Consider the following 250,246-nt stretch of genomic DNA (forward strand, 5'->3'; position numbering starts at 1 on the left):
GGGCACCTAAATTAGTGCAAAATGCAGCAGCTAGGCTGCTAACTGGTGCAGGGAATTGGGATCATAGTACTCCAGTATTGAAAGATCTGTACTGCTTGCCAGCTGTTTTCTGGGCTTGGAGTTGGAGCTATCTTGCTTCACCTTTGCACTATGGCAGCATGGTGTAGTCCTCAAAGAAAAATGTGATCTGTGATTGGATGGTGTTATTTGGGGGGACTTCATGTAGGAATGAGAATCAGCAAGGAGCCATTGCTCTTATCCATGTTTACACACCACAGTAACTATCAGACTCCTGGATCTGTGTTTTTTATGGTCCCCTTCATTAAGGATGTCAGTGGTGATTTGACATTGGATTTAGGGGACTGCATGTAAAAACGATGCACAGCTCTCCTTTGGATCCATGTGTTTGTGCCATGATAATGCTCTGAAGCACTTGTTCCTTAATTTTTATGGTACATTTAGTAGCTATGCAGTTGTTGGTGGATGAGGGGACAGGAGGATCCAAGAAGACCTGTGCTTTGGGTCTATGTTTTTCCACCAGGGCTGTGCTACAAAACATAGTCCTGCCAGGAATGTGAGGAATTCTGATATTTTTGTATGGCTTGTCTATTAAAAATGCATATTACTCACATCAATCAATTTCAATTGCATCCTGATAGCTACTGCTCAAACACATTCAGAAACATTTGAATAAGGACTTGAGAGAGGCGAACACAATATGCACAACATAAAAATAAAAAAGTGGAACATATCTCCAGATTCTTCTCAGCAGGCAAAATAGAAACAAGAGACTGTGATTCACCAGAGACAGGTACAAAACTGGTAAATAGGCACAGTTGGCACATATAGTTTAAGAATAAATAAAACACTGTAGCAGTAACACAGTCTGAATGTCTCAATCCCAGCAACGGGAGGGGAGTGGGGAGGTACTTCGGCCAGCGATGGCATTGACTGTCCCGAAGAGCGGAGGAGGAGGAGGCAGAGGCGCACCCTCGCTGCTGTTCCAAGCGCGCGTTGGAGTCAGGAAAGGTTGACGAAGCGGGGAAGGGGGAGGCCCCGCCTGCAGGTAACTCGTCGGCCGCCAGCTGTCGCACTGACTCTGGCCTCGGCGGCGGCTACCTCTTCGCTGAGCTCTGCTGCTGGGCGGCCGCTCCGTCGCTCCCCATTTGGCGAGCTCAGCGCTAGGCGGCGGAATCGTCAAAGCAACATCCGGAGTCGGGCCGCGGCGAAGCAGAGGAAGTAACGCGGCAGCGGCGGAGGCCGTGAGGAGCGAACCCCGGGGGAGCAGCCATGTTGGCGAGGGGGATACAGTGACTCTCCTACGCCGGGAAGAGAAGCCACCAGCCTGAGGCCCGCCCGTGGCACCAGAGCAGAACAGGAAGAGGCTCTAGGGGCGGCGGCGTTGGCGCTGGTGGGCGGGGGGCTCGGCTCGGCTGCGGCTGCAGCGTGCCAGGAAGGAGGGAGCGGAGGGCAGGGCGAGAGCCGCCGGAGCGGCAGAGAACCGGCGCTGCTGTTGCTGGTGAGTTGGGGGCGGAGGTGTGGGCGCCTCATTGTCTCCGGTGTGCGCGGGTCAAGGGCGGGGGGGGAGGCGGATCAGAGCTGTTTGGGCGAGTGCCTGGTGGGCTCAGGAGGAGCGGCGTGGAGCTGGGGCTACCGGGGTAGATTGAGCTTGGCTGTGCAGAAGGAGAAAAATCTGCCTGTGGGGAAGAGCAAACTGAGGGTCTTGTTTTTAGATGGGGGGGAAAGTATTTTTCCGATCCGATCTCCGATGTCTTTCACATCCACAAACAATTATCGCTAACGAAAGTGGACCTTGGATCTTTTACTTTCTGTCTTCTCTGTCCCCCGCCAGGTTGGACAGGGAGAGGGACAGTCCGAACTGCGACTGCGTGCGAGGGAATGAGACGTGGTGGTGGTGGCGATTGTTTTTGGGTCGCTTTGACTCCCGTTTTGTGCGCTTACATCTTCCCGGGCGAGGAGAGGGGGTATTTCAGAGACCTGAATCTCTCCCGAGCCCGGGCTGCCTTGCATTTCCGTTTGTCAAGGAGTCACCGGAGGGCCTAGGTAGCTTGCTGGCGTGCGGCTTTCTGGTGGCGGTGTCACCTGTGAAAAGCTGTGCAGATAAACGCAGGACGGGGGCTATAACGACACTGGAGGGTTAAACATTGTTCTCTTTGTGAATGATGGAAGATTGGCGGGGGCGGGGGAGACTGTTGGAAGAGGACGACGAAAAGCTCTCGATTTTTATAGTCAGCCCTATTAGCCTAGGCCCCCTAAACAAAATGTGAGGGGTACCCTGCTATCATGCACTCTCTCAGATCTGTTTTGTACATAGCCACTCACAGGATGGCAACAGTGTTTGTTTCCTGACAACTGTCCCTTATTATTTCCTGCATCAGTGGCATATTCTGTCATTCGCTTACATTCCTAGCTTCTTCACCCTTCTTCTCAGCCTCCTCTCCCTTTGCCTACTTTTGTCCTGAAGCACTTTTCAAATGACAGGATATATGAACACATACTGACCCTGAACCATGGTGACCTCCCTCTCGCTAGCCCTCCTTCTTTCCTCTTTGGGATCTGTAATGTCATAGATTGAGTGTGAATACAATAGCCTGTTATGCAAGAACAGTGGAACCCTACTTGGTATGAATCACCATTTGAGATTTTTTTGGAAACCATTGCACTGTAGTGTTTTCAAGAAGGGATTAGCTCCTTTTTGCTCTTTGGCCTTGATCCTCTGCTTGTTCTTTTTATTGCAGCAGTTTAGGTAGCAGCAGAGAATGTCCAAGTTACTTAAAACTCAGTTGGCATCTTGTTTATATCAGCTGTTTGCCAATGTTCTAAGGACCTTAACAGTGAGGCAAGAGAGTAACTAGAGCCAATTATTTCTATTCAGAATTCTATATGCTTATTTGTGTAGCACATCCTGATTAAAGTGAAAGTGTGAATATGTGTATGCACATGTGAACATATGCCTGTACACATGCAAACACATATATTTGGACATATGCATAGATTACATTTCACTGTTGTGATAAATACATAATAGATTGATCTGCTTTTCCTTAAAATGGAAAGTTAAGGGCATTTAAATTGGGATGTAGCTTAAGAGTTTGATTGTTTTTGTTCCTTGGTACTGTTGCCTTCTTTTAAAGGGCAGTTTGAAGATTAATTTCTATAGCACCCATGAAATAATGATAAAATGGGGAGAGGATGTGAATTTATCTTCCCATTTTATCATGTTAATATATCCATATCATTGGGTAATATATGACTAAAAACTGGTTTACACACTAGATTTTTTTAAAAATTAAGCATACGTATTAAAAAGTGTTTACATAGGAGTACACTAATTAGGGTGCCATGATTGGCTAGTTGCAGCTTCCTGTTGAGTGTACAATACATAGGTAACCCCAAGTTTGTTTTGCATAATGAAGGGTCTTGGGTATAACTAGTTCAACACTTGAACTCCCTGGCTGAGGAGATATCTGAACTTGGCTTCTTCCTATCAAAGCTACACATTTTATAAATTGCAGCATGCTGGCCCCCTATCATACTGTATTTCAGTATGAAACTTGCAAAAGATTTTGGGCTAGATGACCTAAAAACCTCTCTCTTCTCCAGCAAAAGTAGATGGTGAATAATGAAAGCTGAAGATTCTAAGCTATTTAGCTAGGCAAGCCCAGTGCTTAATCCGCAAATGTGAAAATGGAATAATTGTCAAAAGTCTGCTACTGAAAGTCCTGCATTTGTTTAGGACAAACATAAATAAAATGGTGGCGTGGAAGTGTGACTTGTTCATTGATATTTCAGCGCAATCCTATGCATGTTTATTCAGAGGTCTACTGGATTCAGTGAGGCCTGCACATCCTAGTAATTTGTTTAGGATTGCTATCTTTGTCTCTTCTCTTGAGACATGAAAAAGGGTATGGTGTATTTTGGAGGGGCTGAACAGAAGATGTTTTATTGAAATTGATGGCAAAGCTCTAGGCTTGCTAGAAGCAAGCAGACTAGAATCTTCAGAGTACTTTCAATAAGATGAGTGAAGTTAATAGCTTCAGGTGAATTGTTTTCATGCTTGCTTTCACAAATATTTTCATTGATATTCTAAATTTGCTAGTACTGGATTGCTAACGTATGACAGCTGATAATATTCTGCATGACCAGTTCTTCAGTGTTGCATGTGTGTTTTTCCATGCCTATAGCTGAAATATATAATGTAGTATCACTGAAAAATAGCAGTCAGTACTCATGCTTAAGCATTTCATATTTAAAATACCTAAAGGTGTAAAATAAAAGAGCCATTGATAAACAAGATATATTTACTGTATTATTTTTAGAAAATAGTTTGCCTATTTTTTCTTCTCTCAGAACATGGTAGCCTTGAATATTTACAGAGTTTGTGGATTCAATGAGTATGATTTAGTCTCTTTGGTCATAATTTACAATGCAATCCTGTACATGTCTACTCAGAAATAATCCCCATGAGGTTCAATGGATTTACTTCCTGGTAAGTGGAATGTAAAGTACATACCAGCCAGAGCTTGGCAAAGTTACTTTTTTGAACTACAACTCCCATCAGCCCCAGCCAGCATGGCCACTGGATTGGGCTGATGGGAATTGTAGTTCAAAAAAGTAACTTTTCCAAGCTCTGATACCAGCATCTTTTATACTTATCAGATGTTACTTCATTTTATGGAATACTTTGATCTACTTTTTATTTCTATGTATCTGTTCCATCTGCTGTTAGGTGCCGCGTTATCAATCCTTCCAAAACCTGCCTGCCTTCTCCAAAACTCTCATAGGCTTGATCCCTCTTTCCTCTGCTTCCCACATTTGTCTCAACTTTGTCTTTTACTTTCTTTTGACTTCTTAGAAGACCGTTGTGTGTATTTTCTACCTTCCCTTGCAGATGTTCTGTATTTTGATTAATCCAATAGAGTGTACATAGATCTATGTCTAGCTAGGATGTGGGAGAGCCAGTTCCCAATAAATTTTAGATTTTGATACTTTGAACATTTTATATATTTAAAGATTTTAGAGTATATAATATACAGTAAAATATGCAGCATTTTGCACTGTAATATAAAGTTTATAGTGTTTGCTATATAATGTTTTGTACAGTTGGAGATGTTAGATCAGGGGTTCCCAAACTCTGGTCTGTGGTCCACGGTGGCATGTCTGTGGATTTGTGTTTGAAGACAGGAGATGGTACATCCATCACATTAAATATTCATATTGATTATTAATTGGATTTTAATGGCTTGTTTTATTTCTTACACCACATCGTTTGAATTTGAATTTTATGGAATACAATAAAATACAGTGTATAAAAAATAAAAGAAGCAATAAAAATACAATTAAAAAGCATTCAGCAGCTAGCACAGTGCATTACAATTGCTACAACAGGCAGAAAAATCATTAAATGGTCCGCCAAGACCCTCAGCAATTTCTGTGTGGTCTCTGGGGGGAAAAAGTTTGGGAACCACTAGGTTAGATAAAAGAAAATTCTTTCCTCAGTGCAATCCATTTGTGCCTTGTACGGTGATTTGTGATTCTTTGAGAAAGGGCTGTAGCTCAGTGGTAGAGCATCTGCTTTGTATGCATAAGGAAGGTCCCAGATTCAGGCCCCACAATTTTCAGGTAGGGTTGGGCATTTCCTCAGTCCGAAACTCTGGAGAGCCACTGCCAGTCAGTGTAGACAATACTGAACTAGATTGGCCAGTGGTCTAACTTGGTATAAGACAGGTTCCTATGTGCTATTCTGAGGATTATATACATGGCAACTTAAAATGTGATGCAGAAGAATCCCTTACCCCTTTTTGCAAGAGTCCCATAGAATCATAGGGTTGGAAAGGGCCTATAGGGCCATCGAGTCCAACCCCCTGCTCAATGTAGGAATCCAAAGCTTAACCTACAGGTGGCTGTCCAGCTGCCTCTTGAATGCCTCCAGTGTTGGAGAGCCCACCACCTCCTTAGGTAATTGGTTCCATTGTAATACTGCTCTAACACTTAGGAAGTTTTTTGTGATGTTCAGCCAAAATCTGGCTTCCTATAACTTGAGCCCATTATTTTATGTCCTGCACTCTGGGATAATCGAGAAGAGATCCTGGCCCATCTCTGTTCGACAACCTTTCAAGTACTTGAAGATTAAGACATAGCTTCCCTCAGTCTTTTCTTCTGAAGGCTAAATATGCCCAGTTCTTTAAATCTCTCCTCATAGGGCTTTGCTTCCAGCCCCTGATCCTTGTTGCCCTCCTCTGAACCTGTTCCAGTTTGTCCGCATCCTTCTTAAAAATGCAGTGTCCAGAACTGGATGCAGTACTCAAGATGAGACCTAAAAGGTAAAGGTGTCCCCGCCCTTGTAGTGCGAGTCGTTTCCAACTCTTAGGGTGACGTCTTGCAACGTTTACTAGGCAGACCATATATATGGGGTGGGATTGCCAGTTCCTTCCCCGGCCTTTCTTTACCCCCCAGCATACGCCGGGTACTCATTTTACCGACCACGGATGGATGGAAGGCTGAGTGGACCTCGACCCCTTTTACCGGAGATTCGACTTCCTCCCGTTGGAATCGAACTCTAGCCGTGAGCAGAGCTTTGGCTGCGTTACCGCCACTTACCGCTCTGTGCCATGGAGGGTCCTAAGATGAGACCTAACCAGTGCCAAATAGAGGGGAAGTAGTACTTTACACAATTTGTAAACTATACTTTTGTTAATGCAGCCTAAAATAGCATTTGCCTTTTTTGTAGCCATATTGCACTGTTGGTTCATACTCAGCTTGTGATCAACAATGTCAAGATCCTTCCGGCAAGTAGTATTGCTAAGCCAAGTATCTCCCATCTTATAACTGTGCATTTGGTTTCTTTTTCCTAGGTGTGTAGAACTTTGCATTTATCCCTGTTAAATTTCATTCTGTTGTTTTCATCCTAATGCTCCAGCCTGTCAAGATCCCTTTGAATTTTGTTTCTATTTTCCAGGGTATTAGCTATCCCTCCCAATTTTGTATCATCTGCAGATTTGATAAGCATTCTCTGCACCTCCTCATCCAAGTCGTTAATAAAACTGTTGAACAGCACTGGGCCCAGGACCGAGCTCTGTGGTACCCCACTCACTACCCCCCATTTTGATAAGGAGCCATTGATAAGCACTCCTTGAGTACAATTCTTTAGCCAGTTGTGGATCTACCTGATTGTTGTTCCATCCAGCCCACATTTAGCTAGCTTGCTAATCAGAATACCATGGGGCACTTTCTCAAAAGCTTTACTGAAGTTGAGATATATTATGTCCACATCATTCCCACAGTGTACCAGAGAAGTTACCCGATCAAAAACTGAGATAAGATTAGTCTGGTGGGATTTGTTCTTGATAAATCCATGTTGGCTTCTAGTAATCACTGCATTGTTGTGCTTACAGAATGACAGCTTTACAATCTGCTCCAGAATTTTCCCAGGGATTGATGTCAGACTGACTGATCTGTAATTCCCAGGTTCCTCCTTCTTGCCCTTTTTGAAGATAGGGACAATATTAGCCCTCCTCCAGACATCTGGCACTTCAACCATCTCCATGATTTCATAGACAGTGGTTCTGAGAGTTCTTCAGCCAGTTCCTTCATTACTCTAGGATGCAGTTCATCGGGCCTAACAGATTTATCTCATTTAAAGTAATTAGGTATTCCTTGACCATTTGTCTGTCAATCTCAAGCTGCATTCCTGCCCCTTAAACTTGTACTTCACATTTGCCAGCAGGGTCACAAAACCTCTTTTGGAAGAAGATTGAGCCAAAGTAAGAATTGAGCATTTCTGCCTTTTCTTTGTCATCTGTTATCATATTGCCATCCTCATTGAGTAGCTGAACCACCATTTCCTTTCTCTGTCTTTTACTATGGATGTACCTAAAGAAAGCTTTTTTGTTGCTTTTAGCATCCTTCACTAACCTCAGCTCATTCTCCGCTTTAGCCTTCCTGATGCCATCCCTGTAATTCTGTGGTACCTATCTATAATCTTCCTTTGTGGTGTGTCCTTCTACTTCCTATATGTGTACTTTTCTCTTTTCAGGTCATCTCTAAAAGCTTTTTGTAAAGCCACATTGGCTTCTTACGCTGTTTTCCACCTTTTTTTCCTTGTTGGAATTGTTTGTAATTGTGCCTTTAGAATTTTCTTTTTTAGAAATTCCCACCCATGTTGGACCCCTTTTCTCATTAGTGTTGCTTGTTATGGGACCTTATTTATCATTGCTCTGAGTTTATTAAAATCGGCGTTTCTGAGGTCCAGGGTACACATATCAGCTTTTGTTTCCTTTAAAATGAAGAACCTAAGTATAACATGGGTACTTTCCCCCAGAGTTTTCTGCCACTTCATCCACTAACTCATCTCTGTTGGCTAGAATCAAATCAAGGATAGCTGATCCTCTAGTTCCTTCCTCCACTTTCTATAGGAGAAAGTTGTCAGCAACACAAGTTAGGAGTTTCTTGGAGGTGCCGTGTTCAGCAGACTTTGTCTCCCAATAGATACCGGAGTAATTGAAGTCTCCCATTACTACTATATCATGCCTCCTTGAAACATTGGCAATATGCCTTTCAAAAGTTTCAACCTCGTTTCAAAAGTTTCATCCATGAAATGCACTGGATGCTGTAAATACTGCTTGTTCAATTATTGAAGCTTGATACGTACTGTGCAGAATTCTACATTTACATTTGAATGAGTCCTCTGTATTTATTTAACATCCCAAATGCTATATGTATGTTTACTTTGAAGGAAGCTTATTCCTGGGTAAGTGTGCATAAGATTGTAGTGTTGATCTCTGACTTAGGCTGCAATCTAGTGCACGCTTACCTGGCAGTAATCTCCATTGAACCTAGTGGGGCCTACTTCTGAATAAGTGTATATAGGAATTCCAAAAGCCACTTTAACAACAGCTGTAACATTGGTTTCCTTCATTTATATTAAGGTTATGTGTGTTCAGGGCTGCCAGCAGACAGGTAGAAAGGGTAGGTTTCTAATGGGCTCGGGGCCAGCAGACGACCCAGACTCTTACCCTTTTTTCTTTTTTTAAAAAAAGCAACTTTCTACCTGCTGTAGAACCAAAACTAGACACTGAAATGTGAGGCCCCCTCCCATTTCTGTGAAATGAGTTGGCCTGCTGCTCCACGTCCCCAATCCTTCAATCTTTAGCCAGTGGATAAAGTCAGAGCTGTGATTGATGACTGGTCACCAGAGAATCAAAAGCTGCTGTTTGCTCCTCTCTGGCTAATGGCTTGTCTCTTTGTAATCTCTGTTTGATCATCAGGTATTCCCTAGAGTTATTTTCTACGTATTCTACTACACAGTAAATGTGAGTGGGTGTTAAAGAATCCCCCACTTCCACACACAAAATGGCAAATGCAAACTGCCTTTGCAAAGAGGTTTGTTTGTAAGAAGTCAAGAGTGTAATGTAGCAATCAAAGCATGAAGGGGGGGATGCCTGCTTTCCTGACTTTTTGTATGTATTTTATTTGTAGTATCTCATCACCCCATTGAATTCAATAGGACCTACTTTTGAGTAGATATGTTTAGGATTGTGTTGTAAGTCATTGGAACTTTTGAGTACACACATAGGATTGTGTTGTTAATCTCTCTTTTTCTCTCCTCCCCATATCCTATTTTTAAGCAATTAGGCAAGGCTTAATTAGGTGGTCACAACTGTTGATTGGCAGGTAACTAATACTGATTTTAAAAAAATGTTCTGCAATTATCAACTGGTTTTGATAATAAACTATTATATGGAGTGTATGTATTTTCAGGGGAGAGCCAGTGTGGCATAGTGGTTAAGGTGTTGGACTATGACCTGAGAGACCAGGGTTCGAATCCCCAAATAGCCATGAAGCTCACTGAGTGACCTTGGGCCAGTCACTGCCTCTCAAACTCATTAAAACCCTATTCGTAGGATCGCCATAAGTCGGAATCGACTTGAAGGCAGTACGTTTACATTTTTTATGTATTTTCAGAGGAAGGCAATGGTAAACCACCGCTGAATACCACTTACCATGAAAACCCTATTCATAGGGTCACCATAAGTCGGGATCGACTTGAAGGCAGTACATTTAACATGTATTTTTACATCTCCAGTGTGTGTGTATGGAGTCTTTCCAACCCTATGAGGTAGGTTAGGCTGAGAGTTGGTTCAGCCAAGCTACATATGATTTGTGTGTGGGCAAACTTTTGGGGTTGGTTTTTTGCTGTACAATATCAGAACTGTGGAGTGTTGCCGTTAAAGCAGTGGGAAGAGGGCTGGCTTTGTGCATGTCCCTCCGCCCCTGCATGGTCTGTGAATATGTCATCATATACAGTATTTGCATCTTCCTTTTCTTCCCACTTTTATTTTTGCAACTCTGAGAGATACGGTAAGCTGAGAGTGAATGAAGAAAACTTTGTAAACATAAAAACAAGAAGATGTTACTGAAAATCATATTCTAAGTAATTCAATCAATATATGATGCCATTTCATCTAGTGCCGCCACATGGTTATTGCTTTTCTAAGAAAGATAGAGGTATTGTTGAATACTATTCTTATTCATAAAGAACATACACTGTTTATTTCCCTGTTTGAAAAGTTTTTTTAGCTGCTGCAATCTTTTAATATTATTTTAAAGTTTAAATGTTATTTAATGATTATGATGCTTAAGCTATTTTCCTTGTTTGAAATTTTTTAGCTGTTATCTTTTTGTGTTATTGTAATGTTTAAATGTTATTTAATGATTATCTGATACATGATTAAGGTTTTTGAATTTATTTATAACTGTAAAATGCCTTTTGAGGGCAGGAACTCTGAAAGGCAGGTTAAAATCTGTTAAATAAATGCATCTAAAATCAAGACTGTGGATTCAAAATAATTGTCCTTATTGGTAATATATGTACATAAACAGGAGTTCTTGTCAAACCAATAGATTGCCGGAGGTGGGGGAGGGGAAATGTCAGAGGGGCCAAACTACATAAAGCGTACCAGGAACAGGCCATTCTGTTGAATTTGAGCTAGATTGCTGTAATAGAGACTTTTTTGAACAAATGTTAAAACATGAAGTATATTTGGGCTATGACACTTAAGCGGTTAATGCTGGCTTTGTTATGACCCAAAAATGGAATTGCTGAGAAGCTTTCACAAAGCCTTTATAGTATAATTTAACTAATTTTCATTAAAGTAGCCTGAGAAACAATGGTAGTTTTAAAAATAATTCCACTTTTAAAAATAATTCCTCTGTGGATTGAAAGAAATCTGTCGTAAATTATTGTTGATGTATCCATTGTATGTTGGTAGATCATATGTAAGTCAATACCTGGCATTCCCTGCTTTACAGGATTTTGGGGAGCAGGACTAGGCAAGACTAAGGCTTACAGTCAGAGCAGACCATAGTGGGCTGGGTGGAGTAATGGTCTGGCTTCTCTGCTTTTAAGGTGCAGATCACTGGTGTCTCCCTATACACAGCCTCTTGGGAGAGTGCTTAACTTGCAAGTTGTGTTGGCACAGGCTATCACCTGCACCACAGCAGTGAAGGGAAGCAAACAGAACAGCCAAACCCCCTTATTATTATTATTATTATTATTATTATTATTATTATTATTATTATTATTATTATTATTATTACCACCACCACCACCACTACTACTACTACTACTACTACTCGTTCTTCATCCAGAGGTCCTAGAGCAGGTTACTGCCACCAAGGATCTTTTTCTCCACAGCTGCCTGCACATTTTTGAATTCCCTGTACTGGGTAGAGTGGGGTGGGTCAGTGGGTGGGAACAAGTAGGTGCCACACTGACTTTTTACAAAATAACTGTTTTTACTGATAGTTTTAGTAAGAAAATTACTTTAGGAAAAAAGCCCACTTACTATTTGAGTAGTCACCCATAATAGCAAATAAAAATAAAGATAAACGTATCCAGCAGTTTCCTTAACTGAGCCAGTACTTATCAGTTTGCATCCCTTAATTCAGCTTCTGGGTTCCTTTGCAGCTTTCTCCATGTTCCTTTCTGCTGCGGTGTCCCCATCATTCCTTCCGACACTTTCTAGTATTCCAGTTCTTTTAAAGCGTTTCACCGTTGTTCTCTCTTGCAACACTTCAAGTCTAACTAACTACTGTATTTTCTAGCTTGGCTTACATATGGTATTTTAACTTCCCCTCCCAGCATTTTAGTCAAGAAGAGGAACAGAATCTTAGTTCATTTTCTCCTTAATTACCAGGCTGAACACTTTGGCCCTCCTGAGCAAAACCGCCCCCTGTGAAAGACTCTTCTGTGTAGGAGAGCCTCTAAAACAAAGGTGGGGAGCATGTGGCCTTCTAGATGTTGTTGAACTCCACCTCCCATTAGCCCCAGCCAGCATGACCAATGGTTAGGGATGATGGGAGTTGTAGTTCACCAACATCTGGAGGCCCTCAGGTTTTCCACTCTAGCTCTAAAGCAAAAAGCAGCCAAACACAAAATTAGCTAAAAGTCCTATTCCTTCACATTAGCTTAAGCATGGTTTTATTTGGGATCTTAACCAACATTAGGGCACAAAGCCGTGGTTAATGTTATGATTGCATTAACCTTCAGCTTCATATTGCTACATTCCTCTAGCTTTGTGGAAACTTTAAATGGAAATTAAGAGTTTTCTTCTAATAAAGGCAACTTATGTGGTGTCACTGTTTGTGAGGTATATATACTAAATGTAAATGTACTGCCTTCAAGTCTATTCCAACTTATGGCAGTATGCCGTTTGCACAAAACCATGTTATTCATTTACAGTGCTGCAGTCACTTTTCATTACCAAACAGCAACACAAATATATGAGAGAGTTGAAATGTAAGGAATATGGTTACGACCATTTAGAGCCTCAAAAGGGAAATATAACATTGAGCTATTTGTAACTTTGAAGATCAGTATGGTAGACTTCAACTCTGCTCTGTAGTTTCCAGCATAAAATAAATCGCAGCAACATAATCATAAGTATGTACTTGTGAAACCATGGTAGCTATGCTTAAATGATCCTAAAATCCATGCAATTACTATTTTGTTGGAGGATTTGAAAAACACACTCTACAATTGCTTAATCATTTGTGAACCTTTAAAAGTGATGGCAGATTAATTATTGGGGTTAGTTATAGACTAGCATGTGTCTCAGGTTGCCTTTAAGATGGCTAATTGGCAGGAATTGCATAATTTTGCTTTTCCATTCCTCTCTTAAATTAACTAAAAAATAGAACTGTTCTTCCAAAAATGTATTGCTGTTGCGACTTGCATATGTTTTAAGATTAGTTATGATTGCATACTTGTAGTTGTTTATAAAGCTGGAGAACTATTTGTAGATAGAGGACTGGTTTATGGCTATATGTTTTAATTTTGTTAGTGAAATATTTTGAGGTGATACTTGTATTTGCTTTGTCTTGTCCAGTTTTTCAGGTATCAGATTACAGCGCTTCAGTCATTTCCTTTAAATTTTGTTTACTGGCAGCACAGGTTTTCTTAGTCTAGACACACCCTGAATTTCCTTTTTAAACGAATCCATTTTTCAAGCATTCTTCTGTAGAATGTTTTTCCCATACATTTATTTTTCTAGTATGATATGTGCTGTGCTTCGAATCTATATAATACTGTGTGCTTGGATATGAATCAAATAAAGCTCTCATATAAGAAGTCAAGTGGTTAATCAAGTCCATTGTCACCCAATAATAGTTAGCATAGAACTCTAGAAAGTACTGAGAAAAAATAAACTTTGGCTTCTTACTCTGCAAATTATTTCCTTGCATTTTTGTTAGCAAGGCCGGCAGTGGACACAGCGTTTCACCACAAAGAAAATCCTTCTGCTCTTCAAAGCAGACAACATGCCTAGGATAATTGGCTGGGAGGGAGCAGAGCTTGATAAAGGGAGTACCAGGGATGAAGTAAAAGGAAAGCATCTTTTCTGAACTATTTTTTTCTTGTATTAGTAAACTATACCTTTTCAAATATGTTCTGCATCTTGCTACTGTTATTTGTTTGCTTGTTTATTAGATTTTATCAATTTATTTGCATTCTGTCTCAAGGAAACTAATGGTGATCTACTTAGAACAGGCTTTCCCAACCTGGCCTCCTCTGCATGGATGGACAAATCCCCCAACTTGTATCATTCATGTTCATTGACCATACTGGCTGGAACTGGTGGGAGTTGTAGTTCAAGCTGATGTAGGATTGGCCAGTTTTATTTCATGCATATAATAACCCTGGTGGAAACGTAACAACTACCTGCAGTCTGTGAGCCAGCCTCAGGAATGCACTCTCCATTCCCTCTCTGGCACAAATTGTCCCCTTCCTTCCTTTGTCAGTCTTCATGGCAGTTCATTTCTTTGTTGCATTTATATGTGCTGCTGAAGTGAGCACTTTTGTTAGGTTTATATGCTGCCTTTCCCTCAAGGAGCTCGGTGCTACACTTGCACTGGTGCTAGTCTGGTTTCTAACATCTTTGCTCCCCCAGTGCCTCCTGCATCTGCCTCTACAGTCAGAAGCTGTGGGAGATATTAGCAGCTGTGCAAAGGCCTAACATCTGGTTGTTTCAGAAGCCATTTCCAAGTTAGGAGATTCAGCTGTAGAGTGGGAAACATACATTATACACCTTTGCTCTGTACTAGTAACACTTGCCTGTTTCATTGGAATTTAAAAATAAGCTGCTTTAACAACTTCAGTAAGTAGGAAGAGTATAAATACTCCAAACAAATAAATAACCAAGATTTGAAGTACTTTTACAACCCTTTATTAAGGTAGAATCTGGTGTTTGTTTATAAATGTCTTATAAACAAAAATAAACTGCCAACCCATTAAAAGAAAACCATGATGGTGTATAAAATAATTAACACATCATACAATTACAAAGTTATAAAATATAGAACAGATGACCATCACTGAATTGAGTTAAAGTGTTGGAGCAGATGTACCTCTGACAGGATAATGGAATGGGAATTAGTGCCGGAGAGTGAAGGAGCATTTTCCCACAGTGGCTTCTGATCTGTAAACTGAACTTTGTACAGGGATGATAAAAATCAATCCTTTTTTAAAAAATGGATTTTTAAAATTTAAAGCGGATTTTTTTATTTAAATCAGATTTCAAAATTTTCTTAAAACAATTACTTTAAAAAGAGACTAGGTCAAAGATATTATAAATACTAATTATACAACTTCTAATATATTCTATGAGTATGTTAACAGCAGTTTATGGAGATGGGAGATAACCTGGTAAGTCTTATTATGCAGGTGGTGTACATGAAGTGCATGCTCTCTCTCAGCCTTGCCTCTCTCTAAGTGCAAAGATAGAGACGGTCAGTGAATCGAGAATTTGGAAGATGGAGTTGATCTGAATAAGGAGGAGACCACTGAAGTGGTAATCCAGCTCTTAACATCAGTAGCCTTTTCTGCAGGTGTAAGACAGATTTTTTTCTTCCTTCGCACTTTTTGTTGTTATGTGCCTCCAAGTTGACTACGACCTATGGCAACCCTATGAATCAGCGACCTCCAGGAGCATCTGTCATGAACCACCCTGTTCAGATCTTGTAAGTTCAGGTCTGTGGCTTCCTTTATGGAACTACAGCTGAACGTCAAAAAGACTAAAGTAACGACAACAGAAGATTTATGGAACTTTACAGTTGACAATGAGGACATTGAACTTGTCAAGGATTATCAATACCTGGGCACAATCATTAACCAAAATGGAGACAATAGTCAAGAAATCAAAAGAAGGCTAGGTCTGGGGAGGGCAGCTATAAGAGAACTAGAAAAGGTTCTCAAATGCAAATTTGTATCAATTAAGACTAAAGTCAGGATCATTCAGACCATGTTATTTCCGATCTCTACGTATGGATGTGAAAGTTAGACATTGAAAAAAGCGGGTAAGAGAAAAATCAGCTCATTTGAAATGTGGTGTTGGAGGAGAGCTTTGCGCATACCATGGACTGCGAAAAAGGCAAATCATTGGGTGTTAGAACAAAGGGAACTGAAAAAGCAGGAAAGCTTATATTTTTTCCAGACAGTGAAGAAGGAAGGCAAAGGTGAAGAAGAAGATTGAGTTAATGTGCCCATTAGCTACCGGGCCAAGTTCAAGGTTGTGGTTTTGGTATACAAATCCCTATACAGCTTGGGACCAGGGTACCTGAAAGATCTTTCCCCTTATATACCCAGTCAATCACTGTGCTCTGCAGGTGAGGGCCTCCTGCAGATACCATCTTATCTGGAGGTCCATTCTGCACAATGTAGGAAGTGGACCTTTAGTGTAGTGGCACCTACCCTTTGGAATTCCCTCCTTAAATATTAGACACGAACCATCTGTGATCTTTATGGCGCCTACTGAAGACCTTCCTTTTGCAACAAGCCTTTTAAGTAGAGACCTTATCCCAGTGTATGTCTGTTAATATTGCTTTTTAAGATGTCTTAAAAGATGTTTTGTTTTAATAAGTTTTTAAAGATGTCTAATATATTTTAAGAACATAAGAACATAAGAAGAGCCTGCTGGATCAGGCCAGTGGCCCATCTAGTCCAGCATCCTGTTCTCACAGTGGCCAACCAGATGCCTGGGGGAAGCCCGCAAGCAGGACCCGAGTGCAAGAACACTCTCCCCTCCTGAGGCTTCCGGCAACTGGTTTTCAGAAGCATGCTGCCTCTGACTAGGGTGGCAGAGCACAGCCATCATGGCTAGTAGCCATTGATAGCCCTGTCCTCCATGAATTTGTCTAATCTTCTTTTAAAGCCGTCCAAGCTGGTGGCCATTCCTGCATCTTGTGGGAGCAAATTCCATAGTTTAACTATGCGCTGAGTAAAGAAGTACTTCCTTTTGTCTGTCCTGAATCTTCCAACATTCAGCTTCTTTGAATGTCCATGAGTTCTAGTATTATGAGAGAGGGAGAAGAACTTTTCTCTATCCACTTTCTCAATGCCATGCATAATTTTATACACTTCTATCATGTCTCCTCTGACCCGCCTTTTCTCTAAACTAAAAAGCCCCAAATGCTGCAACCTTTCCTCGTAAAGGAGTCGCTCCATCCCCTTGATCATTCTGGTTGCCCTCTTCTGAACCTTTTCCAACTCTATAATATCCTTTTTGAGATGAGGCGACCAGAACTGTACACAGTATTCCAAATGCGGCCGCACCATAGATTTATACAATGGCATTATGATATCGGCTGTTTTATTTTCAATACCTTTCCTAATTATCGCTAGCATGGAATTTGCCTTTTTCACAGCTGCCGCACACTGGGTCGACATTTTCATCGTGCTGTCCACTACAACCCCGAGGTCTCTCTCCTGGTCGGTCACCGCCAGTTCAGACCCCATGAGCGTATATGTGAAATTAAGATTTTTTGCTCCAATATGCATAATTTTACACTTGTTTATATTGAATTGCATTTGCCATTTTTCTGCCCATTCACTCAGTTTGGAGAGGTCTTTTTGGAGCTCTTCGCAATCCCTTTTTGTTTTAACAACCCTGAACAATTTAGTGTCATCAGCAAACTTGGCCACTTCACTGCTCACTCCTAATTCTAGGTCATTAATGAACAAGTTGAAAAGTACAGGTCCCAATACCGATCCTTGAGGGACTCCATTTTCTACAGCCCTCCATTGGGAGAACTGTCCGTTTATTCCTACTCTCTGCTTTCTGCTTCTTAACCAATTTCTTATCCACAAGAGGACCTCTCCTCTTATTCCATGACTGCTAAGCTTCCTCAGAAGCCTTTGGTGAGGTACCTTGTCAAACGCTTTTTGAAAGTCTAAGTACACTATGTCCACTGGATCACCTCTATCTATATGGTTGTTGACACTCTCAAAGAATTCTAATAGGTTACTGAGACAGGACTTTCCCTTGCAGAAGCCATGCTGGCTCTGCTTCAGCAAGGCTTGTTCTTCTATGTGCTTAGTTAATCTAGCTTTAATCATACTTTCTACCAGTTTTCCAGGGACAGAAGTTAAGCTAACTGGCCTGTAATTTCCGGGATCCCCTCTGGATCCCTTTTTGAAGATTGGCGTTACATTTGCCACTTTCCAGTCCTCAGGCACGGAGGAGGACCCAAGGGACAAGTTACATATTTTAGTTAGCAGATCAGCAATTTCACCTTTGAGTTCTTTGAGAACTCTCGGGTGGATGCCATCCGGGCCCGGTGATTTTTCAGTTTTTATATTGTCCATTAAGCTTAGAACTTCCTCTCTCGTTACCACTATTTGTCTCAGTTCCTCAGAATCCCTTCCTGCAAATGTTAGTTCAGGTTCAGGGATCTGCCCTATATCTTCCACTGTGAAGACAGATGCAAAGAATTCATTTAGCTTCTCTGCAATCTCCTTATCGTTCTTTAGTACACCTTTGACTCCCTTATCATCCAAGGGTCCAATTGTCTCCCTAGATGGTCTCCTGCTTTGAATGTATTTATAGAATTTTTTGTTGTTGGTTTTTATGTTCTTAGCAATGTGCTCCTCAAATTCTTTTTTAGCATCCCTTATTGTCTTCTTGCATTTCTTTTGCCAGAGTTTGTGTTCTTTTTTATTTTCTTCATTTGGACAAGACTTCCATTTTCTGAAGGAAGACTTTTTGCCTCTAAGAGCTTCCTTGACTTTGCTCGTTAACCATGCTGGCATCTTCTTGGCCCTAGCGGTACCTTTTCTGATCTGCGGTATGCACTCCAGTTGAGCTTCTAATACAGTGTTTTTAAACAACTTCCAAGCATTTTCGAGTGATGTGACCCTCTGGACTTTGTTTTTCAGCTTTCTTTTTACCAATCCCCTCATTTTTGTGAAGTTTCCTCTTTTGAAGTCAAATGTGACCGTGTTGGATTTTCTTGGCAATTGGCCAGTTACATGTATGTTTAATTTAATAGCACTGTGGTCACTGCTCCCAATCGGTTCAACAACACTTACATCTCGCACCAGGTCCCGGTCCCCACTGAGGATTCAGTCCAGGGTTGCCGTCCCTCTGGTCGGTTCCATGACCAACTGGTCTAGGGAATAGTCATTTAGAATATCTAGAAACTTTGCTTCTTTGTCATGACTGGAACACATATGCAGCCAGTCTATGTCCGGGTAGTTGAAGTCACCCATTACTACCACATTTCCTAGTTTGGATGCTTCCTCAATTTCATATCTCATCTCCAGGTCTCCCTGAGCATTTTGATCAGGGGGACGATAGATCGTTCCCAGTATTAAGTCCCTCCTGGGGCATGTTATCACCACCCACAACGATTCTGTGGAGGAGTCTGCCTCTTTTGGGGTTTCGAGCTTGCTGGATTCAATGCCTTCTTTCACGTATAGAGCGACTCCGCCACCAATACGTCCTTCCCTGTCCTTCCGATATAGTTTATATCCAGGGATAACCGTATCCCACTGGTTTTCTCCATTCCACCAGGTCTCCGTTATGCTCACTATATCAATGCTCTCCTCTAAGACCAAGCACTCCAGTTCTCCCATCTTGGTTCGCAGGCTCCTAGCATTAGCGTACAGGCACTTGTAAGCAGTGTCTCTCTTCAAGTGTCTTTGGCACTTGTGGTTAGGCCTGTGGTAATTTTGCTCTTCTGAATTTATATCCTGTGCCCCTGCTCTCACAATGCCTACTTCTAGGCCTACCCCTTTTAAAATTTCATCATTTCTTTGGTTTTTATCCCAGGGGGGAGGTTTATTCCGAACCGGACCTTTCTCAGCTCCTGTCGGGTTTCCCCCCTCAGTCAGTTTAAAAGCTGCTTTGCCACCTTTTTAATTTTAAGTGCCAGCAGTCTGGTTCCATTCTGGTTCAAGTGGAGCCCGTCCCTTTTGTACAGGCCCGGCTTGTCCCAAAATGTTCCCCAGTGCCTAACAAATCCAAACCCTTCCACCCGACACCATCGTCTCATCCACGCATTGAGACTGCGAAGCTGGGCCTGTCTGGCTGGTCCTGCGCGTGGAACTGGTAGCATTTCAGAGAAAGCCACCTTGGAGGTCCTGGCTTTCAGCATCCTACCTAGCAACCTAAATTTTGCTTCCAGGACCTCACGGCTGCATTTCCCCATTTTAAAGTCTGTTCTTAAGATGTTTTATAGTTTGCCTCCCTGGGCTTCTTCTCGTCAGAAGGGCAGGATATAAATTTAATAAATAAACTGTACCACCAAATATTTTAAGTTTCTCATGTTGACTTGGTTGACATTGCCTAAGTTTTATTTTTGAAAGAACTTTATCTAAACACTGAAATAGTTAACCATTCAAAAATCATGCATGTTAATGTTGCTTGTTGAAGAAGAAAACTAACCAGAAGAATAAATCTTATTAGTACAATTTAAAAGCCGTTTGATGGGGGTGATTCTGGCACATCATAACAAAAATATCATGATTAATTGAACAGTTGGAGCTGGTTCATCTCCTGAATGACTTCACAAATTCATTCTGCTTTATTACTAAAATGACCAAATTATTATCCCATTTTTTTGATGAAAACTAATCTGAAAACTATTCAGAATAATTGCTTGGTATGTACCTACCTTCTAGTGAAACCTACATCTCTGAATATATATTAAGGCTATATTAAACAATAATGTACTTCTACTAAAAATGATGATTAAATAGAATCTTCCTCGCTAGTGATTTAAACTGTGATTTAAATCATTAAAATTGAGTCTATCAGAGAAGTGATTTAACTCATGATTTAAATCAAATCAACCCTGCCTTTGCATAGTGATTCAAATGGGCCCATATAATGTAGATTCTTTGGTCTTGTGCAAGTTACAGTGCAGTCTTAACCATATCTTCTCAGAAGTAAGTCCTATCAAATTCAGCAGGGCTTACACCCAGGTCTCAGTGAGTAAGCAGGTGTCCCTGCTCTAATATTCTTCCTTGATATACTACATTGTCTACCTTTTCTAAATAAGAATTTTTTCAAAGTTTCTTGTAGTCATGTTTGCAATATTGCTTATTTAATATTGTGTCATGTTGATTAACTATTCTCAGAGTTTGCTTCTAAGTCTAATCCATGCAAACTATGAATGATTACACTTTTCTAGCTTGGAGCCTAAGTTGTGTATTTGGTGCATTGGTTATCAGGGCCTTTGGTTTTTTCCTAGCCATTATTCTACCTGAATCTACTCTGGAAAGGAGTGACTCCTTTCCATCACTGTCTGTGTGTAAGGTTATGTGTGTAAGGTTAATGAGATTCACCTCCTGCCATGAGTCAGCAGGATTGTGAAATATATTCCAGAGTTCAACTGGGTGGATCAACATATGAATCTTGCTGCTCTGCTACAGTGCTTGTTTCCTAGACTTCCAGATAATGACCAGAGATGAGAATAATGCTAGGAATGCTTTTATATTTTTAATGTACCTTTAATGTACTAATGTCTGCTCCTGTTCATGGTCAAGTAAGAGCATTGTGCTCAAATGTTTGTACACAAATAGCTTGCTTACATTGATGTGAAAACTTGCCATAGCCTTTTTTGAACAAACATTTTTCCTGCCCTGTTGGTATCAACATCTTTATGCTTTTCTAATGAGATTAGGAAAATGAATGACTACCTATTTGATTTTTCAATTAACTGAAGAGCAAAACCTTTTGCAGTAACAGGTTAATAACAGTAGGGTGTGTGACACCATTAAATAAGCTACCAGTGAGTAGCAAATTGGAGGTTGGTGTCAACTGTCAAACTTAAAGTAATTTTCCTGGCATCACCAGCTATGGAAGGGCTTCTTAGCTTTGCTCTCATTTTTCATATTATTAGTGTAGACTAGACTTTGGCCCAAGGATGTGGCCTGCCAAGGGCCGTCTAGACTCTAGAGGGATGTATTTGGCCCCCAGACTTCAAGTTACCCATCCCTGCCAAGGGGTATATTAATTTCCCCCCACTTTCATCTGCTGATACGTTCCTGGTCATGACTCTCTCTCTCTTCCAGTTTCTCCACTCTCAGGTTTCTTTCTCCCTCTACTGATCCTGTACAGATGTTACAAGCCCCACAGCTGTTCCCAGGGTCACCATGGGGGGACCACAAGGGGGATGGAGGGCCACTTGCCTGGTTGCAACACAGACAACAGAAACACTGAGAGAACAGGTGGCTGGATAAATGTTGTATATAAGTGATTGTATTGTTTTAATACTGTCTAAATTGTATTATTTTAGTTTGCTGTCCTAGGCTACTTGAAGGAAGGTGTGAGGTATTATCATTATCGTTATCATTATTGTTATTATTGTCTGGAATTGACTCCCATTAAACCTGCATGAGGTAACTTTTCTTATGTCCTTCAAATCCCTTCTCAAAATCCACATTTTCAAGCCTTTGGTGAAACCTGTTAGTTGAAATATCTTACTAAGGTTAAATATACAGAATGGAAATAAAAGCATATGCTTCTACCAGCTATCCCTGCCTCCATCTCCCTTGCCTCATACTGTTGTCTTCCTGTGTTTAATTTAGGTTATAATCTCCTCAGGGCAGAATTCTCATAGTTTGTAAAGTGTTGTGCACATTGATGATATCCTAAGAATGATGATATATTGCTAGTTATAACTCCTTTAAATCATTGGCAGAAAGCCCTTGTATGCAGTGCAGTATGACACATCACTGTGTGGATCCAGGGGAGCAAGGAAGGTGGGTTGTAACTATGGCCAAGGCTTCAGTAGAGTGGCCTAGCTATGGGCTCATCTAGGTGATGGTGCGTTACACTCAGAGTATAATATCCTCAGCAGACAGGGTGCCACCACCAAATGTAGCCCTGCATGCTCTACCTACTAGACACTGTCCAGATTTCATGAAAGGATCACATTGTGCCATCAGCTGGGAGGGGAGTGTTGGCAGTGCTAGGCAGCATTTTGCCTGCTAACATAGAGCTGTGCACTTTTGAGCTCAAACCCCTGCATATGAAGCAAAGTGACATATATATGCCCACATATGATGCAAATTTGGCTGTAGCTAACAGCATCCTCACCTGGTCGCTACTTACCAACAGATTCACTGACAACATTCTTGAACAATGAAATTTTGCTGATTTACCAAATAGTCCTAAATATAGAGGTATCATGGTCAGAAGTGTTTGTGCTTCCACTGTTTGGCATTTTTAAAACACGACGATCAGTGAGAAAATGAGCTGTCCTGTGGGGAGGGAACCCCACTACCACCACTAATCATGTGTACAGCTGTTTTAGGAAGGTACAACCCATATGTTATTTATTTTTCATAATTTCAGTCCTGAAGATCCCCTGAGCCAGGGTACAAATAAATGCAACAAGGAATGAAATAATAAAATGTTATACAGTAAAATCGCACTAAATACAAAAAACAGCCAACAAGCATCATCATCGTCATAAACAAACGCTATAGCACCAGCATCCAAAAACATTTTTAAAGAGCCGGGTTGTAAATGCCTGCTGAAAGGCAAGCAATGCGTGTACCAGGCAAACCTGCCTCTGGAGAGAACTCTGTAATTATGGTGCCAGACTGAAAAGGCTCTGCCTCTCATATGCTCCATACAACAAATTCCTCTTAGTAGTAAGTGTGCATTTTGGAGCAACTGCAGTTTCCAAACACTTTTCAAGGGTAGTCCTATGAAGAGTGCATTACAGCAGTCTAACCATGGTATTTTCACAGTATGGGTAAGTGTGGCCAGGTTTGTAGCAGGTTGCTATAGAACAGGGGTGGAAACCTGTTGATGGCTTACAGCTTCCACTATCCCTGACCACTGGCCATGCTGGTTGGGGCTTAGGAGAGCATTGTGCCAACAAAATTTGGAGAGCTACAAGTTCCCCAACCCGGCAGATGCTAAGACCTATAAATCTTGCTATTGTAAAAAAGTTCATCCTATTAGCCAATTTGCTAAGAGAAAACACTTCAGCTAATAATCTTTCCATTTAATTGAGAGTGATAGTACAAAATTACCTCTAGTTCTCATAGTCCTGTGGACATAACGGATTTGGAATCAGCTGGTTATGTTGTGCTTTTGAAGCAAATAAGTCTGATGGGTTGAGCAGCATCCTGTTTCTTCAAAACTTAGAAGTGATATATCCTCATTACTAATATTGGTAGGAACAAAATTCACTGACTTTCCCCAGAAAGACATCCCTGGTGTTATGAGGAGAGAATGGAATGTAAAAGTGTAGTAGGGAAATTTTCCTTCAAACCAGTGTCACTGGTTCTGTACAGGACCATTTCTTTGTGGTAGCACACTTTTTAAAAAGGAAAAGAAAGAAAAGTAGATGTGTTGGACACTGCAATTAGAGGTTTCAAGACACAGTTCAATGTTGTTAGGCTATAATAGTTACACCATACTGTGCTAGTTGCTGAGACTTTACAAATAAAGAAATACCCCGCTATACGGACCTTCACTTTACGGACACTCACGAGTACGGACATATTTACAGTAGCACCATTCCCCTGTTTACGTATGCTCGCTTCGCAAGAATGGACACTTAACGGCATGACGCCACCGCCCGATCAGTTTCCAACTACAAACTTTTTCTTAAAATAAGGCCTACTGTGTGTATTTTAGTTATAAATGCGTTATTTACATCACTTATGCCCGTATATGACGATTGCAGTGCAGTATATGCATCGATAAGTGAAAAAAGGTAGTGCTTCGCTTTAAGTACATTTTCGGTTTATGTACTCTCTCTGGACCCATTGCTTACGTTAATGCGGGGTATTCCTGTATTGTTACACTTTTCCAAACTGAGCAGGGTGATTGTGTGTCCTTTATTTTGGTATGAATAGTGTTTGGGAAATAGGAACACAAGAAGCTACCTTATACCGAGTCAGACCATCGGTCCATCTAGCTCAACATTGTCTACACCAACTGGCAGCAGCTCTCCAGTTTTTAACTGGCATGGTGAACCACAAATGTTGGATCCTGGCTGTGTGGTGAGCACTTTTCCATTCACAGTTCCTGAATGGCTGGGGTAACATTTCAGTGACCCAAGCACGAGAGGACAGGCCCTTTGAGCACAATCCTAACCCTGTGTTTGGTTCCACCTACGTGCTTGGATCATTGAAAAGCAACTTCCACATGAGTAGAGAAAAGTTGCAAGAATCCCATGAAATTCCTTTGGAACTCTATGTGCACCAAACCAGTTTTTCTAAGTAAGCTATAAACGTATAATAAATGAGACATATTTTTCTACTGATTTTGTCTTGCTAGTGAGTTAATTTTCTGTCATGCTAAGATTTTCTGTTATACCAAATTTCACTTCAGACTTTTTAAAAGAGAAGTGCTGTTGATTCTGTTTTACAGGAGGGGAAAAGTAAAGGTCATGGTTTAAATATCAGAGATTAAGTGGAAGCAGCACCACCATAGCTATCTTTGGATGGATTTCTAGCATTTCTTTTTAAAAAGACCACACAGTATTGAGAAGCTAGGGGTGAGTGCATTAATCCACATCTATCTTTGTGGGTAGATTAAGAGCAGCTTGCAGTATTACTTAAACGTGTATATGATATGCGTTTTCCATCTAAAAAGCAAAATAAGAAGTGCCTCTTGCTATTGGAAACAAAATAGTGAATTAATATCAAGTAAAATGCCATGAGGCCACTGGTATAATCTGATAAAATGTATGAACCAGCTTAAAATGTCCATGTGTTAGGAAGCTCATTCTGGTAAATTTTGGTTAGTGGTCACCAGTGAATGGGCATTTTGCAGCCAAAATTTGTATACAGAAATTTGACCAGTTATGATGATGATGATGATGATGATGCACCCATCATCCACAGGTCGCAGGGCAGTTTCCAACTATTTTAAAATACAGCATTAATGGAACGTATGCCCTGTTGTGCATAACCCTGTTAAGCTCAACTGGAGATCTGTGGTACAACCCCAGTCAGTATACAGTAGTTTTAAAGAATAGGGTTCCTGTCATTTGAATGCCAGTTCTAAAATGGTATGAGAGCATTTCTGCACTTTATGTCCTCAGAAGCAGGACTAGGGTCATAAGTTGCTTCGGAGCTTAGTTCTTGGTAGTACTGATTAAGTATTTAAGAATGTAGTTAAGACTGTTGGAATTAAAATTTCAGAGTCCACATTATGAGACACTTAATGAAGCAGGCTGTAAAATTATTGAACAAATTACAGCAATTGAATATCATCCCTCACTTTTGCTAGTGAAGAAAAGAAAGCATGGGGTGGTGGTGGGGATTGAATTGAGGGGCCTAATATTCCAGAACTTAAGTACAGTTATCATTTACTTCTACTACATTTTAGGGAGGTAATAGTTATTCTTAAGTTGAATAAAAGTACAGTATTTAGTATGAGTTAATTAGCTAACTGGTGTATTAATTTGATTTGCTGAGCAGTTGGTTCTGACAGTTCTCTTGAGAATCTCTTTGGGGGTGGGGGAGAGAAAGCTATAGACATTTTGGAATTTGTAACCAGTTGCAAAGAATGACCACTTAACCTGCTTCACCCAAAAGATGCTGGTGAATATCAGAAAAAGCTTGCTTTAGTAGAATAACATTAAAAGACATTTGCAGTTAGAATTACATGGTTGACTGAAAATGGTGCATCACCAAGAAGTGGGATTTTCTCCTCACATATGCAGAAGCACATGTAATGGGTAAAACTATTTCTATGGCACGCTTCCCATGCTTGCTTAATGCACAGTGGGCTTGTTACAAATTCATGTCAGGAGTATCAGCATATGATTTATGTTGTGTAAATCATAAATACTTTATTCAGTATTTTCACTGCTCATTTAACAGAATCTTCTGGCAGTACTTGAGAGGGAAACCAATCCCCTGAAGAACTCGCTGCAGTCGTCAGCAGTATCTCCTCATTAATGCTGTCTGCAGTCAGGGCTGCATTTGGTCTGCTTGCTTTTGAAATAATGGTTTTTACATGATGAATAAAGAATCCTCTGTTTTAGTTGTTTGAACTATCAGGCTTTTGTCAGAAACAAAACAAGAGTGGCATGTAAATACGATTAAGCTACTATAGTATTTGTTTAGCAAAGCTATTTTTCTGTTTCAAAACCATTTTATAAACTTGAATAGTTGCAAATATTGATTGATTGATTGTACATCGCTTTGGGTCCACTGTTGTGAAGGCAAGCAACTAATAAATTTTATAAATAAATAAATAAACAAACAAATAAATAGGGAATGTTGTCCTGAGTTAATGTGCATGCATAAACTCAAACACTGTTAAGTTGCAAGAAAAACCCTTAGTTAAGTGAAGGCATAAAGCTGGGATGATTTTAAGGCAAGGGGTAAAAAACTGAATAATTTTATTCTCCTGTAGGAATCAGGGTAACCTTAACACTATGCTTCAACTTTTGGCAGTAAAAGAAAAGAAACTGTTTTCCATTAACTGTTTATTACATAGGCACAATGTATAAGGGTTGACTATTAAATAAAATGATCACTTTATGCAGTTGGTTTCCACCTCAAATATACTCTGAGTTCAATTAAATGAATATGTATATATTATGTTAATATTTTTCTCTTTCATGTGCTGGTTGGGTGTCCTATCAGTTTTGGAAATGTCTTGGGTTATTTCTTTCCCTTATGTCATAAGCCTGGGCTCCTACTGGGAGAAAGGGCAGGATATAAATCAAATAAATAAATAAAAATAAAATAGGCCGCGACCAGCAGAGTTATCATGGTGGCTGTTTAGAACAAGAATTGCTCAACTGATTTAAAAATAAAATAAAAATGTGTGTGTTTTTAATAGTGTGTCTTAACTGTATCTTTTAACTGATTAAGTGTCCTTTTCCATTTAATTTCTCTAGTTTTCAAGTTTCAGGGACTAATTATACAAACATATGCTGTAGTCAAGTATTTCTAGGGGTGCTTTCACACTGCACTTTATTCTGTTATTCTGATGATTTCTTTCCTGGTAATTTGCACATTACATTGAGCTTTTACACGACATACCGGGTAGCTCGGTAGTTCTGGTGGAATGTAGTGCAAGTGTAGCGCTAATTTCCGCAATAAATGATACCAGAAATAATCTGTTAGCAAGGCTGGGAACCCTGAAGATTGTGGGAGTGTTTCACTAGCTGCTGCTGCTCACGTGACAGGGATCCCAGCATGCAGTGTGTTCCCGCCCTTTAGTCACACAGGCTTTTTTATTCTTTGCCTAACAAACGTTGTACCGGTATTCCAGCATCAGCGCATATAGCAGCAGCATTTCACACACACCCCTGTCTTGATACAACTAAAACAATTAAAAAACTAAGATCCTAAAGGGAGAGGGCTTGCATGGTGACGGGACAAGATCTTAGACCTCCTATACAGTGCGGAACAGTGTGCATGGGTGAGGGACGAAAACAAGCTGTGTGAAAGACAGTTGCGCGAAATGCCGCTGTATCGGCTGAAAAAGTACTGTTCCTTATCGCAAGAGGTACTGCAGTGCGAAAGGGATTTTAAAAATCGGGACAGAAGCGCTACCTTTTAAATCTGTTAAACTAGCACTATTAGCCCCATGTGTGAAAGCAGCTTAGGAGATGCTTGCTGTTGAATCTGAAGCATTATTGTTTACATCAGCTGCCACCAACTTGGTGCCCCTCCCCCATGTTTTGCAATACAGCTCCCATCACGGCCATGCTGTCTGGGGCTGATGTGAGTTGTAGTCCATAACATCTGGAGGGTGCCAGGTTTGTGACAGCTGATTTACATTTTCATTTATCTTTCCAATGAGCTGGAACCTTCTTTCAGTTAAGATTCCTTTATCTTCAGTTTCTTCCTGCCACAGTCCCTTTTTTTCTTGGCCACTACTTTCACCCATACCTCTTTTGGTTTTTATTTAGGTTAACCATGGTTTGCACCAGTACACATGTAATGTGAACCTATGGTCAACATTATAGGAAAGAAGAAACATTGCTCTGGAGTAGGGAGAAGGGATAAAGAAGAAGCTGATTTGCAAACAATGCAGCCCTTGCAATGTATGGTCCAGTTTCTATTTTTTCAACCCACCCTACTGCATCCCCAGTGTCTACCAGGAAACCTCCTTTACAGGGTAGAAAATGTTACCCCAACCCCCCCCCCCCAGGCATACCTGCAAACATATGTTGATACCCAGCTTACAGTGACAGTGCTTACAAAGTTTAGTGATCACCATATTTCTATCAGTGTGTTGTCTTCTGTTTAGACTAATCTAGTATTGGGAAGAAAAAGGATTCAGAGTATAGCACATGTGCCCTTTCCAGTTTTGATTTGTCAGCAGCTCCAGGTGCTGAATAATTCAACTTGTCATCTGTAATATGCAATGATATATTTTGTCAAAATCAAGTATAACGTACATCAGGTATCAAGCTTATAATACCTGGATAGTTTTAGGGAATGAGTCAAATAGCATGAGGACTTTGACATCTATGGATAGTCAAATGAACAGAGACTGAATGTTTGAGTTTTAAACTCTGGAATTTTTAGAACATTTATTTAAAAAGGAGGAGATTAATGGCAGACTGTTCTGAGTTGACCTAAATCATCTCTAGAAGAGAGCAAACATTAAAAGATCTGGGGAGGGAACATATTTCAGACCATGTTCAAATGATACTTGTCTAGAAAAGGGATAAGCTGGCTAGTCAGTAAATGGGAAAAAGTACAGTCTTCTTATGTGTGTATGTTCTGACCCCTGAATCCTTGTATTACATGTCCTGCTCACATTCCCCTCCATTTGATTCATTCATACCCATTTCCTTTGCTATATATCTTCAGATTTTCTGGCTACAGGTGCAGTATATTTCTTTTCTTCTGGCAGCCATTTCATTGTCTGCTTTTTAAAATACCTGTTTCTCTTCCACAATCTAAATCCCCCCCCAGCTCTCACAGGAGGGCAAAGGGGGCTAATGTGTTGTTCAGTTTCCAAAGATACACACTGGAAGATCCTGGAAACCATGTAGACTAGTTGTGTCTAAAGAAAAACTAACATTCTACTCAAAAGTATACTGGAGACTGCATGCCAGCTTTATAGCCTTTTTCTTTTAAGTAAGCATATCTGCTGTTGAACTAAGTAAGGCTGTTCTGTTTTTAAAAATATACACATATAAAACAAAGGCATACCCCAAATATTTGTCGTGGCATGTTAGAGTGTGAGTACGTTAGAACTCATTTGCCTTGAAAAATATCAGCAGGCTGAATAGTGACACATTTTGCACATATTTCTGTTTGTAGAATTATTTCTGCGTGGGAAAAGATTTAGATCTATGTCTTGGATGGAAATCTCTCTTAATTGTTCATATTTTGTTTTCCTCTTTCCTTGGTTAGCTGAAACCTTAAGATAAGCCAGTTTAACAGAAATCAGTAGTATGAAAATAGAACAACCTTTTGATTTTTGGCAACATTTTTGGGTGAAGATCATCTTGTGCAGTTTGCAAATCCAATGAAATTTGTTTAATATACAAACTTGATCTGAAGTTCAAGAAAAAATAGATGTGAGGTAACAAGTAACTGTACATGGCTAGTTATAATGGCAGTGCATGCGAGGCTGACATAGGCTTAATTGGTGGGCCTGTTCTCTACAAATCTGTGTGTGTCCTTCAAGAAGATAAATCTGATTTGGACCTTTGATGAGCTCAATATTCCAAACATTTGAAGACCTATCTTAGCAAATAAGTTCATGATAGGTGTAGAAACTGTTTTAATAAATCATGACCTTCTTTAAATATGTATCCTGCTTATAGATGTCACTGTGCTGAGACAGCAGCACAGAGGACCCTGTCCTTTAACCTGGGCCTATCTTTGACAGTGGATGCCCTTACCCATGAAACAACATTGTTATAGTGAGGCACAAAACTCCCTACATGAATGCATGCACGGCAATTAATGTTGTCCATTTTGGTATAAGATGTTTAACAGCCACTTCCCAAAGTTCTGTCTTTCACACTGCGTCAAATAAAACGAAGGCAACCAGCCAGGAATTGGCGAGGAGAGGGAATGTGGGGTTAATACATTTTATATGGAGATGTTTAAGTGTAGGGAGCTAATTGTGGGAGGGGATGGAGAAAGATAATTTTTACCCAGTGTGAAATTTTCATATGCCTTTGTGTGTGTGTGTGTGTGTGTGAGAGAGAGAGAGAGAGAGAGAGAGAGAGAGAGATGCATTTAAACCTTTGCCTGGGTTGCATAATATTTTACACTGCAAAGTGCTTGTGCAGGGCTGTAAGTGTACCACATGCTGTGATAAGCATGTGAAAGTCATTTGTATTCTAAACAACTGAGTGTTGACTCAGTTTCTGTTATGGGAATACATAGTACTATAGTTTATGGATTTAAAAGCACTTCCATGATTCTATATTGGAAAGAATAATTTAGAGTGCTGTATATTCCCAAGGTATTAAGTCTTTCTCCATCATGCTTTGTTCTGTTGTTTATATATCATCATGGGTTTTATTGTAGGAACAAAGGAAGTACAGTAAACAAATAGTTAATGATCTTGTATTTGGGATTACTTGAGTGTGCAAATATTTTTCTGTTTGTGCTAGTGCCTCTTGAGTAAATGAACAAATAGCTTTGTGTTTGTTTCTTGTAGGTTTCTCTGTGGCTCCCCATGTGACAACAAATGTCAGCCTTAGTGATCATGCTTTCTATTTGAATAATCTGTTGTACATTTTATTGTGTTGACTGTGATGCTTTTATATTCCTGAACAGGCAAACTGCACAGCATTATTTAGTTTATATGACAACTTTTTGCTTTATGAAGAGATTGGACTTGAACTACCAGGGCTGTTTGCTCTTTACACCTTCTTCTAACTAGGTTGGAAACTTATAGACACTTATCCAGCTGGCAGATAAAACACTTCAAGCATTTTTCTTCAAAATATGATTTGAGAGGAAGTTGATGTGATTGATTTCTCTTGATTTCTCTTTGACTGCCTTGATTTCCATATTGCTTGCATTTTGTCAATTTCCCCCCTATCTAAAGGGGTTGATTGGTACAGTACTAAGTATGAGTTGCTAGGCTGAATTATGGATTTCTGGCACCTTTAGGATTTCTAGACCTCTACCTAAGCCCTTTATTTTAGTCAACTATTTTTTTCTGAATTATCTATACCCTGGCCTTTGTGCATTTTTTTAAAAAATTAGACCATAATGTTGAGAACTCAATACCTATGTCTTCTAGCTTGAAGCAATCTAGGTGAATTTTAAGTTGGCTTTGTCAGTCTCTCTTCTAAGCATTGATAGCAAATACTTGTTTGCTGCTGTGTTTTCATAGCTGAAAAAATATCCACACAAAATCTAATTGTTTAAAAATATGCTATTGAAATTCCTTATGTTTGTAAGACTTCACAAAGGAGGTACTTTTTAAAAAGAGAGCTGCTTTTAATAGTACATCCAGTATTTATTTTACTTTATAATATCTGTAATGTTTGTAAGACTTCACAAAGGAGGTACCTTTTAAAAAGAAAGCTGCTTTTAATAGTACATCCAGTATTTATTTTACTTTATAATATCTGTAATACATTTTAAAAAACTGATGCTGAACTGAAATGATGTAAGTGGAAGTGAAGACAATCTGCAAATTGTACACTCAAATTACATCAGTGACTAACAACTATAGAAAGCCCTCATTCTGTTCAAGTGTTCTGAGTTTGTCTCGTGTTGGCCACCTGCATATGAATGAACACACTTATGTATAGTGCAACTGCTGGAAAGTACAGTAATTATTTTAGTCAGGATAGCAGGAATGACCAGATAAGCAGCTTTTACTGGAGCAGATATACTATAGCTGAACCTTACTTTTAGGATTGCATTTCATGAATGCTGAGGCTTTAAAGGTGTTTTCTGGACTTGGAAAGCCCAATATTTGTAAGACAGACATGAATGCTGTGGTCAAGAGACATGAGGGGGGATTGTAGACTTCATTGATATTTGTCTATCCCAAAATAACTAAAAAGAAACAGGAGTACTGTGTGGGTAATATTCATTAGGAATCTGTAGAATGTGTGTATGTTGCTGTGAATGTTCAAAATGTGATGAATTTTTGACATTTTCAAGTGCGAATGCTGACAATTCCAGATGTCTAATGTCAACTTCATCTAAATGTAATTTGTCAACTTGTGTATATCTAAAACTGCAATTAGGTCACTGTCAATATTTCATCAGTGTACTTGGTCATTCCCAAAATCCAGTTGGGATGGTCAGCATTCACACATGAGTGTTTACTGTAATATATATCTGTATGTGATAGTGAGCTACCCCATACAAGATAAAATAATTTCCTTGCAGAACAAGTTAATTGAAAACATGTGTAATGAATAATAAGCACATCTATGATCTTAGAAATAAATCTGCTGGATTTGTTTTAGGCTTATATTGAATCTGGGAAACAGTAAGTAGATGTCAGAAGAGAATGTGCTTTAAGGTGTAGATTCACTTCCAACAATTCAGTTTTTCACCTAGTTGACTGTTCATTTAAGTTGTCATGTAATATAAGTAGATTTGAACTGCACCTTGTCATCTAAATGTGAAGTCTTGAATCCAGAGCTTTAAAAGAGCTCTTACGCTGTCCTAAAACTCAATTCACCTTTGGCAGCTCGCCAGTGTAAAGCTTGCAGAGTAGGCATGACATGCTCAGACCAATGAGTAAACATGTTGCTTACAATAATTGCAAGTTTTAAGATTCAACCAGGCTCAGAGCAAGTTATTAACAATCAAATCTTTCACAAGATGTTTATAGGTTAAATACGAGATGTGCAATGAGAAACTGTTGTAAAATAAGGGAGACTGAATTTCTTGGACTTAGCTTCCTTTGATAGTTTGAAAGTGACTGATTAGCTATGATTAATAAACGGATATCAACTCTCATGCAAAACTTCTGTTGGCTATAAAGAAGCAGTGGTAGTTGGACAGCTAGGTGGAGTATTCTGATGCATGTGCAAAAAGAATATTCTGACTCTCGGTAGATTTTAGCACTTATTCTTTAGTTTCTGAGCAGCTATTCTTTCCTGAAGTTAGTTCGTCCTTATGTAGAAATGGGGAATGGGTGTGTTCTAAAGATATATATACTTATAGAAAAACCAATTAAATGAACTGTCATATTAAAATTGTGTGACTATATAATCCAGTATCTGTGCTGATAAAAGCTGAATTTTATGATGTATATAAATTATGCCAGTTGAGTGAATCTACTAATTATATGTGCATAATTCACTAAGGACCCCTCCAGACTGGTGCTTTATTGTGGTGTATTCTGCAACATGTCCTTGAAACACTAATAGTGCATTAGTTGTGGATTTATTGTGCTTTAATTTGTGCTTCAATGCTATTGCATTTTTGCTGTCCAAAGGGGGTATAGCAAAACAAGAGTGGAACAAAAATAAACCGAAACATTTGTCTGTAAAAGGTTACGGGATTTCAGCAGGATATATGCACTGACTGGAATTGAAGCAGTGTGACCATGCCAAAATCTTTATAGGTACAAACAGTATTGAAAGCAGGATCACCTATGATCTCCCCAATAGCATCATGAGCACAAATAATCATGAATGTACAATAAAAAGGACATCTGGAGGGGCCTGAATCAAGCAAACTGTTTAGAGTGATATGTTAATACTTTAGACATGAAGCTGTTCACATTAGTTAACAAATATATAAATAAAATCTCCAGCTATTTTCTAACAACACATTCCAGATAGGGGGCATGCCTTTTAGTGGTAATTCATGTAATGTTGGAGGCCCTTGAGGAACTGAAGGGGGTGGATATGAAATAGAGAAATTTCCTCCCGTGATAGCACAAGACTTCTAAGCTCTAGGCTCAATGAGTAGCTTCATTCTGAGCTAGCCCTGAACCTCAGCAGTCTAGTGCTTCACTGCAGTCTGACTGTTGAGTTTAGAGCTAGGTAAGTAGGGTTCAATAACTCTGAACTCAAGCTATGAAGTAAACTGTATTTATCTTTACAACAGTGTATGGGAGACTTTGAATGGGAAGTTGGATTCCGGGAACGTGTGCCTCACAACGCACATGCTCAGACCCTAATGCCACATTTTGCAGAATATTTTTAAGTAATACTTATTCTTAGACTCAGAATAGTAGAGTTGGAAGGGGCCTACTAGGCCATCGAGTCCAACCCCCTGCTCAATGCAGGAATCCAAATCAAAGCATTCCCAACAGATGGCTGTCCAGCTGCCTCTTGAATGCCTCCAGTGTCGGAGAGTCCACTACCTCTCTAGGTAATTGGTTCCATTGTTGTATGGCTCTAACAGTTAGGAAGTTTTTCCTGATGTCCAGTCGAAATCTGGCTTCCTGCAACTTGAGCCCATTATTCCGTCTCCTGCACTCTGGGATGATCAAGAAGAGATCCCAGCCCTCCTCTATGTGACAACCTTTCATGTACTTGAAGAGTGTTATCATATCTCCCCTCAGTCTTCTCTTCTCCAGGCTAAACATGCCCAGTTCTTTCAGTCTCTCCTCATAGGGCTTTGTTTCCAGTCCCCTGATCATCTTTGTTGCCCTCCTCTGAACCCGTTCCAGTTTGTCTGCATCCTTCTTGAAGTGCGGAGACCAGAACTGGACGCAGTATTCAAGATGAGGCCTAACCAGTGCTGAATAGAGGGGAACTAATACTTCACATGATTTGGAAACTATACTTCTGTTAATGCAGCCTAATATAGCATTTGCCTTTTTTCCAGCCACATCACACTGTTGGCTCATATTCAGCTTGTGATCAACGACAATTCCAAGATCCTTCTCACATGCCATAGTGCTGAGCCAAGTATCCCACATCTTATAACTGCATTTGGTTTCTTTTTCCTAAGTGTAGAGCGTTGCATTTATCCCTGTTGAATTTCATTCTGTTGTTTTCAGCCCAATATTCCAGCCTATCAAGGTCCCTTTGAATTTTGTTTCTGTCGTCCATAGTATTAGCTATGCCCCCCAATTTTGTATCATCTGCAAATTTGATAAGCATGCTTTGTACCTCCTCATCCAACTCGTTAATAAAAATATTAAAGAGCACTGGGCCCAGGACCGAGCCCTGTAGTACCCCACTCGTTAGGGATTTTGTTTCCTTTATTTCTTAAAGAGTCCTTGGAAGAGTGATTAATTAAGTTTGCATAATTACTCTTTTCTAATTAATCCTGCAGCTCCCACCCAGAATTCATTTAACTTCAAAGAGCTCAGTCCTTGAAAGTTTATAGGATCCTGGCATTAGGGTAGGGTGGGGGGAGAATTAGCATCTTGGAATGTATGAAATTATTAGGGGTACTATTAAGTCAGATGTTTCCCAAATCTGTTTTCCTTCCACACCCTTTCTGGACTAACTCCACATCCAGTTCCTCTTTGAGTTCAATGAGCATGCTCAGTCCTCAGGCTAGCTTGGCAAGTATTCTTTTCTCCAATTTTAGTCACAGACAAATACTGTTTCTGCAAAACTGAGAAGTCTCCTAAGTTTGCAGAAGGTATTACATTGTCGGTGGGTGCCTTTGTTCACCCAACATGACCACCAAGTTTGATAATAGGAGAAGTGATACGGTGATCAATCTCACTTTCTATACATTCTCTCTCCACCCCTTCATATTGGAAATATGTACATTTCTTCAAGTCCTAGGGCTTAGATTCTAAAACATACAAGGGGGTTCTGCCTGTGCAGCCAGGCTTTCTTGCCCCTTCCCCCCCACCTCCCCAAATGTTGCTGTTGATAGGGGTCCTCAAGAATGTCATGTGATGGCCACAGGGTCCTCGTATGGATACAAGGGATTGGTGGAAATCAGGAATTGGTGTATGAGTGGAAGTGCCTTCGGATCACAGCCTGTGTTTTTAGAGGTGGGAACCATGTTGTGATAGTTTCTCATAAGCACCATCAGATCTGAAAAGGAATGGCTCACTAGTGATCTGCTAAAAGGCATCTGTTGTCTGGGAAGAACTACCACATTCTGTTGGAACTGTGACATCATTAGAGATGTGTCTCTGCTTTTACCGGTCATGTGTTTACCAGTGTTCTGCTGCTAACACTGATCATTTCTGGTGTGTTACAAAGATATTAGCTGGCTTTCATTTACTAACTACAATCCCCTCCCCCCCCCCCATTTATTGTCACAGACTGACAATACTCATAATTTTATTGTTCTTTTTAGGACTGCTGTATGAGTAATCTGATTTATCATTCATGTCTCCAGAACCGTATGACTGTCCATTTATCCTTGTTGATTTTTATATTGGTGTAAATGGTTGTTTATGTTATCTTTGTTATTCCCAGAGAGTTAGTGACCAAACAGGTGAGTGAGGTGAGGTGAAAGCCAGCTTTTGTTGGTATAAAAGTACAGAGCCTTTGAGCTACATAGAGCTCTGTCTGGCAGCACAGACCATCCTGATTGTTTCCAAAAAAAATTGTCTTAATTCCTTTTTCTTTAATTTGAAAGCTGCACACTATGCCAACAAGATGCGGTCCAATGGTAGGTGATCTCTTCCATAATGAAAGACAGCGAAGTTGAACTCTGTGCAGATTCTGCTTCCCCCCCCTTCTCTTCAGAGGCATCTGTGCACTACTCTGAAAATACAAAAAAAAAAAAAAACTGTCCAGCAAAGTGAGGGCATACATTTTTCCTTTCATACAGCTAATGATAAAATAATGCACACAACATACTTGTTTGTCAACGAATATCAAAACTGTATCACAACAGGTTCTAAAACAAAATTGGTACATTCACCACTTGCTGCTAAAAGCTGTGGATTTTATGTAAATGACACTTTGTCTAATATTATAACTGCCTCCATTAGTATTTCATACAATGACAATTTGTGCTAAGAATGGCGTGCTTCTGTTAATTTTTGACAGCTTTGCAAGTGAAGAGAATGAATGCAGAAGAAGACAGCTACTTTTCTGTAAAAGTGCATTGGCTTGCATGACCCATTCTTTGCAGCCCTAGACTGACTGTTGAAAGCAGATCAGCTTGGAATGTACAAAGACACTGCAGGATTTGCATGTGAGCTTCCTTTTTGTTTTGTCCAGCTTCTGGAGCTGGAGGTTGGCCAAGTCATTGTTGGAAGAGATGAGCATCTGCTTTGTGAGTTTAGCTTCATAACCATTGCCACATCAGTTTAAGGGAATAGCATGAAATCAGAGGTTCATAGAAAGCAAATTATCAAAAATAGATTACAGCCTGGATTTTTTTTTAAGTTGGGTTTTGTTTATCTATCAGTATCTTAATATAATGAAGGTTAATGACAGGTGATGATTCTTGAATATTACATTTCATTTATGCTTAAATCTCTAGTCTTAAACAGTATATGCTTTTAAAATAGGCGGCTGTTAACCAAGATGTTATATACTACATTACGAAGTTCTGAGCTAAGAAGTATTACAGAATATATTCAGAACTATCCTTAAGCATAATTTTTCTCTTGCCAAATTCTACTTGTTTTAATTTGTATTTACATACCAGTGAAACAGATACATTTTTTGCCAGATTAGCAATGTGATGTGTGTTTTTTATCTGTAGCAATCATTTTATATTGTCATTTAGACTTATGCAGAAAGGAATATAATTTGTGCATGTGGTTATATCCGCCTTAAGGTTGTCCTTTGGACTAAGTACTATGTGTAGGTTCATGGACTTAGCCCATGTTCTGCTCATCAAAAACAAAATTGCAATTTCAAAATAGAACAGGTTGCCTGCCCCTCCTATTTCATCTTGGGGATTCAAATGTGCATTCAGAAGGGAGTAGCAACCATGCCTCTCTATTGTGACAACCGGGTCTGAGGCTGGCAGAATTCTGGGGTTTAATCCTAAATATCTCACCATAATCTAATCCTTAAAGTATTTAAACTGCAAGTAAATAGCTTCACTGATTATGACTTATGTACATTGAAACCTGTCCTGCAACACTGAGAGACTCGTCATGCAAATACACAACATCCCTGAGGACTTACTTTACCCTTTTGTTTTAAAATGCTTTTCCTGCACATTAATAGGAAGTAGGGAGTAAGTCATACATTCCATTGATTTTGATGTGGAAGTTAATTCCGCATCATGGTACTTTTATTTGTAAAGATTTTATGTAACTGATGGCTCATCAGCGCAAGAACTTAACAAAACAGAAAAATCTTCCAGCTTTACTTATTTTTGAAAGAAATATCTTTTAAAAGTAACTTTTATTGATGTTATTGATCAGCTTGGCCTTCATATTTCTATCACTGCTGTTTGAAACACAGTCCAGTTCTGAACAAGTCAGGAAAAATGTGATCAAATTTTCAGTTTGGAGAAACTGACCAGCTGCTGTTCCTAATAGGAAGAGGCTTTATCCCCACCCCTCCACCCTTGCCCAACTCTTTCCTTACATATAATTTTAATTGCTTTATTTGTTTGCCTACTCCCTTAAGTGGTGCCCAGTAAACTTGTGCTGGGATTTGGAAGCATTTGGAAACAGCAAGAGGGATTGACAGAAATCCCTCCTGAGCCCTCCCCTAAGTCCTGGTTGTATGCTGTAGGACAGGAGTGGGGTAGAGTCAGAGCATGGTATAGCTCGAGGGAAGAGGTTCTTGCATTTTGCTGGTATTGGGCAGTCATCAGGAAGTAATTTGCCCTGGCCTGCAGTGACTTGCAAACCACATTTGTGGAAACCTATTCTGACGATTGCACCTTTGATTCCACACTGTCCTGCTTTTGTGGGACAGGGATAAAGTTAGAAAATTGCTGATGCTTTATCCTAATCTCTGCAGAAGAGATTACTTGTATCCAGTAACCTCAATCCAGTTCCAATCCCCATAGGACTGTGTGTACAAACTCTCCCCCCAACCCATCTCCCACACAGTCAAATCTCCCAGGAAACATTGTGCTGCTATTTGTTAGACCACCCTTAAATTTCATCACAACCAATAAACTCAACTGTAAGATGTACCGGTTTAAATTGCGTCATCCACACATGAAGTTGAACAGCAAGAACACATAGATGAGGGGCATTCTAGGTGGTGGCCCCACAGCAGTGGAACTACCATTTTCTAGAGATCTTTCAGGCTCAGACTGTAAGACTTTGGCTTTCAAAAGCTGAGATTAAGATTGGTGACCCAATAAATATGTAGTAACTTTTGATGGGGCATTTTAGTATGTTACAAGCTATGCACTACAAGCCAGAATAGAACTGAGACAAATATTAATCAGTATTGGTAGACAATACTAAGTCTGCTATTTCAGAGCTTAGCTCTTTTGTTAAAAAGACATTTTCTTACAAAGTTTAGATTGATGTAAGCAATCAGCACTAAACATATTTTTCCTTTATAGCTGAAATAACTGTTTAAAATAACAACTTTCTTATTTTAATAGGCTTCCTTGAGCCAGACTTACTGCAGATAGAATGAAAAAGTTCAAGAGGAGACTTTCCCTAACATTACGTGGGAGCCAGACAATTGATGAGTCACTTTCTGAACTGGCCGAACAAATGACTATTGAAGAAAACAGCAGTAAAGATAACGGTAAACATATTCACTTTGTTTAAATTTTATCAAATATTTATGAAAGCTGGGATGGTTTTACTGATAAAAGTTAATAGCTTGGATGATGTGTTTGAAATTAGTTGTACAATTTTAGTTTGGAATAATAAGTGTGTATCCACTTTTAGCAAAGTAATTGCAGTGTACACTGTTAATTAGGTTTCTTGACATAGAGTTACTACAAGTCTGAAGCGAATGCTTTGAAAAGGCTACAAATATTGTATCATTAACACATTAAGCTGCAGAAGCATGGTATAGTTTCATATTTAATTAGCAGAATTACAGCAGTAACACTTAAACTTAGCTTGTAAATTATGAAATTATACAACCACAAGAGTGACTGTATACTACAGCCAGCACGGATTCTTCACATTCTTCCATACCATTCTGCTGCTTCCCATAAGCACATTTCAAAACAAAACCTCACAAAACTTACAGTCCTGAACTCAAAAGTGCTTGCTTAATGCCCCTCTGTTTTCATGGTGATACACACAACAGTTAGAGAGAATCAAGAGTTCAAAGTGTAAAACAAGAAAAAAAATCCAGACCCCTGTCAGACTTTTTTCTGTCAGTGGTCTCATAATTTGTTGAAATTAATTAAAAAGCAGCCTGTTCACAGAGTACCTGTAATGCTATTACTGACCTTGCCCCATACTTTGACCGTCATCTTCTGCAGTTTAAAAGTTTTTAAAATGCATGGCTGATTTTTAATTAATTTAAGAAATTTAACACTGAAGTCAGTGATAAGCACGGGCATGCTCAATAAGAACCAACTGTCAGTGTTCTAAAAGCCAGACTCACAGATGTTTGGCTTGCCTAATCAGGTGGCCACACCCACATCAGACCTTTTATTTCCCTTTAGATAGTCATAGGTTCCCCCAAAGAATCCTGGGAAGTGTAGTTTGTGAAGGGTGCTAAGATTTGTTAGGAGACTCCCATTCCCCTGACAGAGCTCCAGTGGCCAGAGTGGTTTAACAGTCAGCCCCTCTTCTGGGGATTGTAGCTCTGTGAGGAGAATAAGGCCTCTCCTAGCAATTCTCAGCACCCTTCACAAACTACATTTCCCAGCATTCTTTGTGGGAAGCCATGACTGTCTAAAGTGAAATAAAGGTCTGGTGTGGCTGGCCAGAGACAGCTTTGGTTTAAATTTGGGTGGGAGACTACATGCTGTAGAATAAAAAGGTGGGGAAACCCTGAAAAACAATGATACTGTTCACAGTGTTTTCCTTTTGGAAAGGAAAGGGGCTTTCCCTCTTTTCAGTGCCCGCCCACCCAAACTCCTCCTCCCTTACCCCTCCTGCCACTCCCCCAAGTCAGTTTCACCTAGCCTAAGCATAATTATACAGGAGTAAATCCCATTAGACTCAACAAGCATGCAAATGATCAAACCTGCCCTCCCCTCCCTCCTATCCCCTCCCTCTTGCCCCTTCCTTCACCCCTCCCCTTCCTCCTCCTCCATGGTCAGTTTTACCTATTCTAAGCATGATTGCATGGGAGTAAATCCCATTGAACTCAATAAGCATGCAAACGTTCAATAAATTCTCAGCAAACTTGCACAGAATCCCATTTCTTACCTCCCGTATTAAAAAGCAGAGACATTTACTAACAGGAAAAAAAAACCCTTGCAGCTTAAGAACATATAGCCAACAGATCTTTCTATCAAACTTTAAAAAGCAGGGACATTGGGCAGCTATAGTGAATGTACCAGGGGAGCAGGAGACCTGACCTCTTCTCTGACATATTGTACTGCTCGGAGGCACATTACCAAATTCTGTGAAAGACCAACCCAAATTGTGTTTGCATTTTGACAAATTTGTAGGATAATAGAGTATCTCAGAGAGGAGGTCAGGTTTTCTGCTGCCCTGGTGCATTCACTATAGCTGCCCAATTTCCCTGCTTTTTAAAGTTTGATAGAAATATTTGTTGGCTATATAGGTACATTCTTAAACTGCAAGGGTTTTTTTGCCTGTTAGTGAATGTATATATTGCTTTCAGGTTATTTTTGCAGCTGCCTAAAATTTCAGCTGATGAGCAGTTTTGTTTAGAAAGTAGAAGATGAGTTAACAAACTCTTGGTTCCTTACAAGCACTGAACAATATTCATGACCAGTCCAATGGTAGTGTTAGCTTGAATTTGCAGGATATAATGTAAGCTATGTCCACTGTGCAACCAAACATTCCAGTAATATTCGTTAACTGCAGGGGTAGCCAACATGGTGCCCTTCAGATGTTGTTGGACTACAGCTCCCACAATCACAAACCTTTGGCCATGTCAGCTTGGGCTGATGGGAGTTGGGAGTCCGACCACATTTGGAGAGCACCACATTGGCTACCTCTGACTTACTGCTAGAAAGATTAATATTTCATATTTCTCTGCTGTGGTAACTCCAGTTCGTCACCAAGCAAACCTGAATTCATGACCTGGAGAAGTTATGCATGTTTTCTTAGTTTGTATATATTTCTTTAGTTTGCATAATTTGGCAAAAGCTAGTCTCTCAGTGGTACAGGTCAAGCTTTGAATGCAGAAGATCCCAGTTTTCCATAGGAGGACTGCCATCAAGCGGGTTATAGCTCCACCTATCGTCCGGAGGCAAGAATGTTTTTTGAAGTCAAGACTAGGGGCGTCAGGCCCCTCCCACTCCCCAGTTCATTCTTGCCTCCGTCCGTGCAAGTTGGATATATTAGCGTTTAGATAAGTTTTTTCTGTATTTGTGTGACAGGGTGTGGAGTTTTGTGTGTGTATCCCACATTATTTCCTACCCTCTGTCTTGTCTCAACTGTTTTGTCTTATTATTCCTGGGGAATTCATTCGGCGGGTTCTCCCTTACCCGTGTTGTTTTTTCCCCAGTACTTGCCCTAACGGCGACTTAGAGACCGCGGCTGCGGTTCTCTTTTTCCTCAGGCGGCAGACGCTGCCTTATACCAAGCTTGCGGCTGCAGCTTCCTGGTCTACTCCGCCGTTATTCTCGTGCCTTTGCGGCTTGCTGCCTGACCCAGGAGCCTGCTCCGGTGGCTTCCTTTTTGTATTCAGTCCCTTTGTTGTTTGGATTGCCGCCTTCCCGTTTTCTGCCGCGGCTTTTTTCTTAAGAGGCGGTCCCTTCATAACTCCCTCCAGGAGCCTGCGGCTGCGGCTCCTCTCCCTTTCCCTTTGGTGGCTCTTCTTAGTTGGTCTGCTCTGCCTTTCCCGACTCGTCCCGCGGCTTTAAAGAACGCGCCGCGACGGTCTATAGGAGGCTGCGGCTGTGGCTTATTCCCAGTTTCTCTGCTCGCTGCGGAGATTTTGCCGACCGTCCTGCTCCCTTGGCAGAGTCCTCCCTAACTGGCTTTCAAAGCCGCGATTCCGTCTCTCAGCCCTGCGGCTGCAGAGCGTATTTGGGGCCATTTCTCTCACATTTAATTTTTCTAGTCAGCCCCATTCAGTTCGCTGGTGCTCCTCAGTGTCCGCCATTGCTCCTTCCTCCACCATTTTGATTAAAAATTTTGCCGCTTTTTTCGCAGGCGCCATTTTGTTTGTCCCCCTTTTCCCACTCTTTCTGTTTAGCCTATTCAATACTGAAAAGGGGGGTTTAGCTTAAAGGGCTGTGGATAGCTATACCAAAGGCTTCAGCTCAGCTCCCACAGCTCGATCTACCATTTGTTTGTGTGCTGCAGATAGGAACCTACAGACCTACACAGGCTCCTCTGCTAAATCTGCTACTGCTGCCGCCTCTTGCAACCTTTGAACCTGTAGAGTCTCATCCGTGACTGTCTCATCAAGGCTGTGTTCACTGTACATTCTGCCCCATCCGTGGCCGTGTACTAAGGTGTGGCCGTGTACTAAGGCTGTCAATACTGTGCAAAGGCTGTCTGAACTGTGCATTCTGCCCCAGTCGTGGCCGTGTACTAAGGCTGTCAATACTGTGCCAAAGCTGTTTGAACTGTACATTCTGCCCCATCCGTGGCCGTGTACCTTAGCTGTTCATACTGTACATTCTGCCCAATCCGTGGCCGTGTACCAAGGCAGTTTATACTGTACATTCTGCCCCATCCGTGGCCGTGTACCAACGCTGTTAAAATTGTACATTCTGCCCCATCCGTGGCCGTGTACTTAGCCATCTGAGCCAGTGCATTCTGCCCCATCCATGGCCGTGTACTGAGCCTGTTCGGGTCTGTACATTCTGCCCCATCCGTGGCCGTGTACTGTACCACCTAGAAAATATATGATGGCAGAACAGCCAGTGACAGCTCAGGCAACCAAGCCGAAACCATCTAAGGCGCCCAAGCATAAGCACACCAAAGCAGTTGCCAAAACTAAACATCTATCCAGCCACAGCACAACCAAGCGGCCACGCTACGTCTCTGTTCCGGCTTCCGAGTGGGCGGGCCAGGAACAGTTAACGAATCTATTTCACTCTCCCAGTGCTTCCTCTGAGGAGGAGGACTTTGCTGGGTTATCTGACCAACCAGCAGCCAGCCACCCTCCCCCCATGTTACCGCCTAGGGCTTTTTCTTCTTCACAGCCCGCTACAGGACATGCTGTCGTTCTTTACTCAAACACACTCACCGCCACAACTCCCCGCCATACCTCAGCGCAGTGTGGACCACTATGTACGCAATGAGGCAGACCCATCCTGCTCTCCAAATCCTTTTGACATTGCCGGGGCAGGTTTGTTGATGACGTTTCTTGTGGGGAGGAGCCACAATTTGCTTCACAAGCTGAAGGAGACGAATAGAGTGATCATTCGGAACATGAGGCGGATACCTCTTACCGTTTGTTTGATGACTCAGATTATCAGCCCCTTGCTCGCAGAGTATTGAGCACCCTTGGTCTCCAATCTACACAACCTGCAGCTGCCGCTCCCGCCATCAAAGGAGCCAGAGTCCTAAAATCCCCTACGCCAGCAGAGCACTACCTTCCTGTGCCAGATCCCATTGCTAAACTGGCCAAGGATGAATGGTCTCATCCGTTACAATCACACCGTTTTAACGCTCTTGCGGACAGACTTTACACTTTGGCTCCGGACTTTACAAGCAGACTGGCCGTCCCTGGCATAGACGAGCCCATCTCCAGTCTAGTCTCTAGGTCCCTTTTGCCGAGGGAAGGAGACTCACAGTTAAATGACGCCACTGAGCGGAGGCTGGACTTTGCCTTACGCAAGAATCATGAGGCCACCGCTTTCTCCATGCGGGCATCTGCGTCAGCTTCCATCTTTTCCAGGGCAGCGATGATGTGGTTGGATGACCTCTTTGATGATCCTAATCCCGATGCTGTCTCTCTCAGAAGGTCACTGATGAAACTGCGCAAGACAGCGGCTTTTGTGGCTGATCCCACCTTGGACGCAAATCAGCTAGGAGCACGAGCTATGGCAGCTTCAAGTCTGCTTCCACAGCGCAATCTCCTTTGGTGTGTGTGCTGCAGATAGGACCCTGTAGCCCCACACAAGTGCATCTACTAAATCTGTTACTGCTGCTCATCTCTACTGATGCTGCCTCCTGCAACTATTTGATCCTGCGCTCTCTCAGTTGTGACTGTCTTTGCCTGTGCATTCTGCCCCATCCATGGCCGTGTAACAGGCTGTCTGAACTGTACATTCTGCCCCATCCGTGGCCGTGTACTAAGGCTGTGACTACTGTATAAGAGCTGTCTGAACTGTAGTGGTTGTGTACCAAGGCTGTTAATTCTGTACATTCTGCCCCATCCGTGGCCGTGTACCAACGCTGCTGAATCTGTACATTCTGCCCCATCCGTGGCCGTGTACCAAGGCTGTTAATTCTGTACATTCTGCCCCATCCGTGGCCGTGTACCACCGCAGCTAAATCCGTACATTCTGCCCCATCCGTGGCCATGTACGTCACCATCTGAGCCAGTGCATTCTGCCCCATCCGCGGCCGTGTACTGAGCCTTTTTGGGTCTGTATATTCTGCCCCACCCGTGGCCGTATACTGAACCCCTCCGGATTATATGATGGCGGAACAGCCAATGACAGCTCAAGCAACCAAGCCTAAACAATCTAAGGCAACCAAGCACAAGCACATCAAAGCGGTTGCCAAAACTAAGCATATATCCAGCCATGGCACATCCAAGAGGGCACGCTACATTCCGTACTGGTTTCTGAGGAGGCTGGCCAGGAACCATTAACATCTCTGTTTAATTCTCCGACCGCATCCTCCGAGGAGGACTTTGCAGGGTTTCCTGACCAGCCAGCAGCCAGCCAGCCTCCTCCTGTATTACCACCGAGGGCACATTCCTCATCTCAGCCTGCTGAACCGTCCATCTCTTTGCCTTTGCAAGCACAACCATCTTCCACACCGGGGCTGCAGCTGTCTCATGAGTTCATATCGCAACTACAAGACATGCTGTCGTTCTTCTCTCAAACACAGACACAGGCACAAGTCACTGTCATGCCTCAGCAGAGGATTAGCAGACAACCCGATAATCTGGGTCCATGTCTTGAAGGCCTACGGTTGGCTAGTCAACTTCTACAAAAGCCATCTTCAACCAACCCAACGCCTACAACATCTAGGGGCGATGTTGGACACCCGGCAGGCGACGGTGTTCCTGTCTCCAGAACGCATAACTGCTATCATAAACATCGCACGGTCTCTGATGCACCAAGCAACCACAGACGTTATACTTCTAGCCAGGGCTCTCGGAATGTTGGTGTCCACCATCCATATTGTGCCATGGGCTCAAGCTCATACTCGCCAACTCCAGTGGGCCTTGTTGCCATTTCAGCAGGACGTTGCCAGCTCAAATCATCGAGCAATTCCCTTGAGCCCCGCACTGCGTCTTTTATTCCGCTGGTGGACGAGGGTCCAACATCTCACCCAGGGCACTCCGTTCAGAGAACCCCACAGGACTGTTATCACCACAGATGCCAGTCTCCTAGGCTGGGGAGCCCACTGCAACTCCCAGTTCGTTCAATAATAATAATAATAATAATAATAATAATAATAATAAATTATTTTTAGGCCGCCTATCTGGCCGAATGAACGGCCACTCTAGGCGGCATACATAGATTAAAATAAATACAACATATAAATACAGTTATAACATCAATCTTCGGATAATCAGCCCACCCACTTCTGTACGTTAAAAACTAAAATTACCTAGTTCAAGGGGTTTGGACCACAGCAGAGCAGACTCAGAGCATCAATTGGCTGGAACTGAAGGCTGTCCACTTAGCTCTGCTCCATTTTCAGTCTCTGTTCCACTTGGACCATGTTCTCATTCGAACGGACAACACGTGTGCCAAATCTCATTTAAACAGACAAGGGGGGACCAGGTCCCGTCCTCTGCAGAACCTAGCTTCCCTCATATTCGACTGGGCAGAGCAACATCTGCAATCCTTAAAAGCAGAACATCTCAGAGGAATTCGGAATGTGACAGCAGACTGGCTCAGCAGACAACAGGTCTTTCCGGGAGAATGGAAACTTCATCCGACCGTTTTCCATCTTCTTCAGTGTCGGTTCGGCGTCTTCTCAGTCGATCTATTTGCCTCCAGTCGCAATTGCCAGCTACCCAGGTACTTCGCTCGATACCTGGACACGACAGCGGAAGCGGTGGATGCCCTGTCGCTACCGTGGCCGGATGGTCTATTGTACGCCTTCCCTCCAATACCACTGTTAGCCAGAACCTTGAGGAAGGCGCGACGCGAGAGGGCCAAACTGGTTCTGATAGCCCCATATTGGCCCCGTCGACCGTGGTTCTCGGATCTCCTTGCCATGTCAGTGACGGATCCTTGGACGCTCCCAGTCAGGCCAGACCTCTTATCCCAGGGCCCAATATTGCATCAGGACCCCAATTTACTCAAACTAACAGCGTGGCTTTTGAACGAGGACATTTAAGGTCTGCTGGCCTGTCTGACGCTGTTATTGACATTATCTTGGCCTCAAGAAGACCATCCACTACCCGTATATATCAACATACTTGGGTGGCATTCTCCAGGTGGTGTCAGTCCCAGCACTTCGATCCTTCCCAGGCCACAATACAGCAGGTGCTGCAATTCCTTCATAGGGGCCTCCTGATGGGACTTAGACCCAACACCTTACGTAGACATGCGTCCACTCTGTCGTCCATTCTCTCAGTGTCCTCCGCTGGTGCTCCTATTGCCTCGCACCTGTTCATCAAACGTTTCCTGAGGGGAACCGCGTTACGCTCACCGGCTGTATCCCACCGTTTTCCCTCATGGAGTTTGTCGAAGGTTCTACAGGCTTTACAACGTCCTCCGTTCGAGCCCCTTAGGACTGTGCCTTTACGTCTGTTGTCATTTAAGGTCCTGTTCCTGATCGCGATCACCTCTACAAGACGAGTTTTGGAACTGGGCGCATTGTCTTCTGCCCGCCATCTCTGCGTCTTTCACAAGGACTGTGTTGTGTTCCTTCCGCCCCAAGGTCAATTCAGTTTTCCATTGTAACCAGGACATTGTTCTTCCTTCATTTTGTCCGAATCCTACTCATCCTCTGGAGAAGGCTTGGCATTCGTTGGATGTTCGGAGGGCTCTCAAGACTTACCTGTCTAGGACCCAAGATATACGACGGACTGAGTCCTTGTTTGTATCCTTTCATCCACGTTCTATGGGGCATAAAGTAGCTAATTCCACCTTATCCCGCTGGTTGTGTGCATGTATTACCTTAGCCTATGAGTCCCTTAAGCTTCCTGTCCCAGCTAGTATAACAGCTCATTCCACTAGGTCAGCAGCCACTACGGCTGCTTTTGCTACCAACGCTCCTGTTGCTGACATTTGCAGAGCTGCTGTTTGGTCTACCCCGCACTCGTTTATAAGGCATTATAAAATAGATCGTTATGCTTCTGCTGATGCCTCTTTTGGCATACGAATGTTGCAACAGGTTCTTAATGATGATTAGGATGTGGGTGGTCCCTCCCTGTTATGGGCTGCTTTGGTACATCCCGCTTGATGGCATTCCTCCTATGGAAAATGGACCATTGGTCTCACCTGAAGGGTGATTTTCATAGGAGGACTGCCACCACGACCCTCCCAGTTGGAGGATACCTAGATATTTTTCTGGGGCTTTTATATATTCCTGTTACGCTATTATATTAAATTTACTAGTGAAGTCAAGACTGCTATTAATGTTATATCGCTACGTTAGAGTCATATTATTATGGTTATTGCTATTGTGTTATGTCTTTGCTGGTAGGCCCGTTGGCCTTTTCTCCTACATTTTTAGATATCTCTCTTTGGACTCGCTGCGAATGAACTGGAGAGTGGGAGGGGCCTGACGCCCCTAGTCTTGACTTCAAAAAACATTCTTGCCTCCGGACGATAGGTGGAGCTATAACCCGCTTGATGGCAGTCCTCCTATGAAAATCACCCTTCAGGTGAGACCAATGGTCCAATCCAATTATATGTACATCTACTTAAAGGGTCTCAGGTAACAGGGAAATGTCCTCTTCTTGGGCAGAGTCACTGTTGATAAATAGTACTACATTAGATAAACCAGTGATGAAGGCTGTTTAATAGATAGGGTAATACATAATTAATTATCCTGCTTCAGCTGTTCATGGGAAGGAAGGTGCAATGAGCTACTTAGAGTGCTGAAGCCCTATTTCATCACCATAAGAAATTCTACATATCCCCTTTCCTCCTGCTCTAGATTCAGATACAAGAATAGATTTGCAAATAAGAGAGTAGCACCCGGCTAGCTAAATATTTTGTTGGATCTTCTGCTGTTGTTCAGTATAAAAATTAGTTTGCCACTCCATTAGGAGTGGATGCTGCGGCAGAGAATGTCAATGAAACTCCAGCTGTAGTTGTAGTTTTCTTAATTTCATGCAAATGATTTCTTTGCATAATGGTCATAGTTCATGTACATGTTCACCAAGAAAACTGTTCATGATGGGTAGTTGGAAAGGTGAAGTTGCTTGTTACTTTAGTTTAGAGTATGCATAAAGGTGGATGTATCTTATTTAGGCTGGAGGATGAGTCAAATTATGCAGTTCACTATCCGGATAACTATTATTTAAGACATGGTTTAACTTCCCTGGCTGTATTATTCTGATGTATTATCCTAAGTGGTGTGTGTGTATGTGTGCGCACGTGGGTGTTCAGAACAGAATATCCTTCCTTTGCTCACATACTGTTTTTCCTCTTGCAACAATTCAGAATGAATATTGACTTTCTATTATCTAGACAAATTCTGGCCCACATGTATGCCTGGCTTACTGTGTATCAGCCTATAAGCAAATCTAACTCTTGTGTTTATTGTTGTTGCATAGAAGGCATTTATGAAATTGTGGCTGAAACTGTCACCTCAGGCCTTCAGGAACAGAATCCTGCTGCTGACATTCATTTTTAAGTGACTGTATGCATATAGGAAAGAAAGCTTTGTGGGAAGAAGGAACAAATCGTAGCAGAAGGGAAGAGAACATTCTGTGTGTGGGGAAGAATGTGTAGGAAGAGGGAGGAGTACTAAGTATTGCAAGTAAATCATGAAGCAAGAAGGGTGAATGGCAGTGTAATTGTGTTTTTTAGTCAAGTAGGAAGTGGAGAAAATGAGATTCTACATCACATGCTCTACTGACTACTTTGGTTTTAAACTTTATTTTTTTAGCATGTAGTTTATATTTACAAATATTGGAAGCTTTAAAGTTACACCACCAAGTTTGACTTGTTAATGGAAAAGGATGGCAAAGATAACAGGAGACATATTCCGTAAAATTTATTATTCTTTAGTTAGGAACATAACTTCTTTTTTCTCTTTTTTGTTTTGTTTTGTTATTTGCATAGCGCTCCTAAGTGCTCTAAGCACTTCAGATTATATCCGTAATCCCTAAAACAATCCTGTAATGTGGAGATATCCTGTATTATCCTGTTACATGTTTGAGTGTACTGAGAGAAAAATGTGCCTCTGTTTTGCCAAGCAAAATCAGGATCTTGGATTACTACTGGAGAATCGGAAACTGTCTTGTAACTGAAGCAGACAGGTTATTTTGTGAACATAGTTGAAAGAACAAGCTTCCAAAATTTAATTCATTTCTTTGGTATCCAGTTGTAATTCCTAAACTGGCTCTTGACCCTAATGGGCCTGGCTCCAGTCTCAGTTCAATGTATATTAGGTGGTCGTTTTGTGCTCTTGTAATTTGGGTTACTAAAGTATCTCTCACTTGCAACCTTGACACACCTTGTATGATCTTTTGCCATTGAGACCTGGGTTAATGACAGGACTGGTGCCAGGCATGCCAGGGACCTTGGGCACCAGCCTGCCCCACACACACCCTGTTGGTGTGTGTGGAATTGCGTGTCCGGCACTGTACAGGTGAACAGCGAAACATTCAAGAAATCCAAGCGCAGACAGAGAACTTGTTTAAGAGTCCTTTACTTTGGACATTAAGGCAGCAAAACAGCATACACGATTATGACACCTTCCTAGCAAGAACTTCTTCCCCCACAATTAGCTGGCAGAGCTGTCCAGCCTTTATCTCCCTTGGTTGCCATGGCAGCACCAGGTGCTGGCCTTGACAGCCTCGCCAAGGCTCTGCAAGCAGCTTAACCCCTGCTCTGCTCTTCTTTGCTTTAGTCTTGATGGAAACACAGGGCAGTCATGCCTATGGGTCAACACACCCCACCTACCTAGCTTGGTGAAGGCTGCCCACGCTGTGCGCACATGCCTGCCATCAACCAAGATGGCAGCAGGGGCAGCAGGCCCTTAGGGAAACCTTGGCCACCATCTTGGCTGATGGCATGATTCAAGGGAGAGGTAGGTGGGGCATGCAGGCAGAGAGCTCAAAGCAGCCGAGTGAGCTTTTTGGGCTTTCTTAACAGAAATAGGGTGAGAAAGATAGACCAATAGACTGGGGAAGGGAGGAAATCCAGTGAAGAGGTTTGAGGGGGCTTGTACAAAGCTTTAGGGCAAAATAGGAAGAGAGAAATAAAAGGAGAATTAAATTTGGATTGAGCGAGAGGAAAAAAGAAGGCATTTTGAGAGAAGGGATAAGAGAAGCAGAGAGGAGAAAGATTTATTGCCAGTTTTAGAGTACTGACTTGAGTATTTTTGTAAGGGATGCAAAGGAGAGTTTGATATTGTGTCCCTCAAGCCATCCTGGTTCAGCAAAAGTAACAAAGAAAGGAAAAAGAAAAACGAGTTCCAGAGAAGGAGAGTTACCTATTCTGTAAAGGAGAGAGCATAGTTCCCAGTGGGGGGGGGGTCTGCAACCTTAGCAAGGATCCTTTGAAAGAAACACCCCCTGGAGAGAAACTCCCCAATATCTGAGCTGGCAAGTAGCAGCTTTTATGGCCCAATCTGGCCTTAATAATTAGAATAAAATAAAGACTAAAAGCTTTCCTGAAAATGGAGCTAGTCAGAAAGAGTTTGTCCTAAATCCCTGAGAAATTGCTTCCAAAAGTTCATCTTCATCCTGATGTCCAGGTAGTGGGAGAAAAAAGATTAGCAAATCTTTGGGACTTTTCTGGTGGGAGCCTCAGGCTACTGAAACATCTTGATTAGGTATTGAAGGAAAGGGGAATAACAAAGGAGTATTTTAGGTTATATATCTTGGCCTAGCCCTTCCAGATGGAGTCTGATGTTCTTTTGTTTAAATTCAAAAGTGAAAAAAGAATATGGCAAAGATTTACAGTGAAGGAGACAACAATCAATGGGTTTAGTACAGGTCTGGAAACCTTTGGCTCTCCAGATGTTGCTGAATTACAACTCCCATCATCCCAGGCTATTGGCCCTGCTTGTTGGGGCTGATGGGAGTTGTACATCAATAATATCTGGGGGCCCAAAGGTTCTCCGCCCCCTGATTTAGCAGATGTTTCAACTCTAGCTTACTTGAATGTACTCTACTTGAGTAGACTGGAGATTGCCCTTGCCTCTTCAGGCAAAAAAAAGAACTTCCCTCCTAGGGGACAGACTACCGTTCTTATAGCAAAAGCTGGATTTGGGGGTTACTTCTTAACAGGCCTTGATTCAGAATGTTTGAGTTTGTTTCTAATACTAATGCAGTTGTGTTTTTATATACTTTAAAAAAACTTTCAGCATCAATGCTTTTAACTATTTAAAAATATATTAATCATAAAAACATTTTGAAGTAACTCCAAAATTTCTTCTAAAAGTGTTTTTGGGGTAACTGTTTCAGAAATTTCCTGAATGCAAATGATGAAGTGAAGTTGAGTGAAGGTACAGAAATACACAAGTGTGTGCACTTTCAGGATCCGATATTTAGGGTGCTGTTTAAACAATATTTTTGTGCAATTTCATTTTATTATGACACCAATAAGGACTAGTTTTGCTATTTCCAGTTTGACTTCAAGCCTTGCCTATTGATCTTGCAGTATTGACTTCTTTATGGTGAAATATGCAACATAGGGCTTACTGTTGTTATATGGGTATCATACTTTGAAAGTGATCCGAAGTCCGCACATATTGTGCACAGCTACATAGAAGTCCATACGACTACTAAACATATCAGTAGAGATTTTCTCTGTCCTTTGACTGCAAAACATCTTGTTGTATGAAATGCTTCCTGATTTTGTTCCTAAGCAACCCACTTCATGCTGTATTTAGAGAGGACACTTCTGTTTTTCTATAAGTCATTATTTCTACTGATTCCATTGGTTACAAAGAAAGTTAGAGCTGTGTTAATACTTGTCTGGTCTTCCTTTCTGAGAAGCATCATTGTTGTCTAATTTAAGGCTCCTGCAAATCATCTTAAATTGATGTCTCTTAGAATATCTTAGCTTGTTATCTGAACAGTTTCAGATTGTGGGTAGACACCAGCCTTCTTTAGAGGTCCAAAATATCATGCTGTGGTGAGCAGTTGCCAAGAAAAAGCTCTTTACAGCTTGTTGATGCACAGAAATAAAGCTTCTCACCATTTCCCTTGATGGCTAGATGTCAGAATATGTAAAACTTAATCATCTAGAATCTTTTGTGGGATCTGTGGGAAAGTAGTAAAATGGTTTCATCATAAGAAGCAGCTCACTAAATATTAACAAGGGAGTTGTTATACACACACACACACATTCTGGTTCTTCAAAAGTGTTTACAGTTGGAGGAAATAATTTCATTTTAAAATGTTACAACTGATCCTGGCATGATCTGATGATACATGTTGGAGCAACCTTGCTTAAACTGAGCAGGTCAGGGTCTGATTAGTGCCTCTTACATTCCTTCCTCCAAGAGCAATTAGGTTAGCCGAGGCATGGGGGGGGGAAATGAGAGACTGTTGGGGAACTCTTATGGCCATGTTTGCACTCACAACTAAACCATACTTTAGCACATTACACAAGCAAGAATGAGCTGGAGAAGGGGCTCAGCAGCTTTTACTTCACTTGGCAGCTTTTACCACAGGTTAATGTGTTGTCTGGACCTGGACTTGTGGTTAAGATTAAATAGTTAAGATTATGACTAGTTTAAACAAGCCAGCCTCAGTAATTGTTGTCTGAACTTGTCAAGTGAACAGAAGAACCATAGCTTATGGCAACCAGTTTGTTGTTCCAGACAAATCACAGTTTAAGCAAAAGTGTGAGTGAAATCTTCCAGTCTCCTCCTCCAAGCTATAGGGAGGTAGAGGGGGGGACTGCAAGCCTGAGGCTAGTATCCCCTCATTCTTGCTTATGTACGTCATGCTACGTCTGGGGTTCCACCATGGAAGAAGTGTGGGATGTAGATATCAATAAGCTATATCATATTCTCTATATTACTTCTGAGTATACTCTGTTTTGAAGGATAACATTTGTATGGTGTGATCATTTGCCTTGTGAAGAACTTTATGTAAGACTCTGGGTGCTTTCACACTGCACTTTATTCTGTTATTTTGACTGTTTCTTACCTGTTAATTTCCGCATTATATTTGACCTTTCACACAACATACCAGGTAGCTCTGGAATTCTGGTGGAATGTAGTGGACGTTTAGCGCTAATTTCCGTGACAAATGATACCAGAAATAATCCGTTAACAAGGCTGAGAACACGGAACATTGCGGGAGTTTTTTGCTAGTTACAGTCGCTCTTGTGACAGGCATCCCAGCATGCAGTGTGGAATAGAGGGGGGAAATGAGCAGGAACTGCCTTAAAACAGAGGAGAGAAATGAGCAGGAGCTGACCCTGAGCTGCAGCTGCTAGCTCTAGACGAGCCGCATTAACAGGCGCTTCCGCCACCAAGCAACTGGGGCCAAAGAAGGGTGAAGGGAGGTGCGTTATCAGGCGCTTCCCCACCCCACCATTGACCAGAGCCGCAGCTGCGAGCTCCGGTATGGATAAGAGCAAGGGTAAGGCATCCACGAGCTCCCAGCCGCCGCTGAAGCTGGTGCCACCGCCCCCAGCTCCCTGGGGCTGCGGCCGTGAATCCCAAAATAAACAGTGATGGTAAGGAGAGCTGCCTCCATGAGCTCCCGAGGGCCTCAACAGCAGGTGCTGCTGCTGCGAGCCCTGAAAGCCAAGATGGGGAAAATATACCAAACCCCCTAAAACGGGGGGGGGGAGAGAAAAACTCTGAAGCATATGGTGCTACTGGAGGAATTAGTGCACACGTGTATAAAGGGAGAGGGATGAAGACAAGGCTGTGTTCATTGGAGCTGTGTGAAAGACCATATATTGGCTGTAAAAACTGCTGTTCCTTGGCGCAACAAGTACTGCAGCGTGAAAGGGGTTTTAGAAATCGGGACAGAAGCGCTTCCTTTTTAATCCATTAAACTAACGCAATCAGCCCCATGTGTGAAAGCAGCCTCAGACTTTATATAAGGGTGTGTCATGTTGAGATATGTAGCTTGTAAACAGAACTGGATGCTGGCACATTTAGATAGAATGTAAATACTGATTTCAATGGTAATATACTCTCAAGGAAAGTGTGCAACTGAAATAAGCCTCCTTTGTCACCTTAACAGTTTCCTAGAGTAGATTCCTACATGTCTCCTTCTCTCCCACCTCCACCCCCTCTCTCTCACATGACTTCTTGCTTATTAGTTTCTGTCAGAGATGCATATAAAACAGGGTCACAATAAATGTTTGTCACCCTGTTCTCCAACAGGCTTTGGGATCATGGGCTAATATATAGATTGGTCTTTTTCAATAACACTTCTGTATGGAGCTTCATCCTGAGTGGTTAACTTTCTAATGGAAGGGAATGTTTTCAGTCCTCTAAATCAGGAGTGGCTAACCTGTGGCCCTCCAGATTTGCCGGACTAGAACTCCCATTATCACTGACTATTTGCTATGCTAGCTGTGTCTGTTGGGAGTTGGAGTCCAGTAACATCTGGAGGGCCACAGGTTAGATTTACAGCAGTGGTGGCTAGCTATAAGTAACTTATCTGTGATATGCAGGCATCGTGTTCACACATATAAAAACCTTTTGTCTTTTCAGGTCAGATATTTTTTACTGTTTACACCTCTATATGCTGTATCAATTGGATTTACTCCCATGCATCATGCTTAGAGTAGGTAAAACTGACCATGGGGGAGGAGGCAAAGGGGAGAGGAGAGGGAAGGAGGGGGAGGGAATTAGAGGGGGAGGAGCAAAGGAAGGGGAAGGAAGGGGCAAGAGGGAGGGGATGGGGGAGGAGGAGGGGAGAGCAGATTTGATAATTTGCATGCTTTTTTAGTTCAGTGGGATTTAAGCTTAGGATAGGTGAAACTGACCTGGGGGAGGGGCAGGGAGGGGGAGAGATGGAGAAGAAGGGCAGGGATAGGGAGGAAGGGGGAGGGGAGGAGATTGGGCAGGTGGGCACTGAGAAGAGGGAAAGCCCCTTTCCTTTCCAAAAGGAAAACATTGTTAATAGTATCATTGTTTTTCAGGGTTTCCTCCACGTATTTATTCTACAGCAGGTACATGTAGTCTCCCACCCAAATTTAAACCAAAGCTGCTCCTGGCCTCATCCACTCCAAACCTTTATTTCACTTTAGACAGTCCTGGCTTCCCCCAAAGAATCCTGGGAAGTGTGAAGGGTGCTGAGAGCTGCTAGGAGAGGCCCTATTCCCCTCACAGAGCTCCAATCCCCAGAAGAGGGGCTGACTGTTAAACCACTCTGGCCACTGGAGCTCTGTCAGGGGAATAGTAGTCTCCTCTCACCCTTTACAAACTACAGTTCCCAGGATTCATTGGGGGAACCTATGACTGTTTAACGTGAGGAAAAAATGTCTGGCATGGATGTGGTCCCCTGGTTAGCCAAGCCAAGAAGCTGTGGGTCTGGCTTTTAGAACACTGACAGCTGGTTCTTACTGAGTATGCCCATGATCACTGACTTCAGTGTTAATTTTCTTAAATTAATTAAAAATCAGCCATGCATTTTTTTTAACTTTTAAACTGCAGAAGATGAAGGTCGGAGTATGGGGCAAGGTGAGTAATAAGATTACAGGTACGCTGTGAACTTTTTTCCTTTATTTTAATTTTTCTTTCTCTTTCCCCCCACTTTTGTTGAATTTGCAAAAACAAAAAATGTATTAAGGGTGCTATCAGCATTGGATTTTTACTCTGGCAGTGCTCCTCAAGAGGATAATATAGAAAGCGGGGGTACCTATTTCACCCAGTCACATAACTTATGGTTACTCAGATTGTCCCTCAGCAAACAAAAATGAATAGGTCTAGAAAAATATTTCACATTCCTAGTTGCCATTATCAAATTCCTTGGGTATGAGGGCTCTGGATGCAAGGTTAAACAAAAATGTTTCCTGTGGAGAAAACTGCAATGAATTAAGCAACCCTGTGTTTGCGCCAAAACAGAGAACAGGTCGATTCATGGCAGTTTTTCTAAATAAGAACAAATTGTTACTTTTTTCTCCTTGTAGGGAAAAATGTGATTATATTGCAAATATGTGTATGTATTGCTGAAAGTAAATAGATAACAGTATGCGTTGCTACACAGAGAAAAATTAAAAAGTAACGTTTTGTTTTAATGTATTCTCAGGTCTGTTTTTATGATGTTTTAAAGTGTTTTTAGCGTTTCTGTTTGCCGCCCTGGGCTCCTGCTGGGAGGAAGGGTGGGATATCAAATAATAAATAAAATAAATAATCAACCAATAGTTGCATTTTCACACATAAATATTTTACAGTGTTAAAAATTGCTTCTTTCCTCACTGAGAAAAAAATTGGCTATTTGTTTTATTTATAGGGTTACAGTTATGGTTCCAAATGTCACAACATTGCATAAACGTTGAGGCTTTAATCCTAAGCATATTTACTTGGAAAGTCCCATTGAACCCAGTAATTTACTTCCCAATCATAGAGTTGGGCTTCTAACCACTTTTGACTAATACAAGAAAATATGTTAGAGTACTTGACAGCGTGGGGTTACTTTTGAACAATCTGTTTCTTGCAGACTTCTTTACTTTTAATCACAGGTATTTGACGAATATCTAAAGACTACTAAAGAGAGAGTATAAATTTTGTGATGTGTTGATTGAATAAATTTATATAATTTAGTAACATCTGAAGCCATTTATGTTTCTTACCACTTAATGTTTTCTTTATAGTTTTTTTTTTAGGTATTTATTATGAGCTGTCTTATGTTGGTGTATTCTACATTCAAGTGTGTATGAGCCATATTATGGGTGGAACCTTCTCATCTGGACACAGCAGGCAGGACTAGAGTTGTGAAGGTCTGGGGGAAAAACAATTTTGGAAGTTTCCCTCAATTTTTTCCAGATTTTTCCAGGCCCTCACACCTCTAGGCAGGACTTTCAAAAATGATTGAGCAGATCTAGGGGGACACTCACTTAGCTTCCCATCAACGGTGTCTGAGGGAAGATAAGCTGGGCTGTGTGTATCCTGCATTACAAATCTGAATTGCTTGGGTAAATATTTGTAAACATTGTACACCAGGAAAAGTTGGTGCAAATTCAGCAAACTTGTAGTTTTTTTCCTTCTTACTCATAATGGGCTGTATGCAGTGGTAGCTTTGCACTACTCATGAAAGAAAGGATTCCTGATTTTTGTCAAGCCATCCTACTTACTGCAATTCTCTGCACCATATCCCCTACTGTTCCGGAGGGTTTCCCAGTCTTTCTCAAGAGCTCTTTGGGGTGGGTGGCTACAGCAGGTTGGGAGGACTGAGGAAGATTGGTCACCCTGTCTGAGCAGAAGTACTTCCCACTAGTACAGGGGTTCCCAAACTGTAGTCCGTGGACCACTGGTGGTCCATGAGCTTGATATAGGTGGTCTGCAGTATATCTGTATTTGTAATTGAAGATGAGAGATGCACATCCAAATTCATACTGATTTTTAATGGTCTTTTATTGCTTCCTTGATTCTGATATCATGTTTTATTGTATTAAAATTTGAATTCTGTGGAATTCAAATTGTAATACAATAAAATACAATATATAAGAAATGAAAGAAGCTATAAAATACAATTAAAAATCATACGCATTTAGCACAGTGCATTACAATTGCTGCAACAGGCAGAAAAATCATTATGTGGTCCACCAAGACCCTCAGTAATTGTCAAGTGGACCATGGGAAAGAGACTTCGGGAACCACTGCACTAGCACAAAGCCAGAACCAGATACACATCAATATATTTTCATACTCTACTTTGCTAGTCATGAGAAGCAAGGAGGTAAGGAGACTATAATCCTGTTGCCACTATTTTATTCAGCCATCTCTGTGGCTTCTGAGATTTCAGTAGTCATTCTTCACTCACATTCAATCATATCTTCACAACCATAAGGGCTAGAAACCTGTTTTAAAAAATACATCTGAAAACTGAAACTCTCAGGAAGCTGAATTTTGTGACCATATAATGTTGTTTGCTTTCGTCTGGTCCTGCAGAACCATTGCGTGCATACAGCTCTGATGATATATTCTGACAGGATTCTTTTGTGGTTAGGGATGGACTGGAGTCCTGGGTCTCTGAATCCTTTCTTCTGATAAGGGTAGCTTTAGGAAAAAACAGTGAAGAGGCAGTTGAGCAGAAAATTCTTCCCATTCACCTAACCTAGAGACTAATACTGGGGTTAGGTGTTGTGTGCATAAGGGGGAGTGGGAGAAAAGGACTGTTTTTTCTTTCTTTCAAAATATGTTAAAACAAATAAAAACATCATAACAATAATAAAAACAACACAGTATATTATATAGTCTGTATGCATTGAGGATCATTTTTCTTGTGCATTTTTTTTCTGTGATGTGCTTCACCGTTGATGACCTACTTTCCGAGCTCCAAATACTTTGGACCTTATTTAAATATTGTTATAAGTAGACTGTATCGTAACTCTATTCTTTTCTCTCTTAACATGTGCCTGAATTTCCTGCGATGAATCTGTTGGTGCTGGCAAATTTTAGAGCCCATTGTGAAGAATGGCAGACCTCCAACATCTCATAGCATGCACTCATTCCTTCACCAGTACACAGGATCCTTCAAAAAGCCTCCACTACGAAGACCACACAGTGTTATAGGTGGCAGTCTTGGCTCTTTTATGGCAATGCCAAGAAATGGGAGCAGATTAGGTAATGTATCCTTATATTGTCAATTTGTTAAGTTATACTTTGAGGCGAAGAAGAGAAGTCAGAGAATCAATAATGCAATAATATTTTAATATAGCCATAGAAACACAGTGTTAAGATACTTTAATACTTCTAAATCTATTATCTTAAATGTATTTGGAAGGACACTCGCTATGGCCTAGTTTGCATGTCACATTAAGTCAAGTGATGGTTTAGCGTGAACACATGGGCCTCAGAAGAGGAAATCATGGTCCTTCACTCCATCAAAGCAGAGCTCATGGTTTAGCTCTCTATACATTGGTTATAGCTCATAGTTAGTCTGGAGAGAGAGCTAAACTACAAGAGTGGGTTCAGAGGACACACTAAGCAAACTATAGCTTAACTTAGTGTGGCACAGCAGCAAAATGACCAGGGAGAAGTGAAGTGGCCACAGACTCCTCTCTGGGACCTAAACCAGTGTGACATGTGTTCGTTCTAAGTCAGATGTGTTCAAAGTCTGGTATAAACCCAAGTTTGCACAACTGGTAGACACCATCATAATAGGATGGCATCCTAGTAAGATGGATTCCAAAGAAAAATGTAAGTGTTAATTTATAAAACACTCATATGTGAACGATTAGCACATAGGAAGGTACAATATATCCCTTACTTAGGCTGCTATCCAGATTGCTCACTGCTGCAGCTGAGGTTCTGGAACAGTGGAGCTACTGCTGCAGCCGCATCTTGGCTACTCATGGCAGCGGAAGGGGGAGCACGCAGATTGGGCTTGATCCCTGTGCCAGTTTGAGTCCTTACCCTCTGTGCCTGTGAGAGCAGCTTGGGATCCATCAGATCTTAGGCCAGCTTGGCCCTGCCCTTGGAACATCCTGTTTCAGAGCAATCTGCTGGGCTCTGCTGATGGTGATACAGCTGACAGGCCTTCTGCCTGCATGCTCGGTAGGTGAAAGGGGGAGGTCTGTGCCAGCGGAGTGATGCAAGTGGAGTGAGCTGGCACAAGCAAGCAGAGAAATGCCTCTGTTCAACCCAAACCCTACGCAGCTTGGCATAAAGTTATTTGGATTACAGCCTTACTGAGCCCAATTTCAGGAAAGTGACAAACCATCTCTGGATTAGAGGTTCTGCTGGTGAGTCATGAAGCTAGTACTACAGTTTGTTTGGCACGTGCAAGGATGTACTGATGCTTATGCTTGTACAGATTGGCAGTTACATTAGCTTTGGCATTTTACCTTTTTCTTTTATGAAGGAGTTGCAGTTATTTGACACTGTTCATATAATCATGCCTTTAAAAGATTCTAAGGCTACAATCCTATGTGTAGTTACATGCAAATAAGTTTCACTAAACTCAGTGTGACTTACTTTTGAGTAGACATGAATAGGATAGTACTGTAAAACCCTATTTGAGTGTCCAGTCATGTGATTCAAGAGCTCTGTGCATCAAAGAAGGATATATCAGCTGTCCACAAAGACCCACTTAATCCAGACCAGTGTGTGCCACAAACCATGTGCACAGCATTAAGGTGTTTCAGAAATGAAGGCTTCCATAAGTACTAAAATATTGTACACTTCTTCATTATAAATAGAAACTACATTGTTTGCCATCTCCTTGTGGGCCCCGTTCTGAAATGAGGCATAAGATAACAGTAAGGCTTGGAAACTAAGTCATTAAAGCTCCCTGCTGGGTTGAGCCATTCAACTGCGGCAGTCCCTGAAATGGTCGTCACACGGCAGAAACACAGAGAAATGGGACTATTAGAAGAGGATGAGACGCTTCACCAATCTACAATTACTCACTTTTTCTCCCCCAAACCTAATCTAAACTCCCAGCCAGAAATTCCGCCTGATTGGTCGCTAGATCTGCAACTTCCCAAACGTATAGGAAAAGACCACACACACTTCAAAAACTTGGCTGAGGAGTTACAAGACGCAGGCTTTCATTACTCAGCAGAGGGAGATATCCCCACCGAACTGATAACAATAGACTCTCTTCATGAAACTCAGGATTCCATTACTCCATCTTTAATGACACAATCTCCTCTTGAAACACACTCCCGAAAGTCCACTGCTGACTCACGCTCTCTTCCTCGGGCCGGAGATAATATAGTGTTGGAAGAATTAGCCTTGATCAAAGTCTATATCTCGGAGACCAACAGCTTACTGACAACACTGGTACAAGCTACGGAACAATTACTAAGTAATAAATCCAGTGTTAATAATCAGCTCCCTACTCTGCCCTCCGGTTATCTTCCAACTAAAATGGCCCCCAGGAATAGCTCTAAAGCTAACAAGCCACGCAAGACAGCCCCTCAAGGAACAAAAAAACCCAAGAACGTCAAGAATGTTAAATTTAACCCAGGTAAGAAAATGAACTTCAAACCCTTATTCAACCTTCTGGGTTCCCCCCCCCCATTCCCTCTCGATGACCTCACATCCTCAACCTGATAACCCTCATAAAGATGTCAATCAACAGAGATCTCTACCCAAGTCCATCTGTTCATCTGATAGACAACTTTCCAAACCTGAAGTACCCAGAGGGAACCCCCTACATCCTACTAAGAACTCATTGTCTCCACTTTCTGCTAACAATGGAACGAAGAAACCAGTATCTACTTTTATCACTAAAACGAAATCCTCCTCTTCCATACCTCCATGCGCACCTCCTGATTCCCTCCCGTGGAATCTAGCGCTACAACCTCGTAAACTTGCTGCCACCAGCCTATACCAGGACTTTGATTCTCGGTATCTGCCCCCGAGCATTCCCTTTCTGGATTCTTGTTTTAGCCGGGCCCACTTGGATAGCCGACGGAGGAGCTATATTAACTATACAACCAACTTATCTTCTCATCCATGCTCATGGAGACTTATTATAACATTTCACTCAGCCCAATTGACAAACTGGATCTACGAAGTAAGAGATAAGCTTCAGGAACAAGGCATCTTGCTCAACGTTATTTCTTAAATAATTCCCCCCCAAGCCCACTAATTCCCTTCTATGCTACTATCCCAGACACCCCTACAGTTATTCCCCCTAGCCTCTTGCAATCTTCTCCCCATCAGAGTCGATTTAAAGGAGCCTCGAGGCTAGAAACCAGGACTACCAATAGCCCTACTCCCCTAGACAAGCTATTGCCTGCTCCCCTCCCAGAGTCAACTATCTCTACCTCTCCCCCAAGCCAGCTGAGCTTATCAGATGACTCCGTAGCTGACGCCTCTTCTCTTAGTATGCTAGAGGGTTTTCCTAACGGAGATGAGGCTTCGGCCTCCCGCTCCTTTTCCACACTCCCCCCCCCCAGCACCAACTAGATATTCTTCTCAGACTAGAACGTTTTAAGGACCATCTACTAAATATTTTCAAAGCGGGTGAGCCTGAGAAAGCTCGACAAACTATAGAGTCTGACTCCGCCCCTATCGAACTCTACGAGCCCAGAGAAACAAACCCCCATTCCTCGTTCTCCCTATTCCCTCTATCTGACTTTCCTAATCACAACACCCTAGAGCCCTCGCACTGACAACCTAAACCCCGTTACCCCTCCCCATCTGACCTCTCCTTCTTTCCCCATCCTAGCTCCAACAGGTCCCTCCCTTCACTCAGTCTCCTATCCTGGAACATAGCAGGTTGGACATCTAAAACCAATTCACCCGATCTTCTACCATTTTTGCATAACTTTGATGTGATTCTATTACAAGAAACGTGGACAATGGATGCAATCACACTGGAAGGCTTTTCTTCAGTTGTGCTCTCAGCAGTTCCCCCCAAAGGCAAAGGCAGACCCAGTGCAGGATTGGCTATTCTTTTCTCAACTTCTTTAACTGCAACATTTTCCAAACTCCCTTCTTGCGGTTCCATGGCCATGGCTGCTTTGATAGAACTTAAAGACCTGTCTTTTGTATTGATTAATCTCTACATTCCCCCCTTTCCATCTAGAAGAGAAATCTCAGAGGCTTGGGAGACTTTGGAGTACTATATCCTGGACATTGAAATACGTCATCCATGCACTCCTTTTGTCATAATGGGAGATTTCAATGCCAGGATAGGCCCAAACAGCACCGCCCTCCTCTCCTCCAACCTCTGGGATTCCACTGATCTTATCGAACAATGGACTTCCCAAGAATGGTCTTCAAAAGACCTAAAGTCGAACTACGCCGGCACCCACTTGCTGCAATTGCCCGGCTGCTTCAACCTCTCAATTCTGAATGGCCACCACAAACATGATGGTTGTGCGGAATTCACCTTCATTTCGGGCCGAGGCAGCAGCTTGGTAGACTACGCGCTGGTTTCCTTTCCCTTATCCAGTGCCATTGCCCACTTTGCAGTGGGCACAAGACTTGACAGTGATCATCTTCCGTTAATCTTATCAATTTCAACCCGAGACCCGATCCACTTAAAAACTATCTCAACATTTAATCACAACTCTGTTAAGCTCAGACACACAAAGGTCAAATGGTCCCCAAATATCTCTTCCAGAATAACAACCTTTCTGGATTCCACCCCGGCCAAGGAGATCAGAGAAAATATTCTGAAGGACTCAGAACCGCAAATCAAACTCGCTGCATACTCGGACCTGATTCTTGCTTTGCAACCTATACTAAAAAATAACTACCATGAATCTAAACCCCGAGGCCTTTCCCACTCTGCCCGCTGGCTCGATAAAGACTGCGTGGCCGCTAAGAGAAACCTGAGGAAGATTTATATGACATATAGGATGCTCAATTCCAATCAACTCCCTCCCACATATTACACTACTAAGCATCAATACAAAGCACTCCTGACTTCTAAAAAGACACTAGCTATTCAGGCTGGCTGGAAGTCACTAATCAATGCGGCCAAACTTAACGATTCCAAGATCTTTTGGGCCCTGGTCACGGACGCCCTCTCTTCCCCGAATCCAGTTACCTGCCATATTCCCCCCCAAGAATGGGAAAAACATTTTTCAGACCTTTTCAAGGAGCCCACACTATCTCTTACCAAAAAGCTAGTCCCCTCTAGACCCTCAGATTTACCCCTCTGGCCTCCAGTATCCCAAGCGGAGATCATGTCATTAATTCATAGCCTGAAGACCGGAAAGGCTCCAGGGCCTGACGCAATTCCAGCTGACCTTCTGAAGGTGCAAGCTGCATGGTGGTCTCCTCTCCAATCTTTTCACCACAATAAATAGCCACGGCAGCATCCCAACCACATGGCTGGATGCCATCGTGATCCCCATCTATAAAAAAGGGCCACAAGAGGATCCCAACAACTTCAGACCCATTAGCTTACTATCTATCATTGGGAAACTTTATGCCAAATACCTGAATGGTAGGCTGACCACCTGGATCGAGGAGAAGTCCATCCTGGGGCCGGAACAGGCAGGCTTTAGAAAACTGAGATCCACTCTTGACCACTGTGCCCTGTTACACCACCTGGCCGAAAAATATTCTAGTCTCCACGGGAATGGGCTCTACGTGGCTTTCATAGACCTTAAATCGGCCTTTGATTCGATACCTAGAGATAGGCTATGGTCAAAGCTCCTTCAAACATCTATAGACAAAAGACTCCTTTTTCTTATCTTCCAACTCTACCAGCCCTCCACCCTTCGGGTTCGCTGTAGAACCGATGGCTCAGTTACCAACCCTATTTTAGTCAATAGGGGGGTGAGACAGGGATGCATACTGGCCCCTACTCTATTCAATCATTACCAAAACGATCTGAGTACATACTGTCAAGCCGCTAACTTCCACCCTCCCAAAATTGCAGAACATGCATGCCCTCTATTACTATATGCCGACGACACGGCTCTACTCTCCCTATCCAAAATAGGCCTCAGAAGGCTATTTATTTTATTATTTATTTAATTTAATTTATATACCGCCCTAAGCCAAAAAGGCTGTCTGGGCGGTGTACATCAGAAATAAAACAAGCACAATATATAAATAGGCTATTCCGTTCCTACATGGCCTACTGCGATCTGAATCTCCTGACCATTAATTATTCAAAAACAAAGATTTTGGTGTTTTCCCCTCGGCGCTCTACTCCGGTCTGGAGCATCAATGGCCAGAAAATCTCCCAGGTCAGGGAATATAAATATTTAGGGGTAATATTTCTTCCTCACTTTCATGGTCCCCTCATATCCGTTCCTCTGTGTCCACGGCCAAGGCTACGGCCAAAGTGCTACTCCGCTACTTTTTCTCAAAAGGGGGTCAATTCATACCAGCTGCCATCAAAGTTTTTGCTGCTAAAATCGCTCCACAGCTCCTCTATGGAAGCCCGATATGGGCTAGCCATTTCTGCTCCAAAGTGGAGGCGGTTCTCTCTAACTTTCTCCGTTCTATTTTCGACATCCCCCGATGCGTCCCCAATGCAGTCTTAAGGTTAGAGGCAGGGCTTACGTCCTTAGAATGCCAGACCTGGTCCCGCACCCTATGCTTTTGGTCCAAGCTGGCCTCTCCTAACCCTACGGACTACCTTACCTATATCCAACAGGATTCCTTTAACAGCTCCTGGGCCAAAGCAGTCCAACTCAAACTCTCCTCCATCGGCCTCCCACTGCTATCCCTAACTAGTTCAGACCCAACTACAACTAAGGCCTCTATCAACAGAAGACTCAAGGATATTGATCTACAAATGGACACAGCTAAGGCCTCCACCTCCTGCTCCCCTTTCCATTTTGGTCTGAGCTTCTCATCCCGTTTTCCTGCCCCGTACTTGGCTTTTTTAGATCTTCCATGCTACAGACTAGCCTTCTCACGGGCCAGGTTTAATTGCCTAAAGTCAGCCCTCCTCGAAGGTCGCTTCAGGGACATCCCATATACCAACCGATCCTGCCCCTGCAGCCCCAATGAAATTGAATCTCTTCCGCATGTTCTTTTTATTTGTCCCTTTTATCACACGCCTCGAGTTAAGTTTCTAAACCCACTGATTGCCAAATTGCCTCAATCCAGCTCACTTTTAGACAAACTACAGTTTCTTTTAAAAGGGACGGACAAGTATATATCCCATGGGACTGCCAAGTTTCTGCACACAGCTCAATCTCTACAATGCCAACTTTTTTAACCCTCCCTGTTTTAGTTTTGATTTTACTGTTTGTAGACCGTGTCTTTGACCGCACAATAAATTTGAACTTGAACAGTAAGGCTTGTGGTGGTTGAAATCAAAATGAAGACTTACTGTCACTAGTGAGTCCCCATGATAAAACATTCAAGGCTGACTATTCTAAGTTAAGGGGGGGATGGTAGTATGGGCTGACTCAGGTCATTGGCTAGAGATGACAGCTGTGAAAAAGCCTTTGCAGAAAATTCATAACCAATCCATTCTTTACAGTCTCTTTCCTAAGTCTTTTGGTGATCTATCACTGTGCAATTATTTTGTTGTCTGAATCAATTGCATGCTTTTATGTTACTGAATCCTTGGAATATTGCTTAAATATTCATGAATGCAGTTTTTTTCTCTCTTCATAAAGAAATTAACTGGCAGGCTTGCCTGTTCTTTGTGTCTGCAGATGTGAATTAGGTTTCCCAGAGGTGTAATTTTATGTCAATAAGCTCAAGATAGAGAAATATTTCCTATGAACCAAAGTACTGTTTTGTCTTATAAGCAGAGGGAGGACTTAAGTTGGTATAGTCCATTTCCTGCATCTGTTATTACTTCACCCAGTCAGTTGCAGTGCTTACATTTGATAACAACCTTTGCATAATTGGATAAACTTTTATTATGCATTTTATTTTTAATTGATACGAAGTGCGTTTTTGTTTTGTTTTCAAGTAAAAATAAGAAAACCCATATTTAGGGCTATATAAATTTCTGCAATCAAGCAAATTCAACTTAGCAAACAACAGCAGTCATTATACTTAACTTCAGAATTGGAAGCTTGAGCACTGCAATTGCCAAAATGGATGCCGTTACTCACAAAGGAATCTTTTGTATTTATAAAAACTGAGTGATTGAATATTTTGTCTGATGTCAATCATTCTGAGACCAAGTTACACTGCAGATGGCATTTTAAAATAATGCCTTCACCTTCCTCCTCAGTCATTTGCCATATAAATATTTTAAAGAGTCTATGTGGCAATACAGATACAAACACATTTTATTGTATCAAAATCTATTTATAAATCATACCAAATTTTGATTTAATTACCTTTCTGTAAAATACTAGAAAATACTTATCTCTAGTTGAGAGTACCTTACTGGAATGCATCACAGGAAGTTCTTGAACCTTCTTTATTTATTATTATTAGATAATTATATAATTATCTGTTGCATTTATTAATGTATAGAGCAAAGATGTACACATTGTAGTGCCGGGGTTTTTTTCATTGGTTATCCATTTCTGTTGTGGGACAAATGAAGCTAAAACAATGTGTGTGGTTTTTTAAATCAAAAAGTAAACAATTTAAGTCTTGTCATACATGGTAAAAAGCCTGTAGTATCAGCATGTGATTGCATTACCTTTGTCACCTAAATGTGTGTTAACATGTAATGGATGCATTTGCACATAGTCTAATGGCTTTTGCTATGTAAGGCTTTTGCATGACTAGGCCTACATTGACTGTACATACACAGCAGTTTATATACACACATGTATCAGGGTGATCTCTCTTCACCACCGCATGTTAATTCTATATGATTTGTCTGGAATGTGAATAGGTCTGTAGTTGCATACTATAGGAAATTAGCTTTTATCAAAATCAAGCCTATGTATACGTTTTCATAATGGGTTGGTTTGTGTGTAATGTTACACCATGGTTTAGTACTATGTGGATGTTATTCAGTGAGCCCGAGTGAGGCATTGGGTTTGAGTGCTCCCCTCCTCTCTGCTTCTCCTGTACAGCAGGGGAGAGAACTCCTGTCCAATTTACTTCCTGTTTCAAAGAATATCAGCTTAACATTATGTGCAAGCATGGAATCTTGGTTTAAAATGAACAGTGGTTAGTTAAACCACAAGCAGGCAGAAAGTCAATCAGGTTCTGGATGATTTGCAATACATTGGCAAGGATTTTGCTGACTCCAAACTAGTTTAAGAATAGCAACAACAAAATGACTGTGCCCACCAAAATTATACTGCTGAAATGAAGAAAGGAAAGCCTAGGGTAACCAGGAGTGGATTTTGCACAACTGTGAGCGCAGTTCAGTTCTGGTGCTCATTGCAGCTGGCACAGGATGTTCTGGTGTCTGAAGCAGAGCTGGCACTGCAGATGCATTGTTGCCTCCCACCCAACAATGCTTTGCTCTAACATAGTTTCCTAGGGGATGTAGGGTACTTGCAGAGTGAAGCACTGTATGCAAGGTTTCCCTGAAGAGCAACTGTGTTACCGCTTTGCTATGACAGCAGCATATACTATTTAAACTTTAAAGTTTAACTTTAAAGTTTAACAGTTCATAACCTTTAGCTTTTAAACAGAATTTGCTGTGCAGACCAGCACAGATGCAGGCAGTCTCCAGGACCGCCTCATCCAGAATGCCTTGCTTTGAAGAAGGTCCCTTCCTTAGAGCAAGGCGTAGGCAACCCAGCACCACCAGAGAGCCCTTTAGGAGTGCCGCTTACCTCTTTGCTTTAGTAGCAACAGGTGGATGATGAGGCTGGGGAAGGTTGCCGATCCTTCCTCATCTGCCACCTCAGGCAAAGACCTTAGAACGGCTAATGGGCAGACTGGCCGTGGTGCTCAAATCAAATTCTTGGGCTTGGAATTCTTTAATTCTAAGTTTATCTCTTTTCCATAACCTGGAGCTCAGGAGGGTTGTAGTAAACATCCTACAATCCTTGAAGTTTGCCAAACTTCAGTTTGAGTTAAGCAAAGCCAGTTTCGTAATCCATGGATTGAACTTGAATTGTTTGACAACAAACCTTTGTTATAACTAATATTTCTGGATTGCACATAACACTAAGCTGAATTTGTTTGAAACTGAAAGTAAACTTGGCATAAGTCATACTACTGGCTATATGGGAGGAGGAGAAGGGAGGGAGTAGTGTGCAAGTACAACACTTTCCTCCAACTCACTGTGGCTTATCTGTGTAGCACTAAACCATGGTTTAATATTACATGTGAACCAGCCCATTGTGTTGCTGAATCATTTCCCATAAGAATGTTTGGTTGTAAATCTGTGCCTAAAGACTTCAGACTAGTTCAGTATGGACACTTCTGTCTTGAAAAGGATCTGTTAAGTACTATGCAACATGACAAAATATGGCATACCACTAAATTCTTCAGGATGGCCTAGTTAGGCCCTTAATCATGTAGTCAGTGATTCATCAAGAAAGTGCTGCTTGTTTACTTTAAAAATCATTGATCCAATCTTGGTGTCCATAAGAAAAATAGTCTTGTTCTTTCCCCACCTACCCACCCACTCCCCAGAATGTATTGGCAAGAGGCTTGCAAGCCTCTTGTTACCTAACTCCTTCTCCCTCTTTTAAAAAAAAAACCCTAGACATTTCCAATTTTGCCTTGGTAAAGTTGTAATTATGGGCCAGTGTGGTGTAGTGGTTAAGGTGTTGGACTACGACCTGGGAGACCAGGGTTCGAATCCCCACATAGCCATGAAGCTCACTGGGTGACCTTGGGCCAGTCACTGCCCCTCAGCCTCATGAAAACCCTATTCATAGGGTCGCCATAAGTCGGAACTGACTTGAAGGCAGTACATTTACTTTTTAATGGAAATGTGAATGAAATATTGTCATTAACCAAGGGTAACTGCTGGTGATGGTTCTTATTTCCCATTATTTTTCAAGAACACTAAAAACTGCATGTAACTGTGACACTGAGAATTTGATGCTTACTATTACATACATAAACACATATTCACAGAGCTGATTTGCACTAGTTCCTATTTCAAGAACACAGTACCTTCACTTGAAGTTGTCTGATTATTGAATTTTCCAATCGCTTTCTTTTTTCATGAATTTTCTTTAACAGCTCTTTAAAAAACCTCCTCTTAAAAATTTCCTTACCATAAAGTTGTATGTCTTTGTACAAGATTTTGACTCTACACATTTTAAATTGCTTTTTTTTTGCTATCTCAACTGCATATTGATAGCCTTGGTTTTCAAAGACAAGCAAATTGAAGAGATTTTAATTTAAAAACAGAAACAGAAATCAGGAACTGGGACTAATTAGACCAAAAAGCATGTCAGTGTTATATTTAGAATGCCCTAATCATTTGATGGGTACAATCTTAGTGATAAAATGGGTATCACATTAACTGGCTCCAGTGCTTTTGGTGAGCAATAAAAAGCAGAGTGCTTATTTAATTGAGAGATAATAAGGTAATTTTATTGGTTTTGTTTGATTTAGACATTGTACATGAAAATCTGAAAATGGGATCAGATGGTGAAAGTGATCAAGCTTCTGGAACGTCATCTGATGAAGTCCAATCTCCTACAGGTGTTTGCCTCAGAAACCGGATACACAGAAGGATTTCCATGGAGGTAATCTAGTTTCCCACTGGGAGGTATTATGCTAACAAGAGATTTGGAATTTGTTTGCCCATTTTAACTACTTCCTTTCCTGTCAGATTTTTTATAGTAAATCTACCGATGTTCGATATAATTAGCCAGTAGTTAATTGAAGTAGAAATTCATGTAGAATCCACAGAAAAGTCTGAAAAGCGCTACCTTTGACAGTGCAGTGAGATTTTTTAAAAAAAACTAATTACCTAACCCTTGTTGGTATGTGCAATTTCATAGTATACAGTGGTTGGGGAGCAGTCAGAAGGTTAACTCTTTCTCTTGAAGGCAGGGCCAGCATACTTGAAAGAAAAGACAAACTTGAATATCCCTTGTTAGTTTCTGGGTCTCCCTGGCAAGCAGAATGGTCATTGTGTTTCAGCTCAAGTGTTAAGAATCCTGTCAACTTATATTTTATTGTTTCCCCTTTCTTCTGTTCTCTTTTAATTTGATTCGATCCCCTGTTATTTCCTCTTCTCTCTCAATGTTTTAGTTTGTTCATATATAGGTAGCTTTTCCAGGGCTCAGCTGTGCCAGCTTGTTGTGTGCAGTCACCCCACAGTACCTCTGCTTTTGTACTGCTCATTGAGTGGGAAAGGGATAGCATGTTCCATCATAAAAACATAAGAAGAGTCCTGCGGAAAGGATTCTGAAAGGGTGGGGATAGCTTTACCTTGAGTTCAGATTCCTCATATTTTGCTATACTCCAAGAAGTATGGCAGGAATAGACAGAAGCAAGGTCATGGGCATCATAAATCTCTGGAATTGTCGCCCATTCTGACTATCCCATTGTTCCAGCCATCCCACCAAGCTCTCTGGACTTGACAAAAGGAACCCCAGACAACCCCAACCTGCAGAATCCACATGGAGATCCAGGGCAAGGTCTCTAGGAAGACTTAAGCACAACTGGTGCCCCCCTCTTGGAGGAACTGGAGGTGGCATGGAAAGGGGGTCACAACAAGACTCTAAATGCCCCTAATCTAAAGAGGAACATTTTATCAGCTACAGTTATCTCTAAGAGTGGGAAGAGTTCCATTCTGGAAGGGAATATTCAAGTTAGTGGATCCCAGCCTCTCAGTAAACAAGTCATTATGGAAGGAAACATCAGACTATCCTACTTATCTTTCTCTACTATTGAGTTTAAATATTTGGTGTAGGGTTGGTTTTTTTAGAGGTACGATGGAAACAAGCAGTTGTTAATATGAGCTGGAAGACTTAGTTGGCAAAGAAATGTTTATACATTTAGCTAACATAATTTGGCTAAGAATTAATAAGCATGTATTGAATGTCACAGTGTGTTTTTAGATTAACTAACATTCTATCCCTTTGTGTAATGCTGCATTTTGGGTGTTTCTTCTTTCTAAAGAATGAGGCACTCTGGGTGCTTCCAGATGGAAATGTATTGTGGAATCAGTGTTGTTTTCACCAATTGTTGCATGCTTTGGATTTCAACTACCCAATTAGGAAGAGTTTACTCTCCTTGCCATACATATAGGGGATTGCTTCAGAGGCTGTAACTGCACTTCTTACATACAGCTTTTTTAACAAAAATAATAATACAAAGGTCTAGCACAATACCCCAGTATCACTCTAGTACAATTCTTATTTGGGTAAATCTCATTCTTGTGGAAGACCTCTGTACTGAAAATTAAAACAACAAATGGAAATGAATACAGTATTGTTGTGTCCATCCCCCCAACCACAGTTCTCCATTTTGTCCGTTGTGAAATACGGGGATGTATGAAATATAAGTCATAGAGTAGAAATTAATCTACTCTTAATAGCAATGAATATCCTAGCTGGAAAAAATAGGAACATATGGAAGCTAAAGTACCAAATGTACACAAAGACAAATCTGATCTGAGTAATGATATAAGTCTCCTGTCTGTAGGCACCCAGAGTCTGTACTGTTCCAAAACAAGAAGATCACTTGGATTATAGTTGTTGTTGTTGCTGTTATTTATTCGATTTATATCCCACCCTTCCTCCTAATAGAAGCCCAGGGTAACAAACAAAAGCACTAAAAATACTCTAAAACATTATAAAAACAAACTTTAAAATATATTAAAAACAAAACCTCTTTAAAAACATATTAAAACAAAACATCTTAAAAAAAAACTTTAAAAACATACTAAAAAGCATTTCTAACACAGATCCAGAGTTCTTCTCTGGGTAAATGTATTTACCCCCAGTGACTTGGTGGGTATAATTAAACTAAGAGGAAGTAGAAGGGTGAGCCCAGAGCTATGGCCCATTTACCTTTCACTTTTGATTGTCTTAGGATATCTGCTGACAGAAACTCTTCTGAGTGGTGCAGGATCCAACTAGATGAAATATTAAATGCATCTTTGAATTTTTTCTGTGGAGTTGCAGATCGGGGGGGGGATTTACTCCTCCCACCCACACCATCTTCCAGCTGAAAAGTGCCCTCACACCAAAGCTCCCAGTGTTTCTGTTCAAAAAGACAGAGAGAGGAGAACCCCAGGCATGTCAAAGAGCCATGGTGTTGCAGATTCCAGATGCTCAAAATCTCTTAACAGTATCTTGAAATCTCAAACTATGAGATGTACAAACATAATTTAGAGAGTTTTGTATCAAAGCATTATAAGCAAACATGCCCAGATTTGTGTTGTGAAGGGCACCTAATGTTGCTGAAAAATAACTTCTGTTTTGCCCTCCTGTCTAATGCCTTTTGTCAACTCTTCTTTTCTGGCAGACATTCGACTGCCAGATTTCTGATGCTTTTAATCCGTTTTGGGTTTCAAAATTTTTTTGGGGGGTGGCTATTTTTTATTTTGGGACCTATGCAAGCTCCTATAATCAGCTGATCATTGATACGTGTGTATCTCCAACAGTCAGCTGAGTACCTGCCTTTTCCAGAAAGCTGTGTATAAGGCTTTGCACAGGGTCCCTGAAAACCCCCTTTCACCCAGCTGTGTCTTTACTTGCATGTAGGGCACATGGGTGTGGCTTGGCCAGAACAGTGTCACAGGCCAAATGGGGAGGTCTAGTGAGCCTAATTAGGCCTGTGGGCCAGGCATTCCCAACCTCTGCTCCATGCTGTATTTCTTGAGCTACAGCTCCCCATATCACATGGCAAATCACCTTTAAAGCAAAGGAGTCTTATAAATGCAAGTTATGATACGGCATCTTCTGGTTAAAAGGGAGAGGAAGCGGAAAAAATCCCAGGCCCTTATATATGCCTAAAGTTGGGATTCTGGCCCAAGTCATACTTAAGTTTATTTTGACTATTTGGAAAATGTCTGAGGAGGAGGTGGTGGTGGTGGTGGTGGTTAATAATAATAATAATAATAATAATAAATAAATAAATAAATAAATAAATAAATAAATAAAATTTATATCCCACCCTTCCTCCCAGTAGGAGCCCAGGGCAGCAAACAAAAACACTAAAAACACTATAAAACATCATAAAAACAGACATTAAAAATATTTTTAAAACATCTTTTAAAAAAATCTTAAAAACATCTTAAAAAACCAGTTCCAACACAGACGCACACTGAGGTCTCTGTTTAAAAGGCTTGTTGAAAGAGGAAGGTCTTCAGTAGGCGCCGAAAAGATAACAGAGATGGTGCCTGTCTTATATTTAAGGGGAGGAATTCAAAAGGGTAGGTGCCACTACACTAAAGGTCCATTTCCTATGTTGTGCGGGACAGACCTCTTGATAAGATGGTATTTGCCGGAGGCCCTCAACTGCAGAGTGCAGTGATCGACTGGGTATATAAGGGATAAGACGATCTTTCAGGTATCCTGGTCCCAAGGTGTATAGGGCTTTGTACACCAAAACCAGAACCTTGAACTTAGCCCAGTACCTAACGGGCAGCCAGTGCAATTCTTTCAGTAGTGGGGTGACATGTTGGCAATACCCTGTCCCAGTGATAATAATAATAATAATAAAATTTTATTTCTAGGCCACCTATCTGGCCGCATTTAGCGGCCACTCTAGGCGCCGTACAAAATCAAATAAATACAACATATCAATACACATATAACCAAAGCTTTGATATAAAATTTACGCTAAAACCGTCCACAACTATCGCCAATAAAATTAAGCTACTCCAGGGGTCTTGTAGGCCTGCCTGAATAGCCAGGTTTTCAAGGCTTGGCAAAAACTGGGCAGGGAGGGAGCATGGCGAAGATCGTAAGGGAGAGAGTTCCAGAGGGTGGGGGCCACAATTGAGAATGCCCTCTCTCTGGTCCGCACCAGCCTAGCTGTTTTAACTGGTGGGACCGAGAGAAGGTCTTGAGTGGCTGATCTCGTCAGGCGGCATATTTGTTGATGCTGGAGGCGCTCCTTCAGATAAACTGGGCCGAGACCGTATAGGGCTTTAAAGGTTAATACCAACACCTTGAATTGGGCCCGGTAAACAACTGGTAGCCAGTGTAGATCTTCTAACACCGGAGTGATGTGATCACGGCGACGGCTGTTCTTAATCAGACGCACCGCCGCGTTCTGTACCAGCTGTAATTTCCAGACCGTTTTCAAGGGTAACCCCACGTACAGCGCATTACAGTAGTCTAAGCGAGAGGAGACCAGGGCATGCACCACCCATGGGAGAAGATGGACAGGAAGGTAGGGTCGCAGCCTCTGTATCAGATGTAATTGATACCAGGCTGCCCTGCTCACTGCCAAGATCTGAGCCTCCATGGACAGCTGGGAGTCAAGGATGACCCCAAGGCTGCGGACCTGGTCCTTCTGGGGCAGTTTTACCCCCTTGAGCACCAGGTCTATATCTCCCAACCTTCTCCTGTCTCCCACGAGCAGCACCTCGGTCTTGTCAGGGTTTAGTTTCAGCCTATTTCCTCCCATCCATTCACTTACTGACCCCAGGCAATTGGAAATGGTCTCCACAGCCAACTCTGGAGAGGACTTGAATGAGAGATAGAGCTGGGTGTCATCTGCATATTGGTGGCACCGCAGCCCAAATCTCCTGATGATGGCTCCCAGCGGCTTTACATAGATGTTGAATAGCATGGGGGAGAGGATAGAACCCTGTGGCACACCACAATTGAGAGGCCAAGGGTCTGAAACCTCATCCCCCAATGCCACCCGTTGATGCCTGTCTGAGAGATAGGAACGGAACCACCGTAAAACGGTGCCCCCTATTCCCATTCCCTTCAGGCGATCTAAAAGGATACCGTGGTCGACGGTATCAAAAGCCGCTGAGAGATCCAGGAGGACGAGGAATGCATGTTCTTCCTTATCCAACGCCCTCCTTAAATCATCCACCAGAGCGACCAAGGCTGTTTCAGTTCCATGACCAGTCCTGAAGCCCGACTGGAATGGATCCAAATAATCTGCTTCATCCAAGTGTGTCTGTAACTGTTTGGCCACCACTCGCTCAGTCACCTTGCCCAAGAAAGGTAAATTAGAAACTGGGCGCAAGTTGTTCAATTCTTGGGGATCCAAGGAGGACTTTTTCAGAATGGGCTTTATTACCGCCTCCTTGAGGGCTAATGGCACTGCACCTTCTTCTAAGGAAGCATTCACCACTGCCTTGATCCCTTCGCTCAGTTTCTCTTTACAGCCCAAAATGAGCCATGTGGGGCAAGGATCAAGCAAACAAGTGGTCGGCCTCACAGTAGAGAGCACCTTGTCCACTTCCTCAGAGGGAAGAGGCTGAAACCGATCCCACCAGACCGAAATGCAACTGGCCGACTCTGGCACACTTTCTGTATCCAAGGTATACGGAATCGTGCTCTTCAGGCGCTCAATTTTATCAGCAAAGTGTTTGGCAAATATGTCACAGGAGGCTTTAGAATGTTCCATTGGTTCCTGCACAGCTGGACTGACCAGACTTCGGACCACTTGGAACAGCCTCCTGGGACAACACTCTGCGGACGCAATAGAGGCAGCAAAGAAATCCCTCTTTGTTGCCTTTGTTGCCACTTGGTAGGCTGCAATTGCTGCTCTAACCAGTGTCTGATCGTGAGCAATCTCCCACCACATTTTGCACCAGCTGCAGCTTCCAGACCAACCTCAAGGGCAGCCCCACATAGCACGCATTACAGTAATCCAGCCTGGAGGTTACCTGTGCGTGGACAACAGTGGTCAGACTATCCCAGTCCAGAAACGGCCACAGCTGTCTTACCAGCCAAAGCTAGTAAAAGGCATTCCGAGCAACTGAGGTCACCTGGGCCTCTAGCGACAAAGATGGATCTAGGAGCACCCCCGGTCTACGAACCTGCTCTTTCAGAGGTAGTACAACCCCATCCAAAGCAGGCAACTGACCAATTATCCAAACTTGGGAACCACCAACCCACAACACCTCTGTCTTCCTAGAATTCAGACTCAGTTTATTGGCCCTCATCCAGCCCACCACCGAGTCCAGGCCTGCATGGCCTCTACTGATTCCGTTGTTACAGAGAAATAGAGCTGAGTATCATCAGTGTACTGCTGACACTTGCCCCAAATCTCCTGATGACCACTCCCAAGGGCTTCATATAGATGTTAAACAGCATCAGGGACAACATGGTACCCTGCAGCACCCCACAGCACAACTGCCAGGGGGCCAAAAGACAATCACCCAATGCTATTCTCTGAAAACCTGGAGGTAGGATCGAACCCACTGTAAAACTGTGCCTCCAATTCAGAAGGATAACATGATCAATAGTATCAAAAGCCGCTGAGAGATCAAGTAAGAATAACAGAGTCTCACTTCCCCGTCCTTCTCCCGATAATTGTCATCCATCAGGGCAACCAAGACCGATTCAGTCCCGTAACCAGGCCTGAACCCAGATTGGAATTGGTCAAGATAATCTGTTTCATCCAAGAGTACTTGCAATTGCTGTGAAACAACACTCTCAATCACCTTCCCTAAAAAGGGGGTATTTGTGACTGGGTGGTAGTTGTTACAAGCCAATGGGTCTAGGGTGGGCTTTTCAGGAGTGGTTGGATCACCACCTCTTTCAGGATGGCTGGAACCACTCCCTCCCACAATGATGCATTGTCCACACCCTGGATCCACTCAGTCAACCACCTTCAGCAAGCTTTAATAAGCCAAGAAGGACAAGGCTCAAGAGGACACATTGCTGGCTACATCATCTCAAGCAGCTTGTCCACATCATTAGGCTACATCAACTGACACCTCATTGGGGACTACACTAGATGTGGATGGGGCATCAAGATTGCTATGGGGGCAAGCAGCTTTACCGTAAAAGTGCCTTGCAAACAATTCACAATGGGCTTCCAAAAGGTCTAAAACTCCATTTCCTTGAGTTGATGTTAACAGACCCCTGACAATATGGAAAAGCTCCACTGGATGGCTACTTGAGGATGCAATGGTAGCAGAGAAGTGGCCTTCTTCGCCGCCTTCACCACCACACAGTAGGCACAGTTATGATGTTTTACTTGTGCCCGATCAGCCTCACAACATGTCTTTCATCAGTTGCGCTCTAGCCATCATCCAGCCTGTTTCATTGCCCTTAGCCCAAGGTGCAAACTGGGCTCCACAGTGCTGGAGAGGGCGCTCTTGGGCAACTGTGTCAAGGGCCCAACATGCCCTCAACAAGGTCACCTGCACTATCTACTGGGAACTTCCCCAGGGCATTCAGGAATCCAGTGGATTCCATTAGTCTCCGAGGGCAGACCACCTTAATCTGTCCACCACCCCTGCAGGGGAGGATCAGAGCAGTAAGTCTAAACTTTTATTTACTTACTTACTTACTTCTTATTTGATTTATATCCCACCCTTCCTCCCAGTAGGAGCCTAAACTTCACCAGGAAGTGGTCTGACCATGACAATGGGATGACATCCACACACCACCCTTTCTCCATCTGGAGCAAAAAACCAAGTCGAGGGTGTGCCCTGCCCTTTGCGTCAGGCCGGTTACAACTTGAGACAGCCCCATGGTCGTCATGGAGGCCATGAAGTCCCGAGCCAGAACACTAGAGGCAACCTCAGCATGGACTTTGAAATCATGCATGACTGTCGTTCTGGGCTCCTCCAATACCACAGCTAAGACGGCCTCCACCAGCTCGGTCAGAGGAGCTGCCGGGCAGCAGGGTGGACAGTACACCAACAGGAACCTTAGTTCCTTAGTTTCCTGTCTCCTTTTCCTGACACTAGGTGCAGGCCCTCACAGCCAGCTTCAAGACAGAGTGGTTTCCTGGTGACAGAGTTGGAAGTTCTGTAGACCACAGCAATCCCTCCTCCGGGTACCTGCACCCTGTGCTTGTGTTGCACCAAGTATACAGGTGGGCAAAGCTGGGTCAGATCATCTCCTCTGAGCTCACCCACCCAGGTCTCAGTAATGCACACCAAATTGGCACACTCATCCATGATCAAATCACATGATCTTTTAATTGAAAGCCAAACTGCTCAAAATTATTCTGTCATTAATAATCCAGGAGCTAAGCAGGTTTCAAGGGCTTTGGGCTTGAAACCCTCTGGACTTCAAGAGTGCTGCTAAATATGGTTACAGAGACCTTTCAGTCGTCTGAAAGTTGGGTGGAGAAAATGTGAATATGGACTTCAGCATGGTATGCATTAACTCTTGTGAATGACTCAGGTTATTCTTGAGCAAGAATGGGGGACCTGTGGCCCTCCAGATATTGTTGAACTACAACATGTAATTGGAGGTACATGGTTTAACTATTGGCTATGGTGTCTGAGGCTGATAGGAGATGGAGCCTAACAGTACCTGGAGGGCCACAGGTTTCCCTCCCTTGTTCTTGAGGCTTTCATTTAATGCCTCTTACTAATCTGCATAACACTTCAGAAACTAAACACAATAGGAGAATTCTCAGCTTCATCTTTTCTCTCTTCCTGTTTTAACAAATGGAATTTTGTATGATAGTAAACAAAGGGAGGAAAGTATACTTAATTTCCTTCACTTATAAGACTTTGCATGAATGCCAGCCATCCTGTTATGTACCTGAAGAAAACTGCAGCAAAACTAAGATAATGTAACTATTTGATATTTTTAACATAAAAGTACAAAAGCTACTTTAAGGTCTACTTCATAGTACACCCTTACAAAGTTGTTGCCCCAAATAAAGTCCCCCAAACACTTGCTTGTTATAATTTTGTTTTTTAGATTAAATTCAAATGTCAGCAGTAAACATTTTTTCCTGTTGATCTGAATGACTTGTTGCCTGTTTCACTTATTGTGCTGATAATGTAAAGAGCAACCTTGGCATTTGCTGTACTTATCTCTCCTCCCCCCACTCAAATTAAACATTGTAACTGAAAACCTTTTACATTTAGCAGCTAAAAAAAGGTACATATTAATCATAATTCAGTTCATCAGAGAAACTCTGGAAACATTTTTCTTGCACTCTTTAGTGCTTCCATTTTATTCCTCTGAATTCAGAGTACTTGTTTCTAATGCCATTGAAATTAGAATGACATGATTTAACTACATGTCTGTTGGCAAGCACAACCAATGATGTCAGTGTTGGCAAGACTTCTGGGTTCTCTTAAAAATGAGGCTGTTGATAACAAGTTAGAGATTGCAAAGATAAGTTTGCAAGAGGTCTGCTTTCCAAAAGTATTTTATTTAATAGTTGAGACCACTTGACAGTGACTCCTCTTACTGACTTGGAGCATATATAACAGGGAAAATGTTCTGAGTTGCCTCAAGAACTTTGGTTAGTAGGCAGGTTATAAATCAATAAAGTAATTTCTGATTCCCATAGCTAAGTACTACCTTAATAAAATAAATTAGCAGCATTTGTGAGAAGAAATAAGATCAGATGCTCTTTCCTGATCTAGGAAAAAAATGGCAAAAGCTGGGCTTGGTGGGGACAGAGAGAAGCTTCTCCACTAATAGACTGTATCTTCTTATGAAGGGCTTGGGTGGGACTGGCTGTAGAATAGAAGGAATATTTCCCTTGTGGTGCGGGATAAAATAGTTTCCACTAATTGCAACCACACAAAGTGCTGTGGCACTAGTGAAAAGGAGTATGTTTCTGTGGCAAGACCCCATCATTTTTCCTGGTGAGCAATTGCTGTAAAGTAGAGCCTGTGAACATGGGGGAATGCAAAAATACTTGTGGGCTGAAAATGTAGAAATCCTGGAGGGGCAGGGATGGAATACTGCATATGGATTCTAGAATAGGAACATGAACATTGAGCATGAAGTCTGTGCTACATGAATAAGTGATTATGCTAATTGTGCTACCGCTGATGACATTTGTAAAGCTCATTGCCCATTCTTGCTTTCAGTTTTCTATTCGTATGTGGTAGCTTTTGCATTGTTGTTGTTGTTATTAAATTGATTAGGGTGGGTCAAAACAATATAAAATACATTGTTAAAAACAGTTTTAGCCAAATTACATTCACAACTAGAGAAGTTGTGTAAAATACATATCTCAAGTGTCAAAAGCCAGGGTGAAGAGTTGCATCTTCAGCATACAATACTTTATTGCGATTTGTGAATTATAAGAGGTCTATTTTAAGTTCTTTGATCTGCTGTGTAACTGATCCTAATCTTAAAGTCGCCCTGGGCTCCTGCTGGGAGGAAGGGTGGGATATAAATCAAATAATAAATACATAAGTAAATAAGTTTCATAGATGCAGAACTGTTTGTGCTGAATTAAAACAGCCACTTTTCTTTCTCTACACTTGACATTCTCAAGTCCTGTTAGGGCATTAGTTTCCCTCACACAATTAGAATTACATGAGGGAGAATGGAGATGAGCCACCCATCTCAACCCCTGCCATCATGTCACTATGGCAGTCACCACTGCCCCCCATGTTGGAGGGCAATTGCTTGCATTGGAAAGCTTTTCCCACATGATTTAGATCTCTGCTCATGCAGGGAGTAAAGCTGATTTCTCCACTGCAGACATAATCCTCCAACATGTGGAGGATGGCAGTGACATGACAAAGTGGGTAGAGTTGGCACTCTCACCCCCACACTTCTCATCCCATGGGAGAGGCATAACAGCTGAAGAGGGCCTTCAGTTTGACCGTGATCTTTACTTCTATTATATAGAACATCCTTTTTCAAATTATGAAATATTTTTACAAACCCACTAAGCAGATTGTTTTTAAAAACTGAATTTAGTTTAGAACAGGCATGTTTTAAACAATATATATATGTGTATGTCAAGTCAACCCCCTACAGCAGTGATCTACATACATGCAATCATGTGTACGTATTTGACACATTTACCTGCCAAAGAAGTGGCTCCTGGTGTGTTCTCAGCGTTTCAGTAACACAGAAAGCAATTGCGTCAAATTTAAATTCTTTACTATTGCTGTTGAGCTGGCAAAGGTATCTTAGGTTCTCTCTCTTTCTTAGTTGAGCCCATGTCAATCACAGTTGAAAGCAATTTTGGCAAGAGCAGTTGTCACTCACCATGAACAGAGGTTGAGGGGCACAGACATGGAAATTCAACACAGCCTTTTTACATTGGGGAGCAAGATGCAAAAGAGGACAGAGAAGAGGAAATTTCACTGTGCATGATAAGCTACAGTGGCTGAAACTACCTCTTCTACACAACTGTTAAAGGTACAGGAGCCCCCCTCCTACTTTTTTTTTAAATGGTATGATCATTATGTGAGCCGGTGTGGTGTAGTGGTTAGAGTGTTGGACTACGACCTGGGAGACCAGGGTTTGAATCCCCACACAGCCATGAAGTTCACTGGGTGACCTTGGGCCGGTCACTGCCTCTCAGCCTCAGAGGAAGGCAATGGTAAAACCACCTCTGAATACCGCTTACCATGAAAACCCTATTCATAGCGTTGCCATTAGTCGGAATTGACTTGAAGGCAGTCCATTTCATTTTTTTTCATGATCATTATTACTCCTAGAAGGGAAGGACTTGTAAGATTTAATCTTCACTTTTTAATTTCAACAGAACACTTCACTTTTTGGTTTCAACAGAACATTAAACAGCTGAGTGTAATAAACATTGTGATGATGATCACTTGTAAGTCATTCTGTGCAGCAGAAAAATTAACTTCCTTCATGAGTGAAGTATTACTCATTGTCATTGGCTGAGTGTGTTCCTGACATGGCATGATGATAGAGTAAGCCAACAAATGGTGCACCATGATTCATGTTTGAAAATTGTCTGGTGCCTACACATAGATTAGTGTTATGGCCTAAATGTCTTTATTTGGGCATTTTAATTTTATTTATTTACTTTTACACATTACCTTTCCAACAAGTTGCCTAATGTGACATACAAAACAAAAATATTTGCTGTCTTTAAAATGCAGGGGTTTGGGGAAGATTCCTTTTCATGAATTGGCCACCTTGTACTAAAGGACTGTGTGAAGTAAGTGAAACTCATCCAAGGATATTTCAGAATGCAAGACTTTTTTTGTGTAAGCTCTTGCACAAGCAGAAGAACAAAAACTGCTGAAGAAGTTACATTTATTATCCTTGTGTGACCTCTTGTTCATGCACAGCTAAAGCTTATTTACCTTCCATTTACATTTCAGTATGTTGAGATTTAAACCGAAGCAGTATAAGGAGCCACTGTAGTGTAGTAGTTAGAGTACTGGGCTAGGACCTGGGAGATCTGGCTTCAAATCCCTACCCAGCCATGAAGCTCACTGGATGACTTGGGGACAGTCACTGTCTCTAAACCTAACCTACCTCACTTGTAGGAGAATCATGTATATAATTTTAACTCCTTGAAGGAACATATCCCAAAACTTCTAAGTGGGAAAGCTAAGGAGGACACACACCCCAACAGCCCAGTAATTATTGAGTATGCTAAGTAGGCATGAAATGCTGACTGACCATTGTGGGGTGTGTGGATGTGTGTAGAATACCATAGACTAGAGTATCCTGAAAAAAAGGTTGAGTTGTGAACCTCACAACTCTTATCTTTAAAAGACTGTGGAAGTTACTGTTCTTCAGTTTGTGTATCCAGTTGACTACAGGTGTCCTGGTTCTGTCATGTTACAAAATGTAGTGTGATAAGATAACTCCCTGTTCCCTCCAAAAAAAAAAATGAGGGGGAGAGCTCATGCAGTATTAGCAGTACAGTATATAATACAAAACTAGTAAGAGAAGTGCATCTATGTGTCACAAAGGCATGTATGACAGTTTCATTTCATTTGGAAGATACAATTAAATAGTAACATATGTACTTTATATTTGTACTTGTAAGGCTGTGGGCCCTTTAAGGTCAGCTTATCAGGAAATTAAACTGTAGAGCAAACAACATTATGAGCAAACAAACCACATTGAGTACTCTTTGCTGAACAACAGCACTGTAACTTATTAGCAAGCAGCTTGTGGCTGTTGCAGACATGATGTCTTCCTGATGCTAGTTGAAGCTGGTGAGATGGCTCATCCAGGCTGATACTTACACAAGAGAACAAATCACTTTCATTTAACCTATAATGGGTTATTTGGGCAATCAAACTGACATCTGCAGACTTGGAAGCAGAATCTTCCACCATCTTCTCATTGGTAATGTTAGGAGATCTGGATGACCATGGCATGTGGACATGGTTTTTCATTTATTCACTCTCTCCATGGTGGCATGCAGTAGTAAGAAAGATGCTATAATTAAGAGTCAATCAAATGCCTGTCATCTTGATTTATTATATACTTCTCAGCTACTGTAATAAAATAGATTTGGTGACCTTAAGTAATTATTTTAGGTTGCAATCCAGTGCACACTTACCTGGGAATAAGTCTCATGGGAACCAATAGAACTTTCAGAAGTAAGTTCTGAGTGGACATGTATCACATTGCAACCTTAGTCTCTCTTTGCTGGTTGTTAATTCACCTTTTTGTGCTTTCTGGCCTGTGAACTGCACCTATATCATTAAAGCTTATGTCTCACAGTTTTCTGGGAGGTCTGTCCTCTTCTTTGCTCTTCCCAGACAGTCCCTCCTATTCAGTAACTAATCAAACCCAAACCTACTTAAGCTTCAAGGGCATGAAACTGTATCAAGTACTAAAAATCCATTATGAGAACTGTTGGGAGTTTGCAAGTCATCACAAAAAATTGATGTGCAAGATGACCTTATTCTTGACAAACCTTCCTAGATATTGGAAGAAATTTAAACTATGGTTTCAGATCCTGGCTTGTTCTCAAACTGAAGTTGTAAACAAACTATTGATCCCTGAGTTTGGAGATCTCAGGGAACTGTGGTTGTGTTAAAAGTATGGCAGAAGCTTTCAATCCTCTCCTAATGTGCGAAAGAGGGGAATGGAGAGCATGTGATCCTAAGGTTCAAGAAGCCTTTTCATGTAGTGGAAAATCATGGTTTCTCATATGTCTGAACTGGGCCTAAACTTGGTTGAAACATAAGGCAGAACAGGTCCAAAGCTGAACAAGCCGCCACCAGCAGAGAAAACTACTACATTATTTCAGTCCTGATGTTGAGTATGGGATGAAGTTTTATGGGCCTAGAGATAGTCAAAGGAACAAAAATCTAATTTTTCCTCATTATGACCCAAAATAATGGTTCCTGAAGTAGGTGCAGATGTATTAAAATTAAAAGTTGAGTTGTATCCAACTAAGTTGAAATTAATGTACCTAAGTTAGTCATGTCTGTTCATTTCAATAGGCCTACTCTGAGTAAGAATAGCATTGGATACAACCCTAATTTCTTTTTTTTTGTAAAATCAAGATTAAGTGGGAAAAACTTAACTGACCAGTCATAAGGAGTTGCTCATGGGTTACCTTTCTAATTAAAGTTATGAGAATTGTAACTAATTGAAATTGAAAGGTTCTAGCTCTTACTATGGTACAAAAATCTTGAAAACATGATGGCACTCTGTTGAGAAGGCCTAGAGAACAAACACGAACACAAGATGGATTGTTTTGTAATATTGGTTTTTCAAAGCCTGTGTTTTAGTATGTAGCTAAACCAGCACATTGTCTCTTGTTCATCGTGATTAGCTGTGAAGCATGTGATTGGCTAGAATATAGGTTTGCAAACATACCAGAAATTGTTTTCTGGAAATAAGAATATCACACACAGCACAGAATATATGTGGCTTATCTGGCAAAGCTGCAGTTAGAGAAGATTTGGCATTGCAAGAAGCTTGGTTTAGGCCTTAACTGTTTTCTTTTGAGATAGACAAGCCCTCTTTTCTCTTGCAGCTAAGCTTTGTCTAATTTATTTTCACTGTAGTTTTGTCTTTTTTCCTCATTCAGTTTTTATATTCTTTGTCATTTGTCTTTTGCTGCCTATACTTTATTGTAAAGTCATTTGGGATGGCTTCTCTTTTTATGTGCTTCGTTCAACATCTAATTTTTAAGCATAATAAATAATAGTAGTAATAGAATTTAGGCAAATTATGCAAATTTGTCAATTACTATACAGGTTAGCTCCTGCTTTGTATTCACAATTGATTTATGTTTATATATAGGAATATAGATTTGAATTACTTACGGTACCTAAAAGGATAATGTAAATCAAAACTTTTAATTAGTGCAATTCAATTGGATTCAGAGTATCATCCAGTATCAGATTGGGCCTTTCTCTTGTTCAAAGTTAAGTAATAGTTGAGTCATGAAAACATTTAGGCCACACTTGGATTTTTTTTGGGGGGGGGACCATAGAGGATGTGAGCCTGGTAAACTACTTTGCCAAGGAATGTGGTGGTAATGGACTCAACCCAGAACATATTTTGAACTGTTTTATTTATATAATAGAATATTAGGAATATTGGGTTCCAGAGATTACCCTTGGTCAGCCAAGTATGATCAATCTGTGAGGTGCACTTGAGGAGAAAAAGCACTCAAGAATACTTTTTTAAAATCATTTTTCATTTATAACAACATTAAAAACAAATGCAATACATAAAAATCATATTTGTTTTGGCTTGTCTGGTATACACTACTACAATTTGTATCATTCTTATTTTCATACTACATAGGGAGAATGTGAAGAACAATGCATTGTTCCATTTCAGCCTGTTAAGTCTTTCCATGAGAATTCTGTGAAGTTGGTGTTGAGGTCCCACTTTCACTAGTTTTTGACCACAGAATAAATCTGTGCCATTGACCTACAAAGTCATCTTCCATGTTTGTTTGTCTTGTTGCTTGTACTTTCTTTGTCAATCTTTCCATCAAAGCGTAGTGCCATGTTAATTTTTTTCATTCTTGAAATGCCCCCCCATTCTCAGTTTTCCAGTTTCTTGCTATTACCTGTCTAGCTGCAGCTAATAGCATTGCTAACATCTCTTTACATGGTACATAATAAAGTATATGAATTTTTATCATCAAATATAGTTAACAATGCCAGTGTTGGGGAAGGATCTATATGGTGGCTTATTATTTTACTACATTCCAAGAAAACCTTTCCTCAAAAACCTTGTATAACATCACAACCCCACCACATATGAACATATTTTATAATTTAAGTCTGTGTGATCAAACTGTGAGTGTCTGAAAGGATTTGAATATCATTTTTCCTGATTATTGTGGAGAAGGTTTTTATGCCTGAGCACTTACTTACACTTGAAGATGTATTTACCTTTTTAAATTTTATTTTGTGTGTATGTGTAAGAGAACACAAATAAGGCAGCGATCCTATACTTGTTTACTTGGGAGTAAGTTCCGCTGAACTCTGTGAGGCTTATTTCTCAGTTTACATGTATAGGATTGCATAATGAGGTAGTACGCTCTTGTGCAGTAGTGGAAATACAGATTTGTTTTATCGAAGTAGTTGAGATGTTTAATGCAACTGCAGCTCACATTGGAAGCAAGTTGCCCACCATTGTTTTGAGATTTATTGGTTATTGGAGCAAGTTGCCTCAACTTTCAGTTATCAGCTGCTTCCTTGTAATTAATATTTTCAATTGTTGATGATTGTAATTTTCTTTTAATCATCCCTACATTTACCTGCGCCCCTTTAACAATGGAGTTTTACTTCTTCAGGACCTGAACAAGCGTTTGTCACTACCTGCAGACATCAGGATACCTGATGGATATCTTGAAAAGCTACAGATCAACAGCCCACCATTTGATCAACCGATGAGTCGACGATCTCGTAGAGCATCCTTGGTAAGTGCCTCCTGTTTTCATAGTTGACAGATAAGCTAAGTCCCTGCATGTGTAGGCAATATTTGCAGATTCCAGAAGGGCCTCTTGTGTGTCTGTTGCAACAAAAACTACAGTCTCTTGTAGCACCTAGAGATGTGGAGGCCGAGAAAAAAATGAAAAATTTGGAAAGACTTCTTTCTAATTTTTTCACCAAAAAAGAAAAGGGAAAACCGACTTTTTCCATTTTTTTCTGATTTCTTTCTGTGCCTTCACATTTCTAGTACCATCTGAAATGCATTGTGGCATTTGATTGTGACTTGTATTCTTTGTGGACTGCATAGTAGTGTGACACATCTGCTGCTATCTCTTGCATTGCTTGACTTTTTGGACTCACTTCCAATATTTTTTTCTTTTATTCTTCTTTCTGTACCCAGAATATACATGCCCGACCACTTAGGTGACCTCATGTGCATCTATCATAGTGGTCAGTAGTCTGTGAAACCAGTAGTCTGTGAAGTACTGGGAGAGAACCCTGCCTGAAATCCTGGAGAGCCGCTGCCAGTCACGGTGGACAATACTGAGCTAGATGGATCAATGGTCTGACTCTGTATAAGGCAGTTTCCTATGTTCCTGTGAAACCTGGTTACTCTGGTTTTACTTGATGATAGAGACCACATTCAGTCTGAGAGATAAATTGGTAGTGCTGCCACTACCAATAAAAATAAGTCTGAGGTAGTGTTGAAATCTACCTGATTTACTGTTACAATTTTGTCAGCTTCCTATCTCTAACTGTATGACTCCCCAAAGGATCATAGTACTTTTTCTTAGTAGTCTGATGAACAGGATATATGTACTAATGTCCCCTAGATGAGCTTTAATCAGAGTGCAGAGTGTTGCAAGTTGAAACAATGAATTCTAACTTCACATATGCCCACCAGGGTGGTGGTGTCTGAACTGTCTGCAGCTTGAATATTTATAATTTAGACTTAATAAACTGTTATTTAAAAAGAAGAAAATAATGATGTCACACATGTGGGATTCACCTGCCCAGTGATGCAACAGTTAGAACGAAAGCCAAGGAAAATAGGTTTTTGAATGGCTCTTAGCCATCATAGCTAAACATAACCACCATACCTGTTTTTGTCCTACCTACCTTTAAGTAAGGCTGAAGGCAGTGTAGATGGTTCTTCCTCACATTTAACCCTCACAACAACCCTGTAAGGTAGGTTAGGCTGAGAGAGGGTGACTGACTCAAGGTCACCCCAGTGCACTTCATGGCTGGGCAGGGAATTGCACCTTTGTTTCCCCAGTCCTTGAGGAGAGCTGTTACTTTCATGCCCTGCGTTGTAAGCTTCTCAGGGGCATCTGGCTGGCTGTTGTTGGAAAAAGTACAGAATGCTGGGCTAGATGGCAGGCCGGTGGTTGTGGTTGTGGTGATGGTGGTACTTCCTTTATAAATATTATTATATTGTAGTCATCATCATCTTTTTTCCCTACCAGTTTGTACATGCTTCTTTTCCCTTTGGGTAATGCCAAAGCTTTGTCTGCACCATGGATTCCTACAACAGTTTCCAGTCATGATCTCTTCTTCGGTGCCTCACACTCAAACTGTTATGACGTGCCCCTGAGAAATCATAACTTGTTAAATCGCCTAGTTATAACTACTCAGTGCAAGTGGGTGTTTAAAGACATTTGTGTGACATCTGCCCAGTACATGTATTCAGGAAGCACCAGTGTAACTGAAATGTAGATGCTGCATGTAAAGAGTTTGCCATGTAAAGCAGTGTTTTCCAATCTGTGGGTTGTGACCCACACGTAGGCCGTAAAGCCTGTGCAGGTGGGTTGGTTTTTATAAGTAAAACCAAAATTATTATTGCTTGTCATCCTTAACTGTTATGATGAGTACCTCTTACAACTGTTTGTTTTGTTGGCATATTATAATAAACAAATGTGTGAATAACGTAAGTATTATAAATACTTCAACAAATTCTACAGGAATGGGGTGTTAACGTTAATTTTTGCTTGGATGCCTCATGTAATAGTTATGAAATAGCAAACTTGCAGTTAAAATGCGTGAAGCCAATGGCTGCCAAAGACCTAAGGTCCAAAATTCATGTGACAATTAATCAATGGGTCACCATAACCAGGTAAATTTGGACTTGTGGGTTGCTATACGAAAAATGTTGATGTTCTTTTCAGGCTTGTGGCTTTCCTTCTGTTATTCTGCATAATAGTTAAGGATAACAAGTAATGATTATTTTCCTGACCATTCCTGGGCAGGGATAGCCTGACCACTATATTTCATATAGATGGTAATATCAAGGCTGGATTACTGCAATGTACTCTTTGGGGCTGCCCTTGGCCCAGGTTTGGAAGCTTCAGCTGGTGCACAAAATGCAGCAGCCAGGCTGCTGATGAGGCACATGTCTGACAACTTGTGACACCACTCTTAAAGCATCTGCACTGGCTGCCCATCTGCTACCAAGCCAGGTTCAAGATCCTTGAATTAATTTACAAGGCTCTTCAGCTTAGGTCCAGGGTATCTTACGGACTGCCTGAACCATTATATCCCAGCTCAGTCACTCAGATCATATGCAGGAGTGGTTTTGATTGTCCCCTGATTTGGCGAGGCTCATTTAACATTGACACAAAATTGAGCCTTCAGTATCAAGTTCAGTAGAATGGTCTGCCACCAGAGATTCAGCAGGCACCTTCTGTTTTAACTTTTAAACCCCTGCTGAAAATCTTTCTATTCTGCCAGGCTTATGCAGGCAATTATGACAGCGTCTTTTTGCAATAATTGGCCTTTGTTTTTACTGCATTTTTAATCGTTTTTATTGTACAGGGTTTTTTTTACTTGCTGCAAAACAACTTTAATGCTTTTAAATGAAATAGCAATGTACAAATATATTTATAAATAAATAAATAAAAAGCGCCACAGCCAATTGAAGCTGATAGTTGAAGTCGGTGTAAAAAAATGTTTCTATAAGATATTTTGAATTTAAAAAAGAAAATTCAGTTTACTAAAACATTGTTTCTTAATTTTAAGTCACTTTTTATTTTTAACAGTTGTGTTAGCTGTGATATTTAGTACTAGAAGAAAAATATTCTATGTTTCATAGTTTATGAATTTGCTGAAAAAATATTAAAATTACTTCTAACAGTGAGAGGCTGCTCTTGTTTAAATTACAAGTTATCCCAAATATAAGGACATGGTGCCTTCTTGAGATTGTGAATGGATCTTCATGAAGGCTTTGCAATATGTAAATTGCAATATATTCAACTAAACCTATTCAATTACATGATTGATCCTTAAAACATCAGTTGATTGAAAAGTTGTAGCAACTGGAGATAAAACATCAGGATATTATTTATAATTGAGAAGCTTCTTATACTCTGGAGAAACCATTTTGGAGGAAGAGGTTTATTTTAATAGGGTTGCCTCTCCTGCCTGCAAGATAGGTTGAATGAGAGGAAGGTGAATACAGACAGCTAAGGGAAACTTAAGGTGGGAGTTAGGCTTTCAGCGAAGTAGGAAAGCTGTTCTTAGCAAGAGCAGATGGAGGACACTATCCTAGAGTATATGGGGTAGGCTGCATATGATGATAGACGGGAACAGTCTGTTTATGCTTGACTTGGAACCTCGTATATGTTGAGGTGAAAAGAGTGTATTTAACTATAGTTGTTCATTTATGAATGGTAACTTTCGAATTGTTATGAATTGTCTTGGAGTTTTCTTGTTAAACAAAACAAGTAGAAAATGAATACATTTAGTTACAGTTATAGGAACATCATTTAAAGCCAAAACAAAAATATCAGGCACTTAAGATCCTTCCATAAAAAATATTTTTTGCACTTTACCCCTGTCTCAGCAATTCAAAATAAATCTAGTAAATGTATTCATAGGGTAGCTTAAAAATTTTTCATCTCAACCAATCTTTGTTTGTAGGAACCCATTTTTCAAACTATAGTAGGAAAAATCATGCCCTTTAATGAGCATAATGTGCAGTTAAAATGGACCATATTTTAGAGGAGTCTTTCCCTGCACTCCTTCCCCATCCACATTTAAAATACCTTGTTGTACCTTGTAAGCTGAGATCTGGCAGCTGTGTTTGGGTTTGCAGGCAATACACATGATAACGCATTGCCCTTCTGTTCTGTCAGTCTGCTGTGCTCTTTTGAGATGTGCAACAATTTTGTTTTCAATAAACCCTGCACCCAGGATTATGGTTTAAGAGCTGCATTTCGTGTGGCCCTTAAAATATGTCACAAGCCTTACTTAGAGAAGAGAGAATCAAGATAAGTTTAAAAAGAATAGCATAATAATTACATTGTAGGGCTGATTGTCTACCTTTGAAAATGTTTGCATTAAAATACTAGGTTAGTGGAGTAAATATTTAATCAGCTTAGCATGTATTGGCAAGTACAATCTTATGTTTGTAGTAACGTATCATCTTGGCGCACGTTTAATTCATCTGCCATTTAAAAACAAAGAGTGTATACCTAATGTGTTAATCCTTCTATGTTTTACTAATCTGATCCTGTGACCAAATAGATTCCAATGAAGCATTTTTAATTTTTTTAGAGAGATATGGATTACATTTGTTCACATGGTTCAGTGTTATGTTCACAAGTACTGGAAGAGGTGCCAGGAGCCTTGTGCTCATATATCCTCCCCCCACTTCTCCTGCACAGCTAGAAGGACTTCGCCAGAGCTTAGTTTCACTTGCCCTGAATGCCTGCTTGTCCTTTCGGGAATTCAGATCAGACATTGAGCTGTATAATGAGCTGAGATCAGTTTCAAAAAAAGCCAGTTTCTAACCATGATTTTTGAAACTGGCATGTTAAAACGAGTTTGTTTTAATTCACAACAACAAAAACTACATTCATGGAAAGTATAACTAAACTCTGGCAAGTCCTTCTGACTGTGGATGAAGAGAAAAATGTGCATAGTTCTAAGGCTTCCAGCAGCAACTTCCTGCTCATGTAATTTCAGCTAAACCATGGTTTAGCATGACATCTGAATGCATCCAGTGGGTTATATCTTTTCACTCACATAAAGTTCTAGCACCGACAGAAGTCCCTTTTATGTCTTTAATCAAGAGTTAAATCCAGTTAGCGTAAGATGTTATGCAAGCATATGCCAGTATTAGGGAAACAGTAGTGCCTCAGTCAGTTATATGGGTGCCAATATCTGGTGCTACTAATAAGGAAGGAAGAAGTGTGGCCTAGAACGAAGAAAAGAATGCTGCATAGAACACAGTGCCTTGCTTGTAGAAGGTGTGCAATTTGCTTAATGGGGGCCAAGACCTGTGAGACAAAAGTCTGTCGCACTAGGTCTTCCTTACAATACCATTCCACCAATCCTTGCAGGAAAATCCTTGCAATTCTGTAATCCTTGCAGAAAACTTACACTTTTATGCTAGCTTGATGTTGAATATAACCCAGTGAGACTTATTTGACACTCTCCAGTATTTAATGTATAACAAAAAAAGGTACTGGACAAGGGTACAACTACAGGGATGATATCTCAATTTTGTAGTACATCCCAGTCTTAATTCCTAGTCTTTCTTCAGTTCAAAGCCTCAATATTAATTTGAGTTTTCTTTCATCTCAAAACTTCCTAGAGGTGGGAGAGGCAGAAAGCTGAAAGGTTGAATTATTTCTTAACCACCTTATGTTGATGCAGCAGTTGTTTGTGTTGTTTAAAAAGGAAATTTCACCCATGTTGGGGTAATTAGGAGGAGAGCCTGGCTGGGAGTCCAGAGTTTATGAGTTCAAATCCCCGCTTGTGTCTCCTGGGTGTCAAGGGCCAGCTAAAGATCACCCCCACAGTGAGTGGCTCAGGGATTACGTGCCCTGCCACCTGTGCAGCCGTGGGCAAGCTGCATAGTCCCAGGGAGCCCAGTTGCCCCCCAGCTGGCAGTTGCAGACAAGGAAGGGGCCAGCTTGTGCAGCTGTGGCAAGTTGAGCAGGTTCTAGCCAGCTGGAGAGGACTAGCCTCAGAGGGAGGCAATGGTAAACCCCTTCTGAATACTGCTTACCATGAAAAAAACGTGTTCATAGGGTAGCCATAAGTTGGGATCGACTTGAAGGTAGTCCCAGTAATACCTTGGATGTGTAGAGTTTCTTTTTCTTTTATTTACTTTAATTGGGGTCTACCTGACCCTAAACTTTTATAGTGAAAGCTGCACATTAATTTTTAAAATTGTTGAAACACCATAGAACAGTGTGCCCTCTTATTGTCAGAGAATTCATGTTATGGAAGTGGCACTGGTTAGGGGGAAATGCTGTCCATCTTTAATACCACTTTGGGGGCCCAAATAAGTAGGAGAGTTAAAGTATGATTAACTCTATTAACAAACTTCTAGTACATAAGCCATGTTGATGATGAGGTAGGCTTTGTCTTTAGGAGAAAAATGAAAGAAGACTCCATTTAAATGAATAGTGAAATATATCTGTGAATGTTAGTAGAATTTAACATCCCACACTTAGTAACCAGTTGTGTAGGAAAAATAGTTTTGAATGTCTGTCAGCAGAGTTTCATTAGGCATTTGCAGATAATTGCTGACTTTACTTTGTGTCAGACAGCCCTTACCTTAGCTTGTTAGTATTCTGATAGCACTTTAAGTGGTACATGATGTTTGCTTGCAAAGGATAGCACAACACATTTCCTTGCAGCATGAGAAGGCTGGTTATTTGGACAAAGCTCATTTGCAGGTACTTTGACAACCCAATCCCTCTCTTAGTGCCTTCCAGCACTATTTGCATTATTCATATCCCACTGCAAGATTTTGCCTTAGAGAATTAGTTCAAGAATATTTTGCAGTGACTTAGGAGGGTGTAGGAAGCTGATGTTGCTATTTGTCTTTCTATGTCTAGCTTTCTGTTTTCCTTAATAAATACAAACTGATCCAAGTCATTCAGCCAACCTAACCAACGGATGTGTGGCTGGTGAGGATGTTAGGAGGGGTGACTTTTTTCAATTGTTACTTTCATCTGGCCCCTTTTTTTCCTGATTTTAAAGAGGATCTTAAGATTGCTTTATTCCTGCAGACATTTTTCTACTTAGTCTCTGATTATGGTTTTTAGTTCACTCTTGTTGATACATTTTTATTATGCTATTTTACTACTGTTTGTTTTATTGCTGTTTTTAAATTTCTTGTGATTTATATTTTTATTTCTGTATCATCTTGAGTTTGATTTTATCATAGAAAGACAGGGTATAGATGTCCCATTCATTCATTAAAAATCTCCTAGTGAAGATTTAACATCTATAGTGTAACTATAATATACTAAATATAATACTATACTGTAATATAGTAAACCATGGTTTATTCAGCAGTGGCTTAGTGTTAACGTGTGAACCCCACCAATCAGCTAGTTTAATCATGGTTTGTTTACTGCCAACAAACTATGGTCTGAAGCCATGATTGGTTGTCGGCTGACAAATTTTAACTTGTTTTAACTATGGCTTGGTGTTATTTCTGAACCCAGTACTCTTCCTTAACCATGGCTTGTTTGACCACCCAACATAGGCACCATACTACAAAGGCATGAGGTAGTAGCAGCTGAAAAACAATCCAAATTTTGCAGAAACAAGCCATGATTTTTGATCATCCGTGGGACACCACATGGTTTGTTAAATCAGCTATGGCTTTGTGTAATGTGCAAACCAGGCCAATGTAGTGATGGTTTCCAATTTAAGTGACAATAAATCACTCTCTCATTATCCCTCTAAGCTATGCTTAATTGACTCAAAGCTGTCTGGATGTTGCATCTTTTGAACTGAAGCCCTCTCTTGCAATCCCCACAATATGAGGAAGAGGCGTGCTTACTCAGAGATGAAGGGAAAACATTCTGCCTATGTGTACAGGCACTTCCTCTCTTGTACCAGGATAAATCCTGCACTGAAAAAGGTTTATGGCTGAGCTTAATGGGCACTGGTAATAACTGAGCCCCGCTTCTGCAACATTCTTTTGTTTCTTCATTCATGATATTTTACAGATTTTGAAAATTGGGACTGATGTTAGCCCCCTATCATTATACATTTCGTTTTATAAATCCAGTTTAATGCACTTTGCAATTCTGTGTATTTTCTGATACAAAAGCCCGCTGTGAAGAGTTCGCCAGGCACTTCCAAGATAAGATCGCATGCATTCGTCGGGACTTAGACTCCAATATTATAGCAGTTGGTCCTAATGAAGCATCCAGATCACGGTCTTGTCCTCATTTATTGGATGAGTTTCAGTCGGTGCAGCTCGAGGGTGTTGACAAGATCCTTGGACTGGTACGGGTGACCACGTCTGTTCTAGATCCTTGCCCCTCTTGGCTGGTGAAAGCTGGCAGGACCGGAACCGCCGGCTGGGCCAAGGAGGTAATAAATGCCTCTTTAAGAGAGGGAGTGGTTCCTCACTGCCTAAAAGAGGCGGTGGTGAGACCGCTCCTGAAGAAACCCTCCTTGGACCCAGATAACTTGAACAACTATAGACCTGTGGCGAATGTTCCATTCCTGGGCAAGGTTCTGGAATGGGTGGTTGCCGGCCAGCTCCAGGGGCTCTTGGATGACACTGATTATCTTGATCCATTTCAATCCGGTTTTAGGCCTGGTTTTGGCACCGAAACAGCCTTGGTCGCCCTGTATGATGACCTTTGTCGGGAGAGGGACAGGGGGAGTGTGACTCTGTTGATTCTCCTTGATCTCTCAGCTGCTTTTGATACCATCGACCATGGTATCCTTCTGGGGAGACTCACGGAGTTGGGAGTCGGGGGTACTGCTTGGCAGTGGCTCCGCTCCTACTTGGTGGGTCGTCACCAGAAGGTAGTGCTTGGGGAACACTGCTCGACACCCTGGACTCTCCATTGTGGAGTCCTGCAGGGATCGGTACTGTCCCCCATGCTTTTCAACATCTACATGCAGCCACTGGGTGCAGTCATCAGGAGTTTTGGGGTGCGTTGTCATCAGTATGCTGATGACACGCAACTCTATTTCTCCTTTTCATCCTCTTCAGGTAAGGCTGTTAACGTGCTAAACCGTTGCCTGGCCGCGATAATGGACTGGATGGGGGCTAACAAACTGAAGCTCAATCCAGACAAGACCGAGACGCTGTTGGTGAGTGCCTTCACTGCCCAGATGGAGGATGTTCATCCTGTTCTTGAGGGGGTTACACTCCCCTTGAAGGAACAGGTTCGTAGCTTGGGAGTTCTTTTCGATCCTTCCTTGTCTCTCGAGGCCCAGGTGGCCTCGGTGGCACGGAACGCTTTTTACCATCTTCGACTGGTAGCCCAGCTACGTCCCTATCTGGACAGTGATGACCTCGCCTCAGTTGTTCACGCTCTGGTAACTTCTAGGTTGGACTACTGCAATGCGCTCTACGTTGGGCTGCCCTTGAAGACTGTTCGGAAACTACAGCTAGTCCAGAATGCAGCGGCCAGACTACTGACGTGGACCAGAAGGTCCACTCATATAACACCTGTTCTGGCCCGTCTGCACTGGCTTCCTATTTGTTTCCGGGCTAAATTCAAAGTGCTGGTTTTGACCTATAAAGCCCTACACGGCATGGGACCGCAATACCTGGTGGAATGCCTCTCCCAATACGAACCTACCCGTACACTGCGCTCGACATCTAAGGCCCTCCTCCGAGTCCCATCCCATCGAGAAGCTCGGAGGGTAGTGACCAGAACCAGGGCCTTCTCGGTGGTGGCCCCCGAATTGTGGAATAGTCTCCCCGATGAGGTATGCCTGGCGCCGACGCTGCTATCTTTTCGGCGCCAGGTGAAACCCTTTTTATTCTCCCAGGCATTTTAAAATGTATTTTAATAATTGTTTTTATAGTGTATTTTAAACAGTATCCTATTATTGTTATATTTTGATGTTGCTTGGTTTTTGTTGCTTGTTGTTTTGATTTTTGATTCTGTTATATTTACTGTATTTATATATCTTGCTTGTTTTATCTTTTATGTACACCGCCCAGAGAGCCTTTTTGGCTTAGGGCGGTATATAAATAAAATAAAATAAAATAAATAAAATACTTATGTGCTTTTCCATCCCACCCTTTCACTGTAGCAGTAAATGGAGCATTCTGAAAACTCACATGCAGCATGATCTTAAGCGCATTCACTGGGACTTACTCCCTAGTAAACTTGCTTAGAATTGCAGCCTGGTTTGTGAAAGGAGCACAAACAATGATAAAAGTTTACTACCACCTTTCAAAGCCAAAACCCCATAAAGCCTACCGTAAAAGGTAGTAGCTCTTTTTAAAGGGCTATACTGTGCCTACTAGAATCATAAAATAGTAAAGTTGGAAGGTGCCTGTAAGGCCATCAAGCCCAACCCCCTGCTCAGTGCAGGAATCCAGCTTAAAGCACACCTGACATACTATAGTTCCTTCCAATTTTTTCACTGAGTCTGCAATAATCATAAGAATAAACAATGTATAAGTAGATTCCCCAATAGAGACAGCAATCAAGTTTTGATGTAACAGTCTATTCTCTGTTATATATAGCTGCAGTGCATAGGGGCTGACCTGCATGAGGGAAGCAATATTCAGGATTGCTGAAGATAAATGAGTTGAAGTATCTTAATAAAGCACTTTGTGCAAGCAGAGCACGGGCTGCAGTACAGAGGAGGAGGTGAGAAAGCAGAGTTCTAGTCCCACCTCTTTGGGTCCAACCAGAGCTATCAATTTTTCAGCAAAAGCTAGTTTTGGAAATAGCACTGATAATTACCAGTTTTACCAGGGTTTTCCTGGTGTTTATTGGTAAAATGTGGGGAACACCCTACCCTTGATTTACTAGGGAAAGAAGTGCTGCTTAACAGTTTAGTGTTCTTCAGAGGAGTACAAAATATACATGGATCCGACATATTACATGCAAATGTATAAAAGAAGATTCTTACTTTTTTAAAATCAAGTGAGAAAAGGCTTGGCCTATTGCTTGCAACACGAGATAGTGTTGGAAGATGAAACCTCCAGGTCAGAAGACACTCACCGAGCTACTGGGGAAGAACAACGGACAAGTACAAGTGGCGTTGTGACTAATGACGCAGCTGGGTCAGAGCCAAAAGGAAGCCCAGAGGCTGATGCGCACAGATGCAAAAGGAGAGTCTGGAGTTGTACAATGCACACAATAGGAACATGTAATGTGAGAAGCATGAACCAGAGAAAGTTAGAAATTGTCAAGCAAGAAATGGAACGTATCAACATTACAATACTTGGCGTAAGAGAATTAAAATGGATGGAAATGGAACATTTTCCATCAGGCAACTACAAAATATTTTATACAGGAAATGAGAAATTAAAACAAACGGGGTTGCTTTAATAGTGAGAAGTGATGTAGCAAAAGCTATTAGGAGCTATAATGCAAGGTCTGAGTGAGTGATATCAATTAGATTAAACAGAAAACCTATTAACATAACCATCATCCAAGTCTACGCTCCAACGGCAAACACAGAAGAAGAGAAGTTGGAGAGATTTTATGCAGAAGTACAGGAAGAAATTGATCACACACCAAAACAAGATGTGCTGATAATCATGGGGGATTGGAATGCAAAAGCAGTGAACAGAGAAGAATTAAGAATTATGGGGAAATGGGGCTTAGGAGATAAAAATGAAGCAGGAGAAAGACTTACTGAATTCTGTGAAGCCAATAATTTATTTCTTGCAAACACATTTTTTGAGCAACCAAAAAGACGACTGTACATGTGAACATCACCAAACAGTCAATATAGGAATCAAATTGATTATATAATTCTTGCGAAAACAAGACCAGGAGTAGACTGTAGTACAGATCGTGAACTGGTAATATCGAAAATCAGAGTAAACCTAAGGAAGAACAACAAAGCAATCATAATGCCAAAATACAATTTAAATAACATCCCAGAAGAATATAAAGATCAAATAAGGAACAGATTTGAGGCTTTAAAGTTAGTTGACAGAGAACCAGAAGAACTATGGATTGAAGTCAGACATGATCAGGGAAGAATGCAAATAGACAATACCTCTAGTTAAAAAGAGAGAAAGACTTCAATGGATGACTGAAGAAACTCTTAACATGGTTAAAGAGAGAAGGAAAGCAAAAGCAGAAGAAGACAGAAACACGGTCAGAACCCTAAATGCAGCAATAAGCGACTAGTACGTAGGGACAAAGGGAACTATTCAAATAGTTATTGTATAGAAATAGAAGAGGACAACAAAAAGGGAAGAACAAGAGCCCTATTCCAAAAGTTTAGAGAAATTAAAAGGAAATTTAAACCAAGAGTAGGGATGTTGAATAATCAACATGGAAACACACTGAGTGACTGAGATGAAATAAAAGGAGGATGGAAGCAATATACTGAAGAACTCTATAAAAGAGATGCCACAATTACAGATTCATTCATGGAGGAACCGTATGATGAATAACCAAAAATTTTAGAATGTGAGATAAAAGCTGCTCTTAAAATACTTGGAAGAAACAAATCACCAGGAACAGATAGCATACCAATAGAGTTGCTACAAGCTACTGAGACTGAATCTGTCCAAATTTTGACAAAAATCTGACAAGAAATATGGAAAACTAAACAACGGCCCATAGACTGGAAGTGCTCAATATACATCCCAATTCCAAAGAAAGGGGATCCCAGGGAATGCAGTAATTATAAAACTATTGCCTTAATATCCCATGCAAGTAAAGTAACGCTCAAGATTCTACAACAAAGGCATATATGAAGCGAGAAATGCCAGACGTCCAAGCTGGATTTAGAAAGGGAAGAGGCACCAGAGTTCATATTGCAAACATACGCTGGATAATGGAACGGAGCAAGGAATTTCAAAAGAAAATCACCCTGTGCTTTATAGGTTACAGCAAAGCCTTTGACTGCGTAGATCATGAAAAACTATGGAATGCTTTAAAAGAAATGGGGGTGCCACAGCATCTGATTGTCCTGATGTGCAACCTATACTCTGGACAAGAGGCTACTGTAAGGACAGAATATGGAGAAACCGATCGGTTCCCAGTCTGAAAGGGAGTGAGACAGGGTTGTATTTTATCACCCTATTTGTTTAATCTGTACGCAGAATATATACAGAAAGCAGGACTGGACCAAGATGGAGGTGTGAAAATTGGAGGGAGAAATATCAATAATTTAAGATATGCAGATAGTACCATACTACTAGCAGAAACCAGTAATGATTTGAAACAAATGCTGATGAAAGTTAAAGAGAAAAGCACAAAAGCAGGACTACAGCTGAACGTCAAGAAAACTAAAGTAATGACAACAGAAGATTTATGTAACTCTAAAGTTGACAATGAGGACATTGAACTTGTCAAGGAATATCAATACCTTGGCACAGTCATTAACCAAAATAGAGACAATAGTCAAGAAATCAGAAGGCTAGGACTGGGGAGGGCAGCTATGAGAGAACTAGAAAAGATCCTCAAATGCAAAGATGTATCACTGAACACTAAAGTCAGGATCATTCAGACCATGGTATTCCCAATCTCTATATATGGATGTGAAAGTTGGACAGTGAAAAAAGCAGATGAGAAAAATCAACTCATTTCAAATGTGGTGTTGGAGGAGAGCTTTGTGCGTACCATGGACTGCGAAAAAGACAAAAAAATTGGGTGTTAGAACAAATTAAGCCAGAACTATCACTAGAAGCTAAAATGATGAAACTGAGGTTATCATACTTTTGGACACATCATGAGAAAACATTATTCATTAGAAAAGACAATAATGCTGGGAAAAACAGAAGGGAGTAGAAAAAGAGGAAGGCCAAACGATATGGATTGATTCCATAAAGGAAGCCACAGACTTGAACTGACAAGATCTGAACAGGGTGGTTCACGACAGATGCTCTTGGAGGTCACTGATTCATAGGGTCTCCATAAGCCGTAGTCAACCTGAAGGCACACAGCAACAAATTTCCCAAGCCTTTAGAGGAAATTCATTTTGGTAATTCAAGGCCCTAGTTTTTTAATCTGTGCTGCTATTGGTTTTACTGCTTAAAAATGTTTTTATTATTAACTCTTTGTGTGTCTATTAAGATGTTTTTATAATACCTTGTGAACCCTCCTGTGATTGCTGTGTGTGATGGAGATTAGTCTGGACATTTGGTAAATATCTGTTGGGGTGTGTATGCATTATGTACCTGGTATCAGGTCCCAAGTACCAACTATGTGTAAGATGTAGCCCTCAGAAACGTATATGGGAAAAGAAAAAGTGAGTGGGAAGACAGGCCATATGAGGAAAGATTTTGCAAACTGCTGTGGGCACAATCAAGAAAAACTACAACTTCTCACTCCAGCTATGTAATTCCACATGCATAAGCAGACTTGCATGCACATATCCCTTGTCTGGTTTTTTTATTTATTAGGTCAAAGTGTAGATAGTCTATGTATTGCTTTGAATGGGATGTATAATCTGATGTGCATATCTCCATCCATGTTGTTGCATAACTGGTAATGCATTAATATCTCGTTTTACATGTGATGGGAACTGGATCAGGGCCAGTGATGACTGATGTCAAACATTTGGAAATACAGTTCAGAAAATCCTAGCATTAGCTCTGTTACTGAGCTGTGGGTCTTCCCTTCCATGTTGCTTCCCAGAACACATGTCGTAGTGTTAATGTCTTGAACTGGGACTAATCATTCTTTCCAGTGGGGTGCAATTAGTTTTTACTGGGGCATTCTAAACTAGGGCTTAGATCAGGGTTCCCTAAATGCAGTGCTTTGTAAAACAAAAACAAAAAAACCCTGAGGTGCCAGTACTAGTATCTTGATAAAAGTGCCATGGGTGCCAGCACAAAACGGTTGTCAGGGGCAGCGGGGAAAAAAAAAGATGTGACAGTGCTCTGTACCAGTGAGTGCCTTCACAAAAAAGCACTGCCTATATGGGTGGGGAAATGCACATGCAAAGGGGGAAGGTGTGTCTGATTTCTGCTTATTCTTTCTTCCTGCTTCAGCTTCCCGTGTGCCACATCTGTTGCTGTTCCACACAATCATCTAACCCTCAGAAACAAATTTCAAGAGGGTGGGGGCAGGGGCTGCACTGGGAGGGGAGAACCAGAAACTCCATTCATGAAAATGCAGATCCAGGCCCTGGATTTTATTCTGGTATATATTATGCCAACCCTGCTTGCAAATGTTACTTCTCAGTTTCATTTTCAAATAGATGCACTGCTCTTTGTGATAGCTCAATTACTACAGTATTTCTAAGTGAATTTGCTTTTTTTATTGCAGTCTGAAATTGGATTTGGAAAAATGGAAACTTACATCAAATTAGAAAAACTTGGTGAGGTATGTGTACTAACCCCCCCCCACGCACACAAAAAGAGATGTGGGCTTTGTTATCAATAAATTAATAAATGTGCAAAGTGCTTTATAATCTTGTTTTTTGTCATAAGAGTGACGGGCCAGTGACATTGACCAACAATTATTTGCCCAAACCAGCTGAGTCAGTCCAAGTCTGCAGTTGACATTATATCCACTGTCTTTCATTTCTGTTTTTAAATTATTGACTGTGCTCAAGATAGGTAATAGTGCAGGCTCAAAAACTAGTAATTGTGTTTTGCTTGCGAAAAGTATTACTATTTTCCTATGTCTTTTTCAGCAGTGGTTATGCAGTGATGACTGCCTGACAATGCATGGAAGCTTGAGACATAACTGACCATTTCAGTTGAACCATCACATTTGAGGATACATTCAAATATTATATGGCTTGATTTCTCCTGGTTAGATATCACATTAGGAGAACATTATATTACAAAATAGGAACTTCTTACATGATTGGACATATGCTCTTGTGCTTGCACCATTACACTTTCATGCCGTGAGTTTAGGATCAGTGATCCATAGATTAGGAGTATTCTGTTTCATGAATGCGTTGAAACAAAAAATGTATATTTAATTTCTTGCATAAAATAAGGCATGTATGAGAGATCTGGTACATGTGTTGTGCTCCCAATTGCTTAAACATGGTTAAATAATTCTGGTGCTGGCCCTCGACAGAGTGATGCCTCTTTTTCCTTTGTTCTTCAGAGTGTGAACTTTCTCCACTTGTGTTAGTTGGCACAGATGTTGATCACAGTTATGTCTAACCATATTTCTGACTTAATCCCATTTGAAACTAAATTTTGAAGCTGGTTTCAAATTCTTTATAAACTCTATTTAGCTATAACCACAGAATCTTATTTATTTATTTATTTGCTTTCAAAATAAAATACGTGATTACAGCAGAGAAAATAATCAAACATTACAAATCACATAGATTTCTCTCCTACCTAATGAGTATCCAGCATGTATAAAAGAAAATATAAGCAACCACCTCCAACTCTCCCTCCCTTAACTAACCTCCCTCTGTCCCCCAAGGTGGTATAACTTAGAAAATATATTATTATTATTCACATTCTGACTATCATATCTCAGCTTAACAAACTGAAGTATGGGCAAGCCTTGTGGCCCTGCACACGGCTGCTTCCCTTCTCCCTTTTTAGCCGTGACATCATTATTATTATTATTATTGTTATTGTTATTGTTATTATTATTATTAAATACAGATCAAGGCAAGTAGGGAGAATTTACATTTTATGTGAGTTGTGGTGTTTGCTGATAAGGGAAGCACCAAGTTAGAACACATGTTTCGTATGCAGAAGGTCCCAGTTTGAATCCCTGGCATTTCCAGCAAGATTAGGGAACGACTTCTGCCTGAAACTCAGTGTTGCCAGTACTGAGCTAGATGGAATAATGGTTTGACTCACTGTGTAAAGGTACTGTATTATTTCATCACAGTGAAGCATTTGTGAGTGCTCTTCATGTGTACCAGTTCGTAGTGTCCTGTGCTTTTAAATGTAAAAGTCTTTTAAAAAGAGTTGTTTATTCACTAAGAAGTAGTACATTAGCAAATGCAGATTCATGATCTGTATAAATAAATAAATCACCATTTGTTTCAGATCACTTTACAGTTTTTCAAATTTCTTATTTTTAAAAAAGCAAATGATGTTGATCTGATCAAAGCCTGGCTTGCCTTTTTCCTTTAATTAGAGCAGAACTCTCAAATATTTTTTAGAAACATCTTTTCTTTTTCTTGCTATACAGGGCACCTATGCAACAGTATATAAGGGAAGAAGTAAGCTGACAGAAAACCTGGTAGCACTGAAAGAAATCAGATTAGAGCATGAAGAGGGGGCACCATGCACAGCCATTAGAGAAGGTAAGCAAATATTTTCATTTTTTAAAGGTTGCATTAACTAGAACTGTAAAGACTGTGAAGAAATGCATCAAATCCTGGACCTGCAGGGAATGACCGTGGCTCAGTGGTAGAGCCTCTGCCTGGCATGAAGAAGGTCCCAGATTCAATCCCTGGCATCGCCAGGCAGTGGATCAGGTTGACCACGTGGGAGAGAATTCCCCCTCCCCCCAATATGACTTCTTTGCTAGAAATGCATCCTGTGACATTTTGTGTCATCCAGCATTCCCAGCAGTCATAAATGATGGAGCTTGCAGTCTTCCTGCTTGCTTGTTCAGGTGTCAAACATGAGAAACAACTCCTCTTAAGCCTAACCTTGTCACAGTAAAACAGGCTCTTACCTTGGTGTGATAGCAAATCACAACCACATTATCTCTTCCTCCTGGTTTCACTTGAAATATGTGGCATAAAACCTACATTTTTCATCCTATATTTGATCTCTTCTTTCATCTCCCACATCATGTCAATAGGTACCCTTTTGATCATCTCACAGTAGTCTGCTTTTCAGATTCCTGTAGATAAAAATGTGCCTAGCCCCTTGTGACGCCCTTCCCTGGCTCTCCCTGTCAGGTTCCTACCTGCTTGTGGCTACTGCCTTTCACTAGGCACCACCAGGGACTCCACCAGTCCGGACTGTCCTTTTTTATGGTTTCTCTCTCCACTCTAGCACAGATCTCACTAGATCCCCCTGCTAGGCAGCACCACCAGTCACGTCCTGTAACCAATATTCCCAGAGACTTTGCCTGAGTCTCTATCTGGTTACTTTTGTGACTGCGTGCGTATGCTGTTCCCAACCCCTTTTGTATCTATATAGATTACACATATAACTCTGGGTTGCTCTGGATACTTGAAATGTTATTATTCCTCCCTTCGCTGCTGCCACCATTCGTTACTGTTTCCCTTTAGCCTTGGTAATTACCTTGCCCCCCCTTCTGGTCTGTATATTCCCCAGCCAAGGATCAGGCCTTCGGTAAACCAAAATAGTATTTGTTGAATATCAGAAACAACAAGATTACTTTTATAATGTTACATAAGCGTATGGTTTCATCTATTCCTGTGGTACTTGACTTATTATTAATCCGAACTCCCACTCCCTCTTTCTCCACACTCCTGACATCCACCACCAAACACCTTCTTCCTCTCACATCCACCAACTAACACCCACCCAGATTCAACTGTCATTCTTCCATTTATACTCCCAGCCATTCAAACGCTCAGCCAATCATCCAGCATTCTACTGCTCATGTACTCCCCCCTCCTCTTTCACTCCACTTACCATATATCTTCTATACAAACAGCACTTACCATATTTACATTAATACAGGAACATCACACCCCTCCCCCCTGAAAATTCTGGTCCTTTGGACCCTCTTGATTTCAGCTGGAAAACAGCATTGTATTTCTTTGTGAGTCTGTAGCACATGAAATAAATTAATGGTGTGCAAAATAATTTCATATCTTTCCAGACTGAACTATTTTTAGTCCACTACCCATTTGACACACTAATATATGTACAGTTCAGTTTTTCCATTTATTTACTAGCCCTAACTGTTTATTCTGTTTTTCCCTTTTGCAGTGTCATTGTTAAAAGATCTAAAACATGCAAATATTGTTACGTTACATGATATCGTTCATACAGACAAATCATTAACTCTGGTCTTTGAGTATTTGGTAAGTTTCCCCCCCCCCCACTCAAGCTTCTTGTTTGAATTTTTTAACCCTAAAGAAGCACAGTGATAATATTATAGTATCTATTAATGGAGGGGTGAGGGGAGAAGATGTTAATTCATTCTGTTGCCACAATTTCCTGTATAAATTGTAGCAATATTCTTTGCTGCCAGACTCTTTGATTTTATTGCATTATACTTCATGCATTTGTCTTCTGAAGATTTTGTATATACTTTGCAGGGACTGTAAGTGTACATCTTTGTTACAGTCTACTACAGAAACAAAAAGATATGTCTTGTACCCTAAAATAGCCCAGATTTTTCCTTTTCCATCGCCAGTTGAATCTTGTGTTCATTGTTTTCAGGACTGCAGCTGTTGTATCAACTACCTGAGGTTTTTTATATATATATGTACCATGTGGGGAAAAACAATGCCGCTTCAGAACTATCCTAAGCTATTTATAGTAAGAGTTACCTTACATTGTGCTGGCACTGTAAAAAGAATTATTCAGCCAGTCCCTGCAAGTTTGGGTTCCTAATTGGCATGCATGATAATGCTAGAGAATGGAGTTGTCCTGTATTAGACAACTCTTGGGCAGTTAATCATGTATTTGCAATGAATACGAGGTGGAGACCTTCTAAAATGTGCTGCTTCAGTGTCTGTGGTTATGATGAGCAATTTAAACTAATCCTGATGAGACTGAGTGATTGGCAGGGTTTGCAACCTGGGACAGGAAAGGATAAGGGACTGTCATTAATAAGATTCAGGATTGTGTTCAGTGTTAGTCCTACTCAGAGTATTAACCTATTGATGTTAATAGCCATGACTAACTTAGGTACATCAATTTCAATGGGTCTACTCTGAGTAGGCCTTACTTGAATACAACCCTGGGTCTGCCCTGGTGAGACAGGTTTGTAGACTTGAGGTTGTTCCAGGATCCATTTTTGTGCCTGGATTATTCAGATTTCAGTAGCAAGCCACCAGTACTTTTTTTACCAACTCCATCTCTTAGAAAGGATAGGACTCACCTTTTCTGAGTTTGACCTAATGGCTTTCATTCATGCCTTCATAATTCCAAAGCTAAGTTAAAGCAGTGAAGCAGATCAGTCCTGCTGGAGGTGGGTCACTGGGGAAAAGCCACTTCTGCAATGTATTAGTGTGTGCTACCACCCAGTGTCTTTCTGGCCCACAACTCAGTTTGGGTTTTAACCAAACAGTTTTGAGCCATTTTACTTCAGTGTACCCCTTTTCCTTTGCCCTGTCATGAATTCTTTAGGTCTGCTGAGACCACTCATAATTCTTTCAATCTGTGCATAAAGTTCAGATGTGTATACAGAGAGCTATTCTTAGCTGTTGCCCTGCAACAGTGGAGTTCTTTTCAAGGAGGTTCACCAAAGCCTGAACATAAGCATTTTATAGGAGTAGTTTTATAGTAGGTCTGCACATGATTTAAAAATAAATAGTTAATTGTCTTCCTCTTTGCTGATGCAGTGAAGTAATCCACTAAATGTATATATAACCAAAAACCTTTTGGTTTTTGCCTTTTGAAATACTGAAAATACTTAAAGAACTTCATAATAAATACAAGCTGATATTGTTAGAGGGGAAAGCTTTCTTCAATATTTTCTCTTTCTTTCCCTGTTATAGGGACACAACAGGACCAAAATTCCTCAAAATGAATGTGTACATCCTTAATTCTTAGCCTCACTGGCTATAATTCACCCTCACATTTGAAAATGACCCTATTAAATGGTCAACTTCAGTTGATCTACCTATTAAAGCTTCAAGTTCTAATTTGATGACATTCTTGATATAGACTGGCTCTGTTCCCCAGAGCCTTTTAGATAGGATGGCTTAGATTCTGAAAACTATAGGTTCAAAGAGCAGCACCGGACTCTTTGAAAGTCCTTTTCTAAACAGCCCCACACTGCTCTTTGAACCTCTGGATTTTGGAGATTTAAAAAGTAGCACAGGGCTGTTTGCAAAAGGGCTTTCAGACAATCCTGTGCTGTGCTTTACTGTCCCAACAATCAGGACTTCAAAGCACAGCATCACCTGATATAGCTATGCCAGGTGATTGACAGGTGAGTGGCCCATCCACCTGACAGATTTGGCCAGCCGGGGTAGGGGTTAGGGAACTGGCCTGCCAGTCAGAAAATCTTCTCTGCCCGGATCTAAACAAATAAACACTTTAAAAAGAGTAACCTAAACAATAAATATATCTTTTTCTTCCTGTTGTTGTTAACGCATTATTTTTGTTTTCACAGGACAAAGATCTAAAGCAGTATATGGATGATTGTGGGAACATCATGAGTATGCACAATGTAAAGGTGGGTCATAGTCACTAATTTCCAACAGTTTTGCTCGTTTTTAGAACTAAATATGCTCTCTGGCCCTCATATATTGTCCAATATATCTTTTAAGGAGTATTCCAATTTGAATAATTTTCCCTTTAGAAAGTAGCTTAATTATGAAATTTGCATAGGAGAACTTAGCTTTATTGAAGGCATAAAAGAGAACCTGTTAACTAACAAGTATTTGTTACATAATTTGGCATGTAATTGCTTGCCTTTCAACGGATCAAACATTTTATGCTCTTTTCAAGCAGGGGATATGCTTTTGTTTAATGAACAATAGCTGATGAAATAAATGTGGATGACCACATAACATGCCAAAATGACATGAGATTTTGGCTTTTGTAAGTATTCCAGTTGTTTTTGTGCCCAAATTATAAGTTTGTTAGCCCCTTCCTTTCAGAGGTCTTTTTTTTTATTTGGTGTACTCATCCTCTCATATTTTTGAATCCTTCTGATTTAGATCTCAAAATAAAGTCCATAGAATAAAGAAACTAACCTTGATCTTGAGGTGTGGACTGGTGTTTGAAAGGGTGGAGAGGACAGCAAACAACTCTTCTTAAATCCGAGGCCGCTACTGATACTTTGTGAGGGACTTGGATAGATACCTAAAGCCTTCCCACGGCATATACAGCACGTTTGAAAGGCAGCCTACCCTTCAAGCTTGTAGTTCAGATGAAATAAGATAACTGTTTTCTAACACATACAGGGTAACTGTGCTCAGAAAGGCTACAGATTTGGCCCCTGGACCATGATTTTAAAATGCATTAATTCGGAACTTAAAAAAAAATGAATCTCATTGCAAGATCTACAAAACATTTAAATGCTTTGCCCATTAAAGAGCTGTTCTGTCCATCTGTCTGCATCCCTCCCTCTCCTCAATTCTGGTAGGTCCCCTAGGTCAGTGGTCGAGCACATGCTTTGCATGCAGAAAGGCCCCAGGTTTTGTCCCTGGTGGATCAGGTGGTAGGTGATGGGGAAGACCCTCTGCCTGAGACCTAGGAGAGCCCCCGCTAGGCAGAGCAGAGTAGAGCACACAGTACTGGGCATGAGGGACAAAAAGTCTGATGCAAGGTACAAGGGCAGCTGTTCCTGTATTCCTTTGCGTGCACACCATACATTTAAAGCATATGTCATCCCCCAAAGAATCCTGGGAGCTGTAGTTTGTTAAGGGTGATGGGAATTGTAGCTCTGTGATGGGTAAACTACAGTTCTCAGGATACTGTTTTTTGGCTGAGGGAAAGTGCTTCAAAAGTATATTGTGTACACAGCCTAAGTCCATCATGTAAAAGTGGATCTGTTCCTGGAAGTTCCCTCTCATGTGACACTGAGCACTTTTGTAGACTAGTGGTACAATGGTGTGGAACTAGGAGACCTGGGACAAATCCTGTTAGTCCTGGGAGAGTAATTTATTTCAGCCTCTGTTCCCTGTGTATTGTTATGGGTCTACTAATAACCTAGCAAAGCAATTATAATGATGGTGCTATGACTAAAACATCGGGTTTGTGTGTAGGAAAGCCAGGTAAGTGCTCTGCAAATGATTAATAACTGCTGTTACGCAGCAGTCATCCTCTCAGAATGGGATTTTTACCTTCGTCTCCTGATGCAAAAATTACCACAGTGGGGGTGGAGATGGGGGACACAAAAGCACCAGTACAGAATATTAATGGAGACAAACAAATGCAGGCTTCTGAACTGACTTCCCCCACCCACCCAAAAAGCACTGCAAAATTTCTGCAAAGCAAGGTAGCCAAGTGTGACTTGGTAATGAGATTTCAAAACAAGGGCTGAGGAAAAATAACCAGTTTTTGAAAAAGGTTTGCAGAGCCGTGAGGAGAGCACCACAGTTTTTTATTCAAAAACCATTTTCCAAACCGTTCCATGATAGAACTCAACAGTAAACTGAGTGGCAATGTGCCAAGATGTAGCCTGTACATTTCTCAGTCAGCTTATGAATAATAATAAGCTGAAGTGTGCCTGTTTATTATATGAAGAAACAGCTGCATGAAGACACTTTTGCCTTTGAGGAGGTGGCAGCTACTACTGCTGCTGCAACTTATTAGCCAGACATGAAAACACACCAGAAAAGAAAATACGGAGGATATCAAAGGTTTGATTCAGGAGGCAAATACAGGAAAGAGGGGAAGGAACACAAGGGAAGCAGGCAACAGCCTATTGTGGGATCTAACTGGAGGTTCTCATGATGGGGAAGTATGACAAATGTGAATAAAGATAAATTGATATGCCTAGGTTTCTTTTGTTTGTTTTATCACGTGGCTGGCTTAACCTGCAATTTTCTTTTTATTGCATTTGAAATAGATGGCTGCAGTGTAAGGGAAGGTAACCGGAGGCAGCAAGATATGTTTGGGAATACAGAAGGTGGGGGAGCCTTCCCCCAATATTTCACAATAACTCACTTGAGCTATAAGGATAAGCTTGCTAATGATAATGAGGATATCTCATACCTGAAAACAGCTTGCAGTTGTAGAAGGTTTTGTCTTTGTTTTCAATGTGCATGTTGCGTTTTGAGCTGGGCAGTTATTTCAGTCAGATAATCAGTCATGGAGTGCTCCTTATCAGTTCTGAAAGTTTAGTTTTGAATTAACCTTTTCCTCCCTTTCCTTTTACAGTTATTTTTATACCAGATTTTACGTGGTTTGGCATACTGTCACAGGAGAAAAGTGCTACATCGAGATCTAAAGCCACAAAATCTACTAATTAATGAAAGAGGGGAATTAAAACTAGCAGACTTTGGTATGGAACGAAAGATTTATTGTGTTGGGGAAAATGTTCACTTCACTCTTTAGAAACTCTCTGATGTAGCAGTCACATTGGTTTTTAGAATTAATTGTGCATATATATCCACATGTCCACAGTTCACATAATTTTAAGAACAAAAGCAGGGGCTCTGTGGGATCAAGCTAAAGTCAGACAAACTCAGGAACTAATTTGATTAGTTAGGTTGAATCCCTGGTATCTCCAGATAGGGCTGGGAGAGAACCTGGAGTGCTGCTTCCAGTCAGTGTAGACAGAACTGAACTAGATGGACCAAGGTTCTGACTCAGTATAAGGCAGCTTCCTGTGTTCCTGCCGCACAACTCCCATGGCTGGGAGTTTCCCTGAGCTGTGTCCTGTTACCAGTCAATAGCACTGGGACTACACAGTTCCTGGGAACCTCAAGAATCACCCTTTCAGAGTGTTGATGCCACTGTTGACAGCTACAATGAACACCCTGTATATGGGCAAAGAGCAGAGAAGCACTTCCAAAGTCTGTTCCATTTGTTTAGCCGTTAATGAAAGCCTCTCTCATCAACCATGCCTATTTCAACATGAAAAGTGTGAGTCATGAAAATTTGCCTAACCTCTAATTCAGATGTTGATGGATTACAACTCCCATCCTCCCTGACCGATTGGACCATGCTGGCCGGGGCTGATGGGAGTTGGAGTTCAACAACATCTGGCAAGCCACAGATTGCCTACCCCTGCTCTAATTCTTATACTTGGCATGCCTTTTTTCTTCTTCTTCCTCTTTAAATTGAAAGTCCCTTAATGATGATGAAGTGAGAGATACCAACTCTTTACAGTCTTTTCCTTCTTGGCTATTTTTCATATTCCTTGTCCTCTGCTAATAGTGTGTAATTCACTTGGGTAAAAAGCATTGGTGTTGCTCTTTCTGTTCGTATTCTAGATAAACCTTTTCCAACTTCTGGGTCCCCAGATGTTGCTGGACTACAATTCTGTTCATTCCTGACTATTGGCCATGCTAGCTGGTGGGAGTTGTAGTCCAACAACATCTGGGGATCCAAAGGTTGGGAAAAGCTGTAATAGATTAAATGTGCTCCTTTCCTACATCTGTCGTTTCCATGTGTTAACATTTTGCCCAAGATTTGAAAAGCTTTTTAAAATTCCTGGGTCCTGGCAATAACTTTGAGGACATGGGAAGGCTCATGCTCTTGAGGGAAGAGAAAGCAAAGCAGTGTGCAAGAAGAGAAGGAAGAAGGTGGAGAAGGGCAAAGCAAAGAGCTCTTGAGATTCTGCTAGGCTGCTGTTCTTTTGCCAACCAGAGGCTCACAGGTTTGGGGAGAATTACTCTGGACCTTGTGACTGGGGTCCTTTTTAAAAAACAAACAAACACCAGACCCTTCCATCCTCTTTCTTGTCTGCCCTTTCCCACCTGCCCCAAAAGAAAATTTGTGCATGTACTTTTGTGATATGAGTTTATTGACCTGCAAGGATTCTTCCACTTTTTATACCTTAAAAGGTTCCCATCATCACAGTAGCTCTTTCCACACATGGTGGTGACTGGTCTGGTGGTGCAGTGTGGTGGAACCACCCTCCCAACACAACATCACTGCTGTTTCCCTGGACGATGCTAGGGCAGGGCAGCAGCAAGGTTGGTGCTGTGCAGGCCCACCAGTGGGAGCACCGGTCTGTGCAGCCCCACTGTTGCCATGGTCATGCTCCGCCCCAGCACCATCTAGGTAAGCTTCAGCAACACCAATGTCAGAAGAGCAGCTCTGCGGTGCTGCCCTACCAGAGTGGCTGCTCACATATGCTCAACATCTGTAGTGTGGACAGTGCCTTATGCTGTTCTCATTAGAAGCAGCTCTCTGTAGACCAGACTGTAGGCACTTCCTCCCAGTGGGACTGCTGCTACTATGAGGAAACTTTCTAGCTAGAAGCTCCAAAATGGGAACAGCCTTGTAGACATCAACAAGCACACATTGTAGGTGCATGCTTTTCTAGGCAAGAGTGGCAGCTGCCAATGATACCTCAGCTGGAATGAGCCTGAAGGGCAAACCTCAGTACCTGAAAAAGGAGCCATGCTTCCCTGAATGTCATTGGGGTGCCTACTCCTTTGATTATACCAAAATGTTGCCCAGGCTTGGGAAAGCTTGTAGGAGAGGAGAAGCTGCTTATCAAATCTAAAACATTGTGTGACAGCTGTGAAAGTGCCAACTCCTCCCTTTCCCCCCCAACTGGACATGCAGTGGCAATTTTAATGGCTTGTGGTGACCCTGCTGCTCAATAACACTGCCTTCCTCTAATCCTCTTCTCCCACCACTATCACAATCAATGCTTCCAACGCCGGTGTGCATGTTACATATCCATATTATACCTTCCAAATGATATGCTTAACTCCAGCACATTGACATTAAACTAGAAGGTAGCTGAGAATACATCCGCTTTTTGCGCTGGCCATTCTTATTGAGGGTGTTTCACTCTAGAAAGCATAGGACTGTAGAAATTAGATGTATACTCTTCTTTCATGGCCACCAGTATTTCATGTTTTAAATGTTCAGTGAACCACACGGAACTTCTGTAGAAGCCCAAATGAAAGGAAATGTTCTGTGTCTGAATGAATGAATGAGTGAAATGGCAGGAGGCTTCAGAAATGCTACAGGATATTCACATGGCACTTTCTTTTTAAAGGTTTGGCTAGAGCAAAATCTGTCCCTACGAAGACCTATTCCAATGAAGTTGTCACATTATGGTATAGGCCACCTGATGTTCTCCTTGGATCTTCCGAATATTCAACACAAATTGACATGTGGTATGTCTGAAATATTTTTGTTTGCTTTCCGATTATGCATCCTATATGTTTTTTGTCTTTTAAACTCTGGAACATTATAAGGTTCATAAACATTCAAAGCACTTCTCTAGTTGTGAGGGCCAAGGTAAGCAAAGAATAGAAGAAGGTATTTTCATCCTCCTTGGTATAGTTGTGGAAAGTTACTTAAGCAATTAACTCTGTAAAGGTCTCCATATTGGGGATCTCTAAATCTCAGTAGTGACACTGATTGGGATCCATAAGGGGGAAGATACAGTATATGCTGGTTTTGTCAAGTTGCATCTTGGTTCTTACGGAAAGGAGAAAAGGTCAAGAAACTTAAAATGGAAATACTAACATTATTTAACTCTCTTTTTTAATTTTTCCTCTCTGAAGGGGAGTTGGATGCATATTTTTTGAAATGGCATCTGGAAGGCCTCTGTTTCCTGGGTCAACTGTTGAAGACGAATTGCACTTAATTTTCAGACTTCTGGGTAAATAGATTATGCTTAGTTTACAGTTATGGGTTTATCATGCTTTTTAAGAGGATTTCTAAATGTGTGCCAAATGGTAAATACACTGTGTATATGTTCATAAAGAGGGGTTCTTTTAGTATTGCAAATTAAGCTATAATTAGACAGAATTAAACTAAAATATAACTGATTGCTTGCCTCCTCTTTTTTGTTGGGAGAGCATTGAGGTCAGCTGTTAGGTTTTATTGATTGCATGTAGTTAATCCTTGTATGGTTATATATTTGTTTACTCTTTCAACTTAGGAACTCCATCACAAGAAACTTGGCCAGGCATTACTTCCAGTGATGAGTTTAGAAACTACAACTTTCCCAAATATAAGCCACAGCCTTTAATCAACCATGCTCCAAGGTACTACAGTTATTTTCTGCATAATCATAAGTGTTTGTGGATGAAGATTTTGGGACACATTAACAATTTTCTCTGGGTATAAAAGTGGCGTGGTGTGATAGTATAAGGCTGAATTCTAAAGCTATGTTTTTCTCAGTGAACTGTGCCACTTAAATTACAAGTAGCAAGTAGGTAGTAAATTTGTAAAATGCCTGTTTTATAATCCATATGATTCTTATTGTTATTATTGTTAATGTTATTGTTACTACTACTACTACATTTATATACCACGTTTCCTCCAAGGAGCTCAACATGGTTCTCCCCTCTCCATTTTATTCTCGCAATAACCCTGTGAGGTAGGTTAGGCTAAGAGACAGTGACTGGCCCAAGGTCACCCAGTGAGCGTCATACATGGGTGGGTATTTGACCCCTGTTCACCCAGGTCATGGTCCAGCAATCTGACCATTACACCACATTGGCTTTTTGTACCTCATGATAAGTCCACTGAAGATTCTTTCTAGGATTTGCATTTTATTAAATTCAAGAAGGATCATAGAATGGAATGTGTTTTATGTTTCCTGTCATTTCTCATCTTATTTGTTTTATTTGTAACAGTGAGAACAAGTGAGGAACACAAGTGTTATAGAGGCAGAGTCAAAGTACAGCCTGAAGGTAGTCTTATATAAGGAAGACAGCATTATTGCTGCAGCATCTCAAACAATCAAGTTTTTTTGGGGGGGGGCTGGGGGCTGAGTAGCATCACCTAGCATGTGCCCTTTTATCCTACCATTAGTGTTGGAGTTGAAAAGAATGTATCACGTATCCATATTGGCAGAGGAGCATTGTCCGTTGAGATGCAAAATTAGGGACTCACACTCCTTGTTTGTATATAATTAGGATTTTATTTAGCTTGACTCATCTGAAATTTGGGGAGATACTCTCCCCTGAAGCGATATACACACTTCAGCTGTTAGATTCTATTTGAAGCAATGTTCTATGAATGTATAACTATAATACACAAAATGTTATTTTATTTGTTTCTAGGCTTGACTCAGAAGGAATTGAACTGATATTAAAATTTCTTCAAGTAAGCTGATCTTCATTTTTTACTCTTTCTACATATTAATTGAACTTTTCAGATGAAAATTAAGTTGGGAGGGAATCTTTGCAGTATTCCTAATTATGTGTTCCTTTCTGACAACGAGCAGCATGATGTAACTTCAAGAGATAATAGCTGTTGCAGGGGAGAAACAGCTTTAGGGAAACTATTGGTGAGAATGAGTACAGAACAGGACCATGCAGGCCACACTAATACGAAATGTTGGATTTTACATATACTGCCTCTCTCTCTCTCTTTTTCTTTGCTCCCAGATCTATCTGTGCAACTTTATTTTTAAAATTTGTCCCGCCATTCATTGGATCTCTAAGTCAGTAATTCAGCTAGTTCTCTAAACTCAAGTAATTACTCCTGATAGTTAATTTAAGAGTTTCTTTGCTCACTTAATAATGGGGGCCACTGTACTGATTTTTAAAGTGTGTTTTAGGGTAGACAGTAGCCTGAGTAGTAATGCTGAAGTAACTTGATTTATTTAAATGATTTATGGCCACCCTTCAGCAGAGCTTCCAGGGTGGTTTACAAAAACAAGATAAAATACACAAACTAAAATATAATGACATGTTTAAAAATAAAAATAACAATACATTTAAAAGCCTGGGTGAATAAAAGTGCCTATGGTGCCAGTGGGGTAATGGAAGTACCAGGGCAGGTGTGGAGGGAATTCAACAAACAGAGAAGCAGCTACTGGAACCCTTCTGATTGTTAACCTCAGTGGTGCAGTTATTTATTTATTTGATTTATATCCCACCCTTCCTCCTAGCAGGAGCCCAGGGAAGCAAACAAAAGCACTAAAAACACTTTAAAACATCATAAAAACAGACTTTTAAAAGACATTAAAACAAAACATCTTTAAAAACATTTTTTTAAAAGCTTTCAAGGCATCTTTTTTAAAAAGTTAAAAACATACTGTTTTTTTAAAAAGATTAAAAACATATTAAAAAGCAATTCCGACGCAGACTGGGATAAGGTCTCAACTTAAAAGGCTTGTTGAAAGAGGAAGGTCTTCAATAGGCGCCCAAAAGATAACAGAGATGGCTCCTGTCTAATATTTAAGGGTAGGGAGTTGCACTGGGTAGGTGCCACCATACTAAAAGTCTGTTTCCTATGTTGTGCAGAATGGACTTCCTGATAAGATGGTAGCTGCAGGAGGCTCTCACTTGCAGAGCGCAGTGATCGACTGGGTATACAAGGGATAAGACATCTTTCAGGTATCCTGGTCCCAAGCTGTATGGGGCTTTGTACACCAAAACTAGAACCTTGAACTTGGCCTGGTAGCTAATGGGCAGCCAGTGCAATTTTCCATAGGAGGACTGCCATCAAGCGGGTTATAGCTCCACCTATCATCTGAAAGGCAAGAATGTTTTTGAAGTCAAAACTAGGGGCGTCAGGCCCCTCCCACTCTCCAGTTCATTGTTGCCTTTCGTCCATGCAAGTTCGAGTATATAACTAGATAAGTTTCTATGTATTTGTGTGACAGGGTGTGGAGGTTTTGTGCGTGTATTCCCATTATTCCCTTCCCTCTGTCTTTTACTTAGAGTCTGTGGGACTGACTGACTGTACTTTGTCTTTTTCCCTATTTCTTACTCAGTCCCTACATATTTACTGGGAGACCGCGGCTGCGGTTCTCCCTTCATCAGGCGGCAGACGCTGCTTTTCTCCGGGAGCTTGCGGCTGCAGCTCCCTGTTCTACGCTGCCGCTTTTTTCCGTACTGTTTTTTCTAGCTGAACGGTGATTACTGGGAGACAGCAGCTGCGGTTCTCCCTCCCTTAGGCGGCGGACGCAGCCTTAATTCAGGAGCTTGCAGCTGCAGCTCCCTGCTCTGTGCCGCCGTTTTTCCCGTTCTGTTTTCAATTCGCCGCCTGTTTCTTGTTGCGGCAGCTCTACAGAGCCTGTGGCTGCGGCTCTTTCCTTTCAGTTCACTTTACCGTTGCCCCCCCCCCCGCTCGCTGCGACTGTTCCAGCGGCTGCTGGCATTCTCTTGTAGTTTTCTGCTTTCGGCAGTAATTAACTGGCTGGCCATTCAAGCCGTAATTACAATCGATGGTCCCCATTTTGAGCTTACTGGTGTTTTTTGTGACCGCCATTGCTTCTTCATTGCCCTGCCTTTTTTCTGATTGGATACAATTCCCGCTCTTTTTACGGGCGCCATTTTGTCCCTCCCCCTTTTTTCCCACCCTTTCTGTTTAGCCCTTACTATAGTAAGGGATTTTGTTTAAGGCCTTTCTATCAGTTTTTCTGTGTGTGTGCTGCAAGCTGGAATCTATAATCCTGCCACCAGCTGCTGACTGGGTCTGAATATTATTATTATTATTTATTATTTAATTTAATTTATATACCGCCCTAAGCCCGAAGGCTCTCTGGGCGGTGTACAAAAAGATAAAAAACAAGCAATGTATAAATACAATAAATACAATAAATCAAGAAAACAAAACAAACAAACAATAAAAGAACCAAACAACATCCAAAATACAAATAATGATGAAAATGCTATTAAAACACACTTTAAAATGCCTGGGAGTATAAAAAGGTTTTCACCTGGCGCCGAAAAGATAGTAGCGTCGGCGCCAGGCGCACCTCATCGGGGAGGCTGTTCCACAGTTCGGGGGCCACCACAGAAAAGGCCCTGGTTCTAGTCACCACCCTCCGAGCTTCTCGATGGGATGGCACTCGGAGGAGGGCCTTAGATGTTGAAGCTGTTTTGTACTGCAGGGTAAAATCTATAGTCCTGCTACAGGTTCTTCACCACAAGCTGCTGACTGAGGCTGAATATTATAGCTAGTTTGTGTATTCAGCCTATTTGGAACTGTACATTCAACCCCATCTGTGGCCGTGTACCAAGGCTGTTTGCAATTGTACATTCTGCCCCATCCGTGGCCGTGTACCAAGGCTGTTTGAAATTGTACATTCTGCCCCATCCGTGGCTGTGTACTAAGGCTGTCTGGAACTGTACATTCTGCCCCATCCGTGGCCGTGTACCAAGGCTGTTTGAAAGTGTACATTCTGCCCCATCCGTGGCGGTGTACCAAGGCTGTTTGCAATTGTACATTCTGCCCCATCCGTGGCCGTGTACCAAGGCTGTTTGAAATTGTACATTCTGCCCCATCTGTGGCCGTGTACTAAGGCTGTCTGGAACTGTATATTCTCCCCCATCCGTGGGCGTATACTTAGCCATCTGAGCCGGTGCATTCTGCCCCATCCGTGGCCATGTACTGAGCATATTTGGGTCTGTACATTCTGCCCCACCCGTGGCCGTGTACTGAACCCCGTTGAAAACATATGATGGCGGAACAGCCAACGACATCTCAGGCAACCAAGCCTAAACAACCTAAGGCAGCCAAGCACAAGCACGCCAAAGCGGTTGCCAAAACTAAACATCTGTCCAGCCACAGCACGACCAAGCGGGCACACTACATCTCTGTTCCGGTTTCCGAGGAGGCGGGTCAGGAACAGTTAACAAATCTCTTTCACTTTCCGACTGCATCCTCTGAGGAGGACTTTGCAGGGTATCCTGACCAGCCAGCATCCAGCCACCATCATCCCATATTACCACCTAGGGCTCATTCATCATCCCAACCTGCTGAACTGCCCATACCGTTGCCCTTCCAAGCTCTACCATCTAACACACTGGGGCCGCAACTGTCTCATGAGTTCATTTCACAACTGCAAAACATGCTGGCGTTCTTCACTCAACCACAGCCACAGTCACCAGCCCCCGCCATCTCTCAGCGGAGTGTGGACCACCATGTGCGCAATGAGACAGATCCCTCCTGCTCCGAATCCTTTTGACATTGCCAGGGGCAGGTTTGTTGATGACGCTTCCTGTGGGGAGGATCCACCATTTGCTACTCAAGCCAAAGGAGACGAATGGAGTGATCAGTCGGAACAGGAGGAGGATACATCTTATGGCCTGTTTGATGCCTTAGATTATCAGCCCCTTGCTCGCAGAGTATTGAACACCCTTGGTCTCCAATCTACACAACCTGCAGCTGCCACTCCCGCTATTAAAGGGGCCAGGGTCTTGAAATCCCCCACAGCAACAGAGCACTACCTTCCTGTGCCAGATCCTATTGCTAAGCTGGCCAACGACGAATGGTCTCATCCATTACAAATGCGCCGTTTTAACGCCCTTGCGGACAGACTTTACTCTTTGGCTCCGGACTTTACAAGCAGACTGGCCGTCCCTGGCATAGACGAGCCAATCTCCAGTCTAGTCTCTAGATCCCTTTTGCCGAGGGGAGGAGATTCACATTTAAAGGACGCCACTGAACGGAGGCTGGACTTTGCCTTACGCAAGAACCATGAGGCCACCGGTTTCTCCATGCGAGCCTCTGCATCAGCTTCCATCTTTTCCAGGGCAGTGATGATGTGGTTGGATGACCTCTTAGATGATTCTAATCCTGATCCTGTCTCTCTGAGGAGGTCACTGATGAAATTGCGCAAGACAGCGGCGTTTGTGGCTGACGCAAATCAGCTGGGAGCACGAGCTATGGCAGCTCAGGTAGTCGCTCGGCGAACCCTCTGGCTTCATCACTGGCAACCGGACTCTACAGCCAGAGGTAATTTATCAAGGGCACCTTATTCCGGCTCATTACTCTTCGGCGAGGAAGCCCTAAAGGCAGTGCTTGTTGACCCCAAAGATGCTCGAAAGCCTGTCTTGCCCACTGTCAGGAATGTTGATCGCAGGCCTTTCAGAGGTGTCACCTCATACCGCATGACCCAGCCCTTTCGAGGAACGCGGCCCAGGGGACGAGGCCGCGATTTCCGAACCTATGATTTCCGTCCCTCCAGGGGAGTCTGGAACAGACGTTTCCCAGGCAGAGGTCAGTACCAGGGGCGCAGAGGTACCTCAATGTCCTCATATAGGGGAGGGTCTCGCCAGCACAGACAGTACTAACGTGATACCGGTTGGGGCCAGACTGCTTCTGTTTGGAGACCATTGGCTGCGTCTGACTCAGGTCACCTGGATCAGAAAACTTTTTTGTTATGGCTATGCACTAGAGTTTTCGGCAATCCCTCCAGACAGATTTCATCCCTCCCCTTGTCCCAGGGCACCAGCCAGGCACTGCATCATGCAGACAGCCATACATCACCTCTTGGACACAGCAGCGATAGAGCCAGTCCCTACAACAGAGAGGTCGGAAGGGGTGTACTCCCTCGTATTTGCTGTGCCCAAACGAGATCTGTCATGGAGGGCGGTATTGGACCTCAAGTTCATCAACCATTTCGTAAAGTATCGCAGGTTCAAAATGGAATCCCTCCACTCCATTACAGAAAGCCTTCACGAAGGAGACTTCCTGGCTTCTATCGACCTAAAGGAAGCGTATCTCCATGTGCCTATTTGCATAGCCCACAGAAAATTCCTTTGGTTTGCTTTTGGTCCCCACCATTTTCAATATCGAGCAATGCCGTTCGGCCTCTCATCTGCCCCGAGAGTTTTTACCAAGGTGCTACTCATACTAGTGGCTTACCTTCGGCTTCAAGGGGTTCATATCTACCCCTACTTGGACGATCTTTTAATACGGGTGAGTTCCAGGGAGCTGGCTCATCGCCATCTAACGCTCACGCTCCATGTCTTGCAGGCCTACGGCTGGCTAGTCAATTTCGACAAAAGCCATCTCCAACCAACCCAACGCCTACAACATCTAGGGGCGATGTTGGACACCCGGCAGGCGACGGTGTTCCTGTCTCTAGAACGCATAACTGCTATCATAGACATCGCACGGTCTCTGAAGCACCACGCAACCGCAGATGTCATGCTTCTAGCCAGGAATCTTGGAATGTTGGTGTCCACCATCCATATTGTACCATGGGCTCGAGCTCATACTCGCCAACTTCAGTGGGCCTTGTTGCTGTTTCAGCAGGACATTGCCAGGTCAAATCATCGAGCAATTCCCTTGAGCCCCACACTGCGTCTTTCATTCCGCTGGTGGACGAGGGTCCAACATCTCACCCAGGGCACTCCGTTCAGAGAACCCCGCTGGACTGTTATCACCACAGATGCCAGTCTCCTCGGCTGGGGAGCCCACTGCAACTCCCAGTTCGTTCAAGGGGTTTGGACCACAACAGAGCAGACTCAGAGCATCAATTGGCTGGAACTGAGGGCTGTCCACTTAGCTCTGCTCCAGTTTCAGTCTCTGTTCCACTTGGACCATGTTCTCATTCGAACGGACAACACGTGTGCCAAATCTCATTTAAACAGACAAGGGGGGACCAGGTCCCGTCCTCTGCAGAACCTAGCTTCCCTCATATTCAACTGGGCAGAGCTTCATCTGCAATCCTTAAAAGCAGAACATCTCAGAGGAATTTGGAATGTGACAGCAGACTGGCTCAGCAGACAACAGGTCTTTCCGGGAGAATGGAAACTTCATCCGACCGTTTTCCATCTTCTCCAGTGTCGGTTCGGCGTCTTCTCAGTTGATCTATTTGCCTCCAGTCTCAATTGCCAGCTACCCAGGTACTTCGCTCAATACCTGGACATGACAGCGGAAGCAGTGGATGCCCTGTCGCTACCGTGGCCGGATGGTCTATTGTACGCCTTCCCTCCAATACCACTGTTAGCCAGAACCTTGAGGAAGGTGTGACGCGAGAGGGCCAAACTGGTTCTGATAGCCCCATATTGGCCCCGTCAACCGTGGTTCTCGGATCTCCTTGCCATGTCAGTGACAGACCCTTGGACGCTCCCGGTCAGGCCAGACCTCTTATCCCAGGGCCCAATATTGCATCAGGATCCCAATTGGCTCAAGCTAACAGCGTGGCTTTTGAACGGGGACATTTAAGGTCTGCTGGCCTGTCTGACGCTGTTATTGACATTATCTTGGCCTCGAGATGACCATCCACCACCCGTATATATCAACATACTTAGGTGGCATTCTCCAGGTGGTGTCAGTCCCAGCACCTCGATCCTTCTCAGGCCACAATACAACAGGTGCTGCAATTCCTTCATAGGGGCCTCCTGATGGGACTTAGATCCAACACCTTACGTAGACATGCGTCCACTCTGTCGTCCATTCTCTCAGTGTCTTCCGCTGGTGCTCCTATTGCCTCGCACCTGTTCATCAAACGTTTTCTGAGGGGAACCGCATTACGCTCACCGCCCGTATTCCACCATTTTCCCTCATGGAGTTTGTCGAAGGTCCTACAAGCTTTACAACGCCCTCCGTTCGAGCCCCTTAGGACTGTGCCTTTACGTGTGTTGTCATTCAAGGTCCTGTTCCTGATCGCGATCACCTCTGCGAGACGAGTTTCGGAACTGGGCGCATTGTCTTCTGCCCGCCATCTCTGTGTCTTTCACAAGGACTGTGTTGTGCTGAAAACTGATCCTTCCGCCCCAAGCTCAATTCAGTTTTCCATTGCAACCAGGACATTGTTCTTCCGTCATTTTGTCCGAATCCTACCCATCCTCTAGAGAAGGCTTGGCATTCATTGGATGTTCGGAGGGCTCTCAAGACCTACCTGTCTAGGACCCAGGATATACGACGAACCGAGTCTTTGTTTGTATTCTTTCATCCACGTTCTATGGGGCATAAAGTAGCTAATTCCACCTTATCCCGCTGGTTGCGTGCATGTATTACCTTAGCCTATGAGTCCCTTAAGCTTCCAGTCCCAGCTAGTATAACAGCTCATTCCACTAGGTCAGTGGCCACTATGGCTGCTTTTGCTACTAACGCTCCTGTTGCTGATATTTGCAGAGCCGCTGTTTGGTCTACCCCACACTTGTTTATAAGGCATTACAAAATAGATCGCTATGCCTCTGCCGATGCTTTTTTTGGCATACGAATGTTGCAACAGGTTCTTAATGATGATTAGGATGTGGGTGGTCCCTCCCTGTTATGGGCTGCTTTGGTACATCCCGCTTGATGGCAGTCCTCCTATGGAAAATGGACCATTGGTCTCATCTGAAGGGTGATTTTCATAGGAGGACTGCCATCACGACCCTCCCAGTTGGAGGATACCTAGATATTTTTGGGGGTTTTTTTTCATATATTCCTGTTACGCTATTATATTAGATTTAGTAGTGAAGTCAAGACTGCTATTAATGTTATATCGCTACGTTAGAGTCATTTTGTTATGATTATTGCTATTGTGTTATGTCTTTGCTGGTAGGTCCGTTGGCCTTTTTTCCTGCATTTTTAGATATCTCTCTTTGGACTCGCTGCGAATGAACTGGAGAGTGGGAGGGGCCTGATGCCCCTAGTCTTGACTTCAAAAACATTCTTGCCTTTCGGGTGATAGGTGGAGCTATAACCCGCTTGATGGCAGTCCTCCTATGAAAATCACCCTTCGGGTGAGACCAATGGTCCATTCTTTCAGCAGTGGAGTGACTTGTTGGCAATACCCTGCCCCAGTGAGCAGTCTCGCTGTCACATTTTGCACCAGCTGCAGCTTCTGAACAAACCTCAAGGGCAGCCCCCCATAGAGTGCATTACAGTAATCCAGCCTGGAGTAATCCAACTATATCAGTATAATTCCAGACTTAATGGTCTTAGGAGGGGCAGGGTCCTCTTTTTATACCATACTGTGTATTACTTCACTTATTTTAAAACATGTTAAGCTAGCTGTGCTGCATTTGGGGACTCTCCCGCTCATTCTGCTGAGTGGGGTCCAAAGGTTAGGGACATCATGTGACTATGATCCAACCGCAAAAGTAAGCTTGCAAGGAAGGAGGAAGAGAACAGAATGTGAAGAGGAGTGTAAAAGAGAGAGCTCCTGCCATCCAAATCATTTTGTTACAGTGACTTTAGGATTACATCATATTCTATAAAATTCACTATGCACCACATTTACATTTAGGCAGCAACCTTCTTGGCACATAAACTGGTTTCAGGCCCAAGTTCAACACTAAAACAACCTTGCTGTTTATGCCAAGAGAAGGATTGGGTGATTATCACTCTGCTAATTCTCATGGGCTTCACAGCAGCCTTCAGTACCATCAGCCATTTTATTCTTATGGACCAGCAATCTGGGATGGTGATTAGGGGACGTTGTGCTTTCCTGGTTCTAATCCTATCTTGATGGAACTGGGGGGCGGGAGAGACTATTGCTGTGCCTTATGTTGATAGTGCTATAGCATACTGCATGGCTCCCTCAGGCTGTCCAGTGTTTACACAGAACTGCTGAGAGGTCACCTAGAGATTTGGGATCAGGTGTCATCAGTGCACTGTCACCAACTCTATTTCTCCTTCTCATCAAAGTCAGATGAGGGCTATTGAAGTGTTGGACCTGTGTCTGGAGTCAATAGACTGGATAAGGACCAATAAATTAGATGGCAATACTGTATGTAGATGGTTCATTTGATTTTAGACATCACTCCCTCTATATGACATGCTTTTGCAGCTTGTGGATACTCTTAGATTTAGCTTTCTCTTTGAAAGCTTACATTACTTAACATGGAACATCTTTCACTAACCACTGCTGGTGCACTAGCTGCAAACCTTCATAGACAGAGGCAGTATAGCCGTGGTGATTCACATTCTGGTAATACCTCATTTATGCTGCGGTCTTATAACCACTTACCAAGGAGTAGGCCCCATTGAACTTAATTGGACTTTTCTCTGAGGAGACATGTATAGGATTGTGCTGTTAGAGTTGTAATGGCACTGAATTTGAAGACTGCTTCAAAAGTTTTATTTGGTACAAAATACAGCAGAGAAACTTGAATGATCAAAGGGAGCATAGCTCACCAGTCTTGGAATAACTCCACCACCTTGCAATCTGTTTTTGAGTACAATTCAAAGCACTGGTGTTTACCTTTAAATCCCTAAATGACTTGGGATAGTATTTGAAAAACTGCCTTCCCCTGCATGAATCTGCCTAGAAAGGTATTAAGATCATCCTCAGAGTGCCACCTCCACACCTTGAGAGATGAGATGGGTGGTGACCAGGGATGGGACCTTTTTTGTAGTATCATTGCAGTTGTAGAATACTGTTTCCAGAGAGGCTTGGCTCTGAGCTTGGCATCTTTCAGTGCCGGAAGAAGGCATTCTTATTTGCCAGACCTTTTATGCATTTTAGATTTTTTAATTTATTATTATTTTAGAACAGAAGGCTTCTATCTTGTCTTTGTACTCTTTTTATGCTTTCTCTGCTGCAAGCTTTCTTTTTGTTTTCTTACAATTTTGTTGGATTTAGTTTTCATCCTTGTAAGCCACTTGGGGAGTCTTTCTGACTGAAGATTGGGGTACAAAACCTTGTGATAAATAAACTTGCACCTTCTTGGGTCACGTAGGGAGATTTTGACTATCAGAAAATAATACGTTTTAGTTGCTTCGGGTATGTGGTTGGAAGCTGCCTTATATTGAGCCATTACTCCCATCTCATTCAATATTGTCTACCCTAAATGGCAGGGCTTACCAGGGTCACAGATAAGGATCTTTCTACCTTTATAATTGGAAATGCTTAGGATTGAAATTTGGACCTTACGTATGTCAAGTATGTGCTCAACTGTTGAGCTAGGATTTGAAAAAAAAACTCTTTTGTTTAACAGTATGAATCCAAGAACAGGATTTCAGCAGAAGAGGCTATGAAGCATGCATATTTTAGAAGTCTTGGAACAAGGATACATACTCTATTAGAAAGTAAGCAGACCATTCTGTTGTTGATATTAGTTAACCATCTGTTTGAGTGATGTAACACCTTCCTTTCCCTGGTTTGAATGTTCCTTGGATGCTTCTTCCTTAAACCAATAACCTTTCTAAGACAGCACTGAATCAAAAAGTTGTGTCTACTAGAGTCCAGTAAAGTGTGAATTAACTGTTGCTGGCATCTCACCAAAACTTTCTCCCACATGCGAGGTCCTCCATCTATTGGGGTCAGTCAGACTCTTAGGTCTTCCTGCTCTAGCTGGGTTTGGTGGCATCAGTGAGGAAAATTCCTTTCTCCCTTTCCTTTTTTGATTTATAATCTGTTCACTGCTGTGAGCACCATTAGCTCTAATGCTCCCCACAAACTCCTTCAGTTGTCCCAGTATTTCCTGCTTTCTTACTCTATGTGACAATCATTGTGGTTTACTGCAGCTTCTGATTACAGCATATGTTACTAGAAGAGAAGCTTTTCAGGGGGAAAAAAGGCACTTCTTTATATTGTTTCAGGTATGTCAATATTCACTCTGAAAGAAATTCAGCTGCAGAAAGATCCTGGCTTTCGGAATTCCACTTATCCAGAGACGGGTATGTAAGAGTCTTAAGATTTGTTGTTGTTGTTTTTTCAGGTCTGCAGTAGCTGGAGGGCCAGTAAATGGTAAAACTGACACTTTGTAAATGGAATACTTGGAGTTACTTAGATTCGTCAAACATGTTTTTTAAGCGTTTTCCAAGTACAGAGTTTTTGCTCAAGAATAAAGCAAGGGACTTAACTAGGGCAAGAAAGTGCTACTGCGTCTTTCACTGAGTTCCCAGGTTCATTTCACAAGGAAGTGAGAGGGTTGCTATAAGGATAAGGCATAAAGAAACTGCATCACTTCCACACCCATCTGATGTGATGAATGAACATGCTAACATCATGTGCTGTAATGGTGATGCCATACCCTTATTCAAATCCCTTAACAAAATCCATGCTTTATGTTTTAGGACATGGGAAGAACAGAAGGCAAAGCATGCTCTTCTAAAGGCTGACAATTTCGTTTCAAGCCCAAGGCTGTCTTGCATCCATCAAGGACTCTAGCCTGAAGGCAATTCTTCTCTTGGTGAACTTGAAATCTGTTTGTCTACACTGTCCTCCTCACAGTGCAGTCTTTTTATTTCAGACCTGCTGGTTATGTTTTTATATTTGTTGTCACAGTGTGACAAATTTTTGTACAGTCAATTTTATGGTCTCCTCTGCCATTAGAGCCAGTAGGTTACAACTGTTAATGTAACAGTAGCTGCAATTTTTGTGCAGGACTGAGAAACACAGTGCATTATTTATTGCGGAATCATTGCTGCTAAATAACTACTGTCTGTATAGTTAACAAACAATTGAATGCCTGCAGAAATTGCAGTGGCTTTATATAATATGTGAATGCATCTGTTTCTCCATGAATTATTGCTGCAGTTTTATATCTTTTTTTCTTTTTTTAACTGCCATGTTTCCTGGAATGTAAACAAAGCTTTCTTGACTCTTAAACAGGTAAATTTGTCTTTAATGCTCTTAAATTCATGGCCCTTCAATTTATTATTTAATATTAGATGTAAAGTAACTAAACTATTACAAAATCCCTTTTTTAAAGCACTTAGTACTGACATTCATTCGAAGAAGTGAAAAATAGTTCCTTTGTTACATGCTATCAAGTTCCAGGCCTATTAGTGAGGATTGGCTTACAAATTGAAACTTGGTATTATTCTTGATGTTTGAATGACTAAAGACAAAACTATGGGGGCCGTGCATCCCAACCTCCACCACCCTGCTTTCATGGCTGTTCTGGGACTACATATTCATTGGAAATCCACTGGAAGAATGCAAGTCCATACTAGAGAAGTCATCACTCTGTATTGCAGACTTTGTAAAGCATGAGAACTTAGGGGTTTTTGAAGATCTTAGATGTTATCTGTGTTTTGGAGCTAGTCAACATGTTACTACTAAGTTTATGCATCTCAGTGAGTATCATAAATACCTCCTGGTGATAGTAACAGTATTTTTAAGCATTTGTGTTCCTCTTTCTGGACCTATTTGTTTAGTGCATCTTCAAGAGGCTGTAAATCTTTATTGGTATATTTTGAAATGGTTATGTAAATCTTTGGCTGGTATATCATGAAAATAGTCATAGAGAACTTAATTTTTTTCCTGATGTTCACTGTAAAACATTCAGGGGTCCTACCATTTCTGTTCAGGAAATCTTGTAGTTTATTATTGTTATTTAACAGTATTAAGTGAAAAATATTTTGTATGTTCCTTTAACTTTATTTGTGAATAGTGATTGTGGCATGTTTGGGGATGTTTTATTAATATTTCATGATACTAGCAAATTGAATTTGGGAACTTTTTTTTTAATTATTTTCTGAAAGAGATGACAAATTCATGTGTAATGGTGACTTTCGGACCACTGCTGCTTTTCAGCATTTGTAAGCTGGTTTTACGTTAAAAAAGCCCTGTAGAGCTAACAAACTGCTGTTATTTTATTTCTAACTGATGGACCTGTATTAATATTGTACTTTTGAAAGTATAAATATTATATGGAAATCCTCAATTGTGTTTGAATGTTTTATGTCAAATAGTCTACTAACTTTATCATGGTAGACTAGCGCATTAATCCAGTGAAGCCTTTATGCAGAACTAGTTTGCTCATGTAGATGAGCTATAGCAAGGACTCAAAAGCACTGGACAGATGCCTGTCAAACATGCCTTACGGCATTCTGATCTATCTTTGAAGGAATTGTAGGTCTGGTTCATATGCCACAATTTGTAGTACTGGTTATGTACTATGTGCAATCTGACACTCCAGCTCAGCAAACTGTAGCTTGGAAGAACCAGGAATCTTGTATTATGCTGGACATGCAAGTAGAGGTGGAAAGGGGAACACCCATGATGGATAACCTTTCTTGGGAGAAGGACAGGGGGAGTGTGACCCTGTTATTCTTACTTGATTTCTCAGCAGCTTTTGACAGTGGTATCCTGAGCCGACTTGGTGAGGTGGATTTCAGAGACACTGCTTTACAGTGGTTCCAATCCTATCTCTGGGGTCAGTTTCAGAGAATAGCATTGGGTGCTTGTCTTTTGGGCTCTTGCAGTTGGGCTGTGGGATGTCACAGGGTACCATCTTGTTTTCAGTGCTGTTTAACATCTATATGAAGCCCTTGGGAGTGATCATCAGGTAATTTGGGGCGAAGTGTCAGCAGTATGCTGATGTTACAGAGAAACAGAGCTGGGTATCATCTGAATCAGGAAAGGCTGTGCAAGCCCTGGACCAGTGCATGGACTCAGTGGTGGGCTGGATGAGGGCCAATAAACTGACTCTGAATCCTAGCAAGACAGAGGCACTGGGAGTAGGTGGTTCCTGAGTCCAGATAATTGGTCAATTGACTGTTTTGGATGGGGTTGTATTTCCTGTGAAAGAGCAGGGCTCCTGGATCCTCTTTGTGACTAGGAGTGCCTTTTACCAACTTTAGCTGGTAAGACAGCTGTGGCTGTTTCTGGACTGGGAAAGCCTGACCATGCACTGGTAACCTTTGATGCAATGTTCATTGTTTCTGAATCCAAGGCATACGTTTTATCAGAAGTGTGAGGGCTGGCTTCATACAAAGCATGGTGAACTCAGTGTGGCTTGTTATGTGTTCTGTTACTTTATATTAGTAATTACAGCAGCCATAGATTCCATTTGAACATGTATGATACCAAACACGACAAAGTGGTTCTGTTTACTAAGGGCCAAATCCACTTCAGGAATAGGATAAAAAAGGGACCAGTTTCTGCACAAATACATTGGAAGAAAATATACCATGAGCTAAGGCTGATCTACATACTTGCTTATAATCAGTGTGTTACTCTTTTTTATATACATTGGATGCCACTTTACGTTTTGTATACTTAAGAAACTTGAAATAATGAGCTGAAAAACAAAATTTTAGAACTTTGTTTCCCTTCCTTTTGCTTATTGATATGCTTGAATTTTCATACGTGAGCTTGTCAGTTTTCAGAGGTCAAAACATCTCATAATGAAAGCTGAAACTGTTCCATGTCCAGTTTACCTCAGGAGTTGCCTTTTGTTCTTCAGGAAAATTGCTATTGCTCCTATTAGTGCTAGTAAGTACCCTGTGTCTTCCCCAAAGGTCTGATTACAATTTAGTTTCAAAGAATTTGATCCTTAAGTTTTAATGCAATTATTCTTTTAATTTTATTTATTTATTTTATATCCTGCCCTTCCTCCCAGAAGGAGCCCAGGGTGGCAGTCTATGCATTATTATATATAAAGTAGTGCTGTGCTGAAATCTGTCCTCCAATTTCTTGAAAATTTTCTTCCCGTCAAAAGAGGCTTCAGTTTTTCTGCCTCATTCTCTGGGGACTTTATTTCTTTATAATTTCAGAGGGTGGAAGGTTCTGCGCTTATCTTCTCATTATAAGACTGTGGGTGGTATATGTGGTGTTTTTTCTTTCCAGTAAACATTTCTCCACCTCTCTGCACACCCCCTGGCTTCCTGCACTTCCTGATCTGAGAAAGCCCCATGGGAGGAGTTACTTCATGATGTCTTCCCCTGGGCTTTACTGGGTAGATGATTTGTAGAATGAAAGAATACAGACATCCCTTGACTACGTCAAAAGTAAGGTAAGCATGACAAAAAGCCTGCACCCTCGTCATGAGAATTGCACCAAAATTCTCTTTCCTCTTGGATAATTTTCAAATGCAATTTCTTTTCTCATTAATTGGTGGAGAATGGTTGAAAAAATGTGAAATTTTTGCCACAGCCCTAATATAACGTACCAAAAATGGAACTATTTCCAGAATTCTAATAAGCTATGTTCAACTAGTAAAATGCAGGGAGCAAGAAAGAATACTGAATTAGAAAGGTGATAAAAAAAACATTCTCACAGACAGTAGAGAAGGGACTGAGAGAATTATTATTACACATAAAGGGGGGAAATCAAATGACCGTATAGTACATTTCAATTACTACAAATTCTTGATCTGTAGGTAACAATCTATGGCTTCTTATAGTCTTACTGGGCTCTGCTTTGTCCTCAATAATGCTATTTGCTACATATGTAATCTTTTAATTTTTTTTCTAAAGCATTGTACAAATATTACTGATCCTCACAACAGCCCTGTGAGGTAGGTTAAGTAAATAACTTGAAGATGTTTACAAATGCAAAGAGTGTATTAAAATAATCAAAGGACTTCTCAGGTTTAAAGGACATTCTGTTGGAAAAGCATGATGGCTTAATGGATAATTTGGGCTATTGTCACCTTGCTCAGTCCATCATACCAGCCACTATGGTGCCTCTAAAGGAGATGTTCAGAAATGCAACTTACAATTGTAAGCAAATGTTCATATATTTTCTCATGTGTTTGACCTTTTCTGGCCCACAATAGGTGTAACTTGTATGTTGCAGATAGTATATACAACAACTTCAGTTGAGGAGCACTTTTTAAAATTGTTGCAAACAACAAATATTTGTATGCATCTGGCAACTTCACTGTACAACTTTTGACAAATGCTTAAAATGCACCTCTTTACCCTAACCCTTCAGCACACGAGATGTATATTTTTAGGACCCACCCTATTTTCTGTGTTGTTGTTTAGGTTGTTTTTAACTGTTATGTCTTTTTAAATTGTTGTTGCCCGCCCTAGGACCTCTGGATGAACAGCGGGTAATAGTTTTTAATTCTAATAATAATTCTAAAAATAATAATTTGGCTGCAGGAAAATACTTGCATATTAAGAGTGGGGAGAACATCAGCCTTTTATGTGTAACTAACTTTCATGGCTTTCTTTAGCTTGCATGCTTCAGAATGAGGTATATTGTTCCCAAGAGGGGAAAAGCTGGCTTTTTACTTCAGTGGAATGTCAACAGTGAGTGTGGTTAAGTAATACCCACATTAATGTATAGCTGCATCCTCACGTGAATTTTCCTTGTGTCTTCTTGCATACTTCTCTCCAGGCCCAGACAAGGAGAGCTCCAAACTTCACACAGGTAACATGACTGCATAGAGTACTTTGGTGTTTCGCACAGCAAACATGGACACACCTGTACCCTTAAAACACTTAAAGAGCAAGGTATGTCACTCACTTTCATGTGTGTGCTACACAAAATGCCAGTGTATCTGTGGGAATCTTGTTTGCTGTATAAAGCTGAGGAGCTCATGTCCATATTTCTAATGAAATGTATTTCCACAAATCATGAAGAACTCTGAAGTCCTATTACAGATTTTTTTGGGCTTTTTACAGTGAAAGTGTAAGAATAAAATAGTGCTGCTAATAAGTTTGTTGATATATATTCCACTATCCAGTGAGGCGTCACACTCTCGTTTCACTGCTGGACTGATTCCTTTTGTAGAAAAATTCCATGCAGTTCAGCACAATAGTTAAATAACATAGGATTTAGCAGGGGAAACAAGATTAGGTGTGGCGTTTATGGGCTCTTGGAAAGACAGTAGGCATTTAGAAAGGACAATAAGTTGAGTAGTATGACTCCAACTGATTTGTATTTAAGGAAAAGAGATTAAGGTGGGTTTGAGTATTACCTTATTTAATGTGCATTTTCTGGCCTTTACAAAATGTACATTATAAACCTTCCATTGTTAATTATGTGAGGAAGGAGAGCAAGTACAAAGGGGCTGCAGGCACATTCCTAGTCCTAGCCCTTTGCTACTCACCAATTCAACCATAACTTCTGCAACAGGGAGCCTTTTCGGCTTGTAGAGCCTCTGCAGCTTAGGGGCCCTGATCTTCCAGGGGTCTAAATTCACACATAGGGTCTCCCTGAGTAGAGAAACCACTGAAATATTTGCAGTTAAACTCATGAGCAGCCAACACAACCAGTGCAACATTTGGGAGGTGGAGTGGGTAAAAGTAAAGAGTACTAAGTGCTGACAGTATGTTAAAATGCCTTACTCCCTCTGACATGTTTTTACTGCTGAAATTGCTGAAACCTAGCATAGTTTTTGCTTTATGTTATCAAATACAGAAAAGTATAAAGATTACATTTGGTCTTCATTCATTACATTTCATGATATCAAAATTCTTTTAACAAGTTCCATCCTCTTCTACAATTAAAGCATAGACTATACTTGCAAAATTATTGTGTTGACAACCTCTGTCTTCCAGGTTTGTAACACCTGTTTTGGTTGCCTGCAATAAACAGTATACTGAGAATCTCCATATTGGAATTAAGTGTGGGAATATAATTTCAGAAGCATGCAGGAAGATAGTCTAAGATCATTGGATCAGCATGTAAAAATATATCCAAATTCTGCTAGAAACTGTAAATAGAATTTTGTATATTCAGCAATGGATGTGTTTTCCATGTATAGAACTTCTTAACTTTTGGCAATCAGAAATGATGCATCCTGCAGAGGTGGAACATGGTGGCTTTAGGAGGTAGAGGAACACTGTGGGGAGGGGTGTGTGATCAGTGGCTCTTTTCAGATAGCAAAAACTGTTCCAGAAAGAATACTGAATAAACCTCACTGCAATACAAACTTCAGCATATAAACTGCAGTGGGAACCACTTGTAGTACATTAGTCCTTTTATTCCATATTTTCATTTAAAAGCGCACACAAGTTTCAGTTTGGCAACTTGGAAGACCAAACATTTATTATTTCTTCCAGAGCTGTGGTTCCCAAACTTTGTTTCCTACAGACCACTTGAAAATTGCTGAGGGTCTTGGTGGACCACTTAATGATTTTTCTGCAGGCTGTAGCAATTGTAGTGTGCTGTGCTGGATGGGGTATGGTTTTGAATTGTATTTTTGTAGATTCCTTTATTTCTTATAGTTTGGAGTATTACAATTTGCATTCCTTAGAATTCAAATTGTAATATAATAAAATACAATATAAGAAATAAAAGAAGCAATAAAAATACAATTAAAATAATTATGCATATTTAACATGAACATTCTGCAGACCACCTGAATGAAGCTTGTGGACCACTGGTGGTCTACAGACCACAGTTGGAGACCTCTGTTGCAGAGTGTCTAGATGTTTCTAAATCAATGGAACCAGTAATTTTCAAGATAAAACTTTTAGGTAGGTTATGTAGAGTATCACTGCAGTTTGTATGAATTCTCAAATGAACTTTGGGAACCTGACATAAGTCGGAATGTTCATTTAATCTAAACATTTTCAGTGTTTGGTTATAGTTAACATGTTCATAAAATATGCATGCGTGGGATATTTTCTAGATTGAAGCTGATGGACATAATGCTCTTTATGTGTCATCCGCACTTATTTAATTCTGCTTTTGTGTTGTATTTCAGTCTTCAGGAAACCAGTCTTAACATTCTAGGAAGTGACACAAGCTCTGTTTCTCTGTCTTCAGTGTTCTAAACTGCTGAAAAGAAAAAGAGCCTTGGTATTATTAAATTACAATGTTCAATACTCTGGGTATCGTATTTGCTTTCTGGCTATTGATAGGAGTCTATCATGCTATCAGACATTTTTTAAAAAATGTAATCATGAGGGCTAGAAAGACTTCTTAAAATTCTTAGGACGCCTGATTTTTTTAAGCCACTGGCCATGCAAAACTGGATCCACTTGCTTCAAAGTACTTGAAAAATTAACCTGGAAGGTGCAATACCTTGAGTACGGTCAGGAACTTGAAGATCAATTAAAAGTGTCTTCTAACAGTCTGATTAGTACACAGAAATGAGTGGCACTGAGCAAGGTTATATCCTCTTAATTTAAGAATATCTCTAAAATATGTTGTACATATTTAAGGCCATGTTCCTCTTACAGAGAAGAATTGAAGCACCTATTTCTAAATAGTGTCCTATTCTTAAACACACTTACTGGCCAAAATATTTATTATGACCCCTCAGTTCAGCAAGGAAATAGGATTCATTATATAACTGGAAAGCACTTAATTCAAAATTACATGAATACATGACACCATATGGCCTACCACAAGGGTAATATTGAAATACTAGTATGGGGGCAGGGGATGTTCAATACTTGGTTCCTTTTCAACCTTTATCTTAATACTGGAAAATATATAAATCATTTATATAACATTATGCAAAAGAAGGCACAGCCGGTTATAGTTTACACAAGCACGATGCATAATATGCAGAAATACAGAATTAAAAAGTTTCACATCCTTTAGATATTGTTTTGAAATCTATTAAGAAAAGTACTTCATTAACAGTGTTCAACACTTGGAGAGCGAGGATATAAAAAAATTATAACTCATTTTAATGCACAACAGATTCTTATAAAAAAACACTGTTTAAAATGCTAAATAAACATTATACAAGTAGATCATCCATGTAATGAAAAGTGCAAACCATAGTAAAAGAGGGTTTCATCATGTCCTTCCAGTGTCACCAGAAAAATGAAACCCATCAGAATGGCTGTGTAAAATCCAGTTTGTTAGTGAGTCCTTTAATTTGCAGATATATCAGGATTTATGAGCGTTTGGAGAAAGGAGAACTGGAGAAGAGGCCCCATCCAAGCTGGGAATTGGCACTGGGATGTGACCGTTTAGCAGAGTTGGAAACTGCAAGAGGAACAAAGAGAAATATTTGGTGGTATTCAGTAGGCACATTAAGGCTCAATTCAGATAGTACATGGAGTGCTAAACCATGCTGTATGCTGTGTACAAGCTGGAATGAACTTGAGCCAAGCCTTGGGGTTGTGCACTCTCCCCCATTTGGCAAGGGGGAAGCCTTCTACAGCATTTTGTTTCTCTTTTCCTGAACCTCGGTTTGTCACCATGTATGAACCAGAGATCAGGTTTAGCACAAACAAGGTGGGTTGTTTAGTAACTGACCAGAGTTTGTGTTGCACTACCATCTCTGGTTGATAGGTAACACGAAGCTTTGGGTTTTTTTCAAGTGAAATTAAATGCTGCTGGGTGAAGTCACATAAGATTGATGGGTGGTTATTGTACATTCTGTGGACCATAGATTGATTGCTTGTAAAGTTTTAAAATCATTGCATATCTATGTTATAAAAATACATGATGTTCATTAAGTACCTTGGCTTTATTCATTCTCTTACATCTATTGGTATGGGGATATTATTCTCTAGATTTGTAATTCTGGTTTGTCAGTTCACTTATTATGCCAAACTATAGTTAACACAAACCCATTTCAAACCAGAGTTTCTGATTCTGGTTGGCCACTTAATTTAGACATCATCCCAAACCATAGTTAATGTGAACCTGCCTTAAACCAGAGATGGGGAACCTGGTCCCCTGGGGTCCAAACGCAGCCCTCTAGGCCTCTTTATCAGGACTCTTCCCTGGCTGCAAGCTTCACTGGCCCTGCTCCATGCCCTCCTTGAGTGCTTTTACCTAGCTGGAATATGTCTTTGAACTGTGATAATGCCTCTTGCTTGCCCAGATGGAGGGTGGAGCGATGTGTGTGTTTGTGCATGTAGAAACCTCTGACTTTTGTATAGTTGGAACGAAGCCTACTGTACAAAGGGTAAGAGTCTTGTCCGTTGCTCCACCCACTTCTGGCTCTGGTCCTGCCCACCACTGGCATGCAGCTCCTGGAAGATTGCCCATGAGGCAATGCAGCCTTTGGGCTGGAAAAGATTCCCCATCTTTGCCTCATGAACATGCTTCCCACCTGTTGTGCAGGTCCCCATGCAGCTTCTGATCTTTCCGTGGCATCTGCATGACTCAAACAAGCCATAGTACGGCTTCTTGTATTGTCCAAACCCAGATTGTTCTTTCTTTGCCAGAAATAAACTAAGAACAAACCTGGATTTGATTATGAGATGCAAGCCACAGTCATGTACTCCCCCTCTCTTCCATATGCAAAATGACAATGTTAAAAGCTTCTGTTTTCACTTTAGACTATAAACTACTGTTTCCCATTATGATGTATAAACTCAGGAGTACCTGCAGTTCATTCTAACTCTAGTCATTGGAAATAAACCAGGATAAAACTTTTAAAAATAAATACTAGCATTATAATAAACCACAGTTCCTTGGGTTTATGCATGTACGTAAGCTATGACTTAAAGTGAACTAGAACTTTATTCTCCTCCTATAATGTGCAGAAAAGAGGGGAAGGGGGAGTATGTGAGCCCAGGACAAGGAAAGATTGCGTAGGCTCTTTGAATGACTGCTTTAAAATCCTGTATAAGTGGGTTTTATTTGTATTTTTGTTTCTTTTTGAATAATTTCAATAAACAATTATACAAAGCAAGTGAAAGAAATCCTATGCAAGTCTTGATCAGCAAACCTTTTGTTCACTATGTATGAGGAGGAGCATTTAAAATTATCTCATCTTCAGTATGACATACTTTTATACTACATTCCATAATTTTACTATCTTAGTCTCATTTCTCTTGATGTGTAGAGTGACTCTTAAAACTTGAGGTTTGAACTATGGCAAATTGCCCTGAACTATGGCAAATTGCCCTGTTACAGAAAGTGCTTCCATGATCAAGTTTTTAAAATTTCCATTGGTTTTATCTCATTGATGATATGTGGTCTGAAGGGACATAGATGTGGACACCTTGTTGAAGCTAAGCCTAAGTCTGGAAGATAGACTACCTGGATATCCTATGTATGTTGCCTCGGATTCCATGGTGGAAGAAAGACAGGATATAAAGATATTGAATAAATTATTCCCCAGACAAAATCGATCAATCTCCCCCCCCCATATATAAAACAAAACAAGTGCAGCATTCAAAAGTCAGTGTCCAGCTGTCTCCTAAGTAATATTTTGTACACATGTAACCAATTGGAAAAAGAGATTTAATATAAATGTCACTGTTTGTGGCATTTCTATTTTACCAGAGAAATTTACAGTAAGATGGACCAATGTCATGCAGATGGGAAGTGAAGGGGCAGCAGAGAGAGGAGGAGGTAAAGGGGTATCCTGTCCACTTAGAGTTCCAGCCAACCTCTGGTATTTGACCTCTGGCACATTATCCCTTAGGGGGAATGCAGCCCTCACCACACAAAAGGTTATATTAGTTGCATTCATATTTTCACTTTCTTTTGTCTCAGTCTGTCTTCTGCAGCACAGATAAAGCACAGTTTGCATCTTAACTGCAGTCTTAAGCAACCAGCATACTGAAAACATTCTCCTTCATTTCACCAATGTGAATAGGATAGGAGCACTCTCTTGGATACCTGTACAAAGTAGGGCTGCAGGAGCATCCCAACCCAAAATGTATGGGTGAAATCTCTTCAACTCCATGTTGCTGTGCTAACTGTATTCTACAACAGACTGTCATATACTGTTTTAAAAGCAAAGAGGGTGTTTGTTTTTGCTAAAGATATACTAGAAAAACATAATTGTCCTATAATATGTTATAATCAACCAAGCATGTGAAATTTCAGGCTGTGCATGGGTTTAACTGCATGTATACTAGAAACAAGATGTAATACCCTCAGTCAGATACTTCTAGAAACTCTCAAGACAGGGAAGAAGACTGAAAAAATACACTTCTAGCAACTCCTCCCAATACTGGGTGATTCAAGTAGTCCTGCTCAGAGTAGACTCAATGATGTTAATGGACATGACTATCTTGGGTTCATTAATTTCAGTGTGTCCAGAGTAGGACTGTGTTGAATACAACCCAATGTTTTCTAAAGGCATCTGCAAAATGCCTGATTTTATGCCTTCTATGTTAAATTTTACCTCTGTAGTCCCTTTAGTACCACCCCCTAGATATGTATGTGTGTGTGTGTATTGTATTTTATGTATTTTAATTTATTTAAATATTTTGTGATTTTACTGTTTACAATTTTATTATGTACATATTTGATTTTTTTTTTGTAAGCCGCCCTGAGTGCCCTATTATAGGGTAGAAGGGAGAGATAAAAATGTTTTAAATAAATAAATATCTTTTTAACAGGCAAAATGGGGACAGTATTCACTATAGAGATTTCCCCAGTAAACAGAGACACTTGGGAGTATATATGTTTAACCTACCTACAATTATGCAAAATGCCCTAATTTGCCTAATAAATCATCCTCCAACACATGATAGCCCTTGTCTCTTTATTCCTTCACTTGCCGTGTCTTGTCAGAGGCCTGGCTCTTCAGAATGAGCTCTCTTTATGTGTTTCTATGCTGCCTGACTTGGAAGGGCCCCAGAGCCTTCCCTGGAGGTACTCAGTGCAACTATTGGGCAAATAATAAGCAAACAAACAATTGTATAGATTCTGGCTGCAAAGAGACAGCAGTCAATGGGCAGTTTGGGATGACAGTGAATTCCACTAGTGTCTCCTTGCTGCAGTTTAGACCTTTATTGCAGGGCAAACTGCAGCTCTCAACAAGTCTTTTGTTGCCCTAATTATACTGCAAGCTTTCAAATCCAGAGTGAGTTAATTGCATTCCACAAGAGGTTCTGCCAATTAAGCTGAGCGATTGAAGTAAGCTGGATGCAGGAGTGTTTCCATACGCTGGGAAACAGAAGTTGTTTTACCTGTATACCAACTTAAGAGAAATGGTTTCACCAGTCCAACTCCTTTAGTTGTGTTCCAAAATAATGTGTCTTAGTTTTCTGTAACAGCACCTGCAATCTTTTTTTCTTTTTTTAGAACAAAGAGTTTCTTGGGGCAAGTCAAGCGAGCAGCATTATACTGCTCCATTTGTCACTTTCAAGCCCTCATCCCCATTGGTATTTTAAGTAGGAGGATTAGCATTTTTGGAAGGGCAAGGATGGCATCTGGGGAAAAGCAAGATCCTAAGGATGTACAACCTCATCCCTTTTTTCCTCCTTTACTCAGTTAACGCTTTACTGCAGTTGCATTTGGTTTTGGAGAACACCTAGTGAAATGAGAGACTTCTGAATATGTTGTGGGGTGGTGGTTGTGGCTGTGCTCCTCCCTGTCCAGAGACAATTCACCCTAAACACTAGATCATCTGCTACCTTAAATGTACTGCTTTGTAAGCTCCCCAGAGCATGGCCTTGGCCTCTGTTGGAAACAGAGTGGTGGACTAGAAGAACCTTTTGGTTTGATTTAGTTGGGCTACTCTTACCATGGTCATTGTGACTCAGCTCTGACAGCTTCCATTTTCTGTTGGGGCAGGGTGGGAAAGAATTATCCTCAATTGAGACCCTACAAGCTGATGACTGACACGGTCCAAGCTGATCATCTTGTGCACATCCCCCCCTTCTTACATCTCTATGTGGCCTTTCTTTTATCATGGCAGTGAAGGCAGTGTACATGTAATTCCCATGTGTTCACTGACCAGATCCAAATAGCTTTGCTTCAGTACGGTGGTGACTTCATATGCCTTCAGACCATCCCATGAGGCCATACTGTGGTGCATACTATCTCAAATGCTGCACATTTTATCCCACATACATTCTACATATGCAAAAGGATGCTGTCTAGCAAAGCATTTAAGTGGAAACCTATGTCCTTCATGGACAGGGAGGTGATGGTGATGTATTAGTCATGGGAAAGCTGGTCAAAAGTTTCATTTTGGCCAAGAATTCATAGACTAATATAGATAGATCCCTATTTCATAGCCTTCGTCCCTCCCACCTGGAAAACTAACAAGAACATGTATGAAGGGATGAGAGTTAGGGTTACTCATCCAGTCTTGTGGATCCTAGCTCCTTTAACAATGCACAGCATATATCACAGATCACAAAAGTTTATTCACTCATGAAAAGCTAGTATCAAAATTCTACTGTCACAGTAGTGCAGTGCTAAGAGCAAATGATCACTCTTGGCAGAGACTAGGGCAGGGATGGGGAGCCTATGGCCCTCCAGATGTTGGACTCCAACTCTCACCAGCCCCAGCCAGCATAGCCAGTTAGGCTGATCAGGGATGATGGGAACTGAAGTCCAACAACACTTCAGGGCCACAGGTTCCCCAATCCTGGGCTAGGGCTTTTCTCTCCTTGCTCCTGCTGTTTCCAAGAGTTCTCTGTAGCTCCCACTCATAGTTCAAATGTTCTCTTCACCTAAGCTTCTCATAGGGTTTAACCAGTTTGGAACTATTTAGCACTCCCTGAGACTCCATATGCTTTATCGTTCATTTTGGGCCAAAATAGCTGTGATAGCTGCTGCCACATTTGTTGTTCATGTGACTGCCCCATTCATCATATATAAAGAGGGATAGGTGGATTGGTCTAATTTCAATATAAAAAGGGGCCTGAAGGTAAGGGGAGCTGAAACACACACACTCTTTATCTCCCAGCTCCAATACTGGAAGTGAGACTGGCTGGGATCAAAGTGCCTGATAAGGAAGGTTCAGCTTCCTTCCCCTGTACGCCCCTTTTGATAGTAAAAGTAGACCCCATCCCAACTGACATACGAACAGATGGAGCTGTGGCCCTTATTTCTTTGGCCATCCCAAGTAACGAAACAAGATTGCAATGCTGCATGAGCACAGACGCATGCCTCCTGTTCATTTCACCTTTTCACAGTCAGTATTCTCTCCATCAAAGGAGAACGGACGTAAGAATTAAACATTGGTACCTTTCATTGTAAACAAAAAGTGCACTATTTGCTTCAGCTTTAATGCCCTCAAAGGCGAATGCTGAAAAAACTGGGTTTGGGCCCTTGAAAGAAAAAATATAGCAAGCTTACTGTGAGTACTGAAAGCCCCCCCCCATGTCAATGCTTTTTGGGTTGGGGGCAAGGAAGCAATCTGCATCCTGTGTGTAGACATAATTTGTTTTGTAACCCTGGTCAGGAACATTAGCTGAGATTTCAGCACTTTGCCAATCCACATATTCTTCCAGATACAAAATATGTTCCTACAGTATGTAAGGCTCTGTTTTGCCCTCAAGGCATCCTTGGTCAGGAGAGGCTTTACCTGTAAGGATGGAAGAGAGCTGACAATCCTTGGTAAGCCCTTTTTTTGTTTTCTAAAGTCAAATCCTTGGTGAGTTGGATCAGGTTCAAGCTCAGCAGCTATTGCCACTTTTTATTTGGTTCTTGGGAAGAACACTTCTCCTATGCTAATAGATTTGTCATCTTGGCCTTTCTTTGAGCCACACATTAGCCAAATAAGGACCCTTGATGTGACAGATCTAGATCCCCTTTTCACTTCCAGTTACCACTAATGGGTGCTGAACGCACTTGGCTCTCACTACAGGGCAGGTCATGGATGCTTCTCTCTGATCCTAACTGGATGTCTAAGCAAGTGTGCAACATTAGGAAACACTAAAAATAAGGAATTCGTGTGAGGCAAAAAAGAGCCCTTGGACAACTCTGCTGCACAGGAGGTCATCTAAGTAAGAACTGCTGCTGTAGCTCAGTAAGGATACATGGGGAGATGGATATCTTGTATTTTCAGGACTCATCTCTTGAACCTATGCTGCAGAGGTTAGGATAAATCCCTTGGTTTCGGTGGTGAGTGTGTCTTCTTCCAACTGTTCTGCATCTAATACACAGTTCATACCTGTCCCCACCATCACCTCTCTGTTTTGGTGAGCATATTAGATTCAGGATCGTGGTGGTAGAGTTATCTACAAAAACTGGAACAAGTGTATCCAGGAACATTTTACACATTGCTTTATATAGTAGATATGAATCTTGTTTGCACTAGGTGCATTATATATTGACAACTTGGGAACTGGCCACAACTATTTCCCTGCTACACCTTCTCCTTAACTCTTCCATTTTGCGTAAACGCTACCCAATGTCACTTAGGTTTGTCCTCCCCCACCTCAGCTCCTTGCAATAGTTGCTGTCTGTGCACACACTCAACAGAAAAACATCTGACACGGCAACAGAGGGTTTTAGAGTTACTTTTTTGTGGGAGTGCCTTGGTGCACACCAATTTGTACAAGCACACAGTTGTTAAATTTATCAAGGAGGGAATGCAAGCATGCATGCATGCATAGATGGAAGTGGGGAAAAACAAAAAATGAATGTTAAAGCCACCAGTTTTTAGAGATGTTTGCGTGAGAAGCCGAGAGATGTATCACTACCAGGTATCTATATTTAGCACAAGCCCTTTTGATATCTTTGTAAGAAAAAATCTTTAAACCAAGGAATGCAGACCGAAATGCAAGGTAGCATAGCAAGACAATGCAAACTTGAATATTTACAGATGGCATACCACAGCAGTGCTGCTACAAAGGCTTAATAAAAAGTCAGCAGTTCTTACAAGCTGGATGTATGGGAATATATGACAGCTCAGACTTTGGTGTCTTCAAGCCCCACCCCCCTCAGTAGCATGGCCATTCTGTAGATAAATTATCTTTGCTTGCTCCAGGTGCTTCCCCGACATAAATTGGCTTATGTTTCCTGTTATTGGTGAGCACAGTTTTCCTGTGTCAGCCATGTGAGCTCAGAGGCCAAATTCCAGGTGATGGTGCTAACATTTTTATACCCAATACACTTTCTCCCTTGTTGATAGGGGTTGATCCTGGACCTGTGTAACTGAGATGCCCTTGTGATCACTACTTTCTCTACATGGTTTATAATCCCTATAAATCAACAGTGTTCCTGCAGCTTCCTCAACACAGCCTCAGAAGTGGCAAACTAACCCTTAGAGTAATCTTCAGGATTCTGTTGTGCCTTTTTTTCATTGGTCTGCCCACATGCTCCTACAGCTGTGTCAGGCAGACAGTTCTGACATGAAGTCTCTTTTAACCTCATATTTTGGATGAAAAATCAAAACTGTTGTTCTGGTACATGTATTTTCACTAATTGTGACAGAGATGGAACTTATTTAATAGCAGTACAATTAGCCACCAACATCACTCCTGCTGGTGCACTGGTGATGTCAGTTCCTTGCCTCTTTAGGTGCCTGGCTCCAGCAAACAAGCAAATGTCCATCAGCGCACTGTGTATAGTTCCTGCCTTCTGACACCTTCATTGCTTTATCTCACCCTGCTATTGAAGCTCCTTTCCTGTGAAGAGAAGTATTGCTTTTGCTCACCTAATATCTCTCTTTTCCTATACGGAAAGGCAATCTCTCCCCTCCAAAAATTAACAGTTTATTTGGCTCCTTGGCCAGAAAGATCCACCTGAGAGAGTGCAGTCATCGTTAGTCCAACCTACCTGGAACAGGGTGTTTGGTCCTTGCAGCCTGGCAGGACTCAAAGGAGCAACAGGGCTGAGGCTGCTCCAGAAGTGAATGCTGGAAAGCAGCGGGCTTGGGGTCAACAGCAATCCATTTGGGGTCTGCAAGACAAAAGACACCACATGTGTGTTCTTACATTTATCTCCTAGAATCATAGAGTTGGAAGGGGACTTGTAGGCCATCGAGTCCAACCCCCTGCTCACAGCAGGAAATTCACAGCTAGAGCATCTCCCGCAGATAGCTGTCCAGCCTCTGCTTGAAGACATCCAGCGAAGGGGATCCCACCACCTCCCTAGGCAGTCGGTTCATCAGCTTAGTCATGTCTTGATGCACATAACCAGGTTGAAAGGCACAGAGTTCTCCCCTCCTCCATCTTAGCTTTTTCAGCACAGTAATTTTAATGTTTTGTGCTTGTAAACTGATCTGCTTTTTTAACCTTTTCTAATAAGCATTTTAATAGGGATTTGGTTAAAGAATTGTGAATTATTGATATCGCCACATACTGCGTCTTAGGTCTCAAATATCTGAAAGACTGCCTCCTTTCTACAGACCCTCTCTGGTTTTAAGATCGCCAGAGAGGGCCTTCTTGGTAGTTCCACCACTCTCAAAAGTTTGGGGGGGGATCCATGTGAGGGCATTCTCCATGGCAGGTCCTAAGTTGTAGAATTCCCTCTTCACAGAGAACCATCTGGCACCTTGACTATATTGTTTCTATGCCGAAGACATACCTCTTTACCTTGGCCTTTGACATTTGAGATATATTTTTTACGACCCACCCTACTCTTGAGATTGCAATTTGCTTTAAATTGTTTTTAATATTGTACTTTTAAATTGCTATAATCCACTCTGGGACCTTATGTTGAAGGGCAGGTAAGAAATTTAACAAAAAAAACAACAACAACAATAATAATAATGTGCTTTGTCTGGGTGAGTTTCTATGAAACCTCTTTCCAGTTGCATCCTCTTGGAAAGGAGTAGAGTGAGCCGAACATGGTTGTGATGAAGGAAGAAAGAACTGGATCCAAAGATGCCCTTGGTCTCACAAAAGGGCTTTTTTACACTTCACACTAGAGCACTCCATGATCAAAAGTGATTGTTTTTCCTATGCAACAGCTTGTGCTAGCAAAATCATAGGAACTGCTAAAGAACCTGCTTATTATCACACTGTGTAAACTCTTAAGCATTTGCAGGACATTATTAGTGGCAATTCTCCCTAAGGGGAATAGTTCAGTGTACATCAACTGTTTTGCATGCAGAAAGTCTCAGGTGCAATCCCTGGCTTATTCAGGTAGGACTGGGAAACATTCTCTGCCTGAAACCGTGGAGAGCTGCTGCAAGTCAATGTCGACAATACTGAACTGATGGACCAATGCTCTGACTTGGTGTTCAGCAACTTCCTACTTTTTACAGTTCTTTGGATCTGGCTTTCCTGCTGGTCCAAACCACAGAGCTATACCCATGTACAGGTACTGACTATAGCCACCTTAAATGCTAATATTAAAAAAGCAACTAGAATATGCAACCTGTACAGGATCAAAACATTGTGTTTAAACAAAGTTAGCCCCTGCTCTAGAATATATGGCAAAACTCACTACTATTTCATTGTTGCTCTTTGGCTATGGCAGAATCTACATTGATATTCTTTGAAATGTGTGTAGGATTGAGCCTGGGACCTTAAAAATGTGAGGAAAGCTACCAATCACCCTCCTCCCCCTGTCTGTTTAATCTACAAGTTATTTAGTTTAACATCAGGTCGATGATGATGTCCCATGTAGAACATGACATCACTGTACAGCAAATAACCTTTTTTTTCTTAATTAGGAAGTACTTTCACTATCTCATAGTGCTCAGTTCTTGTGTTTAGTCCTCATTACCACAGTTACATGATGTGTCTGCCCAGCTGAGGGCGACAAGGCACTTTATTTTCTAACAGAGAAGGTTAAGAAGTATGAACAGTAACATATATGCAGCTCAAATATATATTCAGCTCAAATTCAGAACTGATATTTTCTTTGAGCTTCTGTACAATCCATATTGACTATCATATGGACAGGGACTGAGCATGGAACCTTAAGAATATGTTCCACTATGAACTGTGTCTCTTCCTTGTTGTTTGCCATCACTTTACTCATGTAGTGCAGCAGAGAAATCAATATGTGCAATGATCCACAGATGCAAACTTAGGTGGAAGTTACCAAATGGAGGCAACAAAATCTCCCATAAAGTCTTAGAAATAGTTCTCACATTTAATCTTTGGAGAACAGTCAAAGCAGTAGCAGTGGACATTATTTTTTTGTACCATAAAGTGTATATTTACTCTAGAATGATGACTAAGACCACCCAGAATGCAACTTCTACAGACAGCTTTGAAATCTCCTAACCACTGAGTTCAATGAGAGTTACTCCCAAGAAAGTGTGTAGGGTTGCCATCTTCCAGCAAAAACTTCAAAATATCATGAAGCACCAAGCCTATTCCATAATCCATGTGTTGGTCTTTTAACGCTACAAGTCTTGTGACGTTTTTGCTGCAACAGACTAACCCAGCTCTTCCCGTTGGAAGCTTTTTGCACAATCATATGCACATTTACTCAGAAGTACATTCTGTTGTGCTCAAAGGAGCTTACTCTCAGGTAAGTGTGCCCAGGCCTGTAGCTTTAGTCTACCTAACTAGCCTATATGGATTTTCTATGCTCACTGTTTGCTATTTTCAACAGTGTGACTCATGAATAAATCTGAAATTTCTCTTGCAAGCAGCCCACAGCTCAGAAAGCAACTGTCAGGTCATTTATTTTTAAAAGAACTGCAAACTCTCCAGGCTTTGTCCCCAAAATAACTGTGTTTCCTTTCTTAGTATCATAGTGAGTTGATCACTGTTCAGTGTTGCCTGTTCTACCACATATCTTTTGGCTAAGCTCTGCACTCCCTCAATAGCAAGCTGTCTGAACCCTATTGTTTTATACGAGACTTGAGCAAAGGGCATTCTTTAAGCCAGACTTCCCCAACCTGGCGCCCTCCATATGTTTTGCATTATAACTCCCATCTGCTCCAGCCAAGGTGCTGTAAGCCAAAAAGGGGAATATTTAGAATCCCATTAACTAGCACCTCAGTGTAGTCACTTTGTGTTTTTACACTTAGAGAGGAGTACTATAGAACACTTTAGGGTATTTGTGTTCTCTGTAGAGAGTTAGTTTGTCTCAGAGTATTTATAAACAGCGTTAACCCTTTTCTATGTAAGATTCACAGCAGAACTCTTTCCTTACAAGGAAAATGTCAACTGGACTTAGTGGTGTCCTCTCTCTTTCAATCTTTGTTGAACATGTTTATAAGGCTTTAAATGGTTTAATATCTTTTTGTTTCATACGACATCCTACAGCCACTTCCCTGGGAGTAAGTCCCATTGAAATAAATGGGCTTTAAATGGGCTTTACTTCTGAGAAGATACAAATAGGATAACATTGTTGCAAACTGCTTTGAGAGCCCTTGTGTAGGGCTGAAAAGTGGTCATGAACTGCTCTTACAAAATAAATAACCTTTGTCTTTGTAGGACCGCTGGCGTTCTGCAACCTTCCTGCATGTATCTATAACCTGACCCTACCCTTCTTTTCAGGTTATCAGTGGCTAAAAACCCTAATGGCTATGTTCTACCTCCACGGTCTGAGGTAGTATGCTTCTGAATACCAGTTGCTGGAAATCACCAGTGGGGAGAGTGCTATTGTGCTCAGGTCCTGCTTGGGGGCTCCCCATGGGCATCTGGTTGGCCACTAGGAGAAGAGATTGTTGGACTAGATAGGCCTTTGGCCTCATCCAGCAGGGTTTTTCTCATATGACTTTGACATATTATAGAAAGCCCTGAAATAATTTCACATTTGTTTGGTGTGTGGAATGTCTGAATATGCCCTAATGTGGTAATCTGATATTTATCCAGTCAGAATCAACTGAAAGCAAGCTTCGTTTCATTTGGCACTTTGGTTAGTGGCATCATAGCATGGAAGGTTACATTCAAGCAATATGGTCGCCATACAAAACTGACTCGGAGACATCATACACTGACACAAGGACCACTGCATACCAGAAAAGAGGAAGTCAGTCATGATATTTATTATTTATTAGCTGACAATGTTAAAAACCATGGCTCTGCCACTACTAGGGTTGCCAGGTCCATGGCCTGAGACCGATCCTGTATCTTTAGGAGAAGAGAAAGTCAGCCAAGTGCAGGTGTTCTTGCAACTCTGTAATGGGAAAAACCACAAGGTGGAATTCTCCCTCCCCCCTCCACAACTTTTAAAGATACAGAAGACCTCTTGGAGGCTGGGCCTGGCAACCAAGAGGTCCTCTGTATCTTTAAAAGTTGTGCAGGGGGAAGGGAGAATTCCACCTTGTGGTTTTTCCCATTACAGTGTTGCAAGAACACCTGCACTTGGCTGACTTTCTCTTCTCCTAAAGATACAGGATCAGGATCAGGCCCTGATCCTGGCAAGCCTAGCCACTACATCAGGGGTCAGCAGCAGATCAGCAGCAGTTAGCTGCAACCAAAACCAGCTGCCTCCACAGGATGTGTGTTCATTTATGTTTTCATGCTACCCTTAGGGGACTCCTCATGTTATCACCCACAATCTCATTATGTTTTGATTTTGATGATATTTTAGCAAATGTGGGTGGGCTACCTGTTTTATTAGTTAGTGGTTTCCCAGTACTGTGCAATTTTTGTATTTATTATATTTTATTTTTATTATATTTCTGTGTTTCACTGTAAATTGCCTTGAAAGAGTTTACTTTCAAAGGTGGCATATAAATATTTTAAATAAAACTAAAAATCTGGGGAGGCAAGCATGTCATTTCTTTCAAGTTCACAATTAACAGTTAACGTATAATTGGAGTTGCAACAGAAAAACAACCAACATTTCCACCACCAAACAGTATTGCTCAGGATACATTAGGAAATGCTGTTTATAAATGTTCACATAAAATGTGTGTTTTTAAGGAGTGCAATTCGGCATGGCTTTTAGATAAGGGAACTGAGCTAAGGGAAAAACTGCACAAAGGGATACCTGTTGAGGTTCTTGTCAGCTAATGTATAATATTATTTCTTTTTTCTCAACAGTGCTATCTGTCAACATTTGATACCTGTTGCCCAAGTTTTGGCACAGTGGAAGAAATCCATTCCTGAGGATTCCACCCCCATAACGCCATTGTTTTTAGATGCTAAACCCATCTTCTCAACCATTCCACCAAATAGCGATAGCAGTATTTGCCACCTCATGGAAATCTTTCCACATATCTGGATATGTGGATTAGATAGGATGGCTAAGGCCCACTTTAGTTTGTAGGGGTATCACCCAACACTGCCTCTGCTAGAACCCTTCTTTTAAAAAAAAATAGACTTCAGTGAATCCACTTCTAAGACTATGCAAAATTAAATTTCTATGTACTCTTATTTCAGAGTAACACCTAATTCAAGTAAAGCTTGCCATTCAGTAAATATTATTTATTACTATTAAATGTATGAATTGCCTTTTACATGCGTCAAGGAAATGTACAAGCACATCATGAAAACAGCTAAAAATAGTTTTTAAAAACAATACAAAAATAACTGAAGACAGGTTTTTGTTTTGTATTATTTCTAAACCTAAGGCAGAAACCTTTTCACTCAGCTAGAAAAAGTTTTCAAAACAGAAATGTCTTCATTTGCTTCCAGAAAGCACAGATAGTGAGCAACTATATCTCAGCAGGAATGCTGTTTCCTAGAACAGGGGCAGCCACATCCTATATGTATAGGATGAGGCTGTAAATGTCTTAATACTTAATACAACGCTACTCTAAAATAGTCACCTTATGTTAAAATAGCAGACTCAAAACTGCTGCTGGAGCAAATAACATAAAGCTCTTGCAAGTGGGCAGTGAAGGAAGAAGAGGACTGAAATCAAAGAGAAAATCCAATGCTCACTAGCACGATGTGTACCTTTCAATGCTAGTCTACAGTACCAACCTTCTGTTGTTACCAGATGGATAGCACAAACAGTAGCTGATGCCTGGGATTCAGTGTCAGAGATTCCAGAGTTAAAGCCTATCAGATACTTAACGCAAAAGGGGAGACAGTTGCAAAGACCCTCGTTCTGCCCTTAAGGAGTCAGACTGTTTCATTCTGAACGCCACAAAACCACGTTATGATTAAAGAAAACAGCTTGACCTAAACATGTCATTTCATATTTTGTCTGAGAAAGGCCATGGTGCCAGCAAACTACAAAATGTAATTAAGCTGCTAACAATCTATCCCACTCTGACTAAGGTTAGGATTGCTGACTGGCCAGGAAAAACCATGGTGGGGGAATAGTTTGGCCTCTTATTGTGCTTTTCATGGAAGCTGCATGGGTCGCCAATGTGGTGCCCACATGCACACATATCCCAGCAGAGGCCTTCGTGGGCATCTACAGTATCCCTTCTCTTAGGCTTTTTTCAAGCCTAATTGTTGTGGAGGAGTGAGATCTTCTCTTGCTTCCTAGCTGCACTTTCCATTAAGATCACCACCCCCACCCCGAAGATTAGACTTAAAAAACAACTCAAAACCTAACTGCTGACAGAGGGGGAAGAGTGAGTTTACATGCACCTATTTGATTGTGGTGTGTGCATGTGTGGTTGCCACGGGTACCTAGGTGCATGGTTGCTGTGTGCGTGTGTATGTGTGTATAGTGCCTACACCAGCTACTCTAGTTTGCAAATGTGCCCATAGGCCCCAAAAAGGTTGGGGACTCCTGCCTGATAGCTAGATAGAGCTTTTCATGGCAAGGAGATAAACATTAGTACCTGGAACTACTGACAGAGGCCCAGCTACATGGGCTAGTCTAACAGCTGGTAACCCTAACTCAGGTTATGCTTGAACTTACCACTTCAAAGCAATGTAACTATACTCAGCCTATTTCTGTATTAAGTTCCATTGTGTCTAACACTGCAAAACTAAATACACTGATTACAATGGACTGTCCTCTTCATAATGTTTTGGCACCCTGGTCCTGAACAGCCATTGTGCTGATCATGTTTACAGGCTTTACTAGTGGTGCTATCCATATGAATGACAAGATTTACAAGTTGAATTTATCATCCCTTTCCCCTGGTGATATCTGTTAGATATCCTTAAGAACATGTCACATTATAGTTATGGCAAAAGTTATTGAAGTATGAATACTTAAAAGATTATGATAATGTCATTTGTTATTTAATTTAATTTTTGTAAATTGTATTGTTTTTATTGTATTTTTATTGTATTTCTACACCTGTGTTTATTTGTCTTTGTAAGCTGCCTTGAGGGCCTTTGGCCGAAAGGCGGGGTATAAATAAAATTTAATAATAATAATAATAATAATAAAAAGATTATAGCTTTTCAAGTAGATATGCACATTAAAATATTTTACTACTTTATACTATCTACATTGCCATAATGTATAAAGTGGTTTCTAATGGGTAATGAGTGTTTAGGTTTCTAGCAGGTAGCTAGAAGTGGTGGCTCATCTCCCCTGGCAAGCTCTTAATGCAGGAATGAAGTTTACATGTGTGCATGTGGTACAGTTCCACAATTCGTTCCAACAGGTCTTGATCCAGAATGCCACTAACTCCTTTTATCCAGAGACAACCACTTAGAACTGTGTGTTAAATCCAGACTTGTTTTGCAAATAGAAGGGCGCCTTCCTTTCACAGCTCAGATTCAGTGCAGGCTCCCTGATGGAGGAAGAGAAGGAGGCCATTTTTGCAGACTTCCCCCTTCACCCAGCACCACCTTTGCACTGTTCTGGAGGGTATTCCAACCCTTGGCATAGATCGGTGGGTAGAGGCAGGCCTGGCATCAGCAGGCGGCCAAGTTGGGCACTGGCCGAGGCCCCTGGGGCTGGGCAGGTGTGGCTCCTGCTCCACAATCTGTGTTAGCATCCGGTTGCACAGCATGCATGCCGATGCTGGCATGGATCAAGGAGCAGCAGCCACCCTCCCAGGCAATACCATCCCCATTGCCCATTCTAAATATGACTTACTTTTGAGTAGACATGTACAGGTTTGTACTGTTAAACCATCCTGTAGCAATTTAATTTAATTACCCCTTGAGGGAAGGTATGTGGAGAACCAATGTGTAATTATTCCCCCATAGAAAAATCCATGTAGCGTACTCTGTGTCTTTTCCTGAAGCGAGATCAGACTTTAACTACATGTGAATTGCCTATTATCTACCTGTCATAAACTAGGTTTGGGTCATCTGAAAAATGCCACCTTTCTTAAAAATGATTAATTAAGGGTTTTTTTAAAACCTGATACAGTAATAAATGAAAATTAATTATCGTTCTCCTAGTCCTTCTCTTTGCAACAGCACATTTTCAGCTTATGTGTGCCATGAACTTTTATTCTACTCCTTTTGTTACATCATTTGGACTATATAAAGACTAACAAATTAACAAGGATTGCACAAGCATTAAGCCAAATGCTGTTGATTAGCTCAAGAGTAAGCTACGGATCTGCCCAGTGGATTCCTTTAGCGGCTAACTCAGATGAAATTACATCCCAAACAGCCCACATCCAATTTCTATCATGACTGTTCAGAAGACCTCCACTGAGAGAACCATGTAGCAAATATTATACGATCCTGCAATGTCTTTGAAATTAAAATAGGCTTTAATGTCTTTCCTCAAAAACTAATTAATGAGGTTGGTCTTACAAGCAAAGAAACAAGTCACCTTTCATGAACAGGTACAGCATGTGATACTGGGGGGGGGGGGACCACTCAAGTGTCCCTCAGTACCTATGATCAGGATTTGATCCAAGAAATTCTTTTATTTGTATGTTAGCCTTTCTAGATCACATTCTAAATATGTTGAATGAATATGAATTTAATAACAAGTGCTTATTGTTGACCTAGCTGTATTTCCTCTTAACTGTCACAATCCCTTGGCAATTGTAATTAGTTTATTCTGTGTTAAGCCATGGAATACAAGGACAGCACTGCAGGCACAGAGGACACTGCATTACTGAGATGGGCCTACTCAGTGGTGGTGCCCTTCCTTGGAACATCCTCTCCAAACAGATTCAGCCCACACTACTGTCATTTAGACGAAGACCTTTTTATTTCCTAAGGCTTTTAATTTTCTCTGTTTTTATGTAATACTGGTTTTGCATCATTTATGCACTGCTGACCTACTGATTTTTATGCTGCTGCTTCTACTTGTTTTATTTGGGATAACCGTGTCTTTAAAATCTCTATTGCTAAGTAGTTTGGGGGGGTTTTTTGATTGCAGGGAACATTTTAACAGAAAAACATTTTAACAGAAAAGTAAGTCATAAATATTTAAATAATAAATTACATGCTGCCCTTTTTCTTTCTGTCCTTTTTTCAAAGGTCACAGTCAGGGTTGATTTGATTCAAATCATGAATTAAATTGTTTCTCTGAAAGACTCAATTTTAATAATTTAAATCATTTAATAGTTTAAATCATTTAATAGTTTAAATCACTAATGAGGAAGATTCTATGATGATGACGATACCCAGCTCTATTTCTCTGTAACATCTGAATCAGGAGAGGCCGTGCAAGCACTGGACAGGTGCCTGTACTCAGTGGTGGGCTGGTTGCAGGCCAATTAACTGACTGAATCCTAGCAAGACGGAGACACTGTGGGTTGGTGGTCCCTGAGTTCGGATAATTGGTCAGTTGCCTGCTTTGAATGGGGTCGTACTGAAAGAACAGGTCCATAGTCTGGGAGTGCTCCCGGATCCATCTTTGTCTCTAGAGGCCCAGGTGACCTCAGTGGCTAGGAGTGCCTTTTACCAGCTTTGGCTGGTAAGACAGCTGTGGCCATTACCAGACCAGGATAGTCTGACCACTATTGTCCATGCATTGGTAACCTCCAGGCTGGATTACTGTAATGTGCTGTATATGGGGCTGCCCTTGAGGTTGGCCCGGAAGCTGCAGCTGGTGCAAAATGCAGCAGCACAACTACTCACTGGGGCAGGGTATTGCCAATATGTCATTCCACTGCTGAAAGAATTGCACTGATTGCCCATTAGCTACTGGGCCAAGTTCAAGGTTCTGGTTTCGGTGTACAAAGCCCTATACAGCTTTGGGACCAGGATACCTGAAAAACCATCTTACCCCTTATATACCCAGTTGATCACTATACTCTGCAGGTGAGAGCCTCTTGTCCCAATGCTGTGCTTAACATCTATATGGAGCCCTTGAGAATGGTCATCAGGTGATCTGGGGTGAAGTGTCAGCAGTACACTGATGATACCAGCTCTATTTCTCTGTAACATCTAAATCAGGAGAGGCTGTGCAAGCCCTGTATCAGTGCCTGGACTCAGTGGGGGGCTGGATGAGGGCCAATAAACTGACTCTTCCTACTAAGATGGAGGTGCTGTGGTAGGTAGTTCCTGAGTCCAGATAATTGGTCAATTGCTTGTTTTGGATGAGGTCATACTTCCTGTGAAAGAGCAGGTTTGTAGGCTGGGGGTCTGGGGTCCATCTTTGTGACTAGGAGTGCCTTTTATCAACTTCTGCTGGTAAGCTGCCAGACCAAGTTCTAGGTGCTTGTTTTGGTGTACAAAGCCCTATACAACTTGGAACCAGGATACCTGAAAGATGGTCTTACCCCATATATACCCAGTTGATCACTATGCTCTGCAGGTGAGGGCCTGCTGCAGATACCATCTTATCAGGAGGTCCATTCCGCACAACATAGGAAGGGGACCTTTAGTGTATTGACACCGGCCTTTTGGAATTCCCTCCCCATAAATATCAGACAGGTGCCATCTCTGTTATCTTTTCATTGTCTACTGAAGTTCACAAATTATTTCTCAATTTAGAATGGATTAGTCCAGAGAAAGAAAAAATTCTCTCTACACCTGCAGAAGAGGCTACTGCTGTTAAGAGCTGGATTACCACTTCAGTGGTCTCCTCCTTGTTCAAATCTACTCCATCTCCCAAATTCTCTATTCATTGACCTTCTCTATCATTGCACTTATAGACAGGCAAGGCCGAGAAAGAGAGAGAGCATGCACTTCATGTACATCACCTGCAGAATAGCACTGATAATCTCCCATCTCCATAAACTGCTGTTAACATATTCATATAATGTAATTAAAAGTTGTATGATTAGAATTCTTGATATCTTTTTACTAATTATTTTAAGAAAATTTTGAAATCTGATTTAAATTTAAAAAATTAAATTAAAACATTATTATTTTATTTTTTAAAAAATCATTTATTTTTATCAATCCTGGGCACAGTATATGCATTGTAGACAGAATTGTACTCCAAGGAGTAAGTCCCATTACACTCTGTGGAGCTTACTTCTAAGTAGACATGGATAGTCTTGCCTTGTCAAAGTGTCCCAAGTCTTACCTGAGCAGTGAAGAAAGCAGGAGTCAGAGATCCCGAAGGGAGCGCTGGACTGTTGAGGGCAATAGAGCCGAGGTCAGTGCTTGAAAGAACCATTGGAGGTGCTGGGATCTCCAAACCTTTGGGTTTCTTAGCCTTTGGGGGAAGAGAAGGAGATTTTGTCTTGGATCCTGATGAGAGGTTCAGTGGCTCAAGAGAATCGGAATCCTGGCAGTTGGACTCCAGAAAGATGTTTCTGTGTTCCGAGGCAAGGGGAGAGTTAGGAGACAGAGATGGTGATCGGGAGGAAGATGGCGAAGCTGATGAGATGCTGGCAACATTGGGCAACATTAAAGATGATATTTTTGCAGAGACGGAGGATGCTAAAAAAGCAGAAGCAGCTGCTGCCTCAGAGGTTGATGGCAGTGACACTATGGGCCTCATGACTTGCTTATCTGATTTGTTTGTCACAAATCTTATAACAGTTCGGACTTCTTCCAAAGGTGTAGACCCTTCCAGTTTCTCCTCCAGCTTCTCTGTTTTGATCTGCTTGAGAGTATCTGGCTGGTTTTGCAGGGAGTTGATGGTGAAAGATGAGTACAACCCTGAATGGATATATTCATTACGGCTTGTGCCTTTCAGGGCTGACAAGCCATGCTTTTGTTGTTCTCTGCCTTCAAGAGGTATCTTGCAGTCGCTGTCCTGCAGCAAAAGGCTTTCCCTGCTGATTTCCACAGCATGAGGATCCATCTTTAAAATATCAGGGAATGACACAAACTTGTACACAAACTTCTGCCCAATCACCTTCTTGATGATGTTCTGCATTAAACACCAAACCAAATGTAAAATTAAATAGGATTTTCACAAAATAGTTCAGTGCAGAGAATGTGCTCTACCATGCAGAAGGTCCCAGGTTTGACCCCTAGCTTCTCCTACTTGCCGCTCGGGGCTCCTACTGGAAGGAAGGGTGGGATATAAATCAATTAATTAATTAATTAATTAATTAACCAGGTAGCCGGGGGGGGGGGGAGCTCCAGGCCATTCAGATAATTAGGCACAACATGGGTTCCAGTTTAGCCTGCAAATCCATGTTCCCCAAACCACGGCCATCTCTGTCACCCCTGATGTGACGTCAAGTGAGGGACAGGTGGAAACATGACTTCCAGCACACAGCTGGGAGCCTTAAAGCACACTCTCTGGAGAAGCCAGCTCCCAGTTATGCTTGGACAAGGGAGACTTGCTGTCATCACCAATCAGCTGATTAGTAGTGAGGGTAGGCCAGCTGGGATTGACTGTGCTAGTGAGTTCCTGTAGCGCAGTTGATCCCAGCAGAAAGTGGAGCTTGAAGTTAGTGGCTATCAACTGATAAGCGCTGACTTCAAGCTCTATGGGATCAGCTTTGCCACAGAGTTCCCCATGAGGAACTCTGCAGCCAGCCAATCCTTGAAGGTGTTTGCAAAAAACCATGCAGGGCTCCTTGCAAACTCCTTGCAAAACGCCCTGCCCAGTGCTTTGAAGTGCAGATATTCAGTACTTTGATGTGTTAATTGGAAACATTCCAAAGCACCATGCCGGGCTCTTTACAGGCCCTATGTAAAGAGCCAAGTTCGGCACTTTAAAGCACTGACAATTGGCTGATCATTGGCACTTCAAAGCACCGTGCTGTCCTCTTTGCAAGCCCTGTGTGGTGCTTTGATAACTGTGGGGACTTCAAAGTGCCTTATCACCTGACATCCTTATGACATCAGGTGACTGACAGTTGGGTGGCTCTAGCCACCTGACAAACTTGGCCTAGAAGGGATAGGGGAAATAAGGATCTAGCTGCTGGCCAGAACCAGTTCCCAACCCGTGAGGTAGCAAGTGATGGGAAAGACCTCCGCCTGAGATGCTGCAGAGCCACTGCCAGTCAGAGTAGACAGTACTGGGCTCAATGGACAAATAGTCTGACATGCTACAAAGGCAGCTTCCTATAATCCTACAATATGTGCAATACAATTGACAATGCTACCTCACAGAAAACTCAGGAGTTTTCTGCCTCTCTGCACCATTTCTTAAACTTCTTTCTGTACTTTCTCCTTGCCCTTATAAGCCCCCTAAAACTCCTTCCTGCAGATCAACAGAGGCAGGAATAGCTAGCTAACAAATGAACAAAACATTATGGAGACACAATCTGCTGTCAGAGGGTCATAAAAGCAATCATGTGGGATAATCTAAACATAGGATCTCACTTCCGAACTACAGATGTGAAGATAAGGAAATAGGCGTCATTGTTTTGATTTGCCCAAAGGACTGAAATGTAAAAATGGTACATTTTGGAGAGGGAGGATTAGGAACACCTCTTATTAAATACGTTATCTTTCACAATAAAGAGTGAAATATTTTTTAAAGCTGTATGTTGAAATATTTTTGTTACACAGACAGTTCACACTGCTACAAATATCTTACATCCAATACAGTACTCAAAGATAATGTAATGGAATAGTAATGTTAATGAGAATAGCATCATTAATGTATTTGCCTAAATTACCAAACAATATAACAATATTGTTTGGATTTGATGTTGGAAAAGTACTTTCAAATGTGGCAAAATACAGATCTGTCATCAGGTATTTGGTACAGAAGTGCAGTCTGGGAGTCTGTCAGGCATATTGCTCCTGCAGCTCACTTGTAAGGCCTTTGTGCAGCACTCCTTTTTCTTCTTACATATCTCAGATTCCTCCATCTTCTGCATCAAATAAAAGAATCTGACAAATATTTGAAAATATGCACACAAAATGAGGGAACAAACTGATTCAAGAAGCTTGTTGCAATCTGTGCAAACCTTCCATTTTCTGAATGAAGGGGTGTGTGATGCCCCTGTAAATGTAATTATTGTAAATATGGTAAGTGCGGGTTTATTGGAGTATATGTGGTAAGTAGACTGAGTGAGAGGGGGGAGTACATGGGTTGGAATGTTGATGAGTGTTGTATGATGATTGGCTGAGCGTCTGGGTGTCTGAAGGTATAAATGAGAGGATGACAGTGGTGTGGGGGTTCGAGTGCTGAGAGGGGTTTTTGGAGAGGGTGGTGGTTGGTTCTGGGTTTTGGAGGGGTGGATTGGATTTAGGTGGGTAGTGAGGCAGGTTATTTATGACTAAGAAATACAAAGAGTAACACATCTTATGAAACCACACACATTGACTGAACCTTTAAGTAATTTTGTTATTCCCTGTGTAAATAAATAAATAGTTCTTGGTTTATCAAAATGCCTGATCCTTGGCTGGGTTTCACAGACCAGAAGGGTGGGCAGGGCATATACCAAGGTTGGGAAATAGTATCAATGGTGGCAGTGGTGAAGAGATAATGTAACATCAGCAGGTATCCAAAACAACCCAGGGCTGTAATCTTTATAGGCACAAAGATACAGAGGGGGGTTGTGGCCTGTAAGTGCACCCAGACACAACACAGCAATAGGCCAGGAGGAGACTAAGGCACAGTCTCAAGGCTATATTGTTTACAGAGAGTGTCAGGTGGTAGTTCCTAGCAGTGGGATCTGGAGAGATCTGTGCTAGGGCCGGCAAGAGAACAGTTTGGAGAGCAGGACCCTGAGGTGGGGCCGTGACAGGGTGGTGACCACGGGAGGGGTCCTGACAAGGGGGTACTTGGAAGAAGGCCTCTAAAGTTCCTCTCTCAGGACCCTGATCAAGAGCTGCATGCAGAAGTTGCAGGGCACTAGTGCAGGAGAGAGACAGTGTGTACAATAATTGGGATAAAGCTAACATGTTACTACTTTGGTTTACTTACTTAAGTATTACTAGAATTTAAAAAATTACCTTGTCATAGTAGTATCTCAGCGCTCTGCTCAGTTTGTCATAATTCATGTTAGTTTTGTTTTTTCTGAGTCCCCACAGCTTAGCCACTTCTTCTGCCTTAAGCAGCTTAAATTCACCATCATTAGATGTCCAACAAATTAGGTGTTCGTGTTTCTGATCAAGAAGCAACTGCAACAGGAACTGCCACAACGTGATTGCACTCTCCATGCCTACAGTGGACCCAACAAGGGGGTGGGGTGGGAATACAATGTAAACATTGCTTAGACTCAAGTTAGCCTCAATGACAACTTTCATATAGAATGATATATATAATGTACTGTCTTGTAAAACAAAAAAAGGAAGTACAAAGTACTAAAGAATATGTATTAAAACATCAAAATAAAGCCTACTATAAAATTATTGCAAAGATTTTCATCACTTTAGAATTATGTTTTTATTATTTATTAAAATTTATATACTGCTTGATCGTTAAAAAAGCTTCTAAGTGGTTTACAAAAGACATTAAACTAATTGATAAAACTGTTAAAAACAAGTAATTAAAACATTTTTAAAATAAATGAACAGGAAAAAAATTAAAACACATCAGCATCTATGCATCTGGATAGGCTTGCTTAAACAAAAAAGTTTTAAGCAGGCGCTGAAAGGAATACAGCAAAGGCACCTGCCTGATGTGAATAGGCAGGGAGTTCCAAAGAGTTGGTGCTGCCACACTAAAAGAACAATATCTCACAAGTGTGGAACAGATATTATGTGGCACCTGTAACAGTGCTTGTTCCATAGATCAAAGGGCTCCAGTGGGCACATATGGGGTAAGGTTGTCCCAAGCTGTTAAGGGCTTTATATACCAATAACAACACCTTGAATTTCGTCTGGTAGCAAATCGGCAACCAGTAATCCTGTTAACTCAGTATTATAACATTCTAGATGAAAAAAGATTCCAGCCTAAATCCAACACAAGCCTATTGATTCAGTGGGCTTAAGCATGCCTCTGTGCTGGATTTAGGCCTCCTTTTAAAAAGGAGATCAGTTCTCACATTAGACTATTCTGAGAAACAGACCTTTTTCTGAATATCAAATGTTCTAAGGATTTTCCTTTTTGCACAATAGATCTTTGTTTGCTAAAGAAACTATAGTTACCTCTGTAATATAAAATGGGAGCCAGGCTGCCATTACATACCTTCTCTCCCTCTCTCTAAGGGTAAACAGAAAGGGACTGCCTAACTTTAATCTTATTTTTGTCCTGACTATGTTGTAATTCCCAGATTTTTACTTTTCTGCTGTTGCTTTTCTTGTTGATAGTAAAAGCAAAATAAACTATGGCAACATGTAATGTAAAGGTATCAGTGAGGTTCCTATAACAATGTGTTGGGGTGGACGTACAGCTCATCTACACATGAAGAGACGTTATATAGTACATCTACAGGATTCTTGGGACAATTAAATGTTTGAATGCTCCCTACATAGAGAAGTGACGGTGAAAAGGTCACAGAAATGTCCAGATCTTTAATATTCCCCACAATTTACTTTCTTTATAAAGGCTACACTGAAATCAGTGGGCTCACATCCACTCAATTCTGAGCTGCATGTGGTTTCTCTTCCATAGTTTCTCTCCCATATTTCCATTGGGTTTACTATGATTATTAGGCCAAAACCCTTCACAAACACACGAACATACACTTATACAGTGCCTTGCAAAAGTACTCAGACCCTTGACCAATGCTCTCATATTACTGAATTACAAATGGTACATTGTAATTTAACTCTGTATGATATGTTATTTTGAAACACTGAAACTCAAAATCAATTATTGTAAGGTGACATTGGTTTTATGTTGGGAAATGTATGAAAGAAACATAAAAAACTGAAACATGTTACGTGCATAAGTATTTAACCCCTGTGCTATGGACTCTCCCAGTTTACACAGATGAAAGTTCTAGGCTTGATAGACAATATAAAAGCTGACAAATCACCGGGCCCGGATGGCATCCACCCGAGAGTTCTCAAAGAACTCAAATGTGAAATTGCTGATCTGCTAACTAAAATATGTAACTTGTCCCTCGGGTCCTCCTCCGTGCCTGAGGACTGGAAAGTGGCAAATGTAACGCCAATCTTCAAAAAGGGATCCAGAGGGGATCCCGGAAATTACAGGCCAGTTAGCTTAACTTCTATCCTTGGAAAACTGGTAGAAAGTATTATTAAAGGCACACAGAAGAACAAGCCTTCTGAAGCAGAGCCAGCATGGCTTCTGCAAGGGAAAGTCCTGTCTCAGTAACCTACTAGAATTCTTCGAGAGTGTCAACAAGCATATAGACAGAGGTGATCCAGTGGACATAGTGTACTTAGACTTTCAAAAAGCTTTTGACAAGGTGCCTCACCAAAGACTTCTGAGGAAGCTTAGCAGTCATGGAATAAGAGGAGAGGTCCTCTTGTGGATAAGGAATTGAAGGTTAAGAAGCAGAAAGCAGAGAGTAGGAATAAATGGACAGTTCTCCCAATGGAGGGCTGTAGAAAGTGGAGTCCCTCAAGGATCGGTATTGGGACCTGTACTTTTCAACTTGTTCATTAATGACCTAGAATTAGGAGTGAGCAGTCAAGTGGCCAAGTTTGCTGACCATACTAAATTGTTCAGGGTTGTTAAAACAAAAAGGGATTGCGAAGAGCTCCAAAAAGACCTCTCCAAACTGAGTGAATGGGCAGAAAAATGGCAAATGCAATTCAATATAAACAAGTGTAAAATTATGCATATTGGAGCAAAAAATCTTAATTTCACATACACTCATGGGGTCTGAACTGTATTGAAAATAAAACAGCCGATATCATAATGCCATTGTATAAATCTATGGTGCGGCCGCATTTGGAATATTGTGTACAGTTCTGGTCTCCTCATCTCCAAAAGGATATTATAGTTGGAAAAGGTTCAGAAGAGGACAACCAGAATGATCAAGGGGATGGAGCGACTCCCTTATGAGGAAAGGTTGCAGCATTTGGGGCTTTTTAGTTTAGAGAAAAGGCAGGTCAGAGGAGACATGATAGAAGTGTATAAAATTATGCATGGCATTGAGAAAGTGGATAGAGAAAAGTTTTTCTCCCTCTCTCATAATACTAGAACTCGTAGACATTCAAAGAAGCTGAATGTTGGAAGACTCAGGACAGACAAAAGGAAGTACTTCTTTACTCAGTGTATAGTTAAACCATGGAATTTGCTCCCACAAGATGCAGTAATGGCCGCCAGCTTGGATGGCTTTAAAAGAAGATTAGACAAATTCATGGAGGACAGGGCTATCAATGGCTACTAGCCATGATGGCTGTGCTCTGCCACCCTAGTCAGAGGCAGTATGCTTCTGAAAACCAGTTGCCGGAAGCCTCAGGAGGGGAGAGTGTTCTTGCACTCGGGTCCTGCTTGCGGGCTTCCCCCAGGCACCTGGTGGGCCACTGTGAGAACAGGATGCAATTACCTTACCATTGGCCTCCACCTGTGAACTATTAAAGTTGCTGTCACATTACAAGTTCATTACTTCGTTTAAAGGTCATTAGTAATACCAGTAAAGTAACATGAACAAATGATAGCCCTTCATCATACATGTTTACATAAATGTTTATACATGTAGCATATTCCATTGACATCAGTGAGCCTTACTCCTATGTAAGTACAGTAACTTGCAAAAGTAATCAGACCCCTGACCAATGCTCTCATATTACTGAATTACAAATGGTACATTGTAATTTCGTTCTGTATTATATTTTGAGTTTTGGTGTTTCAAAATAAAATCAATTATTGTAAGGTGACATTGATTTTATGTTGGGAAATGATTGCAAAAACCATAAAAAACTGAAACATGTTGCTTGTATAAGTATTCAGCTCTTGTGCTGTGGAAGCTCCCAGTTTACACTGATAAAAGAAATTGCCCTGTAGAGGACACAACTGTCTTACCATTGGCTTCCACCTGTGAACCAGTAAAGTTGCTTTCACACTGTCAGGATAAAAACCCCACTGTTAAAGGATCATTGGTCAGGCTGTGGATCTGAATGAAAATGAAGACCAAAGAGCATTCTACAGAAGTGAGAGATAATGTAATACAAATGCATAGATTAGGAGAAGGGTACAAAATAATATCCAAGTGTTTGGATATCCCAGTGAGCACAGCTGGATCAATAATCAGGAAGTGGAAGCTGCATCACACCACCCATGCACTGCCAAGAAAAGCCTGTCCCTCAAAACTCAGCGCTCGAACAAGAAGGAGACTTGTGAGAGACGCCGCAGAGGGGCCAACAATCGTTTTAAAGGAGCTACAGAGTTCAGTCGCTGGCAGTGGAGTGCACCAGTCAACCATATCAAGAGCTCTGCATAACACTGGCCTGTAGGGGAGAATGGCAAGAAAGAAGTCGTTACTCAAAAAGTACCATCTGAAAGCACGTCTGGAGTTTGCCAGAAAGCATAAGAGTGCCCCAGCTGCAATGTGGGAAAAGGTGTTGTGGTCAAATGAGACCAAGGGAGAGATTTTTGGCCAAAACGCAAAGCACTATGTGTGGCACAAACCTAATACTGCCCATGCCTCAGGATACACTATCCCTACAGTGAAGTATGGTGGTGGCAGCATCATGCTGTGGAGATGCTTCTCATCAGCAGGAATTGAGCATCTTGTTAAAACTGAAGGAAGAATGGATGGAGCAAAATACAGAGAAATAATGCAAGAGAACCTGCGTCAATCCACTAAAAAAATGAAGCTTGGGAGGAAATTCCCTTTTCAGCAGAACAACGATCCCAAGCACAAAGCCAAAGCAACACTGGAGTGGCTCAAGAACAAAAAGGTGAATGTCCTACAGTGGCCCAGTCAAAGTCATGATCTCAATCCCATTGAAAATTTGTGGCGCTCTTTGAAAATTGCTGTCCACGAGTGACGTCCAACCAACCTGAAGCGAATCTGCCAAGAAGAATAGGCCAAAATCCCTCTGACACTGTGTGCAAAGCTGGTATATGCCTACCCCAAAAGACTTAAAGCTGTTATTGCAGCAAATAGTGGCTCTACCAAATATTAATGGGGAGGTTGAATACTTATGCAAGCAATGTGCTTCAGTGATTTTTTTCCTTACAAACATTTCCCAACAAAAAACTAATGTCACCTTACAATAATTGATTTTGAGCTTCAGTGTTTCAAACTAAAATATCACACAGAATGGAATCACAATATACCATTTGTAATTCAGTAATACGAGAGCATTGGTCAGGGGTCTGATTACTTTTGCAAGACACTCAGTGTCATCTCAGTGCTAATATTTATGGCATTTTTCATGGAACTCTAAGCAAACAGCTTGAACATTGATAGATTAATAACTGTTTTTAGTTTTTAATAAATTGTAAAGAATTATTAAACAGTATAAATTATCTTGGAGGCTTCAGTACATTGGTGTTGCACCTTGTTATAATATCTTGTATATTTTATTTATTTAAAACATATTACATACCACCCTTCATTTGATTTGGATTCGAGGGTGGTGTACAACCAGACTTTATATTATAGTATAAAACAACAAAGCAGCCAATAAAGCCCTTAAAAGCAGAACTAGGATTTGCAGCAAACTGAAATGTCAGGGTAAATAAAAATGTTTTTGCCCGGCACTGAAAAGATTGCAAAGATGGTTATTTATATGCATTCCCTTGCTTTTATTTTGCAAATGGATGGAACGGCTTGATCTAGCCAGAAATATGTTGTGCTTCAGTAAACTCAGACACTTTGAAGCATCCATTTCTTTCTTGTTTCTGCACTGCACAGAGAGCTTTTCCCTCTTTGCTTTTCCTAGCCCGATTGCCCATTCCACCCACCTAGTAAACTCAAGGGGGGAGAAAAACCACTATAAATTCTTTCCAATTCTTGCTCCTTACTTTAAAAACAGCATTGCAGTTGTAAAACACAATGGCATAAAAGCCACAAAGGTTCTATTTATTTCAATGCAATTTGTTTCTAAGTAAATGGACTCAAGATGACAGGGACAGTTAGACAATCTCACTTCCTATATCCCAAGTGCATACATATATTTTTTGCTAACAAAATGAGGCAATTGCCACTGTTTGCACATCACTTTAAACCATAGTTTAAAATAAACTATGGTTTAATGTTAACAAGCAGCATGCTGGTGCATGCTGCCGAAATCACAAATGCTTCACTCCTGCCTATCTTCAACCAGGAGGAAGCAATCCAGAGGCTGACTTTTGTGTTACGAACCAGCGCTTGTAGTTTGTTTCCTCAAAAGAAATCACAGGCAATAAGCTTAAGTTTCGTTCTAGCCTTACTGTTCACTGTTTGTTTAAGGGAAAACAAACCACAAGTGCAGTTTCACATGTAACACAAAGTCAGTCTCTGGCTGATTTCTTCCCTATAGGAAAGAGACGAGGAAAGCACATGTTCATATTGTTGTTGTTATGTGCCTCCAAGTCGACTACGACTTATGGTGACTCTATGAATCAGTGACCTCCAATAGCATCTCTCATGAACCACCCTGTTCAGATCTTGTAAGTTCAGGTCTGTGGCTTCCTTTATGGAATCAATCCATCTCTTGTTTGGCCTTCCTCTTTTTCTACTCCCTTCTGTTTTTTCCAGCATTATTATCTTTTCTAATGAATCATATCTTCTCATTATGTGTCCAAAGTATGATAACCTTAGTTTCACCATTTTAGCTTCTAGTGACAGTTCTGGTTTAATTTGTTCTAACACCCAATTATTTGTCTTTTTCGCAGTCCATGGTATCAGCAAAGCTCTTCTCCAACACCACATTTCAAATGAGTTGATTAAACCATACTTTAAAGTGACAAACCAGGCTAATGTCTCGGTTCAGACTTCTCAGTTCAATATATGTTGTCAATAAGAGTAATTTTTACGAAGATTACATACTGCAAGAGGGACTGGTAGGTTTTTGCACAGTGTTCAGCCAATCTTGTACAGAAATTCTGGAAAACAGTATATGCTTAAATGTAAGTGCTTGTAATAGTCCTCTTCAGGCACTGGGGTGGAAGAGCCAGCATGCACAGCTCCACGCTTCCAACCTTTTTTTTAATGCCTGAAAAGTGTTAAGGTGTGTTCAAGCATATGCCTGAACATGGGAATGCTCAAAGTGTGGACGGGGGCACACACAAACCATGCCCCAAAATGCTCATACATGTTGCCCTCCTCTCAGTTCCCAATCTTCCCCAAGTTGAATGGGCAAGGTCTGCAGGGACTTCTACTCTCATTCACATGAATGCAAGCAGAATGACTCACACTCAACAAGATGGTCAGGAACTGAGCGTGATGGATGATACAGATAGGGATGTTCGGATATGGGCTTGCATGTTTGAACCTGCCCCCCCCATTCATGGATACAGAGTTCATGTGTTCAGGCAAACACATGTTACTCACATGAAGGGCCCTCCAAGCTTCTGCTACAGCTGAGCCATGCTTCACACCTTGTGATGCCAGGCTACCTCCACTCTCTGATGACCGCATGTTGAGTGTTTTCATTTGCAAGGGAGCTCCAGTATGTGAGCAGCTGCTCATGCGTGGGGTTTCTACATGATCAGGAACTCTAGGCGCTTACACTTTCATATTTTATTATTTGTAGTTATTTTTATTTTCAGTACACTTCAGTGTTGGAGGGAGAGATCATTTACATAAATAAAATATGCATATGTGCAAACGTTAAACATCTGCAAAGAGTTAACTTCTATTGTAAAAATAGACTGCATACAAGAGAAAAAGTAATATCCATTTTTTAAATCTGCCTTTCTATCAGGAAAGTAGTTAAAGCAATATATAATATAAGCAAAATAATCAACAAAAGGAGATATATTCAAAATTGGTGTATCTTCTAGTTAATCTAAAATTTGAGATTGTCCTAAAAATTTCTCCCCCCAAAAAACATCTGTAACCTTGCAATCTCCACCTTGGAATTGTAATCTATAGGCTGACTTCATATCTATAACATCAGTCTAATTTTTATACTTTTTTGGTTTTTTATTTTCCCTCCGCCCTGCTTTATGTAAATTGCTTGATTGTTCTGGAGAACCTGAAAGCTTGCCACACTTTTGTGGCATTTTGCTTGGATACAATAAACGTACTGCCAAACTGTGGATTTTGAGGTTTTTTTCCTATGGACCAGCTCAGCCAACTTAAATTTATGTGCTCATTTTATATATCTGCCACTAGATGGCGTATAACTTTTGAGTCCTGTTGTAACCCATTGGAATTGGCACTAAAGGATTTTCAATTCTTTCTGCGCATTCCTACGTGTAGCTGTGCACAAGCAGTCATTTCATGGGATTTTATTTGCAAACCTCTCAGGGTTTAGTGCAGCCTTATAAACAGAATTTTTAAAATAGTAATTTTTCTTTACCAGAAAAACATATTCTATGTTATTAACATTTTTAGATTGTGAGAAATGTGTAACAGCATTACTTGAACTACACACATACAAACAAGGGTTTATTAACCTGAGGTGTTTTCAAACATCACATTTGCACACATAGGTGCAACCTTGTGGAAGGCATGAGATATATAAGATTACTAATATTCTCAGTGATTAAAATTATTCACAAGGTATTAATAACATGAATTCTGTGCGATGGGTTGCTACTATTCCAGTTTCACCAGTATGAGAAGAGAGGCAACACTGTGACAACCTCAACTTGGAAATGTCTTGTTCTTAATTCCACTCCCACCACTGACACTTTAAACTAGCCACTAGTGGCATTCATACAATCTCTATTACCACACTTTTACCTACACCCAACAAGTATGGAAAATGGAAATGGACTGCCTTCAAGTCTATCCCGACTTATGGGCGACCCTATGAATAGGGTTTTCATGGTAAGCGGTATTCAGAGGGGGTTTACCATTGCCTTCCTCTGAGGCTGAGAGGCAATGACTGGCCCAAGGTCACTCAGTAAGCTTCATGGCTGTGTGGGGATTCGAACCCTGGTCTCCCAGGTCGTAGTCCAACACTCTAACCGCTATGCCACACTTTATCACACTATAGAGAGCCAGTGTGGCATAGTGGTTAGAGTGCTGGACTACAACCTGGGAGAGCAAGGTTCGAATCCCTACACAGCCATGACGCTCACTGGGTGACCTTGGGCCAGCCATTGCCTCTCAGCCTCAGAGGAAGGCAATGGTAAACCACCTCTGAATACTGCTTACCATGAAAACCCTATTCATAGGGTCGCCATAAGTTGGGATTGACTTGAAGGCAGTCCATTTCCATTTTTCATCCCGCTATAGGAGAAAAATATCTGAACAACCACTGATAGGAGCTACCCATCTTTCTGTAGAATTTTACAGGGTGCTACACTATTGCCTTACACACAACACAAATGTAACACTTCTCTCTCTCTCTCTCTCTCTCTCTCTCTCTCTCTCTCTCTCTCTCTCTCACTTACACACACACTTGTTTCCCTTTAGAAAATTTCAGACTCCTTTTAAAATTATTAAAAGCCAATTTAAACATTCCTGTCTAAGGAGCAAGGATGTCTATTCTGTGATTCCCATTTATACAGCACAGGTTTATGAGGAGCCATTCCATACTCATGAGGAAACCCATTTAAGTTTATGTAAAATGTACTTTTTGGTTCAACTAAATGCATATTATGGCACTTGTAAAAGCTGAGCATCTACTGTTACATAATGTTTTTATGCACATCTTAAGTGTTTCCAGAAAAGTCTCTTATTTTTAGTCCAATATAAAATAAGAACAATTGTACAAAGACATCAGTTTAACATTTTGCTAATAGATCCTTTCAAAGAAAAATCACTTTCACGTAAAAAAATTGATAATACGTATTCCCCATATGATGCTTGTTAACTGTCTTATGCCATTATGTTCGGATGTTAATTTTTAAACATACATTAAGCAATCATAGATTTTGGTAAGAAATGTGGGTTTTAAATTTTTTACTTTCCATACTGTGCAGAGGGGTTCAATTGTCAACTAGAGCATACTAAACATATGAAAACGTTTGTTCAGTGTTTTGGTTTGTTTCTAGAAACAATCTAGAAGATCATTTGGAATGATGTACTTTTGTCTCACCAGCCTCATCTGGCACAGGCAAAAGTTGGTGTCCAGAAATGTCTATGGTAAGGTTGCAATTCTAACCCTGCTTACCTAGGAGTAAGCCCCATTGAATTCAATAGGGCTTACTTCTGAGTATGACTGCAACCTAAGTGTCCTGGTCTCAACCTGTTATCTTATTCTGCTGGTTGTCAGAATACAGCATTTTGCTTGCTTTCCATCATATTAGCATACCATCATCAGCTGGCTCCAGCATAATATTTTTATCTACAAGAAAAGCAAACAAAGGAATACACACAGAAAATATTACTTCAGAATGGAGAATCTAAGTGGATTTTCTGGGGCCAGGGAGGCACTTAGTCTGCAACTGAGAACCTGAACTACTATTGCAAAATTCAAATGGAATTCTTTTCAAGCCATCATAACCATAAAAGTACAGTTACCTTATCACAGAGACAGGGAACCTGTGACCTTCTGGATGGGCTTCCTCCTATCTGCCCCAGCCAGCACAACCAATGGTTAGGGATTATAGAAGTTGTCATTGAACAATTTCTGGAGGGCACCAGGTTCCCCATCCTTGCCTTCATAGTTTTGTCCAAATGAGAATCAGAAAATGTGTTCCAGTCATGACAAAGAAGCAAAGTTTCTAGATATTCTAAATGACTATTCCCTAGACCAGTTGGTCATGGAACCGACCAGAGGGACGGCAACCCTGGACTTAATCCTCAGTGGGGACCGGGACCTGGTGCGAGATGTAAGTGTTGTTGAACCGATTGGGAGCAGTGACCACAGTGCTATTAAATTAAACATACATGTAACTGGCCAATTGCCAAGAAAATCCAACACGGTCACATTTGACTTCAAAAGAGGAAACTTCACAAAAATGAGGGGACTGGTAAAAAGAAAGCTGAAAAACAAAGTCCAGAGGGTCACATCACTCGAAAATGCTTGGAAGTTGTTTAAAAACACTATATTAGAAGCTCAACTGGAGTGCATACCGCAGATCAGAAAAGGTACCGCCAGGGCCAAGAAGATGCCAGCATGGTTAACGAGCAAAGTCAAGGAAGCTCTTAGAGGCAAAAAGTCTTCCTTCAAAAAATGGAAGTCTTGTCCAAATGAAGAAAATAAAAAAGAACACAAACTCTGGCAAAAGAAATGCAAGAAGACAATAAGGGATGCTAAAAAAGAATTTGAGGAGCACATTGCTAAGAACATAAAAACCAACAACAAAAAATTCTATAAATACATTCAAAGCAGGAGACCATCTAGGGAGACAATTGGACCCTTGGATGATAAGGGAGTCAAAGGTGTACTAAAGAACGATAAGGAGATTGCAGAGAAGCTAAATGAATTCTTTGCATCTGTCTTCACAGTGGAAGATATAGGGCAGATCCCTGAACCTGAACTAACATTTGCAGGAAGGGATTCTGAGGAACTGAGACAAATAGTGGTAACGAGAGAGGAAGTTCTAAGCTTAATGGACAATATAAAAACTGAAAAATCACCGGGCCCGGATGGCATCCACCCGAGAGTTCTCAAAGAACTCAAAGGTGAAATTGCTGATCTGCTAACTAAAATATGTAACTTGTCCCTCGGGTCCTCCTCCGTGCCTGAGGACTGGAAAGTGGCAAATGTAACGCCAATCTTCAAAAAGGGATCCAGAGGGGATCCCGGAAATTACAGGCCAGTTAGCTTAACTTCTGTCCCTGGAAAACTGGTAGAAAGTATGATTAAAGCTAGATTAACTAAGCACATAGAAGAACAAGCCTTGCTGAAGCAGAGCCAGCATGGCTTCTGCAAGGGAAAGTCCTGTCTCAGTAACCTATTAGAATTCTTTGAGAGTGTCAACAAGCATATAGATAGAGGTGATCCAGTGGACATAGTGTACTTAGACTTTCAAAAAGCGTTTGACAAGGTACCTCACCAAAGGCTTCTGAGGAAGCTTAGCAGTCATGGAATAAGAGGAGAGGTCCTCTTGTGGAAAAAAAATTGGTTAAGAAGCAGAAAGCAGAGAGTAGGAATAAACGGACAGTTCTCCCAATGGAGGGCTGTAGAAAGTGGAGTCCCTCAAGGATCGGTATTGGGACCTGTACTTTTCAACTTGTTCATTAATGACCTAGAATTAGGAGTGAGCAGTGAAGCGGCCAAGTTTGCTGACCATACTAAATTGTTCAGAGTTGTTAAAACAAAAAGGGATTGCGAAGAGCTCCAAAAAGACCTCTCCAAACTGAGTGAATGGGCAGAAAAATGGCAAATGCAATTCAATATAAACAAGTGTAAAATTATGCATATTGGAGCAAAAAATCTTAATTTCACATATACGCTCATGGGGTCTGAACTGGCGGTGACCGACCAGGAGAGAGACCTCGGGGTTGTAGTGGACAGCACAATGAAAATGTCGACCCAGTGTGCGGCAGCTGTGAAAAAGGCAAATTCCATGCTAGCAATAATTAGGAAAGGTATTGAAAATAAAACAGCCGATATCATAATGCCGTTGTATAAATCTATGGTGCGGCCGCATTTGGAATACTGTGTACAGTTCTGGTCGCCTCATCTCAAAAAGGATATTCTAGAGTTGGAAAAGGTTCAGAAGAGGGCAACCAGAATGATCAAGGGGATGGAGCGACTCCCTTACGAGGAAAGGTTGCAGCATTTGGGGCTTTTTAGTTTAGAGAAAAGGCGGGTCAGAGGAGACATGATAGAAGTGTATAAAATTATGCATGGCATTGAGAAAGTGGATAGAGAAAAGTTCTTCTCCCTCTCTCATAATACTAGAACTCGTGGACATTCAAAGAAGCTGAATGTTGGAAGATTCAGGACAGACAAAAGGAAGTACTTCTTTACTCAGCGCATAGTTAAACTATGGAATTTGCTCCCACAAGATGCAGGAATGGCCACCAGCTTGGACGGCTTTAAAAGAAGATTAGACAAATTCATGGAGGACAGGGCTATCAATGGCTACTAGCCATGATGGCTGTGCTCTGCCACCCTAGTCAGAGGCAGCATGCTTCTGAAAACCAGTTGCCGGAAGCCTCAGGAGGGGAGAGTGTTCTTGCACTCGGGTCCTGCTTGCGGGCTTCCCCCAGGCACCTGGTTGGCCACTGTGAGAACAGGATGCTGGACTAGATGGGCCACTGGCCTGATCCAGCAGGCTCTTCTTATGTTCTTAACACATGGTCTGAACTGGCTTTCCAGCCCTTGGATAGTATCCAAAGAAGTCATGGCATGAGTGGAATAAGACCTGTTCATGCAATGGATCTTTGCCTCCCACTCCTCCCCCCACACTCCACAAATATGCTCTGAATTTTCCCCAACATCCTAGAGCACGTTCGGGGCTCACACAATGACTCACTGGTTGGAGGCAATAGGAGGTGATAACCATATTCTGCCCAATTCAGACATAATGGCAAACTACAGTTGCCATGAACCAGAAAGCTATAATTACAGAATTGCTACCCTATTCAGGTTTTTACTGAACTTTTAATTTCAGACCACCATAGAAAACTCCCAAAATACAGCAGTATAGTGACTTGACCACTGTACTTCATGTTCTTCCACACTGGATTATTGCAATGCACTCTACATGGGGCTGCCCTTGAAGATGACTTGGGAACTTTAACTGTTCCAGAACACAGCAGCCAGATAACTGGCTGGGGTTTCATTTAGAATTCATGTAACCCCTGTTTTTAAACAGTTGCATTGATTGCCAGTTAGATTCCAGGTCCAATTTAAGGTGCTCACATTAGTGTTTAAAGACCTAAACAACTTAGGACCCAAATATCTGAAAGTCAACCTAAAGACCCTCTCGACCATTAACATCAGCAGAGGCTCCCCTCTTGGTAACTCCACCATCCTCAGAAGTTTGTGGATGTGGCATCTTAGGTGAGAACATTCTCAGTAGCAGCCTCTAAGTTGTAGAATTCCCTCCTCACAGAGGTGTGTCTGGCATAGGGTTTCCAGGCTCAGGGCCTGAGACTGATCCTGTATCTTTAGGAGAAGAGAAAGTCAGCCAAGTGCAGGTGTTCTTGCAACACTGTAATGGGAAAAACCACAAGGTGGAATTCTCCCTTCCCCCTGCACAACTTTTAAAGATACAGAAGACCTCTTGGTTGCCAGGCCCAGCCTCTAAGAGGTCTTCTGTATCTTTAAAAGTTGTGCAGGGGGAAGGAAGAATTCCATCTTGTGGTTTTTCCCATTAGAGTGTTGCAAGAACACCTGCACTTAGCTGACTTTCTCTTCTCCTAAAGATACAGGATCAGTCTCAGGCCCTGAGCCTGGCAACCCTAGTCTGGCACCTTCACTACACAGTTTTCATTGTATGCTGAAGACACACCTCTTTATCCTGGCACTTGAGAATGATGTATATTTTTAGTACCTACTCTATTCTTGAGATTTTAATTTGTTTGAAGCTGTTTTTAATGTATTTTAAATTATTGTGACCCACCCTGGGACCTTTGGGTATAATAATAATAATTAAAAAGAAAAAATAATTGGTTTGAAATATTATCGATGAGGGCCAGGGTGGCTGACTAGAACACTGAACAGGAGCATTCCTTTTTGCAACATTTTGTCTTCAGATCCACTTGTAAGCAGTATTATCGTTTCATGGTCAGTGTTTTATACTTCCGAAATATTCATTAGATTAAGGGGTTATATAAACTGCCAGGGTGAGGAGAACATTCTCCCTCCCCTCCTTGCTTCAGCTTCTTAGCTACAAGTTTACCAGAATACGATGAGATGACTCACTGCTCTCCGCACCACAAATTCCATAATCAAATAAACTAACAAACAATTAAGGACTGTAACACAGTAAAAAATAAATGCACACAAACACTTCTGAAAGTCCCAGGGTATGGTCTGAAGGCACATGAGGCCACCACCTTGCTGAAGGTAAGCAGGTCTGGGTCTGGTCAATGCCTGGATTGGTGACTGTCTGGGAACAGCATGTATGCCACCTTGCGTTCTATCACAGAAGAAAGGTGGGATATAAATGCAATAAATTAATAAATGCCAAAAGCAAATGCACTGCCAGAACAGTATATCTGAAAAGGCAGTGAAATAGGTGGACACTAGGCAAGCCTCCTTGGAGAGGCAGGGATGTGCTCTGGGTTGCATTTCCCAGGCAGGGCTCACTGCTGTGGCACCTCATCTCACAGGGCCTGGCTGAAGCTTACTACTAGATCTGCTTGTGTGTTTATACAGATGTGGATGTGAACCCAGCTCTTACACATATGTCCACAGAAGTAATAATTTGGGTGTTCCTTACAGGAGAGAGATTATTGCACACCACAGACTTTATTGCAATAGACATAATTACCTTTCAAAAACATCAGTATTGCCTTGCTTGTTTAAGGGGGATGTAGCACACCCAATAAATGCTAATATTAACTAGGTTGCTTAGAAGAATTAACAATGATCACACAATTTGATATAATTATAATATTTAGGTACATGAAATAAATGAAAGGGAGTATAAATGACTTTGTAGCTTGAAGCATTGGTTGAGAGATATGAAAGTTTAACATTAGTTACACATTTCACAGGCTATCCTTTCCATATTGCCTGGACAGTGTACATAAGTAGCTCCCAACTGAGATACAGATAGTCAGAGATATGCCTTATATAGATTTCTAGAGCGGTTTTATTATTTATTTATTTATTAAATTTATACCCTGCCTTTCAGCCAAAAGGCCCTCAAGGCAGTTTATAAAAAACTCAAATATAGCAATACATCACTAGAACATAATACATCAATAAAGTAATACAATTCTCAAAATTAAATAACAAATAACATTACTAAAAGAAAAGAAAAAACATTTAAATGTGTCATGATGAGAGAACTGCATTCAGCCAGGTTTTTTGTACTAGATATGCTCTGCTCCAGAGGTAAGACAGTCTCAATTTGAAAGGACACAAATTGGCTCTTCTTCAGCTTTTTCAGTTTTAGATCCAGCAGAACTCAAATGAGACCAAATGAACCAAGGGAGGGGAGAAGTTCACGTGCAAATAGTTGGGGTTCAGTTCTAGTAAGAGTTGAAGGTGGGCAAGACCTGTGAAATAACACAGGTAGACAGGAGTGAAAAGGATGGCTTGGCAGAGTTAACCATATTGAGGAAGATGGAAGCATAAGAGAAGGATGAGACCAAGGGTTTTGGGGTTCTCACCATGACCAATAAGTAGATGACTACAATTGGGCTCAGAAGCACAAGCAGGATTCTGTTATATGAGGGGTAAAGATAATGCTTCCCATGACCAAGGCCTGGAAGAGGCAGTCAGCAAATCAACCCAGGTTGAGCTGCATATTTTCCTTTGAGTTTCTGAGCCCTCCTATTTAGTTTTTTTAAAATGGGGAGATCCTTGTAAAATGACCCTGGCTAGTGTGTCCTGCAAGGAGCCATGATTAGTCCAGGAAAAAACAACAAACACAGATTGGGAGCAAGGAAATGAGGACAAGAGGCAAGCAGCAATGCTAAACAGAGCTGGAGAAAAGAGAGGTATGCTTTCCCATGATTAATGGAGTTGGAGCATCTTGAAAAGAGAAGTGTAGAGCTGTGTTTTGGACATGTCCCAACAGCTGAAGTACTTGGTGATGCAAGAGGAGTCTAGTTATAAGGATAAAACTTACCAGCAGATATTAACCTACAAAAGGATCTTGCCAATGTCCAGGATGGGCATACATGACATTAAATATAAAAAGACACAGGTATGAACTCTTATGAGTCATGGCAATTCAATTTGTCTCCGCAGAGTTGTGGCAGAGGCACACAGGCATCTTAACCAATCAGATCACATTTAATGAGTAACCCTTATTAAAAGCCTGAGCTGGGATGTCTCAGGAAATGCAAACTAGGGTTTTTTAAAGCAGAATATGCCTCCTGGAGGGAATCCTTCACTCTCAAGGGGCAATCAATGGCCAAATTAGAGGGGTTAACTTTTATACTGCTTGATTGTGAAACACTTCTAAGTGGATTACAAAAAAAAAACACTTAATGAGATCTGCTCATGCTTGTGGCTAGCAATGTCTTGTTGCTTACCATTATTTCCCAAGGATCAGAGTTGGATTATAGCAGGTGGGGAATCTCAGGCTTGGTGGTCGAACACAGCAGCCCCACACACCCTCCCCTGGCCACATCCTCAACCATCCTTACTCTGCACCCTCCTTGAGTGCTTTTGCCTGGCAGGGATGGGTCCTTGAATTACAATAACATATCCTGCTTGCCAAGATGGAGGATATAGGGGTGTATGTGTGTGTAGTAACCTCTGACTTCTGTCACCTACAATAACAAAGTTGAGAGTCACTTTTGCTGCTGAGCCCACACACTACTGGCATGAAAGACTGTGGGCTTTGGCATGAAAAACATTCCCCACCCCTGCTTTATACTTATACCTGCTTTCTCTGGTTTATCAAAGGCAAATTACACAGTTTTGGAGCACATACAAACTTCCAACTGAACTGAGACTCTTTAGAACAGGCTTGCTGTAGATGCACCTCTGAAGCATCTCTAACCTGCACCACCATACTGCAGGGCAGTCCAGACTTGGGCTAAGAAGCTTCTTTTCCTAAGGAGAGGTCTCAGCACTCATGCCGGGGGGGGGGGGGGCAGTACCTTTCTCATGGCAGCTGTGTGAAGAAAAGACACTCTATGCATGGTCAGAGGCATCTCTTATGCACACCCGCAAAAGCTTTTGTGTTTCCTCCATCTCCCTAGTGTACATGAATGTCTGTTTGTGTTCATGAGTGTGTCTGTAGGTGTACATTTTTCCCAAGGAGACACCATTTTTCTCCTTTTTTCAGATGGTCTGAAAAGCTCTCAGATACTAGTGTGTGAATGTCCATTTATCACTGCAGGATCTCAACTGTGTCTAGCAGCACTCCCCCCCCCACCCCGTGAGCTGAATGACGTAGGGCATTGTTAGCTCCACATTCTCCTTAACACATGCGGCTTCCTCTTTTTCTGCAGGCTTCAGGCAGGAAATGGGAAAATGGGACCAGAGGAAACCTGGCCTTCTACATCTGTCCTTGTTTGTAAGCTCAGCTCTGGTTTTATTTTGCTAAAGTACTAAAAGTTACTTTTAACCCCTTAAATGCCAATTCAGTTCCTGCTGAGTTCATATTCCATCAGGTTAGATAATAGTTACTGGATTAAAAAAAAAGGAGGAAACCAGACAGACTATCTCCTTTTTAAGCACACTATCTAACCAGCACACTAATTATTATGCAGCATACACAAAACAACATTTGCATTAAAATTTGCATGTCCTATTGTAAATAAGACTAAGAGTGTGTAACTGAATCGGATACATTTTTCCTCTTTTATTTTAGCATCAGTATGCAAGAACACAATGAACTCAGGTGTTCCAGACTTAAAGCTAAGATTACAAAGAGTTAATTCTCCAGAGAAAAGAAAAAAATTCTTAGAATAACATAAGTAACATACATGCTTACATTTTATTCAGATAAAATATCTATAAAACATAAAACTAGGTAGATGGGGGAAGATGCTGTATATTTGGATATATCATACTGCTTCTACAGTACTCAAGAAAATAATAGCAAATTTCATTAAATTTGTTCCAGCTATATTGTCCTACTTTTATCCTGACATAAGTCAACTGTGCCATTAATACATATCCCCCTAGGTTGTCTAAGCCCTGGGTTGTCAACGTGGTGCCCTCCAAAAGTTGCTAGATTCCAACTCTGATCAGCCCCAGCTAGCAAGTCCAATGGTCAGGCATGGAGTTGTAGTCCAACAACATATGGAGGGCACTACATTTACTAGTTGCAAGTTGTTACCTGAAATCTCCACATATTCTTTATCTGCCTCCATTTCCCTCCCCTTCCTCTGTTGCCTCTAGTCGTGAATCAAATTAGGCCAGAGGCCTCTCCTCTTGTATTCCATACAGCATCTTACAGTGCTCACAAAATCTCACCTGAAATCTCTCCTATAATCCACAGACCACAGTGGAGTAACATGGGGAATGCTCCCTCCCCATTTCAAAATGGTAGCTACTTTTGTAGGCAACCATTCAGTTGAAAATAAATGGTCCCTTCATCTACTTTCCTTTAGGGCAGGGGTTCCCAAACTGCGGTCTATGAACCATCAGTAGTCTACAAACTTCATTCAAGTGGTCCATAGTGTGACTATGGAGAATGGCAGAAGCAGCAGCTGTGAACAGTGGGTGCAGTGGCTGCTCCATTGTTTTTACAACCTGGTGACCCAGTCTGCCTGGGTGGTGAGGGGGGATGGACCAGAAGTTACAGGTGGAGGAGGCACTTGAAAGGAGTGGAGAAGATTAGCAGGGTAAAAGACAGAGTGACAGGAAGAAAGGTGACTTGAAAGGAGTAGTTCTATGGAATTCAAACTGTAATACAATAACATATATAAAACAAAAGAAGCAATAAAAATACAATTAAAAATCATACAGCACTTTGCACAACATACCACAATTACTACAACAGGCAGAAAAAGTATTAAGTGGTCCACCAAGATCCTCAACAATTTTCAAGTGGTCCACGGGGAAAAAAGGTTTAATAACTCTTTCTTTAGGGATATAATTACTTATCGTAATTGCCTAACCACTACTACAGGTCTCAGCCATACAGGGAGTGAAAAGGGTGTTGGAAATACCTGAGAAGAGATTATGAGCATGTTCACCAGGGAATAATTTTCAAGATCAGATTCTTCATGCAATGCATCCCATCTTCACAATTTCCACACACAAGATGCTTCAGATCACAATGGTCTAGGGATGGGTGAAAATTCTACTAAATTCAGAATTAGCACCAGATTTTTCACTGGTTCATATATTCTCCATCTTTTAATCCTGTTTGTTCCAAACCTCAGTACTTTCCCCCCAACAATGGATTTCCCCCCTCAAATATTCTCACAAATATATTATTCTTTTATTGATTTTACTCATAGCACAGCACAGCAGTACAGGTTTCTCTCTCTCTCTCTCTGCCAAACCCTCCACATGAATAATCCAAGCTCCAAGTGGAAGGAAACAAGCCACATCTCACCCACATGAAGGACTATGGGCTTGCTGAGGAAGAGGTGGGGATGGGGAGCACTAAAAGCTGCTTTCCTCTTTTCCTTTCCAAAAGGAAAACACTCTGCTTGCTAATGTGAAAACTGACCAGCTTCAGTCACAGTGGAGAAGGAGGAGGTGGAGGAGAAGGCAAAGCTGAAGGAGGAAGCAAAGCTGCTTTCCTTTCCTTTATCAATATTTACTTTCAAAGTATCAATATTTTGGGGGAGGAAAAAATTAGACAGGTAAAAGCAGCAGAGAGCTTACTAGAATAACTCAAACCAATACTGCTTGTTAGGTCGCCGGAATGCTTTCAAAGCAACACAGGCCAACAGATCCCATCCCACCGGTCACTGTTCATCCATACTACCAAAGGAAAATTCATATTTTATATATTATTATTATTTGATTTATATCCCACCCTTCCTCCCAGCCAAAGCCCAGGGCGGCAATATATAACTCTCAGATACATGTGTCAGCAGTTTTTAAAGATGTATCTACAACAATAATGTTTGCTGCTGCATAAAGTGAAAAGCTATCCAAACAGGAAGGATCTAGGGGCCAGTGTGGTTTGAGCAGTCTGCACTGTAGACTTCCTCTTGCTGCAGTAGGAAAGCCCTATCTTTTCACAAGGAAACACTTTCCATATGCTTGTATGTGACTATATCCAAGTAGGAATGTGGGCAGCTGCCATGTGGACATGTCCTGATTACGGCAAATGCCACAGATCACATTAAAGAGTGTTCATGTGATTATCTGTATCTAAACGAGGATAGCACTTCATGAATTTAAAAGAGGTGTGGGGAGTTGGCCCTCTAGATATTGCTGAACTACAACTCCCATAATCCCAGGCCATTGCCCATGCTTCCTGGGGCTGATGGGAGTTGTAGTTCAACAATATCTGAAGGGCCATAGGTTTCCCACCCCGATCTACCAAAATGAGACCTAGTCCTTGAACACTTATAGCTCAATAAATTCTAAAACCCTATTGCAGCTCCATGAAGAAAAATGTATTTATTTATTTATTGTATTTATATACCACCCCATAGCCGAAGCTCTCTGGGCAGTTTACAGTAACTAAAAACATTGGATGGCTTTAAAAGAAGATTAGACATATTCATGGAGGACAGGGCTATCAATGGCTACTAGCCATGATGGCTGTGCTCTGCCACCCTAGTCAGAGGCAGCATGCTTCTGAAAACCAGTTGCCGGAAGCCTCAGGAGGGCAGAGTATTCTTGCACTTGGGTCCTGCTTGTGGGCTTCCCCCAGGCACCTGGTTGGCCACTGTGATAATAGGATGCTGGACTAGATGAGTCACTGGCATGATCCAGCAGGCTCTTCTTATGTTCTTATTAAAACAAATATACAAATTTAAAACACAATTTAAAAATTTAAAACAATTTAAAAACACATGCTAAATGTATCATGTCCCCATTTTTCTTCCCTTGTATCATTTTTCCAATTCTTTACAACTTCATCTCTAATTTGTGAAATCTCTAGGCTGAATTTGACAGTCTATAAGATCTTTTCCTCAAGGCTGGTTTGTGCAACAATACCCAGATCAAGAAATGCTAAAGAGAGTGGGAAATGCTATTGGAACAGCTGCACAGAACAACTTTTCAAGGAGCAAAGCAAGTGTCTGAGCCATATTTCAAACTTTATTTCTCAACCAAGATGTTTCAAGGATGATAAATAGGAAGTAGTTGGTGAAAGCATTTTTGCCAAATAGGGAAAACTTGTTTACTTAGATATGAGGTCAAATATTCAGCAAAGGAAATCTGGCTGATGATTTATTTCGGGATGAGGAACCTGTGGCCCTCCAGATGTTGTTAGACTACAACTCCCACTATCCCTGGCCATTGGCCATGTTGGCTAGGGCTGCTAAAAGTTGAAGTCCAACAACATCTCGATGGCAGCATGTTCTCCATCCATGATTTAACTGCTTTTACAAGCTTCGGCAGTAGCTTAGTGCAGCTTCTCCTCTAAATTGGAAATTCTCATGCAGGTTTTAAGATACATGTCACTGAGCTTTAGGAATTTCCCCTTTTTTTTGTAACTGACATAATATTTTATTATTATGTTTTCCATACCCACAGCTGCATCATTTCCCAGCCGGAGCATCCTCATGCTCCCCCCCCCCCAATATGTTGACACTGTATAATCTAAATCAGGACTTCCTCCGATTATATTTCAGAGGCGTCTTTCTGGGAAAGGCAGATACTAGTTAAAAGGTAGGAATTCCTGCAGCACCACCCAGTGGAAACATGTAAGAATTTTTGCAACTGCTTCAAATTTTCTAAGATGGCTTCAGAAAACCAGCAACAAAACAGAAAAGTTTCAAAATTGTTTTGAATTTGTCTTTTATAGGACTAACTGACTGAGCCACATAGAAGCCTTTCAAGCTGCACTGAACTTCTCTGGACAGAAGTAAAAGATATCCCCTGAAGCACTTTAGAACCTATCAATCATGTTTACATGCATCACATTCTGATTTCAGGGAGACAGCTGTGGAAAGAAGAGTGATTATGTGTGAGGCTTAAATCTTAAAAATCCTATTCTATATCCTTAAGAAGTTCATGCAGAAATTAAACTCTAGAAATGTCCCCATTGTGCCCCCATTGCATAATACTTTTCAGTGAGGAACAGAAGAACCTGATGTCTAAAGATCAGACAGTGCAAATATAAATATATAGCAAAATGTCCCTGGGTTGTTCTGTTTATATATTTAGCTGTCACAAATAACCTGAGTTTTGTGAACTTTGACTTAATATATAAGGAGGTACTGGATGGCCACTGAGGTGCCTTCCACAGCTACAGATGTTCCAAAATGTGAAGAACTACTTTTAAAAACAAACCATAAAGCATCTAATAATTTTCTTAATTATTTTATATTGTCTGCTTGTTTCTTCTTGCCCTATTATATTTTGAAGATATTTCCTCTTATCTATAAAATTTACACCTCCCTTAATCTGGTATGTATACTTGAAATTTGCTCTAGTAGCACTATATTTTCAATATTGTGCCTCTTTCCTCCAAGTTTCTATCTTTTTATCCCTTTCTTTTAATTGTTCTTCCTTTTTCTTTCTCTCTGCCTTTTGAATTCTTCGTTTTCAGATATTTTCAATCCAGATTTAACACTTTCAACAGTTATATTTTCCAAAACCATTTATTTTTCCCTGTTTGTAATACTGTAAGCTCAGTGGAGCTTACTCTGTTAGGTATAGTTTCACAGCTTTAAGCTGCAATCCTATACTTTCCTGGGAGTAAGCCTATTGAACTCAGTAGAACTTACTTCTGAGTTGGACATATAGAATTATGCTGTAAATTACAAAAGTTCAAAGGACAAAATTAATTGGTTAGCATGCAACCTTATAGTCAAATACGATATAAATCATTTATTCAAAATTGTTTGCTAATACTGTTCATTTTATTTCACATGACTCCTTGGTCATTAAACATGATAAAATTAATAAACAAACATGATCAATAACTATGATATCATTTTTTCAATATCAGCTCCAATCATGCACGCCAGTTAGATGATCAGACTTGTCAACATTGAGTATACTAGTTCCCTGGCTCTAGGAGAGACTATGAGTTTCTTGGATTTATACAATCCTAGTAGTTGATTTTGGTAGTGATGCTTATGGCACCAGCCTTTTACTTATTTATACAAATTATATACTGCTTAATAAAATTAAAATATCTATACATTTACAATAATTACTTTTGGAGGATGTACATGCAGACCCAATCCAGGAAAGATTACCCTTCATACCATCCTACATGGTGCTGGACATCAAGTTTTGGTTTTTCCCCCCTCTATGCATCCCTGCTATTCTGCACCCAGGTCTCATCAAGCAAGGCAAGTCACAAATAAAAGTTTGAGTCCACACATGGATTATTCTTCCTAGATTGGGGAAACTGGCTCCAACAGGAAATAAATGTAGCTAGTTACTGTTCATTAAGGCTTTAAATCCAACCTGGTCAGATGCAGAGCTTGAAAAAGTTACTTTTTTGAACTACAACTCCCATCAGCACAATCCAGTGGTCACGCTGGCTGGGGCTGATTGGAGTTGTAGTTCAAAAAAGTAACTTTTCCAAGATGTTTCAAAGGGTAACTGCTCAGAAAAGCCAATAAATCTATACTGGTTCCAAAAAAGGCATCATGGGATGGAAATAAAATGCACACAGGCTCCTCTTGCTTCCTGCCCCATTCATGTGGGGAGCATCTGTGGCATATTGGCACAGCATTTTGTTGCACACTAAAGAACTTCCAGGTTCAAAGCCAGCCTGTATCTTTATTCTTTCCATATGCATCTCTGTTGTATTCTTCTCATGTCTGTGTAGCAGAGAGATAATTACTTTGCTGACTTACATAAAACCTGAGATAGCTTCCCCTTTTAAATGTGGAAAACATATATGTGACCAGGATCAAATAGAAACCAATAATTGCTACTTGTATACGAATAATCAGCTGTTCACCGAGTAATATTTATCACACTCCTTCCCCGCTGACAAATCTATATTTTATCTAGACTTTGAAGTTTCCATTTGTTCCCTTGAACTTCCATCCCCACTGTTTTTTCTCACCAGGAAGGTAAACTTGCTTTACTGAGAGGGGCAATACATATTTTACAAGTCTATTAATGTTAGAAATATTACAGAGTATAGGTTGTATTCTTCAAGCATAGAGGTATCCTCCACTGTCACTGGAAATCCTCCTTTGCTTAATCCAAGGATTGTTGAAGTATGTAAAGGGAGAAGTCCCATATGAGCATTTGCAGATTTTTGTTCCTGGCTGCCACTGCAAACCTCTCTCCTTTAACAGGGGTGTTCACCCAGAGCTTGGAAGTAACTCGTTATTTTTAACGAGTTACTTGTAATTCGTTACAATTTTAAATAACGAGTGGGTAATTCCATTACATTTGGCAAGTAACGGAACGACTAGTAATTTCCCTACTTTTCAGCTGCAACTTTAATGTTTCCACGTTAGGTTGCACATTACTTGGGGGCGGGAACAAGGGGAAGACAGCTCCTGGCTGTGATTGGTTAACACAAGACACGTGCCTCACACTGATTGGACCTCTGCGCAGACTCTCTCTTCCCTTGTGATCTGTGTTAGGATGCACGAGAGAAGAGGTGAATAGGCAGGGCCTGCTAGCGTCTGAGAGGACAAAATGGACGCCAGAGGAAAAAGCCAGGGCAAGGACAACGGAGAAGGCAGCAGCAGAATGGTGAAGAGCTGTGGAGGTGAGTGACGATGATGTGTGTGTGTGTGTGTGTGCCCCCCGCGGCACCGTTCTGCCCCCCCACTGCCTCTCCTTGCCTCTGCCGCCCCCTCCATCAATCACAAGGCACTTCCGAAACTTCGGCCTACTTCTCTTCCTTCCCCCCCTTTTTGAACTCTCCCCCTTGTTCCCATGCCTACCTGTGTGCTGTATTTATCCAGACAGAGCACTCCTGCCTTTAAAAATGCCGGCTAGCTTTTTATTGTATATTTATTTGAACTCCATCTTTCTTTTTATTTGTATTTTTGTCCTGTTTAATCACAAAACTGAATTGTATGTGGGACAAAAACTGTCTCAGTAATAATAATAATAATAATAATAATAATAATAATAATAATAAATCATTAGGCGTATAATAAATGGCTTAAGGCTGATTTTGTTGTTCTTGGCAGAGATGAGGTGAGAAGTAGGGTCCTTGCAGCTCCTCCTCTCAGTCCCCCAGCTCTCAAACTCATGTTCTGTGAGAGAGAGATTCCCAGTCCCAGAGAGAGATAGACTGTTGACAATCTCTGCTAATATCTATACAAATGTACATAACATGCATCACCTGAACTCACATGATCTAGAGTTACCTTAGATCTTGCAAGATTTGCAAATGAGAAGCAATAGGGTTTTATATTAGTTCTGATTGTCTACTGGGCTATCATAGGTTATATGTTTTTTTCATTTTCTATGGCAAAAACTCCAACTTCAGTGAAATTTATGTGATGTGTTCTAATCATTTGAATTTGGCTAATGAATGCTTTATTCTTTCATCAGAACTTTAGCAGTAGTACTAAAATATTAATAAAAAAGAAAAGGGAAAGAAAAAATACTTTACATACATCATTCAGCTGTATTGCTAATTATAGATATAGATATAAAAGATAAACGGCATTTTGTCAAAAGTATTTTTGTCTACATTTTATACCTCATCCTTGGTTTTCCAAGCTTGGCATGAAATGCTTCTCATACAGAATTAATTTGAAATGCTGCATATTTATTATCATAATCATCATATTCAAAATAAAAAATATATGTACCGCCTTCAAGTTGATTCCAACTTATGGTGACCCTATGAATAGGGTTTTCATGAGGCTGAGAGGCAGTGACTGGCCCAAGGTCACCCAGTGAGCTTCATGGCTATGTGGGGATTTGAACCCTAGTCTCATTTTGTTCTCACAACAACCCTGTGAGATAGTAGGTTAGACTGGCCCAGGCAGGGTTATTCAGTGAGCAAAAATGATGCAAATAGGATCTCTTTTAATTGTGCTATCGACCTGCTTACTTCCACTCTGACTGGGGGATCTTGCAGCATGGGGAAGAGATGGGGGCACATCACAGCTGAAGTTCACCCATATAGGAGCATTATCTCTTGTTTATTACAGAGACGCCTGTTGCAGGTTTTGCTGCTGAGAGCAGCAGTCAGTTAGTGCGGCCACTTGAGTCACAGCTTGTTGATCCTGAGGAGGCAAAACTAGAAAGTGAGGTTCAGAAAGGAGGCCCTGTGCATGAGGAGGAGGAGGGCATGAAGCAGTGCCAGTTGCCCACAGCCACATCTGCAGAACAGCAAGTACCATGGTTTGGCTTTGAGAAAGCTTGTACATTTGTGAGCCAGAGTGGGAAAAATGTTGTTGTACGATGCAATTACTGCCTTCCAAGGATCAAAACTCTGAGATCAGCTGTTTCCCCCTCATCCAATGTGAAGAAACATTTTGAGGTAAGCCTTTGTCATGCTGGTCCTCAAAGAGTGTCCATTGTCTATTTATGTTTAAATTGTGAAGTTTCTCTTCCATTTTTTCTTGGATTCATGCTTTGTTCTTCTTCCTCAGAGGGCACACCCTGAGAAGCTGAGAGCAATTGAAGAAGCAATAAAGGCAAGGAGACGTGGCCTTCCTGAACCAATGCATGACACCCCTCCTCCCAAAATGCTGAAGCAGCAGCAGACAACCCTTGAGAGGTGGGGATCTGGCAGGGAGCCTGTCACCCAGAGCAATCTCGACAGGAGAATCATTGATTTCATTGTAGAGGAGACATTACCACTTCAGACTGTGGATAAACCATCATTCATTAATCTGGTTCGCATTGGACTCCCCAAAGATCTCACCATCATATGTGCCAAGACTCTGACAGACAGAATTGAGAAGAGAGCATGCCACATGAGAGAAACTCTTGCAAACCGAATAGGTGCTGTGGCATATATAGCAACCACTGCAGATTGTTGGACCAATGGCAAGAAGAGTTACTTTGGGGTAACAGCCCACTGGATCAACCCAACTACCCTGAAACGTGAGGTCGGGGCCTTGGCTTGTAAGCGTCTGAAGGGGCGCCATACATACGATGTCCTTTCAAAAGTACTGCATGATGTACACGTGCAGTACAGGATCCACAACAAAGTTATGTGCACTACTACAGACAACGGCTCCAACTTTGTGAAAGCGTTCAGAGTTTTCATGGCCAAAGAACCAGTGGAAGCTGCAGGCACCAGTGACGATGATGGTGATAACCAGGAGGAGGAGGAGGCTGAGGTGGAGTTTGTGTCTATCTGTGAGATCCTGGACACAGGACCTGAGGCAGAGGAAGAAGCTGCAGACTCAGGAGAGGATTTTGTTTTACCACCACACCAGAGATGTGGTAGCCACACCCTCAACCTTGTGGCAACACAAGACATAGAGGCCATGCTTTCTGACTCCTCCAAAAGTAGTCTTCTTGGTCCTTTCAAGAAACAGTTTCGTTCCTTGATGGGAAAGTGCAGCAAGTTGTGGTCCAAGCAGAACCAGTCAGCACAGATTGCTGAGTATATCCATGCGCAATATGGTGTGTATCTGAAGGTACCGAATAAGACCAGGTGGAATTCCACCTTTGATGCGTTGAAGCAACTACATGAGCTCCTGTCAACTGTGTCACTAAAAATGCACGCCATAATGGACCGCTGCTCCTTGTCCAGGATCACAGCTGCTGAGATTGAAGTGGTACAGGAATACACAGAGATTATGGAGCCACTAGCCCAGTCCCTAGATATCCTGCAACGGGAGAACGGCATGTTCATGGGGTATTTGCTACCAACGCTCTGCAATCTGGACCGCAAGTTAGAAGGACTGGAAAACAAACCTGAGAGGTACACATACTGTTTTCAGCTGCTGAGAGGTGTGCGTGAAGCCCTAAGAAAGCGGTTTGCAGCTATCTGGGAGGACAAGAGGCTTCTTCTGGCAGCCTGCCTACACCCTCGCTTCAAACTAGATTGGCTGGAATCGTGTCAGGCCGCCACACATACCAACAAGTAAGAACATTAGGGAAGCCCTTTGGGTGGATTACTCCAAGGGAAATGTTGTCTCAAGGGAGGCATCAGAGGGCTTAAGGTGGTAGGCAGGGGCTGGGCCTTTTCTTCCTGGGGCTCCTCATCACAACCTTGGGTTGCTGCAGGTAATCCTTAAGGGTCTGCTGTGCTGCCCCATGAGTGTGGTGACTTGGTCACCTTCCTACCTTCCATGTCATCATCCACAGGCTCAGGCTGGACCCTGAACCAGGGGACATGACAAGCATCAGGAAATGAAGAGCAGATGATGGTTTCCTAACATATATGTGTTAACATATCCTCTCTCTTTCTTAGATACACAATGGAAGCCTTGTTGAAAGCTGAAATAAAGATGGGTGTACTTAATGAGGACAGTGATCAGTCTTCAGATAAAGACCAGGAAGGAGATGACTTAGAAGATGACTTCTTTAACTTTCTGCCCCAGGGCAAGAAGTCAGCACTGGACACTGCTGAGGAGGAACTGGTGAGGTACCTGAGGTCTCCCAGCAGGGAAGTGTCATCACTCCATGGCTTTCCACGTGTGCTGCGGTGTTTTTTGCAGCACAACACAGGCACGCCTTCAAGCGCCGCAGTAGAACGCCTGTTCAGTACTGGTGGCAACGTAATGACTGTAAAAAGACATTCCTTGTCTGACATGCTCTTTGAGCATCTTGTTCTTTTGAGACATAACAGAAACATATTATAAAAGCATTTCAAGTGTAAAATTTGATTTCAAGAGTTGGGGTATCTTCATTGCTTGGGGGGATGTGAGATTCTGTTATGCCATTATGTTAATCTTATGGATAAATTTTTTTATTCTACTACCCCCTGTGTGTGTTTGTGTGTTTATTTTTAATATTGTTTTAGGCTTCTTAGATGTGCAGCAGCCAAGGCCAGCACCTTGTAGAAGTTTTTTTAAAAAAGCAACTGAAATGTAATTGTAGTGATTACTTTTGAGAAAAAGTAAAGTAATCAATTACTTTCAGAGCAATTGTAATTGTAACAGTGATTACTGCTTTTTGGGGCCAAGTAATTGTAACTGTAATTTATTACTTTTTAAAAGTAATCTTCCAAGCTCTGTGTTCAGCTGTTACATTCAGCGAGTGTACAATCTGTGTTCACAAATAGTTGAGCTGTTTATATCATTATTCACATGTAACATTCAACAAGTGTACAGTCTGTGGACCTGTATACACAATAATTGAGCTGTACAAATCAACAAGTATATACTATTTCACACAAAGAGTTGTACACGTGCCTGTGTAACATGTGAACAAGCCTAATACTGCTTCAAATGCATCTGATGAAGTAGGTCCTTGTCGATTTAAGGTCAAGATACATCTGTTAGTCTTGAAGGCTGCAATCTTAACCCCACTTAACTGACAACAAGCTCCACTGAATTCAACAGGGCTTACTTCTGAGTAGACATGGCCAGAATTTATTTATTTAATTAATTTATGTTCAACCCTTCCTCCAAGAAGCAGCCCAGGGCAGCAAAAATTGCACTGTAAGATGCCAAATGACTCTTTATTAGTACTGTAAACCTAAAGGCTATCGCAGATTCCATTGTATAAAAGAGCCTTGGTGTCTCTTTTGCTGATCTACTCTTGGTTTATGTTACACATTGAATATTTTCTATGTAAGGGTGGAGATGGAAAATGTTGTGAGCGGAGCTTCAAGACATGCACAGGAGCTTCTGAGAATGAACTACAGCTTTTGAATCTTTCTCCCCATCCTACCTCCCTGTACCTTTCAAAAGGCCACTCTAAAACATGGAGCTGTATTCAGAAGGGGAAGCTTAGAGCCCTGGTGTGGAAAAAGCTCTTGGGCCCCTGTATGTGGCTGTCTGGATGAGAATCTAATCAGTAGGCCTATTTGGCTGGTTTTTAAAAAAACCAAAATCTCTCATTAAACACCAGCTACAAACAGAACAAGGCCACAGGCCACAGTTTTGTTTATATTTTATAGGTTAGAAGAACCTTTAGCTTCTTTATGAGATATTCCTCATGAAGGAATTGTTCAAAATTTCCAGTGCCATGAGTTCTACAAGTAACAGGGTACATCTCATCTTGGAAATCTTTTAGTTGACACTGAGCTTACATGGATTACAGGTCTAAGAATATGCTAACAAATTGTCAGAGTCAGCTGCCCTTCCAGTCTAATCTATATTTACAAACTGCTTTTAAAAGGTGAAAAAGTACCTCTCCACTCCAAAAATACATGCTTTTGAGAAACTTTTTCTGCTTCTGGAGTAGCGGGAGGTGAGGTTTTAGATCTCTTGAGTAGAGGAATCCAAGATGTGGTTCTAGAGTTCATGGTCTCCTCAACAGGAGAAATTTGTTTTGTTTGTTGCATTTGTATCCCACCTTTTCTCTAAGGAGTTCAAGGTGGCTTACGTCGTCCTTCACAAGCACACTTCTATCTGTGAAGTAGTCTAGGCTGCAAGATAGTGACTGGCCCAAGTTCATCCAATGAGCTTCATGGCTGCATGAAAATTTGTACCTGGGTCTCCCCATTCCTAGTTCAACACCCTAACCACTACATATCCCACTGGCTCTAAGGTTACAACCAGCCTTCCCCCCATCTCCAGACATAACTTATACAAATCCATGTGTTTCATTGCCCACAGTATTCTAGAAACATTCAAAGAAAAAGAAAAAACCACTTGCAATTCTTTGTCTGACATTTGTTTAATGTATGAACCGCACATTAAAGTCATGTGATTGTTTAAATATGCTGATAGTTTACTGAATTGAAATTCTCTAGTACATGCAGTTCAATAGCAAGGAGTGGAAATGTGCAGATCTATAAGCCATGTAGAAGATGCATTCCAATAAAATGTTTTAATATGTATATATCTAAAAGATCTCTCTATGAGCCACTCTAAACAGGCAAATGTTATAAAAGAACCAACTCCTATCTAAATATATCTTGTAACTTAGAAATTAGAAGAAAGCAAGAAAGGCCATCTTCAAAATTCCACAGTATTTTCTGACTACCCACATCTGTTCTCAGCATCAGTCATACTTTACAATAGGGGTGGCTAACCTGTGGCCCCCCAGATGTTGTTTGACTACATTCGCATCATCCCTGACCATTGGCCATGCTGGCTAGGCTGATAGGAGTTGAAATCCAATAACCCTGGGGAAGGTCACCATGTTGGCTATACCTGCAACAGACATCCAGTTATTTTGTCTCTTCTCAGTTCATGCAAGTGGTCTGCACTTAAGAGCAGTGTAGGAGTGGGCAGAACCACCTAGTTCTGTTCTGGAAAGTTTTGTTAGGGAGAAAAATTAAGTCATTCCATTCTACCAAAATTCCACACTAGGTTGCAGAAGCCAGGATTGTTTTCTCAGTTAGGTCCAGGCATGTCCAGAGAATGCGAATAGCTGGCCCTATCTTCACACACCTGATAGGCCTGCAATACAATGACAGGGCAGTGTTTTTATTGATCATTGACTGCATTTTGGGCCTGGGACATTAAATATTGTGCCTTCCACATCCCAAGATGGAAGCAAGATGTCAGTAAATGCACTGGCTCAGTTGTAGAGCACATGCTTTATATTCAAAATGCCCCATGTTCAATCCCTGGCATCTCCACGTAAGACTGGGAGAAGCTGGTGTCTGAGGCCTTGGAGAACTACCACCAGTTAGTACTGTCTACATTGAGCTATGTCGACCAACGATCTGACCCAGTGTATGGCCGCTTCCTATGTTCACTGCATCACAGTGAACCATCACGCTTGTATCCAGCCCTCAAAGCCACACTAGACTCTCCTTTATGTATCCTAATATTTCAAGAGCAGTGGTGATGCACAGAAACACTTCCCGCTTCCTGCATTAGAAGTCTCCATTTATTTCTGGAGCAGGTCCAAAATCTGCCAGGAAGCAGTGGGTCCTAAACCTGCTCCAGAAATGCTATCTAGCTAGTTAGCTAGCTATAGATATATAGATATAGATACAGATATATAGATATATGACGGCATAGCAATTTCCTATCAACAAAGTTTGGTAACTGTGGTATTGCCAGTTGTTGACTTGCCCGTTACATGGCTCATACAAGTAGAACACTTGCTTCTATGGGAGAAAGAAAACAGGTACCTAACTATTAACTTGTGAATTGTCCTTGAGTCAGCAAAGTGGCACAAAACAGACCTTGTAGATTTCTATATTATTCATTTGTAGACACCACGACCATATCCCAAGCTCTATGGGGTTCCAGTGTGTCCACAGTGCTCTGAGCAAATAGGAGCTGATCCATCACCTGTTTCATTTTCCCTTCACTTTCCCTTCACTGAAGGGAAAGTGGCAGCCCCTCCTTGCATAGCATTTCATATATGAATACATGCTTCTGCAGACACCCTTCTGCTTGGTTAGGCCACAGAAATGCAACCCACACAACACATATTGCTGTGCAATTGAGAGAAAGAAAGGGGTTTGCTAAACTTATGTTGAACATTAATCATAGAATAGACCCACTGAAATCAATGAAAAGAACTGATTTCAATGGCTCTACTCTGAATATGGTTCAGTTGGCTAATACCGCATTGCCAACTTGAATTGCACACATTTCGGGGGGGGGAATTAATTGGACTGACTGAGTTTTTCAAGATTTCACTACTATAATTATGTACCAACTCTGAAAAGAATATTTATTTTAATTGGAAAAAAGAATTACTTTTTTTTTACATGCTTCCTTGGGAAAAGGTGCTACAGACAGTTAAAATAAACTGTGAAAGTCTAAAATTACCACACCTTAAATATTCCACAATAGTAAATTCTCTCTAAAAGAATTCTTCCCAAAAAAGGAAAATTAGGATGTATTTACACATTTGCTCATTATGTCAAAATACAGCCCCAGGTTATCACATATTGCAGTATTCTGCTACTATTTTTATTATGTTTTATTGTATTTGATTGTAAGCCACCTTGGAACTTGGCTAAAGGGTAGAATATACATCTATAAATAAATATGTTAAATATAAAGTTTGTGTTTTCCTAGGTGTTGTACTCTTTACCACATATACAAGCGCATGTAGCCCCATGTTATTTCTATAAACAAACTCAGAGAATGGCAGGGTGAAAACTGCTGGTCACTGAGGGATCATTTCCATACAAGATACAAGCGATGGCTGGATATGAACCCCCTCCCTGCCCTATGTATGTAGTGAATGCTGACATGCCTAGAAAACAACAGCAAAATATCTGTAGGTTTCATACACATGTGAAAATTTACTCTATGTACTGAACAGATTTATGATAAACAAGTATGCATAGATAGCATAGTATGACACTGTCATCACATTTAGGAGAAACTTGTATTATAACAGAAGTCTGTTTTGCAGATGTATTACAATGCAGCATAAAACCAATGGATGGAAGTTTGAAGAAAAAAGCAAATTCTTTGCTATAAAAATGTAAAATTATAGGTTTCAGAAAGATCTCTATTTATGGACCATTCAATACATAAAAGAAACCTCTTGTAAACATTATTTGATTTTGCAGGAACATTTACTAAGCATGCCTCAGCACAGTAGCTCACAGGATCAAACAAAGATACTAAACGTTCCAAATGAATATATGATGTGCAAATAAAAACAATGATACATTAACAATCTCAAAGAAACACAGTCAAAGAAACTCACACACATATGCACACTTAATGGAATTTTATTTTAAATAAATTATGCAATGTTTGTCTAATTCAGGTCAGCCCCAGCTAAGCTCACTATATGCTAGTAGTGATGTGCTTTACACACCCTTGATATCTCATACCTAAATCATTCACAATAAATGTATGCCCAATGTTTCCTTGAAATCCTCCTAGAAAAGAAATTCTACAATGTCTCAAAGTAGGTTACTATGTATTACAGGTTTCTATGACCAAATGAATACTGCATTGGTTTTGTCCTCCACAAGGTTCTTGAGTGTATGTATGCGCGTCCCTTAGAGTTCTGATGCTTGATCTAAGGGGCTTGCAGAAAGGTAATTGGGATTTATGCCGGCTTCACACTTGTTTTTCAGTACCTTAGAGTGTTCTCCATTTCCTTCTTTCCCCTTCTCAGCAGGATGCTGAGACATCCTTCAACAGCCTGTTCTAGTGTTCAGTATATTGTAGTGATGAGAGTGTCTCCGGCACAGGATGCACATAAGCTGAACCACATTTGAGTATTTTACGATGTGTAGCTTTTCCCAGTCTACAGGTCCTATAGCCATTGATTTGTGTTAATGAGAACAGGTTGAATAGTTTTTTTTGTTTTTGATCACTCTTTCACTAGTCCAGGTTTCTCCATCTGCTGGATGTCCTCATCCTGTCTCGTCTTACACAAATATGAGTATCATCAACAGATACAAATGTTTTAAAGTGTAAACACTAACAAATACTGTAAGAAAGAGTATTCCAATGTCAAAATTAATCCAGTTTTCAAGGAAGGGCCTATACAATCCAAACTGTATATATTTTAACCACTTTGTGCTTTACTATTTTATTTTGAGGTTTAGTAAGCTTGACTTCCTATTCCTACATCTTGACATTCCACTGTATATCATGACTAATTCTTAAGTCATACATAATTCAACAAAATTCTTGAGAATAGATATGTTCTTGTCTTTCAAGAGCTCTCAAAAGTCTCCAGAATGCTAGCTGATTCATTAAGCAAAAAGCTTCAAATAAAATAAACATGTATCATTACTCAGGTCTATGCGATAAGTTTATAGTACAAAATACTGAAAGAGCAAACCACAAAAAGTGACAGAATAAACCAAAAGTTGGCACAATAATGCATGTTTGTCAGAATAAACATGTCATCGTGGCCTGTTGTAACTAGCATTGGGCGTGGCTAGCAATGACAGAGGAGAGCTCACGGCCAACACATACCTTTCTAGAAGGCAAGCAGTGCCTTTACTCAATGTGGCAAGCTAAAATAAATAAATATCCACTTTGCAAAGTGCTGTGCATGCCACCACATCTAGGCCATGAGTCAGCATTTACGGAAGTGAAGGGTGTGCGTAGTCTAAATGGACAAACTACTTTTGACATGATTCAGTTAAAATGAATCCTGGAGTAGTCCCATCACAAATTAACCCAAAGGATACCACAATTAAGCATAAAAATGTAAAGACAATATTTTCCATTTTTCACGACATCTGAAGGGTTGAAACAATTCTGCTCTATGATTTCAGCCTAGATTTCCCATCTTCAAATGCACATCTGTAGTGCAAACAAACTCAATTCACTTTAACGTGTAAAGTAATTAAACTGTAATGGCCTTCCTCCAAGGATCCCTAGAATTTTTTATCAGGATCTAAGAAAAGTATCTGTTAGAGAGTTCTGGTTCTGTATTCCAAGCAAATACAATGAATAGTTCCTTGTTTGGAACCATTAAGAACATAGTAACTGCCCCATTGAATCAGCCCACAGATCCATATTGTTCAGCTTGCAGAAAATTCGTAAGTAGGACATGATGGAATTGGATATTGCTGTTTGTGACAGCAGCTGAAACTCAGGGGTGTCATATTACACTTATCAGAGCACCACAGAGGGAGATTCAGAAGTTGCTCCCGAATACCGCCCCCCCATCAATTAATCCTACACTTTTTAAAAAAATAGTATCATCAATCTGCTATTGGGGTCCTGGATGGAAATAAAGGTTATGAATGCTTTCATAATGATTTCACCTAAACAGAAAAAATAATTTTACATTCCAAAAGGTGGTCTCACACAAAAGCTCTCGGGGAGCATTAGACCCCACAATGTTAAAAGAAAAGTAAGCAAAACAGAAATAAACTAACAAACAAATAATGCCTAGGTGAAAAACTGAGCTTATAGTAAATAATGGAAGTGGTCCAAAGTACTCCAGTACTCTAATAAGCTGTTTGTTTTTAAAAAGAACATTACAAGTAAGAAATCAGTGTTGAAAGTTTCCACTAGGAGAGTGTTAACTCCTGTGCACTCCTGATGTGAACAGGGAATGCAACTCTAGGGCTTTTTTTTTTTAAGCAGGAGTAATAACATCATCTGCCAGAGCAATAGCGTAACTGACAGACTCCTTGGTCTGACAAGTGAATTAGGTGATGATGAGGTTTTCAAATTTGTTTATAAGAGATTAGCATAGAGGAAGAAAATTCTAGATAGGAACTGAAGCCACTTAAATGGTAGCACTTCTTTGCAACATTGTTTGCATTTTTAATTAAAATCTAAAATTTGCCTTTTAGCTGGCTGAAGATGTTTTACTACCAGCTCGGAGGATGGCAACAAGGGAGAGGGCTTTCTCAGTGGTGGCCCCCAAAGTATGGAATGATCTCCCTGATGAGGTGCACCTGGCGCCAACACTGTTATCCTTTCAGTGCCAGGTCAAGACTTTCCTCTTCTCCCAATTTTTAAATTGGTTTTTTTTAAGTGTTTTTAAATTTGTATATTTGTTTTTAATATTTTTAATTGTTGTAAACCACCCAGAGAGCTTCAGCTATGGGGCGGTATACAAATGTAATAAATAATAAATATAATAATACCACTCAATATGTTTAAACGTTGAATCTATAGAGTTATAATCATCACTGAGCTCAATGGAGCTTATTCTTAGGAATCTATGCATAGGATTGCAGACATGCTGATCCTAATAAATTGGGTAATGCTATGTACTGCTGCACTTTGGTGTCTGTGTCAATGAATGTGTTTATGTATTATAGTGAATAAACACACTGCCTGTGCTCTCTGACTCTCAAGCTTGTAGCTAAAGGGGTTGTGATAATAAGGAACATAGCAACCAGATCAGACCTTTGGTCCATCTAGCTTAGTATTGTCTACAGTGACGGGCAGCAGCTCTCCAGTGTTCCAGGCATCGGTCTCCCCTAGTCCTACCTAGAGATGCCTAGGACTGAACCTGGGACTTACCACTGAGCTATGGCCCTTTCCCAATGATGAGCTCCTACACTTCAAAATTTACTACTACACTGCTGGTCCTGTATCAAGATAAAGCCAATGTGAAGTAGAATTAATCCACTACAATCAAATTTACTCCTGTGGTCCAAAGAATCCCTTCATCCCTTTTTGTTTGTTTGTTTGTTTTGTTTGTTATATAGGTAAAAAAAAGTACAAGAACAAGGGGGGGATTTTCCATTGTTCATGAATTGGTATAACTACATAACAAATGGAATTTATGATATGGCAAAGTGCTAAGATTTTCCTTACACAATTTTGAGACATTGCTGGGGATAGAATGAAGAGCCCAGTTGGCTTAGGCATTTGGTAGTTTTACTTTCCAATTCATTTCAATAGTGGTGAATTGGACCCATGACAGCTTACTAAGGTAAACATTTTTTTAAAAAAACTGATGTGGAGAATGAAATACCAACTAACCCCAGAATTTTGAAGAAAACATGGAATATGAAGCAGATCAGGTTTGCTAAAAACATTGTTACATATATTTCATATAGCAGCCGAGGTCCACTTCAACCCCATTAATATAGAAGGGTTAAGAAACCATTTCCCCCAAATTGAAGACTTTCTGGCATGTCACTAATGCACTGTAAAGAGCTGTGATCTGACACAAAAACCACCCTGAGCTCATGCATGGAGGAGTTTTTTGCCCCAGAAGCCTGAAGTTATAATCTATATATACATGTATGCCTTGTGTCTCATCGCATGTTTCAAGGAGAAAAGTGAAAATTATTTTCCATCTCTGATTTCTAGGATATATACTTAGCATGTAGCGACACACACAGATGATGAACATGTTTATTTTAAATCAACATACTTTTTTTCCTATTTAAGAAGTTACTTTTTCTACACATACCGTACCTCACGCAGCTGGTTTCTTTGTATTTTGGCAATCTATCAGAATAAATTGTGCACTTCTTGATCCCAAGAGCAACATTTTTAATGCACATTAGGTCTTCCATACACTTTATTATGAATAGATAGTAGTAAAAGACTCCAACTGTCTGGGGTAGTTCAGACATAGCACCAAACCATGGTATGTTGCTATGAGAATGAGCTTTCAAGGACCGTCAGCTAAATACAGTTTCAGGAGCAAGGGTAGAATATAAATTCAAAATAATAACAACAATAGACGTCTGTGAGTTTGAGGACAGAGGTCTTAAGTAGGGAACCTCCTACTAATGGAAGCTACTTGCTTTAAAACCTTGGTTGAAGGGTCCTACATTGTGCAGGGAACCTCTACAAGGAGAGAAGTTTCCCTGCTTCAGACTTTTGATCTCAAATTCATGGAGGACTCTAAACAAGTGGTTCCCAAACTTTGTTTCTCACTTAAAAGTTGTTGAGGGTCTTGGTGGACTACTTCATGATTTCTTCTGCATGATACAGCAAATATAATGTGCTATCCTAGATGCTGCATGATTTTTAATTGTATTTGTATTGCTTTTTTTCTTATATATTGTTTTTGTCATTAATGGAATTCCACAGAATTCAAGCTGTAATAAAATAAAACAATATAAGATATAAAGGAAGCAATAAAAATACAATTAAAAATCACTGTGCATATTTATTGTGATGAATGTGCTATCTCCTGTTCAACCACATATCTGCAGACATGCTGCAGATCACCTGAATGAAGGTCACAAGCAACTGGTGGTCCACAGACCAAAGTTCGTGAGCTCCTGTTCTAAGCTATGTATAGATGACACCCTGGAGGAGGTGGGACTTGTCAGCACTTCTCTGCTTCTTCTTGCAAATTTGCTTACATGCAAGACTGAATGCTTGACAAAGTGAATCCAGGAAATTAATATAGGTACAGTATCACACTGATTTCAGTGTTTTACCTCAGCTTTAGCTACATTAAATTAGAACTGTCAAAACCACTTAGATCCTAGTCTCAAACATATGCTGACATATCTACCTACAAAACTGCCACAGTTTCACTACAACCCATAGACAGCATCTTGCTTTATGATTTTGTCCCTGTACACATGCCATGCCCTCCCCTGAACACTTTGGTGCTGGGCCATCATATGCTTAGATAGCGCTGCTACATCATGTCAAGTAAGGAACAAAAAAGTGTTCAAAATCTGGTTCTATTTTTTAAAAAAACTTTGAAGTTCATTACTTTGTTTACAGGTCATTAGTAATACCAGTAAAGTAACATGAACAAATGACAGCCCTTCATCATACATGTTTACATACATGTTTATACATGTAGTATATTCCACTGACATCAGTGAGCAAAATTACTTGCAAAAGTAATCAGACCCCTGACCAATGCTCTCATATTACTGAATTACAAATTACACTGTAATTTCATTCTCTATGATATTTTGAGTTTCAGTGTTTCAAAATAAAATCAATTATGATCTATAATCAGGAAGTAGAAGCTGCATCACACCACCCATGCACTGCCAAGAAAAGCCTGTCCCTCAAAACTCAGCGCTCGAACAAGAAGGAGACTTGTGAGAGACGCCGCAGAGGGGCCAACAATCGTTTTAAAGGAGCTACAGAGTTCAGTCGCTGGCAGTGGAGTGCACCAGTCAACCATATCAAGAGCTCTGCATAACACTGGCCTGTAGGGGAGAATGGCAAGAAAGAAGTCGTTACTCAAAAAGTACCATCTGAAAGCACGTCTGGAGTTTGCCAGAAAGCATAAGAGTGCCCCAGCTGCAATGTGGGAAAAGGTGTTGTGGTCAAATGAGACCAAGGGAGGGATTTTTGGCCAAAACGCAAAGCACTATGTGTGGCACAAACCTAATACTGCCCATGCCTCAGGACATGCTATCCCTACAGTGAAGTATGGTGGTGGCAGCAGCATGCTGTGGAGATGCTTCTCATCAGCAGGAATTGGGCATCTTGTTAAAATTGAAGGAAGAATGGATGGAGCAAAATACAGGGAAATAATGCAAGAGAACCTGCGTCAATCCACTAAAAAAATGAAGCTTGGGAGGAAATTCCCTTTTCAGCAGGACAATGATCCTAAGCACAAAGCCAAAGCAACACTGGAGTGGCTCAAGAACAAAAAGGTGAATGTCCTACAGTGGCCCAGTCAAAGTCCTGATTTCAATCCCACTGAAAATCTGTGGCACTCTTTGAAAATTGCTGTCTACGAGTGACGTCCAACCAACCTGAACGACCTGGAGCAAATCTGCCAAGAAGAATGGGCCAAAATCCCTCCGACACTGTGTGCAAAACTGGTACATACCTACCCCAAAAGACTTAAAGATGTTATTGTTGTAAACTGCCCAGAAAGCTTTGGCTATGGGGCAGTATACAAATGTAATAAATAATAATTGCAGTGAAAGGTGGCTCTACCAAATATTAATGTGGGGAGTCTGAGTACTTATGCAAGCAACATGTTTCAGTTTTTTATGTTTCTTACAAATATTTCCCAACAAAAAACCAATGTCACCTTTACAATAATTGATTTTGAGTTTCAGTGTTTCAAAATAATATCATACAGAACGAAATTACAATGTACCATTTGTAACTCAGTAATATGAGAGCACTGGTCAGGGGTCTGATTACTTTTGCAAGGCACTGTAAAAATAAGAATGCAGCCTGGAGCATTTATTTTTATTGGAGGTTATGGGGCTCAGCGTTCCCTGGAATCCAAGCATGCTAATGAGGAAATCCTAATCCCAAATTTGTGTAAAGTGCTTTTGATTATGTGGCTGGAAGAGAGCAAGGATTATACACATCATCAGATACACTGCCCTGTTCAGCCAGCAAGCCAATATATGGTTCTACGATGGTTATATGATGACATAGGACAGGGTTGGGAAACTTTTTCAGCCAGAGGGCCTCATGAGCAACCTTCTGGGGGTCATATACCAGTGGTGTGTGGGGCCAAAGGCAAAGCATATGTAGAGCAATGAATGGGAATCTTTAAGTATTTATTTATTTATAAATTTTATTTATTTATGAATTTATAATCCATACTTTCATAAAATAAGACTATAAAAGTACAGTAAAACATATAAAAATAAAATTAGAAAAACCACCATAAAACATAAATAAATAGATTAGTTAAAAAGAAAAAACAGTTTTTACAAGATGTCTGAAAGAAGGTAGGGATGGTTCCTGCCGAACCTCTACTAGTAGGGAGTTCCACAGGGCAGGACCTGCCACACTAAAGGCTCGGTCTCTGGTAAAGGCAAACCAAACCTCAGGGTGTTGCGCCCCTGGCGCGAGCTAGCTCAGGGAGAGGAGTCAGATGAGGATGAGGTCCCTGGGAGCCTTGAAGGGAGCCCGCAGACTTCCCTGGCCAGCCCCCCCATCGAGGTGGTTCCCATGCCGCCTGAGAGTTCCTTGCCTGAGCCGTTGGGAAGCGACCCCTCGCACGCGCCAACCCGCCCCCACAGGAATCCCCACCTGGCACTTCAAACACTTCCCCACCAACCAGCTTCCTGCTCCCTGAAGTCAACCCATCACCTAGCGAAGCCCCACTGTCAAATGGGCCATCGGAAGCTCACCCCCCCACCCCATGCGAGACAGCAAGAGAATAGGGACCTTGAGAGGGTGGAACTTCGGAGGAGCCACCGTCGTCTACAGGTGAAGACCTTCCCTACTTCAGCAGGTGCCCACCCAGGCTCTAGTACTGAGTCAACTCTCTCCACATGCTGCAGAGACTGCTTAGGTAGCTTAGCTAGGGAAAGTAATGAGCTACAGTAGACAGGTTTATGAAGGGCACTGCTTTGGATGTAACCATCACACTAATAAAATGAGAATTAAACCAAGCCTCGGCTCCGTCTCTTGCCTCAGGCTCTGGGCCAGACACAGGGATGTGGGGAACCACTAAGAGTTAAAACCTGGTTGCTAAAAAAAATTTCCAAGTGTACAAGCGATGTACAAGTGGTATACAAGCGGTGTAAAAGTCAGAGGGTTTCTACACACACATCTCTCCATACTCCACCTAGGCTAGCAAAAACATTATCACAGTTCAAGGACATATTACAGCCAGGCAAAATCATTCAGGAGGGTGTAGACCAGAGGCAATGAGGTTGTGGCCTGGGGGAAAGGGATGTGGCCTCAGGAGGCATGGTCTTTGGCAAGTCCGAAGGGCCAGATACAGGTCAATGCTTTATAAATTCTAAAATCAGATATTGTTTCCACGATAGTGTGCAAAAATTGAACCAAAGGCTTTGAGGGTGATACTTTCTTTCCTATCACCAAACATCAGTTCAGGGCTGTGTCAGTTCCTCAATTCTGTACAAATACAGAAACATCACAGAATTATGTATAGGGTGCAAAAGCCAGCATTCTAAGAACCTCAACTATTTTTTTATAAAAAAACACCCAAATTTAAGTCCTTATTGCTACAAAGATAACTTCAAAGTGTGTGTGCAATGCCTGACAAAATTTCCAAAGCTGGGGGAAGCAGCAGGATTTCTACTACTGGACTACTATAATATGTGCTACATGGGGCTGCTGTTGAAGATGGTCCATATATGCAACTATTACAAAGTGCTGCCGCAAGAATGCTAGTAAGGGCAGCAGGCCACAAGAATATAACCCCTTTAAAAAAAACAGCTACAGTGGTTGTCAATTGTTTTCGAGGTCCAATTCAAGGTGTTTATTTTGATGTTCAAAGCCTTAAACAGACTGGGACCCAAGTATCTGCAAGAATGGCTTCTTACATATCAGTTCCCCATGATCAGCAGATGAGGCCCTCCTCATCCGGCAATGGCCTTTTCAATGGTTCCTGTCCCTCCTTACTGAGGTGTGTCTGGCCCCATTTCCCTGTAGCTTCAGGTGGTTGGTTGAGAGAGACCTTTTTCAATCGGCATTTAGAGAAGGAGAGACCTAACTGCCATTGCAATTGGTAACTGTAATTCAGAGTAGTATTCAATGTACTTGTTCCATCAGTATAAGGACTTCTGGCTGGGAATGGAACTTCCTCTCCCTCTCCTCTATGCATGCACCCCCTAAATTCATCCTAATCCTCTGGAGTAGATCTGGGGAGGATGTGGGCTGCATGGGTTGAGAGGAGAAGGAAGTTCTATAGCACAAGCAGAAATCCTTGTACCAATGGAAGAAATTAATTGGATAGTGCCCTCAGTGATTTGTTCTTGTGTGTTTTTAAAGGATTATTATTTTTATGTATTTTTATTTATTTGCTTTAGTTGTAAACTTCCCTGTGGTTTGTACAAAAGACAGTATATAAATCACCTAAATAAAAGCAGTGATTTGTAGCTCAACATTGACCTAATTATTTCCTCTTCTCATAATTAACAGAACTAGAATTATGAAAAGTATGCTGTTTAACATCTATATGAACCCATTGGAAAAGGTCATTAGGAGATTTAGGGCTAGTTGTCAGCAGTATACTGAAGACACCCAGCTCTACTTCTTGGTAACATCTGAACCAGGACAGCCCATGCAAGCCCTGGACCAGCACCTGGACTCGGTGGTGGGCTGTATGAGGACCAAGAAATTACTCAGAATCCTAGTAAGTTGGAGGCACTGTGGTAGGTAGTTCTTCAGTCCATATAATCAATTGCCTGCTTTGGATGGGGTCGTACTTCCCTGGAAGAGCAGGTCCATTGTCAGGGGATGTTTCTCAATCCATCTTTGTCACTAGAGGGCCAGGTTACCCCAATGGCTGGGAGTGTTTTTTCCAGCTTCAATTGGTAAGACAGCTGTGGCTGTTTCTGGACAGAGATAGCCTGACCACTCTCATTCATATGCTGGAAACCTCCAAACTGGATTACTGCAATGTGCTCAATGTGGGGCTGCCCTTGGAAGCTGCAGATGGTGCAAAATGTGGTGGCTTAACTGTTCATTGCAGCAGAATATTGCCAACATGTTACCCTTCAGCTGAAAGAACTGCACTGGCTGCCAATTAGCTACCGGACCAAGACGCTGATTTTGGTGTATAAAACCCTGTACAGCTTGGGACCAGGATACCTGAAAGACCGTCTTATCCCTGATATACCCAGTCAATCACTGAACTCTGCAGCTGAAAGCCTTCTGCAGATACCATCTCATCAGGAGTCCATTCTGCACAACATAGGAAACAGACGTTTAGTGTTGTGTCAGCTACCCTTTGGAATTCTCTCTCCTTAAACACTAGACAGTGCTGTCTTTTCAGTACCTACTGAACACCTTCCTCTTCCAACAAGCCCTTTAAGTAGAGACCTTATCCCAGTGTGCATCTGTACTGAAGTTGTTTTAAATATGTTTTTAAGAAGTTTTGTTTTTAAGATTTTGCTGCCCTGGGCTCCTTTGGGGAATTAATATAAATTTAATTAATATTTGTTGTTGTTTTGTGCCTTCAAATCGACCACAACTTATGGCGACCCTATGGGCTACTTTTGGGAATTAAAATAAATTTAATAAATACATAAATAATGTGCTCAGTTTGCATGATTCATACAGATCATAAAATCTGTACAGACGTTTTCGGGTTTTTTAGTGCAGAGTACCAACAGACCCAATTATAACCCACATGATGTGTAGTAACAAAATCAACACTGCTGAAAATAAGAGACATGGGTTATGGGCACTGCCTCGTACAGGAGTTCAAGCATTGAAAAGAAGTGACATAACTCATGGTTGAAAAAAATGTACACCTACTCCAACTGCAAAGCAAGCTACTATATGTGAAGGGAGTGGCGTAACTCTTCTGTTTTGTTCTCTTGCTCCCCACCTTTCTTTCCTGTTCTGAAGCCTGAAGAAATTGCAGGATATACTCCCCACATTTTTAGCCATAGGGTGAAAAACTCCTTGCTACTTCTTAGTAGTTGTGAGGTCCTTTTTCAAACCCTGATGTAGTAACATAATAAGCACTTCTGTTCACAAAGTTTTGATATCTTCCTTATCAAAACTCTTCCTTATTAAAGCTATCAAACTTCTACAAAAGAATATGGTGAATGAAGACACATTGTGTGTGTAGATATATAAAATATTTTTCGATGGATTTCTAGTCTGCCTTTTAGGTTGCATGCCCTGCAAACAATATTACAACAAACCAATACAACACAACATTAACTTTTGTTAAAAGTTAAAAGCTTTTGTTGCACTATAGTGCAAGGGTGGCCCTCCAAATGGCAACAATGCTGTAACTTTGGGAAAGCATCACAAAGCAACTAATAAAGTTGAATGATATGTGGATGTTCCAGTATAAATCCAAAGCAAATACACTATTATTGCGACAATGGCATGTTGCAGAATATACTGCAAAAAAAAACACAACAGTCTGAAGGGGATCTTCTTTGGAGAGAATGTTCAAGAGCAGGGATAGTCAACATGGTGCCCTCCAGATGTTGTGTACTAAAAGCTTGAGTCCAGCAACACCTTGAGGGCACCACATTCGTTCCCAAAGTTTATGGGCTGCTGTTCAAAAGGCTGCGCTCCATCCCACCACCAATCAAACTTCTATGATCAGCAGCATCTGAGCATGACCTCTCCAGAAAACAGTGGACACTCATTAAGGTATGCAAAGTTTTAAAGGCCAAACCCTACTCACAAGTAAATAGTCAGCATAGTACATGTAACTGATAAAAAACACTCCTAGCCACTACAACCACATTAAATTCTAGAAGCAAAACTCAGTCCAAGAATGCTCCCATTCTGGATACAAAATATTTATTTTATTTTGTTGACTTTCTAAGGTACCCATATCAGGGTTTGGGGAAACACAGGAAAACCAAAATAAAAGCTCAACAAACCAATACCTATAATACATGGATAATGATATTCTCCGTTTGTGTTCAAAAAGGTTCTGATCCTAGATTTTAAACATTTATGCTTTAATGCAATTACGACTGGGAAAATTCCCAAATGCCTGGTAACCTCGTCAATTAGAAATTTGACACTGCCACATAGGAATGTGACATGTGTATTCAGCCCTAAGCAGGCAAGCCTCGAATCATTTGCATTCACGGTAAGAAAGATATTTAAGTGTAAAATTAAGTTTAAATGTAAACATATAATCTTTTTAAATGATCACACAAAACTGTATGCATTAGTTACAACAAGGTAATTGGCCAAATACAGTTAATAAGTATTTGCTTTTTGACAAAGATACAGTAGGCCCATTATAACAAATTCAGATCAAAGCTTTGAAACCAACAAAAAGTATGCAAAATAATGAGCAAAGCCCTTATTTTTGGGAAATTAAAATGAAACCTTTGTGTCCTTCATTTATCATGAAAAAGCTGTTCAAGATCACATGATAAAAACGATGCTGCAGTAAATTAATTTGGTCCCACCCCCTCACACTGACTAAATAAAGATGTAACTTGTCTCGCTTTCAACAGTAGTGGTAGAAAGGCTGAGAGGGCTTCACAAAACCCTCCTGTGTTAGGGAACGGAAACTCCTAATGAGATTAGTTGGTGTTAGCCATGACTAAATGGGCTCTCTTCCTGCAGCCAGTGGAAAATTCAAGGAACTTTTTCCTCCTGCAGCATCAGAGTCCCTCTAACCTTCAACAAACCAGATCCAAAAACAACTCTCCAGTTTTTTCCCCCTCCCCTCTTTTGGAGCTGATGGTGTAAAATATAAAAATGGACGGGGGAGGAAGTTTGGTAGTCGTAGAAAGTGAAGGAATCTCTCTCTCTCCCTCTCTGAAAATTACAAAGGAAACTGTGAAAGAGCAAATACATAAACCTGAGGAGGAGAAAACCACAGAGTTTCTTTGTGAGCTGCAGTGACTCATATTCAAGATGTTGTCTGCTGCCAGTTTCAAACCGGAAGCGCATGGCAATTAGTCTTGCTTTTTCCAGACAAGCCAGAAAGTCTCCCAACACTTTCCCCCCTCCTTCGAAGCCCCCGTAGCCGTTTCCTCCTCCCCTTGCACCCCCAACTATTTGCCCTGCCCCTAAGCAAACTGTTCTAATTCCTCTAGGGCTATAGTCTGGTGTGTTGTTCCCCCACCTCCTTCCACATACAAATTCAAATTCATTGTCTTCATAAAATGGCCCATGTGGCTGCTACAAGCAGCACCCCCACCCCCAGTTATGGCCAGGCATAAATGCGCGCATTTCTCTCTCTCTCTCTCTCCCTGTCTCTCTCACACTCACACACCCTCACACAACCGCACACCCCTAAAGTGGCTCATGGCGACGTAGCTCCTTCTGAGTGAGATTCACTCAGTCTCTCCTCAAGCCTGTCAGACGGCGTGCTCCCTTCCATCTTACCCGCTTCACAAAGGCAATGATCCAAATGCAGTCTCCCCAAACATAAGATGACCCTCCCTCTCTCAAATTCAGGAGTCCGACTCCCCCCCTCCTACACAGGCGCTTTTAGAGAGGCAATAATACCCCAGACTCCCATTCCCTCAGCCAAGTTGTATGTTCCTCCTCACATCCCCCCTTTCCCCTCAAGAAGAGATCCCCAACTTTTTGGCCAGCGGCAGGTGGAGACTCCTCTACATGTCGATACATACAAGTAGCTGACATAAGATGTCCTTCCTTATCTGCCCTCTTCCAGGAGCCAGTAACTCCTTTCTGCCCCAACCCCCGGGAGTTCCCATTGCCCTTCCTTTCATATAGCCCCAAAAGACAACATCTCGCCGTTCTTCACCACCACCCCACTTTGCTTCCTTCCAGGCATTCCCCACCCCCACCCTACTGCCAGATGGCACTTCTGTCCCACAGCAAAGAGCTGGAACTGGGTTCTTAAGCTGCCGCTCGCTCCAAGGCAGCACACACGGCTCTTCTCCCCCCCTTCCCCCGGCAGCCCGAACCGGATGCCTTGTGGCGGCAGGGATCCCCCTGGCACGATCCTTTTCACCGTTGATCAGAAAAGATTGCAGCTGCAAGGAGAGCATAGCAGGGTAGCGTGAAAAAGCCATCCCTTCTCCATGCAGCTCCCACCTGTCTGCCCCTCACCCTTTTCTGCCCTCCCAACTTCAAACTCGCCCAACTTTAAAAGCTACATACCCAGAGTCTGGTGGGCTTTTCCAACCTCTTCTTGCAGTTTTAAAGGGAGCTGTGTAAAATCCCCTGGTTTTCCATGCTGACAGTCCTCTAAAACGCTCTGTTGCTCTTGTAATGAGATCCTGATTCCCCCCCCCTTGTTTCTTTCTCTTCCCCCCCCCCGGTTGGTGTGTGTTCGAGAGTGCGAGAGAGAGCAGGAAGTTGGAGCAGTCAGACAGAGAGCCGGCTCACTTCCTTTCCTGCATTATTCCCCAGGCGGTTTGCAGTCTGTGTAAACAGGCTTTTCCTCCCTTCTCCCCTCTCTCTGGCCACTGATGTGCAGCATTGCTGTAACATAAGACACACACATAGTCAAATGGTAACGGTAACTTCACTCATACACGCACAAACCAAGGAACTCCAGCAGTTCCCTCTGACCTCCACCTCTTCCTGTTCTGCACCCCCGGGGAGGAGCTTCAAACACGACCAACAAACTTGGCGCATCAGCAACAGCTACGAAAAACATAAGGTAGCTTCACCCAAAAAAAACCGTTCAGCTTTTTTCAGAATGTTGGGCTACCAGCAAGCAGGAGTAATTAAACTGTTTTTGCAGAGCTGAGCACAGAGACCTATTGGGACCCCACATAAAACCTATTTGCATGTTAAATGCTGTTTAACAAAACTGAACAAAAACAGATTGAGATCATAAACATTCATAAGTATGTATTTATTAATAGGTCTACTAACGTTGTGTAAACAACAACAAATATTCTGCACTTTCTGCTCTGGTTGTATATGGGTCTCTGGACTTTGGCAGTGCTCCCAGTTGTGGCTATCACAACTATTTATAATAAATAAATAAATAAATAATTTCACCAGGAGTCCTACTGACAAAGGTGCTGTTAATGCTAAATTAAGACATAATCAGAGGATAATTCAAAGGCAACCTTCCATTCCCTTGAAATGCAAAATAAAACAGTTTCCAAGTCCAGTGACCCAGCACAGAGGATTTGCAATCCAGTACACAGGCAGCTGAAATCCCATTAATTTAAGACTAGACTCACAAATAGGCAAAAAAACTTTGCAGTTTAAGAACGTACCTGTACCTGTACCTACTTACAGATATTTCTATCAAACTTTAAAAAGCAGGGAAATTGGGCAGCTATAGTGAATGCACCAGGGGAGCAGGAGACCTGACCTCTCTCAGATATTGGACTGCCCTACAAATATGTCAAAACGCAAACACAATTTAGGTTGGTCTTTCACAGTCCAATCCACTTGCTGTGTAGCATGGAAGAATGTGGTAACGTGCCTCTGAGCATATGGTGAGTGGTGGCAACACCTGCCATCTCCAAAGGTGGGAAATTACATTTTTGTATGTTTGTTGGTGTTCTTCTTACTTTGCTTCTTTCCTGTGTTACTATTGTTTCTGCGGGGAATCTAATATAGAAAATTTTATTTCCCTCATTATTCATCCTAGAAACCTGTATCAAATTTATTTTTATTAATTTCAAAGCCTTTTTATTGGTCAATGTCATACGATGGTGAAGACAGCCTTTTGTGTTTCAAATTGGAGGTTATGTTCTATTTCTATTTTGGGTGCATTCACAGTTGAATCTGAAACTGTAAAATCAGACTAATTGCAATATGTTGTTAGTTACTTAAGCAAAGACTCTAGCTGTTGGGAAAAACAAACTTGGCTTACCCAGGATGCATGTTTTCAGCCTGCTATGTTTAAACCACTCCACTTAAGAAAATGTGGGCATGGTCAATTAAAAACATAGAGCACAACTAGAATTTTGCTAGAATATACTTCACCGCCCACTGTTTTATCTTGTGCAAACTGAGACACTCCTCATGTCCATTGGAAACTATTCTGTAGAACAGTCAGTGTCATTGTTCCACAACTGTTTTTGGAGCTTTTTTTTAGTGTTGCAAAGTATTGCTGTACTTCACATATTCACAGAAACAGAAGCAAAAGAAAATGATTTACTATGGGAAACTTCACTAAAATTGCAAAGTAAATCAAACATATTTAAAGTGCCTATCTGAACTATATCAACTATCTTAATAATGTTGCTTCCTCCCTGCTAAAACAAGATCAGCACAGCACATGTCTTGCTTCTATTATTTGGGCTGATTGTAGGTGTTGCCAGCACTCGCCATATGCTCAGAGGCACATGTTACCAAATTCTTTCAAGCTACACAGGAAGTGGATTGCACTGTGAAAGACCAACCCAAATTGTGTTTGCATTTTGACAAATTTGTAGGGCAGTACAATATCACAGAGAGGAGGTCAGGTCTCCTGTTCCCATGCTGCATTCACTATAGCTGCCCAATTTCCCTGCTTTTTAAAGTTTGATAGAAAGATCTGTGGGCTATAGGTATGTTCTTAAACCGCAAGGTTTTTTGCCTATTAGTGAATTTCTCTGCTTTTTAATCCGGGAGGTAAGAAATGGGATCCTGTGGAAATTTGCTGAGAATGGATTGATCAAATTGCATGCTTATTGAGTTCAGTGGGATTTACTCCCCTGAACAGAAAAGGGGGTTAGATTGCAAATTAAAAGGCAGTATGGATAGGCCCTTAAAGAACTCAAATGTGAAGTTTCTGATCTTCTAACAAGAATATGTAACTTGTCCCTAAGATCAGCCTCCCATACCAAAGGACTGAGAAGCAGCCATTGTAACAACAAATTTTTATTTATTTATTTATTTATTACATTTATATACCACCCCATAGCCGAAGCTCTCTGGGCAGTTTACAGCAATTAAAAACAATAAAAACAGATACACAAATTTTAAAACACAAAAAACAATTTAACAACACAATTTAAAAAATAAATAAAAACAATTTAAAAACACGTGCTAAAATGCCTGGGAGAAGAGGAAAGTCTTGACCCGGCGCTGAAAAGATAACAGTGTTGGCACCAGGCGCACCTCATCAGGGAAATCATTCCATAATTTGGGGGCCACCACTGAGAAGGCCCTCTCCCTTGTTGCCACCCTCCCAGCATCCCTCGCAGTAGGCACCAGGAGGAGGGCCTTGGACGTTGAGCTTAGTGTACGGGTGGGTTTGTGTCGGGAGAAGCGGTCCATCAGGTATTGTGGTTCCAAGCCATATTAGGCTTTATAGGTTAAAACCAGCACTTTGAATCGAGCTCGGAAACATACAGGCAGCCAATGCAAGCAGGCCAGAATTGGTTTTATATGTTCGAACCATCTGGTCCCTGTTACCAATCTGGCGGCTGCATTTTGCACAAGCTGTAGTTTCTGAACCATCTTCAAAGGCAGCCCCACATAGAGTGCATTGCAGTAATCTAACTTGGAGGTTACCAGAGCATGGACAACTGAAGCCAGGTTATCCCTGTCCAGATAGGGACGTAGCTGGGCCACCAACCAAAGTTGGTAGAAGGTACTCCGTGCCACCAAGGCTACCTGAGCCTCAAGTGACAGAGATGGTTCTAGGAGAACCCCTAAGCTACGAACCTGCTCTTTCAGGGGAGTGCAACCCCATGCAGGACAGGTTGAACATCCACCATCCAGTCAGAAGAACCACCCACTAGCAGCATCTGTCTTGTCTGGATTGAGCCTCAGTTTATTAGCCCTCATCCAGTCCCTTGTTGCAGCCAGGTACTGGTTCAGCACATTGACAGCCTCACCCGAAGAAGATGAAAAGGAGAAATAGAGCTGCATGTCATCAGCATACTGATGGCAGCGCACTCCAAAGCTCTGGATGACAGTACCCAATGGTTTCATGTAGATGTTGAACAGCATGGGGGACAGAACTGACCCCTGCGGAACCCCATACTGGAGAGTCCAGGGTGCCGAGCAATGCTCCCCAAGCAACACCTTCTGGAGCTGACCTGCCAAGTAGGAGCGGAACCACCGCCATGCAGTCCCTCCCACTCCCAACTCAGCCAGTCTTCCCAGAAGGATATCATGGTCGATGGTATCGAAAGCCGCTGAGAGATCAAGGAGAATCAACAGAATCACACTCTCCCTGTCTCTCTCCCGACAGAGGTCATCATCTTACGGGGCGAGCAAAGCTGTTTCCGTGCCAAAACCAGGCCTGAAACCTGACTAAAATGGATCCAGATAATCGGTCTCATCCAAGAGTGTCAGGAGCTGGCCCGCAACCACTCGTTCAACGACCTTGCCCAGAAATGGAACATTTGCTACCGGCTTATACTTATTAAGATTTTCTGGGTCCAGGGAGGGTCTCTTCAGGAGTCGTCTCGCTACTGCCTCTTTCAGGCAGCCAGGGACTACCCCCTCTCGCAGAGAGGCATTAATCACTTCCCTGGCCCAACTGGCTGTTCCATCCCTGCTAGCTTTTATTAGCCAAGAAGGGCAAGGATCCAGTACAGAAGTGGTTGCATGAACCTGTCCAAGCACCTTGTCAATGTCCTCAAGCTGCACCAACTGAAACTCATCCAAGAAATCGGGACAAAGCTGTGCTCTGGATACCCCGCTTGATTCACCTGCTATAACACTGGAGTCTAAGGCCTGGTGGATGCCAAAGATTTTATCCTGGAAGTGCCTAGCAAATTCATTGCAGCGGGCCTCAGATGGTTCTACCATATCCTTGGGGCCAGAGTGTAATAGCCCGCAGACAATTCTGAAGAGTTCCGCTGGGCCGCAGATTGATGATTTGATAATGGCAGCAAAATGTTTTTTTGCTGTCCTCACTGCCCCTAAAGCACATAGGTGCTTACCAGTGTGTAATTGCATCCACCAGGAGTTCATCTCCATCTGCACTCAAGCCGTCTCCTATATTGTTTCATCGCTCTCAGCTCTGGGGTATACCATGGAGCCGTACAAGGTCTACACAGCAGAGGGTGCTCAGCAGCAATCATGTCAATCGCCCTGGTCATTTCTGTATTCCACAGTTCAACCAGGGTTTCGACAGGAGCGCTAGCCCTATCAGCCGGAAAACTCCCCAGAGGCCTTTGGAAACCATCTGGATCCATTAGTCTCTGGGGGTGGACCAGCTTAATAGGTCCCCCACCCTTGCAGAGGGGAAAAGCTGCTGTAAGTCTAAACTTCAGCAAGCAGTGATCTGTCCATGACAGAGGGACTGAGGTAAGGCCCCCCACATTCAAATCACCATCTCCATGTCCAGTTGCAAAACCCAAGTCTAGAGTATGCCCTGCTGCATGTGTTGGGCCAATGGCATGTTGGGACAGTCCCATGGTTGTCATGGAAACCATGAAATCCTGTTCCGCCCCGGATAAGGTGGCCTCGGCATGGATGTTGACATCCCCCAGAACCAACAGTCTGGTGGATCTCAACAGTACACCCCAGACCACCTCCCTCAGCTCAGCTAGGGAGTCTGTTGGGCAGCAGGGTGGGCGGTACACCAACAGAATCCCCAGTCTGTCCCGCTGACCCAACATAAGGTGCAAACACTCCAGACCAGTAGTCACATGGACAGGGTGCTTGCAGAGGGAGAGGGAGAATATGTAACTTGTCCCTAAGATCAGCCTCTCATACCAAAGGACTGAGAAGCAGCCAATGTAACAACAAATTTTTAAAAGGGATCAAGGAGGATCCAGGAAATAACAGACTGGTGAGTTTAACATAAACTCTCTGGTAAAAGGGGTCGAGGCCCACTCAGCCTTCCATCCATCCGTGGTTGGTAAAATGAGTACCCAGCATATGCTGGGGGGTAAAGAAAGGCCAGGGATGGAACTGGCAATCCCACCCCATATATACGGTCTGCCTTGTAAATGTCGCAAGACATCACCCTAAGAGTCAGAAACGACTCTCACTATAAGTGTGGGGACACCTTTACCTTTTAAGTTTAACATCTACTCCACATAAAATAGTGAAAAGCATTATTTAATATAATATTATCAAGTACATACAACAGAGGTAGATATTGTGGTGCCCTCCAGATATTGTGGACTCCAACTCCCATCAGTCCCAGACAGCCTGGCCAGTGGTCAGGGATGGTGGGAGTTGTGGTTCACAACATCTGGAGGGTACCACATTGGCTACCCCTGATATATCCACCCAATGGATAGAAGTTGGTGTAAAGTGATCTAAGTAAATTTAAAGTAGGGGAAGCCAATGCTGTGTCCTTCAGATGTTGCTGGTCTACAGCTCCCATTATGCCTACCTGTTGGCCATGCTGAATGGGACTGGAAGAAGTTGCAGTCCGACAACATCTGGAGAGCACTATGTTGGCTACCTCGGTGCAAAAGTTATTAGGAGAAAATTCCTGGAGGAAACGCCCTCAGCAACTAAGGAACTCTGTGTCTTGTAGTTCTTGAGTAAGCATGTACCACAGGGAGGCACAAGTCTCTCAAACTACAAGTTCTAGAGTTTCCTGTATTCCCCCCCTCACCTGTTCAGATAAGGGTCTGCGCCAGCATTTATTGCTCAGACTGTTGGTTTTTCTGTTCTTACACTACTTCTGATTGGCCCAGCAGATTCACAAGATCTGAACAGCCCATATAAATACAGGGAAATAGGTTTGCAATAACATCCTCAAGAATTATCTGCAGTATAGCCTATTTTTTTTCTTCATGGTAATGAGCTTGCAACCAGGGCTGGTCCCAATGGTCCTCTGAGCTCAAGTAAAGAATCCTCTTTTTCCACCTTTATGTTGGGTCCTGCCTACAGCAAGGTTCCCCTTAATGCATTATACAGATGCTTGATGTAGGAACTCCAGAGATAGAGTATCCACCACGGATGGCTGTCCAGTCTCTGCTTGAAGATGTCAAGCAAGGGAAACCACCCCCCTCTAGGCAATTGATTCAATTGTCAAACTGCTATCTGCCAATAAGTTTCTCCTAATGTTCATTGTAAATCCTCCTGCTGTAATATAAACCCATTGGATCTACCCTTGCCCTCTGAGGCAGTAGAGGACAAATGTTTGCCCGCTTTTGTGTAGCATGCTAATAGTTACAATTGCACAACACTTCAGCTAATCCCACATTTCAGTCTTCCTAATGTTTGTATCTTCTTATTGTCTCAAATGTAACATAACATAGATAGAGCTCCTCTTCTTGTTTCCTGTTCTGAATTCCTGTTCTCCCACTAATCTGTCACTGTCAGGTGAGTAGATTGTTCTGTCTGAGTAGAGAACATATTCCAAAGGTATTGTTGTGAACTGAGTTCTGTAAATATCAAAAATCATGAAATCTTCCCAGAGAATGCAGTGTTTCCATTATACCATTGCATTTGCTGTATATATTCTTTGATATTTGGCATGAAAATTAATCTCTTGGAAACCATTAAAACTAATCAACATATTTCACTGGGTAGATAGATTGTCTAATAAATAGTTAATTCAGGGCCAGCCTGTACACGATGGGGAAGAACTATGATTGGATCTCCCAACTTTTTAAAAAACTGAAATACAACCACTGAGGGCTGCCAAATGATCAGACCCAGAGCAACAGTAAGGGTGTAGAGAATAGGGTGAGGCAATGGGTGTTTAAAACCTTTATCCCTGCACTGTTTTCCTTACCAAAATTGCCTTCTCCATGTTTCTGTTTCTCTTGCAAAGGGACAAATACAGGGAGTGTTTTTTCTTCAGTTGTTAGGCAAACTGCAGCCTGGATATGTGTGTGATTTTGATCAGGAGAATGGGGAGTAGGGTTTAAAACCCTCTTTCTCTGGGTGACTGCTCTGAACAAATTGGCATCCCAAGCAGCTGCATTTTAGTTAAAAACACACACACACACACACCAGGAGATCCAGTCCCAGATCTCCTGCTGTATTCCATGTAGTTTGGCCCTCAGTTACTAAAGAGATTAGTAACAAATGTTTTCCAAAAAGTCAAGCACCTGTTCATGAATATGAAGCATATGTTGCAAGATGGGCCAGCAATGGTTTGACCATTCATTTAGAAATCTGTTTTTGAATCTCTTTTTGAGTTATATTAGAAATATATCCTCCCAGACACAGGCTCTGTAATGGACCACCTGCACTACCTGTAACATGTCAGATCTTTATGACTACTCCCCTTCTGTTTTTGCAGTTTCAATCAGAGAGCAATAAAAGGGGTTTGGGGAGGCTGACTGGCTAATTTTATCTTGATGGGTCAGGGAGACGTGTGTGTGTGCCCTGTGGTTTTTGAACTAAGCAATCCAAATTCTCAGTTTTGTTAACTATGAAAGCGTATTATTTATTTATTTATTTATTATTTATATCCTGCCCTTCCTCCCAGCAGGAGCATTCATTATCCCTTTCTGATGATCAAAGTTAAATGTTACAAAGAAGGTTGTTAATGTTTCCATAGTAATGATGAAGGTTCAAATCTTATCAAGAAAGAAAATAAGCTGTTTTTAGAAGTATTCTTTTAGGTGGGAGTTGTAGAGACCATGAACAGTAGACACAGACAAGGGCCTGGCTTTTACCCAGCATGCTGTTTTAAACTTATTTTTATTTTTACAAAGTGAATATACTCCTAAATAATTGCTTTATTATTATTAGAACTCTGTGTTCATTCTGATCTGTATTTCTTATATTTGCTTCAGCATGTTTAGTAGCACACATTCATCTATTACTTTTTATTATATTGATTTGTACCGAAATATTTAACAAGCAAAAGGAAATCTAATGAACTGCTGGCATTTTTTGGCCACTGTTTATGTTTGAACATTTCTCCTTCTTCCTGTAGAAACTTCCGTATCCTCTTCCTGTGTCCCTGCAAAGGATTGTACAATGCTGAACAAGAAATGCTACATAGGCAGTACTCCACCTTTCTCCTTCCTGCAGGGATATCCTTTTCCTTGTAGAGATGTTAAGAATGTAATGTTCCTATAAAAGTGTTTGCTCATTATTTTGCCTCTGTCCATTTCTGAATTCATGAACAGATAAAGTAAAATGTATTTGCAACCACACATCATTCCTTTGCTGTATGAAAAGTTCACTGTCAAAATTGGATTAAAAAATTAAAATAAATCAAAATGACTTGAGTCCGGGATCTTATCAAGAGTGCAAGCCCAAGACAAATGAGAAAAGGGTGGGTAAGCTTTTTCTCTTAATTGTTTCAATTGAATGAACAGGAAAAGGGGTTGGGGAGAAGGGTGGATTTCTACCTATCTGACACCAGAATGATATCAACTCCATTATACGTTTGTCAGTTGCAAGCAGAACTTTGAGGCTGTTATACCTTTATTTTCCCTCTGAACCTTGGTTAAGCTTCCGACTTCTTGCTAGGCCCAGGAATATATTAGGTTGAGGTAATTAATTCTATTATCATTACATTATATGGTGGCCTTGGTGGGGCCGGGTGAGCCCTCTGGGACTTTGTGCCTGTCCTGTTTAGATACTAGTGGTGTGGACAGATGACAAGGTTTTGCTAGAAAATGTCTAAATCACCATAACTTAGTTGACAGTGATCCTTTTTCAAGTGTCAGTGCACGCTAATTGTTACCTCTGAGACAGAAGTTGCATTTATTTGAATTTAGTCTCGTATCAAAAACAAAGCATATGGCATTTGTTGTATTAAAGAAGGGCATGCAAACTTCTGCAAGGAATTGAAGGTCTAGCAGATTATAATGTGGCTTGATGGGAGGATAGGAATAAAAATTAAAGCCAGACTGCTTATAAGGCTCTTATCCTAATTCCAGGATCTTAGACTTTACTAAAGCAGGGGTGCCTTGACAGGAGTTTAGATTCTTGTTGACACAGAAGCTGCCTTTTAAGTTCCAGGCAGACTCTTCACCCTTTCCTGATGATTTTGTAACAACAACAACAACAAAAACCTTCTTTTTTAGGATTTCTGATATCATTTACATGTAGTCATATATAGCATGCAACTTTTACATTGGCACTTGTATTTTGATATCAGTTACTTGAAATCAATGTAGCATGCACATTTTACATTTGAACATTTATTATTATGGTTGTTTGGAAACCCGCTAGGAGAAAGCTGCAGTGGGTCCAAATATTGGTGACAGCAGCATATCCTCAGTCTCTGTGCTTATGGGGAACTGGATTAGCTGCCATGGAATAGTAGTTGGTAAAGAGTACTTACTCATAAATGATTTACTCCCTTTCTTTGCAGAAGGATGTGCACAGCAGTGAGATATTAGGCCACAGGCCTTCAAGGAGGTAAGAGGAAGCCCCCAGCTTAAGCTGCTCAGGGACATGTGTCCCTCCCCAGTTAGACTTGAGGTACTACGAACTTCGCTTACTGGCTACCCGGTTTAAAGGGAGGTTTGTCTGTGTTATGGTGTTTTTCTTTTGGTTTCCTGATCCCAGATTCCAACTCCCGGCTGGCCTTCAGGGCATACAGTCTTAAATCTGTCGTAGTTATGGCCCTAGGATGCAGAGGGCATATTACACCTGATTCACCACCAGTCCTGTTTAAGGGGTCAGGCAGTGATGGGTTTATACTGGATAGCCTGGGATAGTGCGCTGGACTTCATTCAACATGGTGCATGCCTATGATAGAGATGCCTTATGCATTTTTATGTGGCAGAGCATTATCTATGGACTGCTATATTTCTCACATGGAGTGCTGCAGCTCCTTCTGGGGGGGGGGCAGTCATGGCTTCCAACTCCCGGCTGGCCTTCATGGCCTACAATCTTCAATCTGTTTTAGTTATGGTGGTAATTGCCAGGGACAGAGTGTAAAGATGTACAGTTGGGCAGAATTCTTGGCCCCTTCCTGGCCACCCCAGTCGGGTAGGGCCTTAAAAGGCAGTGGGCAAATTATGCCTGATTCACAACCAGTCTTATTTAAGGGGTCAGGCAGTAACGGATTCATACCTGATAGTCTAGGAATTGTGCTCTATGCTTCATTTAACATGGTGCCCACATGTGGCAGAGCATTGCCTATGGACTGCTATAATTCTCGCATGGAGTGCTTCAGATCCTTCTGGTAGGGGGCAGTCAGGAGACAAGTGGACTCAGAAACAGTGGGGCACTATCTGTATGATGGGCTGTTCATCGGTTGGGCAGATTTTGGGGTGCATGTTAGCACCTGAGGTCACAGCTTATAGTATGGATATGTAACTGGGGGTTCCCTTGAAAACTGGGAATATGGAGGATCCTGCCCCAGTGTTCACCTTTCTGGGTATCAAGATTGGCTCTGTGCCAGTGTTCACCTCCTGGGTATCAAGATTGACTCTGCGGCCCAGGGCTGCAAGGTGCACAGGGACATGCTTTAACTGTTGCAGATTAGGATCCTGGAGTTTTTCCACTTCTAGCTAAGGCACAGGGTTTTCGAGATCATTCCACGGATGTTAGGGTCCGGTGCATGTTGGCTGGGTGGGCTAGGGAGCACCCAGCTGCCTCGATCACCGCCGTCCTATATCTCCAGAGCTTTTAGAGAAACTCATGAGCCAATGGTCAGCAGTATGCTCTTCCAACCACGAAATCCAGCTATTTCGAGCAGTGTCCCTTACATTATTTTGGGGGCATTTCGAATTGGAGAAGTAGTGGCTGGGTCTAAGTTGGACCAGTCACAGCGTGCCCTCTTAATTTCAGATATCAACATGAAAGCAGGCAGCGCTTACCTTACGTTACGTAGGTCTAAGACTGACCAGAGGGGTAGGGGACGGACTGTTATTTTAGCTCCTTCCCCTTTGCCACACATTTGCCCAGTGCAGGCCCTGCAAACCTTTATGACAGCTAGAGGAGCAGTGAGTGGATATTTATTTGTTCACAGGAACGGTGATCCTCTCACTAAATATCAATTTTGGGCACTTACTAAGAAGGCTCTGCACGGATTAGGAATAGACCCATCAGTTTTTGGGACCCACTCTTTTAGAATTGGAGCGGCTTCCACAGCAGCGGGACTGGGTTTCCCACGGGCCAGGCTGCAAGCTGTTGGCAGATGGGCTTCTGGGGCATATAGGAGTTACGTCCGCCCCATGAGTGGGCATGGTAATATGGAAGCCTAATGGTGTTGCCTTGTTTTGGCAGGTTGCCGGAGGGGGATGGAGCAGATGCGCATCCTAATCTGCAGCCACAGCATGATTTTCTGGGCGGGCCATAGGGCTGCGTCGTCTCGAATGGGCTCACAGCTGGGGCTCAGTCAACAGCTACTGTACAATGGCTTGGCCGGCGAGGAATGCGCTGGGATGGGCTCCTACCCGCCCTGTTCCGGCAAGGGTTAGTGCGTGAAGTTCCTCACAGTTTGGTCATTCACCTGGGAGGTAATGACCTGGGTTTACTTAAGGGCAGGGCCCTTACTGTTCAGGCATGTAGCGACATGCGCGTTATAAGGCAGTGTTGGCCTTCAGTTTGTCTGCTTCGGTCAGACATACTGCCACGTAGAGAATGGCGGGATGTTTGGGAACCCAGGAGGATAGACTGGGCATGTAAGAGGGTCAACCGACAGATTCGGTTGGCGCTTCTTGGGGATGGTGGGTTGCCTATTCCACATCCATTGATACAGCATTCTAGGGTTGAACTCTATAGGGCTGATGGTGTTCACCTGTCAAACACAGGGAACGACATATTTTTACAAGACCTGCAGAGGAGTCTGCTGGAAGTTCTACGCAGTGGGGAAAAGGGGACTAAATAGAGATTTGTCCCCTTTTTGTGGCGGTAAAGTGCAGGAGGGGAAATAGGTAATGACAGCTAGGTGGCCCCCTTAGGCACCTTTCAAGGTGATTGGTGGTTCCGGAGGCCTGTCTGTCAGGGTTTTACGGCCCGAGGGCAGAATATGGGCTGCTTTTGGGGCCAACTTACCTCATCCACCCGAGGGTTCTATGGCCCGGGGGGGTGGTGACGTGGGAAGGCCTCCCTACTCACCTATAAGGTGTGGCCGGGGCAAGGGGTAAGCAAAAGGGGCTTGCCCTTTGCCCCAGTAGGGGCTGGTCGCCTATAGTTAGTTCCTGCACTTAGGTTTCACCTCTGCAGGTCGCTTTAAACGTTCTTGTTTGTTATTTAATAAAGTGGCCCTTTATTCAACCATAGCTGCTGTTCTCTGCGTATTATTTCACCCGTCGACCGCAAGTGCAGCTTACATCAAGTGTGCATAAGACTGCAGTCTTAGCATACACAAAAAATGTAGGCAGATATGCAAAAGTTGTAGATGTGTGTTTGTATCTGCAAAAACATTTTTTTCTGAAACTGTGTCTAAAAATAAATTTATTTTATGGATTTTATAATTTTCTGTGACATCGTGTGTCAAATCAGATTTTTTTTCTGTGACCCTGTTGGGATCTAGATTTGTTTCTAATGTATGTGATCTATCCTAAATCCCTGCCAGGAGCTATAGGTAACTAGCATAACCTACAATGTGGAGTGCTCAGTTGTGCCAAAGGAACTTTAAGACCAGAAGACAAACCAATAATTCATTGTAAATTAAGATTATATGTACATTTTTAAAAGTCTCATCATTATTCAGAACATTAGTGAGAAACTTTTTCAGACTGAGAGACGCCTTTGCTGCTGGGCAACCTTCTGCCGGGGATTAGGAGAGACACATGCCAGTGGTGGGTGGGGCCAGAGTAGGGTTGTAAAGTCTAAAGTTTTCACCAGGAGACTCTGTTTTTTGGGGGTCCTCTCCAGGTGAGTTACCTTAATCTCCAGACTCTTAGCTTTAATTAAAAAAAAAAAGTTTCTAGGTGGTCTGGTTCAAAAGGTATAAACCAAAATGTCAGCCGCCACCCCACCCCCCACAACTTCTGGTAGTACCGGCTGCTCTAATCCCTGCCCTTTCAGGTTTTTAGCCAATAAGTAAAGTCAGGGTTGTGATTGACAATATTTGTTGATGACCAGGCAATAGCTAAACCCCATTTCAAGTTCAGATAAGTTTCCTTTTTCTGCTTGTCTCATAACGGTAAATATATCGCTTTCAGCAGCATAAAGAGTACTCTATTTGTACAGGACTGGGACTTGATTCTGCGTAAACATGCATAGGATTGCACTACAACAGGAGATCACAGCAGGATCTTGGTAGACATAAAAATGTACATGCAGGTTTTTTTTAATTACTTGCAAAAATGACATAAACATTTTATCTTTCAAATATTTTTGAACAGAAGTTTTAAAATGTACATGTTGCAGTGTTATACTTTTCTAATGAAGGAGTCAAACAAGTTTAAATTTTACTGGACTGTTGAAGAGGGCACTTTATTTTTCTTATTCATAACCTGTTTTGAAAACCTTCCTAATATGAAGCTTTTCTGGGAGTAAAGCTGCAATGCTAATTCCACATAGCTGGCAGCTAACCCCATTGAATTCAGTAGGGCTTACGTTTGAGTAGACATGGTTAGGATTGTGCTGAAAATCAATGGGACTTTTGAGTAAACATAGAAAAGGATTGTGTTATAAATCTTTCTCTTCCCCTCCAATCTTTTTTTTTTTTTTAGCAGGCAGGGCTTACTTAAGTGTCACTGCTTTTATTTGGCAGGAAACTAATACTTATTTTTTTAAAAAAATGTTCTGCAATGGCCAACTGGTTTTGACAATAAACTATTATATGGTGTATGTATCTTTACTTCTCCAGTGTGTGTGTATATGGAATATTTCCAACAACCCTGTCAAGTATGGTTGGAAACTAAGGCAGCTCACAACAGGAAATAAACCATTTAAAATCTAATAACCATAAAACAAATATAAAACAGTTGCCAAACATCTTGATGTGGCAAGATTCTAAATTTTGGATTGGGTTAGTGAAGTTCCTTATCACTGAATTGCAGTCCTGTGCATGCTTCCATATCTGAGTAAGCCCCATTGAATACATTGGGACTTGCTTCTGAGTAAACATGCATAGGATTGCACTGTAAATACCTTTACGGGTTGTGTAAATAATAAACATATTTGACATCCATGCTTATATAAATATTTCTTCATACTATATCTTGATATGTATGTGATTTCACACTATGGTTGTAAATTATTATTTACAAATTATCATTTCCTCTACATTTTAAGTGTGCCCTTCTTCCTTGGGGTGGTCGTGGTCCCCATCTGTTGTTTTCACCCTGAGGGGCAGATTAGGCTGAGAGATGGTGCGTAGCTCATGGTCACCCAGTAAACTTTGTAGCTTATTTCCATTTAAAAATTCAATTAAAATGCAATAAAATTAATATGCAGGCCAAGTTTATGAAGTAATTCAGTTCCATATAATACATTTGAAGCACATCCAACTCGCATTTAAAGTGCATGACTTCCCCCAAATAATCCTGGGAAGTATAGCTTCCCCCTCACAGTTATAGTTCCCACCACCCTTAACAAACTACAGTTCCCATGATTCTATAGTGGGATTCATGTGCTTCAAATGTATGTTGAATATGCTTTAGATGCATAGGTGTGGACCTGCTTTAGCATGCTCTGCATTCATTCATGAATTGGGGGAAAAAATTAAAATATACTTTTTTTAAGCAGGGCTATAGCTCAGTGGTACGGCACATGCTTTGCATGCAAAGGTCCAAAATTCAATCTCTGGAAGAGAATGTTGCCTGGAATCCAGGAGAGCCAATGCTAGTCCATGTCATCAGTACTGAGCTAGATGATACCAAATGGCCTGACTCGGTATAAAAAAGGAAAGAAACCCAGGGGCCACAGTGACTCCAAAATTTATTAAAGTATTTTATTTACAACATTTATATACCACTTTATTGTCAAAAACCCCAAAGCGGTTTATAGAAGGAATTAAAACAATAAAATTATTGGCAAAACAGTTAAAGACAGGTATTTAAAAACATTCAAAATAATAAAACCAACAATGAGTTAAAAACAGATAAAAAAATATAATAGCTTCTACAGGCCTGGGTAGGCTTGCCTAAACAAAAATGTTTTTAGCAGGTACCAACATGAATACAATGAAGACACCTAATATAAATAGGCAAGGAGTTCCAAAGCGTAGGTACTGCCACACTAAATGATGAATTTCTTACAAGAGCAGAACAAGTACTATGTGGAACCTATAACATGGAAAACACACCTTGAACTTGGCCTGGTAGCCAGCAACCAGTGCAGATTTCAGAGGAGAGGTATTATGTGCTGATAGGGTCTCACTCATGTCAGCAATTGTATCGCAGCATTCTGCACTAACTGCAGTCCCCAAATCAGGTTGTGCTGCCTGGGGATTTGTGTGACTTTGACTGACTGGCTCCCAGGATTTTTTTTAGTTTTGGTTATGAACCCTGACTGGTTGTGAGATGCTGAGTTTTCGGCCTTACTCATAGGGATCTTGCTGTGGTTGTTATGGTATTGCATTTAGGAAATCATCACTGTCTTTTGTTTTTGTTTTTCTGTTTGCATTTCATTTACTGCTAACCTTACTCCCTTGCATCAGCTCAACACCCTTAAACCCACTGATGATCATCTTATTTGCATAATGGTTTGTTTCTTGCCCAATAGTGGTAAAAGATAATTCACGTACTGGGAAGTGTGGCTTCAATTGCTGCTGTTTATTTTATTATTTATTTATTAGATTTATTAGATTTATATCCCACCCTTCCTCCCAGTAGGAGCCCAGGACTACACCCGATCTACTGCCTATGAACGTAGACCAAACCATGTGTGTTTTCTCTCTGACAATTATTACTCACTGGAATTGGGTTGGCTGTCAAAGTGAGTTTATAGCAGTCTACAGAGTAGGCAGGAAAGAGTAAAGAATTTTATCAGATCTCTCTCTGCAGTGGAGGGTCAAGTTTGTAAAGAAGTTTGGAGCAGCCATGTTAAAAGGCAGGCAGGGCATTCCAGGAAGGGGGCTGCTAACCCTGCTTTGATATGGATATTGTTGCAGAGGATCCCTAGTCAAGCCTTACCAACAGCACAATCCTAACAATATCTACTCAGAAGTAACTCCTGTTATGTTCTATGGGGCTTAGTCCCTTAGTAAGTGTGTTTAGAATTGTAGCCTTCAGGGGCATCCATCTTTACTCCTGAGTGCTCCCATCTAACATCTCCACAACTCTAGGCTTTCTTCCTACAGTGGCCTTCTGGTGACTGGCCTGGCCTGAGGGCACTTAACCCCTTCTTGCCAGAAGCAGGTAGGCTAGATTAAATGTTCCTTACCCAGGCTCTTTAGCAGGTAAGAAGGTATGATCCTGTCACTTCAGCTGGACCTGGAAACACCCTCATTTAGCTAAGATTTCTATCTTAATTTCCAATCAGAGATTTTTTTTTTTGAGTGGTATGCTTCAAGCAACTGTGGTTGCTACTTAATGTATCATACTTAATGACATCACTAGGGCCTGCCCCTATGATGTCACTAGGGTACACCCCCATGACACCACTAGGGTCCGCCCCTGAAATCTTAGTGTTTGGGATGCTTCTGATCTGGCAACCCTAGGCCAGAGACAAAAGTGGTTGGAGCAGCAAATGCACATGTTACCTTTGTACATTAGGATTGTTTTACACATGCTCTCGCACAACATTCTATCCTCCATCCAGGCAAGCAAGATGTATTATCAGAGTTCAAGGATGCATTCCAGGCAAGCAGGCAGAACATCCAAAGAGGGTGCAAAACATAGATGGTGACGAGTGTGGCCTGGGAAGAGGAGGAATGGCTGATGTGGAAAAGTAGCCTGGAGGGAACACCAAGGGCTAGACAGAGAGTCCTGGAGGGCCACATTTAGCCCCTGGAACTGAGGTTCCCCAACCCTGGTTCACAAAATAAGATTTCTGTTGAGCTCAATTTTTCTCTTTTAATCAAATTTCTTATTCAGTTTACCACATCCCCAGTATTAATAGGTGTCAGGAATAGCAAGGATTAAACCAGGAGCTTCCTGGCCTGTACATTGCTGTCCCTGGCTTGTGGTGACCACTCCAAGATGCACAATGAAAGCAAACTGGGCAATATTTTCCTCCCAGGCTCTAACATGGCTCCATTTTCCAGGCAGCTCATTTGTTCTCTCTGGCTTGGCTATATATGCTAAGCCGGGTTCTTCTATGTTGGCAATGGCCAGATTCTGTTCTTATCTGTATTATGCCATGCATCTCAATCCAAAGCATGTTTACACAAAAGTCACTTTCAGTTCAATGGTAATGATTACTCTCTAGTAAATGTGTTTAGCATTACAGCCTAGTCTCAAGAGCATTTCCAGATGACCTTTTTATTGAGCATTCATCCTGAATTGTTTGCAGGGATTATTATTATTAGTAGTAGTAGTAGTAGTATACTATAATGTTGACTATTTATTGAACATTACTGTGATTTGTTTGCAGGGAAGGTAGACAAAGCAATGTTATCACACACTTTTCAATGCATTTTCGCATCACTTTTCTTATCATAAATTGTATGATCTTTTTGGGAAGCAGGTTTGTTGTGCAAGAGTTCCAAACTAGATTTAATTGTACAGCCTGAATTTGCCATTATGTGATTGACTCCCACTCCAAAATAGCAACAGTCTGGAAGCACCCTAATTGTCACACTTGCCTGTCTATTTTTCACTTACCTATCATTTTGCTTTCCCATTCTCTTAGTCTTCCAGCTTCCGTGGCCAGCTGCCCACTTGCTTCTTCCCTGCATCTCTGTTCTGTCCTGCTTTGGACAAATTCCTCAACTTGGACCCTGGTCTTTGCTCAGCTGTGCCGTTAGAATTATCCTCCTGTGCTATGTTTATGCAGCTGTTCTCCCTAGATGTTACCTCATGTATGAGTAACTAATACGCTGCTCTCCAGATGTTAGGGACCAAAACTTCCATCATGCTGGCTGGGCCTGATAGGAGATGTAGTCCAAAACATCTGGAGAGCACTGCTGTAGGGTTTGCACAGCACACCAGGGCACTTTTGTTTTTATAACAGTACTCACTGGAATGGAGTACCAGCACTTTTTTTTTTTTTTTGCTGCTGCTGCTGCTGCTGCTGCTGGCAACCTTTTTGTGCACGTTTATCAAGTTATGAGTATCGGGCCAGCATCTCAGTTTTTACCAAAAAAGCACTGCCTAATTTCTAATTCTGTTGGGATTTGTATTTCCAGCTCACTATGTGTTTGGCTGCTGGTAACCCAGCACATTTCTATTTCATCCTTCATTATAGACTCAAAAGAATTAATCTCCAAAATGAAATTTCCACTTAGTACATTATACAACAAAATGAAGAGGACTACTAAAGTTGAGGAGGTCATATCAGAAGTTGCACCTTTTTCAATTTAGAGAACAAAGAGGAAAGCTGGATGAAAGATTATACACAAAAAGCACAAAGGACAGGACAGTCCGTTACATCAATAATAGGTTTCCATGTTTTCTATAATCTACCTTGTCTCCGAGTTTCTTGGAACACAAGAACTCAAATAAAAATGTAATACTCAGAGTAGACCCATTGAAATTAATGGACATAAGTAAGTCATTACTCACTTAGATCGGTTTATTTTAATGGATCTACTCTGAGACTCAGTTGAATGCCACCCATATTGTATTATTTACTTTTGTTTATTTAAAATATTTCTTACCTGCTTCTCACCATTAAAAATATTCCCAGGGTGGACTGCATAAACATTTAAAACATTATACATAATAAAATGGAAGAATGCAAACACAACTCTTGGATGAGACCGAATATCTGGATCCATTTCAGTCGGGTTTCAGGCCTGGTTTTGGCACGGAAACAACCTTGCTCGCCCTGTATGATGACCTCTGTCGGGAGGGAGACAGGGGGAGTGTGACACTGTTGATTCTCCTTGATCTCTCAGCGGCTTTCGATACCATCGACCATGATATCCTTCCGGGAAGACTGGCTGAGTTGGGAGTGGGAGGGACTGCATGGCGGTGATTCCGCTCCTACTTGGCGGATCAGCTCCAGAAGGTGGTGCTTGGGGAGCATTGCTCGGCACCCTGGACTCTCCAGTATGGGGTTCTGCAGGGGTCAGTTCTGTCTCCCATGCTGTTCAACATCTACATGAAACCATTGGGTACTGTCATCCAGAGCTTTGGAGTGCGCTGCCATCAGTATGCTGATGACACGCAGCTCTATTTCTCCTTTTCATCTTCTTCAGGTGAGGCTGTCAATGTGCTAAACCAGTGTCTGGCTGCAACAAGAGACTGGATGAGGGCTAATAAACTGAGGCTCAATCCAGAGAAGACTGAGATGCTGCTAGTGGGTGGTTCTTCTGACTGGATGGTGGATGTTCAACCTGTCCTGCATGGGGTTGCACTCCCCTGAAAGAGCAGGTTCATGGCTTAGGGGTTCTCCTAGAACCATCTCTGTCACTTGAGGCTCAGGTAGCCTCGGTGGCACGGAGTGCCTTCTACCAACTTCGGTTGGTGGCCCAGCTACGTCCCTATCTGGACAGAGATAACCTGGCTTCAGTTGTCCATGCTCTGGTAACCTCCAAGTTAGATTACTGCAATGCACTCTATGTGGGGCTGCCTTTGAAGATAGTTCAGAAACTGCAGCTTGTGCAAAATGCAGCAGCCAGATTGGTAACAGGGACCAGATGGTTCGAACATATAAAACCGATTCTGGCCCACTTGCATTGGCTGCCTGTATGTTTCCGAGCTCGATTCAAAGTGCTGGTTTTAACCTATAAAGCCTAACATGGCTTGGAACCACAATACCTGATGGACCGCCTCTCCCTACACAAACCCACCCGTACACTAAGCTCAACGTCCAAGGCCCTCCTCCAGGTGCCTACTCCGAGGGAAGCTGGGAGGGTGGCAACAAGGGAGAGGGCCTTCTCAGTGGTGGCCCCCAAATTATGGAATGATTTCTCTGATGAGGTGCGCCTGGTGCCAACACTGTTATCTTTTCGACGCCGGGTCAAGACTTTCCTCTTCTCCCAGGCATTTTAGCATGTGTTTTTTAATTGTTATTTTAAAAATGTGTTTTTAAATTTGTATATTTGTATATTTGTTTTTATTGTTTTTAATTGTTGTAAGCTGCCCGGAGAGCTTCAGCTATGGGGCGGTATACAAATGTAATAAATATCAACAACAACAACACACAATAATGTAGTTCTAATTAACTTAACTAAACATTGCCTTCTACATTCTCATACAATCTAGTCACTTGAACCAAACTTGACACTTCAGGCTAGCACAATGTGTCTAGTGATTCCTTGCAAGAGCTTCAGTATTAACACACCGCTGTCTCTTCCTTCTTGCATCAGGGCAGACATAGATTAAATTCTGGATAAGGAAGGGTCTTCAACAGGATTCTAAAATTGGCAGTCCCTTCATTGGGACATCTCCCTCTCCCTCTCTTTTTAATGTACTAACATGTTTAGACTTGTTTAGTTTCCAGGGTTTTGTGTTCTTGTAATATATTCCATCAAAAAGTAACATAGAGGGCTCTACTTTTTTCAGCTTCAGATTCTTCTTACTTTCATCTTTCAGACTCTTTCATCTCCCTAGTCTTTCTGTCTCTTGGTTTGTGCCTTTTGTTTTGATTTACAATTTTACAGTTTTGTTTCTCCTCCCCTGAGCAGTAAGAAACAAGCTAGACTCTGCAAGGTTAGTTTCCTTCAACTGGAGAGGAAGGAGCAGTTCTTTAGTACATTTTACTGTGTCAGCTCCAGGCTACTGTAGAGGGCTGTTGATCGGGCCCTTCTGGAGATCTGCAGTACTTTGGATCTAGTAGAGTACTACTCATCAATGGGCCTATTGTTGATGCGTAGGCGCATTTGCCTGAATGGGCTCGATTGGGAGGATGCTTGTAAGCACGTTCAGGCAAGGAACTTGCAAGCCCCTTTCAGAACTTTGTGCTAAATACATCAAGGTTGGGGACTGAGAGAGTGTGCATGGAATGCATGGAGACAGTAAGGGAGGGGTTGGCACATATGGCCCAGTCCCGCTATACACTGTTGCCCTTGTGTATCCATGATGAAGAGGACCAGTGTGTTAATTAGTTGTGTGACTATGTACAGTGGGGTTTACTCCCAAGAGGCCAGGATGGTAGGTATGTCCAATTCTAGACAGTTGAACTTACTTCCAGGTAAATATCCTTAGGATTGCTGGGTAAATTGCGGGTGAGTTCCAGTGATTTCCGTGGGCCTTTGTCCCAACTAAGTTGGAATCTCAAGAAGACTGGACCCCAAGCCCAGGAAGAAAGACAAGACAACAACTTTATCCCAACTTTATTAAACTAAGTTGAGGAGATCTATTCTGAAGAGATGAATTCTTCAAGATCCCAGTGCATCTTTACCTAGGCCTTTCTGATAGATAATTGCTAAAATACCAACAATATGAACTCATCCTGAGCTCCAAACAAAAGGTGGAGGAAGACACTACAGAGAGAAGGCAAAAACATATTTCCCCTATTTTGAGCTTAGCAGGGAAAAATCCTTCACAGCTTCAGTTCAGTTCAGGCAACTAAGCCTACACTGTCAGGTTAAACAGTGTGTTGGGCATTTCTTTGGCTATGTCTGAGAAGGATCCAACAGAAAGAGACATCTTGTCTGGTCTTCTTTTGTTCTCATTTAAGTAGTCAATGTGCATCTGGTGGTCTATACCACTTATTTTATTTAGCCTTTAGCCTTTCCTAGGGGTTTTGTTTGTTTGTTTGTCTGTATGGAGGACCACACAGTCATATGAGTCTCCAGTTGCAATCTGAAATGGTACATCACAGACCTAGGAAGGCTGAATGGACTACTACTTATCAATAGGCCTGTTGTTGAGTCATGATCACTCATGATGGTTGTTATTAACACTGTCCTATCTATTTGCCTTGAATTGGAACCTGCAAGGTACCTGCAAGGGAAAGAAAGATGTGAGCACACTAGTTGTCTACAGCAAAGTGTTTTCATTGGGCACACCTAGAGGGGCAACGGGTTGATCTGCCGATCAGTTGTGAAATCTCTTTGAAGCAATTTTTTTTTAAATGCACTCACCACCAGAGTTTACAGTAAAAAGGGGCAGGGCTTGACTAGCGCTGTGTGCTCCCCCAGAAAAGAGAGGTGGAGACGCATTGGAACCAGCAGAATAGTAGGTTTGTCTCTACCCAAAGATTAATGTTAGAGACATAGCGACATGATGAGAAAAACAGCATCTGCAAAAAAATAAAAGAAATATTGTACACTTTCTGCAAGTAGAAAATAGAAAACTGAATGCTAGGGAGACCATTCAAGCAGGTGATCAGTCACCTGCAGCCAAAAGCAAAGCCATTTTGAAATGCAGGTTTGGCACTTCAGCGAGGTTTAGACTGAGAAATTCTTGCAAATGGAACTTTTGTTAAATCATGTCATTGCTTATCATGTCAGCAGAAAGAGATGGAGAAAAGGGAGGGGTAGAAAGAGAGAGGGGAGAAAGGCAGCGGCAGCAGTAGTGTAGTCGCAAATTCAGAAGTGCAGGGTCCTTTCATTATACTCACAGCCATACCACTTCCCCCCTTTTTTGCTGCTGGGTTGAGAATGAGATCCTTCAAGACGTCCCTAGGAGTCAATCAGCATGAAAGAGGAAAGGGTTAGCTACTGAGAAGAGTATTCTCAGTAACTGACTATCCTCCTTTCACTCCAATCAGCAGGAAAGGACAAGGAAGCATGTTGGAAGACTCTTCTCACTGGCTAACACATTCCCCTTTCATGCTGATTGGCTCATAGGATGCTGGAGATATAGGGACCCTGCTGGGATCCTGCTCCCAAAAAAGTAAAGGGTCTAGGACCCCCCAAGACCCTGGATGACAACATTACTGGGTGTCAGAAAGAAAGAGTGGCTCCACCCTACCTTGGCTCTTGTCTGCCTATAATTGGTTCCAGCCACTGATTGATGTTTCCTGAATGACAATAAATATTAGCGTTCGTAAGATCCAGCAGTAAATCTGAAGCATACAGGTGATCTTGCATTTGGTATTTTCTCTAGCCCTGATGAACACACAGTGCTTCTAATGTATGCACAGTTATGATGGGTGTCTTCAAAAGATACAGTCTAGTCAGTCACCATTATTAACGTTACTTTTTTTAACATACCACTTTAACAGTCATGGAGCATCCTGGGAAGAGTAGTTTGTTAAGGGTGCTGACCTCACAGAATTACAATTCTCAGCATCCTTAACAAATGACAGTTCCCAGGATTCTCCATAACAAAGTGGTATAAGACTGCTTTACATGTATGATATGCACATGGCTTAATGCACAAAAGAGAATGCCTTTCCGTTTCAAACAATACATGTTCAGTGCATCTTTATCCATCATTGTTAGGAAATAGTCACATGTTGTCCCTCTCTCACATTATGTCTGCACACTCCTTAATGTAATCTACTCCTTTGTAAAATTAAACATTGTAAGAAGTCTTAAGGATTTGTATGGAACAGATTCTTCCACAACTGGTATGCTTTCTGTACATAGTACTGGAAGCATTTCTCAAAGATTTGTTCCAGGACACAATCATTTCTGGCTTTCTCAAACCATGCTCCATGGCACTTTGTTCCTGGAATAAATGGTACTGCATGTAAATGTATAATTATATTGGCATTTTTGTTTTGCTCACATTGGTCAATGCTAATGTTAGAAAGCACTTACCCTGTGGGTAAGACAGGCTGGAGCAGTATCCACTGCCTGGAAGCACCAGGCAGACAAACAAGGCCAACTTGCAAGGCTTTTTTTCTTCTAAAATTGCAGACCACAAACAGTGATAGAACATAAACTGTTTCAGTCTAGACAGGATAAAGAAATGGAGGCACACTTTCCATTTCTTCTGGAGGAACCAGCATCTTTTCTCCTAATGTGGATCCATAGTATTTTTTTAAAAAATCACCATGTTTTACTAATACATTTTAATTATTCATGCAGCCTGATCCTATGCATGTTGTACTCAAAATAAAACTTTGAGTTCAGTGGGATTTGCTTCTAAGTAAACATGGGAGATATTGGGTTGTGTTTTTTTTCCTAGCCAGAGAGCAGATACAGTATGGGAAGGTACTGCTGTCTTCCTCACTTTCCTAGCAACAAGGAGCTTATGAGTCTCTGATTCTGGGGACATTTTATCTGAAGTATGCTAGCAGATTAACAGTAATGATGGACCTATTCATCCCAAATCACTGCTGGAAAAAAAAGTACACCTGTTTATGGTTGTCTGGCCTCTCATTTGCATTATCACTGGATATCTGCTAAATTCAGATGGCTGCCTAGAAGGAACATCCAGATACTTAGGTTGCTATTGTAATTGATAGGCTAAGAGACAGTGTCTCATGGAGTGCAGGCTCTCACTGATGTTCTATCATATATCTGACAGATAGGAGATTATGATGCCTAAATAGTGTGGAATGCAAATTTCACTGCATAGACAAAAGCAGCCCATTTTTATGAAGAGTTAGTATCCAGGCAGATCCTAGATATCTATCTTGGACTGTTCTGGACATTTGACTATGTTTATTATTTATTTATTTAATTAAGCTTATATACCGCCCGACTAGCAACAGCTCTCTGGGCGGTGAACATTAAAAATACAATAAAAATAACACAATACAGTATATCACAATACAAAACTGTACAAAAAACTGCACAGTCTAAAATCAAAATATAATAATTTAGAATTAACAGGAATTAAAATGCCTCAGAGAAGAGAAAGGTTTTAACCTGGCGCCGAAAAGATGATAGTGTCGGCGCCAGGCGCACCTCCTCGGGGAGACCATTCCATAGTTCGGGGGCCACCACTGAGAAGGCCCTAGATCTTGTCACCACTCTCCGGGCTTCCCTATAAGTCGGAACCCGGAGGAGGGCCTTCGTAGTAGACCGTAGTGTACGGGCCGGTTCATATCGGGAGAGGCATTCCGACAGATATTGTGGTCCCGCGCCGTATAAGGCTTTATAGGTAAGTACCAACACTTTGAATCTGGCCCGGAAGCATATTGGAAGCCAGTGCAAACGGGCTAGCATAGGTGTTATATGCTCAGACCGCTTAGTTCTTGTTAGCAGTCTGGCCACTGCATTTTGCACTAGCTGTAGCTTCCAAATCGTCTTCAAAGGTAGCCCTACGTAAAGCGCATTGCAGTAGTCCAGACGCGAGGTTACCATAGCATGTACCACTGATGTGAGGTCCTCCTTACTCAGATAGGGACGTAGCTGGGCTACCAACCGAAGTTGGTAGAACGCATTCCGGGCCACCGAGGCTACATGAGCCTCAAGTGTGAGGGAAGAGTCTAAGATGACTCCCAGACTACGCACCTGTTCCTTTAGGGGGAGTGTAACCCCATCCAGGACAGGGTATATATCCACCATCCGATCAGAGAAACCATCCACCAACAGCATCTCAGTCTTGTCAGGATTGAGTCTCAGTTTGTTAGTTCTCATCCAGTCCATTGTCGCAGCCAGGCAACGGTTCAGCACGTCGACTGCCTCACCTGAAGAAGATGTAAAGGAGAAGTAGAGCTGCGTGTCATCAGCATACTGATGACAACGCACTCCAAAACTCCTGATGACTGCCCCCAGCGGCTTCATATAAATGTTAAAAAGCATGGGAGACAGAACCGAACCCTGCGGGACCCCACATTGGAGAACCCACGGTGTCAAGCAATGTTCCCCAAGCACTATCTTCTGGAGACGACCCGCTAAGTAGGAGCGGAACCACTGCCAAGCAGTGCCTCCAACTCCCAACTCCGCAAGCCTCTCCAGAAGGATACCATGGTCGATGGTATCAAAAGCCGCTGAGAGGTCAAGGAGAATCAACAGAGTTACACTCCCTCTGTCTCTCTCCTGACATAGGTCATCAAACAGGGCGACCAAGGCAGTCTCAGTGCCAAAACCAGGCCTGAACCCCGATTGAAATGGATCTAGATAATCGGTTTCATCCAATAGCGCCTGGAGCTGGTCAGCAACCACACGTTCCAGGATCTTGCCCAGGAACGGAACATTGGCTACTGGTCTGTAGCTGCTGAAATCCTCTGGGTCCAAGGAAGGTTTTTTCAGGAGTGGTCTCACTGCCGCCTCTTTCAGATAGCCAGGGACCACTCCCTCTCGTAAAGAGGCATTAATCACTTCCTTGGCCCAGCCAACTGTTCCTTCCTTGCTAGTTTTAATTAGCCAAGAGGGGCAAGGATCCAGTACCAAAGTGGTCGCACGAACCTGTCCAAGCACCTTGTCCACGTCCTTGAACTGAACCAACTATGTTGGTTTGGTGACATTCTCCTCATATGTACAGATCTCTTTTTTTACCACCACTATCACAGATACACACACACACTATCTATTATGTTAGGTTTTCTGTACTCCCTCAAATCCTGGTCCTTAAATATGTCAAGTGTGAGATGAATTGCTTTGCTGCTAACTCTGTCGCCGCCATGACTTCTGCAGCAGCTAGTGCAAGGCTGGAGAAGCTGGTGTTCTCCAGATGTTGCTAGATTGCAATTCCCATCATCCTTGACCATTGGCCATGCTGGCTGGGACTAGGAATTGGAATCGAACGCCATGGGTTCATCACCACTGCAGCTAGTGGCTCTATTGCTGTTGCTCTGTTGCCTATTGACTCTTGGCTGCTACTTCCATTGACAAAACCAGCAACCCCTGACCTGCCAGCTACATTCAGTGCACATTTTGTGGTGATATGCAGTGGCTGAGTATGGTGAAGGGATTGCACAATGGCAGCAAAGCACATACTATATTTTGAAAACCACATAAAATATGACAGAGTGAGAAAGGAGGGCAAGAAATGTGTGCCCAAAGGACAAAAATTATCCTCTCTTGACATGGAAAGCAGGACACTCTCAGATAATGTCTTCTCTTTTGAGTTTTTACTAACGTGGTAAGAGCTCCCTCTCCTGTCTCCGTTTGCTTCAGCAGCTGGCCATGCTGTTGTCATGTTGCACTCCAGCAGTTCCCAGAACTCTGAGACTCAGAAACAATATGGAGGTTTGTGTAATATCCACAATGCCATATATGTAATTAACATCTAGATTTGCTTCTAGTGTCTACATGCGAGTTTGGGGAAACGCCTGCACTTGAATGGGTGGTACCTACCATTAGCTGCAGCTTATTTACGAGGCTGCACTTTACTTTATTGGTAGTTAAGGAAGAGCTGTAATTTCTTGGTGTCTATTGTTCATTTGCAACAGGACTATATTAAGCTATCATGTACCTGGCCGACTATAATTTTATTTATTTATTTATTGAATTTGTCAGTCTCTTTTCTACACATATAACTTCTATGTTCAACTAACTTCTATGTGTTTTTCCTTCTTGCAGAGCAAGAGCAGAGGATGACAGGAATGTGTGCAAAATTTTTAGCAGGTGCCATTAGAACAAGAGCTACAATGGTACCTTGATTTTTAATCTGATATAGTTTTTTTAAATTTTATAGTTTTACTTGTCCATTTCTTTTATGATGATGGATTTTGGATATATCAATTTTATCGGTCGGTATCCTACATAAATGCTAGAATTTTAGTAGGATAATTTGATTAAGCTGCATATCTGCTTTTTATTGTTTTTATATATTCCAGTTGCTATGGATTGTGGCTAATGCAAATAAAGGATTTGATTTGATACATATATGCACAAGTGACTTGCAGTTAATAAAAAATCAAAATCAAAACAAAAGTTAAAGATAAAAAATGTTAAAAATAAAAAGCGGTGGAGCAACACTTCTTAGGAAGGCTACAACATCAAGACCCCTCAAAAAGCCTTTCAGAGTTAAGAACCAAATGCCTGGTAAAAGAGAAATGTTTTTGCTTGGCGCCTAAAGACGGATCATGATGGCGACAGGCATACCTCCCTGGGGAGAACATTCCACAAACGGGGGCACCACTGAGAAAGCTTGTCCTTGTATTGCCACTCTCTGTACCTCCTTCGGAGGAAACATGAAGAAGGGCCTCCAATGTAGAACGCAGGGTCTAGGTTGGTACATACAGGGAGAGACTGTTGTTCAGATATTGGGGTTCTGAGCCATATAAGGCTTTATAGGTCAAAACCAGCACTTTGAATTGAGCCGGGAAACTAATTGGTAGCCAGTGCAATTGCACCAGAATTGGTGTTATGTGCTCAAACTGTCTTATCCCAATGAGCAGTTTGGCTGCTGAAGCTTCTGAACTGTCTTCAAAGGCAGCCCCAAATATAACACATTGCGGTAGTCTAACTTAGAAGTTACCACAGTAGTAGACAACAGAAGTCAGGCTATCTCTGTTCAGATAGGTTCTGAGCTGGGCAACCAGCCAAAGCTGATAGGAGGCACTCCTTGCCACTGAGGCTGTTTGAGCCTCAAGCAACAGGAGTGGATCCAGAAGTACTCCCAAGCCCGCTCCTTCAAAGGGAGTGTAACCTCATCAAGAGCAGGCCACAACCCCTCCATCAGGTGTAGGGAACCACCCACTAACAGTGCCACAGTCTTTCCTGGATTCAGCTTCAGTTTATTGGCTCTCATCTCATTGTGTGTCATCAGCATATTGCTGACAACTTAGTCTAAATCTCCAGATGACCCCACTCAGTGGTTTCATATAGATGTTAAGCAGCATAGAAGATAAAATCTAACCCCACAGTGGAGGCTCCACAGAGCCGACCAATACCCCCCAAGCATCACCCTCTGAGAGCGACCATGCAACTAGGACAGGAACCACCACAGAGCAGTGCTAGCCTCTCCAGAAGAATACCATAGTCGATGATATTAACTGCCACAGGCAGGGGGACTTATAGCATGGGAGGATGGAGAGGTGACTCACAGTGGCTGACAGCTGACCCCTTGGCCAAAATCAGCAGTCCTGATTCAGGGTTTAGGTTGCACTGCTCGCCTGTCTTCTGTTCTAGTAGTGCTGTTAGTCAATGCCAGGCTGGCTGAGAGTAAACATCTATGATTTAATCATTGTCAAGGGGTCCAGCGAAGCATGTATTACTGAGAGCTAGATGAGTGAACTGGTCAGACTGAATCTGACTAAACTTTGCCTGCCCAGGTACTCAGCGAAGCACCTTCTCCTCAACCTCTTAGGGGCTTTTGATCCCACTGACTTCCACTCTTACCTATGGGGTTGTGTCCAGAAGATAGCATGACTATACCTCAGCCCCAGGCAGTTGTGCTGTGGTTTACATTCTGTCCCCAATGCTGTTTAACATCTCATGAAGCTGTTTGGGATGGACATCTGGAGATTTAAAGGGAAATGTCACCTCTAGGCTGATACCACACAATTCTGCTTCTCTGTATCATCTGAGTCAAGAGAAGCTGTGCAGGTCCTGGATGAGTGTCTCAAGGTGGGCATGGTCTGGATGAGAGCTGATACACTGAAGCTGATTCTTCTCTCTCTGAAGAAGTGGGTGCATAGGTTGGGGGGTGCTTCTAAAACCATCACTGCCAATGGAGGCAGAAGCAGTTTCTACAGTGATGCGTGCCTTTTACTAGCTTCAGTTAGTACACCAGTTATGGACATTCCTGGACAGGGTTAGCTTGGCCACATTGATTCATGCCCTACTAATCTTGATATTAGGCTGTATGCACTGTATATGGTGCTGCCCTGGAGGCTGTGTTATATAGAGCAGGGGTCCAGCCAAATTTTGTTTTCTTTTGTTATAGCATAGTTAATTAATCTATGCAGAAAATGTTGCCATGTGGGAAATGGGTGGTGAATCACTTTAAGAAGAAAAAAATCACAATTCTGAATCATATGGCATCATATGAGAGCAAAGCAATTATTACATGCTCATTTGCAGGGAGGTTTAAACAAAGTGTGCTGTGCTTTAACAAACTTTTAAATGGCTTGCACAGCATAAGGAGCAGAATGGGCAAGGAGGGCTGGCATCGCCATGCAGCAGGGTGAAGTATTCTTCTTTAGGCAGCAGCACCATAAGGGTGAAGGAGAACAGCTGAATACAGGACTTGATGTCTGAATGGTGCAGCAAACCTTTTTGAGCTGTTGGGTCTAGAGAGGGCGGAAGGTGCCATTTGGGCTCTGCTTCAGGTAGCAAAATGTTCTGGCCAGCTTTGCAAGCAGACATGGGCCCTGTGGAATCACATTATGTGCACTGCACATACTGTACATACTGAATTTTGGAGAATAATTCCTACCTCTGGATCTGTTTACACAGTCATTACATACTGACACTTTCCCAGTGTTGTTTTGGGTTACTAGCTCACACAGTCTGGAAGTGCTATCTCTGTCTTTAATGGTACTGATCCTGGCAGAGTTCAGCTCACAACAAACACCATTTCTGTAAAGGCATTGGAGTTCATGGGTAAAAATAGATTTCTGTAGTGGAACAAGATGCAGACTTGTGACTTCCACCCTCATCCTCTACTAGGGATGGAAAGGTCTGTCAATTCTCTCCCTTTCTCATTTTCCCACTCTTAAATTAATTTTTCCACTTTTCTGCAGCAATTAGCATTTTTAAAAAATCATCATGAAATTTCATCAGCATTTTAGTGCGAATTTCTCCTAATAAACACATTTTTGCATGCAGTTTTGACAAATGTACACATTTCCCCTACTATAATGCATTTTTGTATGTTACTTCTACTATTAATTTTTATGTATGCTTTCCTCCAATATATGCATTTTAGTAAACATTGGTTGGAGAACCACTTCACAAAATTCATATAAGGGTGAATTTTGAAGGATGGCTGTGTTTCAGCTGTCATATTGTTTTGGAAAATGCGAATTTGATATATTCAGCTTTAAATGCAAACAGAATCAGAGTTCTCCCCCAGTCCTACCAACCAACTATAGTAAACAGGACTTCAGTTTCACCGCATAGCTGGCAGAGTATCACAAACAGACAAGTGGGTGGATGTGGCAGGAGGCAAAGCACATGAATCCTCACCTGCTGCTTCAGAAATTTTTAAAGGGTAGGTGGTATTGGCAACCTTAGGATTGTTTTCCCAACCTTTGTCTACATAAGCGGATGACATACCCTGTGCTGATTATCTTGCCGTTTTATTAATCATTTCATTTCCCGATGGCATGGAGAATTCCACCCACCAAACACAATGCCTGTACAAAAAAGAGAAGAGGGGCAGAGACCACTGATTTTGGCAGGGTTCAGCTCACAACAAACACCACTTCTGTAAAGGCATTGGAGTTCATGGGCAAAAAACAGATTTATGTATGTCACAATGCCAGTCTTTGTGTGCACGCAAAAGATAAAATGCGGCATTAAGATCAGATGTATGGGACCCTAGAATAAGACAATATGTCTTAATCCAGCAATGCTGGAATTGTTAAGAGTCACTCAAATACATAATAAATGTATGATTTTTTTCCTTTCCCTCATGGAATGGTAGAACCAATCTGCAAATTGAAGGAGTTAACAACTAGACTAGGAGAGGAAAAGGGTGGAGAAGGGAAGTGGATTGGAGGGTGCGGGGGCTAGAGGAACAGTGGCACTATTGCAATCATCAGATCAAATCGCAGGGTGGAGGAGGATTTTCCAGATCCTCTGACCTTAAACTTGGGGAATAAAAGGAAGAGGAAGCACATTTGCACAGACCTTCTGTCATAGCTTCCTTAGGGAGGGGTGCCTGTCCATGCACATACAGACCTTAGCTAAACAAGTATATATGTGAAGTTCCAAACTGAGACACACAAAGGGACATATACACAGTGAGAATCTTTTATTCACAGTTCTGTTCCCCAGTCCCTCACATGCTGAAAGCACAGAATTATTCACAAGGTGAAATAAGATGTATTCCAGTAGTAGTAATAATAGTGGGGGGGTTTGGGGGGGGTTGCCACTTCAGTAGCACTTTCTCCGGTTCCCAAAATACACTTTGTGTGCAACACAAAGCTGCTCACCCATGGCCAATTCACAACAAAGCTTGAGACTTGGAGGTTTTGCTCAACAGATGGCCCACTGAGAGCTGAACGCTTGTCTGTGCAATGATATGAATAATAAATATTGATCTCAATCTCTACTTATTGCAAGTAATCTGTTGGTATGTGCACAACTCTTTCATACGTAATAAAATCTGTGTGACAGTATTTAGAACGTAAGCCATTTCTGTTGGGGATGCAACTGTGGGGTCTTCCATTTTTTGAGGGCCAAGGTATATATATTTATTTATGTATTTATGTATTTTTATATAACCCACCCTTCCTCTCAGCAGGAGCCCAGGGCAGCAAACAAAAGCACTAAAAACACTTTAAACATCATAGAAACAAACTTTAAAATACATTAAAACAAAACATCTTTAAAAACTTTTTTTTAAAAAAGCTTTCAAGACTTTTTTTAAAAAAAGGTTAAAAATATTGGGGGGGGGTTAAAAAAGTTTTAAAAACATATTAAAAAGCAATTCCAACACAGAAGCAGACTGGGATAAGGTCTCATAAAAACAGACCTTAAAATACATTATAACAAAGCAACTTTACAAACATTTTTTAAAAGCTTTCAAGAGATCTTAAAAAAAACAGGTTAAAAACCATATTTTTTGTTTTTTAAAAAAAGTTTAAAAACATATTAAAAAGCAATTCCAACACAGAAGCAGACTGGGATAAGGTCTCAACCTAAAAGGTTGTTGAAAGAGGAAGGTCTTCGATAGGCACCGAAAAGATAACAGAGATGGTGCCTGTCTAATATTTAATATTGAACTTGGCCTGGTAGCAAATGGGCAGCCAGTGCAATTCTTTCAGTAGCGGAGTGACATGTTGGCGACACCTTGCCCCAGTGAGCAGTCTCGCCACCGCATTTTGCACCAGCTGCAGCTTCGGAACCAACCTCAAGTACAGCCCCACATAGAGCACATTACAGTAATCCAGCCTAGAGGTTACCAGTGCGTGGACAACAGTGGTCAGGCTATCCCGGTCCAGAAACAGCCGCAGCTGTCTTACAAGCCGAAGCTGGTGAAAGGTATTCCCAGCCACTGAGGTCATCTGGGCCTCTAGCGACAAAGATGGATCTAGGAGCACCCAAAGACTACAGACCTGCTCTTTCAGAGGGAGTACAACCCCATCCAAAGCAGGCAACTGACCAATTATCTGAAATTGGGAACCACCAACCCACAGTGCCTCCGTCTTGCTAGGATTCAGACTCAGTTTATTGGCCCTCATCCAGCCCACCACCAAGTCCAGGCAGCGGTCCAGGGCTTGCACGGCCTCTCCCGATTCAGATGTTATGGAGAAACAGAGCTGGGTATCATCAGCATATTGCTGACACTTTGCCCCAAATCTCCTGATGACTGTTCCCAAGGGCTTCATATAGATGTTAAACAGCATGGGGGACAAGATGGTACCCTGTGGCACCCCACAGCAGAACTGCCATGGGGCCAAAAGACAATCACCCAATGATGTTCTCTGAAAATGACCCTGGAGTGCCTCCAATACCCATCTCACCAAGTCGGCCTAGAAGGATACCATGGTCAATGGTATCAAAAGCCACTGAGAGATCAAGTAAGAGTAACAGAGTCACACTCCCCCTGTCCTTCTCCTGATAAAGGTAATCCATCAGGGCGACCAAGGTCAATTCAGTCCCATAACCAAGCCTGAACCCAGACTGGAATGCATCAATATAATCTGTTTCATCCAAGAGTACTTGAAATTGCTGCGCCACAACCCTTTCAATCACCTTCCCTAAAAAGGGGGTATTTATGATTGGGTGGTAGTTGTTACAAACCAATGGGTCTAAGGTGGGCTTTTTCAGGAGTGGTCGGATCACCGTCTGTTCCAGGGCAGCTGGAACCACTCCCTGCCACAATGATGCGTTGACTATACCCTGGATCCACTCAGTCAACCCCCCTCAGCAAGCTTTAATAAGACAAGAAGGGCAAGGGTCAAGATGACATGTTGCTGGCTGCATCATCGCAGGCACCTTGTCTCCATCATCAGGCCACATCAACTGAAACCGTTCCCAAGAAGTGGCAGCAGATGTTTCACTGGACACCTGATTGGGGACTACGGCAGATGTGGATGGGGCATCAAGACTGTTACGGACGCGAGCAACTTTACCCTCAAAGTGCCTTGCAAACAATTTACAGAGGACCTCCGAAAGGTCTAAGACTCCATTTCCTGGAGCTGATGTCAACAGACCCCTGACAATATGGAAAAGCTCCACTGCATGGTTACTTGAGGATGCAATGGAGGAAGAGGAGTGGTCCTTCTTTGCCACCCTCACCGCCATACAGTAGGCACGGTTATGATGTTTTACTCATGCCCGATCAGCCTCACAGCACATCTTTCGCCACTTGTGCTCTAGCCATCATCCTGCTTGTTTCATTGCCCTTGGCTCACTGGTGTACCAAGGTGCAAACCGGGCTCCACAATGCTGGAGAGGGCACTCGGGGACAACCGTGTCAAGAGTCCAACACGCCTTGCTGTTCCACAGCGTAACAAGGTATAAAACTAATAACTCTCAAAATACAAATGAATAGCATTAATAGTGTAAGATACCTAGATAAATATAAAAAATCCTGTACGTGAAAAATGGAAATTTCCTCATAGTTGCCAAATGCTGGCTATCTCAACTAAAGCCATCTCAAAGTCTCTTACTGTCTTTTAGGAATATCTCTAAAGGCAGTAATTCAGACATAACACTAAGCTATGGTTTAGCATTATGTGAAAGAGCCTGGGTGAGCCTTGGGCACATATGCTTCCCCCTTCCCTTTCCTGCTCTGCCTTATGCCATGGTCCACATAACAGTAAACTATAGTTGATTGTTATGTTCAAACCAGGCCAACGTATTACATTTGTTGAATACCCCTTTCCTCTCTCATTACAATTTGTGTCACTCTGGTGTGCAAAAAGTATGTTGCATATGCCAGAGACACAATAGTCTAGGCAGGTAGAAGAGTAGAAGGTTAAGTAGAAGGTCATGTGAAAATAGGGGAAGCTGAGGGAAATCCTATTCACACTAACCATGCTCAATAATTGTGCTGTAAATGAAGAAGCAGGTACATCTCTGTGATCACATTTCAACTCAAACCATTCCTTCTCTTGTTGTGATGTTGCTACCTTCGTTGTCCCTCTTGAGTTATGACAAACTTTATCAATGACTCTTCAGGTTCAGGTTTTGGTGGGACTACAGGGAGAAAGAATCTCAATAGCTTGGTTCAGGCAAACCTGCTCAAAGTTAAAAGAATCTGTGAGGGGGTCAAGGAGCCATGGGGGTTGGCAACATACCCAGCCCCCAATGCACTTGTGTGTGCATTGGAAAGGGCCCTAGACATGTACTGATATATACACATGCAATGAGCTTCTGCTTATGAGGGGTAGGATCCTGTTTGGCCCAGGATCCCCTCTCACATGGAGGAGCTCTACATGAGTACACTGGCTGCCAATGTGTTACTAGGCCACGTTTAAGGTCTTGCTATTGGCATATAAAACTCTGAATAACTTGAGACCAGATAACTCCAGGGAGCACCTTGTCTTGTATTCCTTTGCCTGGTTCCTTCAATCCATGTGAGAGAGACAGCTAGTAGTGTGGTACACACCAGGGCTATGGAGTCGGAGTCGGAAGCAATTTTGGGTGGAGTCGGAGTCGGTAGAAATGTACCAACTCTGACTTCAAAATAAATTTTGATTGACAAACTTTAAAAATATAAATTCAAAATGTCAAAGAAGCTTCCCATGAAGTCAGCTGTAGTCAAGCATTTCACCATAACTCAAGATGGAAAACATTTTGTGTGTCAGTGTATGACACAGGACCCAGATGAAGACAAATGCTGTGATGCCAAGATCAGCGCATACTCAGGCAGCGATAAAAATGCTCCTATGAGAGCTTCCACTTTAAAAAGACATTTACAGCCCTTTCCAGGGCTGTGGAGTTGGAAGCAATTTTGGGTGGAGTCGGAGTCGGACAGTAGAAAAATAGAGGAGTCAGAGTCGGAGGTTTGGCATACCGACTCCACAGCCCTGGTACACACTCCCTAAATTCATCTTATGTTCATTAAGATTAGGACCTTTAATGTGTCAGCACCAGTCCTTTGGAATGTGATTCCAATTAGCATCAGGCAGGCACCTACAGCACTGGTATTTATGTACCTGCTTAACATTCATCTGTTCACCTTGGCTTTTCCTGACCAGCTATGTTGATGTATTAATTAATGTACTGGTTTCTGATGTATTTTGTATTTGGTTTTATTTTATTTATTTATTTTATTGTTGATTTTAGGCTCTTTACTGCCATGGCATTTCCCCCCCGAATGTTGGCAGTATATATTTATTTATTTATTTATTTGCGAATGAATAAATAAATTGTACATGCTTACCAGATGTACAGCCAGTGGGGAGGGGGAGGCCAGCAGCCACAACCCACCTTTGATATTGTGTGGTAGCCACTGAAACCTTCCTCTTACCTTCCTTTGTTTGGGGATTTGGTATTTGAATGGTGCTCTAATCCAGAGGGTGTTGTTGGTTGACTTTGAGATTTGTAAAGAGGAAAGAAAAGAGAGTATTTTAGATGTGTGAATATTAGTTTTAATGTTAATTCCTCCAGATTTTAGAGAACTCACATTTATTATTAAATTTATTTCAAAAAATATTTTAAACACATCTTTTAAAATGTCACTCAACGCTGACACTAAAAAGTGAGTGAAATGTTCCAACTTCCACTGCAGGAGCCAATTAATTTTCCCAAAAAGGAGGTGGCAGAATATTCAGCCAATCAAGAGATCTCACTGGGAGAAATTTTTTTAGTGTTTTATATATATCACTTCTGACTAGATACAGTGTTACCTGTGGCAAAACATATGTATACACACACACGCATTCACACACACCTGTCTCTTTAATGAGCATTGAAAATGCTCACAAACCAAACAATTATCCAATTTCTATGCCTTGTGACCCATTTCTGTAATCCATATGCATTTTCATCAAAGTCGTTTCCCTTCCCGGCTTCTTAATCAAAACTGTTGCTTTGTTTCTTAGTATATGCTTTGACAGGCAGGCTGCATAAAGTCTGTCCGGCACAACAGCTCTACTGTAGCAATTAAATGTCTGCCTGCCAGTCAGCAGTCTACTTCCTGAGACCTATTTCAGGTGCTGGAAAGAATGCATTGTGTAGTATACAGTACTAGCATTTAAGTGTGCCTCTCCTTTCAGGTTCCTTCAGTGGTGCCAATGTTTGTGATAATTAATACACTTAGCAAATGAGTGTGTGCTATTTTGTGCCATTTTAAAACATAAGGCATAGTTCAAAGTGTATATGTAATATTATATAGTTATTAGGCAAAAAAACTCTGGTTACTTTCATCCAAGCTTCATTGTTTTAAGTGGAGAAACCGCACAGTTGTTTTTTTGGGGGGAAGGTCCTCGTGATATCCACCAGGGCTATTACCTTAGTATTCTTATACCAGCTGTAAGTATGAAAGAAAAACTACTTCCATAGGATAAAGAGAAACTACTTCTATACAATGGACACAGAAGGCCAGAAGGGAAAGAATCTCAGGGTTGCAAATAAATAAAAGTCTTGGGACAACCATGGTTTGAATATGGGAGTGGATATACCTGTAATGCAGGGATGGGGAGTCTGCTGCCCTCCAGATGTTGTTGAACTATAACTCCCATTATCCCTGACAGGATTGCCAGGCTGGCAACCAAGAGGTCTTCTGTATCTTTAAAAGTTGTGCAGGGGGAAGGGAGAATTTCACCTTGTGGTTTTTCTTATTATAGTGTTGCAAGAAAACCTGCACTTGGCTGAATTTTCTCTTCTCTTAAAGATACAGAATCCCTGACCATTGGCCTGGCTGCCTAGGGCTGATGAGAAGCGGAGTCCAACAACAAGTGGAGGGCCACAGATTCTGTATGCCTGCTGTAATGAGAGAAAACATTTTGCCAAATAGCTCTCAGGCCAGGTGCAAGTATTTCCTGAGCTGTGTTAGAAAAAATGCTCATGAAGAAACAAGCAGTGACAGGAAACACCCCTGTTCAAGTGACAAAACCTTGGAATGCTGCCTAGTTTGGGTAAAAAATTCTAAAAGACTGTACATTACACAAATAGTGTAGAGGGAACTAAATTCTGTTCGCACCATTAGCACATCGACTTCCTTCAGACATAAGCTTATTTATTTATTTATTTCATTTATATCCCACCTTTTCCCCAAGGTGGCATACATGCATCTCCTTCTCCCTCATTTTATCCTCACAACAACCTTATAAGTTTTTTTGCCTATTAGTGAATTTTGCCTATTAGTGAATTTCTCTGCTTTTTAATCCAGGAGGCAAGAAATGGGATCCTGTGCAAGTTTGCTGAGAAATGGATTGTTCATTTGCATGCTTATTGAGTTCAGTGGAATTTACTCCCCTAGGATCATGCTTAGGATAGGTGAAACTGACCACAGGAGATGGGGAGCAGAGGAGGAGGAGGAGGGAGGGGAAGAAGGGCAGAGGGGAGAAGGAGGAGGGGGAGGGGAGGAGAAGGACAGGTTTGATCATTTGCATGTTTATTGAGTTCAATGGTATTTACTCCGTGCAATCAAGCTTAAGATACGTAAAACTGACAGAGGAGGAGGAAGGGGAGGTGGAGGAGGGGGAAGGGAAAGGAGGGGATTGGAAGGGGAGGAGGAGGGAGAGGGAGGGGCAAAGGAAGGGGGAGGGAAGGGGCAAGAGGGAGGGAATAGGAGGGAGGAGAAGGGAGTGTGGGTTTGATCATTTGCATACTTTTTGAGTTCAGTGGGATTTATTTCTGTGCAAATGTTTGAAAATGGAAATGGACTGCCTTCAAGTCGATCCTGTCTTATGGCGACCCTATGAATAGGGTTTTCATGGTAAGTGGTATTCAGAGGTGGTTTTACCATTGCCTTCCTCTGAGGCTGAGAGGCAGTGACTGGCCCAAGGTCCCCCAGTGAGCGTCATGGCTGTGTGGGGATTCAAACCCTGGTCTCCCAGGTCGTAGTACAATACTGACCCGGGGGAGGGACAGGGAAGGGTGGAGGAGGGGGAAGGGAGGAGATTGGGTGGGTGGGCACTGGGCAGAGGGGAAGCCACCTTCCTTTCCAAATGGAAAACATTGTGAACAGTATCATTGCTTTTCAGTGTTTTCCCCACCTTTTTATTCTACAGCAGGCACATGTAGCCTCCCACCCAAATTTAAATCAAAGCTGTCCCTGGCCACATCCACACCACACCTTTATTTCACTTTGGACAGTCATGACTTCTCTCAAAGAATCCTGGGAAGTGTAGTTAGTGAAGGGTGCTGAGAGTTGCTAGGAGATGCCGTTCCCCTCACAGACCTTCAATCCGAGCAGCTGACTGTTAAACCACTCTGGCCACTGGAGCTCAGTCAGGGGAATAGGAGTCTCCTCTTAGCACCCTTCACAAACTACACTTCCCAGGATTCTTTGATGGAAGCCATGACTGCCTCAAGTGAAATAAAGGTCTGGTGTGGGTGTGGCCCCCTGACTATCCAAGCAGCTGTGATTCTGGCTTTTAGAACACTAACATTTGGTTCAGAAGATGAAGGTCAGAGTATGGGGCAAGGTCGGTAATAGGATTACAGGTACTGTGTGAACATGGCTGATTTTTAATTAATTTCAACAAATTATGAGAACACTGACAGAAAAATGTCCAAAGGGGGTCTGCATTTTTTCTCTCTTTT

General features: G+C 41.6%; 2 protein-coding genes across 4 annotated transcripts; one reads left to right on the plus strand and one right to left on the minus strand.

Annotated features, from left to right (window-relative positions):
• The first annotated feature begins 1,044 nt into the window (after positions 1–1,044).
• CDK17 (cyclin dependent kinase 17) lies at positions 1,045–130,986 on the plus strand. Of its 2 annotated transcripts, XM_061639525.1 has the most exons (18): positions 1,045–1,519; positions 37,669–37,816; positions 40,154–40,302; positions 60,537–60,701; positions 71,961–72,094; positions 88,941–89,066; positions 104,271–104,327; positions 106,125–106,239; positions 107,852–107,946; positions 110,211–110,273; positions 112,928–113,051; positions 115,731–115,851; positions 116,245–116,342; positions 116,625–116,730; positions 117,754–117,796; positions 128,311–128,401; positions 128,915–128,992; positions 129,392–130,986. In XM_061639525.1, the coding sequence occupies exons 3-18, from the start codon at positions 40,185–40,187 to the stop codon at positions 129,427–129,429; spliced, it is 1,572 nt and encodes a 523-aa protein (XP_061495509.1). In that variant the 5' UTR covers positions 1,045–1,519; positions 37,669–37,816; positions 40,154–40,184; the 3' UTR covers positions 129,430–130,986. The 2 variants fall into 2 exon arrangements, with proteins under 2 accessions (XP_061495509.1, XP_061495508.1); XM_061639524.1 differs by lacking the exon at positions 37,669–37,816 and having other exon boundaries at positions 1,046–1,519.
• A 2,355-nt stretch (positions 130,987–133,341) lies between these two features.
• Positions 133,342–210,459, minus strand: ELK3 (ETS transcription factor ELK3). 2 transcript variants are annotated; one of them, XR_009764435.1, is made up of 6 exons: positions 210,034–210,459; positions 161,576–161,784; positions 157,788–158,582; positions 146,397–146,519; positions 137,737–137,948; positions 133,342–136,781 (listed from the first exon to the last, which is right to left on the minus strand). XR_009764435.1 is itself a non-coding variant. In XM_061639526.1 (5 exons), exons 2-5 carry the CDS (start codon positions 161,780–161,782, stop codon positions 137,850–137,852), a joined length of 1,224 nt encoding a protein of 407 aa, XP_061495510.1. In that variant the 5' UTR covers positions 161,783–161,784; positions 210,034–210,459; the 3' UTR covers positions 133,342–137,849. The 2 variants fall into 2 exon arrangements, 1 of the variants encoding a protein (XP_061495510.1); XM_061639526.1 differs by having other exon boundaries at positions 133,342–137,948.
• Positions 210,460–250,246: the final 39,787 nt, after the last annotated feature.

Source organism: Rhineura floridana, chromosome 8 (genome assembly GCF_030035675.1).
Source record: "Rhineura floridana isolate rRhiFlo1 chromosome 8, rRhiFlo1.hap2, whole genome shotgun sequence".
Lineage (NCBI taxonomy): Eukaryota > Metazoa > Chordata > Lepidosauria > Squamata > Rhineuridae > Rhineura > Rhineura floridana.

What these genes read in the sequence shown, in the direction of transcription:
- CDK17 (XM_061639525.1), top strand. Translation starts at nt 40,185, where the DNA reads ATGAAAAAGTTCAAGAGGAGACTTTCCCTAACATTACGTGGGAGCCAG. An exon ending in TGAGTATGCACAATGTAAAG is followed by an intron (nt 110,274 to 112,927) that starts GTGGGTCATAGT and finishes TTCCTTTTACAG; the next exon opens with TTATTTTTATACCAGATTTT. An exon ending in CTTAATTTTCAGACTTCTGG is followed by an intron (nt 116,343 to 116,624) that starts GTAAATAGATTA and finishes CTTTCAACTTAG; the next exon opens with GAACTCCATCACAAGAAACT.
- ELK3 (XM_061639526.1), bottom strand. Translation starts at nt 161,782, where the DNA reads ATGGAGAGTGCAATCACGTTGTGGCAGTTCCTGTTGCAGTTGCTTCTT. An exon ending in TGAGATACTACTATGACAAG is followed by an intron (nt 158,583 to 161,575) that starts GTAATTTTTTAA and finishes TGTTTAATGCAG; the next exon opens with AACATCATCAAGAAGGTGAT. An exon ending in CTGCTTTCTTCACTGCTCAG is followed by an intron (nt 146,520 to 157,787) that starts GTAAGACTTGGG and finishes TTTGTCTTGCAG; the next exon opens with ACCCCAAATGGATTGCTGTT.